Source organism: Cervus canadensis, chromosome 11 (assembly GCF_019320065.1).
Source record: "Cervus canadensis isolate Bull #8, Minnesota chromosome 11, ASM1932006v1, whole genome shotgun sequence".
NCBI lineage: Eukaryota > Metazoa > Chordata > Mammalia > Artiodactyla > Cervidae > Cervus > Cervus canadensis.
Window position 1 is genome coordinate 37,347,861 of NC_057396.1, and position 288,358 is coordinate 37,636,218.

A 288,358-nucleotide genomic window follows, 5' to 3' on the forward strand; every position below is an offset into this window, starting at 1 on the left:
CACCAGGGAAGTCTCCCACCACAGGTTTCTTCCCAAGAGATTCCTAAGCCCAGGACACCGTCAGATGAGCCCCAGGAGTCTTTCTCAGGGGGCTACAGAGTCAGCAGCATCTTTCGTGCTGGAGCCTTTGGGTGGAGTCAGGACGGCAGTCCTTAGGAAGCTGAGATGGGGAGACAGGGCCACCAGTCAACAGGCATGCCTCTCTCGTTGGAAAGCAGAGCCGTGCCTCTTACCTGAGGGAGGCAGGGCAGACAGGTCAGGGTTAGGGTTGGGGTCAGGCTTCTTTTTATGACAGCAACACCTCCCTCAGGGAAGAACGTCAGAGGTCAGCAGTCCAGCCTGGTATTTCACAGGAAAGGACATCAGGCCCTGCATTAGGGAGTGGCACATGCTGGCCTCAGGGCACACTGGAGGCTGAGTGACAGAGACGTAGCTGCTTGGGGGGAGCCCTGAAAGTTCCAGCAGCCTCTTTTTTTGTTTCTTTGTTTTCTTTCTAATTTTTTTTTTATTGAAGGACAATTGCTTTACAGAATTTTGTTGTTTTCTGTCAAACCTCAACATGAATCAGCCATAGGTATACATATGTCCCCTCTCTTTTGAACCTCCCTCCCATCCCCTCCCCACCCCACCCCTCTAGGTTGATACAAAGTCCCTGATTAAGTTTCCTGAGCCAGACAGGAAATTCCCTTGGCTATCTGTTTTACACATGGTAATGTACTTTTCCACGTTACTCTTTCCATACATCTCACCCTCTCCTTCCCCTTCCTCATGTCCATAAGTCTGTTCTCTTTGTCTGTTTCTCCACTGCTGCCCCGTAAATAAGTTCTTCAGTAAATCATTCTTCTAGATTCCATATATATGTGCTAGAAGACAATATTTATCTTTCTCTTTCTGACTCACTTCACTCTGTATAATAGGTTCTAGGTTCATCACCTCATCAGACCTGACTCAAATGCATTCCTTTTTACGGCTGAGTAATATTCCATTGTGCATATGTACCACAACTTCCTTATCCATTCATCTAGGTTGCTTCCACCTTCTACCTATAGTAAACAGTGCTTCTTGCAGCCTTTTTTTTTTTCTTTTTTTAAAATTTTTATTTATTTATTTAATTTTTTTTATTAGTTGGAGGCTACTTACTTCACAACATTTCAGTGGGTTTTGTCGTACATTGATATGAATCAGCCATAGAGTTACACGTATTCCCCATCCCGAACCCCCTCCCACCTCCCTCTCCACCCGATTCCTCTGGGTCTTCCCAGTGCACCAGGCCCGAGCACTTGTCTCATGCATCCCACCCGGGCTGGTGATCTGTTTCACCATAGATAATATACATGCTGTTCTTTCGAAACATCCCACCCTCACCTTCTCCCACAGAGTTCAAAAGTCTGTTCTGTACTTCTGTGTCTCTTTTTTCTGTTTTGCATATAGGGTTATCGTTACCATCTTTCTAAATTCCATATATATGTGTTAGTATGCTGTAATGTTCTTTATCTTTCTGGCTAACTTCACTCTGTATAATGAGCTCCAGTTCATTAGAATTGATTCAAATGAATTCTTTTTAACGGCTCTCACAGCCTTTTAATATTGGAGGGCAGAGAGAGTCATGCTGCAAGTGTGAAACACAGACAGAATTGTAGTGCAGAGAAAAAAAGGATATGAAATATATCATTACTGATTATTATTTTAATTACATGTTGACATCACAAGATACTGGATTAAATAAAATATATTATTAAAAAGTAATTTCATCTTTTTTTTCCCCTTCTTTTCATGTAGTTGCAAAAAAACTTTTTTAAATAAATAAGCAGTTGGCATCTGTGGCTCGTGTTAAATTTGTAACAGACAGCGCTGTAGCAGGCTGTGAGTTCTCACACTGCCTGTGCTGGGTTCATCCTGTCACCCTTAGGTCTAGTCCACAGAATGGACTGGGGAGAGACAGACAAGGGACAGGAATTTTCATGTGCCGAGCGCTGGGCTAAACTCTTAAATTTTGTTTATCTTCCCAGCAGGGAGAGAGGGGCAGAGCAAGAGGGCTCATTCAGGGTCCAGGGTTGGGGTTAGAATGAAGTCAAGATGATGGATACAGTCCTCTCTTCCTTGCATTAATCTTGAGTTTCTTTCTGGACTGGGGGTTGCCACCTCCTACTCCCTCTATGTGCTTCCTGGTGGACCATCTTCCCAACTTGGCCTCAGCCCTGTCAGCTGTCCCATAGCCTCTCAGGCTTTGCCCTTATCTTCCTGATCCAGACACTCTCCCACCAGCAACAGCGTACTTCTCCCCAGAAACTGCACATCTGCCCCATGACCTTCCCAGGCCTCAGCAGTGAGGCAGCTTCCAGAGAAGGGCTTCAGAGTCAGGCCCCTGGGCCTGATGCCTGAACGGGACCTGGGCTCGACCCAGGCTGTGGTCCCAGAAAGACCCTTCCCAGTAAATTTAAAATCCCCAGCTGCAGGGGTGCATTCCTCCAGGATCCAGGCTTTAGCAGCTGCCAGTCCTTGCTCCAGAAAATGACCACAGGAACCACAAGGTGGCGCTGTCCCCGCAAACTCCCCAGCAACCCCGTCACCTGCAACTAAAACACATTTCCAGCATTTGGAAAAAGTTTTCCCCTGGACCAGTTGTTGCATTTCTTTCTTGGCCTTTAGCTGCCAAAGGTTATTCAGACTCAGGAATGCTGCTATGGAAAATGGTCATCTCTGAGTGGAGTGCAGACCGCCGATCAATGCCAGTTCTCCTCTAAAAAGGAATTCAGTACCCAGAGGCCCGGCCGCACATCTAACGCAAGAGGCATGCACACATGCTGAGAAGCAGCACGTGGATCCACATGTGTGTGTAAAGGATGGCCAGAGCCGGAGGATATTCCTTACAGATTAGTAAGCGGTAGGATTTATTTTCCTTTTTGTGTTAGCTCCAGAATTTTTTTTATTAAAAAAAAGAACAGAAAACCTACATAAAAGCCAAATATGCAAAATGAGGGGGAAATTTTTTAAAATTATGTCTGCAGTTGTGGGGATAGATGAGTCTCTTCCCAGTGAGTGCTTTTTCTGGAGTCTTGTTTGAAACCTGTCCATCTAGTCCCACAGCCTTACTTCATAGATGAGGAAACTGAGACTCAGGAAGTAGAGATGACTTACGATCACGCAGCTGCTTCTAAAATTCATGTCCCAAAAGGCAGGTGTTTCCACTGAGAAATAAAAAGTTTCTCTTTTCTCTGACTTCTGCCCAGATTCTCTTCAAACTGTGATGATGGCTCAGGCAGTGCAGAATGAGTGTTAATGCATGACACGCCCATTCATCTCTGCTCGCTGCAAGCCCTTTCAGCATCCAGGGTTCAGCACGGCCCTCACACTATCGCTGGGAGCTGGGGAACATTAAGAGGATACCCCACAGATCTGGGAAACGACCAAGGCCCGGAAAGGCTACCTGGCTTGCCCTTAAGTACACAGTGAGTGTGTGTCAAATAAAAACACAAGTAAGAAACTAGCCCTCAGGACTCCTGCAACAAGCCTACAAAATAGTCTAGAGCTGAGTCTATTCCAGGCTTAGTGGGAAACACTTTTAAAAAATAATAAAGGGGAAAATGCTAAAAAAAAAAAAAAGGGTAGGTAGAGAGGCTGTTAGATATTGGTTCTCAACTGATGAAAATAAAAGGTGAAAACAAGTCTCTGTTTCTTAGACATAGGACCCTAACTTCACTTTTACATGTTCAGAGCCAGGCATCAAAACTGGTAAGTCTCTAACTAGTCACTGAATGAATAAATAAATGTGACATAGGCATATAAATAGATACACTTGGCTCCTGAGACAAGTAATTAAGATTCTGCAAATGTTAATATCATTTCCCAAATCCACACAGACAGAAATCCTGGGCAGATGTCTTGAGAGGAGGAAAGCTCACAGCACCCAAGGATTTGTGGTCTTTTTCTCCTGTCACTCTGAACAGTAACCCCCTGGGGAAAGGCAGGCTTCAAACAGTGCTCGGCTCCTGCGGCATTTCTATCGTCCAAATCATACATTCAGCTAATGTCTTCTACCCACCTGCTAAGGAGAACAGTGAATTCGTTCCCGAGGTGCATGAAAGTCAGGTAGCATACTGAATAGTCTAATATATCAGGACTCAGATTCAGAGTGAAAACATTTAAAGGAAGCTAGCTTTGTGATCTTGAACAAGCGCTGACTCATAGTATAGGTGGGAACAGGGGAAGCAATACTAGTAATTCAATCTAGTAACAATTTCCTAAACCCTAATCTGCCCAAGAACAAGTGCTCGGTAAGTAGAGACACAGGAATGAGGAAGGCAAATCACTGGAGCACTTCCTTCAGATAGATGGGATAAGACAAGCACGGAATAATCACTTGTGTCATGTTTACCCATGTGGTAACATGTATTAAGACTCTATTTCTTTTCATTGCCAAACAGCATTCCATTGTATGGATATAGTGGTCAAGAATCCACCTGCCAATGTAGGAGATATAGGGTTCAACCACTGGGTGGGGAAGATCCCCTGGAGGTGGACGTGGCAACCCACTCCAGTATTCTTGCCAGTAAAATCCAAAATCCCAATAGACAGAGGAGCCTGGCAGGCTACAGTCCATGGGGTTGAAAAGACTGAGCACATAAACCTATGGACACACTACACTTTGTTTCTCCATTCATCGGTTGATGCGCAAATGGGTTGTTTCTACATTTGTCCTGTTATGACTAATACTACCATGAACATTCATGTACAAGTTTTTGTGGGGACACATGTTTTCATTTCTCTTGGGTACATACATACCTAGGAGTGGAATTGCTGGATGATATGCTCACACTATGTTGAACCATTTGAGAAACTGGGACATTTTTCCAAAGTGCCTGCACCATGTTATAGATACTCCCACTAGCCGTGTGTGAGAGCTCCAATCTCTCCCCATCCTCTTCAACACTTGTTATTATCTGTCTTTTTGATCACAGCAGCCCTTTGGGGAGTGCTCTGGTCAGAGATTTTTCTCTCCTGCCTTCTGTGGAGCTGGACAAAGAGGAGGGATGGCGAGCCAGCAGGGGGAGAGGTAGCCCCGCAGAGGGCCTGGTCTGTGTCCATGGCGTCAGTGGTGGAGAGGGGCCCAGGGCTGCACTTCTTAGCTCGGCGTGGACCTGCCTCACCTCTGTATTGCAGGGGCCTGCTAACCCCAAGTGACAAGCACCTTCACCTCTGCCTGTAGCAGCCAGGGGGCAGGTGCCCAGGTAGGCAGCTGATAGAGGCAGCCAAAGAGACTGTGAAAGACCAGCTTCTGGGAGACTGGCACTCTCAGGCGGCTGCCAGAGTGGAATAGGTCTTACGTGTGTTGCGTGTCTGCTGTGTGCTGCACCTCCCATCACCGCATTTAATCCTCACAACAGGACAAGGGAAAGGAATTAAGAGCTCCATCCTGAGAAGTGGACATTCTGACTTCTTGCTCCAGGGACTCTCAGACTTCTTTTAAACTTTTTATTTTGTATTAGGGTATAGCCAGTTAACAATATTATAATAGTTTCAGGAGATCAGAGAAGAGACTCAGCCGTACATACACCTGTCTCTCCCTTACAAGCCTTCTTAGGCAATGTTTTCTAACTGCCTCCCCCCATAAAATTTTAGTACCACACACACACTATATATCTGTTTACATACTGTAAACTTCTGTGCTTTATATATACATAAGAATTTTTTCTCCCCCCAAGAACCAATTCTTGCCCCACAGAGATGACACTGCCCATGGGGAAGCCTTGCCCTCCTGCACAATGGACTGGATGATAAGCAGAGGCACCTGCCCCTAAGATGCTCGTGGTCCAGTGAGAATGATAACATTTCAAGTGTTAGTTACTCAATCATGTCTGACTCTTTGTGACCATATAGACTGTAGCCTCCAGGCTCCTCTGTTCATGGAATTCTCCAGGCAAGAATTCTGGAGTGGGAGGCCTCTCCCTTCTCTAGGGGATCTTCCCAACTCAGGGATTGAACCCAGGTCTCCTGCACTGCAGGCAGATTCTTTACCATCTGAGCCACCAGGAAAGTCCTCAAGGGACAGAAGCCAAGCATCGCGATAGGAATTTAAAATGGAATGGCTGTATGTATTTGAAGTAAGAGCCTGACAGACCAGTGGGCGAGGAGGAGCTATGTACCTGTTCTGCACCTGCTCTCTTGGGAGCCACCGAGTGGCCCAAGGCTGCCCTGAGTGCATCCTTCCTGACCCTCACCACTCCTCTCCTGAGCTTCTGGGTAAGCGCAACTTTCTTTCAGGTGACTCCTGGAAAACCGATTCAGCAGCCTGGGGGAAAGTCCAGGTGGCCGGGGAAGCATCTCACCCTGGGCGCCGGACTGCTGGGGGCAGGAGGCAGAGGATGGACCTGTGCTCAGAAGCTGCAGGCTGCACCTCGAGGGGGGCCCGGGCACCCTCCTTGGGCCTTAGGAGTATAGCCAGGTTGGGCCACAAAGAAGTTGACTTTAGAGCAATGCCAGCAGGCTTTCTTGATCCCTCCTTGAAGTAATTTTTTGTTCACCTGGCCGCGGCTGGCTTTTACTCCCATGTGTACTAGCGCTCACGACACCATCCGTGGCCACCTCGCCCAGCTCAGAGCGCATCACTGCAGGGTCCGATGCATGACCTTCCCTCCTTGTATGTAAAACTTCCTGGGCTCTTCCACCAGAGCACCTAGCAAAAGTGAGAAAGCATGCTTAGATTTGGGGAGCAGGATCTAAATAGTGTTTTTCTTGCTCTTTCTCTTTCTTCTGTAAGGATCTGCTTAACATCCTGTGGGAGAAATGTATTTGGTCTTTGCCTCCAGTTCCTGATGTACAGCTCCAAAAATCTCTCAGAATCTCTGGAGTGCTGAGAGTGTCTTTTGTATTCTCCTGAGATGACTGGAGGCTGGAGGAACCTAGATAGCTTCAGGACGACAGAGGTCACCAGAAAGACCAGCTTGAATAGAGGGTTGGAACTTTTGCCTCGACTTCCTGATCTTCGGGGAAGGGAGAAGTTCGGATTGAGTTAATCACCAGTGACCATTGATTCAATCAATCATGCCTCCAGCAAAACTCTTAAAGACAAAGTTCAGAGAGCTTCCATGTTGGTGCTGGGAGTATGGCATGCCTAAATGGCGCAAATCTGCTTCACACCCCTTCCTACATTCCTTGCCATATGCATCTCTCCCATTTGGCTGTTCCTGTGTTGTATCCTTTATAATAAACCAGTAATAGCCAGGAAAACTCTTTTCTGAGACCTGTGAGCATTTCTGGCAAATTATCAAATCTGAAGGAGGGAGCCATGGGAACCTCCAATTTACAGCTAGTCAGTCAGAAGTACAGGTGACAACTTGGGACTTGGGACTGGTATCAGATGTGGGGACAGTCTTGTGGGGCTGAACTTTTAACCTGAGAGTCTGCACTAACCTTGAAGCATCAGGACTGAACTGAACTTTAAGACACCCAGTTGGTTGTCTAAGGGTTGTGGAACTGGTGGTTGGTGTGGGAAAAGCCCACATAGTCAATATCAGAAGTGCTCTGAGTAGGAAACACTCCCACCATTCATTCAGCATTCACAGCATCCCGAGCACTGGGTCCTTTACTTGCACGATCTCATTAATGTACCTGACAACCCCCAGACAGTAGGTACAGTTATTGTGCCTCCAAAACAGAAGTGAAAACTGGGACTGAGAGTAACACAAAGTTATCAGTTGATGCCTGTTTGAGTTGAGATTTCAGACTTGGTCTGACTCTGAGGTCAGCACTGTGTTTAAAAGTAGTTTATTAATTCACTTTTCATTTTTTGCATGAGTAGTATATGGACAATTTGCAAATTGTACAGAAACCTTTCAGGTACAGAAAGGTTAATAGTGGATATTTCATGCTGATAGACAATATCATACACATACTATTTTGTACTTTCCTTTTTTGACCTAGCAGCTTATCTGGGGGATCATGCTAGTCTATACTTCCTTCCCCTTAATAATGGATTGAGGTGAAATTGCAGATGGTGACTGAAGCCGTGAAATTAAAAGATGTTTGCTCCTTGGAAGAAGAGTTATGACCAACCTAAACAGCGTATTAAAAGCAGAGACATTACTTTGCTAACAAAGATCCATCTAGTCAAAGCTATGGTTTTTCCAGTAGTCATATATAGATGTGAGAGTTGGACTATAAAGAAAGCTGAGTGCAGAAGAATTGATGCTTTTGAACTGTGGTGTTGGAGAAGACTCTTGAGAGTCCTTTGGACTGCAAGGAGGTCCAATCAGTCAATCCTAAAGATCAGTCCTGAATATTCATTGGAGGGACTGATGTTGAAGCTGAAACTCCAATACTTCGGCCACCTGCTGTGAAGAACCAACTCATTGGAAAAGACCCTGATGCTGGGAAAGATTGAAGGCAGGAGGAGAAGGAGACGACAGAGGATGAGATGGTTGGTTGGCATCACTGACTCAATGGACATGAGTTTGAGTAAACTCTGGGAGTTGGTGATGGACAGGGAGTCCTGGCGTGCTGCAGTCCATGGGGTCGCAAAGAGTCAGACACGACTGAGCGACTGAACTGAACTGAGGTGAAATTCACAAGATGTTAAGTCAACCACTTTATTTTATTTTAAACTGTCATTTTATTAAAATAACCCAGTCATACACTTTTAAAAATTTTACTTCATTTATTTTTGGTTGCCCTGGGTCTTCGTTTCTGTGTGAGGCTTTCCCCAGCTGCAGAGAGTGGAGGCCACTCTTGGTTGCGGTGCCCAGGCTTCTCACTGCGGTGGCTTCTCTGTGTGGAGCACAGGCTCTAGGCCCAAGGGCTTCAGTAGTGGCAGCACATGGGCTCAGTAGTTGCTGGGTTCTGGGGCACAGGCTCAATAGTTGTGGCCCACGGACTTAGCTGCTCCCCAGCATGTGGAATCTTCCTGAATCAGGGATGAAACCCACGTCCCCTGCGTTGTTAGGCAGATTCTTATCCACTGTACCACCAGGAAAAGTCCAAGTCAACCATTTTAAAGTGGACAATACTGTGGCATTTAGCACACTCAACGCTGTGCAACCACAGCTTCTATCTAGTTCTGAAGAATTCCCATCACTCCAGAGGTAAACTCCTTACCCATCAAGCGGTTTATGCCCATTCACCTCTTCTTCCAGCCCCTGGTAACCAGAGCCTGATTTCTGTCTGAAACAGATTTGTGGATGGATTTATCTATTCTGGATATTCATATAAATAAAATCATATAATATGCGACCTTTGGTGTTTAACTTCTTTCACTTAGCATGTTTTGAAGGTTCACCCATGTTGTAGCATGCATTAGTATTTCACCCCTTTTCCAGGCTGATACTATTCCATTGTGTAAATATACCACAATTTGTTTATCCGTTCATCCATCGATGACTTTGGGCTGCTTCTGCCTTTCTGTTATGAACATACACATGCTGAGGCCCTGCTTTCAATTATAAGATTAGAGTTGCTGGGTCATATGATAATTCTATATTTGACACTTTGAGAAGCCACCAAACTGTTTTTCACAGTGGCTAAGCCATTTTACAGACTTAACAGCAATTCTTGAGGGCTCCAACCTCTCTACCAAAACTTGTTATTTCTTATTCTTTTATTATAGCCATTCTGATGTGTATGAAGTCACTTCGATTTGCATTTCTCCAGGGACTAATGTAATGATTCTACGTGTAAGGTGTAAGCTGTTGAGTGTCTTTTCATATGCTTGTTAATTGTTTATCTTCTTTGGAGAAATGTCTATTCAAGTCCTTTGTCCATTAAGTGGGGTTGTCTTTTTGCTTTTGAGTTTTAAGTTCTTTACCTATTCCACATGCTAGACCTTTATCAGATACCATTCCTCACTTTCTTTGTGTCTGCTCAAATATTACCTTATCAGAGGTTTCTCCATAGCACATCTAAAATAGCAGCTCTCCTCATTCTTCTCAGTCCTTGGCTTTATTTTATCACCTCCTAAAATATAAAATATTCTGTGTGTGTGTGTGTGTGTGTGTGTGTGTGTGTGTAGGTTTGAAGGTCTCTCTCTGCCATCTGGGATGAAAACTCAACAAAGACAGATACTTTGCTGTGTTGTCCATCTCTATTCCCAGTTCCTTTTGTTGTTATTCAGTTGCTAAGTTATGTCCAACTCTTTGCGACCCCATGGACTGCAGGCTCCCCTGTCCTTCACTATCTCCTGGAATTTGCTCAAACTCATGTCCATTGAGTCAGTGATGCTATCTAACTATCTCATCCTCTGCCACTCCCTTCTCCTTTCGTCTTCAATTTTTCCCAACCTCAGGATCTTCTCCAGCTCCTAGAGCAGAGGTTAGCATGTGGAAGCACCCAAGAAATAAAATGGATGGATGGATGAATGAAGGAGAAAAGATAGAGCTACCTCATTCTTTTGATAGGTAAAAACAGTATCTCATTGTAGTTTTTACCAAATATGATTCTTAAAACATAATGTTTCTGGCCATCTAACAGTTAGGTTTTAAGAGAATTGTTCAGTCCTGTCTGGCCCCCTAAACAATTAGCTGTCTCCACCAGGATTTATATAGCCATCAGTTCACAAATGCAGACTCCTCACCAGCCCCGGCCTGCACTGCCTGCCGTAACCTGTGGCAAGTACTATGTCCTATTGTGTTTCTAATTTGCACACATTTTGTTGTCTACCTGTTTCTCACCTCACCTAACCTTGGCTGTGACACTCGACACTGTTCTTTTCAGCTTGGCTCTTCAATTATCAGTGTGTTCTATAAACATCATTCTTTGTCCCTCTGGGCTTCAATGGTCCATTTCCTTGAGCAAATCTTTCACCAATTTCTCCTCTCTTGGTTCTTAATTTGAACCCCATCAGGAATGTTTGCTGATAGCTGTTGGCAGAAAACAGAATGAAAAATTTGGAAAGCACTTCAGTTTCCCTCTTGACTTTATCTGCAGTTGTGCTCTCTCTTTTACCTGGGCTGGAGGGCTACCAGCAACACTGCCACCATCTTCTGCTCTCTGGTGAAGCTTAGTATCTCCTCCAACAATTAGGAATAGATTTTTTAAAGGTTTGGTCCCTGGACAGATAGTATTAAGATCACCTAGAAAATTGTTAGAGACGCAAAGCTCAGGGCCTCATCCAGGAATCTAAGACCCACTGCCACTGCCTCCAGGCAATTCTGATGCTTGCTGAGGTTTAAGGACACCAGCCAAAAAGATGATAGGTGCTGTCCAGCAGCAATGGTCAGCCTCAGGGCCAGCAGGGTGACTTTCTAAAATAGTCCAATCATAGTGGCATGGGGCTATTGCCTTGCAGAGACATTAAGCAAATAGACCCACTCCAAGTGTTTGCTTTAGATCAAGAAGGTGTGAGTGACCATAGTCAAGAGTGACCATGACAGGGGGATAAAAGTGAGAAGACAGTTTTGCTCCAATCATAGAAAGTCTTTCCCTTGTTAACAATGGGACTTTGGACTTTGACTCTTGCTCACATATCATCAGGGGACTGGGTGGAAAAATCATATTGCAGGAAGGAGTATGCAGACCATGAACAAAAAAAGAAAAAGAGTTTAAACTGTAGGCGCCTCAGCTGCAAGACCTAAGCATGGATGGGAGCGTGTTCTGAGTACAGAGCGTGTTTATTATGTGAACTTCCTCTGACCCAGCCGTGCTGGCGGCTCTGCGCACCGAGGCAGACAAAAGGTTTGCCTGCATAAACAGAGAAGAGCTGTCTGCACAAGACCCTCCACAACCCTTCACGGTCTGAGCAAAATTGCTGTGGACACTCCCCTCACTCAGGCTTCCCCGGAGCCCTGGCTGAGGGCACACAAAGGGAGCTCTGTTCCCAGCTCGCTTTGCAAGAGCTTTGTTGGCCGGACCTGGCAACGAAGTGGAAGTGATCATATCTTAATAGTTCATACTCACTGATGCCTGCTAAGTGCTAGGCGCCTTGCTGAGTGCCTTAAGGCGCTGTTTCTTGTAAGGTTCTCATCAGTCCCACGAGGTTGATGCAGTGCCTGGCCTTTTACAGATGCAAAAAGTGGGGCTCAGAGTCTTGGAGAGGCTTGTGCCAGTCACCTGGCTGGAAAGTAATGCAGAGTTGGGTTGCTCCTGGGCTTCTCCTCTTTTGCAATGACACAGCAGTGCCTCTAGCAAAGGAGAAAGTAGCTTAAAGATGAGAAAACTAGGGTTTAGAAAGAGAAATCAGCTTATCCAAGATTATAAATCTACAAGGGGACTTTGCTGGGGGTCAGTGGCTAAGAATCTGCCTGCCAATGCAGGAGACAAGGGTTTGATCCCTGGTCTGGGAAGATTCCACATGCCTCAGGGCAACTAAACCTACGCTTGACAACTACTGAAGCTTGCATGCCTAGAGCCAATGCTCCATGACAAGAGAAACCACTGCAACGAGAAGCCCTCACACCACAGCTACAGAGTAGCTCCCACTTGCCGCAACTAGAGAAAGCCTGCAAGCAGCAACAAAGACCCAGCAAAGCTTAAATAAATAATTATTTTAAAAAAGAATTCGTATTGAAAATAACAATAATAAATCTAGAAGGTAGCAAAACCATGACTGGAACAGTTCTTTTCCCCACACCACGGTGCCCCCACCTGGAACTTCTTTGTTTGACATTCCTGACCAGGGACAGAGTGTTTCCTGAGAGGTGTGCCTCCCCCTGGAGCTGCCCAAGGTTCCTGAGCACTCCGTCGAGCGGTTCAAAGTCTGGATCCAGGGGTTCCACACAGCTGTTTGAATCCCCGGCTCAGACCTTGGACAAGTTAATTGCATATTTTCCCCCCATTTTCTTTTAGCTTAGGTATAATTTGCATATATTAAATTCAGAGATTTTAGTGGACAATTCTACGAGTTTTGACAAAAGGATACTAACTTTGTGTGTCTGCTACCATCATCAGCAAAGTATAGAACCCCTGAAGGTCCCTGTGATCCTTTACAGTCAACACCCCCCTCCACCCCAGCCTTGTTTGTGGTCCCTGTAGTTTTGCTTTTTCTGGAACATCACATAAGTGGAATCAGTGTATATAGCCTTTTGAGTCTGGCTTCTTTCTCACTTAGCATAATGCATTCGAGATGAATTTGTGTTGTTGTTGTGTGTTAATAGTTCATTCCTTTTTACTGCTGACCAGCAAAGATCTAAATGTAGCAAAATCCAACAGCAGCCACCCAGTGGAACACCATGCTATGTTGTTGAGCTCTTCCCCTATTAAGTTTTGACTCATTATCTTCAAGGTGGCAAAACAATTTTGAAGATGGTGATAGTGGAGGTGACTGGAAACCAGAACTGAATCACAGACGCACAAACACATCTCTTGGGGACTTCCCAGATTATCTCAGTGACAGCAGGTGTGGGCTAAAAGCCCTGTGGTTTGGGCATAATGCGCCCATAAGCTAGAGAATCCTGGGATAGTCACATCACGGCAGTTAGGGTAAGAGCCCAAACCTAAATTCAGCACTATCCAGCTCCAAGTCCAGCCATCTTTCCAGCAGCTTCCAGTCACATCCAGGAGAAGCAAGTGCTGCTGGCTATTGCGCAGGTCAGGGGATAGGCTGAGGGCATGAGAGGAGAGATTTTTGGTGAGACTTAATGAAAAATGAATTCTCAGTGAGGACCATTCCAGAATGTACCATGAAGGACCCTCTCTCATAAGTACTGAGTCAGTATCTCCAAAGGACACTCAGGCATCTGTATTGTTTAGCAAACTTCCCAGGTAATTCTATTATGGAGCCAGCACTGAAAACTGCCCCAGGGGAGAAATAAGCACACCATTCTGACCCAAAGCAATGCAAAGAACTGGGTAGAAACACATCTATAGTCTTCCTCTACCGTTGTCTGATAACATCAATTCTTTGCTCTTTCTCTTTTGTCACTGGCTCCACCAAATTCTCTTGGTCCTTTGCCATCCTCCTCTTCAGATACACATGCAAGAATGTACAGAGCACATGAACCCACCTGCTAAATAGCAAAGCAAGACAACCAGGCTTGGGGCTCATCCTTGCAGTATCTCAGTCCGAGGGTGACAGCCAGGAATATGGCCCTCTGGGAGTCTTTTGTTCACCCACCCACGGAAACTTGGCACAGTAAATATATGTTTTGGATATTCAGTAGCAGTTACTCATGGAAACCTTGAATCCACATGAACACTCTTTCCAAAGCCAGGTGGAGTTTCCATTCAGAAAAATCTTGGCACCAATTTCTTCATAACAATCATAACTTACAGACAGGAACTGGGAAGCCTCGATAAAATTGGTGACTGGCACTCTGGGTCAGAGAGGCTAGCAAAGGGGAGGAGACCCCTGGCTGACCATTCCCTGTTCTGCTGAACCTGGTGGCCCTCTATTTCTTAGCCGTGGATCTCCTCTAATGCAAACTTCCTTGATGCAGATTGTCTTGTTATAATATAGGCAGCCCTGCCCTAGACATTTAAGGCAGCTTGGTAGCCAGTAAAAGAAAGTTATGAAACCTAGCTGAAACAAAAAGGGAAATATATGAGAATCCCCAAACATCTCAGAGTCTAAGGGCAGCTGGGTTTCAAACTCATGAAAAATTAGAACCAAGAACCAGAATGACATCATGGGGTGAGGTTGCCCCTCTCTCCCATCACTCCCTTTCTCACACTTATCAAATCTCATTTCTCTAAATGTGTCTCTCCTTCAATCTCTCTCTCTAATTTTCTACTGCGTTGGCTTTTATCCTCAAGCAGCTCAACAATGGTGTTTCCAGCCTTAAAATTCAGGTGGAAAACAGATGGGTTTTAGACAGGTGTCCATCCTGACCCAATCAAAGGGGTGAGAGAGGTGGGTCATCCATGCAGATACCACAGGATTGCCCACTTCCCTAGAGATAATCGGACCGCGGTGGACTCCTCTCACCTCCCATGGATGTTCTGAAAAGAATCAAGTTCTCTTGTCTTTTCCTCTGTCTTACTGCCCTGATATTATCTGCTTACTTCTCTGTTTCTTTGTATACTATAGACTCCTTGTGGGTGGGGATCCCAGTCCCTAACAGGCCCACATTCATTCAAGATTTCCTTATTGAGTGCAAACTCCCTACAAACTGCCTGCTGGACAGAACAGGGGGTGGTTGCAGAGGCCGGTATCCTGGACAATCTCACAGGGCCTGCATTTCAGCAAACAGCTACTAAATACTAAATAGTCATGCGGAGACCTGATCTCTGAGCCAACCCTTCACATTTGTTTCCAAATTATGCTCAGTGTAGTCTATCTATTAATAAGATGGAAGGGAAAGAAAAAGGGAAATGTGGAATAAATCCTTCCTTGGTCTAATTAATTATTCCAAATGGTTGAAGTTTTAAAAATCAGGGTACAATAGTCACCTATCCAGACTGTGTGCCTCTAAATTGTGAAAGTCTGAGGTTTCCTTGTTTGCAAACTCTACCCTATCTTGGTGGTGGCAGTGAGTTGGGGGAGGGTTTGACAGATAAGCCCCATCCAGTCCCCAGGGTCATTACTTGAGTCCAGCTCCCCTTACCCTTGCATCCACTCCAGGAGGAAAATTTCCAACCATTGGAACAGACAGAAGGGCCTTTTATGAAGAGAAAGGGCTCTTCTACTGGGCCTGGTGTGGACCCTCCCATCCTCCCCTCTCACCTCATAGCAGTAAGGGCCACTGCTGGGCCGTGAGGAAGGGAGCATTCCTGCCAGGAACAGATCTAAGAAGTCTGTTTGGCTCTAAGAGGTTGCATTGCTTTGTTTTGTTTTGGAGGGGTGCAGGATAGGGGTGGGGGGCTGGGGTAGGGTGTTTGCCTTTTAAGTTTTTGCTTATTTCAGTTTATTCACACACTAAGTCACTTCAGTTGTGTTCAACTCTTTATGACCCCCATGGACTGTAGCCAGCTAGTCTCCTTTGTCCACGGGATTCTCCAGGCAAGAAAACTGGAGTGGGCTGCCATGCCCTCCTCCAGGGGATCTTCTTGACTCAGGGATAGAACTCACATCTCTTATGTCTTCTGCATTGGCAGATAGGCTCTTTACCACTGAGTCACCAATTTATTCACAAACTATTTTAAATATAGTTTGTATATTAAATATCCTGTATATTTTAAATATACAGAGAATAGTACAACAGACACACCCATATACCCATATGTTGTTCATCAACTATAGTCATTTGTCTTTGGACACTTCTTCAGAACTCCGCGTTGCTACATTCTCTTTCTCAAAGAAAAAAAATGCTACAAATGTGACTGAAGATGTTCCCCACCTCTTCCCCTACCTTCCACCTCAGAGGTAGCCTGTCCATTTCTGTTCAGTTCAGTTCAGTTCAGTTGCTCAGTAGTGTCCGACTCTTTGCGACCCCATGAACCACAGCACGCCAGGCCTCCCTGTCCATCATCAACTCCTGGAGTCCACCCAAACCCATGTCCATTGAGTCGGTGATGCCATCCAACCATCTCATCCTCTGTCGTCCCCTTCTCCTCCTGCCCTCAATCTTTCCCAGCATCAGGGTCTTTTCAAATGAGTCAGCTCTTTGCATCAGGTGGCCAAAGTATTGGAATTTCAGCTTCAACATCAGTCCTTCCAATGAACACCCAGGACTGATCTCCTTTAGGATGGACTGGTTGAATCTCCTTGCAGTCCAAGGGACTCTCAAGAGTCTTCTCCAACACCACAGTTCAAAAGCATCAATTCTTCTGCACTCAGCTTTCTTTATAGTACAACTCTCACATCCATACATGACAACTGGAAAAACCACAGCCTTGCCCATTTCTATTATTTTTCCCTTATTTGTAGCCTTCATAAACAGTAGATAACTGCTTTGAGATTTTAAAATAAGCACAAAAAGCATTCTGGGCATTTCATTTTGAAAACTGCCACATTTGTCTTTCAAAATGTAACCATATTGTTGCCTAGAAATATTGGTCCATGCCTTTAACTGTTGTTGTTTAACAGCTAAGTCCTGCCTGACTCTTTCATGAATCCATGGACTGTAGCCTGCCAGGCTCCTCTGTCCATGGGATTCTCCAGGCAGGAATACTGCAGTGGGTTGCCATTTTCTTCTCTGTTGTTTGTAGAAACCTGTTCACCCATCCTTCTGCTAAAGACACTAAATATGGCCGTGAGCAGACTTCTGTGGGGCAGATAGCTACACTTGAAATTGTTGTGTGGGTGCTGACTATGTATGTAATTTCCAGCAGGTGACAACCTCTCTGCTTCTACTTCTTCAACCAGGAAATGAGACCCAAGGAGAGAAAATGTGAGGACTTAGAAACATTTTGAATGATAATTCTGAAGTGCTTCCAACATCTTAAAAGAAAGAAAACAATGTCTCTGATGGATATAGAGCTTAGACCAGGGATATAAGAGAATTTATGGTGTTTTAGCAAGTTCATTACCCTAAAGATGATCAGTTTGGACAGCTCTGCTTGCTCCCTGTGCCCCTGGGCCTGTCTGTTCACAATGAACATCTAGAGGTGACCCTTTCTCAAGTCAGACCCCAAACCCAGAGGGCTCCCCCACTCCTGTCCCTGAGCTTCTCGGAGCCCAGAATATGTGCAGGTCTGGTTGGGGCCCATCTCTGTGGCCACCTGCCTGCCCTGCCCCTCCACCCCCACCCCCCCCACCTTCCACTCCACACACAACCCCCCACCCCTCTCACCCCCACCCCCTGCACCCCACTAGTTTTCCTGCCTCAGGCTGGTGATAAGATCATATCACCAGGCTGGACCCGGGGAGCACTTACATCTGAGGACTGTAGATTTTCTTACCTTTCTTTTTTCCCTTTTATCTCTTTTTTGCTACTTTCACTTAATAATGGCCCTATTGATACATTCCTACATTTCAGGGTACAAAATTTAGACCTCATATGAGGGGATGCATTGTCCTTCACTTGTCACTTGGGGGCAGCTCAAATTTTTCTTTTTCTTTTTTGAAAAGTTGAGCCTAAAAGTCAAGAACTCTAGAATTCAGGGCAAAAGACATAAGGCAGAAGACAAGCCTTACCTGGAGAAAATTCTAGTTTCTTAAGTCAGCAATGTGGAGGAATGGTAGACCATGATTTGTGTCAAGGCAGTCTGAGCAAGGTTTGGAAAAGACTTTCCAAACACAAAGTATTGCAGAAAGGAGAGAGCTTATTAAGAATAAAGAGCAGAGATAATGTGGGCACCGGAAGCACAGCAGGCCAACACCTCTTGACGGGCCAGGGAGAGTCCACAGGGCACTGTTAGAATAGCAGGCTGGCTCAAGGGAGAGCCGACACTCTTCATGGGCAAGTAGCCAATCTTTATAGCCTCAAGACAAAGAAAATTCCTGCTGGAAGGTTGGCATTAGGTGATTGGATAGGGTGCTATAGGGTGGGTACTGGGGTGGGCATTTTTTGCCTAATGTGGGGCCAGGAAGCTTGTTGGTGATGATCAAGGAGGGCTTTTGGCAATGTTTACAAAGGGTCTCAGTCAGTTCTGGAGATGACCTTGGTTCTGGGCTCCACTGCAGTGGCCTCAGAATAGGACTCCACAGTTTGCTCTATAAATCTGCACCACAACAAGCCTTGTCTTGGCCCCAAAGTGTCTCCATTCTGCTTTAGGTTCTTCATAGTGTATGTGCCTGGAATGGCAAGGTGGGGGAGATTGCATTCCGGGCTCTTTGCACAGGATGAGCCACCCTGAGAAAGCTGACGAATCGCTGAGACAGGGCTTCAGGGCAGGGGATGCTGGGGGTGAATGGGCTTTCCCTGGATTTTTAGCAGGCTTGATCCAAAGGCCCAGAAATTGAAGAGAACATGGCTAGAAGCCACATCTTGGTGATATATAGTGATTTGAAGACGCGTGCAAAGACAATCATGAGAAGGAAAGTTTAGAGTGCCAACTTTACAGTCAGTCACACTCAGAGTCTAGTTCCAGACCAACCTCTCACTTGCTGACTGACTCTGGGCAGAGGGTCTGGCTTCTCTGAGTCCCATCCCTCACTACAGATTTGGGGTGTGCACCATGTCTGATGCCAAGAAGGCCCCCATATGCTTTCTTTCTGATTGATACTCTGCTGTGGACTCAGCTGGATGAGCATGCCAAAGAGGCCATGGTCCTTGTAGGGAGGGAAAAACTTCTCCCCTACCCTCTTAGAGTCCCCAGCTGGGCCTAAGAATTAAACAGACAAAACACAGAGTAACAGGAGAAAAACATCCACATTTTATTAAAATTTTACATGTAGGGATTTCCCTGGGGGTCCAGTAGTTAGGACTTGGTGTTTCCATCCCTGTCCAGTGAACTAAGACCCCACAGACTGCATGCTCCACTCCAAAAGTATTTTACATGTACCTGGGAGACTTCACAGGAAAATGAAGACCTGAGAAGGTACCTAGAGCAGAAAGCTTATATACCTTTTAGACAAAAAAATGATAGATTTGTGAAGAAGTGACAAGGCCAAGGGCATTGGGTTAGGGACAGTGAATTGTGGGGAAGTGACTGGGAGCGATACGGGGCAAATCTAAGATAAGGGTTATTTTAGTAAGTGTGTCTGTACAGATCCATTTTGGCATTGACTTCCTCTCTGGTGATAAGGATGTTCTCTCCCTGGTACATGGAGGGCATCTCTCTCTCCCGAGAAATTTTATGGCCTATTTTTAGGTAGAAAAGGGCAGGTGCATCTGCTGTTTCTCAAGCACCTTCCATTCAAAATAGTCAATGTGCCAAAGTGGCATATTTTGGGGTGGCATATCCTGAATTGTCTCCTCTAAATACATGTTTTCTAAGTGGTCACCTGCAGAAATTGCTTATCTCATGCTCCCAAGTCCTCTCATAGGTCCTGACCAAGTTTATAGGAGAGGAGTTTGGCAATGAAGGGTGAAGGCTCTGGAGCCAGATTCTTGTGTTCAAATCCCAGTTCAATCAATTACATATGAGCTACATGACCTTAGGAAAGTTTCCTTATTTGTGAGATGGAATAAAAGTAGTAGTACCAACCTCAGAGATTGTTTGAGAATTAAATGAGTTGATACTTATTGCTGGCACATAGCAAGTTCTCAGTAGTGTTATTGCTTATATTGATATATCAATAGTAGCTGATAAAATGACCAGTCCATCCATTTCTTGGTGACCAAATATGGAATATAACTGAAGCCCCAGTGACACAAAGGTGAGAAAATTGGTTCCTGCCTCCTAGCAGCTCCTGGGCCAGTGACCAGACCTATAGACCATGGCAAGTCAGGGCTTCATGGGGAAGGACATGGGTGGAGGGGAGGGGAGGGTCCTAGAGGAGAAATGAGATGGAGTCGGGCCAGGAAACAAGAGGCTCCGAGTCTTGAAATATGGGATGGAGTTAGTCTGGCTGAGGGGAGAAGGGAAGGCTGTCCAGACAGAAGGGGTAACAGGAAGAAACAGGCAGCAGTTTGGCAAATAAAATACAGGTATTTTCCAAAAATTATGTGAGTGCTCTCTGTTCTGGGCACTAAGGAGAATACTGTGAATAGACCAAGTTCTGTTCTCATTACAATAAACTGAGCTTTATACCCCACTTCCCTGTTTTATTCTTGTTACCGACAAGGTACCCTTACTACTTGTCAACTGAATTCAGAATAACAACAGGAGAGCTGTGAGTTTCCGTTTTCCTTGCGGACTTACTGAGGATGACAGCCCATGAGACAGCCATGAGCTCTCAGAAAGCTCTGTGGAACTGCTCCAAAGAGGTAAGGTGGAGGGGGGAAAAGTCAGCATCCATGATTCTGGCAAAGGGGATAAGTGCAACCAAGCCCACATCTCAATAAAACGTGGCTGCTAGTCATGAGGAACACATATGTTACTTAGTAGTTTTAGTGTTTTTCTAAGAATGGGATGATGCAAGAGTTCAGGTTCATAAATCTCCCTCCTGAAAATATCTTAACTATCTGAACGCCTGTTCTGCCATTTTCCCAGAGCACAGAATGCCTCAGCCGCCATCTCTGCCCTGGACTCCTTTCAGGGTATGCTGAAGGTCAGCAGCTTCAGGGGCTAGCGACTTCATTCTTATAGAACCAGATGGTAAGCAACATTTTTTTTTTTTAATTGTCATACTCCAACCTCCATTTTACATTTGGGCTAACTGGGGAGAGACAAGTCTGATATCTTGGTCAGATCCTTAAAGTTCCTAAGGAGCAGAGCTGGGGTTGACACCACGGAGCCTGACTGCAGAGTCTAGTCTTAAACCACTCTGCCTCCCTCAACGGCCTCAGCAGAGCCTGCTGACGTTCTCAGGACCTAGGACCTATTGCGGGAGCTACAGGTGGGTTTTCTTGGCTGGAGGAGGAGTCAGCCATGGCAGAGAGACTATGACCAGTAGTTTGTGATGGGCCTTGAGTGCCAGCCTTCCAGGTACAGACTAGCCTGGAAAAGGAAAGGTGGCGAGGGTTGGACACAGAAAGAACACCTCATGGAAAGTGTGGCAAGAATCTGGGCCAGAGATGACAATGCCGCCCTGGGAAGCCGCGCGGCAACGGGAAGCAGAGAAGGGGTCAGCTTCCCGCAGGGCCAGGGGCGGTGGCAGAGGAGGCCGGCCTGGGGTGGGAGGTCGCCGGCGCCCGGGCCGGCCAATGGCGGCGGGCTGGGCAGCAGCCCCTCCCTAGGGGCGGGGCGGGCGGGGCGAGCGCTGCGGGCTCGCCGGGGTACCAGCGCTGCCGCATCCCTGCCGATCTCCTAGCGCCGGCGGTCCGCCCACCAAGCAGCTCTCGCTCCGCAGCCTCCAGGCAGACCCCGGCGAGGCCTGGCAGGTCCAAACCGGAGCGCAGCTCGGTCCAGTTGGGGTGCGTGAAGGGCGGGGAAGGGGGTGGCTCAGCTCGGTCCCTCCGGGGTGGGTGGAGGAGGACGGGGGCGTCGGATTTGGTTCCAGCCCCGGGGGTGGGGGTGTTGACCAGTTCTCTGACCACTCAAGATGGGGGATCGAATAGGGGCGGGAGTAGGGTCGCGGCAGCAGGACGGCGCTCTGATCTGGTGGAGAACGGAACGGGGCTCAAACCCGGGACCCAGGAGGGGTCAGGGAGCGTGCAGGGCGGGGCAGGGCCCTGGGGGGAGATAGGTGTAAGCGTAGGGGCGCCTGGGTTCTGTTGCTCGCAGGAGGGAGCTATCCCGGGGGGCCGTAGCAGAGCGCGGCTTGTGCTCCACTATGGGGGGGGGGGTACGGAGAGGATCCAGGCGCGGGGCTGGGGTGGGGGTGGGGGAGGGCTTCCCGGTCTGGGGATGTTGCGTCCTCCGGAGACTCGGTTTCCTCCTTTCTGGGGGTGGGTGCGGGGAAGCGGGGCGCCGGGGGCGGGCCAGGCTGTGAGAGCCGGAGGCGGCGGGGCGGGGCAGGGCGGCGGCGCGGGCGAGCGGGTGGTCGGCGCGCCTCTGACCGCATTCTGGGACGCGCAGGCGGCGGCGGCGGAGATGCGGCGGCTCGGGGGCACCCTGCTCTGCCTGCTGCTGGCGGCGGCGGTCCCCACGGCCCCCGCGCCGGCTCCGACGGTGACCTCGGCCCCGATCGAGCCCGGCCCGGCTCTCAACTACCCGCAGGAGGAGGCCACTCTCAACGAGATGTTCCGCGAGGTTGAGGAGCTGATGGAGGACACGCAGTACAAACTGCGCAGCGCGGTGGAGGAGGTGGGTGCGCCCGAGGGGCCTGCGCTCCGGGAAGCGCGAGGCAGGTGATAGTGGGGGCTGGCGAAGCAGTGCCCCAACGTCTGGCCAGGGTCCTCGGGTCCGCTAAGGGGCTGGGCACAGCCGGCAGCAGATTTCGAGTTATCTGGAGGCAGTGCGGGAGTGATCCCAGATCCCACCTGGTTCCTGCCAAATGCTCTGGATCTGAGGCTGTCCACCCAGAGACACCGGCTGGATCCACCCATGGACAACTGGGGCCACCACCTGCCTGCAGGCTGCCGGCATCACCTGACAATTAATTTCAGGTGTGCAGTTGGCCTCATCCTCTTTTAAGCGGATGCTTGCAAGGCCCCTGATATTCCAGCACTGTGATTTTGCAGAGGAGGCTCCAGGTATCTCAAGTCCTAGCTTGTCTGTTGGGCTTTGAGCTTGTGCCATCTTCCCAAGAGACAATTAGGGTGCCATTCAGTTCAGTCGCTCAGTCATGTCCGACTCTTTGTGACCCCATAGACTGCAGCATGCCAGGCTCCCCTGCCTGTCACCAACTCCTGGAGCTTGCTCAAACTCATGTCCATCGAGTGGGTGATGCTACCCAACCATCTCATCCTCTGTCGTCCCCTTCTCCATATGGGGGCAGAAAGCCTTGAGCTGTGCTGGTAATCTGTCTGGGCTTCCCCAAATGCCATGTGGGGCAAAGAAGGAACCTGGGAGTCTCCCTCAGTGTCAATGAGTGGTGGGTGAGTGGAGCAGGGGCAAAGTGAAAGGCCACCCCCCACTGTGATTCCAAGGGTGCTTTGGAGTCAATCCTGGGCTCAGGGCCCTCCTCTGCCATTCACGTTAGGGTGGCATTGGCCAAATCCCTTAACATCCTTTACCTGAGTTTTCCACTAGAATTAAATCTGTGATATGTGTGGCACCTGGAGTGCAAAAGATGTGCATATATAGCAGCTGTTAGTTATCAGATACCAGACATCTTGGGAAAACTTTGCCTGTTTCTTGCTTCCATTGCCTCCCAGATCCAAACACTGTGGATGGCATCCGCTGTGGTCAGCACGCAAGCATTGCCAGGGTTGCCTGGAGAGAAGGTGCAAGTGGTCCAGCTCTCCCAGCCGGGTGGCCATGCTGCCTGGGGTGGGTGGGCGTGGCCCCTTTGGGCCTGACTCTGGCTGCAGCCTGCCTTTGGAGAGAAGCCAGCCATCCCAGGGAAGGAGTCAGTGAGAAATCAGATGTCTAGGCTGGTAGGTTAGGTGCCTCCATGTTCCTGCTTCTCCACACTGCATTTGGGCAAAGCCTCCAAAGCTGGCTCTGATCTACTAGGTGAGATGGCTTTCTCCTCCCACACCTGCTTAGTCTGGGGATCATTCCCCTTCCTTCCCACAACAGTCGACCTGTTGGACCCTGGACCCTGGTGAAGGAGATGCTGGGTTGGAAGGTGGTTGCTTGGGTAGCTGTACCTGAACATCCACTGGACAGGCCAGATTCCAAATGTGGACTTTGTTTCCTGTGAAAGCAAGAGAATCCTGACACGGAACAATGAAAGGGGCAGGGATGTCAGACAGGCCCCAGTGAATTTTAACTCTGCACCTTCACTGATTAAACTGAACACATCATCCTTGGTTCCAGAGCAGGTCATCCGCTTCCCTTCGCTGGGTTCTAGGACTTTCCCTCCTGCCCACGGCTTCCCATTGAGACTCATCAGGTCACCTCCCCATTTTTATTCAAGTGTGAACTTGACCACACAGCATGGTCCTCTGCTGGTAGCTCCTGGTGAGGGGGCCGAGGGAGCAGCAGGGCCCGTTCAGTCTCTTCATTGATCAGAGCAGTTCGGGGCCCAGCAGTCCAGGGTACTGGTGCTCACTCCATGGGAGTTGGCCACTTTGCCTTTGCTTGGGCCCCAGCCTTCCTGCTCCAGATGTGGCTCTGCCTGAGTTTTGCGGTCTGCTACCCAGGGAGACATTGGCTGCCACGCCCCCCCGACTCAGTGGGAGTCAACCTTTCTTATCTCATCCCAGCTCTGCCACGTACGAGTGATGGGATCCAGGCTCCAAAGTGGAGGAAGTGTCCACCTCTGGGGTAAAGGGGAAAGTTAAATGAAAGGATGTAAGTAAAGCATGCGATCTGGTTGTCAAAAATGGGGTTAAGTAGGGACTTCTCTGGTGGTCTAGTGGTTAGGACTCAGCACTTTCACTGCTGTGACCCTGGGTTCAATCCCTGATTGGGGAACTAAGATCCCACAAGGCACGCAGTGGCCAAAAAATAAAATGGGGTTAAGTAAAATTGGTGCAATATAAGTTGCCCCCTCTTGTCGCTGTTGTAAGGACTATGAGAAATTGTTGATTCTCAATAAATAATGGCTCTCACTGGCACTAATGGAAAAGAACTTGCTTGCCAGTGGAGGAGACATGAGACCCATGTTCGATCCCTAGGTCAGGAAGATCCTCTGGAGAAGGGTATGGCAACCCACTCTGGTATTCTTGCCTGGAGTATCCCATGGACAGAGGAGCCTGGTGTGGGCTATAGCACATAGGGTGGCAGAGTTGGACACGACTGAAGTGACTTAACACACAGACAAACATACTCATTATCATCTATTAATAGCACTAGTATGGATGATAACAAAGGAACCACCAGTGTCTGATATATAATAGAATCACAATGCATTATGGCTGTTAGTATTAATTTTTTAAAAGAGATTGCCAGAAAGCCCCTTAAATCTCATAAACACAAGATAATTGCTATTTACTTACTGTCCCAGTGAAGAACAGAAAAGGACCTGCGGCCAGATGCATTAATTGTTTACATAGTTGCATCATGAATCCGCTTTCAAGTAACTTCCTGACATTTAAAATATTCCAGCTGACTCAAGCTGCTGATTTCTCTTAAGGGAAAAAAGTTAACTCTGGTTATAGGGTCATTAATGAGAGGAAGCAAATCTTCAAATGGTTCAGTCTGGGCTGTTTGTTACTGATAAACATATTTTGAGGATAAAGCCACTCCCCACCCCTCCATTACCACATCTATAATTGGCATATTTTACAACAGAATGTTCTTATCAACTCATTATTCCTAGGAAGAATGCCAACTGAATTTCTCTCTCCGGTTTTTCTTACTCTGTTCCTTTAACAAACACAGAGTTAACAAATTGTGAGTGCCATGTTAAATAATATTCACATTCCTCCTCTATGAAACAAGTCCTGTTGCTTCAGGCTTAAGTTTCTCTTGCTAGCAGCCGTAATAGTTGTGGTTGAAATTTCCATTGTAAGCTGTACTTTTAGTTTGTGGTGCCATGAAAGAGCTTTAGCTCATTCTGTTGGAATAACCACTGGTTGAGGGGGAAATGGCTTTATATAAAGACTATCTGCTCAGCCCAGAGCAAATTCTAAATTTGGTACCTTGTCAATTATATGTAAGCCAGACTGAAGGAGTCTGATTCCTATAGGAATTGTAAAAGCACTAATGTTCTGTTCTCCTTCTGGATTTAGTCCCTCTAGCATCCCCAGACTCCTATTCTTTCCCAGCTGTTCCTTTTCTATCACTAAACAGCCCAGGATCTCTCCCTTAAAACAAATTTAAAAAGGCTTTTTCTTTGTCTTAAGTCTCCTCTCTTAACCTCATCCGTTTCTCCTCTATTTTATTAGCAAACCCTTCCAACATATGTTATCTACTTCTGCCTTTTCCACCCCTACCCAGACATCCCCTGGCAAACTAGCTTCTTCTAAAACTGCTTTATTATACCTTTGCACAATGGCAGATACTGGACCAAGTTCTCAGATTTCATGAGCTTTAATTCTTACATCTGTCCAATAAAGTAGAATCATCATCATTTTACAAACAGGAAGGCTGAGGTTTAGAGATACTGGGTTGACCAAAAAGATCATTTGGGTCTTTCTGTAAGGTGTTACATATTAGCCACCCCAGCATTTGTTATCTTGCCGAAGATCACGTGGCTGCTTTGTGGCTGAGCTGGGACTTAACCCCATGTTCCCTGACTCCAGAACCTGGGTACTTTCTAGTTTGCTGCCTTCGGATGCTGCTGGGGGCAACTTCTTGCCAAATCTAGTGGTGAGCTCTCAGAAAGGCTTCTGAGTTCTTCTAGATTTATTTGGAGGCCCCTCCAAATAGAAGGCCCCTCCACAGATATAACTTCTGACTCTCAGCCTGCTTCTAGCTAGTTCTCTGACTCCATTCTTTTCCTTCTCTCGATTCTGTATTATGTCCCAGTTAGTCTTCAGAGCTTGCTGCTGCTCCCCATTGCTTGGTGCAGAGGTTCTTACCTGGGGGTGAATACAGGGGAGGGAATATCTCAGAATCATCTGGAAAACTCATTGTTTTGTGGGGTGCCCACTCCAGAAATTTTAATTTGGCAGCTCTAGATATGTAGATATTTTTTAAAGCATTGAGCATGACTCTGAGGTACCCTTCTGGTTGAGAACTAGGCTAACATCATCTGCTTTAGAACTATACCCGGGATCCATCTGTCAATCTGTCCTACTTCGTCATCATTTTATCCATTTGGGGTCCAGCATGGATCCCTTGCCCTAGCCTATGACACTCCTTTCTCATCCAGGCTGCCACCATTTTGCCTCCTCCATGCTCTTCTCAATCCAGCTCATATCTGTCCTTTGAGACCAGCCTAATCATGGCTTCCCTCCCCCTAGAAGCCTTTTTCCTCTCTTCTTTGAACCTGACTGACTTCTAGAGACTTTCATAATCATCCTCAAACTAGCTTGTGTGAAGATGCCCTGTGTCCCCAGTAAAAGCACAAGCAGAATCTTATACTGGGAAAAACACATAATTTGGGGTCAGACCGACCTGAGTTCTAATCTAAGTTTTGCCACTTACTAAGAATGTGATGACCTTAGACATTCCTCCACTTTCGTCAACCTCATTTTCTTCATCTGCAAATGAGGCGAATAATACTTCCTCAAAGAGTTGCTGTGACTACACGAGGAGATATGGAAGGGACTGAGCAATGGCTCAGACATAGCTGTTGCCCAGGCATGGAGGCAGTGATCAGGTTTCAGACATGTCAGGAGTTGTCTCATGGTTGAACACAGTGCACAGTGGCTGCTGACCAAGTCCTTGTTTGGTTTTCTGGGCCTTTATGCTGACTAGATGTTCTTCACGCTTCTAGTTCTAGTGCAGTGTCTCTGTGTTCCACTGAGACATGGGAATTCTTCCCCCATGTATACCCAGCTCAGCAAACCTGGTTGGAAAAGATTGGAAAAGATGGACCTCTTATAGTATATAAGGGAATAGAGAACAGTGATTTCTTTTTTTTAAATAGTAAAATCCTTTTTGAGGATTAATTTAAAGGAATAAAAATAGCCGAGAGTCAAGGCTGCACTGTTGGAAAATTGCCAACCACCAGTTAGAGCTTCTCTTTGTGTCTCTCATTTTAAATTCCTCGAGAGAGTGTCTGGTTGGCTCAGCTAGTCCATGATGTGGCTTCTGTTTGAGTCCAATCAGCTGTGACTGGTCCAGTTGTCACCAGCCCACTCATCAAGTCTGGGTCTGGAAGTGGGTACAGATTCAATCTGGCTGACGTGTCTGGTAGAGATGCCATGGAGGCTCATGATTGGAGGACAGTGGCCTCAGAAACCTGACATTAGCAAAGAACACTTGTGTAAGAAGGGCCAGAAGAAGGGTGTACCATGGAATGGGTCATCTGAACCTCTACAGGGGTCTCTCTCATACTCAGAAGGTGGATGGGGAAGGACTCATAACTGTGACCCTACCAGTCATGGGGAAGGGGCTGTCCTAGGTTGGTCTCCACCCCCACTCAGTCCTGCAACAAGGATTTGGGAGCAAATAATTTATTTGCTGGGCTTCCCCAGTGGCTCAGTGGTAAAGAATCCACCTGCAGTACTGGAGCCACAGGAGACATGGGTTTGATCCCTGGGTCAGGAAGATCCTCTGAAGGCAGGCATGGCAACCCAATCCAGTATTCTTGCTTGGAGACTCCCCATGAACAGAAGAGCCTGACAGACTACAGTTTGTAGGGTTGCAAAGAGTCACACACAACTGAAGCGAATTAGTGTGCATGTAATTTATTTGTGATGTGATCCCAGAAACACTAGGAGGAAGTAGGGGAGTGAGATGGAAAAGGAAGAAGGCAGTAAAGGCTGTGCTGATGAGCAGGTGACTTCTAGGGACAACTAGGGTTCCATCTCTCTGAGGTTCTTGGAGAGAGAGAAACTGTCCCCCTGGGTGGAGAGGGCACTGGGGAACTCACCCTCACAGGCTGTTCTTCTCAAATTGAGAGTTGTCCCTGGGGTGTTCACTACCTAACACTTGGTGCCTGTGCCAGACGGAACACACTTCTGTAGTCAGAGAATGCTCTCAGAGAAAGAGTTGGTTGCTGGAATGTAAGGGAATTGCATGTGAGTGACCTCCTGATTAGGACATGGGGAGATGGGAGCGGCGCCAAGAGCATCTCTCAGGAGTCAAGATTGCTCAATGGGGGCATTCTCAAATCCCAATGCTGCCCTTCCCTGGGAATCTTGGGAAGTTACCTAGTCGTCCTGAGCCTCAGTTGCCCCACTTGTGAAATGGGGACATTAACACCCACCCCATAGGGAGACTGTGAGATGTAAGACGATAGTATATGAAAACATTTAGAACAATGTCTTGTTCTGCTCAGTTCTCAGTGGTACTTATCAGCAGCACCATTGTTATTGCAGAAGAGGAAAAGAGAAGTAGTTCTTTTTTCTAATGGACTCTGATATGTATCAGGAGAAAGCAATATTGCTCATTAAATTCATTGATTTAATTAGATGGAAGCCGAAGAGGCTGCTGCTAAAACATCATCGGAAGTGAACCTAGCACACTTACCTCCCAGCTACCACAACGAGACCAACACAGAAACCAAGGTGGGAAATAATACCATCCATGTCCACCGAGAAATTCACAAGGTAAGTTGTGGCCAGCACTTCCTCCTTTTTTCAGTGCCCAGTCCCATCAGCGGATTAAGCTGTGACCTGTGTCCTCTTTCAAAGAGTCTGGTGTGCAGATGTTTACATATCTGATACACAAGTCAAAAATACACAATAAAGATGGTAAAATACAGGTTAAAAGCCAGAGGGAGTGAGGGAGATTATTTAAAGGGGAAAGATATGTATCAAAAACATAAATTGCTTTTGCATTGGAGCAATAAATTTAACTCTAGTCTTCCTGCCAGTCCAATTGCAAAGGAATGTTCAGGGATTTTTATTACTTGAATAAAGGAAGCAAATAAGTGTTTAGAGAAAGACTCTCCCAGTATTGAATTTGAGGAATTTATCTCACAGGTTTTTATCTGTGATTCAGTAGGGAGTTGAAATAGAGTTCATGTTGCGCTGAATAGATCTTCACCATCTCCTTAGGAGCTCAGATATGATATACTCAAGTCTTCAGAATGGAAAACCTCTATTGCCACAAGATGAAACATTCATCTGTTTGCTGGCTATCCATTCAAAATTTTACAGTGGCCTGTTTTCCAACCTACCATACGTCTAAGTGTCTCTTGGTCCAAAATCTTGCATGAGGAGTGAGCAGGTTTGTTCTCAATCTGACCTGAGGAAGAAAACATTGCAAAGGAAGGTGGCCTTCGCTTGCCCCCAGCAAGAGATGTCTCCAGGGTGACTTTGGTAGGACTTTGAGATCAAATCATGTGGCCTGTTTCCTCTTAAAGAGAGTCTGGTGTGCAGATGTTGGGTCATTGTTAGAGGCCGTAAAGTTGACCTCTGATCTCATCTCAAGGCCTATGCACAAGGCCATGAAGATTCTCACAAAAGAGCCTTGCTTTTGTTCAAGTGTCCAGGTAATGACTGAGCTGACACAATAGCATTTCTGTGCCAGAGCGGATTAAAGGGTCAATTCTCATGGGCCATTGCCTTGACTATAAAGTAGCCTTTGTGTGGCTCTAGTCCCACTGCATATCACAGCCCCAGCTCCAGAGCACACCCCCCACAGAAATGAATGAGCCACCTGCCAAACAGAATCCTTTAGCATTGCTCATCTGAAGACTGGAGAATTCCAGTCTTTGTCTCCAAAAGTGATTATTTTATTCCTGTCAGAACCAATATTCAGTCATCCTTTCTGACAATAAGTAGCCAATAGGTTTGGCTGCTTCTTAAATTTGCTCCTTGTGAATGTCAGAATACCCAAGTATGTGTCCTGCCAGTAACAAGTATGATTTTCAACTTTGTGACCCTCACTAACCATGTTTAGGAAATAGGAAAATCAGCATCTGTAATACCTTATGGTGTCGTGGGGGCCAAAAGAGTTAAAGTGTGTGAGAGATGTTGTAAACTGTAAAGCATTATGCAGCAGCAAATTGTTCTTACTGTTAATATTGCCATTGTTCTTATGGTGAAGTTATGGCATCTGCATGGTATAGTAGTTCTTGAGTGGGTTCCATGGAGCTCCTGTCCTGCATGATGCTTTATAAAAGAAGAGCTCAGTGGTGAAACATGTTTGGAAAACATTGTACGTATTTCTCTTCCTAGGGATACAAAAATGCACCTTAGTGTAATCAAACCTCAGAGAAGTCCCTGGATCTTTACATACAGGACTGTATAATTTTAAAAATATATAGCATTGGTTAATCTTGTGAAAATCTGGTATAAAAGGAAGAAGACATCATTTCTTTGCTGGAGAGAGGAATTATTTACATAAAAAATTTTAAAGTATGTTGGTGAAGACATGATCCTTATGCCCCAGAACTGGAATTAGAACTGGAATTTGATCCACTGTTGCACACTAGGCTAAGAGTTTCCACTTTGTTTTGGCTACAGACGCCTGTGATATTAGAGCTGGCAGGAACTTTAAAGATGACCTAGAAATGAGAAAACTGTGAATCAGAGAACAGAAACGATTTGTTCCAGGTTACATACTAGACGGTTGTTGGTGTCTGAGCCAGGGATCAAAGAACACCGATCCCCTAGCTCCTGAGGTTCTCTCTGTCCTTTTATCACCAACATGAGGCTTAGACCTGGCCTTGGATGGGGCAAGTGGCCTGAGTTTCAATCAGGCTTCCAATCAGGCTTCTAAGGCTCAGCTTTGAGGTGCCCACTCCTGGTTACAGAAGCCAGGCAGACAATAGCGAAAGGAATAGGGGGCCAGGCCTCCTCTCAGCATACTTAAGCACTTCTTTTTTTTTTTTTTAAACTTTTTATTTGTCCTGGAGTATAGCCAGTTAACAATGTTGTGATAGATTCAGGTGGACAGCAGAGGGACTCAGCTACATGCACCTGTATCCATTCTCCCCCAACTTCCCCTCCCATCAAGGCTGCCACATAATTAAGCACTTTTCTTGAGGAAACAAAACAGTTCCCCAGAATCAGGAAGGGGCTGCTCTAGCTAAAACCTGCTTCCTTCACTACCCAGGCCTGTAGTTGTTGAAAAGAAAGTTGACTTGGAGCTTGAATAAGCCCCAAGAATGATAAAAATAGCTAGTGTTAAATGTTTGCGTGCTTTACACAGACTTCCTCAGTCCTCCCCTTGGCAGCCCCATGCTGTAGACTCTGCTCTGTCTCTTAATTACTGTTCTGATGCTGCTGGTGGAGTTCAGAGACATAGGGAGGAGCGGGCATTCTGTCTACTTTGACAGATGCTGCTGCTTCAGAAAATAGAAAGCAGCAAAAAACCAACAACTTGTGGGATTTGTCCAGAATCCCTTCTGTTTCACATTCACTGTCCCTGTTCTCCTGTAGATCACAAACAACCGGACTGGACAGATGGTCTTTTCAGAGACAGTCATTACGTCGATGGGAGATGAAGAAGGCAAAAGGAGCCACGTGAGTTGTCGTCTTCCTTGCACTCACATCCCGATGCACACATTCCCTTGCTAAACCTGCCAAAAGTGACCCAGACTTCAGACCGTGGGCAGAAAGGAGGGAGCTCCTGTGCGCCTCTCCTGCCTTGTATCTGCCTAGATTCCCCAATTCCTACATTTCTGGCCAGACAGATGCAGTCCAGTAACAGGCTCTGCTTCTATCACTTTGTCTCAGAAATGTCAGGACGTGGCAAATTCGGTTTTCATTTGCACGGCTGCTCTCGACCTTGAAAGGGGAACACTGAAGTGTCAGGTGTATTGGTTGGGGGTTTCTGGTAACAAGACCTGGTGCCTCTAACCTGAAAATCCCCCAAAGCCACTGGCCAGACCCACACCCTTTCTGATCCCAGACCTGGCTTGGCAGTTTGAGAGCAAGAAAACTTCCAGTGAAACCCAGTGGCCCAAGAGAAAGGCATCCTCTGCTCCAGGCTTCACACTTGGGCCCCTTATGCTTGCACTTGCTACTCAGTAGCCTGTTGCTTAGTCCGGAGGTGGGGTGCTTTTTTAGAGAATTATAGATTCTGAATGACGAGAGGGGCATCATTTCCCAGAAGGAAGGCCTGGCGCAGGTTGGAGGGTGACCCAGGATGTCACTGGTCTGCAGACTTCCAGACCAGAGGTGACTCCGCTGCACCTTATCTTCACAAAGAGGTGGCTGGTTTCAGATGCAGAGGCCTGGTGAGGAGCAGACGGAGTGGCTGCCGTGTGATTCAAGTCCATTGTATGAAGTGCCTCCTCTATGGCGCTGGAGGTGGCCAGCCTCTCTGTGCCCAGGAGCCTTATGCAAACTTCCCACCACACGTTTCTCCCTCTGCGGTGCCTAATGTATCCCCAGCCTTCTGAGGGGATCAGGGATATAACCTGACCCTTTGTGACCTTATCGTAAGAAGAGAAGCAGTGTACCCATAACCACTAGGGAAGTGGTGTTACTGTGGTTGGTAGTCAATGGGTTCTTTTTTTAAAAAAATTTTTATTTACTTATTTTTATTGAAGTATAGTTGATTTTCAATATTGTGTTCGTTTCTGGTATATAACTAAGTGATTCAGTTATATGCACATATATATGTATTCTTTTTCATATTATTTTCCATTAAGGTGTATTACAGGATATTGAATATAGTTCCTTGTATTATACAGTAGGACCTTGTTGTTTGTCTTTTTATATAATAGTTTGTATCTGCTGACCCCAGACTCCTAATTTATCCCTCCCCACACCCTTTCTCCTTTCTATGACTGTGAATCTGTTTCTGTTTTATAAATAAATTCATTTGTATCATATTTTAGATTCCACATATAAATGATATCATATGGTATTTGTCTTTCTCTTTCTAACTCCCCTTAGTATGATAATCTCTAGTTGCCTCCATGTTACTGCAAATGGCATTATTTTATTCTTTTTTTGGCTGAGGGTGGTATCTTGTAACTTTGATTTGCATTTCTCTAAGAATTAGTGATGTTGAACATGTGCCTCTTGGCCGTCTGTTTATCTTCTTTGGAGAAATGTCTAGTTAGGTTTTCTGCTGTTTTTTGATTGAGTTATTTTTTATTATTAAATTATGTGAACTTTTTGTAAATTTTAAAAAGTAAGCCTTTGTTGATCACATCGTTGGCAAATATTTTCTCCTAGTCCATAGGTTGTCTTTTCATTTTGTTTATGGTTTCCTTTGCTGTGCAAAAGCTTGCAAGTTTAAATCCCACTTATTTATTTTTGCTTTTATTTCTATTGCCCTGGGAGACTGAGCTAAGAAAACATTGGTACAGTTTATGTCAGAGAATGTTCTGCCTATATTCTCTTGTAGGAATTTTATGGTCGTGTCTTATGTCTAAGTCTTAAGCCATCTTGAGTTTATTTTTATGTATGGTGTGAGAGTGTGCTCTTACTTTACTGATTTACAGGCAGTTGTCCAGCTGCCCCAACACCACTTGCTGTCTTTCCCTCATTGTCCCCCATTGTATGTTCTTGTCTCCTTTGTTGAAGATTAATTTCAGTGGGTATGCTTTCATTATGTTGAGATATGTTCCTTCTATACCCACTTTGGTAAGAGTTTTTTATTATGAATGGATGTTGAATTTTATCAAATACTTTTTTGCATCTGTTGAGATGATCGTGAGGTTTTTGTCTTTTCTTTTGTTGATATGGTATATCACATAGATTGATTTGTGATGCTGAGCCATCCTTATGACTCTAAGATCAATCTGACTTGATCATGATGTAAGATCTTTTTATGTGTTTTTGGATTTGGTCTGGTAATGTTTTGTTGAGAAGTTTTGCGTCTATATTCATCAAAGATATCAGCCTGTAATTTTCTTTTTTGGTATTGTCTTTGTCCGATTTTGATATCAGGGTGTTGGTAGCTTCATAAAATGACTTTAGGGCTGTTCTCTTCAGTCTTTTGAAAGAGTTTGAGAAGGATCAGTGTAAGTTCTCTGTATGCTTGATAGAATTCCCCAGTGAAGCCATCTGGTCCTGCACTTTTGTTTGCAGGAAGGTGGTTTTTGTTTTTTTTTTTTTAAATACAGATTCTATTTCACTTCTAGTGCTCAGTCTGTTCAAATTATCTGTTTCTTTTCAATTCAGTTCTGGTGGCTATATGTTTCTCAGAACTTGTCTATTTCTTCTAAGTTGTCCAATTTGTTGGCATATAATTGTTCATAGTATTCTCTTTTTAATTTTAAATTTTTTTATTTTTCCATTTATTTTTATTAGTTGGAGGCTAACTACTTTGCAATATTGTAGTGGTTTTTGTCATACATTGACATGAATCAGCATGGATTTACATGTGTTCCCCATCCCAATCCCCCCTCCCACCTCCCTCTCCATCCCATCCTCTGGGTCTTCCCAGTGTACCAGCCCTGAGCACTTGTCTCATGCGTCCAGCCTGGGCTGGTGATTCTGTTTCACCCTTGACAGTATACTTGTTTCAATGCTGTTCTCTCTGAACATCCCACCCTCGCCTTCTCCCACAGAGTCTAATGTTCATAGTATTCTCTTATGGTCTTTGTATTTCTATAACATCAATTGTGATTTCACATCTTTCACTTCTTATTTTGTTTATTTGGGTTCTTTCTCTTTTCATCTTGGCAGGTCTGGCCAGAGTTTTGTTGATTTTGTTTACCCTTTCAAAGAACTAGCTCTTGGTTTTATTGATTTTTTTCTATTTTTAAAAAATTTCTCTTTTATTTCCTCTCTAGTCTTTATTATTTTCTTCCTTCTGCTGACTTGATGGGTTCTTTTTGCTTGTTTTTGACACAGTACTCAGACATTTACTGCAGGCAGGGGGAGTCCAGTCAGCTTTGTATGATAGTATTGACCCCCCATTCAAGGGACCTAGGAGCTGATGGGGGGCAAGCCATGTGGTGAAATGGAAAGAGACCCAGTGTCACAGGCTGGAAGCATGAGTTTGTCACTTACAAACTAGGTCACCTCATTTCCCCCCATCTTCTAATGAGGCAATGATTTTCACCATCTCTCCCAACTCTGAAAGTACAGAAGCCTGTGAAGCAAAGATAAGATTGACTAAGGTCAGGAGAGAGGAGAGGCCAGCGTTTGAAGGTGGGAGAAACGAGAGAAAGAAAGAGAATAGAAAAAAAAAAAAAAACAGACAAAGAGATGGTACCAAGAGGGAAAAGCTTTAGAGTATTCCAGATTTAAGTCTCTGTGAGAGAACAGGGGAAACAACTCTAGGGATGTGGATTACAAAAAAGCTTTTGTGTTCAAGAAAAAAAGGTGTGTGATTGTATGATTGCATAGTTTTATTCTGGGAAGCCTCCCAGAGCCCAGAGGGCAGCAGCACTGCTGTGAGCATCTTTGTAACTGCTGGAGGCCCTGATATACATCCCAAGCTCCCTGCTCTGCCCTCCAAGTAAGGCAGTTGTGTCAGGCTTGGAGCACTATGGCAGGGGGGACCAAGCTCTGAGAATGGCCGGTCGGTGAGAGACAAGATCTCAAAGATGCCAAGAGTGGACGTGGGTCAGGGAGCAGTGACTGCACTTGTGTGCTGCAGCCCCCAAGTTTGTGCCAGTTTTCCGGGGTCTGCACAGCCTATGTGTCCCTACTCTGGGCTCAGCTGGGGGGCCCAGAATTCCCAGGGCTGCTTTTGCAAGTTCACATGTTGATTGTGAGATGGAGGACCTGCAGGTACACCCCTGTGCGGTGCATAACCTGAACCCCTGTGTATGATGGTCCTGAGAATTCAGGAGGGTGACAGGAGGAGACACATCCAAGAAACCCAGAAGGTGGAGAATCACGGAGTTTTTCCAGATTCCTGCACAGGCCCTTGGGTTCTTAACTCAGCAAGTTTTTCTATGAGAATAAGCTCCAATTTGATTGACTAGGAGAGTGACCCAGGGCATCTGATGCTTGACTGGCCGGTGCCTGCTGAATTGCATGGGGTCTTGAGAGAACAGACTAGGGACTTTACAAGGCGCCTGTGAAAGGGAGGTCATGTGGCGAGAACAATGGTATGTTACTGCAGAGCCTCGCTTGTTGTCGAGTGTCTTGCCAAGAGTCAGAGAAACAAGGTCTGGTTTCAGATGCCCACAGAATTCTTGCATTTGAATTCTCTTTGTGTCTGAGTGGGAAGCCGTAAAGACTAGATTGCCTTCAGAGGCATAAGAATGGCTGAACATCGTCACCATTGTCCCATTCCATAGTCTGGCAATTTAATGGTTTTTACCGTTGGCTCTGGAAAATGCGTTATGTGCCAATGAAGCATTCCCTGGGATGGAAAAGGGAGGCTTGCCTCTCAAAAGGACAAAAAATCATAAGCTGTTCAAACCTTAAACTACTATAAATAGGGGCTGAATTCTCAGGATTTAAAACTCCCAGATGAATTCAATTAAACATAACCACCAAACACCCCATATTTTCCTTTCTTCAGATGCTGGGATGTGTATTCATACATATGGTAACCCGAGCAGGCCCATGGAAAGTCACAGACAGTAACACTATATGCCCGTCTAGAAAACCTAGCACAGTACGTGCAAGGCATTGGTCTGTTTTTGCTTTCACACCCGAAAGGGGAAAAGGACATGGCAGCTTGTTATTTCACCTGAGCGCACGGGCGACTGTGATGTGGTCTGACGTCTTTCTGTGAAGCTTTTGTGTGGAGCCTCCGCCTGTCTCCCTTGATGGGCCACTGGGTGGGCTGACCACGGCTGTGCTGCTTTCATGCAATGGGTTAGGAGGGAAGTGGCGTGTTGGAAGCCGGAGAGCAGATAAGCCATTATGCACACATACAAGGCTTTTGTTTATAACCGTGTCCCCAGATACGAAGCATCTGGCCCAATTACCCAAGGCACCGTTTTGAAGGGACATGTACTCATTAAAATATAGCTCAGAACTACAGAGCTCAGCACATTGTGCATCTGTTGTCTTTTCTGTTTTCACATTAGAGTATGATTTACAATATCATACATAATAAGGTATTTTCTCCAGCTGAACATACCTTATTTGAATCCACTGTTTCAATCACAGACAACCAGCTCCAAGATATTTCTTGAAACTTCTGAGAGCCTAGGTAGACAAATTTCACTACCAGATTTGTCCAGAGAGTAATGATTTGAATCATCCCATGATTTCCTTGTCCACAAGAACAATCAGGATAGACAGCAGATTGTGGAAAATGGCGATGGACTTCTCTACCAGTGTGAACTCAATGTCGTCTTCTCTGCTATGAAGATGCTTTGCTTGTTATTTGTCTTCAAGTCTGGGGGAAGACAGATGGTCAGTGTGGCTGGACTTCAAGATTTGTTTGTTTCCCATTGAACAGTAAACATCCTGTTACTTCAAAGCCCAGAGAGACTCAGCAGGAGTGTGGGCAGAGAAAGCGTGTTGAATGGCCCCTTTCCCCAGGAGACCTTGAGTTCTTCCTTGTCCCCAGCTTGTTCGTTTATCACAGAGTAACTGCAGGTGAGGTGTTGGCTTTGTCTGGTCCCTCTGCCATGATTTCTGAGGCTGAAGTTGCCTGTATAGATTTTATGGAATTACAGAGGGCACCATGCTGACCAGTCATTGCTGTTTATTTTAACAGAAATGCATTAGCAGAAGGCACAGGTTCCTTGCAGTAGTCCCCAAACTTTTTGGCACTAGGGACCTGTCTCATGGAAGACAATTTTTTCCATGGTCCAGGGTGGGGGAGATGGTTTTGGAATGATTAAATGCATTGCATTTATTGTGCACTTTATTTCTATTATTATGACATCAGTGTCACCTCAGATCTTCAGGCATTAAATCCCAGAGGTTAGGGATCCCTGCCTTGGAGAACTTTGGTCACTACCCAAAGGTTCAGCCTCCTGGAGAGTTCTTTTGGGTATATACTGGGGGGCTGAGTGCATTGCCAAGTCCCGGGAGATGTTGCCCTTCTCTGTCTGTCAGTCTGGGGGCAGAGTGAAGTCTGAACAAGGTGTAAGGCTCACCTATGTTCAAACCTATCCTCACCCTCATACGCTCTGTCCTCTGTGGGTCTGTTTCTTTCTTTATCCAATGAAGCTAACCATCCTCGGTTCACAACACTGGGTGAGTCTTTAAGGAGAGGTTTATAAAGCTCTTTGTGTGAGGCTCATTATTACCAAAAAGTAATTAACACTGGGTTCTAACTGGCTTCTCCCCTGGGTCCCAGGAACCTACTGCAAAAGTGGAATTCCCCTGGAAGCTGAGGATGTGTTTCAGGACTCCATGGCCTCTTCCCACTGATGTTTGTGGCCTGGGGCTAAGTTCTCTAGAGCCCTGCCTCACCCTCTGAGTCATGCATTTTGCTAGAAGCTTGTGCTCCCTGCTTTGAGCCTGACTCACCCTGCACTTCTTGTTCTCATGAGTCATAAGTGACTGGTTTGGGTATTGGAGTTACAAACAGAAGGAAAGATGGACCTAATGAATGAGAAGAAGCATAAGTGATGTTCAGGTGCTAACAAGTTCCCAGATTGGGCCAGGTTGGCAGGATGCATCTTGGTTTCTATAGAAACAACACGCTTGTGGTTCTAAGAGTGATCCATAGTCTCTAGTGAATGTGCAGTTCTGCAGTCCTGTAACCAGACACTTGGGTCCTTTTCTGTGTCTAGGTTTCTATTTTGCATTGACTTAGTAATTTCTGGCCAAGCATAAGGCCCTTATACCTTCATCCAGTAGGAAAGAATTATAGGGAAAATTGAAGAGCTCTGAATCATTCTGAAAAGTGGATAAGCAGTCCCCAAATAAATAAAGTTGATCTAAGAGAGCATTGTTTAAGGAGTAGGCATTTCTTTTTGAGCTATAACCTGGCAATATTAAATTGTACTCTCCTCAACCTAAATATCGGAGAAGGCAATGGCACCCCACTCCAGTACTCTTGCATGGAGAATCTCAGGGATGGGGGAGCCTGGTGGGCTGCAGTTCATGGGGTCGCACAGAGTCAGACATGACTGAAGCGACTTAGCAGCAACAGCAACCTAAATATCCTTCAAGAAGGAATTTGTGATTCCACATGCAAAATCAAAATACTGTGAAGTTGATGAACCAGTTTCACACAGGTTTCATATATGTTGGTATAAAAGGATGTCTTCAATGAAACATTAAGTGAAGAAAAAGCAATTGTAAAGCAATATGTTGCTTTACATATATGATGGTATATTTAAGATATACTTGATATATGTGCATGCACTCTCAGTGGCTAAGTCATGTCTGACTCTTTGCAACCCCCTGGACTGTAGCCTGCAGGCTCCTCTGTCCATGGAAATGATTTCCTAGGCAGGAATACTGGAGGGGGTTGCCATTTCCCTTCAGGGGATCTTCCTGTGCAGGGATTGAACCCACATCTCCTTCATTGGCAGTCGGGTTCTTTACCTCTGAGCCACCAGGGGAGCTCATACTTTATACATACAGTTTATCTCATTTTTTAGAAAAAAAAGTATACATTAAAACACTTGGCAAAATGTACACAAAATCATTACTAGTAGTTACCTCTGGGAGAAATTAACTTTGCAGAGATTTTGCCTCTATAGAATTCTATGTTTTGAATGTTTTAAAAAGAGTTTGTGAACTATTTACAATTTTGCCGTAGACATCTATCTATATTTTTGAACAATATTGCAAGTTTTTCTTTGTGTAAATCCTAGAAATTAAATTGCTGCATCAAAGTGTGTACGATGTAAGATTTTGAGAGACGTTACCAGATTTTCCTCCAGTTGGTTGTACTGTTTTTGCTGTCAGCAGCGATTTCTGAAATAACTTCACCAGTTCTCCCTCTCCTGCAACGGGTGTTATAGTGGGTGACCACTTGTGTCTTTGTTTCCATTTCTTTGATCATTAGTAAGGGCAAGGGGAATCGCTGTTTGAGAATTGTAAGTTGTAGGCAACATAGAGTTCTCTGAAGATTTATCTCATCCCTCCTCTTCCTCAGGAAGAAGGGTCAGTTTTGCATGCCAGTCTGTTCCCAAGACCAGATACCATCTGGCCCAGTGTGGGACAGATTAGGAAGGTGTGACATTCCAGCAGGGACTGTCTGTGTGTTCCGTGTCCCTGGCCATGGTTGCCGGGCTGTGAGTCACACAGGGAGTAGGTGGTGATGATGTGCAGCTTACTGCCGCCACCTCTGCAAACACAAAAAGATAGGCACTCCCTCCTTTCTTCCCTGGCCACTTCCACAAACACCCCAAACCAAAGCTTAGGTGCCCTCTGAGAGGAGGAACACTTCAGGGGGTTGGGTAAGGCTTGGGCCCAGGAAGAGCCAGCGTAGAGTACAGCTCCACTGCTGTTAGCTGTGTGACTGGTGAGACCCCTTAACTACTGCAGACCTTGGTTTCCCCATATGTAAAGCGAGTTCATCAAAGTACCTTGCGTATAGTGCTTCATGAGGATAAAACAAAACAATCCAGATAACAAAACCATACAGTGCCTAAAATGTGCAAATAAGCAGTCACTAAATGTCAGCTCTCTGTGTTTATCATTATTTGATTACCTCCAAACCGTGGCTGTCAGAATTTCGAGTATTAGTTATTCAACTCACCCATTTATTTGCACGTTCACTGAGCACTTCATGTGTGTCTGGCAAATAAATGTAAGAGATGGTCCCTGACAGCAGAGAGGACCCAGGATAGCAGTGAAACAAAAAAGTAAATGGGTCATTACAACATGGATTCATATGTATTTCCTGAGGCAGAGGTGGGAACGTTGTGTGTGTCAGATGAGGTAGATTTTGTTAGGAAACAATCCTTCCTGGTCTCTGGAGTTTCTGCAGGTTTTATGAGCAGACGTACTAGTTGCCTTTTGGTTTCAGACTATCTTTTCAAGGATATTTGTACAGCAAGTGGCTCTACTTCTCGGCAGAGGGCATATTTGCTTGCGGTCCATTACATAAGATTTGGTGCTCTAAGCTTGAGATTTCTCAACTGTGATGCATACCTACTACACACGCTACATCCACCTGGGCCCTTCCACATTGCCTCCTGGGATTGGAGGGCGAGGAGAACTGTCCCAGACATGAAGGTCATGCTGCTTCTGGGCTGTCAGCAATAAAGTCCTTTGTCTCTGATCCAGGAGTCTCTTGTCTCTGCCGGTAGCCATGAAACTGTGACCAGCTCACCTACCACCTTGTAAGTAAAGTCTCAGCCACTTTACACATCTTGGCAGGCTTCCTGAAAGAGGTGGCAGTTCAGCAGTATTTTGAACGGAGTCTAGGAGTTCTCAGTTGTGGGGAGGAAGGGCATTCCTTGCAGAAGCATTCTTTGTTCACGATCAGGGAGGCATGTGGAAATAGAACATGTGTCTGAGGCACACTGCATAGTTTAGAATGCCAGAACTGGAGGCGTACTTGCGGGAGCCACAGATGAGGCTGCGGGGAGGCAGGAATTAGATCTGAAAGGGCTTCGAGAGCCCAGCCAAGGAGTTGGAAATTCATGCTGTTAGGGACATACTGGGCGTCTGTATCGGGTATGGAGGTTCCACACAATCCCCAGACAAAAGAGCCAGGAAGCCGTGGTTTGGATGGCATAGGCGTTGGTGGGGACAGGATTTTGCTTAATCCGGCTGAAAGTCAAGGACCAGTCATCTGTGTCCTGCAAAAAGTCTGGCTTCAGGGCTTGGAATCTGGAAACTTTTACTTAGAAATAGAACACACTCCTTGTGCTTGGTGCCAATAGGCAGGCCAAATAAATGACAGTGATTGAACTTGAAATCTCATTAGGCTGACGGCTGCAGAACAAGATGATTTCTGGGGCTTCTGAGTAGCCTGAGCATGTCAGGGGCGGAGGAGGTCCCTGTGCAGGTAGCTGGCTGTCCCGGGCTATTAGGGCCTGGAGATCCTTCCAGACTAGCTTGGGGCCTTTTTAGTCTGACTATAAGATCTGTGGCTCTCCCCTTTCTTGATCTTTGGCATAGTTCTGAAAAACTCACAGAGCTCATGAGTCCATTTTGTTCTATTTTTAAAATAACATCAAAGACCACATTGCCTGATTTGATCAGTGTGACTCAGAAAGTGACCAGATTAACCATCCCTTCTCCAAAGCCACCTATCTCTCTTTTCCTGGGTAAATCCTGGTAAAAGTTCAGATCAACCAGTCAGTGCTATGATGTGATTGAGTGCTCAGTGACTCAATCAAAATGACAGTATTAGTAACAGATGATGATGAACATAAGACTTGCTGCTTATGGTGCTCTTGCTCAGGATCTCTTGCTTGATATCTGACCAGCTTCCCTTCACATAATCCTCATGACAGCCATGCAGGGCACATATCCTCTTGACCTCATTGTATAGATGAAGTAACTGAGGCTCAGCCAAGACAGACAGCAGAGCTAAGTAGAGAGCCAGTACTAAGAGAAAAAAACAAAACAAATTACTTAATTGCCAAACCTCTAAAACCCATGTTCTTAATAAAACATTTTTTAAATTGTGGTAAAATATATATAAGGGCTTCCCAGATGGTGCAGTGATTAAGAACCAACCTGCCACTGCAGGAGATGCAAGAGATGTGGGTTTGACCCCTGGGTCACAAAGATCCCTGGGAGTAGGAAATGGCAACCTACTCCAGTGTTCTTGCCTGAGAAACCCTATGGACAGAGGAGCCTGGCAGGCTACGATCTATGGGGTTGCAAAGAGTCAGATGTGGCTGAGCACACATGCACAAAAAATATATATAACATAAGATCTACCATCCCAACCATTTTTAAGCATATAGTTCAGTAATAAGAACATGTACATTGCCATGCAGTCTGTCTCCAGAACTCATTGCATCTTGCAGACCTAAAACACTGTGCAATAAACAGCAACTTGCGTTTCCTCCCTCCCCCTGGCAACTACTCTTCTATTTCTGTCCCTATGAATCTAACTATTCTAGATACTTCATATGAATGAAATCATACTCTTATTTGTCCTCTTGTGGTTGGCTTATTTCACTTAATATTATGTCCTCAAGGTTCATTCATATTGTAGCATGTGTCAGAATTTCCTTCCTTTTGAAGGCTGAACAGTATTTCACTGTGTGTATATTTTCATTTATCTGTTAGTGGACATTTGGGTTGCTTCTATTTCTTGGCTGTTGTGAATCATATGCGATGAGTGTGGGTGTACACATCTCTCTCTGAGTCCCTGACTTCAATTCTTTTGTGTGTCTACCCAGAGTGGAACTGCTGGATGACGTTATAATTCTATTTTTAATTTTTGGAGGCACTGTCATACTATTTTCCATAGCAGCTATGCCAGTGTACATCGCCACGAGTGGAGCCTGAGATAGGATGTTGTGTTACCTCTTGGTTTCCATGACTGTAGACTCGAGAGAAGTCATGGGCCCAGTGTAAGCTGAAGGGCTTACTAAAACTCCTGGGCTCTGTTGTCCTAGGTCAAGACAGTGCTTTCCCAACACTGGGCCCACTAGCAGCCTCTGCAGTATGGCCGCCATAGTCTCAGGGGTGTCTTTGAGGTGTAACTGATACCACTAAGCAGAGATATAACTAAGCGCTACCTCACAGCCCCAGCCTGTCGCCTACTTGCTGAAAACCATTTCCACCTCCACCCACCCACCAGCTAGGTGTAGGCAGGCTCAGGCTGCATCCTTGGAAATTCATCTCTAGGATCCAAAGATGCGGATTTCCTGATGGTTAGGAATCTACGCCCCGTCCACACCCTCCTTTGTGAGATCCCCCAGAATGTCTCCTACAAGAATCCCAGAGGCTTTGGGGAACTCCTGCTTTCCTGTCAGGGCACTGCAGACTCCTGGGAGCCCAGGTAGCGGCTCAGGCCTCCATGGAGAGGGTTTTGTGGTGGTGCAGTTTTTTAAAACTCCCACTGGTGGTCGAGAGGGCTTTCTGGGAGGAGGCCAGAGGACAGGGCATCTGGGATCAGAGGCAGAGCCCGTGGAAGGGAACTGACTTGGGATGCAGGTTTGGGATGCAGAGGTAGATATTTAATGCTCTCAGGGAATTCACAGTCATGCTCCAAACCTGATGAGTTGAGCTGGTCTCCCAAATCAGGCAGGAATATTTTCTTTTGGTCCCATCCCCAGAAGACTGTAGGAAAAATGATGGATAAGGATTGAGTCATCTAAATGTTTACCCAGATCTCATCTCTCTGTCTAGACCCACTGTCAGTTTCATTTTTCACCTCCACCTCCTGAAGAGAAGAGAAAGAATAAACAAGACATTTGGGTATGTTTTATGGGAGCATAGAGCAGTGGGATTTGGAGTCTGAAGTGTCATGGGTTAGAATCTCTGCTCCTTGGGTGATCTGCCCCACTGCTCTGAGCACTGGTTCCTGCTCTGTGAAAGGAGGAGTTAGTGACTTCCCCAAGGGTGTTTAGAAGGAAGAGGTAAGTCATGGAAAGAATCTGGCACTCAATGGAAGCCCAATAATGTGAAGTCAGGTGGGCCTTAGGAAGCATCACCATGAACAAAGCTAGTGGAGGTGATGGAATGACAGCTGAGCTATTTCAAATCCTGAAAGGTGATGCTGTGAAAGTGCTGCACTCAATATGCCAGCAAATTTGGAAAACTCAGCAGTGGCCACAGGCCTGGAAAAGATCAGTTTTCATTCCAATCCCAAAGAAAGGCAATGCCAAAGAATGTTCAAACTACTGCACAGTTCTACTCGTCTCACACGCTAGCAAAGTAATGCTCAAAATTCTCAAAGTCAGGCTTCAACAATATATGAACCATCTTCCAGATGTTCAAGCTGAATTTAGAAAAGGTAGAGGAGTCAGAGATCAAATTGCCAACATCTGTTGGATCATTGAAAAAGCAAGAGAGTTCCAGAAAAATATCTATTTCTGCTTTATTGTACGCCAAAGCCTTTGACTGTGTAGATCACAACAAACTGTGGAAAATTCTTCAAGAGATGGGAATACCAGACCTCCTGACCTGCCTCCTGAGAAATCTGTATGCAGGTCAAGAAGCAACAGTTAGAACTGGATAAGGAACAACAGACTGGTTCCAAATCGGGAAAGGAGTACCTCAAGGCTGTATATTGTCACCCTGCTTATTTAACTTATATGCAGAGTACATGATGCAAAATGCTGGGCTGGATGAAGCACAAGCTGGAATCAAGATTGCCGGGAGAAATGTCAATAACCTCAGATATGCAGATGACACCACCCTTATGGCAGAAAGTGAAGAACCAAAGAGCCTCTTGATGAAAGTGAAAGAGGAGAGTGAAAAAGTTGGCTTAAAACTCAACATTCAGAAAACTAAGATCATGGCATCTGGTCCCATCACTTCATGGCAAATATATGGGGAAACAGTGGAAACAGTGACAGACTTAATTTTTTTCGACTCCAAAATCACTGCAGATGGTGACTACAGCCATGAAATTAAAAGACACTTGCTCCTTGGAAGAAAACCTATGACCAACCTAGAGAGCATATTAGAAAGCAGAGACATAACTTTGCCAACAGAGGTTCATCTAGTCAAAGCTATGGTTTTTCCAGTAGTCATGTATGGATGTGAGAGTTGGACTGTAAAGAAAGTTGAATGTTGAAGAATTGATGCTTTTGAACTGTGGTGTTGGAGAAGACTCTTGAGAGTCCCTTGGACTGCAAGGAGATCCAGCCAGTCCATTCTAAAGGAGATCAGTCCTGGGTGTTCATTCAAAGGACTGATGTTGAAGTTGAAACTCCAATACTTTGGTCACCTGATGTGAAGAACTGACTTATTTGAAAAGACCCTGATGCTGGGAAAGATTGAAGGCAGGAAGGGAAAGGGATGACAGATGATGAGATAGTTGGATGGCATCACTAACTTGATGGACATGAGTTTGAGTAAGTTCCGGGAGTTGCTGATGGACAGGGAAGCCTGGTGTGCTGCAGTCCATGGGGTCACAAAGAGTCGGACACAACCGAGCGACTGAACTGAATAAATGTAGATTCTCCTTTCTGACCTAATTTCCTGGGCCTCTGTGGTCCAGAGGCAGTGATTTACCAAATATGGTGGTGATAAATTAGTACATGCGTTTATTTTGTTGCAAGATTTCTGTGCCTGGAAACCCAGTAACTGAGAAGCTTTCTCAGGTGCTAGACCAAACAGATGAAAAAGTTATTGTGCGTGAAGAAAGATCTTGTGTCAAAGATAAAGTGAAGCAAGATTTCACTGAGTTTCAGAAGTATAAAAGGCAGAATTTACAGGGCCCTTTGAGCTCCTATAGACCAGAATTGAAAACATGGGCACATACACTGCCATCTTTCCCACTGCCACACCCGTGGCAGACGTCACTAGTCAATTGTGGTTATTTCCGAATGAGCCCAGAGTTTCAGAACCTGAGATAGCACAGCACTTCAAGCAGCTATTAACCAAATGGAAAAGCACTCTTCTTGAAATCCATTTCCCTTTCCTGCTGTGGACCATATCTCTCATTGTACAGATGGGAAAACAGAGATGGCGTTGGAAGGGGGCACATAATTTTCTCTAAATCATGCAACTGATGGAGTTGGGACCTCATATCCAGTTGTCTGTGACAAACCTAGACAGCATATTAAAAAGCAGAGACATTACTTTTTCAACAAAGGTCCGTCTAGTCAAGGCTACAGTTTTTCCAGTAGTCATGTATGGATGTGAGAGTTGGACCATAAAGAAGGCTAAGCACCGAAGAATTGATGCTTTTGAACTGTGGTGTTGGGAGAAGACTCTTGAGAGTCCCTTGGACTGCAAGGAGATCAGACCAGTCAATCCTAAAGGAAATGAGTCCTGATATTCATTGGAAGGACTGATGTTGAAGCTGAAACTCCAATACTTTGCCCACCTGATGTGAAAAACTGACTCATTTGAAAAGACCCTGATGCTGGGAAAGATTGAAGGCAGGAGGAGAAGGGGACGACAGAGGATGAGATGGCAGGATGGCATCACCTACTCAATGGACATGAGTTTGAGCAAGTTCCAGGAGTTGGTGATGGACAGGGAAGCCTGGTGTGCTCTAGTCCATGGGGTCACAAACAGACACAGCTGAGTGACTGAACTGAACTGATCCAGTTTAGTTGGGTTTTTAATACACTGTGTGGACCTGGAGTTTCCTGTTCAGGAAGCAGGGCCTTTGTGTCATCGTTTCTGTGGCATCTGAGATTAGTAACCAGGGAGATGGTCTGCCTAATGCTGAGAAGTTGGTGATGACCAATGGGGAGGGGTCTTCTTAGGTTTAGGGAGCAACATTAGAAGTTGATGAAGTGGTAGCCAGGAGAAGCATCTAGAAGACAAACTTGAGAAGGCCTTGTCTGTCGTGTTTACCTCTGTGTCAATAGGGGGTCAGCGCTTAGTAGTTGAGTGAACACATTTAACAGATGAAAGTTATATGACCAAGGAGTAAGCTGGGGACTATGAACAGAAGTAGCCATCATTGAAGGTAAGATTCAGCAAAGAGCTACAAATATGTAGATGAGTTTTTATTTGCTTGAAAAAAAAATGGTCCTCTCTGTTTTTTCTTGCCTTCATGTGTTCATCTATATGATTGAGCACCTACTATTTTCTGGGCTGGATACCAGGTGTTTTTACATCATGTATTCTTTAATCTTTATAATACTGAGAGGTGGGTGTTATTTTACAGATGAGGACACTGGAGTTAAAGAAGCTAAATTCTCTAGATGGTGGATGGTTGAACAGTAGGATGGGTTCCTATTCCTCTGAAACTTTGGCCTTCTCAATAAAAAGATATATTTCTGATAGGGAAGGTCATGGAAGTTTGCAGCCATAATTTGGGTTGGCTTTGAAGAGGTTATCATGAACTTTCTGCATCTAGTTGCATTCCCGTCATTTATATCCAGAGTCATTGAACACCCCTCTTCTCCCAAAATGTTCAAAATGAAAAACCAAAATCATGAAAGGACTACTGCATGGCAGTAAACGCAGGGGGTCTTTCCCTTGGGGTCACCACGAGAGGCTATCAGGTTAGGGAACCGTGGAATCTCTCACCCACTTGCTTTAATTCTCGTCATCGGTCGACTGTGAGACTCATGCACTTGAAGGGAAACATTCTAAACCACCGAGGAGGAGCTTTTAAGTGGGTGGCGGGTGCCCGTATCTGAAGTCTGGCCACTGACACGTTTCAGTGATGTGATGTGGAAAATACAGCCACAGTCTGAATTTTCCATAGTCTCATTATTCATGGCCTCCCAGAAAAGGAAGCAGGTACAAAAGGCAGAGAGAGCCCACTGCCTGGTGATTAGTGGTCAGGATAGAAAAACATCTTGCCTCACAGACTGGGGAGGCCTGCTCCCCAGGCCAGTGGGGCCCCGGCGGCTCCAGGTGGGTGGGGTCCAGCAGACTCCATCCCTCTCAGGCCCTGCAAGCAGCAGGCCTTTGGGTCAGCTTCTCCAAGTCCAGTAGACGTTTGCTTCTCCCATTGTTCTGGGGTCCTGTTTCTTCCCCATCATGTCTGCTGGACCTCTTTCCCTGGAAAGAATCCATACCCCACAGCAGAAAGGTGGGATCAAAGGCCAGTAGTCATGGCTGGTGCCTGCCTGGGCAGAGCTGCTCCCCTCCCCCTGACAGTTCTGCTGGGATTCGGAGGGCAAGAGAAAGGAAGAGAACGAATATTCATTGAGCACCTACTATGTGCCAGGTACTGTGGACCATTTCCTAGAAGCTATTTTCCTTCACTCTTACCAAACCCACCTTAAACAGTGGGTAGCAGCCCCGCTTGAAAGATAAGGAAGCACAGAACAAATGCCAAGGTTGTGCAGCCAGTAAGTGGCAGAGTTAGGATCTGGAAATAGAGCTGTCTTATTCCAAAGCCTAGCCTTCTTCTAAGTATACTATTTTACAGAAGGGGAGGTCACTAATAGTAACTGAAGGTCTGGTCCAGGCCATGATATGTGGACATGCTTATCACTCAATCTTCATAGCAACATAATCGATTTGGTTTTGTCATCATTTTACAAATGAAGTAATTGTAGTTCAGTGACACTAAATGATTTACCCAGCAAGGAGAATTGAGAAGGAAGCTGTAGGACCCACCACTATAGGGGTATGCACGCATGCTTAGTTGCTCAGTCATGTCTGAGTCTTTTTGTGACCCCATGGACTGTAGCCCGCCAGTCCATGGAATACTCTGTCCAGAGAATTCCTCTGTCCATGGAATATTCCAGGCAAGAATACTGGAGTGGATAGCCGTTCCCTTCTGCAGGGGATCTTCCTGACCCAGGGATTGAACCCAGGTCTCCTGCATTGCAGGTGGATTCTTCACTGCCTGAACCACCAGGGAAGCCCACTGTAGTGGGTCATTTTTATAGCCTGTGGCTGGGTCTCAGCTTGGAGAGCTGGAGCAGGCCTGGTGATGGGGCTGGATGCCTCGGCATGGGTGTCCCGGCGGGCAGCCTGGGGCCATCGTGATGATGTCAGACGTCTAGGTGTGCCTTGACCACTCTCCCTAGACTGGCCCGCTGCCTCCCCCTTGGAGCCGTAGCTTTCTGTGCCCCCTGCCATTGCACGAAGATGAAGCAAAATAAGACATGGCCACTTGTGAGCAGAACCAGAGCATATATTTTTCCATGACTGAAACATATTAAAGCTTTTTCCAAGCTCGTTAGCACAAATGGTTCGACTTGGAAGGTTTAACAATTCCACAAGTCCCCTTTTAAGTCCTCACTGTGGTGAACTTTGTGGGGAGTGTTGGGGGGAGGAAGTGCATAATTGCTGATGGCAGGAAAGAGGCCAGGACCGAGGGGTTTGGAAACCCATTCGAGGCCTGGGGTGGATGCCAGTCTGCTTCCCCACCCAGCGGCCTGGCAGTTGGCTGGGAGAGTGACTTTTTCAGCACGGAATGGGGGAACCAACTTTGTCTTTGCTTCCTGTTGATTTACATTTTCTTAATCTTTCCCTTTTTATTTTCCCTAAAGAAAGTTGAAGGAATTCTTTGAGTTGTTTTTCTTTTTTTTTTTTGGCCATACCACATGGCATCTGACTCATTAGAAAAGACCCCAGTGCTGGGAAGGATTGAAGTCAGGAGAAGGAGATGACAGAGGACGAGATGATTGGATGGCATCTCCGACTCAATGGACATGAGTTTGCACAAACTCCAGGAGATGGTGAAGGACAGGGAAGCCTGGTGTGCTGCAGTCCATGGGATCACAAAGAATCAGACACAACTGAGCGATTGAACAACAGCAATGCCTGGCATGTAAAGTCTTAGTTCCTCAACCCAGGATCGAACCCATACTCCCTGCAGTGGAAGCCCGGAGTCTTAACCACTGGACCATCAGGGAAGTCCTGAGATGTTTTTTTTTTTTTTTTTTAAAGGGTGCTAGATGGGTGACTCTAAAGCAACAGTTCTTAACCTTGGATATGCATTAGAATCACCTTAATCTGGACAGAACTCATGGAAAAGAAATGCACTTTGATTTTCACCAGCTTTTATATTCAAGTGGCACTTCCTTCGGTCTTGAAAGTAGACAGCCAACCACACTATCATTAGTGGTACCCTTGTTCCCAGAAGCAGTCAGGTATATTTTTGTGCTCTCTTGCCTCTGTTGCAGATGACTTAAAACAGCATTTACACTCATTGCTGCTTAGAAATTAAGGTTATTGTCAGACTGGCTAGTAAATCTTACGGCTCACTGTGTTAGTAAAGAAGTCCATAAAACACTGTAACTCAAAATATTTTGATAATGGCATTTCAGTGCAATTCATTTTCCTTTGTCATCTTGTGTGTTTTCCTTTATTCACCTAGTGCATAACTCTGAGAATCTATAGACTTTGCTAAGCTGCCATAAGAGTCCATGGCATGAAAAATGTTAAGTTCCCTCCCTGTTTTTATAGTGGCCAGTGCCTGTACTGGGGCCTCTTAGTCGTTCAGATTTAGATGTGGCCTCCCCAGTGGAGGGGAGGTTACTGAAGGAGATCTGTCTGTTGCATTCCCTGGAGTGGGATTCACCCCCACTGTAGATGGGATTTGACCCCCACACCCCAGCAATGCCAGCCTCCATTCGGGTGATTTGAAGCCTAAAGACTCTATAGACCCATTCATTCACTGGACACTGAAGTTTGAAAAAATTTGGATCACCAGCTTTGCAAGTGCAGGGTTGAAAGTGCAGAGTTCAGGCCAAACTCAGGGTCGGAATGTGCAGTGGTCCCAGATCTGCCATTTGACACCAGGCAGCCCAGGGGGGAAGCCTGCAGACCCCCATGGTTTAGGACTCCTGGGAGGCAAGTCTTCCTCTGGGAAGGCCCTGGCTGGGGCTTGGGGGCCTGAGTCACCTCCTGATGTGTCTCCTGACCTCTGTCTCCCTCTGAGTCCTGTTTCACCAGCAACTCAGCTTGAGGACACAGGACGTGTCCCACTGGAGATTTTTAACATATTGAGACTCTGGCTCCCGGAGTCTGTTCCTCCTTGGAGAAGACTTGACCTGCTGCCCTGCAGACTCAGCCCCTAGCCGCTGAGATGAACAAAGAACAAAGAAGAGAAGGAAGATGGGCTAGTTTCTAGCACCCCACTTCTCTCCAGCACGTGTGCCTCAGGACTGAGCCTCAGCATGCTCTCCTCTGAGAAACTAGATCTTTTTTTTAATCATGTATGTTATTTTATTATGGAGTTGAGTGACTCAAAGTACTATCATATTCTTCACTAAAATATAATTTTCCAAAAACGATTATCCAAGCATCAAGTATTTGCTAATGGATATTAGTGTCCTCTTAAAATATATAGAAACTTCTTGAGTTTGGTTAGTAAGCCATAAAGTGTACATAAAGACTACAGTTCTATCAAGGTGAAGTCTTGAGAAACTAGATCTTACGTAGACACTCTCTCCAGGGCTAAGGGTGTGTCAGGACATGATACTTTTCACGACTTTCTTCCCGAGGCAAAGAAAAAACAATTTGAAGGGGCTGGGTTGGGCCGAGTCAGTTCATGGACTCATGTGAAGAGAGTAAAAAGAAACCAGTTGAGTAAATATGGAGAAACTCCATCTTTCCCTAGAGAGAGAGGGAGGATCTTAAGTAGAATCCAGTGTGGTGGTGGTGTTCAGTCACCTAGTCATGTCTGACTCCTAGTGACCCCATGGACTTCAGCATGCCGGGTCTCCTTGTCCCTCACCATCTTCTGGAGCTTGCTCAAACTTGTGTCCATTGCATCAGTGATGCCGTCCAGCCATCTCATCCCCTGATGCCCTCTTCTTCTGCCCTCAATCTTTCCCACCATCAGGGACTTTTCCAATGAGTCAGCTGTTCACATCAGGTGACCAAAATACTGGAGCTTCAGCTTTACCATCAGTCTTCCCAGTGAGTATTCAGGGTTGATTTCCTTTAAGATTCACTGGTTTAATCTTCTCACCAAAGAATTGATGTCTTTGAACTGTGGTGCTGGAGAAGACTCCTGAGAGTCCCTTGGACAGCAAGGAGAATCCAATGTAACTTAGCAGTAAAAACATTCTCAGAACCTACTTAGCTTAACTCTTGGAAAGCCTGAGCAGACACTGGTACACTGTCCCTGAAACCCACTCTACTGCTGGTTCACCTCCCACATTATTCTTTCCCCTGAATGAATGAAGAAGGAATCACACAGCCAGTTATGTGAGCTGTGCCAGGCTTAGCTGGGGGCAGGTGACTGTAGATTTCATTTAAGTTTCATCCTCAGAATTGCTTTGTTTGAAAGTGAGCTTCCCAGGTGGTGCTAGTGGTAAAAAAACAAACAAACAAAAAATCCCACCTCTCAGTGCCGGAGATGCAAGAGATGCAAGTTCAATCCCTGGGTCAGAAAGATTCCCTGGAGGAGGGAATGGCAACCCACTCTAATATTCTTGCCTGAAGAATCCCATGGACAGAGGAGCCTGGTGGGCTACAGTCCATGGGGTCGCGAAGAGTCCGACACGACTAAAGCGACTTAGCATGCCATGCATGCATGAGGTGATTTCCTTAGGGCCTGTATGAGGAATTGTGCCAGGTTGGGGACACAGATCTGTGGCCGCCACAGGCCCTGACTGGACACCCCACCTCCACTGCAGCCACATGGGAGCATCTGGGGAAAATGCCAACACAGAGGGGACCTCTGATTCTGGTTGCAAGTATCACAAAAAGTGGCTGAGGCTCAGCAGGACTGGAGAGAAGGAGATGCAGAATCTGCATGAAAATGTGAGCCACACCAGCTATTAGTATTTCAGCCCTGAACCAGGAGAGGAGGAAGAGGAAGGTGACAAGATTTTCCCGAGGTGGCTGAGAGGACTGCAGAGGCAGCTCTGTAGACCAGTGCTGAGAACCTTCTGGAGGGACTTCCCTGGTGGTCCAGTGGTTAAGAATCCACCTTCCAATGCAGGTTCCATCCCTAGGCAAGGAACTGAGATCCCACTTGTCTCATAGCGACTAAGCTCGAGTACCCCAACTACTGAGCCCTCACACCTCAACTTGAGAAGCCTGCATGCTGCAACGAAGAGTCCATGCAAAGACCCAGCACAGCAAAAAAAGATTATGGAAACAAGAATCAATTCATGCCTTTCCATAAACACTCTTGTCATGACTCCCTGCAGCCGGCTCCTGGGAGATCTCCCATGACACCCAGATCCCTCTGGCTAGGAGGGCCCATCCTCTCTCCCAAGAGGGTTGCTCAGGTGATCTGTTACCCCAGCCCCAGCAGTGTCAAACAACCATGCCTGTGGAATGCTTGTGGATTAGGGCCTAGGAATTTGGACAGGTAGAGTGAGATGGTTCATCTCTGTTCCATAGTCTGAGAGCTCTGACTTGAAGCCAGAGTGACTTAGTGGCTAAGGCTGGAATCTTCTAGAAACTCTTCACATGCATGCTTCTGGCTGTTGCCTGGGATATTCGTGGTGCTGCGGCTTCTCCACATATGTAGTCAGGGCTTTCCCCCAGCATAGAGCCTTGGTTCAGAGGGCAAGCATCTGAAGAGGGGACAAGTCAAGAAAAGGCTGCATTGCCTGTGACCTAACCCTGAAAGTCACAGCTTCACTGCACCCGCTTTGTTAGAAGTGAGCCTAGGTGCTCTTCGAGGGTGGACAGGACAGTTGAGGGAACTGCACTTTCTGTTGTTCCAAATACCTATTTCAAGAAACAGTCCAAAGATGCTGTAAGTGCTCTGGTGAGATGAGGCTGGTGACTCAAGTGAAAGATCTAAGAGAGCTTTGGAAATTGAGTCATGATGACCCACCTTGGGTTGCCTAGAGACACCAAAGACCAGCCAGCCATAGGTCACCTTGGCTGATGCTGGACAGGGTCATACCTCAGAGAGAAAAGCCAATTACAGACACTAGAACTAACCCCCCACCCCCAGCTTGAGTCTTGAATCTTCCACTGTCAGGATCAGCAAGTCTTAAAAATGCCTGCTGGTCTTTGGAACCTGAACGTCATCCTCTTTCCACCCAGCTTTCACTGGGGTGGATGCTGGGGGTGGGGGGCACCCAGGAGATGGGCCCTCACTACCCCCTGGGAAGGGTCAGGAGGGTCTCTGAGGAGGACACATTGTGCTGCTCCTTGAAGGTGAATTGGCAGAGTGGGGAGGGGAGGGCATTCTAGAAGCAGGGATCAAAGTTGGGCCTTGAGAGATAAGGAACCTGGACTGGAAAGCAGTTTGGGAACTGTGTGCCAACAGAGATTGGACTCAGGTCACGGTTGGCAGGGAAGGTAGAGAGACTGTGAGTTACAAAATAGAGTATAAGCAGGGAGATGTTCTCATGGGAACTCATAGCCTGGGTGAATAATCCAGAGTCCAGGACCCTTGAGCCCTGTAGATCCAAACACTGGACATCCTTGGCCCTCTTGCTAACTGAGCTAGGACCTCACTGATGTGTAGTTTTTAGTTTGCAGGGGTGAGGAGCATCTTTCCAGTGGAAGGAATGGTGAGGACCCATCTGGGTCCTCCCATCTGTTGTCAGGGTCTTAGGGAGCTGGGTGGGTTGTCCAAGCGTTGCTGGGTGAGTGGAAATTTCAGCCGAGGGGGCAATCCACCTTTCCAGGTCTGCCTAGGGCAGGCAGGGCAGAGACCTCCCCGTGACGGGACTCTGGGCCCCCCTGTCTCGGGGCACAGGGGGACACACCTGTTTTTTATCCACCTCTGCCCTTGTCACACTTGGTTATTATGTCACCATCACGGATGCAGTCTGGCTGCTCCCCGAGCCTGGAGGGCCGCCCGTCTCCTCCGATTTGACATTGATTGAATTAGTCCAACCTCAGCCTTCTCCAGGTCCGTCTGCTGGAGCAGTTTTCAGAACAATTCTGAGTAGGCTTCTGATGAGTTGGGCCGCAGGTTTCTTCTGCACTAACTGTATTCCATGTGCCTTGGGTGAAGGTCAGGCCTGATCCAGTCTGTTTTTTTTTTTTTTCCAGGCCATGCAGACTCAAAGCCTCAGAAATGTAGATAGGGAGAGGGTGAGGGGCTCACTCGACTGCTTCTAACCGTGGCGGGTGACAGCACTCCATTGGTTAAACACAACTCAGACAGGTGAATTAGAAGCTTTTTTGGAATTAGATGTGGTTGTAAGTTCTCCAGAGGAAACGTGGCTCAGGCTGAAAGAATGTGTTGGGTAGTTCCCGGAGTGTGAGCCTGGCCGACTCTGTGGCCTGTCCCGGCTGCAGTCTGGAACACCTGCTCTCCATCTCTGAAGACCTGTGGGTGTGAAGATCTCCCCTGAGAGCCCAGGGTGGGGGCGGTGGGGTGGGAGGAGCAGAGATCTCGGGGCCTAGGTCCCGAGTGATGCAGCCACTGAGGGCCTCAGCGTGCGGCTCTTGGCATCTGGCCTGCTCAGCCCAGCGGGGCTGCGTTTTCCTCTTTCACGGGCTGTGTGGTTGGGGAAGAGAGGTTGGCAGAGCAACCCCAGGAGCCCCAAGGCCTTTGCAGACACCGGGGCTTAGGATAATGACAGCTGGCATTGGCTCCTGGCTCTGGCCTGTGCTTTTCGGCAGGGCAGTCTCTGTGTTGTGGGCCAGGCCAGAGCCCTGGGTGAGGTCCGCGGCCCCTGCCTGCCCTGAGCTGGCTGAAAGTCTCCAAGGCAGCATCCAGGAGAGGCTGGGGGCCCTGCTGTGCTGGAGACAAATGGCACAGGAGTCTTACAGATTCCTGCAGTTGGCCCTGGTCACAGAAGGACGCGGGGGAATGGGGAGACGCTGTAGAATGAAGGAGAGACTGCTTGCTGCACGCTCTCAGCATCACTTCTCACGCTACAGGCGCCTGCACCAGGGGCCCAGACTTGGGGACCCTGCCTTCCCTTGGAGGTAGAGCTGGCGGCTCCCCGCCTCCCCCAGAGGCCTCGTGCCCTGCACGTCTCCCTCCTGCCTCTCTGCCTGGGCCCCTGGGGTCTGCTCTTATCTCCCTAGAGCACTGGGTTGGGGTCGGTGGAACTCCTGGGCTTGAGTGGCCCTCCCTACCACTTCTTACCCATGACCTCTGCAAGTGAGTTCACTGCCTTGGTTTCCTCGTCTGTAAAATTGAGCTTCTCTTGCTCACTTTGGAAGACAGTGCCTAGCACCCAGGGTGAAATTGAATCATGTATTTCCCAGCCCCTTGCATGCCCGCTTGTATTCCTGGTCCCCTTGTAGGTCTGTACACCTGTCCTCCTCGCCTGTATCTCCTCCATAGCCAAGGGCTCCAGGGTGAAGCAGAAGGTTGTCTCACGGTGATGGGTTGAGAGCCCTGGTTGCACCTGACATCCTGGATCTTTTCAGTAGGAAGGTATCACTGTAGAATGAGATCCCCTGGCCTGAACTTAAGCTTGAAGCTCGCGTAAACCTTCCCATGGTCACCTTTTGAGCTCCTGCAATGAGTTAAGCTGTGCCAACAGAGCTGAGCCCAGAGGATTGAGTCTTGAGGACCAGACGCCGTTCCAAGTGCGTGCCCATCTTATCTCTTTTCATCTGTCCAACAGCCTCTTGAGGTTCTCCATTTTCCAGATAAGGAAACCAAGGCTCAGTAATTTGCCCAGGATCACCCGGCTTGTAAGTGAACCTGTATTCAAATCCGGACTTGAGCCCCAAAGCCTGCATCTCCCCCATCATGCCGCCCGAGGTACACAGGTGCCACGTGGCCTTGAGGGGGTGGAGGACACGGAGCAACCAGCAGTGTGGTGAGTGCAGCGACAGGAGAGACAGGTCGGGGGTGTGCTCCCGGAGTGCCCAGGGCTTTCTCAATGTTGGCACTGCAGGGCCTACGTCCTGAGAAGCCCCCCATCCTGGACACAACAGGACAGTTTGTGCCCATGGTCTGCTTTTCTCTGTGGGCCTGTCTCTCTGCTCAGGAGGACTGGGGATCAGAGAACAGTCCTGCAGCTGGGAGGGACGTTCGTTTATCTCAGACTGTACTGTGTTCGCATCCCAGGAGCATTCAGGGCTTGGCATCAGCACCCCACACTCCGGGCCAGGATAAAAGCATTCATTCAAACCAGCCAGGACTTTCTGGCTGATGGGGGCTCAGCCAGAAGGCCTTTGTTCTGGTCACTGGGGTCAAAATCCTTCAGAACAGGCATCTGTTCTGACCCCATCCCCTCTGTCACCTCGCCCAGGGAAATTGGAAGCTCAGCAACAGAGGCTGGACGTATTTGGAAGGTCTGGAAGAGAGATTTGGCCACAGGCTTGTTGGGGCCATGGGTGTCAGATTCCTAGGGCTGCCAGAATAAAGGACCACAAGCTGGGTGACCAGGTGACTCAACAGAAGTGTGTGGTCTCCCAGCTCAGGAGGCTGGAGGCCTGAAGTCGAGGTGTTGGCCGAGGTGGGTCCTCTGAGGGCTTGGGAGGGAGCAGTTTGTCAATGGCCATCTTCTCTCCATTTTTCACAAGGTCTTCCTTCCTTCCAGTGTCTGTCTCTGTGCCTGAATTTCTCCCTTTCATTAAGACGCTGGGTATATCGGATGAGGCCCAGCCTCATCACCTTGTCTTAAATAATTATATCTGCACTGACCCTATTTCTAAATACGGTCACATTCTGAGACATGTCTGCTAAAAAAAAGCACAACCTGCAGGGTGAGAGTTTTGTGTTATTCCGTGAGCATTCAGAGGATGTCAAGCCTGAGAGATGGGACCCTGAGATGACTCTGAGGGACTGTTCTGAAGAGGCAAGGGTGGGGCAGGGGGAGCCAGGGTGCATAGGAGTTTTTGTAACAAAGACCAGGTAGTCAGAACATCAAAAGATGACTATTAATTAAAGAAAACCAGACATCTCACATTAAGGAATTTAGTGCTTTTCTGTGTATGAGAAGATGAAAGAGTCTGGGTTCACTGAAGTCACTCCTTTGATGGGCACCTCAGCTACCTGCAGCTAACGTCCTGCTTTTCTCCATCCTGAGTTCCCTCGGGGAGCACAGCTGGGGGTGAGGCTGAGGGCTTGGCCCTGGGCAGCCCCTTTGGTTTGTCTGCATCCTGAGTTCCCTCAGGGCTCACGGTTCGGGGCCGCCGTCATGTGATGGCTTGACGGCTGAAGCATCCTGTGTTTACTGACAGGACAGGCAGTATCCCAAGTCCAGATACTCGGGATCAGGACTTCAGCGTGTGAATTGAGGGGGGGAGCATAATTCAATCCATACCTGTGCCTTTAGAGGCAACAGGGTGTGATGGAAGGAGCGAGTCTCAGCTTGGGGGTCTGATGGACTTGAGTTTAAATCTTAGCATTGCCAGTTACATCGAAGACCCTGGGGTCTGAGCCTCAGTTTCCTTACCTGCAAAGTGGAGTCTGGTCTTCGGTTTACCTATGTATTTTCAACTGAAGGACAACTCCACTTCTCTAGGCACGTGGTGGGGGACATGAAGTGACCTCACGGGGCTGTGGGGACAGAGAGAGCCATGGAAGCCCCAGCAGGTGCTCTGTGAACATTCCCTGTTGCAATGGGAGATGCTCCGAGGGCCAGAGAGTTTCAGCTGGTGGAGGTCCCCCGGGCCCTCATTTCATGTGCCCTGGGCTTGTTCCTCTTAAGATGGGCTGCTTCTCAGAGCCCTGGACTTGAGAGGAGGCTGTGGACGGCCCCTGCAGGGCCCCCAGTGGCCTCCTCCTTCCGGCCTCATGATGCAGGAGAGTCTGGATTCCTGGGAACTGCAGGCAGCAGGCCCTGGCCAGCATGAGAAGCGAAGTGCGGCGGCAGGAGGGTCAGAGATGCTATGCCCCCTTCGTTTGCCCACACAGAAGCCAAGGAAAGCCTCGCAGGGTTCCTGTGCTATTTTCCTCCTTTGCCTCCCCTGGGTAAACTCCGAAATGGAAACTCAAAGATGTAGAATGGCTCCTCCGCCATTTTCCACTATTTCATGATAGTGTTGAAACCCCAGGGCCATTTCCCGGCCCAGCATCCTGCCAAATCTCCAGCACGTTCCCGGCCTCCCCGCCGGCATCTGAGCTGAGTGCTGTGTAGGCCGCTGGCCAGAGCCTTCTAAACACTCCGTCCTCAGAGCAACAAAGCCCCGATCCCCTGAGTGGCATCCGCCCTGACGGCAGGCCTCCGGGCTGTTGGTCAGTCTCCCCTACCAGGATGGGAGGGAGGAATGGGGACAGAGAGGGAGTGGCCAGGACAGAGGAGCCTCTGAAGAAGCTGGTTCTGTGACACGTGAGGCCCAGACACCTGTGGCCTTGGCCCTGAGCTCCTGCCTCCTGTCTCTGGTGATGTGTGGGGCCCAGGCCTTGTCCCAGGCAGGCTCTGCTAAGCCGGGACTGAGGGACAGGAGGCTGGTCGGTGCTGAAGGGAGGGAAGAAGGGTGATCCTCCCAGGAGGAGACGGTAAGATCCTGTCTTTAGGGTCAGACCCTCTGGTCTGGACTCACAACGCCACGTCTAGGCTGGGTGACCCTGGGCAGATTCTTCACCTTAAATCTCAGTTTCCACATCTGGGAAGCACGGATCCTAAGGCCCACGCTGGGGGGATTCAGCAGTGGTGCGGGATGGCTGCAGCAGTGGTCCCTTGGTGCCTGGGCCTGGTGCTTGGACGCTGTGGCCGGCTGGTGTGGGCTCAGCTTGTCCTCTTGTCCCAGCACCTCATTCCACCTGCTCTGTGGTACTTGGATGACCCTTCATTCGGCATCTTTAATTTCACCTTGTGGGTATAGCATGGAGCCTCTCTTGCAGACCCAGTGACCTGAGAGGTACCCTGAACCCAGAACATCCACCACCTGTTAGACAGGTCACAGCCGAGCCTCTCTCCCCACTCATGGGCCTCTGACTTCAGAACTTACCTCTTCAGCCACACTATGTCCAGCTGGGGACAGAGACTCCTTTAAAACCTCTGCTCAAATATGAACATATCCATTGAGCACTGGTGAAAGAAGCTAGAATTATTAAAAATAATAAAATCCTGGATTTCTCAACATCAGGCCTGGCTCTGGGAGCACCAACCCATGTCTTCCCCTCCCATCCACTGAATTCTGCTTAAGGCAGGGGGACCTGACCTGTTCCCAGGTCTCTAACACCAAGGAAGGTGGGACCCTGCCCCCTACCACTAAGGGGTCCTCAGGAGAGACCCCAACTTACAGCCTTACCATATGGACAGCCTGGTCTTCATACAAAAAGAGGCCACTCTGCCTGAGACGCTTCACTGCTACAAGTGGTCCAGGCAGCTGCCTAATCTTAGTGATACTCTGTGGATAGAGACTGGTCAGGATTAGATGTGAAATGCCCAAGTGCTGGCAGGGGTCAAGATAGGGACTTGTTGGTGGAGGCATCAGCCCCTGTTGTTTAGACCTGCCTTTCTGCTGACAGCAAGTCCCCTGGCAAGGGGGCTCCTTGGGGAAATCAGGCACTGAGGGGATTAGGATCCCCAGTCCTCTGTTGCTATGGCTACGATGCGGTTAGGATGCCCTGTCTTTTGTTGCTATGGCTACATTCACAGAGCATGAACTCAGCACCACAGCGCCGTGAGATAGGTCACAGCTATGAAGTGGTAAAACCAGAATTCTCTTTCTGCTATTGTGGCCTTTAGGGGTTCTTCACAGTTTGAAGTTCCAAGGTTTCCAGTATGATCACAATTCTCAAAGAGCATTTCTAGAGGCTGCTGGAAATACACACCCACAACAAGCAAGCTGGCAGACCGTTAACAGAGCATGGAGCTTTCTTGGGGGGCAGTCATGCTGATCTAACCTGCCAGAGCCCCTGGAGGTAGCAGAAACATGTCAGCAAAGGAAACCATCTCTTTAGTGTATTTGGATTTTTCAGAAGGGTTTGGCAAAGTTCCATGCTGAAAAATTTTCATACATAGAAAAAAAAATTAATTGCTTCACTGTGACTTTGCAGGGATTGCCTTGTTCTGCATAGGAGTCAGTTCAGGGACAGGAAGATATTCCTGAGGATGAACCTGTTCTTTTCTTGATGGAGAGCTGTGAACAGGAAAGTGTCTTAGCTCGTTTTTTGGGTTGGTTTTTTTTTTTTGGCCATGCTGCAAGGGATTGAAAGCACCAAGTCCTAACCACTCTACCACCAGGAAATTCCCAGCTCATTATCTCTTTAATTAAAGATCTGGAAGAGAAAGTATATAGTGAAAATTCCATATAGGATTCTTGGAGAATGAGAAGTCAAATTAATGGAATGTGCATATTTTCTTGCTTTGGTTCCCAAATCATTGCTAACAGTCAGCATTTTGTAGGCCACTTTGCTCCAGGAATGTACGAGTGTTTCCATCCACTCGACACACACCCATCGGGTGCCCCCACGTGCCAGGCGCTGTGCTGGGTCCAGACACGTGTCCTACGTATTGTTATTCTGCGTTACAGAAGTGGGATTGCATGCTTCTTCCACTTGCTTGTTTTGTTTACTGATGGATGGTAAACATCACAGTGCAAAGAACTACCTCACCCTTTTTAGTATCTGCCTGGTGCCATTTTCCCACAAAATGCTTGTACAGTAATTTAATCAGTCCCCTCTTATTGGGCATTTCCATTATTTCTGGATTGCACATATACCAATATAGCCTGAAACATCCCTGTACTCGGATATTGCACATGAGGAGTGTTTCTGAGGATGGCTACCCAAGTGGGCGTACTCAGTCAAAGGATCTATGTGCTTTCACATTTTTGATAGATGCTGATGAATTTGCCTGCAAAGCATATCTACTTCAATTTTAATAAGCCCCAAATTACCATCTGGCAATGCTCAGTTTCTCAAATCCCTACCCACATTGGATATTATATTAGTTTCCTATTGCTTCTATCACAACTTATTGTATATTTCTTGTTCAATCGTATTTGTTGTTGTTCAGTTGCTCAGTCATGTCTGACTCTTTTTGCAACCCTATGGACTACAGCATGCCAGGCTTGCCTGTCTGTCACCATCTCCTGGAGTTTGCTCAAACTCATGTCCATTAAGTCGGTGGTGCCATCCAACCGTCTTATCCACTGTCATCCCCTTCTCCTCCTGCCTTCAGTTTTTCCCAGCATCAGAGTCTTTTCCAATGAGTCGGCTCTCACATTAGGTGACCAAAGTATTGGAGCTTCAGCATCAGTCCTTCCAATGAATATTCATGATTTCCTTTAGGACTGACTGGTTTGAGCTCCTTGCTATCATAACCACTGTCATAAACTATCATATATGTAGTGGTTTAAAAACAGCAGGAATTTATTATCTTACAGTTCTGTAATTCAGAAGTCCAATGCTGGACTGAAATCAAAGTGTTGGCTGGGCTGTGGTCCTTCTGGAAGGTCTAGAGAGATACTGATCTGCAGTCCATGGTGCATCCATATTCAAAGCCACTGAGGTCTGGATGACTGGGTGGGTGGGGTCTTGGCACATGGCTTTGCTCTGACACTGACTCTGCTGCTCCTTGCCATGTAGTAAGCCCCTTACCATTACACTGGATGCCCTGGCATAACCTGGGCTTCTTTCCTTACGTCAGGTCAGCTGATTAGCACCCTTCCACCCATGACTTTATCCCCTTGCCATGTAACATGACATGCCCACAGCTCCCAGGGAGGAGGGTGTGGACATTGTGCAGGGTGAAGGGGGATCAGTATTCTGCCTTCTGCAAATAGGATCAGCCTTTTGTTTCTGTTCTAAGTGAAAACATGGTACCCTGCTCTTTTAAGTCATGTCTTTTTGGTTATTGGTGAGGTCAAATATCTTTTCTGTGTGAGGAAAACAAACTAGTTTCTCTGGCAGTAAGTTGTCGGTTCTTACCCTTCTTTCCTTTTCTGCTGGGTTGCCTTTTTAAAATTGAATGATAAATCTTTGAAGGCAAGGGCCTTCTCATATTCATGTTTGCATCTCAGTGCTTCAAAGTGTAGCCCGGTTCAGAGAACAGCCTTGGTGCCTGTGGGCACTCTGCTTTTCTCTCCCTCACTCCCACACCAAGCTCTTGCTATTCTGTTTTGGAAAATATGTCAGGAGGCCTCTGGTTGAACTGGCTGAGTTGAGTCTGTGTTCTGGAAGACACGGTGGCTGAGTGCTTTACTTATGGACTCTGGGGTCACACAGGCTGAGAGCCCTGTCCCCGGCACAGCCCCTGATTCAGGAGGCTCTCCCACCGTCTCTGAGACTCCGTTTTCTCAGCAGTGGTGGCATGCTGACCTTTTTGGGTTGCTGCTTTGGGAGCCAGGGACAAGAGCGGCTCCTTCTGAAAGGCAGCCCCTGCTTGCTGAGCTACGCTTACCATGGTGATGGAAGCCACGGGCGGCGCCGTGGGCAGGGGGTGGAGGGGTGGGCGGCTGGGCCAAGATGAGTGGGACTCTGGGGAGACCCAGAGAAGGGCAGTGTTAGGTCATTCTGCAGGGTGATGGGCCGTATGCTCTCCTGTTACTGAACCAAACTTGGGCCCGCTTGCCCACATGCAGTCAAGCCAATCTGCTGACACCAGGTCGTGGTGAAGGAAAGTGCAGCCTTTGTTGTAAGGGCAAGCAGGGAGTGCCAGTGGCTAGAACACAAAAGACCTGAAATCCCTGATGGATTTGAGAAGGGTTTTTGCTTTTAATTTTTATTGGAGTAAAGTTGATTTATGATGTTGTGTTAGTTTCAGGTGTAGAGCAAAGTGAATCTGTTATATTTACATTCAGCCACTTTTTTTTTTTTTTAATTATTTTCCCGCATAGGCCATTGCAGAGTATTGAGTGGAGTTGCCTGTGCTCTACATCAGGTTCTTATTAGTTTGGGGTTGATAAATACACATTACTGTATATAAAATGGATAACTAATAAGAATCTGCTGTAGGGCACAGGAGAGTGTTTTTCAAGACAGGGAGAGGGAGAGAGTTGCACCTGTGTGATCAGCTTGTGGACAGTCTTCTGATTGGTTGGTGGCGAGGTAATCAGGAGTCAATATCATCAACCTTCTGGTCCCAACTCTTCCGGGGGTCTGTGTGTTTGTGGTTGGCATACGGGTAACTCCTTCCACCTGGTGGGGGTTTTAGTGTCTGTCAAATAGCTGAAGGTTATGGCTCTGAATACTGTATGTAGTCCTGGAGGAGGCGCTAAAGGTCCTAAACTTTGTTTAATGGCTAAACTATTATTTTGTTTTGCTTGACTGTTTTCCTGTGGTTCTGCATTTTCTCACTTCTCTGATTAAATTTGTTCTTTGGAACTCAGGGAAAGCCTTAAAAGGCTAAAATTACTCTACCAACAAGAGGCAAACAGAGGACAGGGGATGGGGGTCTGTCCCAGGGAGGCCCCAGAGGGCCCTGCTCGGTTACACTTGGACAGTTTTTTTGAAAAGTGACAGAAGAGATTTGAATCACTTTCCACTTATTCAGAGGTGTCAGAGCCCTGGTCCCTGCTGGAGCCCCTGGTGAGCACAGAGCCTGGCACATGTGGGTGACTTTTACCGTGTCCCCATGCTGGCCTTCTCCTCGTCACCCCTCAGAGGGGCTGTGGGGAGATGCTGTCCACTGGGCCTGATGGTCCTCTTTGCTGGGCGAGCCTTGCTTGGTGAACAGAAGCATGACCTGTGCTCTGGGGTGTGCCAGGCTGGGGGTCAGTGCCAGGCCAGGGCTACAGCTGTCCAGTGCAGAGGCCAAGCCTACAAATGCCCTGGACTGAATGCCCATCTTCTCAGGCCTGCAGTGTTGACCAGGGGACACACCTATCACTCCTAGGAACAGAGCTTCATTCCCTTGGCTGCCTGGCCAGAGCTTCCCTGCTGATCCCTAGACTTATACTCACACTTTCGCCCTGGGTGTGTCCTTAGAAGACCCTGTTCACAGTCTCCTGTCCACACCCATTAGCCCTAGGTACTTCAGCTCAAGAGCACTCAGGCCAGGGCCTGCTCATCTGGGCCTCTCTGGGTCTGGCTCCACGCTTGCTTTCAGCATGGCACATGCCCAGGCAGAAGGAGAAGGCAGGTCCCTCCCTCCCCTCGACCCTTCCATAAGGCTTGCTGGGGCCCCAGGACACCTGCCTCAGGAGAGTTTCTCTCTGTGGGTTTCAGACAGCTGCATCTGGAGCCCTAAACCCCCTCACAGCCAAGGGCTGGTGGTGGAGGGGAGCCCCCCTATCCTGAATACTGTACTATCCTGGGGGGCCCCTTGGCCTCCGAGTCCCAGTTTCCAGCTTGGCAGCGTGGGACAAGTAACCCCTCCCTGCTCCCCGGTGGTGGAGTCACAAAGGGAGGTCAGGGACATGGAGCCCGCCGGGGCTGGCCCCATGAGGGGCTGTCAGTGGTTGATCTGATGCCCCTCACTTCCTCTGCCCTTCTTTCCCTCGGAAGCTGCCAATCCCCAGGCCTCAGCCTGACAGCAGGTCTGGAGCTAAAGTAGCAGTGACGGCTGACTGGCCGGGCCACAGCGGCCTCTCCCGTGGCCTCCTCCCTCTCCTGGGCCTCGGGGTGGAGAGATGCCTTCTCTGCCTTTCTTCACTCTCTCTCCTGCCGAGCAGAGCTGGCAGCCTTGAGAGGGCACCTGGGCTAGAGGGCGTGGTGCCAGCCACACCCTCCTCCTTCAACACTGGCAGCTCCTTGCCGGGCAGCCCTGGACCCCAGACCAGGCCCCCCAGGAGGGCCCCCTGCAGCCGCCCCACTGCACAGTCTCGGCAGCCCTTGCCCGCACCGTCAGCAGGGCCTGCTGGGCCTGGACCCCAGCCCTCCTGTACAGCACCTGAGCCTGGAGCTCATTAGCTCTCCTTATTAAATCCATCTGCTCTGCCTTGAAGAATGGCCCAGCGTCTCCGTGCTCCCGCCCCGGGTGTGTGAGGGGGAGGGCTGTACACAGACTCCGCCGTGTGTGCGGCTCCCTGCAGGGCAGCAGCCTGGCATGTGGGGCGGGTGAGGGCCCCGCCAGCCTGCAGGCCGTTCCCAGGCTCGGCCCTTCCAGGGCCGTGGGTCAGCTGGTCTGCGTGTCACTGACGAACCCGCTCCCTCCTCCCCCCACAGGAGTGCATCATTGACGAGGACTGCGGGCCCAGCAGGTACTGCCAGTTTTCCAGCTTCGAGTACTCCTGCCAGCCATGTCGGGACCAGCAGACCGTGAGTGTGCCCAGAGACCCCGGGGCAGCAGCACCTGAGCCGTGGGGGCCCAGGCGGGGGCACCTGGGGGAGGAGGCCAGCAGCCCGCGGTTCTCAGCGGGGTTTCCCGAAAGCCTCCTAAAGGGCCCCGCCATGGCCACACTTGAAAGAGCCAGTCCATGGTGCCCAGTGGGGCTGACTCCTGGGGTGATCAGGAAGCTGTCTGCAGACATGCTGCCACTCTGCCCGCCTAGTGATCTCTGGCCCCATCGCCTGCCTCATAGATACCAGAGATGGGGAGAGAGGGCTGAGGAGGAGGCCCCATGTTGTCTCTTCCCTGGGGAAGACCCATCCCAGTAGACACAGCCAGCAACAGCAGGGGGCCTTGGACAGGGAAGGGGCACCCCACCCCCCACATCTTCCTCCCAGTCTGTTCGGAGAGGGTAGAAGGGGGCCCAGGAAGAAGCCAGAGCATATTCCAGATGGAGCTTCCACCAGGAAACAGGAAGCTAGGGAAGAGAGACTTTCCTTCTGCCCAACAGATGCTTTGGTCCAGGCCATATATAGGCTTTCTTGTCCTTGCTGTTATTAAGGCAATCACACAGCCTGATAGGGCTTCCTAGGTGGTGCTAGTGGTAAAGAACCCACCTGCCAATGCAGGAGACACAGGAGAGTGGATTCAGTCAGGAAGATCCCCTCGAGGAGGGCATGGCAACCCACTCTAGTACTCTTGCCTGGAGAATCCCAATGATGCAGGAGCCTGGTGAGCTGCAGTCCATGGGGTCCCAAAGAGTCAGACATGACTGAGCAACTAACCCTCCCTCCCTCCGTCATAACAAGTTTAGGAAGTCGAGGGCTTCTTGCTGCCCTGCCCGGCCCTGCCTGTGCTTGGGCGGCTGCTGGGTGCCACACTCTCTGTGTGACTCCAGGGCCGAGGCACCCAGGGCCTGCCCATCCACGGGGCTGCCCAGGCTGGGGCCTTAATCAGGCAGTCAGATTCACTCTCTGCCTGTGTCTGTGGGCCGTAAGCCATCTTCCTACCTAACAAAAAGGAGGCGAGGTCCAAGTCTGTGGGGGAACCGAGACGATGCGACCATCCTTTGTACAGTCTCGAGCTGCATAGGCTTCCGGCAGATGCCATGTTTCCCTCTACCTGCCCAGCTCTCACCTCTGCCCCCCTTGGCATCCCTAAAAGGCCCCCAGACCTAGGTGTCCTCCTGTCTGTGATGGGAGGAGGATGTGGGTTAGCTGACCTGTGCTCTCTCCAGGATCGGGGTAGGAACGGGCTGGGCTCCCCATTCCTGCCGGATCGTTTATCTTCCCTCCTGCAGGTCTGCACCCGAGACAGCGAGTGCTGCGGAGACCAGCTGTGTGTGTGGGGTCGCTGCACCAAAGCTTCCACCGCAGGCGGTAACGGGACCATCTGTGACAACCAGAGGGACTGCCAGCCGGGGCTGTGCTGTGCCTTCCAGAGAGGTGCGCGGCTCCCCTCGGCGCTGGACCAGCCCTGTCCCGAGCGCCAACACACTGGGCCTCGGGGGCCCCGTCCATGCCACCACACCTTTTCAGGGACCCCCTCCTGCGCAGGGTCCCCGGTACTCACTGCTATGTGTCCCAGCCCCACGACCTCTGCCTGGGGCCGAAGGCCAGCTCTCTGTGTCCCTGTCTCATTTGGGGAGGGGGGCTGTGATGTCTAGAAACTACATTCTTTCAGGATGCATGAGCCTGGGGGAGGGACACCTCTAGATGTGTGGACGAGGGCACCCTACTCCTCTGATCCCCAGGCCCACCCACTTTCTTGCCAGTGGCCCCCTTTTCCACTGCCCCTCCCAGGTGAGGCTGGCTCAGTGCTCTCCCAGCCACGGGTATTTCTGAAGGCCTTCCCCAGCCCCTCCACCACCCCAGTCCACCGGTGCCGGCTGCCCCAGCAGTTTTCTTCAGGGACATGGCTCGCTGGTAGCATTCCTCTGGGAGCAGTGGCTGCTCCTGTCCTGTCACTTCAATCAGATCCTTCAGCTGGCCTTCCAAGGCCTTCGCTGAGTCCAGCTTACTTGTCCTCCTTTTCTCTCCACTCACTCCTCGGGTCTTTTGGGAATCTCATTGCCTCAACCTTTCTCACCAGCCCAGTCTCAGGCCTTTGTTGGTTGTGTACCCACCCCCCTTTTTTTCTATTTTTCTGTTTTCTTTTTATATTATATATACACATACACACACATACTTTTCATATTTTAATTATACAAATATATTTTCAGTGTAGGAAAACTAGAAGGTACAGATAAGTCTTATCTATATCCTTCCAGATTGTTTTTCTTTGAACACATGTATGTGTATTTTGTTGCAGTAATTCTTACCTGTTCAAAAATACTTCATTGCTCTTTTCCAGTCTTAATTTCTTCAGACCTCTGGCCTCAAAACCCAGCACAAGCCCATCTCTTCCAGGCAGTCCTAGTTGCTCAAGCCTTTTCAGCTTGTTCCCTCCTGAGCCCATGCTGCTATTCTTGTTTCCTATCATTCCATGTCTTCAACCCTAACCCCTACTTTGGGATTCACAGTGGAAGGTGGGGGGCTGCACCCCATTTCTCTGATCCTTCTCTTGGTGCCTGCCTGGTGCTGGGCATGCAGACGTGACTCTTGGCCGGTTCTAGGTCTGCTGTTTCCTGTGTGCACACCCCTGCCCGTGGAGGGTGAACTCTGCCACGACCCTGCCAGCCGGCTTCTGGACCTCATCACCTGGGAACTGGAGCCCGATGGAGCTTTGGACCGATGCCCATGTGCCAGTGGCCTCCTCTGCCAGCCCCATAGGTGAGGCTCCACCTGCCCTTCCTGTCGAGGGCCGAGAGCAGAGGAGGTGCCACCCAGTGGGGACCCAGGAGCAGAAGTTGGGGGGAGATGTGGATTTAAGACAGGTTTAGTTTGAGGTGTCCCTGGGTTTCCAGATGGAGGGCCCAGTAGTGATCTCTAGAATGAGGGCTCAGGAGGTATGGCCAGGGTACAGGTTTGGGCTCATCCAGGTGGGGAGTTGAAGCCTCCTGGGTAGATGCCCTTCAAAAAAGACTGGGTGGGGAGGGCTCCCAGGCCCATCATGACGACGACCAGAGAAGAAGAGGGCAGAGGAGACAGAAGGTGCAGCCAGAGAGGCGGAGGGGACCCGGGACAGCGGCCAGCAGAGTTGGAGGCCGCAGAGGGATGCGAGGCATCGGCCTGCTGGAGGCTGGTGTCTCAGTGTGCGTCTCACTCAGCGGCCACTGCTCTGCCAGAAGGATTCTCCCAGCAGAATCCAGGGTGGCTGGGCAGGCAGATAGGACTCTGGGCCCAGCCCACGAGGCCCAGGGCTCCCCATGGGCACAGCGGGTGAGCGCTCAGGGGCTGCTTCTGCCTGGGGGCCTGGGTGGGCAGGGGGCTGTAAGCGGTCAGACCTCGGAGTCCTTGGGTTGCCCCAGCAGGTCAGTCACAGGAGGACAGACCTGCGCTAGACACAGGAGAGCTGCCCTTTGAGGACACCTGTCACGGGTGACCCTCCATCAGCGTGTTTGAAGGCAAGGGTTAGGGGAGGTTGAGCTGGGGTCGCGCAGAGGGCGGGGCCTTAGTTTGAGGGCTCCCGATTTCTCCCTCCACAGCCACAGCCTGGTGTACGTGTGCAAGCCCACCTTCATCGGGGGCCGTGACGACGACGGGGAGAGCCTGGTGCCCAGAGAGGCCCCTGATGAGTATGAAGATGGCGGCTTCATGGAGGAGGTGCGCCGGGAGCTGGAGAACCTGGAGAGGAGCCTGTCAGTGGAGATGGCTCTCGGGGAGCCCGGGGCTGCCTCTGAGCAGCTGGAGGGAGAGGAGATTTAGACCCAGGCCTGTTGTGTGGGTAGACGTGCAATAGAAGTAGCTAATTTATTTCCCCAGCTGTGTCCCTAGGTGTGGGCTCACCAGGCTTTTTTCCGTGGCCTCTTCCCAGTCCATTTTCCTTCTGGCTTGAAACAACATGAGGGGCTGCACCCTTGTCCAGCACGCCCTGCCCCACTGTGCATCATCACAGCTCTGGTGCCTGGGGAATACTGGGGTGTGGGAGGCTGAAGCAGAACAGGGCTGCTAAACTGGTCCAAAGTATTGGCGGCTCCGCCTCTGCTGGTTGGCAGATGGCACGTTTTGTTTTATATGACATTGCCTTGAGCGTTGTTGGGGGCGGGAGGGGATGGAAGAGGATGCAGAATTTCCCCATGATGGGTTTTAGGGGAATGTGGACTCTCAGACACATGGAGAAGGATGCCCTGCTTTGCAAACGTAAACCTGTGAAAATGCAACCAGTGAATCTGTCATGTTGTTCCCGCCGTGGGCACAGGCACGTGCTGCCCCGAGCTGCCGCAGGTGAGATGTCTTCCGCGTTGCCTGCATTCGTTCTCTCAGCAGTGTTACTCAGCTCCTACCTCTGTGCCAGGGCAGCAGTCCACGTCCTCTCACCACAGCCTGCTGAAGGGGGATGTTGGTCTCCCCGTCGGTCAGGATCTCGGAGGCTCCGAGATGTCATCTTGCTTGCCCAAGTCACACAGCTCGTGAAGACCAGAGCAGATTGCCCAGGTGTGACTCCATGCCCCGTGCTCACCCTACTGCTCCCCATCAGCTTCCGTGTGCCAAAAGTCCCCCCTGTGAGGAGGATGAGATTTTTCTTCCCTTTTTTTTTTGAGGCACATCTGGAACTAAAGTCAGACTGGTTCACATATCCCTGTAAGGTTAAACTTCTACTGTTAGAAATACAACAGGCCCCGTGCTGTGGGGTGGCTAGCATTCTCGTGGAGACAGAAAATACTAACACGGCCCCCTGTGGCACTCAGTCACGTCAGTAGCTTTGAAGGTACACATGACTGGAGCATAATATATGTTAACTTGCCAGAAACAGCACTTAGGTAGTCGTCGGGCCAGGATTATAAATGAAATTTGTAAAATCACTTACCAACAACTGAAGACCATGATCAGCCACATGGAGAAAATCAAACCAAGGAAGGCTCTATGAAATATGGTTGTAATATCCAAGCTGAGAGCACTGAATTGTATGCGGTTCCATAAATGATATTTTCAGGTGTCATGGACTGTTTCCATAATGTATGCATCCAGAGTTATTAAATGTTAAAGTCACAATTGTATAAGCATGCTTTCTTTGAGTTTTAAATTATGTATAAACACATATGTTGCATTTAGAAACCAAGCATAAATCACTTAAACTACTCTTTTGTAACTCTTGGACTTCTTTTTTTTGGCTTTAAATAGAAAACCCTTTCAGCCAAAAAAAAAAAAAAATGAACTGCATTGTCCAAAAAGGAAAAAAAACCTCCTCCATAAGGCAAAATTTCCAGGCAATTGAAGCATCAAAATATTTTAGAAATGTTAACCATTTTTGGATGGGGATTAGTCCTCAAGAGTGTCAGTGCTTCGCTGTCTCTGGAAGAGTAAATGGAATTGTAAGCCCCTTCTGGGGCTTCCCTGGTAGCCCAGCTGGTAAAGAATCTGCCTGCAATGCAGGAGACCTCAGTTCAATTCCTGGGTCGGGAAGATCTCCTGGAGAAGGGATAGGCTACCCACTCCAGCATTCTTGGGCTTCCCTGGTGGCTCAGATGGTAAAGAATCCGCCTGCAATGCGGGAGACCTGGGTTCAATCTCTGGGTTGGGAAGATCCCCTGGAGGAGGACACAGCAACCACTCCAGTATTCTTGCCTGGAGAATCCCCATGGACTGTAGCCCACCAGGCTCCTCTCTCCATTGGGTCGCAAAGAGGCAGACAAGACTGAACGGCTAAGCACACAACACAGCACATGCCCCCTTTGAAGGGAGGCTGCTTTAATCAACTGTAGTTCTGGACCGAACACAGATCTTCAGGGACCATAATTCATAATAAAGCTACTATATATGAAGGTCAGGGTGACATATGGGTGATAGACACCAGATTAGATGGTATATTCGTATGTGTCTTCATTTACCCATGTTTAATCTTCATTAAACCCATGAGTATTTTCTTCATTTAGCAGATGAAATGGAGACTCAAAAGGCTGAAGAAACGTCAAACAAAAACAATTATCTAGTACAGTATGCCCAGGATATACTGATAATTTAAAGATGCGATATACAGCTGTTCTCCCTTTAGTGTCAACAATCACCAGGACCACTCTGCATCCTCATTACTTACCAGATGCTCAGGCCCAGGTGCTGTGATATGCCCCAGGGCTATCAAGTTGATCCAGACAGGGCCCCTTCCCTGAAGGTATCCCAGCCTAGTGAGGGAGATACACTGAATGCAGCACTGACAGAAAGCAAGCCATCAGCCCGTTATCTGCAGTGTTACAGGAGCCTGAAGGAGCACATGGCTTGGGAGAAGCAGGGTGCGAACTGGCTTTCGAAGGTGACAGTTGCTTAGGAGGGCAGAAGGAATAGGAAAGGGCATTTTGGGCCACAGGTAGAGGCAGGCAAAGAGGAGGGATGGTATAGAAGGGTAACTGCAAGTGATGCACAGTGGCTGGGAGGTGAGGTAAACTGAGCATTTGGAGAAGAGGCTGAAAACTACTTCATCCAAAAATTTATTGAGTGCCTACTAAATGTCAGGCCCTATGTAAGGTGTCAGGGAGACGGTACATGAGATAAAACCAGGCTCCTGTCTCCTGGGGCTTATATGCAGGTATATTATCTTCTTGTTTGTCATCATAGCCACAAAAATGTAACAACATGAGAGGCTTGACTCAAGCAGCTGGTATATCTTGACTCACGATTCTAAGTGGAATGTATAAAGAGTAGTGGAGTTTGGTACTGGCATCATCCTGCTTACCCTTCCCAGGAAGGGAAGCAGCATGGGAACTGGCTTTCAAAGATGACAATTTCTCAGGAGGGCAGAAGGAATAGGAAAGGTTAGGCAGGAAGATGTGAGTACCAAACTATCACGTAAGGTAAGTATTCACAGGGTCTGGGGTTTAGGATACAAATATCTTTTGGGGGCTGTTATTCTCCTTACCACAGAATGATAAATGTCTGGGTCCCCTTGAATTCGTTGAGAAGGAAAGCAGTCCTGCTGTCAGCTATTTCTGGATTCCTTCTAAAGTCAACCACGAACAAGACAGATAAAGTGCTGTTAGTCTATGTTGTTTGAAATAAACAACAAGCAAACAGCGAACGAAATACAGCTTTATGAATCCCAACCCACCTGCTTTCCAACCTGCAAGGGGAAAGCAAGTTTAGAAAATAAAGTGTTTGGGTGTTGGTACAAGCTCTGAGTCTGAGCCCCATTTTCTGCATAGGTGAGTGGCTGGCTTGTCCACCCACCCAGTCTTAGACTGAGGAGGAGTATAATAGAACAAAAATGATTGCTGCTGATTCTTCCCAGCTTCCTCTTCATATTGTCTTCCTGCTCCCTCTTTTTACTCCTCCAAGTCGTTTCCAGCCTCCCTACCCTTTCTTTGGGCTTTTGACACACTCAGGACAAAGGGGGTGTAAGGCAGAAGGATGAGAGCTGAAAAGAGAAACGTTGGTCTGCTGTGGTCAAAGAGTGGGACAAGGGGCAGGAAGTACTCCTGGGGTCTGTGCATCCCCACCAGAGTCAAGAAAGCCGACTAGATTAGAGATTGTGTTTTGATAGACCGGGTTTCTAAAGGCAGAGAGCCGAGAGACTGCTGAGAGGTGTCGCTGCTGCAGCAGCAGCTCAATCGCCCCGCATAAGATGACCAGAGAGCTGGTAAGAAATCCCCTTTTGGAAGACCACCGTGTTTGGAAAACAGGTTATTTCTCTATCTGACTTCCTATGAGGCAGAGGCAATAAAACTAACATGGATGCAACTATTAATAGTAGTAATAAGTCAGAAAGACAAATACCGTATCACTTAGATGTGGGATCTAAAATATGACATAAATGAACTTGTCTATGAAACAGAATCATGGACACAGAGAACAGACTGGTGATTGCCAAGGAGGGGAGTAGGGCAAGGATTGGGAGTTTAAGATTAGCAGATGCTAATTGGTATATATAGAATGGATAAACAACAAAGTCCTGCTGTATAGCACAACAAACTATTCAATATCCTGTGATAAACCATAAGGGGATGTACGTGTGTGTGAGACAGTAACCTCACCACCACCAATAGGAGGCTGCTCTTTGCCCTTTTCCTTACCTTTTCCACCATCCATAGAGCTAGTGCATTAAGAGCCAGTGGGGAGTGGGAGTGTTGACCACTGCCTCCTTCCCTTTCTAAGCAGAGAGTATCACATCCAGCACGCACTGTGCGTGTGTTGAGGGGTGGAGACCTTTGAATCACATGACTGAAAAATTTGATTGTTTGAATAATGCAAAGTGACTTAAAAGTTATAGAACTGCACTGAGAGTCCTCTTCCAGTGTGAAACTGTATTCAATAAAACACAGCAGGCAGTTACTGGAAAAACAGAACCACTCTACTATTCGTTATCTCAACAAGGTGATACTTCAGTTGGTTACTTCAGCATTATGAAAGGCTGAATGTGAAGCATGCCCTCTATACTGGTGGAAGGGATAGGTTGTGAACAAAGGAGCAGAGACAGAGCATGGGACTCACCTTTAAGGCAAGGTTCTGGGGTCCACTAATGATCCCCCGACGAGGTAAATTCTCAGGCCCTGACCCGTTAGACCAGTGAGGGAAGTAGGTGGTGGTACTATCATGGGGGACGGGCAGAACACCCCTCCCCAGCACTCTTTTGCCCTCCTAACTTTTCTAAATGGTTAAACCTGATTTAATGCACTCATGAATTTGACAAGTATTGTTTCTGAAAGGAAAGTTTCAAAAATTAACACTGTATCTAACCAAATGCTCACAGCGACCCCTTCCCCACAAAGGACACTGAAGGAGCATCTTCTGATGTCCTGTACACCAAGCATATGGGGCTGCAAACTTTATTTGGGTGGTAGACTCCTTTGGAAACCTGATTTTAAAAAAAGCATTTACTAGACCCCTAGAAAACTATACATGCACACAATTTTGCCTTGGATTTAAGGATTTTTGGCCCTACAAGGTTTTTGACTGCTAGTGACCAAAATATTGATTTGTTTTGCAAAAATTAGAATTGTTTAGATGGAATACTTTTATTTAGCAAAAAAAAAAAAAAAAACCAAACACCTTACTAATTCAGATTATCTTCTATTCCATGTTGTCTAGACTATAATTTGCAAGTCACAAGTGCAAGAGTTGGTTATTTTTGATGCTAAACAAAGGGACAAAATTCAGAAGAGCAGCAGCCAATTGAAAAGGAAAAACTAGCAAATGAACCAGAATAAAAGATTTTATTGTGTTCCATACATTCACAGGTCACTTCCAGATTTAGCAGTAACACTCCAGTGCTCTGATACTGTGCACTCTTCAGCTCGGACCATGCCGGAAAGCTGTAGCTGTCTCCTTTCAGTCTAGATACCATTCTTAGCAGTGCAGCCTGGCAACCAACAGCTAATTGTGGCAGAATTCACTCCCGTTTTCTCAGAAAGTTAAAGGATTGATACTTTCCATTCCATTCCAAGAGATGACCAAACACTGTACAGTACAGAGTTCCTTCCCTCACTCTTTTTTATCTTGTTATGGACTGCTATCCCTTACATTTAGTTTTGAGAAGTATACGTTTATCTAGCAAACCTCTGTACAGACCAGCTAAATAACTAAGGCAGAGTCGTGAAAACATAGCTCTTGTTTCTTTGGCCAGAATTCACCCCTGACCTTCAGCCCCTGCCACAGATATGCAAGTACTTGGTTCTCACTGAGTGTGCCTGGCTGACACAAACTCATGTGCCCCACAGTAAAACCTCTTCAAAACTTTGGCGTAAGCCATGGGGGGCAGGGTCACACTTTATTGCATGTGGCCTGCCACAGCCTCAGAAGATTCAGTAGATGAGTGATCACCAGGTTCCACTGTCCCTTGGCTTAGAGGTGCTCACTTGATTCTCTGAGGAGGCTGACACAAGAATCTCTTCACCACAAATGACTGCTTCCATTGCCACAAATCAGTTTGAAATCACCATCCCTTTCTACTGAGATTTTTAAAGTGCAACATAGTGTTTTCTATCAGGCACTGAAGAGCAAAAAGGTTTTTCTTTTCTATAATATACATTTTCTTTACTCTTGGTGTTTGTAATATGCCTGCAATTAGAAGCAGCAAACACGAACAAAACACGGGCAGAAGGCACAGGACGAGGAGCAGTATGCAAAGTTTACTCTTACAGGGACACCAAACCAAACCAGGCCCCAAGCCCATTCTGTTAACAGTCTCCTCTGTTCCAGTCAGTCCTTCAAAGCTGAAACCACATTTACTAACCCCTGTATCCCAGGTAAGCAGGCCTGTACCAGAACCAAGTAGCCATCATGTTACACCAGAAAATCTAAGTGATCTGAAAGACAACTCATTACAAATGCTTAATGTTTTCCTCTGAGAATACCATCAAGTCTACTAATGCAAACCCAGAATAGTACTGCCATTCAATTTAGCAGACTGCTACATAGTCTATATGGAATAAAAATTAACCACAAAAATACCTTAGAAAAGATTTTTTCTCCCCCTTGTGGACACTTTTAAGATATTATGGAATTCTCAATCATTATATTCAAACTGCAACCAACATTTGTTAATACTATTTTTTAATTCTTTCTTAAAAGGGAAAAAAGGGTAAATTTTTGATTTTGAAATATTGACAGGATCCTCCAAAGTTAAATATTAACATCTTTTCACCTCTCTTACGAGAACTTTACTGTAAACATACATTATCACAGAATGAACTATTCAATATGTTACAAAATGTTATCCTGAAAGAAAACAAATCTCTTCTGAACCCAGATTCTTCATCCACAAAAGTTTAATGACTAAAATAACACCACAGAATGAACAAATGTTTTATTGGCATGTTCATTGTTGTAAACAGCATCTGGCATGAAAAAGTTTTACCAAAACCTTTTTATTGATTTTTATAAATTAGATGGCATTTTCAAAATTGACGTAGAATTGTGTTCACTGAATAGCTGTATTTAGCAAACTTGCTGATTCTAACAGACTCTGCAATGAAATCATGGTGACCGTATTAGCCTGTGCCATGACCTGACTTCCTAGCAAGTTTTATTCAACACGATGTTAAGACGTTTCCCCAAAGTTAAGCTACATGTAACTACGTGTCAACTCCAAAAATTAAACTGGGACTTACAAGGTTTTAGAAGATTCAAACTTGAAGTTAAACTTCAAAAATAAATGTACAAAAGGAAAAAAATGAAGCCACTGAACAGAAAAACCTCATTAACAAGGGCAAACACAATCGCATGGGACCCAGTGCTGAGGAACCTCACCGAGGGTTACGTTTACATAGACTGCTATACCTCTCAATGTACACAAATGTACATCATGAATGATACGTAAAAGGAATAACCATGGGAAATAGCTGAACTGCAATTATGATAACTCAATAGGATCAATTTTATTTACATGCTGAATGAACGAGTGAAACAAATTCTCTACATCCATAACTTACGTACAATCAGTTATAATTACAACATTGCAGCAATCTGAGCTGCCACCTGCTGGGAGCGGTCTAGGGAAATGTTTTGATGTTCCAGAATAATGTTCTTAATACTTTGCCAAAAATGAAAAAAATAAAAACACAACTTCACGATTCTTTACTGGGTTATGGCTGGTTCTAAGATTTTCTTTCTTCAGCTCCTGTTTTTGCTGCTTTCCAAGAGTCAACACACGTTGCATTTACTTCTGAATTGTCAATGAGGTAATGTGTGTATCAGTGAAATAAACAGAAAATTCATTCATTCATGGCCTTTGCACAGCTTTTATTATTAAGCTATGAGCATCCTGTTTGAGGCTGGTTTTACTAGCGGCTATGTGCACATCTGTCCGCAAGAAAAGAAGTTTACTCATTCCCCTTCCCACTTTTCTAGTAGCAGGTTTCACTTTCTGGTTTTTTTGCACATCCCTTTTCACTTTACAGTACATTTGACTATAGTGCACAACATGATTCCAAGTCAAAACAGTGGCCCACTGGGCACTGAGCTTCTGATTGGTGAAGGGCCATCCAATCAGTGCTGGTGTCACTGGGTTACCCCCTAACCATGTCCGGCCATCATGGCACTACACAGTAGCAGTGAACCGTCTAATTAAAACCAAAATCCCCCAGGGAAAATGCTACACTAGCAGAGTCAGTCTTGAGTTAGATCTTTATTTGGTGCTCCATCCAGATAAATTTTTAGTGCTTTCTCTTTCCGAGGTGAGTATGTTACACGATGTCCTGTTTTCTGGAGTCGACTGCTTTCTTTTTTCATCAGTTCATTTCTTTGCTCATCTGTCAACTCCATTAATTCTTCTGTTCTATCCCTACATTTAAAATATTAATGACACATTAGACCAGTATAGCCATCTGCCTCTTTTAATTTATGTTTAAAAGCTATAATGCTCCTCAATGAGAAAATAAAATCTGACTGTCACCACTTAAGTTATAGAACTTAAACTAAGATGTCCTAGATTTCTAATGTGTTATGTTAACACAGCACTCACTTCTAAAAATGGCATAGAATAATTTCCATGTTACTATTAGTATAATAATGGCTATCATTTATTGAACATCTATTTATAACAGCCATTGGGCCAGTTTTTTAAAATGCAGTATTTCAAATTCTCATAAAATCCTACAAGGCTGACGTTACTGATGCCATTTTACAGATGAGGACCTAGGTAAATGAATAACAAAGCTGAATGTGAATACATATCTGTCGGGCTCCTATGACTACTCTTTCTCCTCTCTCTATATATAACTACAGATCCAGTAGCCACTACCCATGTGTGTCTACTGAAGTATGTATGATCCAAATTGAGATGGGTGGCAAGTGTTATAAACACATAATATTTCTAAGACTACAAGGAAAATAATGCAAAATATCTTAGAAATGATTTTTATGTTTTTACATGTCATAATGATATTTTGGATATAGTTTAGAAATACTTATTAAAATAATGTTACCTTTCTACATTTAAAAATGTGGCTAACTAGAAATTTTAAAATGCAATATATGGCTTGTATTGTATTTCTACTGGTCAGGGCTATTCTATATTGTAACAATCATAAAGCTGTTTATGAAAAATAAGATGTACAACAAAAATGTGGTATCATTAGAAACATTGGGAATGTTACCTATAAAATATGACTGCACCATCATCACAGATATAAAGAGGCCAGACATTCAGGGTAGAAACTTTGGGATTCCAGTCCAAATCCTGATGAATATCAAGGACAGAAATATCACAGGGAAAAGTTCCTCTACCCTAAGGAAAAAACAATGAATGAATGTCACTGTTGGCCATGTTTACTTAGCACTAGTACCCAGATTTAAACACTCTTAGGGTCTTACCTTGGCAAACTCAATATCTTCTAAAGGAATTCCACTGATTTCATAAAGCTGTTAAGAGGAAACATTTTACATGAGTTCACCTAAAAACTAAGTTTGCTGAAACAAGTAATTTTCCTTTCACCTTGTGAACACAGAAATAGTTTTGATTTTTTTTCCAAAGTAACTTAAGTTTGATATAAAATTTTTTGAAAGCAGGTAGTAGAACTGTCTCTCCCGTCCACCTGCAAGTACCATGTCTCAAAATATCAATTTAGTTGGCACTCACTTCGTAGGGTCTCTCTTATGCAACACAGAGAAAAATGTATGTTAGTTCATTTTGTTTTAAAACGAGTTTACCTTCTCTCGCAACTCATCAACACTACTGCTTTCCAACACAACCTCCTGGAAGGGATCCAACTTCATCTCTGAAGGCCTCCACCGTCTTGACAAAACTGCAAGTTGTGACATGGATTTCATCTTCTCCACCCCTAAGAATATTCAAGAATAGGCCATCATTCTATTTACCCCTAAAGATTCATAATATGCCTTTTCTTATATTGCCTCGAAAACTAAAAGATTTCCTTCAAGCATTATTCTTAAAAAGTAGGCATAAAAGAAACCAGTTATCCCAAGGAGTTTTTCAGAATAAAATACTCTCTCTCCCCTCCAGTCTCAGAAGAGAATTTGTAACCCCGCAAGCTCTCCTTCCACCAGGACTCCTAATTTCACTCTCTTGTGAGTCTTGTTGGACACTGCTCGCCCAACTACTCTCATCTTTGGACCTCTAATCTTTGCTCCTCTGTTGGCTCCTACCATCCCACAATCTGAAATCATAATCAAACAGCCTTCATTTTATCTTCTTTTTTCACTCAAGCTATTATTAATCTTTCTCTTTTACTCCCAAACTTGCTGATTCTTCAAAACCCAGCTCAACTGTCACCTTTCTCTTTGATGTACACAAGAGCCAACTGCACTGATGTGTTTCTTAGCACCTATGATTTTGGGAATTACAGGTTTGTAGTTCTGGTTCTCCCATACACTGTGCATCTCGAGGGCAACCACTGGTCTTTATTTACTGTTGCAGCACCATGGGTCAGAATGTCTGGCAAATTACAGGCCAATGTTTCTTAGATTTAATCATATGACTTAAATCTTACTCAAGCACTTTGATGCTAAAATATATACTGAAATGATACTGATGCAAGGATCCACCATCCAGTGACATATTCTGGCTAATTCATCTCCGCCAATATATATTCCTTCCTAACAAGGGTGACGTCTATGTCCTTCATCTCTTCTTGGCCTACCCAGACACAGATACTCAGAGAATGAATAACTGGTAACACACATTGCTTTTCTAGGTCACTGTTACATGGTTATATGGGTTGAACTGTGTCCCCCACCAAAACATGTTGAACTCCTGAACTTCAGTACCTCAGAGTGTGACCTTATTTGGAATTTACAACAGTAATCAAGCTAAATGAGGTCAATTGAGGTGTACTAATCCAATATGACTAGTGTCCTTATAATATGGGAAACCAGGACCCAGATAGGAACTCCTCCATGGAGCACGCAGTGTGAAGATGAAGGCAGAGATCAGAACATTGTCAAGGCATCTATCTACAAGCCAAGGAACATGAGACTGCTGACAAACCACCACGAGGAGAGAGGCATGGAGCAGACTCTCCCTCACAGCCAACAGGAGGAACTAACCCTGACAACATCTTGATCTCAGATGGCCAGCCTCCAAAACTGTGAGAAAATAAATTTCTGTTGTTTAAGCCACCTAGTCTGCGGTACTCTGTGATAGCCTAGAAAACTAGTATTGTTATTGTTCTCAAAATTTCTGAAAAATTAATAGCACATCCTCAAAGCAAATAAGCCAAAATGAAAAGATACTAAAAAATAAACATGGCTAAGAAACTTTTACTTTCAATAAAAAGTACTAAAAATGCAACTTTGAAACTGCAACTTCCCTGAAAAGAGACTGAAAAACAAACAAGGCTAAGAAATTTTTACTTTCAGTAAAAAGTACTAAAAATACAACTGTACAACTGCAACTTCCCTGAAAGGAGGAATTCATATTCTTAAAATTAGAGAAAAGAAGAAATATTTAAAAGGCAAATGGGGCCCGGAGAAAAGATACAAGCAGCTCATTATTTGAGAAAAGCTACAGGCTTCTATTATTTCTAGAGAACTTCTGATATTTCTCCACAAAAATAATGATAATACCATCAAGAACTTCAAGGAAAACCTCCCAGTTGCTGGAAATATTAATATCTTCTTCATAAATATGATAATCCAAAAAGACAGTGCCAGGATTCTTCCATGTTTTTTTCCTTAGACGAAACCTACAAGTGTGATAAGATATTTTAAACTATGATACTCTGAAATTCTTAACTTAAAAAAAGCAACATGAATCTGACATCAAGGAAAAATGAAATGTTCAAATACAAAAGTCAAATGGTTATTCATTAAAATTTTGGGAAAATACAATGAAATGATTTCAAGATATCAAATTGAGTGTCCTGCAGAGGAAGCTCAGACCAATTCCTAAACAATTTGGTGAGTTCTAACATATTAACCTACAGTACAAAATTCTGAATGGTACAGGAATTTAAAATTCTTCGTTTTAGAAAATCATACTAATCCATGTCAATTGACCACACTGTCTTTCTTCAAACTGCGATGACACTGTAATTTTACTTTACCTGTCAATACTGAGCTCTAAACCACACTGCTCCCTGAGTTGAGGAATTAACTCCTCTTTTGATTGCCGTACAGTCATTCCTTTAGCAAAAACAGCATCTAGCAGAAACTTGCATGGCTAGGAATGTAAAGATAAACAATTACACCCTGAATTACACATTAAAATGAGGATCAACAGAACATTTTATTTGTACTTTATAGTGTGACAATTACTGGGACTGGGTTTAGGAGTCTGTCTTCCTAGATTTAAATCTTGGCTCCATTACTTACTAACTCTGTTATCGTGAGCAAGTTTACTTAACATTTCTGTGCCTCAGTTGTCTCATCTGTAAACTGGGGACAGTATCTTCCTCAGAGTCATTGTGAAGATTAGATATGATAACACATTCATATTTCTCTTCTTATAGTACAATGATCATCACTTTTATAGAGTAAAATGAGGGAAATGAATACTAATTTTTCAAATACATCCATTAATTGTCTCAAAAGAGATACAGAATCCACAAACCCCAAACTCAAAGATAAGTCAAAATGAGTGTAATGAATCACACGTAAGGGATGTAACTGATGCCTAATAAAATATTTGTTGAACAAATGAAGGCATTTTATGAAAACATTACCCGCTTATTTGCTATTTTTCACATCTGTCTAGGTCTTCATTGAGATGTTATAAATGTCTTAAAAATAGCATCTTTGTCTTATTCTTCTGGGTATTTACCACCATTTTAAATATCACAGGAACTAAGATATTTTATTACTCCCCTAGAACATAGTCTGTTTAGATTCTTAATACACCATTTAAGAGCAATATGAACTTGGGCATGTTACTTAACTTCTCTGCGCCTCTGTTTCTTAACCTATATAGTGAGAATAATAGTACTTTTATAATAGAGTTAACTGATGAGGATTAAAGGAGTTAATATTTGTAAGCACTCAGAGAACAAAGAGGCACTAAACATAACGCTAGTTAAAAAATGACTCTCTGAACTAAAAAAAGTATACACTCCACAGGTCAGCTGCCATCTTTCTGTATCATTATACAATCATTCCCAGAAAATAAGCACAAACAAATCCACTTTTAAAAAGCAGAAAATGTATGCCGTTCCAGTATTTGTAGCAACACTTTAGATCAGGGGGATGACAAAAATGGTCTGAGGGCCACGATCTGGTGCCTGTTTTTCTGAGTGACATTTTACTGCAAGGAAGTCACTACTGTTGGCTTATGTATTGCCTATGTCTGTTTCTGTGCTATAATGGCAGCACAGAGTAGTTGCAACAGACATAGTATGGCCTGCACAACTGAAACATTCCCTAAAAAGAAATATTCCTCCTGTGTGTTGTGCTGTGCTTAGCTGATCAGTTGTGTCTGACTCTTTGCAACCCCTTAGACTGTAACCTGCCAGGCTCCTCTGTCCATGGGGATTCTCCAGGCAAAAACACTGGAGTGGGTTGCCATGCCCTCCTCCAGGGGATCTTCACAACCCAGGGATCAAACCCAGGTCTCCCACATTGCAGGTGGGTTCTTTACCGTTTGAGCCACAGGGAAAGCCCTTTCCTTCTTTAGAGAGACAAAAAGAAATGTCTAGTAATAATAAATCTGTACACTGCATGTTTTTAATAACTACCCAAAGTGACCTTACATTGCTTGTAAGGATGTTACTTACCTCTTGTTCATTGACTAGAAGCTGGTACACTTTAACTCTGTATTCTCCTTTTTTAAGTGCTCTTCCCAGTCTAATTGTAATCTATAAATTAAACACACTTTTTAAAAGATGTACTGTCTCAGTAGAATAAACTACCCTTTCTCACCCCAACTGTTTAGGATTCTCCCCCCAATTCTCTAGATTCTGGGCTGTTTGAGAACAGGTATATCTTTTACCTCTGATTCACCAATGCCTAGAATAGTAACTGACACACAGTTAACATTTAACAAATGTTTGTTAGATGAATGGAGAAAACAGTAACAAAAAAACCCAATAATCAGTAAATAATCCTTTTAGGGTATCTATTTCACCTTACTTGGAAGTAGTATAAGATGTTCCCAAATCTATCATTTAAAACAGACTCTAATTATTCAGAATTATTTTTTATCAACCTTATTGTCATCTGAAAACGATGAAAGTGTCTCATTCAGCCGGACGCTCTCAAACTCTTGATTGCTGGCGTACACGCGAAAGACCTTGAAGTGAGAGGACAAAACTCCAACAAAGGGCTCTAAGTGTTGTTTGAAAGTGGCCAGAGTAATTCTTTTGTCAACATGCACCATCAACCCTAAGCACACAGACACACACAAAAAAACAGAAACAAAAATGTAAAAGAAACCTCCTAAGAGTAGAAATAGAGCAGACTATAGATTGCCAACCACACTGTGAGCAGGAGAGAGCACCCCTTTTCAGTTATTTGACTTTCAGCTAACGTACTACATTCAATGGACATGGACACAGAGCATATGCTACGTATAATCCGACAGCTTTAAATATTCTGAGATGTTTGCTTACTCATTTTGGTCACTAATTTAAAAATCAAACTTTCAGGAACTTTTTTCAAATCCATACATTTCTAGGCCTACACAGCAGCAGGGCAGGCTCCGGCTGCGTTTCACCCCTGCCTCTTCTGCGTCCTTACTGGCTGTCAAGGCACAGAGCAAGTCACCAGCCTACGTACCTGCATTTTGTCATTTGAAAAATGGAGATAATAACAGTACTGATCTCATAGTATCTTACTGTCAATTCAGTGAGGTTAATAAGTTAAGCATGCTTTTAGAATAGTTTCATAATAGTAATAACCTCAAAATCTAATTTTTTAGATTTACTAATAAATTAGTAAATCTAGTTCTGGGATTTCTACTAAAAATGTCAAGACTAGCATACAAAGATGTCTGTCTTATCCTGTGGTTGGCTGGACTATAACAGAAACACCTACATGGATCAGAAACTCCCAACCTCCTCTAAGCTTCAATTTAAGCTCTCTTTGCATTATAATATGGACTTCCCTGGTGGCTCAGATGGTAAAGTGTCTGCCTACTACGCAGAAGACCCGGGTTCAATCCCTGGGTTGGGAAGATCTCCTGGAGAAGGAAATTGCAACCCACTCCAGTATTCTTGCCTGGAAAATTCCATGGACAGAGGAGCCTGGTAGGCTACAGTCCATGAGGTCACAAAGAGTCAGACGACTGAGCGACTTCGCTTTCACTTTCTTTTGCATTATAATAGGATTATCTTTGATGTGCTTTCATTTTTCTAATGCTTATTATTTTAATCTTTGTCCTTTATTTTATAAGCCACTCATGATGATACTTTTGGAATATACTCTTGACAATACTTCTGGAATATATTTCTTACGCTGATCTTCATATTCTATTAAAGAGTAAAAACATCACTAGTTATCTCTTTCTTTTATAAGACAGTGCCAAATGCAAAAGCTGCCATAGAGTCTCAGGCTCATGCAGCCCTAAGGCTCTCTGTAGGGCAGACCACACGTTTTCTGTGAAATTTACATGAAAGGTCAAGGATGAAACCTTTATATAGTCTCGGTTTCCATTTCCAAGTCATCCCAACTAGGACTGATGAATTTTTCTGAATGGATTTTTCAAATAATGTCTATTTACTACTTCCCCAGTTATAAAATACTGGTTCACTAGAGAAAATGTGATAAGTATGAATTAGCAGAAAACATACAGTGATGAACTTTATTTACTGTATATACCTTCTGAGGCAGTATATCTTTTACTTTGTTTAAAATGTCTATTTCTAAGCTTTAAGGAATGTCCCTACATATTAGCAATCTAGCTTTTGGCAAAGAAACCTCTATTTATTAACCAGAGAGGGGTTAAATTTCTTGAGAAGGGAGTAATGAAAAAACTTCTTGATTAGAAATGAGCAGCGTATGGCTGGATTTCAGTTTTGCCACATTGGTCTGATAAATGGCTATAGGTACTTATCCAATCTCTGAGCCTTAGTTTCCTCATGGGATTATTACCCAGTCTCATTGACTATTGTTCAACAAATGTAGTACATTCTAAGGCATTACTCAAACAAAAGCTATCACTGCCATTTTGGTTTCTCTCGTAACTCCTAGTAATGCTGTATCACAGAAAGACATGAATGTTCGTTGGTTATTGATATAGTCCAATATGGTGATTAGAACCAAGTGTTCTGGAGTTAGATGGCCTGGCTGGAATGAAGTTCTTGTTCCCCTTCACATATTAGATTTGTGACTTTGACTAATTTCTCTGAACTTCAGTGATCTCTATTATAAAAAAGATAACAATCTTTATATCTCATAATGTGTTTTTAGGTCAATACATGCAAAATGCTTAACACAGCACTGACAAAGTGTTAACTGATGAGCTATAATCATTTAGTGGTTTTACAGAACACCATCATATCAATTTTCCTATCTATGCCTTCATACAGAAGAGTTCAGTCTCTTCACAGCTGCAACGTTACAGTGCCCTCAAAAGCTTTCTTTTCTCATTCTTTTATGTATTTCTTGAAAGAGGCGGTAACCAAAATTGTACAAAGAAGTTTCAGTGCAAATACATGACCATTTTTATTTCTCTGGTCTTCCTATTTATACCCTACCGCCTGCAGATTACAACTAGGTCACACTGGGACAGTATTTTCAAAGAGGTCTATAAGTACTCCCTGAAATAATTCCTGGATTATAACTAACTGCTTCAGGACCATCATTTTAAGTGTTATTGGTTATTACCTAAATGAATTGCCTATACAGTGCAGGGCATACCACTCTTCAGGTATCAAATTCTCCATTTACCCATTCTACCTTGCCATTTCATCATTCTAAAGAATCTGTATTGTTACTTGTCATCCACATTTCCCAAGCACCTACTTTCAGATCCCTGTGTAACCTGACGAAGCAGTCGTAGTACCAACTCCTGAAACACCTGGCTGCTGGCTATCACCCCCATTCCCTGTCCCCTAAGCCAGTTTGTTAAACATGGAAAGACACTTTGCAGGGTTTTCACCTTTTCTTCTCAAACAACCTTCTGTATAGCTTCTGAACACTTAAGATGATTTCTCTTCATCACATGTTTTACTATATCCATGAATGCTAGTAAATTAGCCCACAATGTATTTCTAAAAAGGTTAAAATGGTCAGCAGGCTCCTTTGCAAAGATTCCATTAACCGTTTTAAGATGGAAATGAGACCCTTCAAACTATAATTCTAAATATCCCCACTGAATCCTTCCTACAGTTGAATGTAGTCAAATTTCCAGTACATCATTCAAAAACAAACTCCTTGAAAGAAATTTCTAACCTTTTCCCAAAGAGAAGCTATTTTTAATTTCTGCAGTGCTCTTGAAGGGTTGAGAATGATAAGAAAGCAGTGTAGGTACTAGCTATCTTTACTGTGATGTGAGAAAAGAAACAGTGGTTAGCAGTGAGAAGGCGGAGAAATGAGTACCAGGCTTGCAACTGGGATACTTGAATCTGATCCCAGCAGTGTGACCTACTAACTGTGTGACCTCAGGCAAATTATTTAACCTGTATGAGCCAGTTTCTTCATCTGTGAGTTATGTTTAACAATATCAATTTCACACAGCTGCTGAGAACTAAATAAAATAACATGTTAATGAGAGCTGTAAGAAAAGAAAAAAAAAAAACCCATGAAAATTTAAATAAAGTATTACTATAATAGAGTTTCTCTGTCTCCATTTTAATCTACCAATCCACATTTTCCCACTTGAGTTTCTGTAAGACATAGGTATGGATGTCAAATAATTATGCTGTTTTTGAACCTACTTAAAAACAAAAACTTATGTATTTTTACTACTGATTTCATAATTTCTATCACTTCCTTTTAAAAGATCCAATTTTGAGACTATAAGCATCATAGCATTTAACTAATATAGTGGTTTTTCTGTGCACCTTCTCCCCATGAGATGAAGCATAATGCTGCACTTTAATCATCCCTACTTCTAACAAATACATAGGGCCTAGTTACAGCTTATATTCAGGAAATAATAGTTGTGAAGGTATACAAATGGAGAGATGAAGAGTGGGACTCTCTTACAAAGTAATAGGAGCAAGTGCATTCATACCAGAGCTTTAACCTTTAGTAATGGTCCCACTAGTTACTAGCCACATATGTATTTTTGGGAAAGTCATTCACCCTCTATGAGTTTCAGCTTTCTCATCAGAGGATATCAATGTCTATTTTATTAATCTCAGAGAAGCTTCAAATGAGAACAAAGAAGTGTCTTGAAAACTAAAATATAAAAATATAAGGGGTAATATTAATATTTGCCTTTCAGACTAATGCAAAGTATTTAGGTTTTCAGATATTTCCCTTTTATACTTGAAGAAATATTTTGTATCTTGCACCTGTTTGTCCTGCTAATTCTCTGGCTGGTTTTAGTTTGATATTTTATGAATTCTTTTATTGAGTCTCATACAATGTTATGTTTTTGTTGTTGTTTGTCCAAGTGCCCAAATCACTTCCATTCTGAGATTATACAATTCAGCACTTCTAGTTTATATGCCTGAGGCTTCCTTCAAAGAAATGTGGGGGAAAAGGTCCTTTTCTTTCTCTGACTTTCCCAGTTAGTTATGTACTTTTTAGGGCGTGTAGGAATGGTGTACCTTGGAGTAGGTGATGGAGGAAAGGGAAGGAATGCACAAATTAAAAATTTTTCTAGGCACCGAATAAAAAATTTTCTAAAGTACCTGGCCTTTTTTTGTATATTATTTGCTATTTAAACTATTTCTTTTCCTTTTTAAAATTTTGTACTGTTATTATACTTCTTTCCTTTAAAAATATTCTTAATTTCTTTCTTTTTAAAAATCATCTCACCAGAGTCTGGACATCATTCCAGCACAGGTCTAAGAACACTGCTCACTACAACTGCATCAAAAATGAAAGCAAAGAAGATAGTGGATAATCTTATAATCCAGGACGCTACAGATAATCTTAGGACAAAGCATCTCTCTTAGCTGATTCTTCTCAACTAAAAATTTAAATGAACTGATAAAAAAGAATTGAGGCTGTTTCAAGAAGCAGCCTTTTTCTTTAAAGTACATACATTTATGTCCTTCCCCAGAACCTTCATCTGCAGCATAGGGCTCTGCTTTGAAATACATGTACTGTATTTCTCCCCTACTCTTGCCACTCTCATCATATTCACTGTCCGTTCCAGAGTCTTCTTCTGCTGTATCCCATGTCTCCTTTTTCCCTTCGTTTGCTTTAGTTCTTCTACTACTCGTGATGCTGTGAGAGTCAAGTCCATTAGCCAAAGGGATCTGAGCATTATCTGCATTGCACAAAGTATCACTGCTATGACTAGAGCTAAGAATATCACTGTCCACTGAACTTGTACTCCTGTCATTATTCACATCTGAATCTGATCGCTCTTCAGATTGAAAATGTTCAGGATCAGAAGTCTGCATATGCTGTTCAAGTTCTCTATTATCCACTGAGGCTGAGGAGTCCCTCTCATTGAGAGGTGATTCAATGTTTTCGAAGTCACTTGTCTCAGTACTCTTGCTGCTGTCCCCATTATCTCCCTCCTGCTGCTGCTGCAGTGACAAGCTTTTGAGTTTTTCAGTGCTTTCTTCTAGAATAGCTTCCACAGACTTTAGGCTCCCTGCAGGTCCTTTGACTCTTTCACAGTCATCATCCACGTTCCCAGAGTCACCCCCAGCTTTCTGGTATGCTGTCCTTTTGGAGTAAGATCCTGGAGACTGTTCAGGTAGCAAAACAAATAATCTGATTGTATTTGCATGCCGATCCAGGAGTTTCCATAAATGAGAGTCTGTAAAGGCCATCTGGTAATCCAAAGTCTCAGAACTTTCAACAAACACCTAAACAGTAAGTTAAAGAGTTACATTACACCATTAATTTTGGGGACAATCTCATTCACTGTAAGAATAGTATCACATCAATATAAGACAGTGCACAATAGATTATAAAATTTGAGATGATAATGTTTCTAAAGGGCATATATATATATATCATTTTTGGAGACTAATAAACTTTATGTTCATATCTCCTTGTAACTGGCCATAAACTGTGCTAAGATAGATGGGGCACACACATGTGTGTGTGCCTGCCAAATCTCTTGCTTACTGGAACATTCATAAAAACATCTTGGTAACGCAACACCAAAATCCAAGTTCTATAAAAAATTTTATGGACAAACGACTTGATTCTATAGCAAATAAACTGCAAGGAAACAAACATAAAGGGAAAGCTTTAGACTAAAATAAACTTAAGAGATATTAAGGACTTTATTCAGATTCTGATTTGAGCAAATTTCACTGAAAAAAATTTTTTAAGATAATCAGGGAAATCTGAACACTGACTAGATACTGGTTAATACTAAGGCATTTCTGTTAATTTTTTAGGTATAACAATGTAATTGTGGTTATGTTTTTAAAAGAGTTCTCATCTTATAGATATATATACTCATTGCTTATAGATGAAATGATATGATGCTGGGGATGTTTCTGAAATAATCTAGGGGAAGTAGTTAGTTAAATATAGATGAATCAAGACTTAATAATTATAGAAGCTGGGTGATAAGTACATAAGGGTTCATTATACTATTTTCTGCACTTCTGCGTATGTTTGAAATTTTCTATAATAAAATTTTAAAAAGTGAAATGCATATATATATATATATCTGGCAATTATGAATAGCATTTTGAATTTTGTATAAATGTTATTCAATAAATGTTATAAATGAGGGCTATAAGCTAACCATTTAAGGAAAAAAATTAAGTTAGATCCTTCCCACTCCTTGCCCTAAAACAGTATTAGGGTAGATTAGAGATTTTAATGTTATATACAAATACCACACAGAAGTACTGGAAGAAACTACAGGTGAATAAAAATTACACGTCAAAATTGATAAAACAACATATAAAAAAAGAGCTAGATGTTACAAAAGATCAATCTTTCCTAAGATCAGAGAGACTGGAAATGGTGAGAAATAGAAGATGGTAATTAAGGAAACTTTGCTACAGTTTATCCAGAGTAAACCAATAGCATTAAGAATAAAAACACATGAAAAATGATATGATGGAAACATAATGATACCAAGAGATGCCACAAAAAGACCAACATGAACTTTCTCTTTCCTTCTAGAGATAGGGAATAACAAAGGGAATAACAAATAGCAAAGGGAATAACATGGAGTGAACCCACGGTAAGAATTGTCTGTACTCTAGGCATGCTTCAGACTCACCATGAAGTACCGCTTTATGCGAGAAGCTCAAGAATGAACAAAATTCAGAGGACATAATCATTGTGACCAGAACTAGTCAGCAAGGTTCCACCAGAGAGGCAGGACTAATCGGGGGCTTGAAAAATAAATGTAGGGAGATGGGGGAAAACACTACATATTGGGGCGGCACATGAACAAGGCAAAGAGGAGAACCAGCAAGATTCACTTAGATAAGACAAAGAAGCATGACCTGACTTGACTATAAAGATAGGTAATTACTGGAAGAATGTGAGAATTTAAAAGGTAAAATTTCAGACAAATGGTGAAGACCAGTATAGAAAACAGTAATGGAAAAATAAAAGACATACCTTGTTACTTCTAAAAAACCCTTCAAGTTTCAGGGTTTTACTGGGCACAGTGAGAAGGCGCAAATCATTGTAGCAGCGTTCCAGCACTATTCTCATTGTTTCAGCAGGTAAATGGATGGCCTAAAATGAAAGTGATTTAATTAAAAAGTACTTTTTAAAAATAATTATGCTTGACTTGGAAATATGGGAAAATAAGACAATGCCGAGTTCTTCTTAGAAACATCAGAAAGAAAATTAAGAGAAAAATAATCTTACTAGAGATTTACAAATTTAAAAAAACATCATTAGTCCTATCCACTAATTAGGCTGTAAAGAACAGAAAATCACTTATAAATGTATGCTCTGAAACTATTTTAAAAGTAACAATTACTCACTACAAGTTCTATTTCTCCCAAACTCATGAAGTAAATGAGGTGATGATTCCACAGAAACTGAGTAACTGACTGTGAGAACTGATGTCAAACCACTTAACTTCTTGACTTTTGATCAGATCTTCTGTATTGTGTTAATACTTCTACTAAATCAATTTTTTTTCTGTGTAAAATGAGATTAAATTAGTAGGTAAATTTTAAAATTCTTCTAAAATTCCATGTCCTTAATTTTTGGTGTCACTTAAGAAATTTCTCATGAAATGAGCAAATAAAAATAATTTACATTTTACAAAACTTCACTTGTATAGTTAATGATGACTAATTCTGAGGCATCCTAGTTATAAACACTAAATTTCTTGGCATCCGTTTTCTGACTGTCTTTATACTTTATAGACGTATTTTTCCCCAACAAAATTATAAGCTTCTTCAGGGAAGAAAATGCATGTGTTTCTTTTGTATTCTACCTCAGTGCTCGTATTCTAGATTAAACTATAAAACAGAGCAGTTAATCATAAACTATGACTTCAAAGTATGATTTGTTTCCTCTGATTATTACTGTGGCAAAAGTGTTGGAAGTATTTTAACATAGTAATAATCCATAACTAACTTCTATATAATACTTCACTTTTTCACAAAAAGAGCATTTATTTATTTTACTCATGTTCACAACAACTCTGTTAAAATAGACATTAAAAAATTCCAGATGAGATAAAAGACAACACTACCATAAAATGACTAACTAGAAATGACTGGCTGAAAGTTTTTTGACTTGTGATTTCTGAACAATTTCCACCACACCAAAGGACCCTAAGTTGGGTTAATTTTGCCTATATTTGTGTGCTCAATGTTCTACAGAGTACGACACCCCTGAAAGGATTATAATCTTTTCTCTGGAGTGAAACAGTTTTTCTATTCAAGGAAATCTGAATGTTTCATCATCATGTTTTTCCAGTTCAAAAATTCTGAATGAGCCTATGCTCTTTACTATTAGCTCACATAATGTGACTGATAGCAGCTTACTCTTCTACTACTTATTCATTTATCACTATCTTTCTGGTTACCCCAATGTGAAACTCCTCAGGTCTTCTGTGCTCCTGCCTTGCCCTAATATTTAGCAATTCCAAGTGCTGCCAATTTTATTTATAGATTCACTCTTACAATCTCCACTCTTTTCATTTCTGGTCTTGTGTCTTCACCTAAATTACTTCAACAACCTCATCTATTAATAATGTTCCTGACTCCTCCCTCAGTCCATTGGGAACACGAGTCTGGAATTGCCCGAACTGCCACACTACAGCATAGCTCTCATATCATAACACTGCTGTACTTAGAAAAACAACCAACCAACCAACCTACTTCCTACTGCTTACACTAAACAGAGTCCAAACTTTTCTGTTTACATTTAAAAACCTGCCATGAGATAAAGTGAACTTATGTTTCCAGGCATGTACTTTACAATGATCCAGCCAAACACACATGTCATTGCTATGTGCACTTGCTTCACACTTCTTATCTTCACATTTAGGTCAGTCTGTTTCTTCCATATGAAGTATCCTTTTCTCCCAATTACAGTTGTCTCCAAGCTATAAATACATTGGCTTCTTGAGGTAAATATCAGTTCCTACATCTTATAACTATCACATAGTGCTTTGTACATAGCAGGCATTTAAAAATATTCATTGACCAATTTTAAAACTTACCTTTGAAATAAGCTGTTTGAAGTCTGTAACTGTTTGATTTAAGTAAGCTCGGACAGTGATGGGAGCAGCTATAGATTCTGTCTTTAGATCAACAACATGAACTTTCACCATTACTTCTGTCACATTTGAAAAACACAGAAACACAAATGGAGGTTCTTTTTTAAAAAGGCATTTCACATTAGTAATGCATTCTAAATGTGTTTCTAACAGATAGCAAAGATAATGTTTTTCTAATTGTCAAAATGGTAGATGTATATGTTAACATGCATAATACAATTAACACTTCTTTCACAATTTATCACATTACAAATATATATAAAGAACTAAAAAATAAATCTAATAAAAAGGTTCTTACAGATCTCTTTAAAAAAGGCAAAAGTCAAAATGTGATTTTTAAAAATACATGCTTTGTTTCCTTATAAAATATTAATACCACCCCTGTCAAATTTTTCAAGCATAGTAAAAATATATATCCAAAGTTCTAAAATACAGAGCAAAACCACAACACTAACAGAAAATAACTAGAGAAAACAAATACTAAAGGGGACATAGAAGCCCTACTTGCTTTTTACAACCTTCACTAAGCAATTCAAGACCTTGTTCATAATCAAAGACTTCTTCTCAAAATAATATTCTCTATATCCTATAGAAAATTCAACAGAAAAGCTTTTGGTTTACATGTTTTGTTTTCTGATTTAAAAGTTTTCATGTTACAACTTAATGCCATCTTCTCCTCTCCTGTTTTCAGGATATCACATATAACTTAACTTTCAGTCACCAGAAAAATAAATGATCTTCAATCACTAGATTTAGTAGATATTCTCCAGCTTTAACTGTTTTAATCTCTTGTACATAGTACATGTCAATCTTCCATTTCCCCCAATGTAGCTAATCTAAATTTGAATATTATTCTAAAGTATTGACTATTAAACAATAAAGGAGATTATAAGTGTCATAATACACAACAACGTTTCGAGTTCTCTTTTTAAAAAGTGAGTTATTTTGCTGACCAATGTTATACTTTTATCATAATCTCTACAGTCTAGTTCAAAAATAATCTGAAAGAAAATGCTCCAAAGGGACTCTTTATGGATAGAGCGGAGTATGACTGAAGAAGCTCTTGAAAGAATACCATACTTAATCTACTTTGGAAAGAAGAGGCTTCAAAAAAAGGAGGTGTGGAAGATCCACAGAAGAACAGAATTTGAAAGAGTTATGGAACCATGTCTTCAAGGAGACCCTGGAAGACTCTACTTCTGAGACTTTATGAGAATATACTTTTTTGGGCCGTGGTCTTCTCTATAAAAAGAGAGAGGCAGAGGCAGAGGCAGATGTAGGAAGGGAGGATGATTTAGTACTGGAGAAGAAAAATCCTACTGAAGACTTTTGTTTTTTGCTTTGTTATTTGTTTTTTAAATTTTGTGTATAGTTTTTTGAAAGTAGTCTAGAATTTAATTCCAGGTTTGTTGCTTACTACTTCAAAACCTATCAAAATTATTATACATTCTGAGAACATGTAAAAAATTTAAAAATAATTTCTATAAACAGAAAACTTTATGAAAATATAAGTCCTTTACAATTCAAGATACCATAAAAATGCTCACCTCCAGGTTTATAAGACTGGAAAACTTGATCAGGTCTTCTTGTTTCCAACAGCAGATCAAACATGTATGTTGACTTGACTCCACCTAGTAAAAGACCCATTGGAGTATCTTCTTCTCCTTCATATGATCGTTCAAGATAATCATGAAACTCATCATATTTAACAAGACGACAGCAATCCATGGGTACTACCTCTTCTAAATCCATCATCTAAAAGAATACAACACCCAAGGAAAAAGAAAAAAATATATATATTTTAATCTGATGTGTAACTGTACTAACAAGAGGTCCTAACAAACAATGAAGTTCATATATATTTATGATTTGCACCAAAGCTCAAAGGCATGACCTAAATGGTATTTTAAAATAACCGTATTTTATTATCCCTCAAATTATACAACCTATATACCAACATATTTTAAAGACTTTTAAAAAGTTAACATTCTAAACTTTAGATGCACTCAAAATTAACGCACTGTAAAGCTATTGCTTTATAACAATTAACCTGGAAACATAAGAGGAAAATAACCAACTAGAACATGCATCTTTTGTTATCTTAACCCAATCTGGAGAAAAACTGGTAATTCATGTATCTGGTAGTGCTCTTCTTAAGCACAGGAGGACAGCATGCCTTACTGAGCTACCACAAAGGCCTTCCTGTTTCACAAGTGCTACCCCACTCTTCTCTGAACCATCCCCAGCAATCTAAGCCAACAGAACACCAACAAATCAGAGATAGGAATTTCTATCAAAAATTTCCCCTCTATTCCATGTCACTTGTAGATGGCATACACTCCATGCAACAATCACTTAAGTGGGAACTGAATCTCTCAGAGAAATAAGAGTACGACTGCTTAGAAGTATTTAATACTCATTCAAGGTTTGTGCTTACTGGTGGCTCAGATGGTAAAGAATCTGCCTGCAATGTGGGAGACCTGGATTCAACTCCTGGGTTGGGAAGATGCCCTGGAGGAGGGCATGGCAACCCACTCCAGTATTCTTGCCTGGAGACTCCCCATGGACAGAGGAGCCTGACGCGCTACAGTCCTTGGGGTCACAAAGAGTCAGACAGGACTGAGCAACCAAGCACAGCACAGCATGAACCTCCCAGCGACACAGGGCAGGACTGCTTAGGAGCATTTCATACTCATCTACGGCGTGTGATTATGACTTTACACAAAGTGCGTAAACCTTGGTTTGTCCCCATTTGTCCTCTACTCTACTCACTCACACCCCACAAATGGAATTTTACCTTTCTTATGTAAGATTAATTTCTCTCTTCTATTTAACTCTTTACCTTTATGAGCTTTTACTTTCTATTTTTAAGACAAGATTTTTTTTCCCCTACATTAAAAACTGATGGAATATGAGAACCTACTGTATAGCAAACGGAACTGTATTCAATGCTCTGTGGTTACTTAAATGGGAAGGAAATCTAAAAAAGAGGGGCTATACATAATACATATAACTGATTCACTTTACTGTACAAGGGAAACTAACACAATATTATAAAGCAACTATACTTCAATAAAAATTAAAAGCAAACAAACACACACACACCTGATGGACTGTAAACTACCCTTACCACTATCATTGATTGACCTTACTGTATAAACCTGTTAAGACATTTTCTCCATTTTAGTCTAATTTGGTTTCACTATTATTTAGCTTGCAGTCCACCATTACGTTTAAAGGATTTTTACTTTAATCAGGTGAACCCAGAGACATTTATCCATTTATTATTTGTTCATGCCTATACCCATCCAATTTTGACTAGGTAAAAGTAGTAGAAATGCAACTGTGAGCAAAATCAGGGCACTCTTCACCCTTGTAAGTGCTTAAAATTTAGTGAGGGACAGTAACATTAATTAAAACAGTGACAATTAAGTATAAATTTTCAATACTGATGAAATGCTATGAAAGACCAGGTATGTAACAGAAGTTCTCAAATTTTGTGTGTCCAAAAATTCCACTTGAGGTACTCATTTAAAATGTTTGAATCCCAGGAGCCAAAACGTAAGTTCACATTTATTTGTAAGAATTAGTTTTTTCATAGGAATGTGATTCTGGTGCAGGCTGTGCTGGGTTATACACAGCACTCTGAGGATAAATGCCAGTGATCTTATGAATTATTTTTATTTTTTTCATTGGTTCTATTCATAAATATAAATGAAATGATGCAGCATGCATATTTTTTCTCTAGGTCTGAACTATATATCCTTAGAATAAAATAAAATTTCTATCCTGAGAAAATTGTTTAATTTCGTTTTATGCCACTCTATTATCATTCAAGACGATCTAAAAGCAATGCCTCCTTTTTCAGCTTCTTTATCATGCACTTCTTCACCTTAGTTTTTACACATGCTCTTTCTCCAGTTTCTTGCACAGCTGCCTCCTTCTCATGGTTTAAGTCTCAGATTAAATAACCTTAATATACTTCTGAATTACTTCATAGCATCTAAACAATAAGATATTTGCAAATTATCTTTAAATATTTAAATATTGTGGTGTTTAAATATTTTGTCCATTTTTCCCCCAGTGGGATTATAAACTCCATGAAGGCAGTGAGCCTATCTTGCTTACTTTGGTACCTCTAACACCTCATGTTATCTTGTTCATTCTAGTTCTCTTATACCTCATATGGTCGTCATTCAATAAGTACCTGCTACAGTGGTGCTACTGGTAAAGAACTTGCAGGCCAATGCAGGAGACATAAGAGACACAGATTCGATCCCTGCATTGGGAAGATCCCCTGGAGGAGGGCATGGCAACTCACTCCAGTGTTCTTTCCTGGAGAATCCCATGGACAGAGGAGCCTGGCGGGCTATAGTCCATAGGGTCACAAAGAGTAGGCCATGACTTAGCAATAAAAAACAAAAACAATTTGAATATAAAGAATAAATAAATATCTTTGTTTCTAATTTTATTTCTGAGTTCTAGAAAGCTTAACTGGCTTTCAGAGTGAGAAAGTTCTCAAAAGCAATGAATCACATTTCAAAGAAGAGGTATAAACTATGCTCCTTAAGAGATTAGGATTTAATGGGCTATTGAAAGTGAAAAAAAAAAAGCTACTGCAAGTGCTTATACTACTACTGACTATAACAAAAACTTGGGAAAATGTTAGTACCATTATGTAAGATATCAATAATTAACTGCCAACAGTACGATTAAACATACCTTATAAGCCATTTCTACTGCTTCCTTTAGTGTCTTATCCTTATGAACCTCCAATTTATTTTCCATCATCACTTGTTTCACAGGATGCAAACAGAATAATTTTATCTAAAAAATGTAAATGTAAAATATCATCATTAACTCAATAAGTCATAAATCAAACTACTTTTGTAGACAGTATTTAAATCAAATTATTAAAATTCTTAATATTAAAATATATTCAATATATATTAAAATATAACTGAGATCACTCTCCCTCAGGTCTATTTATCTCACTTAATAACTGATACTGTCAAAAAAAAAAACAAAAAACTGATACTGTGTCACTACCAAAAATTCAAAATCATTCATTTTAACAACTATATGTTTCTTTATAAGCATGTATCACAATTTATGAAATCACTCTCCTACTGATAAACATTCAAGTTGTTTCCAATTTTTCCCTAATTTGGAAAATACTGTGGAGAATGCTGTGGTAGTCGAAATTTTTACTGCACTGTAATTATTTCATTATATAATATTTTTTAAGAGAATCATATGAAAGAATATAAATACGCTTTAAGGCTCTTGATAAATCTAATGCAAATGCTAGACAGAAAGGTTTATAAATTTATTCTTGTAGGCGAATGTTACAAAGTTCATCTCATTGTAACCTTACCAGCACTATTATCACATTACTGGTTTTTTATGCATAAAATAAAATCACTTTACCTCAGTAATATAGCTGGTTACACTGCTTAATGATTACACAACTCAATGAGTAAGTTATGAGAAATGCAGTTAAGCAAAACAGTTAAGCAAAGTTTAACAGCACTTTTTAATTAAAAGTAAATTAGGAAATCTAACCTTGCATGTATTGCGTTCAATTTCTCGTTGCCTCTTTTCTTGTTCTTCCAATTCTCTCTCTCTCTGCACCAAGTTTTTAATATGTTCTGGATACTCATCTGCTTCTAGAAATTCTATTAATGGTAAAAACAGGGTGAAACAGTGCCACTGAGACTGAGCTTCCTTTATACAATTTTGTTCTACTATATTTCCAGAGAATATACTTCTACTACAGCTGTTATTAAAATTTACTTCAATTACATCAATCTTTCAACATGGAACACAAACTTCTTTCAGACAAGGGTGAAGAGGTAGGTAATAATGACACATGGATAGGTCTCAAAAAAGCCGAATCTTTACCTATATACCTCTTGGCTCCTGACAACTCTAGCATGTAAATTAAGATTTTTAGAGTGAAAAAGCCTCCCTTAAACTTGAAAATAAAAGCATTTCTGATTTAAAATAGTGCTATCACAAAACTGTGCAACCTTGGGCAGGTTTACTTCTCCAAACCTTGGCTTTTTTCAGTTAATTAATAGCACCTACTACAAAGAGTTATTACCTGGGATATAATGAAATGCAAAAAATACTGTTGCTACTCTACTACTACAAATGGTATTTATTTTATTATTATTCACTGATATGATCATCTTTTCTTTGTTCTCAAAGTAGTCTTTTAGCTGCCTTTTTTAATAAGGGAGGCACAATTCTTTTTTTTTTTAATTTACTTATTTATTTTTGGCTGCACTGGGTCTTCGTTATTTTGTGTGGGCTTTCTCTAGTTGCGGCGAACAGGGGCTACTCTTTCTTGTTGTGCGTGGGCTTCTCATTGTAGTGGCTTCTCCTGTCACAAAACACAGGCTCTAGGTGCACGGGCTTCAATAGTGGCAGCACGTGCGCAGGCTGAGCAGTTGCAATATGTGAGTGTAGGCTCAACAGCTGTGGCACACAAGCTTAGTCACTCCATGACATGTGGAATCTTCCCAGACCAGGGATCGAACCCATGTCCCCTGCCGTGGCAGGCGGATTCCTATCCACTGTGTCATCAGGGAAGTTCCCAGCTGCCTTCTAATCAAAGAACTTCAAATGTAACTCAAAGTGTTAGAAGTGACAGTATGAGATTATGACACTATTTAATAAAGCCAATGATTGTTGGGCATTAACAAGAGAGAACAATTTATATTAAAAAAAAAACCACTCCTCTTTGGAAGGCAAAAATCCAATGTTTTTAGAAATGAGCTCTAATTTAAAAAATATTCCACATTATACATACAGTGCCCCCTGGTGCTTTATCACAAAACTAGAGTTGGGAGGAGCAGCTAAAAGAAAGTTGAATTATTGCACTACTGAAAGCATATGGGATATCAAGTGCCACAGAAGATACGTGAACTATAATCCTGGTCCTATCTCCAGACAGTTATGACCTTGGACAAGTCACTCTTTGGGTATAGTTTCTTTATGTATAAAGTGAGAATGGACACTTCTACTCTGAAATCTCTATTCTGAAATGAGTTCTCATTGTAATTTCTTTTTTCTCTTTCCTATAATTACATTATAAATTATTGAAGAACCCTTATACAGCAGTCCCTGAATCATACCATTGGTGAAAAGACAAATAAGTCCTAGGCCCTGCAACAACTGAATTCACAATCTCATGAGGGTTTATGAAAATGTAAACAAACATTAACTAGACTGCTTAAAAGACTTACTTATAGTATGGCAATTTCTAAACAAAGGAAATATGTTGAAATCAAAGACAATGATTATATTAATTGTGAAAATATGAGCAGACATATCACCTGTCTATATATCTCTGTGTACACACACACACACACACACACACACACACACACATCATACACCTATCTGCAAATACTGTTTCTGTCAAGATCAGAGTTAGCAAGAAAATGTAGGAACTGTAATTTTTTAAAGTAGCAATTACAAAAGGAAAAAAGAAAGGCAAATCCACATGCTTTGTATACAGAATTATTTTTAGGATTCTTAGTAAAATTAAAATATAATAAAGGATGCATACTCGACTCTTAAAATTTTACCTGCTTTTTAAGCAAATAAGCAAAGATATTTAACTCTAGTATGAAACGAAATGCTTAAAATTGTACCTCAATTTTCTATAACAAGACTATAAAATACTTAAAAAAAAACCTATAACATCCCCATTTTACATTTGTGGAAAGTAAACTTAGAAAAGTTAAATAAATAATTTCCTCTGGGACATGCAAGTTGTGAGTTATGACGGCTACACAGATCAGGGACTGTCATCACTGCACCAAACTACACAGAATACAATCTTATTGGAAATAAATATCCAATGTACATAATGCAGAGGAAGTTAAGTTTTGTCTCTTAGTGTGTTACAAAGAAAAGTTCCACTTTTTCCCAAATGCTTTTACCAATTAGTATTACCTCAAAACTATCTTTATAATTAAATCTTCTACACATAAAAAAATTTAATAGTCCTATCATTTAAAAGTAGTTATCTGGGTTTATAAAGCTTGCAAAAAAAAATTTTTTTTTAAAAACACAAACAAAAATCAAGTAACTATATGTCAACATACTTGCATTTCTTGCTGGGTCCTTCAGTCTGTATATCAGCATATACGCATTTGTGGAGCTAGTAGAAACATAAAAATGATTAATGGGGACAAAAAGTCGACTGTAAAGATTCCATTTGCTAGCATCAAATTTTTACTTTAAATAGAAATTTTTTGTTTCAAAAAATTAAAAATAATGTGTTCTTGAACAGGTTCAGATTTAAATATTCTAGGCAAAAAGACTACTTTGACACATTTAGGAGAAAATCCTGTCTTCTCTTGGTAACATAGTAAAATCTTCAGAAAACCTTTGTCCTTGAATGACAGTCAAGGAATGACAGTTCTTGAATGACAGTAGTCAGCAAATTTTTTACGGAAAAGGGCCAGATGGTAAAAGTCATAGGCTTTGCGGGCAACTCTGCTGTTGTGGTGGGAAAAGATGAACATACAGTATTTAAAGCAATGAGCATGGTGGTGTTTTAATAAAACTTTATTTTCAAAAACTGCAGGCAGGCTGAATCTGGCCCATAGGTTACAGTTTGTCGACCCCTGGGTTAAATCTTTTTAATGCATAAAATGTTGAAAAGCTTGTAATTCTAATTTATGAACAGTAAAACTAGGAAGTTATTTACCTTGCAAAAGCACTGGAGTAATATCCTCTGCTTCCTGAAGATCCACCATGTGTTTTCTTAATGTCCTCTTGTGTTATCTAAAAGTTGTTACAGTACTTACTTTTTTTGGTACGATCTAACACCTTTATGTCAATATGAACTCAAGTTTTAACCTCAGAGTTAAACAGACCACACAGATAACCATTTCTCAAAATGTAATCATAATCAGTGGCTACTAATGGTCAGTCATTTCTAGTCCTCTTAAATAGGCAGCCCACATGAAGGCTCAAGCCAAGAAGAAAACTGGGAATCTATCTCTACAACACTCAACAAGCTCAAAATAAAACAAAATAAGAAGATAACAACAATAAACAAAGGAAATTTACCGAAAACAAAAGACTGATTAGGTATGTGTCTTAAAATGCTTCACTGGGCAGACTGTCTCCCATTTTTAATAAACACTTCTACTGATGAGAAACATCCTTACTCCTGTCTTTCAGAATAATAATCTTAAAAAATTCCTCCTTACCCTGCTGACATGTTGATCATTGAAGCTGTACCATTGGTCATCACTGAAAGACTTTATGCAAGCATAATAATGGCCACCAGCAGCACTCCCTGAATGAACCATAACGGAGAAGAGCTCATAGATCAAGGAATTCTAAGGGAAAAAAAAAGTAACTCAGAGCAGAGGAAAAACACAAAACCATAATTTGTATATTTCTTAATCTCTACTAAAACACAGTGAGGTAATATGTTAGTTGTCCTATGTATTTATGGCAAATCAACTTTTCTCCAAGATCATTAAAATGGTAATTCACCACATAATTTTATATACCACAAGTTTCATTCAACATATTCCTTCACATTTTAATTATGCTGTCACCTTTAGAACAATGCATAACTGAGATATAAATTTATATATTTATGTAAAAAGAAGAAAATAGTCTGAAATTTTAGAAGCAGATGCTTAACACGAGACTATTCTGATATGCACATCAAAATCAATACATCTCAACTAACATTTTTAAAAATTCAAGTAAGATGATTTTGAACATCTTCTAATATATTTATGTAGTATCTGTGATACAATAATCTATTGATTTGATGTCTCTCAGGTAGGCAAAGCTGGTTCAACATTAGAAAATCAACCAATGTAAACCATGCTAAAGAAGACAAATTATATGATCATAATCAATTGAATCCAGAACAGCATTTGGCAAAACCCAAACCCATCCATGATAAAGACTCTCAACAAACTAGGAAGAGAGGAACATCCTCAAACAGATAAAGAACATCTACAAAAAAACCCATAAAATCTATGAAAGAGCCAATATCATACTTAATGATGAGAGACTGAATATTTTCCTCCTCAGACTGGGAATAATAAGGCAAGAGTGTCTTCTCTCACCATTCCTATTCAACACGGTATGGGAAATCCTATCCAGTGGAACAAGACAAAGGGGAAAAAAAAAAAGATAAGACATAATTGTCTATGTAGAAAAACCAGGCAAGGGATGGATTTAGCTCTTGAGTAATAGTCTTCCAACTCTTGCTTGAAAGCAATGATCTTTACACTAAGTTATGATGTATCTGCTACATTATTCATCACATTAATTCACACTCATCTATCTGCCCTGAAAGAAACAGATAATTTTAAAAGGTAAAGAGTAGTGGTAATGGTGATGAGAATAACAGTCTTGGTCGAAAAACAGATTTATGCAAGTGAAACTCCATTCTTAAATACTGTCTTAAAAAGCCTGTATTTAATATGACTGTGTAAGACTTGAATTCATGATCAGTCTTCACACTGGTGATTCATTTATTCACACCATGCTGAAGACATTTGATCTGTAATTCTACCCTCAGAAAAGTATATGACACAAATGTGAAATAGTTTGAAAAATCTTAAAAATCACTGACCTAGTAACAAAAAAATTCTATCCTAGATATTACTCAGTCTTGTAGTTTTTAAATTATAATCCATGGAATTATACCATTTTTTGAAGTCCCTTAAGGGCTGTCATAGGGCAGGGGAGGGAAACTGAGGGGTTCCCTATCTAAAAAAGATTAATTCTCTTATTGTTTCAGAAAGGATTCTACAGCCAGAATTTTTTAAATGAACATATCTAGCCTAATGCTTTCAATTTGCTATATGAGAAAACTCTGATATAAGATTTAGAGCCTTGCTATTACTTCAAGGGCCAGTTACAGTTCAGTGTCTCAGAAGTCAACGCTCCCACATGTAAGTAGTTTTTCCTAAAGTTAATTTTGATCACATATATGCCTAAAAACAGTAGCAATTAAATTTCTTTAAGAGAATTATAATAGCAGCTCAGCGATTACTTCATTCTGTCTTTCAACTAAAAACCACAAATTATAAAAAACCTTCTCAAGTCCAGGTTTTGGAATCTTTTCAGCTCCGCTGTTGTTTTCAAGGCAGATCCCTTCATCAACACCGTCATCATTGGAGAAATCGTTGCTCATCTGATCACTGTGACAACTGCCTTCATTTTCCGCTCCACTGTCTGTGCAGCTTTCAGTCTGCGGAGACTTCTTAATAAAACACAATTGTCTTACAATTATAAGGCAAATAAAGGGAAAATGTAAACCTTTTAATTTATATGCTGTCAACTTCTTTGCAAAATTTAAGACACTACTGCTAATAAAAATACTTATTCTACTTTAAGCAAATTTATTTTCTCTTAAAAAAGTGAGACCTTAAACAAAAAAGTATATTTTAAAACCATTTCTGTTAACATCCTTATTAACATACTCTATTAACAAATTATTGATTCAGAATTCTACTAAACCTCATTTATGCTTACAGTTGCAAAGTAACAGTATAAAACTATCATTTCTTTCATTAAAAACCATAAAAGCAGAGAACCTAAGCTCCAAAGTGAGCTTCTGTTGTTCTCAAATCCCGAAAGAATACCATCTCCTTTCTTGAACAAATTTTCAATTCAGTTTATCACTATGCTAGGTATTACAGACAATTAGAAAGAAAAACAAGATACTGTCTCTCTCAAGAATTTTATACTCCAGTTATAGGAGGCAGAAATGCAACAACAGTAAACAATACTTTTCCATACTTTTATGATTTTTAAATCTCTTTCAGACAAATTTAACTTAAAGAATTCTTCCTAGAAATCCTCAAACAACTCCTTCCTCCCTTCTCCTTAAATATTTTAAATACAGAGTTTAAAAACTCTCCTCTAAAATGTAGGCCCTTGATAAGTTTAAGGCACTGCATAGTTCTTGAATTAACCAAGCAATACGTAGTAAGTACCAACTTTTTGCCAAGAATTTTGTTGTAAGGATTACATCTAACATATAGTCTTCATTCTTCAACAAAGTCTGGTTCAAGGAAAAATGGAAATGAAAACCAACTTTAGAATTCTACACGAAGTTCAAAGAGATCATTCCCCAAACCTCTTTTAACTAAGCCAGAACACCTACTCTTCTCCCAAGAAATGAACCTGTAACTTCCTCAAAGTTCCTGTCAAACTTTCTGTCTCAGTTTTTTTCCCTTGGAAAAGACTTCCTTTTACAAGAACTACATTAGGAATATAAGAAGACCAATCTAATACTTATCTTTGAGTAGGAAATCTCCTTTCAAAGTCTGGTATACTATGGATAGATTTCCTAGCTTAAGCACAAGTGTTTGAGATACTGTTTTAAATTAAACCTTTCAAAATTATTACCTGGACACAGGTACCATTCAATGAACATTTACTCTATCTAAGGCACTCTTAGAAAAGCTATAAAAATCAATTATCATCCTTACTTTACTACAGACAGGGAAAGTGAAGCTCAGAAAATAATTTGACTCTTAATACTTAAGAGCATAAATAAAACTTGAGAATGTTTGAAATTATTTTTGAGCCTCTGGGAAAAGGCATTTTTTAACTACTGTGATGAATTCCAATCAGAAAAAAATGCTTTATGGCAGTTTTGAGAATAAGAAAGATTCATCACTCTGTAACAACTATGTTAAGTGACTGTACATATTCCTAATAACTAAATTAGAAGAGTTTCCAAATGAATAGAGTGGGACATTATGAATCCTTTACTGGATAAGGACAGAGGAACCAGAGAATTTGGGGAGATCAATGAGTAGAAGAAATTAATTAGCATTATCTGTGCCCTCAAAGTCTCATTCTCAAATTATATTTAATTTTAAATTTTTTATCTTAAAAGCTTTAATTAAAAAACTAATTAAAAATATCTTTATTATCTAGCTTTACAACCTAGCCAATTTATGATCTGGTAAACCTTAAGTGGCTTCCCTGGTGGCTCAGCGGTAAAGAATCTGCCTGCCAATGCAGGAGACATGGGTTCAATTCCTGGGTCGGGAAGATCCCCAGGAGAAGAAATGGCAACCCACTCCAGTATTCTTGCCAGGAAAATCCTATGGACAGAGCGGCCTGGTAGGCTGCAGTTCATGGGGTCACAAAGAGTTGGACATGACTTACTCACTAAACAACAACAAAACTTTAAATGAGAACAACCCAGAAAACTTAATGCTTGAAAAAGTCACTAAGACAAAACAAGAAATTTAAGGCCACATTACCCATTTTGCTTGTTCATTCAAAACACTGTATTTGTTCTCTGTTTATCATGTACCAGAACACAAATGCAGCCCATCTCTAGACTGCTATGTTTCAATAACTAAGCAAGTTATGAAATATAAGGGACTGGTCGTTCAGTGGCTAAGATTTCAAGCTCCTCCTGCAGGGGGCCTGGGTTCGATCCCTGGTCATGGAATCCCTCACGCTGTAACTAAGATCAAAGATCCCACATGTTGCAACCAAGATCTAGCACAGTCAAATAAATAAACATGCTTTTTTAAAAAAGAGAAAGCTATGAAACATAAGATTATCACTCAAATTAAATAAATAATTCTAGAGTTTATATCCTTGTCTTTTCAAATATCACGTTACTCTGATCAAAACTGAAGTATAATTTTTAAGTATTTACCTCATCCTCAACATCAATAAATGTACTCATATCTAGTTCCTCAGGAAATGTCATCCGATCATTCAGTTTAATCCTGTGCATGGTTGTATAATCAAAATCAAACCTTTTCAATTGTAAGGTCAGAAGATAAGGGAAATGCAAAAACCGAAGACCCTAAAAAAAAAGAAGTGGGGAGAATCTACTGAATACTGAATATTATCTCAGATAATTAAGTATTAATTTCTACATGGCATCTACCTTTCGTGCATCACACTTCTTCTTACAACGTTCACAAAAATATTGATTTGGGCCATCCAGGATCTCTGGCTGAATAAATGCATGCAATGCTTCTTCCTAGTTAGAAAATAAATTGTTGTATAATTATTGTGAAATATTATAATGTTAATGATAAAGTCCTGAAAATAAGAAAATTGTAATTATCAAAATACTCATAAATAGAATGGCTAGGAAATTAAGAATTCAAATACAAAAAAGGGAAAAAAGTATCAGCAACAAAATGATTTTATCATTATAAAACAGCAAAAAATTACTTTGTTTCATTCTGTATGAGTGCTATGTTTCCTGGTCTTGCACATCAGTCATCTCTGCTTAATTTTCTTAGATTTTACATTGTGGTTTTTGGCTAACTAATCTAATAGATCCTCAGTCTTTAGATTAAAAAGTAATTCCCCACTTAAAAAAGCAGTTGCATACGTCACTGCATTCTTCTTATAAAAGGAGACTATTTTAAACTGCACAGTTAAAAACAGTGCTCTGAAGTGTACACTATCTGTACATCTGAAGTGTACACTATCTGTACACTTTCTAATAATTTTCCTTCATCACTATATTTAGGGTCAGTTAGTAATTCACCACTGTACTAATTAGAAAGATTGAAAACCATTGTGCAGCCATCTCACTGCTTGTCAGATACTGCTCCACTTGAAAATATATGAGAGCTCCTGGATTGTTCACCTAGTGGAACCACGTGGTTCTCTTTTTCTCCATACAGCTTTAAGACAGAAGCAAGAAACTTGTATGAATATTGTTTAAGAATCAGTAGGTATAAAGTTTTCAACTTTTCATCATTGACTTTTTGCAATTAAAAGTTTCAGTTAGTACAACATATATGATTGGCGATTCCCTGGTAGCTCGGCTGGCAAAGAATCTGCCTGCAATGCAGAAGATCCCAGTTTGATTCCTGGGTCGGGAAGATCCTCTGGAGAAGGGATAAGTTAGATAACCACTGAAGGATTCTTGGGCTTCCCTGGTGGTTCAGCTGGTAAAGAATCTGCCTGCAGTGTGGGAGATGTGGGTTCAATCCCTGAGTTGGGAAGATCCCCTGGAGAAGGAAACAGGTACCCACTCCAGTATTCTGGCGAGGAGAATTCCATGGACTGTACAGCATATAAAGGGGGACTGCACAATTTCATTTGGTATTACCTTTATTCCTCACACATGGTCTAAGGACATGGTCTGACAATAGTTATTACATATAAAGAAAAAGAAGTGCAATCACTAAGACAAAATATCTTCAAAATTTTTTTTGCTATAGAACAAGTTGTTCCTCTAAAGATAAAGTAAGCTTGATCAGGCAAAATGGAGTTAGTTGTAAAAACAGCTACCAAGTGTATAAAATTCGCACAATGCTTGGTATAGCTCATTCTGGAGTAAGATAAAAAATTATGAAAAAATACACAAAATGCTTCTAACTTCACACATCTCCTATTTTGTCCTCAGAACACAAAGAAGCATTAATAGGGTGGGTGAAGGGGACGAAATAGCTGGCTTTTCTCCATATATTCAAGCATTTTACAGGTCATAAAAAGAACACATTTAGAAAATGATTTTTTTCCCTTCTAGAGCATATTTTAAGTATGAAAAAGGCAAATTCTTCAAAAACATAAGAGCAAAAGAAGATTTAAGAGCAATCACATCTATAGCTTAACACAGACAGATAAAAAATCAGTTGAGCTTTCCAAATGGAAACTGAATTGGTACAACACTTGATATATTTTTAAAAAAGGGGGAGAGTGAGAAAATTATGTAACTCAAATTCTACTTTATGAAACTATATGTATGTACTGATTTCTGGCTTATAGTTCACAGCCAGAGCTCTAATTTTTAGAATTTAAAATCCAGAGAAAAGTTTGAACAACAGAAAATTCCCTTAAACATTTTACCCAGACTCACCAACTTTTCACCTTTTGCTACCTTTCCTTTATCATTCTCCCACCTACATTCACATCATGTGTTTTTTCAAACCACTTGAGAGCAGGTTCATACACGTTTTTCCCATTAATCTTCAACGTGACTTTTTAAGAAAAAGGATATTCTCATAAAAACAAAGGAGTTAATCAAATTCAGGAAAATTTAATATTGGTAATTTGTCAGTCCATATTCCAATTCTGTCAATTACTCTAATAACGTCCTTTACAGTATTTCTCCCCATCCAGCACAGAATCAAATCCAGGAACAAAATCTGCATTTGGATGACTTCAGATTCATTTTATAAGAACAGTTTCAAAGACTTTCTTTCATGACATTAACAATTTTTGAAGAGGCCAGGTTATTTTATAAAATGTTCCAAAATTTGAGTTTGTTTGATGTTCCTCATGGTTAGATTCAGTTTACGCCTTCCTTACTAAACTACTACCTAAGTAATGAGGTATTCTTCAAAGGGTATCACAGTCAAAGTGCATGATGTCCTTAACATCCCTACCGGTGATACTAACTTCAATCACCTGGTCAAGGTGTTGCCCAGTTTCTTCACTATATGGTTATTACTTTTTCCTCTTTCCAACTAATAAGCAATTTGTAAGAAGACACTTGAGAGACCATACAAAAATACTGAGCCTTAACAAGTTTTCCACCTTCGTTTAGCATCCATTATTGGATTCTTGCTTAACCCATATTTTAATGTTTGTTTTACAAGTCAATTTGAAGATCTTTTACTGTTAATAGGGAATTTAAGCCCATCCATATCTAATAGGACCAATGTTTTGCTCCATCTCAGTCACTATTGTGTATTTTAATTATTCTATTTAATATTTACTGTTTTTTTCTACATGGTGCTTTTCTTTGCTATTTTTCTACATTTTCTTTTGGTATTTAGGAAGGTTAGCAATTTTGTTCTAGTGTATTTATACACACTTTTGCTAGTATTCTTAACCCTTCCTCCTCCTTAAGTTTTTAGTGTCTAGATTGCCTATTTTAAATGGTATCCTGATCTCCCCCCATTTAACCGTCTATGACCTCATTCTACAACCCCTTTTCTTCTTTTCTTCCTTTTTTAAGAGAAGCATTCTTTGTACATTAAGATACAGTATCTCATACTTTCTTCTATCATGTCCTCCCCCTTGTTTTATTTAGTCCTTAATTCTACAATATATTAAATGCTCACGGTCCTTTTGCTGAAGCTTCCCCAGTGGCCTCTTGGGTGGGTGGAGCTCACCCTCTAATAAACTCAAGGTTTACAGATAAAATAATCAGAGTCCCCCAATATTTAAAGTTTGATTTTCTATTGCCATAATAATTGAAGAAAAACTTGGCTAGATAGCAAATTCTTGGCTTACAATTTTTACTTTCTTAAAATTGCTATTCTGTTGCTATGACTTGCATGTTGCTCTTCAAAAATATGCCAGTCAGTCCAACTTATCCTTCAAGTTTAAAAGTCTGTTAAAATATGTCTGAGTTGATCATTCCAGATCTGTTTTTCCAGGCATGGTGGGGGGGGGGGGGAATCTTTCAAAAAGTTGATTAAACTTCTCCAATTCCTACAGAGTTTTCCTGGATTACAGTTTATAAGTTTTACTCTACCGTGTTTTTATTCTTCACACAGTCCAATTATGTTGGATTTCCTTTGCCAGTCTTCCTTTACAATCATTTGCTTTGAGATCCTAATTTTCACTTTATCTCATTTTCTATATTCTTCCTTTGCTTTCATTCCATCCTATTTTCTCTTTAGTATTTTATAACTAGTTCTTCATTTCTAATGTAGTTTCATCTTTTCTTCAATTTCCTTCCTGAGTTTGATCAGCTCACACTGCATTTCTTGTTTTGTTTTTCTAATCCATTTCTCTCCTTAAATTTTTGGATACCAAGTTCTATTCTGCTTGCTTGAGAATACTTAGTCCAGAGTACTGTGTTACAGTATCCTATTTTGTGGTTATTTTTTTGAGGGTTACTTTTTCAGGGCTGTGTGTGTATGTCTACTTATTCATCAACTGAAATGCTTTAATACATATATTCTGTTTTCTTTCAACAGCTGTGCTGTGTAAGTTTGCTTTTTTCCCATAGTCATTTTGTGGGTGGCATTCTTTAGTTTGTGAGTACGTTATGTCAACTTAGTGAAGTGCAATTCTGTGAATGGGTAATGGTGAAGAAGAGGCTGGTGTCCCCTTTTCATTTTGCAGAGTTGTTCTCTTCTTGTCTTCTCACTGCTATGACTCAGAGGCACCATCCCTTTTCGGTTTATCTCCTTCTCTAGAAGCAAAATTCCTCCAAAGCTGTCACTTCCTAACCCTTCTCACTCTAAAATTCCTTCTCTATAGCTGGTGCTATAAACTACCAAGTCCCAGTCTGAGTTCACTATTTTGGCACATACTGCTGTACTTTCTCATTTAACGGTATTCCATCTTCATTCAAGTCTTCCAACCCCCACTCCTCTGTTTCATGGAGTCTCTAAAGCATCCCATCCCATACTCTCCACACACACACACTTGCAACAATACTGGAAGGTCTCCTGGAACTTGATAATTTTGCTATTTTCTGGTAATTTAAAGTTCGTATTTATTCTGTCTCCTAGTAATCCAAAAGGTACGGGTCAGTTGGGTTTTGTTAGTGTTCCTTTTTGCCTATGGTTTGGGGAAGACATATGGGATTACGTAGATTCAGACAGCTGAAATTATCCTTTAGATTCACAAACCAGTTAAAGCTACACTAATAATTTTCTTTAGTTTCCTATCCACTTTTTAAAAAGTTGCCGATAGAATAACTATAAATAAAGATTAGCCAGCCATAAATATTAGTTTCAGTTCATCTGTTCATTCAACAAATAAAGTATGTATGGGCTAATGTAGTTATATACATTTATCTTCACTTAATGTGATGAACTCCAGTACTTTGGCCACCTCATGCGAAGAGCTGACTCACTGGAAAAGATCCTGATGCTGGGAGGGATTGAGGGCAGGAGGAGAAGGGGATGACAGAGGATGAGATGGCTGGATGGCATCACTGACTCGATGGACATGGGTTTGAGTAAACTCCGGGAGTTGGTGATGGACAGGGAGGCCTGGCGTGCTGTGGTTCATGGGGTCGCAAAGAGTCGGACACGACTGAGCGACTGAACTGAACTGAACTGAATGTGATGAGGCAACAAAATCATGCCGAACTATATTTTAGATACTAAAAAACAAGTCATGGATCATAAAAATGCAACACAATACAAACACTGTGCCATTACTAATACACACTCACACACAAGGTAAGCTCATGCTTACCATGAGCTGTCCTCTTGAGTATGTTAAACTATTCTTTTTTTTTTTCCCATTTATTTTTATTAGTTGGAGGTTAATTACTTTACAATATTGTAGTGGCTTTTGCCATACATTGACATGAATCAGCCATGGATTTACATGTTAAACTATTCTTGAGTCATGTTTCCAAACTAGCTTTGGGTTGACTGTAACTGTTTTTTATCATTCCAGAGTGAAGATAATAGCTTTATTTCCTAGCACTATACCTCCTTATATATTATACAAACTGTAACTGTACAGCTTTTTAGACCCTAATCTTCAGCATTCAGAATAGAATATAGAGAATTCTTATATCCTTAGTTCTTTGATTAAGAAATATAGAAAATCTAGGTATAGTGCAATCAAAAGATAGAACCAAGAAACAGTATTGCCTATAAATCCTCATTTACTCTTAACTTACATATAAAATTGTTTCTCCATCATTCACTGTCTACTTCATATTTTATTTTTCAAACTGAACCACAGAAGATAAATTAGAACTACCACTGATAACTACTTTCTAACTGACTTTAATATACTTAGCAATTCTGTGCTACTGATATGCAGTTATGTGTTCCTTAGAGTCAACTATCTTTTCCAGAATATATACTTTGTATTTCTCTTTAAAGTAGGAAAAAGATTCTATTTTTACTTAAGCTATCTACTTTTAATTGCAATTTTTGAGATTACTGAAGATTCATATACAATTATAAAAATACAGAGCCCCCTGTACATGGAGCCATTCCTCCAAATGGTAGGTAACTAGTTTGCAAAACTATAGTATAATATCAGAGTCAGGATACTGATGATATAACCCACCAATATTATTCCAGTCTTCTCAGTTTCAGTATACTCATTTGTCTGTGCATCTGTGTACAGTAAATTCTATATAATGTTATTACCTGTATAGGCTCATGTATCTACCACCACAGGCAAAAGACTGAACAGTTCCCACACCACAAGGATCACTCACGTTGTCCTGTTATAGTTACCACCTACCCATCCTTTCCCTGGGTTCAGCTACTCTATAAGCTCTGGCATTGATTAATTTCTCAATTCTAAAACTGTGTTGTATCAAAAATGTTATGTAAATGGAATCATATGTAATCTTTGGAGATTTGCTTTTGTCACGCAGCATAATTCTCTGGAGATTCATTCAAGTTTCTATGTGTATTGCAGTTTATTCCTTTTTATTAATAAGTAGTATTCTATGGTTTGTATGCACCCCAGTTAATCCATTTACTTGCTGAAGGACATTTGGGCTGATTCCAGTTTTGGAATATTAAAAATAAAGACATTATGAACATGTAATTAGCTTTCATTTCTTTCGGATAAATAATCAAGAGTGTAACTACTGGAGGTGATGGTCATTTCATGTTTAGCTTCATAAGAAACTGCCTATAATACTTCACATTCCCACCAAATACATGAGTGATCCTGTTTCTCCACACTGTTGCCAGTTTTTTGTGCTTCCATTATTTTTTATTTTAGCCATTCTGTTGGTAGTGTGTTACCTCCGTAAGGTTTGAATTTGCATTTCCGTTTTGCTGCTGTTCAGTTGTTATGTTATGTCTGGCTCTTTGCATTTCCCTAGAGATGTTGAATATCTTTTCCTGTATTTATTTGCTATCTGTATATGCTCTTAGATGGAATGCTTTTGTCTTTTGCCTGCTGTCTAAATGGACTGTTTGGGTTTTCTATTACTGTGCTTCGAGATGTCTTTATGTATTCTAAATACTAGTCCTGTCAGATATGTGCTTTCCAAATAATTTCTCCCAGTCTGTAGCTTCTCTTTTTATCTTCCTCACTTTGGCTTTCAAAGGGCAAATGTTTTAAAAATTATGTTGAGATACAACTTGTCAATTTTTCCCTTTGTGGACTGTACTTTTTGGTATCAAATCTAAGAATTAATTGCCTAACCCTGTATCTACAAAATTTTTGCCTACATTTTTTTCTAAAAGTTTATAACTTTACATTTTATGTTTAAGTCTATGATCCACTTTCAGCTAATTTTGTACAAGCTGTGAGGTTTAAGTAGAGGTTCATTTTTGTAAATATGAATACCCAACTGTTTAACATCATTTGTTGAAAAGACCATCCTTCTTGTATTGAACTGCACTGTGCAATTCTAAAAAATCAGCTGGGCTATCTGTGTGGATTTATTTCTGGGTTTTCTATTATGTTCCACTGATCTATTGCTTATTCTTCCAGTATCAGAAAGCCTTGATTATTGTTAAGTATATAATAAGTCTTGAAATCAACTAGACAGATTTCTCCTACTTTATTCTTTTTCCAAAATTCTTTTAGCTCTTCTAGCTTTTTTATGTTATTTAGAATGAGGTTGAAAAAGTTTGTCAGATTCTGAAAGGAATTCATTAAAATTACACAATTTGGGAGAGAACTCACATCTTCAACATGTGAATCTTTCAATCAATGAACAGAGTGTCTCTTCATTTAAATATTATTTTCAGAATTTATAGTTTCCAACACATAGGTCCAGACCATATTTTATTAGATTTACACCTAAGGGTTTTTTCCCCCCCACAACTGTAAATAGTATTGTATTTTTAATTTCACTTTCCACATGTTCTTTGCTAATATTTTGAAACACAACTGATTTGTGTTCGCTTATCTTATATCCGGCTACCTTCTAAAATCACTTTTTAGTTTTCCAGGGTTTTGCTTTGTTTTGGCAAATACCTTGGGGTTTTCTAACTAAAAAAAAAAAAAAAAGTAATTTAAAAAGGGGGAACAACTTTATTTCTTCCTTTAATTGGTATACCTTTTATTTGTTCTTCTTGCCTTATTGTATTGGCTGTGACTTCCAGTACTGAAATGAATTAAGAGCAGACATACTTGCCGAGATAACCTTGATGTTTTAGGCAGAAAACATTCAGTCTTTCACCACGAAGTATGATGTTAGCTGAAGATTTTTGAATATGTTCTTTATAAGTTTAAGAAAAATTATCCTCTATTACCAGTTTTTAGGGTTTCTATCATAAGTGGATTATTGAACTCTGTCAAGAGCTTTTTCTAAGTCAATTAATGTGATCATGCCAATTTTCCTGTCTCTGTTAATATGGTAGATTACAGTCAATGATTTTTAAAATACTGACCATCCTTGAATTCCTGGAATGAACTCTACTTCGTCATGGTATATAATTCTCCTTATATATTGCTTAGCTCTATTTAATAATATTCTGACAAGGATTTTTCCATCCATATGCATTAAGGAAACTGGCTTGGTCATAATTTGAGGGTTTTTTTGTTTGTTTAACTGCCTTTATCTGGTTTGGTATGAGGATAAGAGGAGCTTCATAAAACACATTGGGGAAGGTTCCTTCCTATTTTTTGAAAGGGGTTGTGAAGAACTGGTGCTCACTGTGCTAAAATATGTGGTACAAGTCGCCAGTGAAAACTTTACAACTTAACAGATTTTCTTAAGAGATTCTAAATTATGAATTTAATATCTTAACAGTTATGGGGCTACTAAAATTATCTAAGTCATATGAGTACTTTGTGGTTTTCAAGGCACTAGTTCAACTAAGTCATCAAATTATATGTGCAGAATTGTCCCTTACTATCCTTTTGATATCTACAAGGTTTGTAATAGTAGTAGTTTCAGTCTTAACACTGGAAATTTTTATCTTATCTTTTTCCCCTCTGTCAGTCCTGCTACAGGTTTATCAGTTGGATTGATCTTTTCAAATAACTGCTTTTATTAATTTTCTGTTTTCAATTTCACTGATTTCTGCTCTTTTATTATGTCCTTCCTTCTGCTGGCTTTGGGTTTCTTTTGCTCTTTTCCCAGGTTAGGTGGAAGCTTACATTATTAATTCATAACATTTTCTCTTTTTTCTTATGGAAGAATTTATACTAAAGGCCAGCATTTAAAGCTATAAATTTTCCTCTCCGTGGTGGCTCAAACGGTAAGAAATCTGCCTGCAATGTGGGAGACCGGGGTTCTGTCCCTGGGTTGGAAAGATTCTCTGGAGTAGGCAATGGCTACCCACTCCCGTATTCTTGCCTGGAGAATGCTATGGACAGAGGAACCATGGGATTGAGCGACTAACACTTTCCTCTCTGTAGTATTGCTTCAGCTGTGTCTCAAAATTCCTGATATGTTACACATCTGCATATCCATTAAAAATATATATATATATTTAATTTGCCTTGAGATTTCCTCTTTGACTCATGGATTATTTAGAAGTGCACTGTTTATTTTTCCAACATTTTGTGTTTTTCCAGTTAACTGTTACTGATTTCCAATTTGATTCCAGTGTGACAGAAAAACACTCTCTCTCTGATTTTAACTCTTTTAAACTGAAGTCTGTGTTACGGCCCAGGATATGGTCTATCCTCACACGCAGTCCACAGGCACTTGGGAAGAACGTGTACTCTGCTGTTGTCAAGTGCACGGTTTTATATCTATTAGAGCTTGTTGGCTGATGATATTGTTAGGTTCCATATCTTTGTTAATTTTTTGTCTAGAGAGTCTACCTATCAATTATTGATAAGGGCACTGAAGTCTCCAACTATAACTGTAGATTTGTCAATTTCTCCTTTCATTTTGGACAGCTTTTGCTTCACATATTTTGCAGCTCTGTAACTTAGTCTGTACACATTTAAGATTGCTGTCTTCTTGATGGACTGACCTTTTTTATCATTAGACAACACCCTTGTCTCTAGTAATTCTGCTTTGAAATCTGCTTTATCTCCTTTTAATATAGCCATGCCTCATTTCTCTTGATTAATGTTTACATGATATATAATTTTCAACCCTTTTATTATCAACCTGCCTATTTCAATATACTAAAAGCTGTTTTTTGTACCTAGCATATTGTTGGGTCACATTTTTTTAATCTAATATGCTGATCTCTTCCTTTTACTTGGTATGTGTGTTAGTCGCTCAGTCGTGTCCAACTCTTTGCAACCCCATGGACTGTAGCTTGCCAGGCTCCTCTGCCCATGGAATTCTCCAGGCAAGAATACTGGAGTGGGTTGCCATTCCCTTTTCCAGAGGATCTTCCTGACACAGGGATCGAGTCCAGGTCTCCTGCATTGCGGGTGATTCTTTACTGTCTGAGCCACCGGGGATGCCCTTTACTTGGTACAGTCAGACTATTTACACGCAACTAAGTCTGCTATTTTAATGTTTGGGTTTGCTTTCTTTTCTGTGCTTTCCTATCGATAACTTGAAAAAAAATTTTGAATTAAATTTTACTTCGATTTATTGATAGTGCTTCTGAGTGTACCAACTCTGGTAGTTGGTGATGGACAGGGAGGCCTGGCGTGCTGCGGTTCATGGGGTTGCAAACAGTAGGACATGACTGAGTGCTGAACTGAACTGAGTGTATCTCTTTTTCAATGGTTGCTCTACATGTTACATTATATACACAAAACTTTTAGTCCATTGGTCCCATCTTTTAACTGTTCAAGTGAAGTACAGAAACCTTAACTCTGTCTTTTCACCTCTTTCAATTTTGTAATATAATTGTCTTACATAGTTCCTTTACATATATTTAGAATCCCACCAGACACTGTTATAAATTTGGTTCAAGTATCAAAGATAATTTAGAAAACTCAAGAGGAGAAGGAAAGCCTACTGTATTACCCTAAGTTTTGCCTACCATGTTCTTTCTTCATTCCTAATGTTCCAATATGCCTTCCTTTTATCATTTCCTGTTTAGAGAATTTTCTTTAGCCATTTTTTTAAGGTAGGTCTACTAGTAACAAATTTTCTCAGGATTCCCTCATCCAAGAAGGTCTTGATTTCCCCTTCATTCCTGAATAATATTTCCACTGTGTATAAAACTCTAGTTGACAGCTCTTTTCTTTCAACACTTGAAAAATGTGCTACTTCCTTCTGACTTCCATAGTTTTTGATGACAGATCTGCTTATGAGAAACCAGATTGTTTTTCCCCCATAAAAAAGGTACCTTTTCTCACTCACTGCTTCCAAGATATTTTGTCTTTCCTTTTCAAAAGTCTAACTATAATTGAACTTGATGTAAAGTTCTTTTGGCTTATCTTGTTTGTGATTTGCTCAGCTTCTTGGATCTGCAGCTTTATGCCTTTTGCCAAATTTGGGAAGTCTTTAGTGTCATTATTTCTTCAAGTGTTTTTTTCAGCCCTGTCTTCTTTTTCCTCTCCTTCCAGGACTCCAATGTTAGGCCTTTTGTTATAGTCCCATGGGTCCCTAAGGATTTTCACCTCCCATTGTACTTCTTCTGTTATTTAAACTGGGCAATTTGTATTGTTCTGTTGTCAGGTTCATTATACGCTGTCTCTTCCATTCTGGTGTTGAGCCTATCCATTAACTTTTTAATTTTGGTTACTGCATTTCTCAGTTCTAAATTTCCATTTCATTTTTCTTTGTATCTGCTATTTCTTCCTCAGGACTTTCTACTTTTTCATTTGTTTCAAGTGGGCTTACGAACTTGCACTGATGTGTTGATATTTCTATGATGGTTGCTTTAAAATATTTGTCAGATAATTCTAACATCTGTCCCTGCTCCCTCTGTGGCCTCCACTGACACCACAGGTGGGAGGGGGCTGCCTCCGTGTCTCGGAGGTGGGAGATGGTGAAAGTCCTGACTCTCATCTAGGACTCCTCTAACATCACTCCAGTGGGAAGGGAAAGGAACACCTTTTTACTATTAGGTGGGAGTGTAAGGCCAGGCTCCCCACATGGTCTCTAACAACAATTAACCACAGTAAAGGCAGTGGGGAGGCTCAGTACTGCCCAGGAGGGAAGAAACTTCTGGCTCCTAGTCAGTCTTCTCTGAAATCACCCCAGCAGGGGGCTGGAGCGCCTTGTTCCAACTTCGAGACTCCCTACTCAGCCTTGGCTGACACTGGTTAGGGTCAGGGCCACAGTCTTTCTGGCGGTGTCTGGCTGCAGTACAGCAGCTAGTGGCTAAGTTTTCTGCCTTGCCAGGCTGTCCTTTCCCCAGTCTTTGGGCTAGAGACAGCAGACTTATTAGTCTGTGCTATTTGCCATTTCCAGCCTGCCAGCATTTCAGCTCCAACTTTGGGATACATTAGGCAAAAAGAAAACCCAGGGAACTCACCCCATGTCATTCCTTGAGTCCTGAGGTCCCTAGTCTTTATGCCTTTTCTCCACCTTTCAGAGTCTTCTTATGCTTATTTTATATATAATGTTCAAGGTTTTCAGTTGTTTAAGCGGGAGGAATAGGGCAATGTACATCTACTCCATCATCCTGAAAGCAAAAGTCCCCACTTTTTAAACTGGTTCTCACTATGTTCAACCACACAAATTCCTGGAAAAATGAGGGTAAAGTCCATGGAAGAGAGTTTTCTTTATGTGATGCTTACACATTTGGACAAATCTGGACTACTCTACCAACCAAATGAGTTATGTGACCAACCCAGCCATATAAGAATGTCCAAATTACCTGGTAAACCAGGGTAGCACTTATGATATAAACGTGTATAAACTAAATATCTGGAACAGTTATGATTTCACAAATGCTTATGAATTTAACAATTTTCTATTCAAAACTTTAAGATGATCATTAAATTGTGTTTACTTAGGGAACAAAGGTCTTTCTCCTAATCTGATCTTTCCCAAGACACTACAAGGAACCATATAGCCAAATCCAGTTTTAGACTTTTGAACACATTTTGACATAATAAATGGATATTTAAATGTACTTACCCCAAAAGAGAATAAAACTATACTAATAAAAATGGCCTAGAATAGTACCTACCACTGAATAAGCAACTCAATATAACTACCTATAAGAAGACAGTGTTTAAAATTTACTATTACGTATAACACTCTCCTCTAGTTAATGTCAAACATATGAGGTTATACCATTTAGATCTTCTTAAAATAATACACTCTCAAATATGCTTGGCAATAAGCAGATTCAAGGTTTCTTTGATTATAAAGTTTGGAGAGACTGATTTTATGTAGACAGTTCTAATTACCTAATAAATCAGTGAGAATCAAGTTTTTTAAAGTATTAATATAAGTAATCTTTTGGCTGATATTATTTTTTCAGGATTAATAACAAGACATGTAAAATAACAGGAAATGAGAAACATTATTTTAGCATTGTCACTCCCTTCAACGTTAAAAGGACATAAACGTTAATGTAACAAAGTAGAGATTTCCTTAAATCAGCTTAATCTAATGCAGAGCTTCACAAAATATCCTAGAATATTTTGTGAATATGTTCCTCAGAATCCTAGTATCCTTTGAAATACTAACAGATGTCCCACAGAGAAAAGGTTGGTTAATTTCTCTATTACAGGAACACTGAGGGCATTTAAAATTAAATGTGCATTGTAAACTTCCCAAAGAGAATTACAGTTACACAGTTTCCCAATTTTATTTAATCAGGAGCCTTCTTCCAAACATCTATTAAACCTATTGGACACTAGTGCTGAACAAAACTCAATTTGAGAGACAGAATAGCAGCAGAATCGTTTACACTACTTGGACAGATAAAGTGGAGACTAGAAACGTAATAAATATTACAGTTATAACAACTAAGAAATAATTCAATAAAGAAAACATTAGGATGAAAAGCTGTTTTAAAAAACTATTAGGCAATTTTTAGCACTTATTTAAAAATTAGTCTGCTATCAATCATGCTGAAAAATAACCAAAGTTATATATAGATGTTATAATGATAAATTAACTAAGTGGCAACTCCATTCTTATTTAATTTTAAATATTACTCTCAAGTTAATTTATTTAAACATGGAGATAAAACAATTCAGAAACTGGGTGTTGCAGATGAAGTTAAGAAGAAACAAACAAAAAACCTCTTATTTTTAACAGAATTTCATACTTACTGATCTGAAGTTAAATACCAAGTGTTAACCACAGTGAATACACTTAACTATAGTATTGTGGCTCAGTAAACAGAATATGTAATAAGCAAAACACATGGCCATCAATGCTGTGTATGAAGGTAAGTATATGTGCGTATATATGTGTGCATGTAGTCAAGTATGTTTGTATATGTATGTATAAATAGCCAACAAGGCAAATATACCAAGACCATTAGTAAGAGTAAGAAAATAAATTTTAAAAGAGTTCAACTTAAATTAAGGCCAAATATTATAATAGTCTGAACAAGATTTTATAATGCTTCTTTTAACTATTTATAATCCACATTTATACCAAATTCTTTTTAAAACACATAACACTAACAAAATACACAATGGCAAGCAGTGATATAACACTAAATTTAGATGTTATACGGTGATTTCTGCAGTTTAAGAAGTGTAGGTTTTAAGTTTGAATTCAGAAAATAAAGGAAAATCACTTACCTCTAACTAAAGTTCTCTGAAGGTAGTATCCTCCTTAGAACCCCTATCTTGGGTAGTCTCACCTGCTGTAATTTCCCTCAAGAGACTCCAGCAAAATCTAGGAAGTTTTAGGTTCCCTTCTGCAAGCCCTATTAGCGCATGTGTGTATAAACCTGCTTACATCCTGCTTCATAGCTGTAATTATCAATTCCCACTGAATAATCACCACCACCATCATCCATATATCAAGTAAGATAGAATTGGAGAATTCCATTCAGAAATGTGACTTTTTTCACTTCTCCAAAAATATCCTCCAATTCACTTCACTGCTCTGCCTGTAACGTACTGAGGAGAGTGGTAACAATTAGCAGGCAAATAATGAAAAAGATTTAGCTATTTTTTTATAGCTGAATACTCAAGCATTATATTTGCTGAATACTCAAATATTAGATTCCAACATAACACAAATAAAACTAACTTCCTCAAAATTCAATAAATATGTAAGAAAAAAACGAAACATATACCTGAAAAATCTTACATAAAAAATATTTTCATAAATAAAGTAGAAAAAACAGTGTACATCACTTGGGACTACTGAACACTTTCCTAGTACATTTCCTTAAAGAAATGCCAAAGTTTTAAAATGAGTTAGGAGATAAATCACTGAAAGATAAACCTTAACAATTTTTCAGTATGTCTCTTCTACCTTAAACTGACAAAATAAAGTAAAAACAAAACAAAAATGAAAAATAAAACTAGCCACTCAAGCCAAGGCCAATCTCATATACCTAGAATGGCAGTTTACAAGGGTATTATTAAGTACTTAACAGAATTTTTCAAATCTGTTCAGGAAGCTGACTGAATCACTATATCGTACACCTATAACTTACATAATATTGTGCAGTAACTATGCTTCAATAAAAAGAAAAACATGCACTTAAAAAAAATAATGGAGCAAAGGAGGCCAAATCTTCCCCTATCTCGGAACGGCCTTTTACTTGGATTCCCACTGACTGATCCCATAACTTCTTGCTGTTATTGCCTGACAGTGATATAAAAATAGGAGAAAAAAGCAAAGGGTATCAATTGTCCTAGAGACTACTAAATCACAGTTGAAATGCTATTTTAGAGGCTAAAGTATGAACTAGTTTTAAGAGCATTGATTTTACCTACAAGCCACCACCAGCCTGACTGCAGCATAAGTAAGATCATGATGAAATTTGACTTTTTCAGATAACTTAGCTGTGAAAGTTTCCCCTGACTCATAATAGATTTGAATAAATGTTTCTAAATTCTAATTTTAAATGTCAATTTAACTCCTTCCATGACTCTCCTTTTGTATAAGCAATTAAATACATAAATGTAAGGCTAAAATACAATAATAAAATTACAAAAAAGCAGTTAAAACCGAGAACAAAAGGAGAGATGAGAAAATCTTATTCACCCAATTTGATGATATATAAATAAGCTAATTATATATAATTCTGATTCTTCAAATTATCTGTGTTTATAAAATGCCTGGGTCATTTTAAAATTAAGTTTTAGAATAGGAATGCTTTTTCAAAAAATACAGTCTGTGTTTGTCTTAGTAACTAGAGGTTATTCTTCTCACAAAAGTATATGGAACAAAACAGTGCTCTCAAAACAAAAAAGTACTTTCCAAAAAAAAAGTAACAAGAGCAGTATTTATAGGAGATTCCCTGGCAGTCCAGCAGTTAGGACTCTGCATTCTCACTGCCAAGGGCCCAGGCTCAATCCCTGATTGGTAGAACTAAGATCACACAAGCCACCTGGCAAGGCCCCCAAAAAATAAATGTTAAAAAGTAGAATTTATAAAACAGACTGTTTATAGAGGTTTAAAAAAAGACAAGTGAAATAATCTAGTCACTTCTACAAAAGAGTAAAAGATTGAGCCATGAGGCAGTACATTTGCATATACTTCTTCTCTTAAACATGCACTATTAGGACTCACTGAAGGGTCAAAAATCTTCTAGATCTTGCTAGTTTAAATGCAGGAATGACTAACAACCCAAGAAGGTGTATCTAGGATGATACTTACCTTAGGATATATTATATCACTGTGCTATTATGTATTCTGTGTATGGATACACAAGCAGTCAGCTGAAAGGTACACACCACACTAGCAAACGCTTGGCTGGACCCGTAAGGCCGGATGACCAATGGAATATCAAGGTACGTGTCGATTCTCCAGCCCTCATAGCCACATTCCAGACATCTCACGTAGTCCTTCAGCTTGCCTTGGTACAGTTCATTTATAAGATCAGCCTAAAAATAAGAACATTCAAATTTTTAAAGGGTTCCTTCAAAAGTAGTTAATACTTTATGCCTTTCAGAATGAGTTTCAAAAGGATACTGATTCTTACTGTTGAAGTTTTAGAAAGCTTTAAGATTTATCTAATCTAAAATTCTATAGGAAAAAAAAAATCAAATCTTAACAAAGACAAAATAAGAATCTACAAAAATGAACTATTTCAATTCTCATATCACTAAAAATCCCACTATTAAAATGTTTTGTTGAAATCAGTTATCAACTAACTTTACTACTACTAAGCCCCATAATTATATTTAATTAGGATGGGAATACATCACAATCCATCATTTCAGCCATATTGATAATCACACAGCTAAATAACTGGCTCTATAGTTTTACATATACATATCACTATTTTCACAATAATATACTCTGATTTCTGAAATCATATCCTCTATCTCAAGATACAAATAAAACTTTTTTCAGTAATACACATAAAATAATTTGAAGGAAAAATATACTGTACTTTAAACGAATAGAAATTAAAAAAGAAACCTTAAACTCCATCTCCCTCAAGATATCCTCACCTAAATAGAATGAATCTCTTACCTACTCCCCAAACTTAAGTCAACTGGGGGCTACTCTGACCCAAAGGAGACAGGTAACTCCTAAGTAAGGACCCTTCATGTGAATGTCTTGCCTCAAGATTCCTGTACCAAAACCTGGGAACTCAGAAGGAATGCCCCAGCCGGTCTTAAAATTGTTGACCCACAAAGGGATGTTAATGAGGATAAAGGGTACCTTCAGACCTACGAGAAAGAAACATCCCCTAATACCATCTGCATAAGGTTACAAAAATACAACCCTATAGATTATGTAGAGAATTTAGATCACTAAATAAATGTAAATTTTTTTTCAATATTTCTTAAGTAAGAATAGGTTAAGAGAGAAATCATAGTTTGCCTCTTTAATAAATTTATACCTCTTCAAGTATTGAGGATTTATAAGCTTTCAAACTAGGATCCACCATAATTATCTACATTAATACTATTTGTTTAATGAAGCCTTCTTCATTAACCTGCTCCAGCTATATCTGATTGTCTTCTCTGAGAGGATATTTCTAAGTGTTTCAATCCAGCATTTTTCAGAGTTTTGCTAGCAACCCACAGTAAGAAAATAATTTACACTGCAACCTAGTACATATAACTGTAACAAAAGTGGCATAAAACAATACTTACCCTTACTATATGATGCTTCTATTTTTCTATTTTATTCCTTTTTGAAAAAAAAAAAGTGCTGTGTACATTCACTAAATTAATTTCATAAATGAATGGATTGCAATCTAGTTTGAAAAACTCTAGTCCAAGCCATCAGAATAGTTCCGATCAGATAGTACATCCTCCTGGCTATCTTCCAGATTCTTCCTTTTTATGTCTAATGATCTTTTATCACTACACTTAGCATAAACCCTCCTCTGTAATGAGTCCTGATCCTCACCCAGTTCAGCCTTAGGCCTCATTCCAGTGATACATCTAAAGTTCTCCCACTTTTAATCTGTTCCTCCTTCCACTGGATAAGAATAGGGTCAGATTAACAAGGATCCTAAGTGTGAAAGGGCTTCCCTGGTGGCTCAACTGGTCGAGAATCCGCCTGCAATGCAGGAAACCTGGATTTGATCCCTGGGTTGAAAAGATCCCCTGGAGAAGGGAATGGGTACCTACTCCAGTATTCTGGCCTGCAGAATTCCATGGACTGTACGTAGTCCTTGGGGTTGCAAAGAATCAGACATGACCAAGCAGCTCTCACTTTCACTGCGTGTGAAAAGCATAACTACAGCTCACTGGTCAAAACGAACAATGCGTGCCTTATGTGTTACAGAGAAGACACCCAGTTTACTTAGCATCTATCTGAAAATGCTGTTCAAAAATCACCACCCCCCCACACGAATTACAGTTTTCAGCTAAAAAGAGACCATCTAAATCACAGGGCCCAACTTCCTTAAAGATGAGGAAAACTGTCAGTACTTTAACAATGGACTAATGCCCAAGTTTTAAAACATTCCAATAAAATAAAAGTCACTTTAAGGAATTAATATTTTATTAGAAAACACTCCCCTCAACTTGAGAGATAAATTACCTGTTCTGTTTGTTTCCATTTCTGTTCCAAAGCATCAAACATGACTCTGCACAGTTCTTGCACATCATGCTGCTGCCAGGCTGTTTTAAGATAAAATTTAATTAAAAAGAGCTATTAACTTAGTGTAATGAAATATTAGTTTGTTGTTTAAAAGCAAACTGTCAGAAATACAGGAGTCTACACAAAATAATGCTAGATTTAAAAAGAACACAAAATACACATTAGGGTCATAAAAAGGCAATCATATGAAAAAGAACCAAGAGAGCTCAGCATTTTATAAGTAGCATATGCTTCATGGTGCCACAGTATTTGCCATTTTTATTATTTTTCACTGCAGAGTCAAGAAATACGTTAATAAAAATCTAAGCTAACACATTTAAAAAAATTTAGTTTAAGTACATAAAAATAGAGTATAACCGAACTTATTTTACAAGATAGCTTTAATGGATCAAAAACTTATGCCTCGGAGCTTAAATTTTAAAAATAAGCTATTTTAAACACCAACCAAAAAAGCAATGAAAAGGTTTAAAGTAAAGATGTTAATGTGTTATTTATAATACAATCTCTCAGAATTCCTTTGACTACTGCAAATACTTATCATTATAAGAGAATTAGTACCCTCACTACTATCCCATCCAAAGCTCCTTGTAACATCTGTGGTTTCAATTGCTCTCTTTTTGCTGGTTTGTAACAAAACAAAAAGCCTCTGAAGTTGGTATGGGATACTTGTCACTGGATCTTCTTCAGATTCTTCAAACTCCCACCTATTGGAATGAAATGTTTGAAAATTATTCATAACATGTTTTTATTCTTTAGAGCATAATTAACATTAAGACCATAACAAGTGTTAATTTTTAACTCTGGGGATTTTACAGAGCTTGGGTATTAACTGAAGCAATTAATATCTAATGAAGTATTCTAATTCATAAATTTAGAAAGCAATTTAGGTAACATGAATAAAAGGCAAAGGTTATTTAAGAGTAGTCGCTGAACCCGAACCTGGTTAAGATTCTTGTCCCAATTATTAACTCACAGAAAATAGAGGTAACAAAATATTAAATGACACTGGCATTTGACCATCAAAATCCAAATTGTGGAAAACTACAGGACAAATGCCATCAGTTTCTGATACACATATATATTTCCAAGGAATAAATTGCAACGTGGAAAAAGATCAAAGGGGATCAAAAATAGATTAAGTAGGTTAAAAGTTTTGTCAATTTCAATGCACAGATCTTATTTGGATCTTGATTTGAACTGTTTAAAAAAGAAATTATGAAGCAATCAGGGAAATTTTAGCAGTGACCTAAGATATAATTTACAGATGATATGATTAGGTATGTGCTTCCAAATAATCAGAATGGGGGAATTATAGACAAAAAAGACTGATCATGAGTTGATAATATCCAAAGTTGGGTGATGGGTACAGAGGAATTCATTATACCATTTCACTATTTTTATTTTAGTATGTTGGAAATTTTCCCTAATTCATGCCTACATATGTAAAGTGGTAGGTTCTTTCTGGCTGCTATATAACATGTGAAGAGAATAAACAAACGGAACCCTATCTTTCATGCTAGTGCTATGCTGTCTGTAAGTCCAGCAAAGTCCAGCCTTTTAATGGAGCCATCCCTTCTTTAGTTTTACATGATGAACTTACTCATTTTGCTCTTGAAAGTCCTCCTGTCTATAACATCCTCTTAATCTTCTCTACCTGGCCAAACCAAACCTATCTTCACGACTACCTCAAGTTCTACTTGCTCTGCTAAAGAAGCCACTTCTCCAAGTTTCGTTAATCTCTCTTCTCTCTAAACTCTCATGGCATTAAGCCATCCTTAAATGTTATTTCAACTACTTTAAAAAATATACATATTGCTACTGTGAAGAGATCTGTGAATTACTTAAGAACAAAGACCTTATTTCTAACTTTTTCTATCAAATACCCACATATAAACACTGGGTAACAAATACTTGCTGAATGAAAAACATGTCAACTTTTTCAAGTAAATTCAGATGGTGAGCTTACCTATGAATTTAATGGTAATATAATGTTGTTTGTAATATCAAAAGTTCCAAAAGTACTTTAGATAGTGTATTTATTTAGTACTTTATGACTATAAATATTTACAGTAATTACTGTGTTTCTCAAAAGTAACACAAAAAGGAGGAAAAAAATCAGTTTATCTGTACTTTAAAATGTCAAAAAATAAAAGTTATGGATACTGTAAAGAAATATACAAGAGTGTATTAAATGTATTATAATAGGATACTCATAAAAACAAATGTCTGACTTTAGGGTTTATTTAAATATGGATATATACAAACATATATACAGTCTTATATACACACACACATAAAACACAGAACAGTTGCATTTTATTTTAATTAAAAACAAAATGTGCAAGTTTAAAAAGGCAACTTTGTTTCTTAAATTGAGATGTGGAGGAAAAAAAGAATATAGGTTACAAATTCAGATTATCTCCAAAAGTAGATAACATACTTCCTCATAAAGGCATGAAAGCTAAAAGCAAGGGAAGCTTAAATATAATAATTTATCTTAAACATAAATCTTATCAATTTTATCCTGTTGCTGTCTATACATTTCTGATTCTCTCTCCCCCAAAATTTTTCATATGCCTGCCTCTCATAAAATCATTTTCTTTTTTTCCCGTTTATTTTTATTAGTTGGAGGCTAATTACTTTACAATATTGTAGTGGTTTTTGCCATACATTGACATGAATCAGCCATGGATTTACATGTATTCCCCATCCCGATCCCCCCTCCCACCTCCCTCTCCACCCGATCCCTCTAGGTCTTCCCAGTGCACCAGCCCTGAGCACTTGTCTCATGCATCCAACCTGGGCTGGTGATCTGTTTCACCCTAGATAATATAAAAATCATTTTCTTATTTACTATTCAAGGTATGTTTTAAGAAGTGAGAAATGCCCCAAACTTAACAAATAAGTGCAAGAAGGTAAATAGATTTAATTAAAAGTTGTATTTCATTCTTAAATCAATTTTATTGATAGAATTTTTTTGAATACTCACTTATATAATGCATTCCTAAATTCAGGAGTCATAAAAAGTGTTTGCAAAAGGCTATTCAAATAGCAAGTCATTGCTTGGTTTACTAATCCGACATATCCTTAAAAAAAGAAATATACAAACATAAATCAGCATTTATGTAAAAAAATTAACAAAAAGAAAACTTAACAAGAATTTAATACACAGTAAAAAATTAAGAGGTTAAGGTTATAATTGGAAATTATTTCAATTTTTTTCAATAATACCTAAGAAAGACATCTTTGGTCAATATATGCACTATGTAAACTTGATCTCTCAGAAAAAGTCAGAATCTCTGGACATGCTGTTATATGTCTAGAGATACACATAGATATTACATAGCATTTAATAAAATTTTAAGAGTTACATTTAATATAGTATTTTGTGACAAAAATAATCTTTGTTCCCCAAATCTAAAAGCTATGCATTAAAATGGAAAAAGTATATACATATTCACTTTAAACATCATATACACCCAAAATATGAAGACAGTACTGAACCAGTTCACAGGCCCAATAAACCAATTTCTACCAATAATCAATAACATAAGATAAATTCACTGTAAACAAACTCAGAGGACTTCCACTGTTGTACACACCTATGAAGTATGAAACCCTATAGATCAGCACGCCATGCAGACAGTGATGATTAAAGTAAGAAGAGAACTCAGAGATGGAAGAAGGGATTTGAGAGAAAGGGAAAAGGAAAGGAGTAACTTAGATGCATTCAAAATTCAAATGAACTATTTAAGTACTTAACTTTATATACCTAATTAGAAATGGTTACCACTGTTGAGAATATTTTTGGAACTTCTCCTTTGAAGTCGGCTTCAGGCCCAGTTTATGAGGTATGCATACACACACGCAAACTTATCAGCCTCATCATTTTATTATACCTCATTATGTGAGTAAAATATGGTAAACACATTGCTTAATAATTAATTTACTCCCACTTTATACTGAAAAACTTAGTTATCTCAAAAAAACTTAAATCTTTTCTCAATACATGCCAAAGGCATTCACTGAAGCTCTCTGAAATACATTTTTCAATTCTCCAAGAATTAACAAAAATATCTTTTGTTAGTAAGATAGTGGCAAACTTTGTAGACAAACGATATTGCTAACTAAGGTGATGAAAAAGATCAACAAATGCAGAATGAACTTTGGTTCAGTTGTGGAAAAGAGGAACAGATTCCACACTATCTGCACTTGTACAATTCTAAGAAGGGACCAAGTAGTCGCCTATCTTTTACTCTGGACTAAGGTTCAAGCTTTGATTTCTAATGCCTTCATCTTTAAGAATACTGTGAACACATGTCTATATATTTACTCTACATTGTTATATCATTATAAACTGCTTCAATTCCTAATCAACACGTACCACCTGAGTTGTTCTTACAGCATACTGTCCTTAATCCTTTTTAGAGCTTTTAATTGACTGTTCTATAATTGTTTATTTATTTGTATATGTTCCCCAACAGTGAGGGGAGGGGTCAAATCTAATTTATCTCTCTATCCTACTCCTTAGCACAGCAGCAGGTACCCATGAGGGAGAAGTGAATATGACTTACAAGCAACATAAATCTATAAGCTACTTGAACTGATAATGGATTCTTTCCCACAAACAACGGCACCTTGAGCAAGGAGACACAGTTGTTCTGCACCTGATCAGCTGCCTGGGATTTCTTCTTTTCCACCTCCTTCCCCAGTTCCTCAATAGTCAGGGACAACCATTCTACCGGTAGCCTTAAAAGGCAAGGTATTATCAAGGTACTACTGTCTTTTGTGTACCCTAAGATCAATCATACACCATTTATTTGTGAACTTGTTTCCCTTCCCTGGGCTTAAAAAAGAGTGGCAGGGGGAGGGGTTTAAGGGAAGGAGGGAGTAATAACAATTTTTCCACTGCTTTTTATTTTACCACTAGCAATAACAATCAAATAGAAATATACAGTCTTTTGTGCTTCATTTAGCACCATATTTAACAGAACGACCAGTGTGTCAAATAAAAGTACTATTATTTTCCAAAAGTATGAAGGTTTTAGTGAGATTAAAAAGATACAATGCTATAGAACTAATAGGAATCTTCTGTCATTATAAATTGTCTAAATCAAAAAATTTCAAATGGGAACTATTATCAAGTGGGCCCTCTATCTGAAATAGTCATGAGTCAATATCATAAGTCAATAAGGGAAGAAAACATAAGAACATATGCCATTCTGTATAGAAAAATAACAGAAAGCAAACACAGAAAGAAATCCTGAAGAGAACCAGTAAGAAACGAAGGAGACCTCTACGAGGCTGAATGAAGCAGAATGAAACTGGCCAACTCAAAGCAGATATAAAGAAAAGAACTGTTAAAGAAACTGGCCAAGGAAAGACAGCTCAGATTTAAATGATAGAACACTTCAGTCATGTGGCTTTTAATCACCTGCGAGTCCAATCCACCTTCAATCCACTCCTTAATTTTTTAAGTGCCCCCCACTTCCAACCATCTCCCATTAACAGTAATTGGCCACCAGAAGGAATTAGCAGGCAAGGAGACAGAAAAGAATAAGTCCCCAACCTCACTGAATATGGAGAGAAGTGTTCCTGCAGTTTTGAGTGGAAATCATGAAAGCATTTTTCAATGAAAATATTTTGTGCATTTCAATAAATTCTTAAGCAAAATGCCAATTCAATAGTCGCTAACAAACAGTTTTTGAACACCAATTCGTTTGGATGTATATAGACTGTTTTAATTCAGAAAGGTAGTACTCCAGAACACTGAAGGACAATGTACAAGCAGGGAAAAGAATGGAGTAGAACTGTGTGAGGCACAATAGTTGGAAATGAAGACTATGATTACATGGCAATGTATATCAAAGTCCTATAAAAATATTTTTAGTAAATTTCAACTTAGTAACTCAATTTCTAGAAACTTACCCTAAGGAAATAATCACAGATGAAAATAAAAACTTACAATAATGTTTATTATAACATCAGGAATAATTATAGTTTAAATATCCAAATCATATAATGAAACACTACTTTTTAACCATTCAAAATCCATACTAAAATACTACTTAATAATACTGAAAAATGCTCCTCATACATTACATGAAAAATATAGATTAAAACTCTTCTCATAACAATTTCCTCATTTTCTTGAAAGCATTCAGATGAAAGAAAAAGACAAAAATATGCAAAATCATTAAAGTAGTTTCTGTTAATTGTACTGTCAGAAATTTCCACTTTCATTTACAATATGACAATGAACATTTATTATATTCATACAATCAGAGAACAATTTTTTTTAAGTATACTTTAGTCTCTAGGAATTTACAGGCATCAGAGAGCTATACATTATTCAGTACAAAGTAGGAGTTCTGTAAATACTTCTTGCATAAGGACTGAGTTGGTTGTCAGAATACATAGCAAAAATTTCAAGAATCCTGACTTGTTAAATCTGGAACTTTCTCAAAGTATTTCAACTATCTTATAAAAATCTAAGGGTATTTATTTAAAACAAAATGCAATTTATCCAGTCTACTCAAGAGTAACTAAATCAGTATTTTGGGAGTAATGCCTCAGAACCTACATTTTTAACAAGTATCCCAAAATGATTTTTAAAGAAATAAAATTTGAGAATCACTACTCTTGACAGTGTAATGAGAAGCAGCTTTCTTATTTGCTATTATCTGAAACAAAAGATAATTTTGCATTCTCTTTTATTCTTGGTAGTTTGCTGCAAAAAGTTCTATTTATATAAATTGATCATAAATACCAAACCCAACCAGTTTTTACTATTTCCAAAACAAATATGCCATTAAGCCTGTACAAATGCTTAGCTGTGAGGAAATTATTCTATATTTCAATTACAAAATATAGTAAGTGGAAGACTACAGTACACATTAAAACAAAACCTACAATGTAATTATATAGTTCTCTTTTTATACTAGATGAAAGTGAAAGTGAAAGTCACTCAGTCGTGTCGGACTCTTTGTGACCCCATGGACTATACAGTCCTTGGAATCCTTCAGGCCAGAATACTGGAGTGGGTAGTCATTCCCTTCCCAACTCAGGGATCGAACCTAGGTCTTCCACATTGCAGGCGGATTCTTTACCAGCTGAGCCACCAGGGAAGCCCTTATACTAGATATTTGTGTTATATTTACAATCATCTCTGTTTTGAAGTTCTAAGAGTAAACACTCTGAAGCCATACCTAGCATGAAATAACATTTACTAGCTGTACAATCAAAAGCAAAATGATATGTAAAATGATTCAGATTACATTTTCAGGTAATTAACCAGTCATATATAAATAAAAAACTGCATAAATAAAGCAACTCTACTAGCTCAAAAAATTGAAAAAAATTAAAAAATTTGTTAGTTTTAAACATAACATATTCAGAGACAAGCTAGCAGGAATTTTTAAATTACATGATTAATGTCAAACATATGATTAGATTAAAGCAGAACATAACACAGTAGTTCTAATAAAATAAGCCTGACCCATTTGTTTCCACATGAAAGTTATCTCCGTAAATCTACTGTAATCCACACAGATGGATGTTATACATTCCTTTCCAGAGGAAGTAAACTTCAAAAACTTAAGATTAAATTCAAGATAAAAAATTATCAAAAAGAAATGACTTCTTTCAAAATCCATTTTTTTTTACTAAACAGTAGCAGTAACAAGAAAGGTAACAATGAGATGAGGGAAAGGAAACCCATTCTTGTTCTAACTTTGCTTCTGCTCACTAGTGATCTTGTTTTGGGTCTGAGTTTTCTAATCCATAAAATGAGAAGATTAGGTTTAGATTGCTAAGATTATTCTAGGTTTAATGCCCTATGATTTTAGGAAAATACAACAATCATAAATCTTACCAGTTTCTGATTTATTCAAAATAGATGAATAGGAGTAGCTTTGGCTGACATAATCACTGGTAGAGCCCACAGAACCTTCTCTTGGAAGTGGACCAATAAATTTGTCATGAACACTGTCATCCCCAGCACTGGAATCCTCCTAAAATACAGCATAACCAATATTTACTGAGTGTAAATACTGCTGAAACAATGAAAAAGGCATGCTAATTCCTGAGGCAATGAACAAAAGACAAGGCATCACCAGCACCATCAAGATATTCCCTGACTATTTCCGACAGGCAGGTCTGAAACGTGCCAAATATAAAACACTTTAGAGAAATGCTTATGTCCCCTTCCAAAGTTTTTACTTTCTCAAATTTCTTTAATTCTTTTTCAATTTTGCTTAAATTAGAGAGATTTCTTACTAGTCAATCAAAAGTACAGTTATGAACTCCTTGATGACAGTGTTTATCATTTATTTTTCTATTATCCTTGCTAAGTAGGCCTGGAAGGTAGGGAATACTCAATAAGTATTGAATGAAATGGAAAGGTTCCTGTTATCTCCAATAACAAACTTCCTATCAATGAGGAAAATGTGCAAAGGGAATAAAGGATATAAAATCAGCACAAGCAACTAAGACAGAGTTGAAGAGTAATTACTAAGAATTTTAAAACAAGAACCCCCAAATTAATAGCTAGTTTAGTTTCAACATTACTCAGACTAATCTAAATCTTCTCATGATGTCATAAAGATCAACAGTGAGATTAAGGTAGGTCAGAACATTTTCTGGTATTGCTTTGAAATGGATGCCCTATGTTTAATTACTGTCTACTATCCAGAAAGGCACTCTAACTCACAACTGACTCCTACATGAAAAGCATCAAACAGAAGAACTTTTCCTGAGGAAAGTTTCATTAAAGAGAAGGGTTCTAAAAGAGTTCATAAACTGTGAGCCTTAGTTTACTCAGTCTGTAAAGCAGCAAGTTAAATCAGAGCAGGTTTTTTCAGTGAATGCCTCTCAAATTAGGAGTTACTAGGTTCAATGATCACTAAAGCCACTGAACTAGACAAGAAATCCTATTGAAATATGAATTGCAGCAGACACTAAGAGAACAGAAATAAATCATATAACTTTACAAACTAGCCATTCTAAAAAGGAGGGGAGGGGCAGGAGTGGGGTCACAAATAACAGAGTAGCTAATTCTGGGGGTCTGTTTCTCTACCAAAATACCAGAAAACCTGGCAAAATTGCCAAAGATTTACAGCAGACAAGCAAATGCTTAACCAAAGAAAAGGCCAGCGAAATGCAGTAAGAGATCCTAGACCCATCCCCATCCTTGTAGTGGTGATTCTCAGTGTGGCAAGAGACTGTACACAAACAAAGGTGCTATGGATACCCAGTGCAACCATGTTAACATACATATTTACAGCAAACCAATAGAAAACAGAAAAATTATTTATTATACATAAGTTATGTAAAACACATCTCTCCTCTCTCCTTTGGAAAACTGCTTCACAAATAGTAGGTGACAGTGCACAAAAATTACGAATACAGGGCTTTCTAAGTAGTTTACCAGCAGTATCTGAGGCTGTTCACCATCTTTATCTGTCAAATGCAGAAAGTTCTTCTTTCCTGGCTCAAAATTAGCATCAAGAAGAGACTTATCACTGGTATGATCCAGTGGAGCCTACAAGTATTAAAAAAAAAAAAAAAAAACAACTCAGACAATGAGAAACATTAATGATAATAAAATAAATAATATGTAAATAGACACGTATCTACAATTATTGGGCTTAAGCAGTATTTTTTAAAAATGAAGATTCTGATAAATTCTGTCAATCTAGGTTTGAATTAACTCATCTATTCATGAACTGGGATGGCTAAGCCCAGTGACAGGGTATATACTAACTGGTATCCCACCTGTTCACATTTCCCAACATCTAAAAAGACTGAAGTACTACACACAAAAAAGAATTATAAGCATTTGTGTTTTGATGTTCTCTAAAATGTATGCAATATAGTAGTCAATGGCTTTTCATGAAAACTAAAGAATATTTTATATAACTAAAACATGTTTTGATATAAGAATATAATAAGAATTCCCATATAAGGAACCACTATGCACAAGCAACCCACCTTATATAATCACGTAATATTAAAAAAAGGCACTTTTAGAAATGAAGGAAAAGCCTGTCCTAATAAATGATACCTACTTCAAGTCTACTGCCAGGATTCAGAGGATCCCAGGGAGATAGAAGTGATCAGTCTTTGAAAAATAAATATCTAACATGTTTATTCTTTACATCTTTTATCTGGTAGGGCAATTTAAATGCTAGCTGTCATTCTGATACACTCTAGTTAGTAGATTAGAATTAGAACTCGGTATGCCCCAAGCCCTACTAATCCAACACTCCAGTCTACCACTGAGAAAAATGAAGGATAGTATGAACGCCCTACTCTTGTTTTAAAACTATTTTGTGAACCTGGTAGGGAACGGACTTGTGGACACAATGGGGGAAGGTGAGGGTGGGACAAATTGAGAAAGTAGCATTGATATGCATACCTATCATGTGTTAAATATTAATAGATAGATAGTGGGGAGTTGCTAAATAACACAAGGAGCCCAGCCTGTTACTCTGTGATGACCTAGAGGGGTGGGGTGGGGGAGAAGAGGGCAACTCAGGAGGGAAAGGATATATATATTAATATAATTATGACTGGCTCACATTGTTGCATGGCAGAATACAACACACAATTGTAAAGCAATTATCCACCAATTTTTAAAAACCATTTTGTTCATTAAGAGATGTTTTTAATGTTTCAAAGACATGAGGATTATCTCTTTAGAAGGCCTTATTTCATGGAGATGCCTTTATTTCTTAGAAAATTAACATTATATAAAAGTACAGGTATTGAGGACAAAAAAATTAATTCTAAGAGATTCTGCCACTTTGCTATGTGACTTGGTACAAGTTACTTCACTTCCCCATGACTCAGTTTCCTCACCCTTCATACAAAGCTGTGATAGCACTTACCTCATAGGGTGGTTAAAATAATTAAATAAGGTTATATTTGTATAAAGTCTAGTTTCAGAACAAAACTAGGCACACAGTAAGCACAAAGTAAGTGTTAAGTAATAAAATAAATTTATCAAAACTCACTTGACTGGCTCACATGTAGAAATTCATGAGAAAAATAGGATACAGAGAACCAGAAGCTAAGAGAAGTCACAAGCAAGAAAGAAAAGAAAAGAAAAGGAAAAGAAAAAGAAAAGAAAGAAAGAAAGATATCTTTGGTTCCCTTAATTCTGACAGGAACCAGAACGCTCAGCATCTCTCAGGCATAAAAGATGAGATGATATAGCTAGAACACATGGGGAGAGAGGGTTTTCCTTAATAAGTAAGTGTCTGTGTGTACAAAAGGGTGAGTAGATAAATGAATTAGGTTTGTAGAGAAGCATACATGTGGCATTGTACAGTAAGGTAAGAGTTTACTTGTAGAAATGCCCGGTAGGCAAATTAAAACACAAAAATTAAGTACTTACAAACAGTCACAGTTGAAGAAAGAAAAATAGTTAATCCTGGCACAGTGATATTTGAAACTACTGCAAATGTTAATTTAACAAACACTTTTTGAGTGTCTAGGGATAGTATCTTTGGAGTATACAAACTAATACTAAGGTCCCAGCCATCAAAATACATTCTATCAAGTGGAGAGACATAAATGAATAACAATTATAATAAAAAGACTATATGAGTGGCATAGTAGAAGAAAAAGCACAATAAGAGGACAAAGACAGATTATTTTTAAAGTGGCAGGAGGAAACATCAAGTTTCTTAAAAGTAAAAGATAAACTAGACTTAGGCAAACATATATGGTAATATAAGACTCCTTTAAGTTGAAAAAGAGGCAACACTAGAAGTTACATAGTAATGTAAAACAGAGTATTCAAAGTTTCAGATTAAATATCATTTCTCATCGTTTAACCTGTTGGGGACTACCAATTTTACTGACCAGTTTCAAAGGGGAAAAGTTGGCTAATTTAAAACACTAGGGTTTTTTTGTAAGTACACATTGAAAAACAATTTTATTTTACATTGGAGTATAACTGATTTTAAATGTGTTAGTTTCAGGCATACAGCAAAGTGATTCAGTTATACATATATGGCTATTATTTTTTCAGATTCTTTTCCCATTTAAAAACACCAGTTCTATATTTAAAAAAAAACAAATACATTATGAAATAGAAGGCAAAATATCAGCAATTTTAAAGGCAAATCCAGCAATATCCAACACCTCTTATTCTTCTATAGAGCCAATTAAGACCATACCCTCCAAATATGATGAAGATACATATTCAACTTCATTTGCTATTAAAGCTATTTTCCTGGGAAACTGAAGAGCAACAATGGTATAGGACAGGAAGAGATTAACATAAGCAAAAACATGGAGATGGAGAAGTATAAAATTCTATGTTAAGAAAATAAATTAGTCCTATCTGCGAGTTACGATTAGACTTAAAGGACCAATTGTCTTGAATGCTAACCTAGGGAATATGATTTTTAATCTGTGGGCAGTGAGCAGTCATTAAAGATTTCTAAACTGGAAGATGACAGGAGTACTATGATTTAAGATTACTGAAGATAATTCTAACAATCATACACAGGGTGAATTTGGACTGAGAGTCAGGGGACAAAAAAAAAGACTATAAGGAATACTATCCTAAAATACAGATGAGATCCAACTCAACAGTCTTCTTGCTACTGTCCCATGCAAAACTGATCAGTGCCGCCTCTTGCACTTAGAACAAACTCATAAATAACACTTAATAATACTTAAAACACGTTAACGCAACTGTTTTTTATGTACTTGTCTCTACAACTTTACTGTGAGATCTCTGAAGCAGAAGTCATGGTGCCACCAACTTTCCTGACCAGCTGTTTCATCACTCTATGTGGTACCTAATCTCTGTTAATATTGCAGATCCAAGTCCTTCTAGTCCTTATTCTTTCCATATATTACCTTTTTTTCTCCTTTTCAAAAAGTTAGATTATAAAATACATATGATTTTATATCCTGCTTTTCTCACTTAAATATTTAAAATGAGGAATATCCCATTCAGTAAATGTTGGAAATTTTTCCATAGATGACACAAGCTTGTGATAATCAACTTACATAAATAAAAAAACTATTGAAATAACATTGTGCAGACTTTAAGATAATCAAATGCTGAATTCCAAATGAAGGTAAAGGGATGAGTTGCACATACACTCTAGAGTTTTGCTTATGATATCAAGAAGGGTTCCAGGATTTAATATACTCTTTAATAATAACAGCAACTATAATATTATTAGCAGCTTAAGAAAAGATGCTTTCAGTTTAGAGTTTTACCATATCAGCAGTATTGATTCCATTTCCCCACACCAAATCAAAGGTTCCATTTATGTAGCCTACTTTGTTGGCCACATCTTCAAAGAGCTTTCTGAGTGGAGTAGAAGCCGGTAAATTTAAAGTGATCCGTTCATTCACCGTCTTTGAATTAGTAGTATCTTGTATTATACATAAGACTCTTGGTTCTTCAGCAGCATTTTCTATCTGAAATTTTAAAAAATACATTATTTCTCTTTAAAGAAAAAATATAATTATTGTTTTCTACTATTAAATGCAAAACAACACAAAATACTCTTTTCTTTGTGTGAATATTACTGTTTTATGTCTGAAACACACATGTTTGGATATGTCAAACATATAAAGCACCATGTATGTTTGTTTTGGGAAAACTGGGGCATACATAAGAATCAGCCATTGTTCTTATGGATATTTGGTTTCATCTTTTAAGGCTGCAAATCAATGACCAACAAGCCCATGAAGACAGTTTACTTGAGCAATTTTCAGTTGAAAACAACAAAATCTGATCCTTAAAAATGTGTCACTACTATGCTAGCACAGTTATATCTAGCATTTCTGGGTTTCCTGATGAAACAGAAAGGGAACTATATAGAAATGCAATGAGGATTATCTCAGACCGCAAAATCCATAACTAAAGGAAATAAGCAATCAAGCATACTGATCTTTATGTTGTCCTTGTCATACCTGAAGACCGAATGTCCAAAAACCCCATTTATCAGTGTGTTAGGAGCTAACAAGCTTACCCAAACAGACTAGCCAGAAGAGGGGTAAAGGTAAGCCAGGAAAAAAATACTTTTCTATTACCAATGTACAAGGAGTTAGGATCACAAATTTTTTTCATTCTTTTTCATCTAGCCCGCAAATCTGAGCAGAAAAATTTTGAAAAAGATTTTCTCAAGGAAGCTATGCATTCCCTCAAGCTGTTAAAGGACACTTTTTTCCTATCTTCCACAGGGATAGCTGGCTACATCAGACACTGCAGTGAAATAAGTTCTTTTCCTTCTCCTGTAATGCCCAACTCAATGAATGGTACCATCATCTACAGACTGCTGAAACCAGACAGGTAAGCATATTCTTCATTTCTTCCCTCTTCTTCACCTCGCATGATTACCAAATTCTATCATTTCTACCATCTGAATATCTCTTGAACTATTCCTTTCCCCTTTATTCCTGCCTGCAGTAATCAGAATCTTACATTAAGATAGTTTCAATAGTTACAATTAGTGGCAAGTTTCTCTCACTCTTATCTTCCTTCAATCCAGAACAACATTTTAATATGCAAATCTGATTATGTAAATTTCTTCCTTTCCCTCAAAATCTAGTAAGGCAGTCATTTCCTCTCACCATCCCCACAAAAGGCTTTTGCACAAATATGAACTGTAGGAACTGGTACTGTATACAATGTATTTCTTTCCTTCTAAAAAAAAAAAAAACAAAACCAACCACAATAATATCAACCTCCGTCTTCTGCTGCTTCTATATTATCCATTTTAAAATAAGAATACTTATTATCACTGATGAGTACTGTAGACAGAACAGCCACAGTTTTTGTTTGGTGAGGTAATATAATGGTAATTAGTTTCTGCCATATATCAATACAATTTGGGATTTGTAAAAGATTACTTAAACTAAGGTTAATCCGGATAGTTTAGAACAGAAATAAGTTGCCATAAAATAAGTATATTGTTTAAGATTGGCTAGAATTATATTCACACAAATCAAGATATTTAACTACCAATAATACCCATTTAAAAACAAAGAAAAATACATTTTTAATTAAATAAACAGGATAATAAAAAAGTCTTCAGTTGAAAACTTACGATGTTATATTAACACTTGCAAAAGATGGTTTTACACATTTTAATGTCAAACTGAGAAATATAAAATGGGCCCTTTTTAAACTCTGGTTTACAATAAAGGAAGGAGAAACTCAAAATAAATTTCAACTACAAAAGATCTGCTTTTACAGTTTCAGAGGTAGACTCAAGTATTCCAGGTGAAAAGCACTATCGTGGCCAGATTTTAAAGTTTCAGATAAGTCTGAGTTGAGGGTTCAAGGAAGAGAACCCTACCTAAGAATTTAGGAATCAGAAGGAAGCACTGGCATAGCAGTATACCTAAGAATGGTGATATGACATCATCATGTGGCCATCAGCAATTCCCGATTCTTTCCCTAAATACGTGAGTACAAGGTACAGGCACTCCAGCCTCCTCTCCCACATCCAGATGTTGGTAAAATTAGCCCCAATGGAATCTCATCTGAAGGCTAAACGTACTGTAGTAAACACAAAAGCTAATTTTATGTATGCCTTTTATTCTTTTTAATAACAACTTTTTTTCCTGTGTACTGCATGTTAAGAATTTTTGTTCCTTTAAAAAAAAAATAGGAAGAGTACAAAGGAAAAAGTGGAAATTAACTATAATTCATAACACAGGTAACTGTGAACATTTTGGTCTATATTCTTCCAAATATTTTTCCTACACATACACAAACAGATATATACATGCATGCTTTTAAAACACAAATGTTCAGATGGAATATATATACTGTTTCAAAAGGTTTTTCTTTACTCATATACATATAAAGTAATCTTTTCCTTGTCAAGTTTTTTCTAACTCATCGTTTTAATAATTGAATAGTATTTTATTACATGGATTAATAATAATTTGTTCCATCAATTTTATTTTACTGACTCTTAAGCTAGACTTTTTTTACACTCTAGAAATAATTTTGTGATGAATACCTATATAAAATTTTGTACATTTTTCTGTTTCCTTAAACTTCCTATAAGAATTTCTGGGTCAATCACATATTGCTCTTAAATTTAATTCTATGATAATTTAAACAAGCTTTGGTTTTCTTTAAAGTTCTAAGACAGCCACAAGTAAATTCTATTACTTTATACTCAACCTCCTGGCCCATTTTTCAGTCTGAACTTAATCTACTATATGGCTATCATCCACAGATTACATGTGAATTTTTGTTACCACGAATGCCAATACTAATTACACTGAAGCAAAATCTCTTTCCTCCTCTTTCCTCCCAATTTAGGAACTAATAAGAAAAAAAAATCTTTTTCCCAATTTTAAGGTTTCATCAATAAGGTGTGTACCAATCTTAGCTTTCCAAGAGGGATTAAAAAAAAAACTCTACAATATTCTACTAAACATACAAATTTCCAAAATACTTAAAATGTAAAAAAGTATTTCTTAGAATTAGGCAAATAGGGGTGTCCTCTTTTTTTCTTAATTTCTTTGGAGCTCTACCCCTGATTGATCCTACTTATGCCCAAAGCAAAAAACACCACCATCTTGAGGTGAATTAAAGATGGCTACAAATTCTTTGCTATTCTTTTTCTTTTTCCTCTTCCAATGCATCTGGGCTGGCCTTGTGACCAAGTAGGACCAACAGAATGTGACAGAAGTGATTCTGTGTGATTTACAGCAGGAAACGTCTGCTTTTGGATCTCTTGGAATGATCCTCTTATAAGTCAGCCAAACAAAAAAAATTCATTTACCCTGGGACCACCACACAGAAAATGGCCACTTAGTGGAGCACTGGGGTGCCTGATAAGTGAGAAAAGCCTTCTTGGACATTCCATCCAAAGCTAGTCACCAGCCAAATGCAGCCAAGTAATGATCCCAGATAATGCTATGTAGAGCGGAAAACTGACTGGTTAAGCCTTTGCCCAAATCCCATCCCAAAGAATTGTGAACAAATAAACTAGCTGTTTTAAGCCATAAAGTTCTGGGGTAGACTGTTCCATAGTAATAGATAACAGAAATACATTCAAGCACATGCAAACGCTGGTTGGGAAAAATATGTGATAGCATTAGTGACAGTGGCTGGTAGTGGGAGGGTGTCCGCTTAAATACTACACCCAACATTAAGGCAAAGCATCTGAACACACGTCTTAATTTAGGGAAAGGAGCACAATTTTCAAGTTAGTGAAAGTTCTATAATGAATAAGAGACAATAGTTAAGAAAAAAAAAATGCAAAATTTTAGAAAAGCCTAAAGTATGTCCCGCTTGAGAAAATATTTCATCTATATTTGGTGAGAGGCATAAAATTCTCTATAAAGAAAATCTAGTCAATTACAAAAAAAAGGTACAAAGTATAAAATTAAGACTACTTACTTTGTGGGCAACTCACAGTAATACATTTGGGAGAAAAAGGGGACAGTCAACAGTAGTTAATATTAACACTGTAAGCTAAGAGAGTGATCTGTCTTTATGCTCTCTGTAGAAACAGATTTCCTAGCAAAGTCTGAAAACAAGAATCCTTGAAAAAAAACAAACAAAAACGATAAGTCTTATTTACAAAATGTAAAATATACTGGGATAAAAACACTGCAAATATATGGTCCGTCCAAAGATAAGCTCACTGTCAGAACATCTGAAAGCGGCTGACACAGACGGTCCTTCTGCCTGAGAAGTCTCTGAGTCTGCTAAAGGGATGCGTGCCTCTCAAGTCATCTTATCTCCTATTCTTGGCATTCTGAACAGTTCCAAGTTCAAATCTGGGTTCTCTGAAGTTAATATCTCAAAAGTTAATATAACTTGTTTCATAAAAAAAAAAATTCCTAGGTATTTCTTACTAAAAAACACAAAACAAGGTGCATAATTAATGCATATATTTAGAACGGTGTTCACACGCAGAAAAGTTAATATCAAACAAAATTCAAAGTTATCAAGCTTAAGATTTTTCTAAGAAAAAAACTAATTTATGAAGAATTTTAAAATCTTAAGAAAGGACCTCTTCACCTCTAAATCTGTCAACCCATTTTCTCTCAAGACTTTCTTCTTTCCAATGTTATTATAAATGATAATATTATGGTTATAAACTTAAAAATACATACACACACACACACACACACACAGAGGCCATTTTATCTACTTCTTGATAAAGAAACTGCTATGAACTAAGATATGAGGCCTTAGAAAATTACCCTTCTAGGTATCCACAGTTCATGGTTAATACACTGCCACAAACTGGAAAAAACAACTGACGGTATAAATATTTTTGCTGACTGAAACTTATTAAATTTATCAGCTGCATTCAGATTGTCCATTTCTAACAAGTAACAATTCCTGGGGTAGTGCTGGGAGTCTTAACTTACACGAGAAAAAGATTATTTTTAATATCCTCCCTCCATTTTATTCCAAATCCCCACCAAACTCTAATGTATTTTCTAAGTGGTCTCTTGCCACAGATCACCTGGAGAGAACAGAATTAAATAAAGAACCTTGAGCCTAGAGATAAAGGGGTCTGAGTGAAATGATGTATTAAGTAAAGGTTAGAATGGGATGCTACATCAGAGAAATGTTTAAGTTTCTAGTGTACACAGGTTGTTTTTAATTTCTATTTAATTTTTCAAGTTAAGATTTCTGGGTCTTGACTCTGTAAATTATTAAATGACTTAATCTCAGTGTTATTAATATTTCAGAAAATATATATCTGACATATATATATAGACATATATATATATAGAAAATATATATATATAGACAACTACTATACCCAAAAGTCAAAACAAAGGGTTCTATAGTTTTTACATCATTTTCCCACCTCATTCATTTGTTAAAGACAAGGTGCTATAAGACACATATTCATTTGAGGTGACTTATTATTGAAATCAGGGAGAAATAAAATAGGCAAACAACCATAAAACTTAAGACATGCCTTGTTATTAAACAAAAATACTAACATGCTGTTACTTGCTCTGCTGATTATCACACTAAAGCAATTACATCAGCAGTCTACCTGTAAAAATTTCTTCTTCATTTCATCAAAGATATTTTGTCTGCATCTCCAAAACACATCCTATGGTATATAAGAACAAAATAAATTACAAATCATTTCTTTCAAATAAAGAGATAAGACAGTGAAATGAGAACAATTAACCTAAAGGCATTTTTGCAACAAAATATGTGTGAATTAAAGTATTATTACACCATCTAAGATTTTATGCATAAATTATATTTGTAATTTTAATCTTAAGCCTCAATTACTCTTGAAAGTTACTGAAAGCCTATGTTATGGTGATAAATATAATATTAACATGGAAAACAACCACATTTTAACAAAGAGTGGTAGCTTCAGAACTATATATAAATCAAATGTTCTAAGTCACACATTTTTCTAGTTTTATTGAGATATAATTAACATATAACTGTAATAGTTTTAAGGTGTATGACATAATGATTTAATAAAAGTATATATTCCAAAATGATTAATTACTACAATAAGTTTAGTTAACACCTATCATCTCAAAATAGTTACAATTTTTTTGTCCATGTGATGAGAACTTTTAAGTCCTATTATCTTAACAATTTTCCACTATACAATACAGTATTGTTAGCTACAATCATCACACTGTACATTACATTCAGAACTTATAAGTGGAAGGAAGTCTATACCAGTTATCTATAGGATAACCTATAATCAAAACATAATCTCTTGAAAAATCTTGGTTTAACATTCCACACTTTTTCTGTATAAATTTTTTCTCCACCATCTTTAATTAATAAAAGGAAACCAACATATTATTTTAAAAGGTGCTTTTTATCATTCATGGGCTTCCCTGGTAGCTCAGTTGGTAAAGAGTCTGCCTGCAGTGCAGGAGACCCGGGTTCAGTCCCTGGGTTGGGAAGATCCCCCTGGAGAAAGAAATGGCAAACCACTCCAGTATCCTTGCCTGGAAAATCCCATGGACAGAGGAGCCTGGTAGGATGCAGTCCATGGGATCGCAAAGAGTCGGGCATTCACAGTAGCTTAGATACTATTCTACATCAACTAAAAAATTTTACATCACTTTCTTTTACAATAGAAATATGTTTCTACTATAATAGTAGTACATATTTTTTGACAACCAAGTCTAAAATAACTCCTATAGCACTTATTAACAATATGATATACATCCTATTAGATCCTCTCCATTCTGTGCATATTAAAAATTATTAATCAAAAGAATCATTCTGAACACCATCATTTAAATTCTGCTCCTTTCCCCTCAACACTCACTCATCTTTCCGGGCCAAAACACTGAGTTTGAAAATTGCAGTGTTCCATTATACAGTCCAATCAAAATTTATTTAACTATTCTGTTAATGGACATTTAGACACTTTCAAATTTCCACTACAGCTCTGCTTATTTGTACAGTTTTCCCTGAAGATTATTTCCTAAAGAAAAAATTAGTATATCAAAGATTACATATTCATTTTTATGATTTTTTGATACCTGACACCAATAGGCTGAGTATTTCTTTCACAAATAAGAATTAAACTACAACTATCTGTCAAACACTGTTCTAGGTGCTGAGGAAATAGCAGTGAATACAAGCCCATGCCTTCAAGGAGCTGACACTGCACATGGGAACTCAGCAGTAAACAAACCTAAGGCATCAAGCAGCCACTAGCCGCAGAATCTTTGCATTTCTGTACACTGTACATGTGATGCTCTTCCTTTAGATATCCTTACCTTCTTTTCACAAGTTGTTATTGTGGTGGCTTTACACTTGATCTTAGCCAAAAGGCCAAGAAGTGATGTGTGGTGGTTTAAACAGGTGTCCACAAATTCTTTGACATGCCTCCCAGCAAGATTAGGAGTCTAATTCCAGTTCCTTTTAATATGGGCTAGCCTGTGTGACTTTCTATGATATATAACATTACTTTCAAGATTGGGTTAGAAAAGGCAATAAAGCTTCTTCCTGGCTTTCCCTCAGATGCTCATCCTTGGAATTTGGCCACTATACTGTGTAGAAGCCAAGCAGCCATATGAGAAGGTCATGTGTAGATGTTCTAACCACACCCAACTGAGATGCCATCTGGCAACCAGCATCAAGCACCATACATGTGAGGAAGCATTCAGATGATTCCAGCCCCCAGACTTTCAGATGTCCCAACTGATGCCAAGCAGAGGAGAACAAGCTGTCCCTGTCCAGGTTTGCCCAAATTGCACATCCATGAGCAAAAGTCATTAAGTGTGTGGGTACACAAAAGATAATCAAAAGAGCCAATTTCTCAAACTCTCTTCTCACCATTCAATTTAAAATTGCAATCCTCTTCACCTCCCTTTCTCACTTCAGGTTTCTCCACAGCACTTTAGCCACCTGATATATTTGTTTATGTTATTACTTATTGTTAACACCAAAAAACTTCTACTATGAGCCAAAATGAAATAGCAGATTGGATTTACCTTCTCCACCTTAAACAACTAAAAAGAAGAGATGAAATATATGAAACAATAGTTTAAAAATATTAAGTAACAGATAACACAGGACAGTGATCCCTGTGGAACTAGAAACAAACAATGTAAGCTACCTTCCAGGCTACAATGTAAGCAGAAGAACCCCGCTAGAGTTCAGCAATCTCCCCGAGCTGAAAAGAAGAGGTTAAAAATTCAAGTGGGTCAATTCAGCTAGAATTTACAGAGCAGAATACTGAAGAGAAGATGTGCAAATATCACACTCCAGAGATATGTAATGGTCCTCCCTGTGTATTCAGTTGAGTACTCATCAGCATATACATGTGAAGAAACTACTTGGGCAAGGGAAAGAACCAAGGAAAGAATCCCTGAGCTCACTTCAGTTCCCACCAGCCAGAGTGAAAAGAAAATCATAATACATAGGCATCAGTTAAGAGCAGACAGAAGAGTATTGTCTCAGTAGTGGAACCAAATTATGCCTAATCTAAAGGTTATTCTGGGGGGCTTCCTTGGTGGCTCAGTGGTAAAGAATCCACCTGCCAATGCAGGAGACACAGGTTCAATCCCTAGTCCAGGAAGATCCCACATGCTGCAGAGCAACTAAGGCTGTGTGCCACAACTACTGAGCTTGTGTTCTAGAGCCTGGGAACCACAACTATTGAGCCCACGTGTCCCAGAGTCCGTGCTCCGCAACAAGAATGAGAAGCCCACAAACTGCAATGAAGAGTAGCCCCTGCTTGCCACAACTAGAGAAAAGCCGGAGCAGCAACAAAGTACCAGCATAGCCAAGAGTAAATAAAAAAATAAAAATAAAACAAAGGTTATTCTGGGTCAATCTTAAAATACTAAAAAGCAAGCCTCAAAAGGCTCAAAATGTTTACAAGTAAATTCTCACTGTCAGAGAACAAAGCTCAAGAATATCTACGGAAATAATATACCCAGCACTCATCAACGTAAAAACCACAGTGTCTCGCATCCAATTTAAAATTAGCAGGCATGCATCAAAGTAGGAAATGATGACCCATCCCTAATGAGGAGAAAAATCAATAAAAATCAACCCAGATATAATACAGATGATATAATTAGTAGACAAGAATATAAAAAGTTTTAAACTATATTCTGTATTTTAAGAAGGCAGAGGGAAGTATATAAAAGGAAACAAATTAAAGATTAAAGATTCAACGCAGGAGGAGACAAGATGGCAGAGTAGAAGGAACTGCACTCACGTCCTCTCATACAAACACCAAAATCACAACCAACTGCTGAATGACCATCGACAAAAAAGACTGGAACCTACAAAAAAAAAAGATATTCTACATTCAAAGACAAACAAGAAGCCACAGTGAGATGGTAAAAGGGGTGCTTTCACAATATAACAAATCCCATACTGACATGCGATGCCCCACAAACTGAAGGATCATTCATTATACTTCAGAGGTTCTCCTACAGGAGTGAGTTCTGAGCCTCCCATCAAGCTCCTCAGCCTGGGGGTCTGGCACTGGGAGCATTCCCCAGGGGATGTGGCTTTGGAGGCCAGCAGGGCCTGAGTGCAGGAGCTGCCCAGGCCTGGGGGAAACAGACTCCACTCGTGGACGGGGCGCACAGGAGTTCATGTGCACTACAACAGGGCAAAGCAGGGATTCCCTGGGAGCCTGCGCCAGACATGCCTGCAGATATTAAAGGGTCTTTCGGGGAGGTGCGGGTTGACTGTGGTTCACTGTGGGAGCAAAGACACTGGTGGCAGAGGCCCCAGGGATCATACATCAGTGTGAACTCTCGTGTAGGTCACCATTTTGGCACCCAGACCTGACCCCATCCAACAGCCTGCAGTCTATGGTGCTGAGACCCCTCAAGCCAAACAACCAACAGGGTGGGACCATGGCACCACTCATCAGCAGGCAGGCTACCTAAAGTCTGTCCTGAATGCACAGCCAACTCTAAACACACCCCCTAACAAAGCCATACCCAACAGAGGGACAAGAACAAGTTCCAGGAAGCTGGAGTCGCAAGACTCATATCAGACAAAACAGACTTTAAAATAAAGACTATTGTGAGAGGAAAAGGACACTACATAATGATCAAGGGATCAATCTAAGAAGATAAAACAATCATAAATATCTATGCAACTAGCATAGGAGCACCTCAATATATAAGGCAAGCCATAAACGGAGAAATTGACAGGAACACGATAATAGTGGGGGGCTTTTTACATCAGTGGACAGATCATACAAATAGAAAATCATTATGGAAAAACAGGCTTTAAATGATGAATTAGATCGGATGGACTAATGGATAATTATAGAACATTCCATACAAAAGCAGCAGGATACACATTATTCTTAAGTGCACAGGGAACATTGTCCAGGATAGATCATATGCTGGGCCACAAAGCAAATCTTGGTAAATTTAAGAAAACTGACATCATATGAAGCATCTTCTCAGACCACAACACTAATGATTAGAAATCAACTAAAAGAAAAAAAGAAAAAAGCACAAAAAACAGACACCTGGAGGCTAAACAACATGTTACTAAACAACTAACGGGCCACTGAAGAAATCAGAGGAAATAAAAAAACACCTAGAGACAAATGAAAATGAAAACACAATGATCCAAAAACTCTGGAACACAGCAAATTAAGTTTTAAGAGCGAAATTCATAGCAATACAATCCTATATCAGGAAACAAGAAAAATCTCAAATCAACAACCTAACCTTATCCAAAGCAACTAGAGAAAGAACAAACAAAATCAAAAGTTAGTGGAAGGAAAGAAATCATAAAGACGAGAGTAGAAGTAAAAGAATTAGAGACAAAGAAAACAATAGGAAAGAGTAATGAAACTACAACTTGGTTCTCTGAAAAGACAAATGAAACTGATAAACCTTTAGCCAGACTCATTAAGAAGAAAAACAGAGAGGGTTCGAATCAATAAAGTTAGAAATGAAAAAGGAGAAGTTACAACTGACACCATAGAAATACAAAGGACAAGAAACTGTAAGCCTATACAACATTTTTGAAATGATCAAATATAGAAATGGAAAACAAATCAGTGATTGCCAGGAATTAAAGAGGGGCTGGGAGTGGGAGAGAAGTGAGTGTAGTTATAAAAGGGCATCATGAGAGGTCCTCGTGGAGATGAAAATGTGCTGTATCTTGACTGCATCAATGCAAATATCTTGACTGTTATATTGTACTATAGTTTACTTGATATTACCATTAGAGGGAACTGGGTAAAGAGTACACAATGTCTCCTTTTTATTTCTCAGAACTACAGGTGAATCTACAATTAACTCTAAATTGAAAGCTTAATTTAAAAATAATACACCTGCCTCTTCTACTACTCCTCTACCGCTCTTTTCCTAGATGCTAAAAGAGGATGGCCTGTTTTAAACCTTGGAGTGGAACAGGGGTGTCACTCCTGAGTACGTGTAGCCACAGACTGGCCCTCAGGCTGGTTACAATCCCAATTCACACTATCTGGGTGGTTTAAAAAAAAAAAAAGAATTACTTTGAAAATGGTTCTAGAATAGTAGTACTCCGAGATAAGTGGCACAATCACAATTTTCTTCTGGAAGAAGCTATCTGTATTCCAGAGCTCAAATAATTTCCATAAAATTATTCTTGGGACTTCCCTATCAACCCAGTGGCTAAAACTCTGTGCTCACAATGCAGGGGAACTAGGTTCCATCCGTGATCAGAGAACTAGATCCCACGTGCCACAACCAAAGACCCCACTTGATGCAACAAAGACCAAAGACCCTGCATGCCACACTTAACACCCAGCACAGCCAAATAAATTAAAGAAAGAAATTTTTTAAAGTATTCTCATAATCACAAGACAAATGAACAGCTCCAAAAAAATTTTAAACCACTAAATATATAATGAAAAAGGAATCATGAGTGTCAGCAAAGAATAAAACATAGCAATGACATATGAAAAAATTTTCAATATTGAAACTATCAGCAACAGGGGTTCCCTGGTGGCTCAGTGGTAAAGAATCCACCTGCCAATGCAGGAGACAGGGGTTCTATCCCTGGTCTGGGAGGATTGCACATGCCACAGAGCAACTAAGTCTGAGTGCTGCAACTACCGAGCCTGTGCTCTGGGGTTCAGGAGCCACAACTACCGAGCCTGTGCTCTGGGGTCCAGGAGCCACAACTGCCGAGCCTGTGCTCTGGGGTCCAGGAGTCACAACTGCTGAGCCCACGGGACACGACCACTGAAGCCCGTGCGGCCCAGAGCCCGAGAGAGACTACTGCAACGAGAAGCCCGCACACCACACCACAAGTGGAGAAACCCTTGCTCACCGCAACTAGAGGAAAGCCTGTGTGGCAGTGAAGACCCAGCACAGCCAAAAAACAAATAAATAAAAAAGAAAGTTTGAAACTATCAGCAACATTATAAAAAGAAACATGTATAACATGTTTCAAGAAATAACAAAGATCTTTGAATTCATGAGCAGAGGTTAGCAATGAGCAGACTTTTCTTAAAATTTATTTTTTACTGGAGGATAATTGCTTTACAAGGTTGTGTTCATTTCTGCCACACAATAAAGTCAACCAGTCATAAGTAACACATGTCCCCTCCCTCTGGGCCCTCCCTCCCTTGCCCCACCCCATCCTACCCTTCCAGCACGTCACAGAGTACTGGGTTGAGCTCCCTATGTTACACAGCTCAACTCCCATCAGCTCCCTACTTTACATATGGTGAAGTGTATTTTTCAATGCTACTCTCTCAATTTGTCCCACCCTCTCCTTTCCCTGCTGTGTCCCCAAGTCTGTTCTCTATGTCTGCATCTCTATTGCTGACCTGCAAACAGGTTCATCATTTTTCTAGACTCCATAGATAAGTGTTAATGTATGATATTTGCTTTTCTCTTTCTGACTTACTTCACTCTGTATAACAGGCTCCAGATTTATCCACCTCATGAGAACTGACTCAAATTTGTTCCTCTTTACAGCTCTTTATAAATGGAGTAATACTCCATTTTTATACATATACCACAACTTCTTTATTCCACTACTGGACATATACCCAGAGAAAACCATAATTGAAAGACACATGTACCCCAAGGTTCATTGCAGCACTATTTACAATAGCCAGGACACGGAAGCAATGTAGATCTCTATCAACAGACAAATGGATAATTAGCAGACTTATAAAAGCACCAAACAGAACTTCTAGAAAAAAGATCTGTTTCTGCAGGACTGCAAACAAAAGATCTAATATTTGTATAACCTAAGTCCTGTAAGCAAAGAAGAAAGAGGGTGAGCCTAAAAAAGCATTCAAAGAAGTAATGGCTGAAATCATCCCAAATTGGCAAAAGACAGGGAGTTCCCTGTGGTCCAATGGTTAGGATTCTGGCTCTTTCATTGCCTGGGCCTGGATTCAGTCCCTGGTTGGGGGAACTAAGATCCCATGAATTGCACAGTATGGCCAAAAAGAAAAAAATGCAAAATGCAAAAGACATAAAACTACATAATCAAGAAGCTGAGTGAATCCCAAAGAGGATAAACCCAAAGAAAATTACAGAAAGACACATCTTAATCAAGTTCCTTGCAAATTAAAGACAAAGAGGAAGATTTTGAAAGTAGAAAGAAACACCATCTATGAGGGCAAAACAATCTAATGTAGCATGTTTCTCATCAGAAATTACAGAGACACAATATTTTCTAAGGGCTGAAAGAAAAGGACTGCCAGTTCAGAATTCTGCTTCCAGCAAAACCATCCTTCAGGAATGACAGGGAAACCACGGCACTTTCAGATGAAGGAAAACTAAGGGATGTGCTGTTGAGAGACCTATCCTAGAAGAACTGCTAAAGAAGTTCTCGAAACAGAAATGATTAAAATATTAAGAAGTCATTTTGTATTTAAAATAAAATATGAATATCATATTCTATGATAACATATGTGCTATTTACCTTCATTACATGCTTGCATGCTCAGTCACTTCAGTCACGTCTGACTCTGTGCAACCCTATGGAACCTGTCAGGCTCCTCTGTTCATGGGATTCTCTAGGCAAGATACTGGAGTAGCTTGCCATGCCCTCCTCCAGAGAATCTTCCTGACCCAGGGATCAAACCTGAGTCTCTTAGGTCTCCTGCATTGGCAGGTGGTTTCTTTTCCACTAGTGCCGCCAACACACATGCAAAACTAAGCTACGTTAATAGTTTAGAACTGACTCAATGTGATGGTTGGCTTGTTTCCATAAAAAGCTAGACATCATGGATGTCAAGTCTCCTGTCATTCCACTATCTATGCTGCAAAATCAAATTTAACTTACATCATTTTGGCTCACAAAAAGTTTTTCAAAAAGTGACCTTCTATGAGTGCTAAAACTGCCTGATCTGGTAATTTCACTTCTGCATACATAACCAAAAGAACTGAAAGCAAGGACTCAGATATTTGCACACCCATGTTCATAGCAGCATTATTTACTATGGCCAAAAGGTAGAGGCAATCCAAGAGTCCCATGGTTGGATGAGTGGAAACAAATGCAATACATACAAACAGAGGAATAATATTAAGCTTTAAAAAACGTATGACATAAGCTACAAAATGGACAAACCATGAGAAAATTATGCTAAGATAAGTAACTGTCATAAAAGGACAAATACAGTATGTTTCCACTTACATGAAGTACCTAGAATGGTCAAATTCATTGAGAGAAAAAACAGAATGGTGGTGGCAGAGACTGAGAAGGGGAAGTGAGTAGGGGAATAGAAATTATTGTTAAATGAGCCCAGTTTTGCAAAATGAAAAGATTTCTGTGGATGGATGATGGTAAGTAGCACAATGACATTAACGTACTTAATATCCCTGAATTGTACACTTAAAAATGTTTGATGGGAAATTTTGTTATGTGTATTTTACAATTTTTTAAAATATAAAAATTAAAAGAATTTATGACTAAAATTTGTGGAAGCAGCAAAAACTGTCTGCAAATTGGGTTTCCAATGGTTCTGTATTACAGACACATAATATGCATGAAATATATTATGGATATATGTAAATATATATATGAACATGAAATTAATCCCTATTTTTTTCTTTTAAACAAAAAAATTATTTTTGCATATTGATTAAGGATTTTCAAATAATTTGAGTGTAGATATACATACATGTAGGGCTTCCCTGGTGGCTCAGTGGTAAATCCTCCTGCAATGCAGGAGACGTGGGTTTGATCCCTTGATGGGAGATCTTCTAGAGAAGGAAATAACAACCAATTCCAGTACTCTTGCTTGGGAAATCCCATGATCAGAGGAGCCTGGCAGGCTATACTCCACAGGATCACAAAAGAGGTGGACATGACTTGGTGACTAACAATGATATTTAGGTTGGTGAAAAAGTAACTGTGGTTTTGGACCGTGAATTTTAAATCATTACAACTAGGTTCAAACACATCTTTACTAGTCAAAATAGGAACCATTACAATCAACAAATTTTGCTATCAAGAAATAAGTTTGTTTATTCCTGTAGCATTAAAAACCTGTGCTTTGGGATTTGACGAACTCTTGGAAAGCATTTTCTGCCTCTTGCTGGTTGTGGAAGCATTTTCCCTGCAAAAAGTTGTTGAGATACTTGAAAAAATGGTAGGTGGTTGGTGAGAGGTCAGGTGAATATGGCAGATGAGGCAAAACTTTGCAGCCCAATTCGTTCAACTTTTGAAGCATCGGTTGTGTGACATGCAGTCAGGTATTGGGCCCATTCTGTTGACCAACGCCAGCTGCAGGCGTTGGCAGTTCTCAGTGCATCTCAGAGATCTACTGAGCATACCTCTCAGAGGTAATGGTTTCACCAGGATTCAGAAAACTGTCGTAGATCAGATGGGCAGCAGACCACCAAACAGTGACCATGACCCTTTTTTGGTGCAAGTTTGGCTTTGGGAAGTGCTCTGGAGCTTCTCAGTCCAACCACTGAGCCGGTCACCACTGGCTGTCGTATAAAATCCACTTTTTGTTGCACTTTACAATCCAATCAAGAAATTGTTCATTGCTGTTGCACAGAATAAGGTGACAACTCAAACAGTGATTTGTTTTTAAATTTTCCATCAGCTCATGAGGTCAGCTCACTTATCAAGTTTTTTCACCTTTCCAATTTGCTTCAAATGCCTAACGACCGTGCTGAGTTCTTCAGCAACTTCTAATGTATATATAGCTATTCTGAAATTTTTAATAGCTATCATTTAAATATACCACATTTCCTATTCTAAGTCCTTTAGGGAATTCTCTAAACAAAATATACTCATTCAGGAAAATAACTTCATAATAGCTGATGCTTCTGGAAGCACAGTGTGCTCTTAAAACTTCCAAGTAAATTTTTAAAAGTTGAATTGATTTTGTAAACTCTGAAAAGTTTCCAAACTGATTAAAAATATTTCTCTACTGCAAGCGCTTTTAAATATTTAAAAGGAAGTTTGATAACATATTTAATCTGACAGTTAAGCAATCAATCAGATGATTCATCACACACGACATGGAACTATAATACATATTTAAAGAGGGATGGACCTTTGGACATCAGATCAAGCTCTTTACTTTATAGATGTACAAGAAATTCAGAAACCTTAAGTGACATGCCTAAGGTCCCATACAAACACAGATCTCTTAAGAAATACAAATTTTCTGATGACTTCATGATGTTGAAATATTTGTGTCATTAAAATTATAATAATAGTATTTTTCCTCTCACTTTTATCCTAAACTATTCCCACTTTTGCCATACTCACTTAATTGTTGTTATACTACTGTTAACTGGTAACTCGCTAAAGTTTAGGCATCTAAACTTAGAAACTAAACAAACTACTCTCTGGAGGATGTACAGTATGTCCTTTACTATTCCTGTTATCTTTATTTTTGATTACAGCTAAGTTTTCTTCTGTGAGTAGGCTGTTTTGATAAGCAGTGACTCAGCTTGTGATACAACTGACTTGTTTACAAGTCTTGAAATGTTCCACTGCATTATTACTAATTCAAAATAGCTTGTTTATATTATCTGTAATCATGCTTTTTATTTAGAAGCATGGAAAATAAATTTTATAATACTCTGAACATGAAATTGTCAACTAAAAAAAAAAGTTAAGGTTATTTAATACTATTTAAAGACTTTATTTCCTATTGGACAAGTCTACAGAGCAGAGTAATGTGGTGCAGATGCAAAAACGCTAGTCTAGAACCCTTAAGTCAAGGTGGCTACTTTCCTTTTAGCTGTGTAATCCAATGCAAGTCACTTATTTCTGACTCGCAGGGTCCACAAAGAGTTTTACCAAAAATCAAAAGACAGAATATGTTGAAAATGCTCTATAAATTATAATAATAAAATATATCATAAAATCATACAAAATATATTATACTAGAACTATCAGTTACCATCCTTATAACAGACTTTCTATATAATTCTCAACAACAAAAATACTTATGATTTATATTATTTACAATTTCAGAAGATCTTTTTTGAGTAATAGAAATTTCATCAGACAGGGAAAATCTCCAGAGATCTTTTGTTTTCTGATTGCACAGACTTCTTAGAAAGTTTAAAAACCTACTACTGAAAAAGCAGCAAAAAAACCCTACTACCGAAAAGTTTACGTTTGATTTACAATTTAGAGACAAATCCCTCATTCCCTTCTCCAGTGGATCTTCCCAATGCAGGGAATGAACCTGGGTCTCCTGCACTGCAAGTAGATTCTCTGTTTGTGCCAGCAGGAAAGTCCATAATTTAGAGACAAATCCCTCATTTCAGAGATGAAGAAAAAAGAAGAAAAAAAGAAAGGCCCAGAAAGGATAAGCAATTAATAAGGCAAAGTCAAACCAATGAATTTTCTGATTCCCAAACTGTTATCCTCTCCACCAATCAGCTAATATATGATACTCTTTAATGAGTCTATCAAAATTAGTCATATTTTTAATACAACGACTAGTTTTCTCTATGTAAATTACCAACTCTCTTAAAAATAGGTACTCTTTTTACTCCTCTCTCCTAGCAGTACTAGCAAAACTTTAAATATGTAATACTCAATTAAAATATGATTTAAAAAAAATCAGAATTGGGAAAAAACCTCAAGCACAAGAAAAGATACTCTACATCATTAGTCATTATAGAAATGCAAATTCAAACCACAGAGATATCACTACACAGTAACTAGAATGATTAAAAAATTAAACTGAAAAATACTGACATTGCCAAGTACCAACCTGGAGGCAGAGCAATTAGAACGTGCATACATTGCTGAATGGAATGCAAAATGGCACAGCCATTTCAGAAAAGAATTTGGGAGTTTCTTATGAAGTTAAACATGCACTTACCATACGAAGACATTTGTCTACCAAAAGAAAAAGCTGTACACAAATATTTGTAGCAGCTTATTCAGAATCACCCCAAACTGGAAATAACCCAAATGTTCATCAGTTAATAAATAAACAACTGTGGCACTGGACAATAAAAAGGAAGCCCGCTGACACACGTGATTAACACAGATAAACCTCACAGTTTTATGCTGGGAAGAAGTCAGGCCCAAAACGCTCCATACTACTTGAATTCCAGTTATATAAGGAAAGGTAAAACATGAGGGCAGGAAACACATCAGCGGTTGCAAGGTCTGGAGGTGGCAGATGGGGTTGATTACAACAGGAATGGGAAAACTTTTTTTAAGGTGATGGAGATGTTTTATATATTGATTGTGATGCTGATTACACAACAGTGTAAGCTTGCCAAAATTCATAAAACTGTACATCCTTTTAAAGGAGCAAATTTTACTGTATATAAATTATACATAAATAAACCTGACTTTTTTTTTTTTTTTTTAAAGCCTCATTCTAGCTCTCCACTACCTAAGACATTAAGTTATGGAGCTTTTATAGCCTTCATGCTTCCTTCCCTAAAAATGAAGGATCTGTAATACCTAACTACTACCTCCCTTCCCGTGTTAAATCCTATTCTGAGTTGTAGAAGAATTTTCTGCATCAATGTCTATTTTTGTTAGAATTCTTTAAATTACATTTGGGTTATATTAATGGTAAATAATGTAATAGTAAACAAATATTTCAAGATGTGAATTTAGAATGTCAAAATCAAAGCAAAGGTATTTCTTAGATGTCTTTTAATAAGAGATTTCATTGTTATGTATCTAATTTTTCACCTATTTCCTTTCATTATCACAAAGTGCTATTAACAAAGTAATAAATTACACAACTTCGTGTAAACTTAAAGGCAACAAAATAAAAATACCTAAACACCTAAAAGGGCAGACATTTTTAGCTATAAAATGGAAGAAATGTACATGAATTCATAGAAAGTTTTTGTATATTTACAAAAGCCATATGTATCTTTTACCAGATAAGTCATATAAAAATTCTACTTTCTAATGCAACCTGGAACTGGGGTTGTAATCAAGAGCTCCTTCTGGTAAAATTTTATTTGGAGCATTGGGGAAACCCTTGGGAAGATTTAATTAACTCCCTAATTAAAAACATTCCTTGTTAGTGTTCTTAGCTGCTGCTGTGGCGGCTGCTACCAGTCCACAGTCTAGTATCAGTACCACTTCCAGCCTGCTAAAGCTGCTGAAAAAAGGCTAGGTAAACAGGGAGTTCTCTATACTGTCTCCTAGAGCTCCCCTGGTGGCTCAGACAGTAAAGAGTGTGCCTGCAATGCAGGAGACCCAGGTTTGATCCCTGGACAGGGAAGATCCCCTGGAGAAGGAAATGGCAACCCACTCCAGTATTCTTGCCTGGAAAATCCCATGGATGGAGGTGCCTGGCGGGCTACAGTCCTTGGGGTCGCAAGGAGCTGGACACGACTTTCAATACCAAGACAAATGCCTGTAAAGCACTCAAGAAAGCAACCGCCACAAACGTAGCTCACAAGAACATGCCTTATACTGAAAAGGTGAAGAAACCACATTTTCATAAGCATCATACAGTGGCTGTCGCTGAAAATCGGAAGCACGTGTAACTTCTCATTTGCAAACTTCCCTTCCACCATTGAGTGTGAGAAAATGTTCAGGACTTCAAACCAGATCTACACTACCAAAGTGCAGATACCTTCACATTTCTGGAGGCAAATGAGACCTATCTAGTTAGCCTATTTGAAAATGCCTACCTGTGTGTTATCAGTATCAAATATGTAACTACTATGCCAAAGGATATGCTGCCAGCATGACTCATATGTGTAGAACGCACTTAAGAAGCATTACAAAGGCAAACATTTTATTCTTAAAAAACAAACAACCAAAAAAAAGTACCTACTTATATGACTGCAAATGAGGGGGAAAAAAAACCACCAGGTGAGAGAATAGGTATTATAGCAAATTCCACTTTGCCCCATTTTCATTTGTGTGTAAATGTTTAATATTAATGCAGGGACACAAAACATTCAGGCAAGTAAACAATGTTTCAACGAACCAGTTTCAATGAATTTGCTTATAACAATTATAAACAAATCTGTTAACTTTTTCTGCCCTCCCCCCAAAAAATTCCTGCCCACTCATGTCTACACAATAAAAACCTAAATTCCTTTATGCATACAGAGCCTTTAGAATTTTAAGACACAATCTGCCAGAACTATCTTCTCTCATTCACCCCAGGCATGCCATGCATTTACCCCAAACTTTGTCACTTTTAAAGTGCATTACAGACTTTAGTGTTTGAAATGTTATTTTTCCTAACTAAAAGCTCTTATCTTCTCTTTACTTGGCAGTCATCTTTTGCAACCCAATTTAAGTGTTCTCACAGAACCCCCTAAATAAAGCTGTTGGCTCCTCCCTTAGGGTCCCACTTTATTTCCACATTATGCATTTGTCTCTTCACAAATTTTTGTTTCCCAAACTAGACTAAACTAGACTAGCATCTAGAACTAGGTCAGATTTCTTATTCATCTTTGATTCTCTGATCCATGGCAGCTACTAACTCAGTGCTTAACTGAATGAATTCGACAGTACTAGGAGCTACAGAAATCTACATTAAGAAAAATTAAAGTATATTTATGATGAAATAAAAATAGGTAATATCACTTGATACAAGAAAGATATTTATAGTCAAACTACAATGCTTTGGTTACTCTAGAAGATTTCACTTAGGTAACAAATGAAGGGCATGGCTTTCCCAAAGTTAGGCCAAAGGTGCTAGACTCACTGTGTACCAGTGGTCCCCAACCTTCCAGGCACCAGGATCGGCCTCACGGTAGACAATTCCTCCACAGACGGAGGGAGGGGTGCATGGGGGGGACTTTGTGTTTCACCTGGCCCTCCCTGCCTGCCATGTGGCCCAGTTCCTAACAGGCCACAGACTGGTACCTGTCCCTGGCCTGGGGTTTGTAGGGACCCCTGCTGTACAGAAAGATTTAAGTCCAGGTCTTTTGCCTTAACTATGTCACTTAGCCATTAATTTTTCTCTACTGGAAAGCCACTGTACTTCTGCTAATACGTGAACAACTCTGCAAGTCACAGCAATTACACAGCATCAAATCTAAAGCACAGTCATGTTGTTGTGTAGCCAACAAAGGCCCGTCTAGTCAAAGCTATGGTTTTTCCAGTGGTCATGTATGGACATGAGAGTTGGACTATAAAGAAAGCTGAGCACCAAAGACCTGATGCTTTTGAACTGTGGTGTTGGAGAAGACCCTTGAGAGTCCCTTGGACTGCAAGGAGATCCAACCAGTCCATCCTAAAGGAGACCAGTCCTGGGTGTTCATTGGAAGGACTGATGCTGAAGCTGAAACTCCAATACTTTGGCCACCTGATGTGAAGAACTGACTCATCTGAAAACACTCTGATGCTGGGAAAGATCGAAGGCAGGAAGAGGAGGGGATGACAGAGGATGAGATGGTTGGATGGCATCACCGACTCAATGGACAGGAGTTTGAGTAAACTCCGGGAGTTGGTGATGGACAGCAAGGCCTGGCGTGCTGCAGTCCATGGGGTCTCAAAGAGTCGGACACAACTGAGCGACTGAACTGAACTAAGTCACTAAGTTATGTCTCATTCTTCTGCGACCTCATAAACTGTAGCCCCGCCAGGCTCCTCTGGCTACGGGATTTCTCAGGCAAGAATACTGGAATGGTAGCCATTTCCTTCTCCAGGAGATCTTTCCGACCCAGGGATCCAAGCTATCTCCTGCTTGGCAGGCAGAATCTTTACCACTGAGCCACCTGGGAAGCCCACAATCAGTAATACAACTGACAAAAAAAGACAAGTTAATTGGCTCTTCTATTCATGTCAACTGGTTATACTTTAGAGTTTTTGAAAGTCAGAATTATCAAACACATTAAGTTCTCCCAGAAACAAACATTCTTAACATGGATCCTGCTTTAAAATAACATTTCACACTGAATCTTATGAACAAATAACTTGTTAATCTAGTAAGTTATTTCAACAAATATCTATATATTATAAATCAATTTTTCTTAGGATCTTATTAGATTAAAAAGTTTCATTTAAAAGCTGTACTTTGTTACATGTTTCAATTATTAAAAAGCAGTAAGAACAGGTCTTACTTGATAATATAAAAAACCTATCAAATCTAACAATCATTTAGGATTTATGCTGACAGGTCATATCAGATCCATGACTTCAAACAACTAAGCATATTCAATAACTAAGACATGACTTCATTTTTATTTAATCAATACATATTCATGTACAGCATATTATGTGGCCCCTATACCAATATATGATGAAGATAATAACAATAATGAAGGTAGTAACATTTATTGTAACAGATAACACTTATAAGAGTGTTTATTAGGTAAAGACACTCTATATGTATTAACTCATTCAATTTTCCCAAAAGCCCAAGGAGGTAGTTACTAGCATCTGCATTTAACTTAGGTACTGGGAAGTTAAATAACTTGCCCAAGGTCACAAAACTGGTACTTGAACCCAGGCTCTCTGACTGTTGTGTCTTGACTTTTAATTAACTTTAATAAAGAGGTGTAATTTTTCAAATGTCAAAAGTTACAGCATTATGGCATTTCAGGGTTAGAAAAATGGTATTAGATTGGAAGAAGAAAATCAGCAAAGGTTTCTTATACTAGTAAGAAGGGCTAGATTTTGCTGTTTAGGTAGCATTTTAACAGCTTGCTTTTAAAAAGCATAAAAAATTCAAGACAGTTCCATGCATGGCCAAAAAACTTTTTTTTTAAATTTTAAAAATAAAATTTAAATGTATTGGGAATTACCTGGCAGTCCAATGGTTAGGACTCAGCATTTTCACTGACAGGGCCCAGTTTTGATCCCTGGTAGGGGAACTAAGATTCTGCAAGCAGCATGGCATAGCCAAAACAACAACAACAAACAAACAAGAAACACAACAAATTCAAGACACAGATCTCAGGAAGTTTCATACAAAGAGTAATCTCTCAACATTCTCAAGAGTAGGTTTCAGTGACAGTCTCATATCAATGAAAATGTTCATATCCATGGCTACTTTATTTTTTTTAAAGTCTTCATTGAATGTGTTACTATACTGCTTCTGTTTTACGTTTTTATTTGGCCATGAGGCATCTGGGATCTCACCTCCCCAACTGGGGATCGAACCAGCATTCCCTACATTAACGGGAAGGCAAAGTATTTACCAGTGGGCCACCAAGGAATTCCCTCTATGTCTACTTTACGTATGCTTGGTTCAGTTTAGTTTCATTAAACAAAAGAATAGGGCAATTACTATTGTTCCCAAACCTGAGACAAAGTAAACAGAAGTATGCAGTAGAGAGGAGACATCTGTTTACTTACACTACAACTATATCCATCCCTTCTTCCATTACACTAACAGAAAACCAGGCTCAGGAAAAATACACATTAAGAATTCTTGATCTAAAAGGTCACATCACTTTTGCCAATCATCCGCCATCACTGCTAGTCACAATCATTTTGCCAAAGACTTAAAAAAATTTTTTTTCAATGTTGATTTTTATTTATTTGGCTGTGCCTGGTGCCAGGTCTTAGTTGCCGCATGTAGAGATCTAGCTCCCTGACCAGGGATTGAACCTGGGTCTCCTATATTGGGAACTTGGAGTCTTAGCCACTGGACCACCAAGAGAAGTCCTGCTAAGACTTTTGTTTGTTTGTTTTAAACAACAGAGAAGAAGGTTCGTAGAAAATTAGATTGTAAGCAGCAATACTTGAATAGAACACTTTAAAATCTGTGCAACAAGCCTCATAAAAGAACATGCCTCTGCTTATCATGACACCTATCATGCTGTCTTAACTAAGTAAGGTCCTCAAAGCCAATGAATTGGTTTTTAAAGTAGACGTCTTCTGGAACCTTAATTTACAATAGGTAGCTGAAAATAAATTTAATGCTATGTTTTTCACAAGTCCCTATTTTCAACCCAATCTTTTCTTTCCATTTGGGCTAGAGTGGTGATGGTACACAAGTACTCTGGAAATGCATTGTGCTTCTCCCCTTTGTTTTGGCAAAAATTACAATATCTGGCACTAAGAAACAAAACATTTATATGACTAATTCAGAGAACGGAAAATTAAAGAGAGGCAACAATCCTAACAATGTACTTAAGAAAGTACTTAAAGAGTAGTTTTCATGTAAAACTCAAAGTTCATCCATTTAAGACTCCCTAAAAACCAGATGTTAAAAAAACACTTGGTATTATTCACTCAGGGCAAGTGACACATGCCAGCATGCAGCACATCAGAGAAGAGCCACTAACGTAGCTGAATGTGGCTCAAACAAAACTGGCTTGGGGCAGGAGACAACAAAACATTACGAATTTCTAGTTAAAGAGGACAGATTGAATGCAAGCATTGAGCGAAGCGTCCCAAAATATCTCTGAAACAAGAACAGAGAAAATTTTTAAAGAGCATAAATCCATAGGAAACCAAAAATATGATTTTAGAAGCTGGAAAGCAGAACAGGTGGTAATGACTCTTACACCAGAGAAGGTTGAAACCTCTATTAGCCTCAACGAAAAACAAAGACACCTGGTTTATAGCACATGTCACATTTACATTCACAGCAAAAGACCTCTAAACTCTTTGGAGAAGTGGTTGATCGTAGTGTTGAGGCAGCGCAAACAGAAGATGGGCTGAAGCATTATGTGGTGCCACAAAGCAAAGACATGCTCAAAAAGCAAGGATGAGCACAGATGCCAATCAGAAAGAGCTTCCTCGGCCAAGACTGCAACAGCTTGAGCAACAAAATTATTAACAATAATTTGGGGTTATAATACAAAGAATAAAATAAAATCTGTAAGTCTATACTGATATAAATAAATAAGTAAATAAATGGGGGAGAAGGGACAGCTTCTGCTCACAAAAGAATTCCAATTAATAAACATAGAAATGAGTGAAAGAGAAAATCGTAACAGTAGCAAGATCTATACATGGATGCTATAACCAGAGGGCAGAAGTTTAAGCACAAACAGGATATCTGCATGGTCTCAAAGTAGTCAGTAATTATTAAAGAGGAAAATAGTAACTTCACAGTGGAGAAACCTAGCAGAATCACCTGAACTTAGTGATCAAAGGTTAATATGACCAGTAGGACACGTCACCATCATGCCATCTCCACCCCCCTCCAAATGATGCACTGAAAAGGACATATCACTTCTGTGATATCCTTCTCTTTAACAACCTCTGTTAATCTTGAGAAGACATCAGGCAAACCCAAATTGAGAGCCATTTTGCAAAAATGACTAGTACTGTTTAAAATGTCAAAATCATGAAAAAGAAGAAAAGTCTGAGAAAGTGTCACAAATAAAGGAAACTAAGGAGACATGACAACAAAATTTAATGAGGTATTCTGAATTTGGACCTTGGAATAAAAAGAAATATTAGTGGAAAACTAGTTAAATCTAAGCAAATTCTATAGTATAGTTAGTAGTATTGTACTAAGGTTAGTTTCTTACTTTTAATAAGTGTTCTATGATTTATATAAAGAGATTACCATAAGGAAAAGCTTGGTGATGGGTGTACGGGAACTCCGTGTATTCTTTTCAAGACTTCTATTAAAAAAAAAAAAAATTAAACAGAAAAACCTAAAAGGCTAGCTGTTTCAGGTACTCTGGAAGCAAGAGTGAAGTCCAAGCTAGAACAGGAGATCAAAGTCTGCTTAAGAAACAGTCAAAACTTCCATATCCTCTCTCTTCTACTCTTTGACCCCTTCTTGGCAAGAGACTAAACAATCTCAGGAGAGTATAAAACAAGGTATCTCTGGACAAGAGGATGCCAGGTGCAACTGAATTTGAAGCCTGCCATACTGGAAAGTGGCTTTCCAGGTGGTGCTAGTGGTGTAAAACCTGCCTGCCAATGCAGAAGCCGTAAGAGACCTGGGTTCGATCCCTGAGTCAGGAGATCCCCTGGAAGAGGGCATGGCAATCCATTCCAGTAATTTTGCTTGGAGAATTCCATGGACAGGAAGATCCTGGCAGGCTACAGTCCAGGGTCACAGAGTCAGACTCAACTCAGCAGGCATGCATACTGAAAACTGCAGAATTAAATGAAAGTGTACTTGTGCACTTCATGATAAAATCCACATTCCCTTTTCCTACTCAACTCCAAAGTCTGTTCTCTTCAAGGAACAGACCAGAAATCTTTTCTGGGAAATCAATTCAGCACAAGAGAAAAACCTGTCACTGGGAGTCCGCAAGGAAATTATCCAGACATATCCAATGAACAGGGAAAACCATAATCACACACTGGCAGAGCTTCCATTCAGCTTTTTAAGGGCCCTCTTCTAAGTAAGCACTAACTTCCAAGGAATACCAGACATCTAAAAAAACATCTAATATAAAAGACAAAGCCCAAAGCCAACAAACAGAAAAAGGAAATTTGGAGAAAAGAGAGAATATTCATAGAAGAAATGTATCAATAATTCCCTAAGAGAGAAAAGATATTGTATCCGTGAAACAAAAGAATATTATCATTTAAACTTTTTTAGGAAAAAAAAGTACTTGGAAATTATAAACATAATGGCAGAAATAAAACCTTAGTAGAAGAATTAGAAGATAAAGTTGAGAAAAATCTCCCAGAAAGCAGAGGAAAAAGAAAGAAATGGAAAATAGATGTAAAAACAGAAGAAAATGAGAGAAGCCAGTCAGTAGGCCTAACACCTAAACAACAGGAATTCAAGAGAAACAGAGAAAACAAAGGGGAAGAAACCAAACAAATTACTTAAGGAAATTTCCTAGAACTGATAAGATAAATTTCAGATTGAATAAGACTACCCTGAATCCAGCAGAAATGGAGAAAAACAGACCTTTACACATAATCCAGAAATTTCAGAACTCTAAGGGAAAAGATTCTCCAAGCTTCCAGAGGAAAAATAAGATTCAAAATCTTCTAGGCATCTGATGTCTCAACAGCAACACTGAAAAAAAGACAGCAATGGAGCAATGTTTTCAAAATTGAGAAAAAATATTTCTGACCGAGAATTCCCTGCCCACCAAGCTATCTACAGAGAGAATAGAAACAACATTTTAAGGTATGTGAAGTTTCAAAAAAATTACAGCCCATCCTGAAAGCTATTGAAAGTAGTCCTCCAAAATGAGAACACAAAGAAAGATGAAGGCATCAGATACAGAACCAGGAACTCCTAGAGAGACCTGAAGGAAACTAAGATGATTATAAATATAAATAAGACAACAGGTGCAATTCAAGAAAATTCATCCAAAGAAACTGGTAGGTCTGGACATAATAATGAGAAGATTTATACACTTCAGAGTGTGGACTAACTCAGGGTTTCTCAACAGTAGCACTATTGACATTTTGGGCCACATAATTCTTTGCTGTAGGAGGCTGTCTAGTGCAGTTAGGACGATGCTTGGCAGCATAGCTTGCTTCTGCTCACTAGACATCAGAAGCACACTCCTGCCCTTGCTCACCTACCCAACATCGCCAATATCCTTAGCTGAGAAGCACCTGGTGAAATTAGTAACAAGTACAAAGAAAACTAAGCAAAAACAAATTTTTAGAAAATATTAACTCATGGAAAACACAAAATGCTACACAGGAAGGGAAAATAATCACTATAAACCACAAAGCTGAACTATGTATTATAGCCACATTGACATAAACTTTGGAATTTTATGTATCCGAACAACTTGCAATCTGACAATACTAGGATGACTGGGCAGAAATGAGAAGTGTGTCTCTGTGTTTGGGGACAGTAGTAAGCCCAAACTTCCATCGTGGGAAGTCAGTAGACAATTTCTTCAACTGAAAAATCACGAAGGACAATGACAGGAACACTACTTTGAAATATGGAGATAAATGTCTGAAGAATGAGTGGAAAGTGGCTGCCTCTGGAGAGCCTGAAATGAAGGGGCAGGGAATCTGTACAGCAGAGCTATTCCACTCTTTTAGATATGTGCATGTATAACGTTGATAAAAATTAACTGTAAAAAACAAATCAATTGAAACTATATTATGAAGGACTTTCCTACTGCCTAAGGCCACAGTGACTCAGAAACAAACAGCTATACAACTTTGAGGAAGTTACTTACTCTTTACACATACTTTCTATCTATCTACAAAATACACAGTGAAAGAGCTGCCTTAAAGAGCTTTATATGTATTAAATGAGAAAAGAGTGTAAAATGTTTAGCACTGTCTGGCACAAAGTGTTTATAAATTGTATCTAGTATTTGATTTGCAATCAGAGGGTAATAATTATAAATTTTAAAACAGGTAAGTCATAATCTCATGTGTTTTAGAAAGTAATGGCTATTGTGGGGAAGACAGTTACTAAAGAAAAGAGCCTAGAAGCACAGAGACCATTTAAAAGGCCGGTACTGGAATGAGACAATAGATAGAGGCAGAGCCATGAAGAAAAAGGTAAGGATACAAGAGACATTTTGCAAGTGATGGTCTAACTACAGATGCAAAAAAGAGGAGTTAAAAAAATGTTCTAACTTAAGCAAACAGAAGATGATGACAGTAACTCAACAAGAGAGCACAAAGAATTATGCTGGGAGGAGGACATAAGAAGAGAGGAAAGAGAAATGAGGTTGATACTACACATATTTAATCTATAGGTGCTAGAGTACAACCAACTACAGATATCCACTATGCAGGTGGAAATCTGAAACTGGAAGAGAGGTCAGGGCTTGAGAAATTAAAAACATGTAAATTACAATCAAAGGTTGGAGCCATACAAATTAAAAGAATATTCATTTGACATGCTCCGTAATAGATACTGATGGAACTGATTTTAAAAAAAGAAAAAAAAAAAAAAGACAATAGAGATGAAAAACAAGCTGTTTTAATGTTTTGGGGATCTCAATATCAATGGCCCTGATACAGTTATGAGGTCATTGTGAAGTTCAAATGAGTTAATACACAAAAAGCACATACAACAGTATGTGACATTTAATAAATGCTCAATAAATTTTGGGTTATTAGTATCATCATTAATTCCAGATAGAAGTAGTGTTTATTGACTTCCCTAGTTAAGAACCCACTGGCCAATGCAGAAGACAAGGGTTAATCCCTGGTCTGGGAAGATTTCACATGCTGTGGGGCAATTAAGCCCATGCTCCACAATAAGAGAAGTAGTGATTATTACATGGAAAAGAGAGGCAGAAAAAAATCCACTGAGATATGGAACCACATATTCTTTTCTTTTACTTTTCCATCCTTTCTACATTTATATTCTCCTTGGACACCACTTTAAGTATTGCAGTGAAAGTATTATTTTAAAACCACTAGGTACATTGTAATACCCTTAATTATACCATAAGACACTTGAGGAAAAAATAATTTTTTTCTACTTTTTCTAAATATTCCCTCTATGGCAGCATACAGCAATGTACAGTGAGTACTCAACAAATACTAATGTCACAAATTCCTTATAAGGAAACAGAATAAAAGCAACAAAGCAGTAAATAAAAATTGGAATGATATTAAAAACAAAAGATCTCAAAGTCAACATCAATATACAACAATTCAAAGACATACAGTAGAGTGAAAAGATAAGGGAAAAAGCTTTATTGTTAACCACACAGAACAGACCACACTCTCTTTGCTCTCCTCTGGGTACAACAATTAGGAGAAATACAAAAAACACTGGATTATGTCTAAAACAGAGCAAGCTGAGAACACTTAGAGAACTGAGGATGCTCAGACTTTATTTATTTTTTTCAATTTTAAAGTTTGTCTTTTTTTTTTTTTCCATTTATTTTTATTAGTTGGAGGCTAATTACTTTACAATATTGTAGTGGTTTTTGCCATACATTGACATGAATCAGCCATGGATTTACCTGTATTCCCCATCCCGATCCCCCCTCCCTCCTCCCTCCCCATCCCATCCCTCTGGGTCTTCCCAGTGCACCAGCCCCGAGCACTTGTCTCATGCATCCCACCTGGGCTGGTGATCTGTTTCACCCTAGATAATATACATGTTTCGATGCTGTTCCCTCAAAACATCCCACCCTCGCCTTCTCCCACAGAGTCCAAAAGTCTGTTCTGTACATCTGTGTCTCTTTTTCTGTTTTGCATATAGGGTTATCATTACCATCTTTCTAAATTTCATATATATGTATTAGTATACTGTATTGGTCTTTATCTTTCTGGCTTACTTCACTCTGTATAATGGGCTCCCGTTTCATCCATATCATTAGAACTGATTTAAATGAATTCTTTTTAATGGCTGAGTAATATTCCATGGTGTATATGTACCACAGCTTCCTTATCCATTCGTCTGTTGATGGGCATCTAGGTTGCTTCCATGTCCTGGCTATTATAAACAGTGCTGCGGTGAACATTGGGGTGCACGTGTCTCTTTCAGATCTGGTTTCCTCGGTGTGTATGCCCAGAAGTGGGATTGCTGAGTCATATGGCAGTTCTATTTCCAGTTTTTTAAGAAATCTCCACACTGTTCTCCATAGCGCTGCGTACCTATGGACACCTTATCTTCAACAAAGGAGGCAAGGATATACAATGGAAAAAAGATAACCTCTTTAACAAGTGGTGCTGGGAAAACTGGTCAACCACTTGTGAAAGAATGAAACTAGAACACTTTCTAACACCATACACAAAAATAAACTCAAAATGGATTAAAGATCTAAATGTAAGACCAGAAACTATAAAACTCCTAGAGGAGAACATAGGCAAAACACTCTCCGACATAAATCACAGAGGGATCCTCTATGATCCACCTCCCAGAATATTGGAAATAAAAGCAAAACTAAACAAATGGGACCTAATGAAACTTAAAAGCTTTTGCACAACAAAGGAAACTATAAGCAAGGTGAAAAGACAGCCCTCAGAATGGGAGAAAATAATAGCAAACGAAGCAACAAAGGATTAATCTCAAAAATATGCAAGCAACTCCTGCAGCTCAATTCCAGAAAAATAAATGACCCAATCAAAAAATGGGCCAAAGAACTAAAGAGACATTTTTCCAAAGAAGACATACAGATGGCTAACAAACACATGAAAAGATGCTCAACATCACTCATTATCAGAGAAATGCAAATCAAAACTACAAAGAGGTACCATAACACGCCAGTCAGGATGGCTGCTATCCAAAAGTCTACAAGCAATAAATGCTGGAGAGGGTGTGGAGAAAAGGGAACCCTCTTACACTGTTGGTGGGGATGCTCAGACTTTAGAACAGAGCTTTGTCCTCCTACTCCCTTCCCCTATGTTCAATAATGAAAAAAAACCTATCCTTTGGAAAATGATTTAAAATTTCTCTGCTATCCAGAGCCAACAATCAAAAGATGGCAGTTATAGAGATCTAGACTTCTCTCAGCTCAAAAACTTAAAACAGATCTCTTAAAAGATGAAGATGTTACCTGAGAGGTCATGAAGGTATTCAAGCTGAGGTTGGAAAAGAGCTTGCCAAGGATGTTATGGAAAACATCCAAGCAGGGGAAATTGGTTAGAAACTGGTTTCCTTGCAACCCTATAACCAGATCAATGAATATTACTGAAGATCTGCTTCAGAAAGGACACTATCCTAGACCTATAGTTGTTGTTGTTGTTCAGTCATTCAGTTGTGTCCAACACTTTGGGACCCCATGGACTGCAGCACACTAGGCTTCCCTGTCCTTCACAATCTTCTGGAGTTTGCACAAACTCATGTTCACTGAATCAGTAATGCCATCCAACCATCTCATCCTCAGTCATCCCTTTCTCCTCCTGCCCTTGACCTTTCCCAGCATCAGGGTCTCTTCCAATGAGCTGGGTCTTCTCATCAGGTGGCCAAAGTATTGGAGCTTCAGCATCAGTCCTTCCAATGAATATTCAGGACTGACTTCCTTTAGGATTGACTGGTTTGGTCTCCCTGCTACACAAGGGACTCTCAAGAGTCTTCTCCAGCACCACAATTCAAAAGCATTAATTCTTCAGTGCTCAGCCTTCTTTATGGTCCAACTCTCACATCCATACATGACTACTGGAAAAACCATTGCTTTGACTATATGGACCTTTGTCAGCAAACTGATGTCTCTGCTTTTTAATACACTGTCTAGGTCTGTCAAACCTAGACAAACCAGACCTACACAAACCTAGACAAACCTAAACCTATAGTACAAAAAAAAAAAAGCATGGGTGAGAGAGACACATAAAGATCTCTGCTGGCAAGACATCCATAATGAATACTAATAAAATACAGCTGAGACTATAATAGATGACCAGTGAACCAGTGAAGTTGCTCAGCCGTGTCTGATTCTTTGCGATCCCATGGACTGTAGCCTATCAGGCTCCTCCATCCATGGAATTTTCCAGGCAAGAGTACTGGAGTGGGTTGCCATTTCCTTCTCCAGGGGATCTTCCCAACCCAGGGATCAAACCCAGGTCTCCTGCACTGTAGGCAGACGCTTTACCGTCTGAGCCACCAGGGAAGCCCATAATAGACGACACAAAGCACTATTTACTAATTGGCAAATGAATTCTGTTCATATATAAGTCTTCTAAGAAGGAGAAATCTTTAAGGTTAAATGGTCAGAAAAGTTTTTTAAGAATAAATGAGATATGAGATACTTAAGGAAAGATGTGTATGAATGTTCTGAATTGGTGGGCAGAAGTAGGAAAGAGGCGGCAGCACAAATAGAAGTGAAAAGCAAGTTAAAGAAAAACCTGTTTGGCTACATTAAAAACTTGCTTTGAAGGAGAAGAGATAAGCTTTCTGAAAGGGAAGACTGTGGCCAGAATCAAACTGTATCAATACTAGGTCTTGAACACCAAGCTAAGTAGCTTCAAATGTATCTTGTATACAGCATCTGTATCAGCTACTTAACTCTACTATAGCCATCAGTCAATAGTAAAAAATGGGCATGGCTGTGTTCCAATAAAACTTTATTTATGAATACTGAAATCTGAATTTCATATACTTCCATGTATCACAGATTATTATTATTTTGATATTTTTCAACAATTTGACAATGTAAAAATCATTCTTAACTCATGGGCCAAACAAAACAGGCTACAGGCTGAATTTGGCCCAGGGACTGTAGTTTGCCAAGCCCTGCATGACGCTTAGCTGCCTTCTTCAGCAATCTAAGGTACAGTTTTGTCCTTGAGCTTCTGGGACCAGAATAATATATATTCATTCAACAACTGCACACACATGAGTGCATATATTTTATCAATATATCTAAATCTAGTAAGGGTCAGAGGTTCCCTTTTTTATTTTTTCAGAGGTTCCCTTCTAAAAAAAAAAAAGATAAAGTTTTCCATATAGTTGGTAATAAGCCATTAGAACAGAACCAAGACATTTTAAAATTCTGTAATTTACTTTCACAAAATAAATACAGTTAGAGAGTTACAAACCATTCTTACAGAGCCCCTAGGTTACATGGAGGGATGTGTAAAATAAGAGGATAATCAAGGGGATGTTGAGTTCTAGTCCTAGCTCTGTCATTTATTTACTCATTATATGACCCTGAACAAGTCCTTTCCAAACCTCTGGCCCTAATTTCCTAATCCGTAAAAGTGAAGGGCATAAGTTATAATACCAGATGATCACATCACTATGTGCTCTCTCAGCTTTAACACTATATAATTCTACTTCTACCAGACAGAGGATGACAAAGATCAGACAAAAGTGATAATTAAAGACACAGAAAAAGAGAAAGACATTGACCAAATGAGTGACCAGATAGGACAAACAGGTATGGAAAAAACGCCCCAAAATACAGCATTACTAAAATCAAGGATTTTTTTTTTTTTTCAGTATCAAATGCAAAAGAAAACTCAAGGAAGAGAAGCAGGCAAGAAGAGGAGTACAGCCATCAAAAAAGAATGAACCACTTAACTAGTGAAAAAAATGACAGACCTGAGATTTGAGAGTACTGTGCATGCTTCCAGGAATCATGAAAGGAGTGAGGGAAAAAGAAAAGATTGAAGATGAGTCTGGGGAATAGAAAATAAAGGCACGTGATCCAGAAGGAGTAAGAAACAAAAACGTCAGAACTTAGGGTGAGTTTGAAGCCTCAGGTAAAGGAATTAGTCTTAAAGGAGAGGCATTTAATCTTTAAAAAGAAAAAAAATTTATTAGGGTATAGTTGCTTTACAATGTTGTGTTAATTTCTGCTGTACAAGGAAGTAAATCAGCTGCATGTATACATATATCCCTCCCCTCTTGGATCTCCCTCCTGCCCCCCAATTCTCTTCCTACCCATCAGTGAGGCATTTAACCTCTAAAATCCAAAAGGTAAAAGCAGCACTGCAGGTATGTTCCTGTGGAAGTGTATATCTATATCATGTTGTCTATAAACCAAATTATTAGGGAAATAAACCTAATATTGAGCTTTCATAAAGCAAAGTTCCACCAATATTTTCTAATGGTCAAAAAATTAAGAAAGGACTAATTTTGCTTTTCACGGAAATGAAAACCAGCACTGCGTAGCTCTAAAAGAAAATTCATTTTTATCTCTATCTCATAGTATCTATCACTTTCATCCTTGCTTAAGAGTTACTTATGTAGAAAATTGCTTAGCCCCTACTTGGAGCTCCATGAATACTAGTGTTACCTTAGTAGCCTTATAAGTACCCAAGGCAAGAATTCTGATTAATTCATGTTTATTATTTTCTGTGCAGGTGGTTCTTGATGAATAAATACTGACACATAAGAACTGAGTTTTAAAAAACTGTTCTTGCAAAACAATCATCTGATAAAGTTGAGAAAATATTCCTATCACTTATACACAACTCCAATAATACTTTTGCAGTGTCAGGGCTTGCTCAAGTAGCAACAAACAGCTACAAAGCAACCAAAAAAGGCAAAAAAAGAAAAAAAAAGAAGGATTAAAAAATTTTAAGAACATCACCCAAAACTATCAAGATCGATATAGCTAATTTCAACCGACACTTGCATCCATTTGAGGTATATGAGAAATAAAAATCCAAAGTATTCGCCTGATGATCAGCCAGTTAAAAATACACATTTGGACACCCTGAAGATATTTATACAGCCAACAGAGATACTATTAATATATTGAAATTCACTGGCCAGTGCTGGATTCTATCATTAATCTTCTCCTGCTATTCAAGAGAAGCCAAGAAGTCAAGCCTTCTCATATCACTTGCTTTTAAGAATATAAGTCACCCAAACTGGCATACACAACCCAACTACAAAAAGTAGTTCAACTCTCCATATGGTAATGCCTCGCTGCCTCTTACCTTTACTTGAAAGTCACATTTACTACTTTTCAACGATCTTCGGTAGGCCCCATTTAGGCAGGCCCATAGTACCACCAAGTAAGAAACAGGAGTTCAAAAAAGTCCTAACAGTTAACTGCCCTCGCACAAAGCTCAAGTTGGGCGTAGATTTCACAAGCCCTGAGAGCTATGCCACTGTCAAAACCATAAGCAGCACCGTCACCCTGTCGTGCACATCGGCCACTGTTGCAGCATTTTTTCTTTGAAATTACCTCTCCACCTTGGCTCAATATGTTAACTACTTAAGCTACCTTCTCCCCCCAGAGCAGGACCAGATTCCTTCCAGTCCGCTCCGTTTTTGTCCAGCACCACAAATCCAAGGGGAGAGGTCTCCGCTCCCCCGACCCCCGAGGTCCAGCCCGGTTTCCCAACTGCTCGCCGCACCCACCGTGCACCACCCTCCCCCCCACCCCGCCCCGCAACCCCGCACCACACACCTCCTCCTTCCCCCACGGCCGGGCCAGCCCACGAACTGGGCCCGCAGCCCGCCCCTCGCCCCGGCCTGCGCTGCTTGCAGCGGCCGCAGGCCTCGGGCCTAGCCTCCTCCGCCGGCCCCTCACCTCCTTCGGGACCAGTTGGTTCTCCTCGCCGGGCACCATCGCTCAGACTCCGGCCGCTCCTCTCCGCCCTGCCGGAGGAGGGGGAGGGTGGCGGCGCCGCTCTAGCTCAGGAGAAAAACGGCAGCGGAAGTCATCCTCTCCACCGCCGGCGCTCGGGCTATCGCGGAGGCCTCAACCTGGGCCTCAGACACCAACGCGCAGACACCGACCCAAGGCTCCGCCGCCGCCGCCGCCGTCGCCTTCGTCGTCGGCCCCTCCCCCCGCCCGCTGCAATCAATGGAAAAATGGCGGCGGCCGCTCTCGCGAGAATTCGGGCCGTCGGGCTCCGAGCCCGGCGCCTGGCGCCCAAGGTGCCCAGACAGCTGTCGCTCGCAACTAATTACCTCGGCTGTCACTCGGCTTCGAGATGTATAAAAGTGGTAGAGCGGTCAAGGAAACGCTTTTCGGAGAGGGGTTCCAGACTGTCCATCTCGGGACTCCCCCTGCCGGCAGGGAAAGGACCAGGCCTCAGGTCCTCCATGCCTTTCAGGGCTCTTCGGACTCTCCGCCCACCGGGGAGAGACTCGACCCTAAAGCCTCACCTCTGGCCCTACTACTAACACCTCTCGCCCTCCCTGTTAGAAGAGCTCCTGAACTCTTTCCCTCTTTACAGACTTCCGGCCTCTGCCTGGAAGAGAAAGCATCACGGACTGTCTCCCGGCCTCCGCCCTCAGACACGGTCCCAGCCAGAAAGGATTGCGTTTTCTTTCCCCCTCTCCCCACCCTCCCGAGGGCTCGGCTCGAGGGACCTCAAGTCTAGTCTCCTGCTTGGGGAGGGGACAAGTCCATAGCTCGCGAAAGAGGTATCACTTTCCTCCAGCCTCCCTCCATCAGAGCTGCACTCTGCTGGGCCATTTCGGGGAACTTCCTTCTCGGACAGGTTCAAGTCTGGGGCTGAGATAGCTTCAGAGAGTAGGGCTTCAGTTTGGACCTAGGATCCTCTTTTAAAAATGTTTTTAAAGTATGTTAATCTCCTGTGGCAGTAAGCATTGTACTGTTTTATAGACAGCAAATTTTGCGATGGTTATTTTTCCAAATCCTGCTCATTCCTCAAACCTCCCCTTATGAAAACATGGTGGGATGTCCTTCTTGAAGACTTCTGTGGTACAGCGATGTTTTCGCACTCGGAGATAATATAATTCTGATACGTTCCTAACACCCACAGTATCAACTACCTGTCTAAACTGTGTGTGCTCTCCAAACGTTTTTTTTTTATTGCGCTTCCATATTACAGAAAAAGTCTCTATACTTATGTAAGTTTAGACACGTCCTGTTGTGTATGATGTAAAGCCTTTTTAAAGTGTAAAAAGGAGATGAAATAAACATTTAAAGTAGCTATATTAATTATATTTTAAAAATCCGTGTTATTTTCACTAAAAATATTTAGTGAAAGCAATATGATTGACTAGGTTTCAGTGATTTTAAAAATCTGTAACACTTTATGAAACAGTTATTAAAATATGTGATTCAACGTTCAGGTTATTTCTGTACTTCGTTTTAACTGCTGTCATAAGCTGAAAAAGATAACTCACAAAGATACGTAGATCCTAATGGAAGAAACACATCTTTGGCTGCTCTTACTAATGCAAGTATCCATTTTTGTCACTTCCATCCACCAACCATGAAAAGTTTTTGTTTGAAATTCAACTAGTAACTTTCTATCTTCCCTAATGTCAGTTAGAAGATGTTGCATTTTTATATATTTTCAAAACTCTTTGGAATGCATTGCTTGGAAGATTTCTTCTAACAGGTTGGAAAATTCTGCCTTCAAGTTTTAGTATACATGTATAAGCTGTTTGTTTGTTTTTTGAATACTGATCTTGTGAGTATTTAAATTTTTGATATTTTGTGTATCATAGATTTTTGCGTTAATTTTCACTTTTTAAAATACTGCATGTAGATGTTCATCTTGATTGCTGAGTTTGGGGCATCCTCTTAAATTTTGGGCCCGAAGTGCATGCCTCACTTGCCTCACTATAGCCCCAGCCTTGGATAGCACACAATATGTCATCTTACATCAAAAAATCACGTAATGGAAATATTCTCAAATCTCTGATTTCAAAATGTCATGCCCACTACTTAATAAGATGGCTTCTGTAGAGCTCATGCTAGAAGCAGATATGTCATCTCTATCATCTTCCCCTTTACGCCTGCTTTATTATCTCCAACCCATGTTTTCTTTCCAGAGATCTTTTTTAGCTATTTTCATTTTTGTGGGGGTTAATTTAATGAAATAACAATATAATTGGTAAATCTACTTAACCCAGCACACCTAAACTGGAGGAAATCACAATATATTAAGACAAAAGAAAATGAAGAAATCTCCAAATTATTCTCCTTGTTGTCTCATACTTTTCACTCAGTAGTGAGATGCCAGTGTCAATCTATGTATTAAATATTTGAAAGACTTGACTTTTGTTTTTAGATAAAAAATAACTATTTTTCAAAGTTTTAATGTTTTCTTTCCACCATCTACCATCTCTGATTGTACACTCTTCTCTTTAAATGCCATTGGCATGAATGTACTAGAGTCTGATATCCTGGTATGTATACAATAAATATTTGTGGATAAGTATATGAATGCAGAATTGATTAATAAATGAACAAATAGTTATGGCTACCTTCCTAGTAAATAAAATTATTGCCATTACATGTATATGTGTTTGTTTATTTTACATATAGATTTTATGTCTCCAGCCTTGACTTCTCCCAGGGGCTCCAAATGCATGCATCCACCTACCTTTTTGATTACTCAAAATGCCTCACATTTAGCTTGACTAAAGTAAAACATTTGATTTCCAAGTCTCCCACCTACCTCCTGCAATATTTACTCTCTCAATTCTCCCCATCTCAATAGCCTACACCATTCTCAGTTCAGTCTATCAAACCAAAATCTTGAGGATCTTCATCTTATATTCAATTAATTACTAAGGGCTGTTGCTTCCCACTCTGAAATAAAATATATCCCAATCCAACCTTTTTTTAAAAAAATTGACTGTGTGTGTCTTCATTGCAGCATGTAAGGTCTAGTTCCCCAAATAGGGATTGAATCCAGGCCTCCTACTTTGGGAACATGGAGTCTCAGCCACTGGAACACCAGGGAAGTCTCTGACCACTCCTCTTTATATCCAGTGCTGTCCATCTCACTCCAATCACCATCATTTCTTGCCTGAATGAATGCATTTGTCTCCTAGCTCCTGGTTTCTACTCTGCCCCCACTTCTTCAAGAGTTTATACTCCACGCAGCACTCCACAGTGGTGATCTTTTAAAAATTTGTTAGATGATATCTTTCTCTTCCCATCTCTCTCAACAAGCATATTCCATGCTATGGTCATTGGTAAAACCCAAAGTTATCTAGCCCTGTCTGCCTTGTTCATCTCATCTACCACTCTTTCTCTTTCACCAATGACCCAGCCACTCTGCCTTTATTGAAGCTTTTAAAATACATTGCTTACCTCTGCTATAAATCCTTTGCCTTGTTATTTCCTTTCTCTAAGATGTTCTTCCCCCAATCTTTGCTCTTATCTAGTTCTACTTTGTTATTTGGGGTGCTCTCAGTTTCTCAAAGAGGCCTTTAATGACCACTCTTCTTCAGTGCCTGGCACATAATAGGTGCTTCATAAATTTTTGTTGAATTAATAACATTTTTTACACGAGATTCATGTTTTTAAAAACGTACTAAGACTGTTTTCTTGATAACATTTTTTGGATTATTTTTCTTTTTCCATTCACTTGAAAATGTTCATAATATAACCCCAGTCAAAACATGACAAAAACATCAGAAAAATCCAGATAGGAGGACACTACAGGATATCTGGCTAGCATTCTTCAAGACAGTTAAGCTCTAGAAAAACAATTAAAGACAGAAACTGTCATAGACCAGAGGAGACTGGGGAGACATCACAACTAAATGCAATGTGGTACCCTGAATAGGTTTCTGGAACCGAAGGTACATTGATGGAAAACCTGATGAAGTCCAAATAAAATCTGTAGTTTGGTTATTAATATTTTAATATCAGTTTCTTAGCTTTGACAAATATACAATGGTAACATAAGATGTTAACCATGGGAGAATCTGGAAGAGGTATATGTGTACTTTCTGTCCTGTCCAAGCAACTTTTTGGCAATTCTAAAATTATTCCAAGATAAAAAGTGTATTTAAAACTGTTCATGGTAATACTTAAGGTGTTTCTGTCCTCTTTCATATTTCAAGACCATTTGTGAGCATTTCTATGTTTTAAATGACTTTTAAGAAGCCCTAAGGTCAAAATCATATGATACAATTTAAGAGCTAGTCATAATGGTCCCTATAACTAGAACTATTAGTAATACTGTTAAATGTATTTTGTAAATGTGAATGGAGGCTTTCGCCTTGATTCCGTTTTAATGGGGTAAAAAGATCTTTAGTCAGTGTGATGTGACTTTGGAGCCACACTGATCTGTTTTGAGATTCAAGCTCTGTCACTTTCTCCATATAAGACCTCCCTGAACCTCTCTGTTCTCAATTAGAAAATGAGAGAATAAAGAAGACTCTTGGCATTTACTATTTTAACATTTGCAATTTTCACCAGAAAAGTTCATGACATGTGGCGCTCTATAATTGAGCCAAAGAGGAAATTTAGATTTTATACATTAGCCAAGGAGAGGAGACAGTATAGCTGTATGATTGAAAGAATGAAGTTGAGAATTGTTTACCTAAATTTGAATCCTACTTCTGTTAATATTAACTGATGCCCTTCCTTGGTGAAATCTCTTAAATTCATAAGCATCAGCTTTCTTATCTGTAAAATAAAGATGATAATAGCTCCACTTTGGGAATTCCCCGGCACTCCAGTCATTAGGACGTGACCCTTTTCCTGCCATGGTCCAGGTTCAATCCCTGGTAGGGAAACTAAGATCCTGCAAGCTACATGGTGTAGGGAGTAAAAAAAAAAAAAAAAAAAGACTCTGAAAAGAAATTCAACATTTAGTAATGAAATTGAAGAAACTAATAAAGTGATGGATCTTAGCCATGAACTAGGTTCTCTGGCTAAGTTAGAGAGTGAAACGTAAAACTAGGCAGTTCAGTTCAGTTCAGTTCAGTTGCTCAGTCGTGTCCAACTCTTTGTAACCCCATGGACTGCAGCATGCCAGGCCTCCCTGTTCATCACCAACTCCTGGAGATTGCTCAAACTCATGTCCATTGAGTCGGTGATGCCATCCAACCATCTCATCCTCTGTCATCCCCTTCTCCTCCTGCCTTCAATCTTTCCCAGCATCAGGGTCTTTTCAAATGAGTCAGTTCTTCACATCAGGTTTCAGCATCAGCATCAGTCCTTCCAATGAATATTCAGGACTGACTTCCTTTAGGATGGACTGGTCAGGTCTCCTTGCGGTCCAAGGGACTCCCAAGAGTCTTCTCCAACACCACAGTTCAAAAGCATCAGTTCTTCAGCACTCAGCTTTCTTTATAGTCCAACTTTCACATCCATACATGACTACTGGAAAAATCATAACTTTGACTAGATGAACCTTTGTTGGCAAAGTAACGCCTCTGCTTTTTAAGATGCTGTCTAGGTTGTTCATAACTTTTCTTCCAAGGAGCAAGCATCTTTTAATTTCATGGCTGCAGTCACCATCTGCAGTGATTTTGGAGTCCAAAAAAATAAAGTCTGTCACTGTTTCCACTGTTTCCCCATCTATTTGCCATGAAGTAATGGGACCAGATTCCATGATCTTAGTTTTCTGAATGTTGAGTTTTAAGCCAACTTTTTGACTCTCCTCTTTCACTTTCATCAAGAGGCTCTTTAGTTCTTCTTCACTTTCTGCCATAAGGGTGGTGTCATCTGCTTATCTGAGATTATTGATATTTCTCCCGGCAATCTTGTTTCCAGCTTGTGCTTCCTCCAGCCCAGCATTTCTCATGATGTACTCTGCATAGAAGTTAAATAAGCAGGGTGACAATACATAGCCTTCACGTACTCCTTTTCCAATTTGAAACCAGTCTGTTTTCCCATGTCCAGGGCTTACATTTGTAATGGAAATGACAACATCATTAAAGAAACATGAAAAAGCAATTTGGAACTTATTTCAGTGACTGTTTTCACCACTATGGGGTGGTGAAACTGAGTAAGAAATGTACTGAAAAGATAACTAACTTTCAGTGTAAGGATGAGAGCAGGTGGGCTTCCCCGGTGGCTCAGAGAAGTGGTGAGGAATCTGCCTGCCAGGGTGGGGGATGTAGGTTTGATCCCTGATCCAAGAGGATCCCACATGCCACAGAGCGGCCAGGCCTGTGTGCCACAATTACTGAGCCTGTGAATTTGTGCTCTAAAGCCCTGGAGTCACAACTACTGGAGCCCGTGCACACTGGAGCCTGTGCTTTGCAACAGAAGAAGCCACCACAATGAGAAGCCTGTGAACCACAACTAGAGAGTAGCCCCTGCTCTCCACAACTAGAGAAAACCTGTGCAGCAACAGAGACCCAGCACAAGCCATAAATAAATACATAAAATAAACTTATTATTAAAAAAGAGCAGGAAACATGATGCTCTAGAAAATGTAACCCAGAAAAAAACCTAGGAAGGTGTACAAATATTTCTGTTAAGCAATAGTGTAAAGATGTTAGTGGAGCTCTCAACCTACCATGACCTCAAAGAAAGATTTGTTCAAGGACTTGAAGTAGCATTTTCCATTGACACAAACTAAAAAAGAATTACTGCCACAGAAGTGCTTGCTTCTTTCTAAGCTGAAGAAGTTCATAAAAGAAAAGGTTTATAGATCAATGTGTTCAACAGCATAAAAGGAGACTCACATCAACAGGAAACACCCTGACAAACATGTCCAAGGTGGAGACACGAATATCAGAGCTTATAACAACCGAAAACAAATTGCCCATGATACATCCAAGCTTTCTCTGCTGCTGCTGCTAAGTCACTTCAGTCGTGTCTGACTCTGTGTGATCCCACAGACGGCAGCCCACCAGGCTCCCCCGTCCCTGGGATTCTCCAGGCAAGAACACTGGAGTGGGTTGCCATTTCCTTCTCCAGTGCATGAAAGTGAAAAGTGAAAATGAAGTCGCTCAGTCGTGTCCACTCTTAGCGACCCCATGGACTGCAGCCTACCAGGCTCCTCCATCCATGCAATTTTCCAGGCAAGAGTACTGGAGTGGGGTGCCATTGCCTTCTCCGAAGCTTTCTCTAGAGCTCGGCAAATGCTCAGATTTCAACGTCGAAGAAAAAGGAGGACTCGAATGAAGCTGAAGCCATGGCATTAATCTTTTGAAGTGATTCTGGAGGTGTGCAGGGCCCTATGGGGCTCCCTGGGCACATGGCCTTTGTGTCCCCTGTTTCTTTGATTAAAGGAAACGGCCTTCACTCAAGGACTCCGTGACCTTCCCTGAGTTCCAATGGGCAGATTCAAACAGTTGTTAATTAGAGAAGGAAGGGATTGGGAGACCAAGGAGAAAAAGCCTTGGGGCAGGGTCCTGTTTCCCCATCAAAGGATTCACACAAAGATTTCTTTGATCCATTTAGCAGATACAGAAACCCCCTGCAGGTGGGAGATGTTAGCAGTTAATAATGGTATGCTGCCCACAAACATGTAGACCCCATATCAGTTGGACCTGAAGGTTGATGATGCTGGTTCCTATTTACCGCACCACCAACCCATCTGAAGAATGTCCATGAACTGCTCATGCCCTCTTTGGACAATTAATATAAAACTTCTCACCATCTTCTCCAAGTTGGGACACATGGTCTTGAGAGCATGAGCCCACAGTGTCCCACTTTGCCTGACAAAGGAATAAAGCTATCCTTTTCCACTTCACTGAGATTTGACTTGGCGCCAATGAACACAGAAGCTGAACTTAGGCATCAATTTCATAAGATCTTTGCAACAGAGTAGTATTTATAAATTTGATGTTTGAATAGATCTCAATATTCCTTGAGAATCTCAGGGGCTCAGAATTGTGAGGATTAAGAATTATGGATACAAAGGTGAATATTTTATAATATTGTCACGAAACAAAAACTCAGAGGTACAAAGATGGTCATTAAACATTTAAACCTGTAAATAACAAAATACTAACATAAAGACAAAAGACAAAATATAATCTGGAAGATTTGCAACAAATATGACAAATGGCTAATTTCTCTAACATAAAAGAGTTCTTATAAATCAATAAGGAAAAGGTGAACAATCCAACTGAAGAATGCATAAAGAAGATAAATTGGTAATAAAAATTGAAATACAAATTGCCAATAAACGTCCATAAAGATATTCTACTTTACTCATCATTAAAGAACAGCAAATGTAACAAACTGCCATCTTTACTTTCAGATTAGCAAGACTTATAGGGAAATAAGAATTCTCTTAAATTTGTATAATATGAATTAATGTAAACTTCTTTGAAGGAAATATGGCTATATAAATACATATATTTTATACACAAAATGTATACATCTTTTGACTCAGCAAATCTATTTGTAAGATTTTCTTACAGCACAAATTATTAAAGCTATACACATAGTAATGTTCATTATGGTATTGTTTGTAATAACTCAAAATGAGAAGCAATATGAAAATCTGCCTGTAGGATATGTAAATTATGGTACACCCATACTGTAAATTACTATGTAGTTATTAAAATAGAGTAGGGTGGAAAATGTAAACTGATATGGAAAAATGCAGCATGGTGTACTGGTCTAGATCCTAAACAGAAAAAGGACATTAGCAAAAATTTAGTGAAATCTGACTGAAGTCTAGTGTTTAGTTAATATTAATGTACCAATGTTAATTTCTTATTTTTGACAAATGTACCTGGGTTATATAATATTCTCACACTTCATGTTTAATGCCACATGCTTCATGTAAGCTCATAGTATAACTTTATACAAATCCAAAATGAAAGAAGTTCATGTTTTTAAAAAAGTGGTATAGAATGAAAATCAAGATAAAATAAATGAAAAAAACCAAGTTGCAGATAATACATATAGCATCTGTTTACTAAAAGATGGGGGCTATGTATGTATATACTATTTAGACGTCGAAATCTCTAGTAGCATATGATCCTACCCCGCCAAAAAGAAAGTTTATACTAGTTATCTCTGAGTGCCTAGAGTAAAGGCTGTCAATGGCAATGTCAGGTTTAGCTGAGATCTTTTTTTTTTTCACTTTCACATTAAATCACATTGTGTTCTTTTAATTCTTTTACCAGGGTGGGGCAAGTTTGCCTTATATAATTTTAAAACAACTAAATTAAAAATAAGGTATGGAATTGATTAACTTTGTGGCTAAAACACTGCTAGATGCTCAATGCTTAAAAACTTTTATGATCTTTTATTGTTTACTTTAGTTCATGAATCCTTTATTATATCTCTATAACAATCACAAATTGTTATTGGCTATTTATCATGGTCCAGGCTTTGTGTTAAATACTTTACACATAGTATTAATATCCCATTACTCCCTACAAGAACATTCTGAGTTGGGTCCAACTGCCATCCCCACTTTAAAAACAATTAAAAAAAGAACCAGGAAGTTAAGTAACTTGCCAAGGTCACTAATTTAATAAATGGTGGAGCCAAGATTCCAACCCAAGAAGTCTGACTCTAAAGTCTTTCATTACAGGTAAAGCTTGCTTCTATAGATACTATAGAGTATATTTTAACACACAGAAATATTGTGATAGAATATATTTTAACTTTGTTCATGGTTAAGTAATAAGTATAATTTACCTTCAGTGGAACAAAGCAAGGAATCACCACCTTTCTGTTTTTTTGTTTTGGCTGCTCTGGGTCTTCGTTGCGGCACACAGGCAGATTTCTTTAGTTGTGTCGATTGGGGGCTCGTTGATAGCTGCTTCTCATTGTGGTGGAGTCTCTTGTCGTGGAGCATGGTTTCTAGGAGTGTGGGCTTCAGTGGTTGCGGCCCGTGGACTCAGAAGTTCTGGCTCCCGGGCTCTAGAGCATGGGCTCAATAGTTGTGAAGCACAGGCCCAGTTGCTCCGTGGCTTGTGGGAGCTTACTGGCTAGGGATCAAACCTGTGTCTCCTGCACTGGCAGGTGGGTGATTACCCCTGAGCCGCCAGGGAATCTCAATCTACTTTTAATTTTTAACTAAGTTAGTAATTCAAAGTCTCTGGGCCTTTTAAAAAATCTATCAGCAAATAATTTTTGCTGTTTGATCTTTCACATTTTAGATTTTTAAACTGGTCTTTCAATTATTTAATGATTTTCCACTAGATTGCTTCCACTTTCTAATCTTTTTTTTTTTTTTAATTTAGCTATTTAATCCTTATAGTTGTTCTTTCCTTAAAGATTATCAATCTCTTTCTACAAATACTAAAAGTGAACCTTTTCTTTAGAAAGATAAGTAGAATTCCCTGGTGGATCCAGTGGTTAGGATTCATTGCTTTCACCCCCATCCCTCTCCCCTGCCCCCCAAATAAAGATATAAAGCAGTTATTCTTTTCCTACTTCTCCTCTTCTTTTCTCTTTTTATAGAGCAGGTAGTTTTTCATCACGATTTGTCTATCAAGACCTTTCAAAGACCAGTACAAGTGAGCAAAGGAATATTGCTTTACATGAGTCCCTTGGTAGGAAAAATTAAAATTGATACATGGATGTTAGTTGTTCATAGAATTTTCTACATGCATGGATTAGGTCACTTTGTTTTTTTTAACTTAAAAACAATTTAGAAACTTCAACTATTACCTCATTTACTTAACTGCAGACAGAGTGTAAATTTTTAACCTCAATAATCATCAGACTTTTTGTCAATACTCAACATTTAATGGCTTCCTGCAATGTACATGGCACTGCTTTACACAAAGCAGCTTATGAGGAATGCAAAATTCTTACCCAGACTCCACATCTCATTTGATTTAACCACAAAAGCTTAAAAATTTATGATGTGTTTGAGCACTACAATCATACAAGTCTCTTTGGGAGATAAAATATAATAAATAAAACTTAGAAAGTAGATCATAAAATAGATTTTTAAAATGTAATGAACAGAACATAAAATGAGCAAGGGTCATTTATCATAATAAATTAACCCCCACTAAATATCCCTAAGGTGCTTGACGTTATGACAGATGTTTAGAAGAGCATACAGTCAGTGTGATGACTGACTTCCTGCATAATTGAGTAATGAAGATTAAAAATGATGGGGCATGTAAGAGTTTTATGTCTGAAAATGTACTCTGAAATTCAATTCAACAGATATTTATTGAGGGTCTTCCGACGAGGCGTGTTGCCAGGAGTTGTGCCAGAGAGATGAACAAGAATGTTCTCTACTCCTGGGGAGTTTTCCTGGGCCTCAGAGCTTGGTGAGCAGTGCATGGGCAGACTTCAGCCTCCATTCACCCTTAGCTGGACATCTGTGTGAATTGCATAACTTGCACAATTGTATGTGGCAGCCCTGTTCATAATGAAAACAAATGTTAAAAAGATATAATAGATTATGCATGAAGTTCTGAGTGATTAGGGAAGTAGATTCCCCCAGATCATGGCATTTGAGCTCAGATGATTGATAGGATGAGAAAAAAAGTGAGGAAAAAAAAAAGCCCCTTTGTCTACTATTGGCCCAGACTGGGTCACATGCCTAATACAATGACCAAAGAGGAAGCTGAGTGCGGAGAGCCCAGTAGAGACCTCAGGGAGAAGAGATTCCTGGAAAGCAAAACCAAGAGGCGGTATTTCTAGCTGGAGAAGTGGGGCTCAAACGTCATGGAAGTTCAAGCCCCATGCTAAGAAGTTAGGCACTTTGGAGTTGTTGGTAAACACATAAATTTTGTTCTTTATCTTTTCCTTATACAATATTAGATGATAGTTTGGGGAAATTCCAATAATATTTAAGTCTAGAGGTAATATATAGAAATTTTATCTTATGACTGGTTTATGTATACAATCTTGTTTCCTAGAAATCAACCATAATGAACAATTTGGACTGTAAGCTTCTGGGTCCTCAGAACAAGTAGTTATTTACTAGTCTATAAGGCTGCTGCTGCTGCTGCTAAGTCGCTTCAGTCGTGTCCGACTCTGTGCGACCCCATAGACGGCAGCCCACCAGGCCCACTCTGTCCCTGGGATTCTCCAGGCAAGAACACTGGAGTGGGTTGCCATTTCCTTCTCCAATGCATGAAAGTGAAAAGTGAAAGTGAAGTTACTCATTCGTGTCTGACTCTTCGTGACCCCATGGACCGCACCCTACTAGGCTCCTCTGTCCATGGGATTTTCCAGGCAAGAGTACTGGAGTGGGGTGCCATTGCTTTCTCTGAGTCTATAAGGCAGTGATCTCCAAATTCCTTTTGACTTTAGTGCTTATTTAATAAAGCACTAATACATGTTGATATTTATTTATTTATATATTTCAGTTCAGTTCAGTCACTCATTTGTGTCTGACTTTTTGTAACCCTGTGGATTGCAGCCTGCCAGGCCTCCCTGTCCATCACCAACTCCCGGAGCTTGCTCAAACTCATGTCCACTGAGTCGGTGATGTCATCCACCATCTCATCCTCTGTCATCTCCTTCTTCTCCTGCCTTCAATCTTTCCCAGCATCAGGGTCTTTTCCAATGAGTCAGTTCTTTGCACCAGTTGGCCAAAGTATTGTAGCTTCAGCTTCAGCATCAGTCATTCGAATGAATATTCAGGACTGATTTCCTTAGAATGGACTGGTTTGATCTCCTTACTGTCCAAGGGACTCTCAAGAGTCTTCTCCAACACCACAGTTCAAAAGCATCAGTTCTTTGACACTCAGCTTTCTTTATACTCCAACTCTCACATCCATACATGACTACTGGAAAAACCATGAAGTGAAGTGAAAGTCGCTCAGTTATGTCCGACTCTTTGCGACCCCGTGGATAGTCCATGGTATTCTCCAGGCCAGAATACTGGAGTGGGTTGCCGTTTCCTTCTCTAACTGGAAAACCAAAGCCTTGATTAGATGGACTTTTGTTGGCAAAGCAATGTCTCTGATTTTTAATTTGCTGTCTAGGTTTGTCATAACTTTTCTTCCAAGGAGCAAGCGTCTTCTAACTTCATGGCTGTAGTCACCATCTGCAGTGATTTTGGAGCCCAAGAAAATAGAGTTTCTTACTATTTTCATTGTTTCCCCAACTATTTGCCATGAAGTGATGGGACAAGATGCCATGATCTTTGTTTTTTGAATGTTGAGTTTTAAGCTAACTTTTGACTCTCCTCTTTCACTTTCATCAAGAGGCTCTTTAGTTCCTTCTCACTTTCTGCCATAAAGGGTGGTGTCATCTGCACATCTGAGGTTATTGACATTTCTCCCAGCAATCTTGATTACAGTTTGTGCTCCATCCAGCCTGGCATTTCTCATGATGTACTCTGCATATAAGTTAAATAAGCAGGGTGACAATACACAGCCTTGACATACTACTTTCCCAGTTTGGAACCAGTCCATTGTTCCATGTCCAGTTCTAACCGTTGCTCCTTGACATCCTAGCATTATTGGCTGATATCCTAAGACATAATAAACAACTTAAGGCAAAGTTGATCACTAAGGATAGTTAATGGAAATCTGTATTTCAAATACCTTTGATGATTACACTGGTCAGTCTTCTAGCTTCCTAAGATGTTTTGAAGTGTTGTACCAGGAAGAGGAAAAGTGTTTGATCTGCCATCCTCTTGTGTGGTCATGTTCTTAAGGACCATCACATTAAAACAGGTACTAGAGATAGATTGCCTGGGGTGACTTGAGGCTCTGCTATTGACTAGCAACTTACTTAAACTCTCTGTAACCTTGTATTTTTTTTTTTTTTAATTTAAAATGGGAATAAAGTCATCCCTTCCTCCCAGGGTTTTTGTGAGGGTTAAATGCATTAATAAAGCACTTAGATGTGTAGTAAATGCCATGTAAGTACTTGATATCATTGGCATTATATTCCCACTGTTGTTTTTTGTAGGAAGCCTCTGAAGCCACTTTTCTATTTTGTGAGGGCAGATTAATTAAAAACCAATGACATAATCTACAAACCTACCTTATTGAACCCTCAGTGACCCTCTCTCCTGTGGAAGCTCCCCTTATCAACACCTCCAAGTGACCCAGGTACAGTAGGTGCAGAGAGGCCATCAGAGGTGCTAGTCAAGAGCACGTTTGGATGTCACCCACACATAGCACGCTAGTAAATCTTAATTTTTCTTATTTTTTGGATAAAAAGTAAATATGTAGGTGTGTGTGTGTGTTCTATTTTTTTCTCACACCTCAGGGCGTTTTCTAGGGTATTCTCTGGAATGTATGCTCTCACCTTGGGGCCAGCTGTGCTGAGCGCTGCGTCTCCAGGAATAGAAGCACCAACCCGCTTGATATAGCTAACAGTGGTGCAAGCAAAATCCTAGCAATGCTGAACCCTGGGATGGTGGAAAGAGTCAGGAAGAGCAAGAAAACCTAGCAAAAGACTAGAAGTCAGGTTTGAACTGAGGGCATAATCCTGCTCTAAGGACTCTCTCTGAGCAAGTCAGTGAAGCCTCAGCGTTTCAGCCCGTCTCTATTTCCGCAGCTCAGGGACGATCAGCCAGTGTGCACCGAGCACCTTCAGGGGCCCAGCACTGTGCTGCAGGTCCGAAGGTAAGTGGTCACTTACGCAAGTGGTTTATGGTCTGATCGAGATGACTAACACCAATGTAGAATTTCAATAGGTATGACGTCTATTAATATATGAATACGAGTACAAGTTATGTATAAATCCCACAGCACAAAATGCTCTGACTTACAGAAGAAGCAGCTACTCAGCCCCATTTGAGTCTTCAGAGAAAAGGCTTCCTGGAGTAAGGAGGTGAAGTCTGAGATAAGTATTGAAAGAACAAACCTTCCTCCATTAATGTTAAAAAACAAAACAAACAAGAAAGTTCTCTGAACTGTTTATTAAAGATGCTATTGCTAATGACCTAGGATTTGTATAAAGCCACTACAGACACTAGAATCTAAATCTCATGAGCAGGTTTCCCTGAAGATATTGTATTGCTTGTGATAATACCACAAGTCTTTGTGGTTCTCATTTGTCAAATGAATTAATGAATGATTAGAGAAACTGTCTGTGAAATATTAGGTAGGATGCTTCATGTTCTTTCCTCAAATCATAAAATGAGTGCTATGGGACCCAAGACATCAGTTCAGTTCAGTTCAGCCGCTTAGTTGTGTATAACTCTTTATGACCCCATGAACCACAGCACGCCAGGCCTCCCTGTCCATCACCAACTCCCGGAGCTTGCTCAAACTCATGTCCATTGAGTTGGTGATGCCATCCAACCATCTCATCCTCTGTTGCCCCCTTCTCCTCCTGCCTTCAATCTTTCCCAGCATCAGGGTCTTTTCCAATGAGTCAGCTCTTTGCATCAGGTGGCCAAAGTATTGGAGTTTCAGCTTCAACATCAGTCTTTCCAATGAACACCCAGGACTTATCTCCTTTAGGATGAACTGGTTGGATCTCCTTGCAGTCCAAGGGACTCTCAAGAGTCTTCTCCAACACCATAGTTCAAAAGTATCAATTCCTCTGTGCTCAGCTTTCTTTATAGTCCAACTCTCACATCCATACATGACTACTGGAAAAACCATAGCCTTGACTAGATGGACCTTTGTTGGCAAAGTAATGTCTCTGCTTTTTAATATGCTGTCTAGGTTGGTCATAACTTTCCTTCCAAGGAGTAAGCGTCTTTTAATTTCATGGCTGCAGTCACCATCTGCAGTGATTTTGGAGCCCCCAAAAATAAAGTCAGCCACTGTTTCCACTGTTTCCCCATCTATTTGCCATGAGGTGATGGGACCAGATGCCATGATCTTAGTTTTCTGAATGTTGAGCTTTAAGCCAGCTTTTCATTCTCCTCTTTCACTTTCATCAAGAGGCTCTTTAGTTCTTCACTTTCTGTCATAAGGGTGGTGTCATCTGCATATCTGAGGTTATTGATATTTCTCCCGGCAATCTTGATTCCAGCTTGTGCTTCATCCAGCCCAGCGTTTCTCATGATGTACTCTGCATATAAGTTAAATAAGCAGAGTGACAATATATAGCCGTGATGTACTCCTTTTCCTATTTGGAACCAGTCTGTTGTTCTATGTCCAGTTATAACTATTGCTTCCTGACCTGCATACAGGTTTCTCAAGAGGCAGGTCAGGTGGTCTGGTATTCCCATCTGTTTCAGAATTTTCCACAGTTTATTGTGATCAACACAGTCAAAGGCTTTGGCATAGTCAATAAAGCAGAAATAGATGTTTTTCTGGAACTCTCTTGCTTTTTCGATGATCCAACGGATGTTGGCAATTTGATCTCTGGTTCCTCCACCTTTTCTGAAACCAGCTAAAACATCTGGAATTTCACAGTTCATGTATTGCTGAAGCCTGGCTTGGAGAATGGGACCCCAGACATAAACTAGTCCAAATTCCATAGCTGGAAAACCAAGGGCCAGATAGTGCCCAAGGCACTCCAGGACCAGGTCTAGAATTGGAATGCGAACTCTAATTTCCTAACTCTTAGCTCAATGCTTTCTTCACAATCTGATGGCACTTTCCCAGAATTAGCAGATGGTCACAATCATCTTTCACTGTTTGTACCTTCTCAAGAGCCAGGAAAGATTCTGATTCCAAAAGGCTAAAGGAAATGAAGACAGCTAGAGGTTTTTCTCTCCAGCTGCTGTGTCTGTGCCTGGCTTCCCCAAAACCAGTGGTTTCAATGGCTATAAGTCCTTCTTTCAGGAGTGAAGAAGAGGGAGAGTAGCATTAAGTCTGTAGGCACAATTTAAATTATGTAATATAAATGCATACTCTAACTTCATTCATTATTTTTCAAGCAAACCAGCTGGGCTGAGTGATCCATTCTGTGTAACCCAGTGTTCTATAGGAGTATGACCTGAACATCTCAGAGTTCCTTATTTGTTTTTAAGGGCATATTTGAATATACATATTCTCAATATAATATGAATAGATTTTCATATATATATATATGAAGGTATATGATATGAATGTGTAATCTATGATTATGATTAGTATACATGTATATATAATTTGACCTTGCCATTGTACCCTTTAGCTTCTGCATAAATGTTACCCTCTTGAAGTAATTCAGCCACCCTTTCTAAATAAGGACATCCTGAAACTTGTTTCTCCACCTCCTTTTAAACTTTGCATTTAAATTTCAACTTAAATATGTACTACTTTTAGTTTTCAATCCTTAATTGTTGTCTAATATATCTCAAAACAGCTCAGTTTTCTTCATCTCCATTGCCACAGGCTATCATCTCTGTGAGAATTTGTGAAATAGCTTTTTAATTCTACTCCCTTCCTACAATACCTTTCCCACCCAATTGTTAGAATAATCTTTTATAAAACAAATCATGCTACTTTTTTTTTTTTTTTGCTTATAATCTTTTCATACTTCCCACAGCCCATAACGTAAAGACCAGAGTCCTTAGTGTGACTAATAGGCTCCTTATGATCTGGCCCCTGCTTACCAGTTTCCTCTTGGGCACTCTGCTCCTAGATCTTTGCATTTCAGCCACATTCTTTCAATTTCTGAGAGGATTCAGCTTTTCCCTTCCCCCAGGGTCTTTGCACATGCTGTTTCAACTTCCTTAAATGCTTTCTGCTACTGCACTTTTCCTCACCCCACACACTTTCTTTGCCCAGTTAGTTTCTGCTTGTCCTTCAGTGTCCAGCTCCCTTAGGAAAGTACACCCTTAGGAAAGACGTTCTCCCCCTTTGGATGAGAGAAAGACTTTCCTTCCTCTTAGGTGCTGTGTCATATTCTCTCTTAGCAATTCATTTTCATTTTTGATATTTACCATAACTATAATTAAATAATTATGTTTAGTCATTTAATGTTTATTAACCCCAATAAAATATAAGTTCTATAAGAGCTGTTTTACCCATCACCGTCACAGTATTGGCAGGAATAAATATCTGTTGAATGGATAAATAAGAATAATTTTAAAAATCAAAGGTGTGTGTTACAAAAGGGAAAATTTAATCATGAGTTCACATTTTAAGTGAACATAATATAAATACTGAGAAACAGAACTAGACATTGCCCTAAATTAAAACACATGCACATAGAACCTCACGCTCACACACATATTCTGTATCTCTCACACACACGCGCACACACAAGATGAAAAGAGATTTGCAGGCCCAATGAGTGAGATTTTTTAGGAAGGAAGCAGAAAATATCTTAGATCAGGTGGCTGAGTCGTTGAAGACCTGGTCACCAGCCAACTGAAGGAGACACAGCCTCGTCCTAGCCAAGTACACTGGGGCTCCTCTCTCCTGGAGGGGGCTCCTCTTTCCTGGAGGGTCCTCCACACTGCCTCTCACAGACAAGAAGAGAGCGACTGAGTTTGGCTGACACTGAAAAGGCAGAGAGACAGGTAAACCTTCCTGGGACACACCAGGTTTCCTCTCCAGATTAAGCACGGTGCAGCCCCAGAGCAGCGCTGAGCTGTGGAGGGGGTGCCCAAGGACATCAGGCAGAAGCAACATGTGGGGTCTTTTGTTGTGTATCAATCAATGCCCAGCGTTAGAGCTAGGGGCGATTATAAACTTCCTTCCCTCAGCCACCACTATATATAAGCTGTCACTAGGTATTTATTGATCATCTGTAGGATATTAGAGTTAGAACAGTAGAAAAGTATATAGATAATTATTAGGAATTCACACTTAAGGAAAATACCAACTGTCTATCTTTTTGTGGTACTTGAAGTTGTTTTTCTGAACCTGTGGTAGAAGTCAGGTCAGCTGGTTGGGCAGATTTGTAGCTTCACTTTTAGTTAACAGTGAATGCTCATCCTGATTGTGCTAAGATCTGTACTACTATGTAAAAGAAAAGATTGATTATAGTGAATATTCTTGACCAGAGACAGGTAGTCATAGGAATACGGTGTATGGCTTGAAAATTTATTGTTTGCAAGTTAAAAATTAGTTAAAGGAGGTGCTCAACAGCTGATTTACAACAGAACATCCCCTCTGTGCACCATCTTACTCGCTTCTGCCAGTGTGCAATGAAACTGGTGAGAACTGGGGAGCCCTCTCTAGTAGTTCAATGCAGGAAGATGAAAAGAGATGAAGGAAAGAGGACTAGTTATTGGGAAAACCACAAGATGCCCTTTGGGGGTCTTGAAAAATGATTGGGAAGAATCTGAGTGGTGCTGGATTTTGGAGGGAATAAGGGCAAGAAAAGAAGGGGGAGGGTTGGATCAAGAAATGTATTGCTCTGGATAATGTAAGGTTTTGTTTGTTTCATTTCTCATTTTTTCTTTAAATTGATGTAATCTGAAAAAGACAAGCTAGCTAAGTTAATTTTCCCCAGTGAGTATAGATCAGCACATAGGTACCCTGTGCATGTTTATTGATGAAATGAATAGAACAGTAGAAACAGATTCTGTCTAGGATGTTGAAGAATATGTTCTAGATAATAATTCCTATTAATTGAACTATGTATTACCCATTATGCTACCTGCTTCATATTTAATCCTCATGACTACCTGCAGGTGTATGTTTTTGAGTTCACGGTTTTATAGGAAGGATGCTGAGGCTTAGAAAGGTCAAGCCACTTGTCTAAGTCACATCCAGTAGGTGGCCAAGCCAAGAGTCACACCAAGAAAAGCCTGATTCCACAGCCTATGTTCCACTCTATTTCTTAGCACAATGATTGGTACTTAATAATAGTATTCATGGAATATTAGGTATTAAATGTGCTTTTTGTGTATTACCTGAATCCTTACAATGTTATAAGCAAGATTCTATCATTATCTTCGTTCTATAGATGAAGAAACAGAGCCACAAAGAGATGAAGTAGTTTACCCAAGATGTCACAGAGGCTTTGAGTGGCTGCTTTTCTTGTCTCTTGCCTTTCTAAGCTTGGGGGAGAATCATTTTCCTATCCTCTTGCAGTTAGATAGCTTTGTGACTAGAAGGGGTCAATATGCTAAGAATAGAATTGATGTGTGTCACTTTTCTGCTGAAGCATTTAACTGCTGGCATGAGACTCATCCCAGGTGGTATGGGCATCCCAAATGGCTCAGTGGTAAAGAATCTACCTGTCAATGCTGGAAAGGTGCATTTGATCCCTGGGTCAGGAAGATCCCCTGCAGAGGGAAATGACAACCCACTCTAGTATTCTTGCTTGGAAAATTCCACGTACCTTGGAGCCTTGTCAGCTACAGTTCATGGGGTCGTAGAAGAATCGGACATGACTTAGTGACTAAACAACAACATGAGACTCTTCAGTGATCAAAAGGCTGAAGTGCATACACAGCTACAATACACTAGAATCCCCATCATTCTGGATCTCTGAGTGATTATGTGAGTATAGCTCTCTCTACCTCACAATGGAAATGTAGTATGAATGAAAAATAAATCCTCATGATTTACACCACTGAGACTTTGGTTTTGATCTCTTACAATTGCTACAGACTGAGACTGTAGCGTACCTGCCTCCCTAACTTGTATATTGAAACTTAATCCCCCGTGTGATGTTATACGAAGGTAGGGTCCTTACGAATTGATGAGGTCATGAGGGCAAAGCCCTTATGAGTAGGATTATTGCCCTTACAGAGGAGGGCTCTGTACCCCAATGAGCTCTCTTGTCCCTCTCGCCCTGTGAGGACTCAGCAAGAAGACAGCTGTTTGTAAACTAGGAAGCAGTCTCCCATCTGACGCTGAATCTGCCAGTGTCTTGAGTTTAGACTTCCCAGCCTCCAGAACTGAGACACAGTTTTTGTTTATAAGCCCCCCAGTCTATGGTATTTTTGTTATAACAGCCCAAAGAGGCTCAAACATGGTAACAAACCTAACTTAACCTGACTAATACACAGGATCAGAATTCTAGCAGGTAGTGGAGTGGAGCTTAATACCAGACAGTCTGTTTTAACACCTTTGCCTTAAATCACTACCCTATAAGTGATCAGTAAATGTTAATTGACTAAATGAATGAATAAATCATAAGAGGCCTTTGTTATTCACTCATGCTTAGTGAACAGGATCCAGCTTTGGTGGTAGTTGAATGCTTTCAATATTTCTAAGAATACCATCTCATTTTCATCTTGAAACATTGGCCAGTCTTGATATTTATAGTGAGACGAATATATCTAATTGCCACAACATTCATCTTGACTTTGTCTTTTGAAAGCTTTTAGCTAAATTAGAGCTCTCAGGGATCATTAAAATCAAAATATTTGGTTGTTTCAATTTAGTAATTTTTGACTATGTATTTAAAATAATAGTACTCCTATCAACCAAATGAAACTTTTCACAATTGGAATCTTCAATAATTAACAAAAGGCACAATCAGTTTGGAAATAAAATACAGTTCCCCACAGAAAATACCCATAGGAGCTTTCAAGTTATTTTTGAAACAGTAAATAATAAAAAAGAATAAATTTAGCAACATTTCAGAAAGTAAAATGTAGGGCAAAAGTGATTCATGTTTCAATCACCTGTTACTATTCTATTACTGTTCTCATTTTTACATTATCCTTATAGTTTTTAATGTCATTATAATATAGTTCTTTTTTATTTTAATTTTTTACTTAATATTACATCACAAATATTTTTCAAAGTTTCCTAAAACAAGAGTTCATAGTTATGTAGTCAAAGCACCATAATTTAATTTACCAGTCTCCTGTTTTTGAACATCTATTTAGATTCCCTGCTCTTTTATTAACTTGTTAAAAACAGACAGATGCAAATAGACTTACCATGTAGTTTATTAAAGAAAACTCATGACTTTACTACGTGACATTGAGGAAGAGTCAAATTTAATTTATTTATCAATTATTATTATTTTGCAGTTTACTGGACAAGTGAAAATGCCTGATTTGATCTAACTGTCTTCAACATTGACAAGTCTTGGAAGGAGATACAGAGCCAGGATCAGATCCAGTTTTCCTGACACTTGATTGCATACTGTGTTCTCATGTCTTCAGGGTGATAGCGCGGGTTAGGGCCAAAGTGTATATTAGTCAGTTTGGGTTGCCGTAACAAAAATACGATAGACTGGGTGGCTTCAACAACAGAAATGTATTTTTTCATAGTTCTAGAGGCTGAGAGCATGGTCAGATGCTGGTGAGAACTCTCTTCCTGGCATGCAGACAGCTGCCTTCTTGCTGTGTCCTACGTGGTGAAGAGAGAGAAGGGTGGGGGAAATCTCTCTCTTTTCTTATAAGGCCATAGTCCTTTGGAATTCGACCCCAGTCTTAGTACATCATTTAACCTTAACTACCTTTTCAAGGGGCTCCCCAAGTGGTGCCAGTGGTAAAGAACCCGCCTGCCAATGCAGGAGATGCTGGAGACAAGGATTTGATCCCTCGGTTGGGAAGATCCCATAGAGGAGGGCATGGCAGCCCACTCCAGTATTCTGGCCCGGAAAATCCCATGGATGGAGAAGACTGGCAGGCTATGGTCCATAAGGTGGCAGAGTTAGGCACAACTGAAGTGACTTCACATGCATACACCTTTTTAAGACTCTACCCAGGTATAGTCACATTGGGGGTAAGGGCTTCAGAATATTAATTTGGGTAAAGAGAAAGTGAAAGTGTTAGTTGCTCATTTGTGTCCGACTCTTTGTGACCCCGCGGACTTTGCCTACCATGCTCCTCTCTATCCATGGAATTCTCCAGGCAAGAATACTGGAGTGGGTAGCCATTCCCTTCTCCAGGGGATCTTCCTGATCCAGGGATGGAACCCGGGTCTCCTGCATTGTAGGTGAATTCTTCACTGTCTGAGCCACCAGGAAGCCCATTGATTTGGTGAGGGGGAGGGGATTACCCAATTCAGTTCATAGTAGAGTGTCATTAAGGAGACATAGAGAAAGAGAATAGCCAAAGAGAATGAGACTCGATTCGCGTTTCACAGGTTTCTAACCTTTAATCGCTTGTTTTTCCGGAGGACTCCACTCACATTTTCTTCTTTCTGGTGACAGTTGCTAAGCTATCTAGTTTCCCTCTGGGCCTTAGTACAGGGAGTACAGATCCCTGGGCCCATCTCAATAACTGGAGTGAGCCCTCTAATTGGAATAATTTTTAAAAATTTATTTATTTTAATTGGAGGCTAATTACTTTACAATATTGTGGTGGTGGTTTTTGCCTTCTTCCCCTTTTTTCCTTGATCTTTTCCCCATTACTCTTTGTGCTTTTATGTTAGCCCATTTATATTTCTTTTTCAAGAAGATATAAAGCAGAAATTAAGGAACTAGACCATGATTCCCTTCACTAGCTTCTTTTTTATACTATCATTTTATAGAGGTACTATTTATATTTTTTTCACTGGAACATAGTGTACTTAGTAACATGGAAACAGGGACTAAATAATATTTCCTTCCTACAGGGATTTAATATTTTTCCCATATAATATTTATTACTCTGCATCTGAGGTTTTTATCTTTTTTATCATTTAAATAATCTTAAAGACTGATTATTTTTATCAAAGTTAAGACATCTTCGAGTGAGAAACCAACATGCATGTAATCAATTTGCTGAAAAAGAGTGTTGAACTAGGTTAAGTTGTAAGGTCCTGAGAATACCAGATTATAATGACAGTACCTTCTTAACCATGACCATAATGGTTAAAATTTAATGCAACATTAATGGTGAAGTATGGCTCTTCTAATGGTCCCTGCTCCTGCTCTGTGAAAGTTAAGGTTGGATTTATGCTATCAACAGGAATCTGTATGCATGGAATTATGCAGCTTAGCTTTTAAATATCCCCAGCATATAAAAAGGCCATTTGCTCTGCTTTATGTTTTCATGTATTTATTAGTTTGTAATAATAACCATGACCTCCAGAGGCTGAACATTTTCTGGAGCTAATGATCTGTCAAGGTTAGAGGCCCATAGCTTCATGCTGAGGCCATTAATCAGCCTACCAGCCCTTAACTTTCAGGCAACACCCTCTTTCCATCAGTCACTGTGATTCAAGTCCTGCAAGCCAGAGCATGGGGTTTGGAAAGCCAACACTGGGGGCTGGCTTTGCTGAATACCACAAGACACAGTTCTTCTACCCATGCAAACTGGGGTCAGGAACGTCATACCACAGAGGCCATGGACTCTATGATTGCTACTCTTCAAAGGCCTTGAGCCTGTCTCACAAAAGGTCAGAATATGGAACTGATCATTGTTAACTCCCTTTTCAAGCCACTGGTCAAGCAGTATTAAAAATACTTCAAACTGTTTTCTTATAATTGAACTGGGCACAGGTTTGCACAGGTTTGATCCCGGGTTGAGGAACTATGATCCTGCATGCCATACAACATGGCCTAAAAAAAAAAAAATTAAGATAAAATAAATAGATAAAAACTATGATGTATTGTGTAAACAGAAAAACCACAAATGAGCCAAATATTCCATTTTTAAAAATATTAAGAATTTTTATTTATTTATTTTTGACTGTGCTGGATCTTCGTTGCTGCATGGGCTTTTCTTTAGTTGTGGTGTGCAGGCTTGTCAGTGCAGTGGCATCTCTTGTTATGGAGTACAGGCTTTAGGGCACGTGGGCTTCAGTAGTTGAGGCTCCTGGGCTCAATAGTTGTGGCCCATGTGCTTAGCGTGACTGAACAACAACAGGCTTAGTTGCTCTGCACCATGTGGGATCTTCCTGGATTAGGGATTGGACCTGTGTCTGCTGCATCCGCAGGAGGATTCTTTACCACTGACCCACCAGGGAAGACCTCCATTGTTTTTCTTACAACACTGTTATGATGAACTGAACTCTAGGGTGGGTTATCTGTTGGTAGAACAAGCTTCTACATCTCTCTTTCTGGAAAGGCTCAGAACACTGAAGCTCAGAAAACCAGAGGACATTTCCTCTTGAGGCTGCTCCCCCTAATTCCAGCTCAACCCTCACTGCATCTTTAGAGAGTCCATCCTTCATGACCTCTCTGTAGCTTGTTGATCTCTTCTTCCTTCTGGACACTGCTGTTCTTTCATTCAACAAGAATTCACTGGGCACCTACAAGACACCAAGCACTAGTCCTTCCATTTGGCTTCTGGGCCATCTTTCTTTCTTAGTTCTCATACTTCTCTCTACCTTCCCTGTTTCCTCTCTCTTCATCCTTGGTGTTGTCCAGGGTTCTTGTTTGTCCTTCTTCCTTCTTGATTTTTTGTGGCAGTGTTTTGAGATACATTTATATCATAAAAATCACCCATTTTAAGTGTACAGTTTGATGAGCTTGGATAAATGCACACAGTTGTACAACCACTATCACAATAAAGTTTAGGAACAGTTTCATCATTCCCCCAAGTTCTTTCCTGCTCCATCTCTAGCTCTAAAGTCACCGATGTGCTTCTTGTTGCTATTATTTTGTATTTTCTAGAATTCCATATAAATGGAATTATTGAAAATGTTCTCTTTTGGGTCTGATTTCTTTCACTTAGCATGATGTTTTTGAGATTTATCCATGTTAATGAGTGTATCAGTAGTTTGTTCCTTTTTATTGCTCAGTAGTATCCCATTGTATGGACTTACAACTTTCTGTTTTATCCATAGGTCTTAAACTTTTAACCCATGCTGTTCTTCAGTCTCCCAGTTTGTAAAGTGGGCACAATACTGGCAATTTATTTAGAACAGAGTCTGGTACCTATTAAGCTCTGTTAGCTCATATTATTATATTTATCTACTCACCAGTGGTACAAATGTTTTATCATAAGGGGCTCACACCAAAAACTTTCAGAGCAGAGTTTGACTGCCTGTTTGTCAGTATAGTACCGATGGTGGGGCTCTCGAACCCTTTCTGCTGGGCCTGGAGGCAGAAGGGGAGGCCAGGGAGTATCTGGGGAGTGGGGGTAACACTGGAGAGGGGAGTACTGCAGGTTGGGGGGGGATAGGGCAGGGATGAGTGCAAGAGCAGGACAGCAGGGTGAGTAGGGGAAGGGGAGTCAGGTTGCTCGGACTTGGGGACAGAGTTTGGGATGGGCATGGCAGGAGACCTCTGGTCCTGGGTCCTTTGGCTCAGCCTCTTCCCCTTACCCAGTGTGTGTCCCCTGGGTGAAGTCAGAACTCCAAGGTGCTTCCTGAACTAGTGTGTTCCTTTATCCCTAGAAAGCCTGGTTCGGGTAAGCGAGAAGGGCATGGCCACAGGCTGTCAGACCCAACTTTGCCCCTCTAACCCTTCCCCTTGGTTTTAGGGCTAGTGAGCCCAGGCCATTGGCTGGCCCCGATGAGCAGAAAATCTAAGACAACCAAATACTGTGCTGCGATTCCCTGCTCTCTGGCCAAGGAAGAGGTGGTAGACCAGCACTCTGTCACAGCTTGTTGATACACAGCAAAGAAGGGAAGTATCTCTTAACTGTGGTGGGTGTTCAGTTTTTAAAAAACGTCTTTATTAAAATATCAAGAGGAAAAGATAGGGTTGTATCCACTCCTAGGCCACTTTAAATACACAGAAAGTATTTAGATTTCAAAACCATCCTCCAGTGGAAAGAGCACTGAGTCAGGAGTCAAGGCAGTCCACACTCTCAGAAGTAGGGTCCCTTTGTTACCTCAAACACGTCAGGTAACTTTCTGGGCTTCCCCCATTGTGTCAGCTGTAGAATGGATCATCTCCAAGACTTTTCAGTTCTGTGATTTTACAAAAGGCAGTCTAGTAGTGCTGGACAGCTTCAGTTTGTGTACCCTTAATCACATGTGATGGCTGCAAACCTCCCACTCCTTTGGCAGCAGTTACTGTGGCAAAGAGATTTCGAGGTGTTCGGGCCAGTGTGGTGGCAAGACTTGCTCTCTGTTCAGGAGTTCTCGTTGGCGGGGACTGGAGAAGCCCATTCCTGACCTCAGAGTCAGGGAGAATGGATCCTAGAATGTAGTATCCCAGGATCTAAGCAGAGGAAAAAGGAGGAGGCTGTGTTTTGAGAAGCAGGGAGGGCTCTCAGACTGGGAAGAAAGGACAGAGTGTGTAAAAGAGCCAGGCTGGTGTGGTGAGGGTGTCACTGGGCCTAGTGATGCAAGTATGTGATGTACTTCCGTGGTTCCAGGGAACAGACAAGTATTCTGACAATGATCAACAACTATTCTGAGGCCAGGTCAAATACGTCTTTGTGAGGGTCCCCTACTCCCAACCAGGGTTCTAGCATGGATGACTAATACAAGCCCACCTCATCAGAAAGCCCTGTGTACCTGCGATTTGCCTGAAAGATAGATGACAAGGGTCAGGCAATAATGTGTGGACTCTTTCAGGGCTGGACCTTATTCATTTGTTTCTCCGAAAGTCCCTAGCAGAGAGCCACACACATAGCAAAGTCTCATCTGTATTTTTAAATTGAGTTCTAGAGTCATCGAATAAAAAGCATGGTGAACTCTCCCCCACCTGCCTCACAATGACCCCTCTCCAAAACAAACAAACAAAAAAACCCCCAAATAAACAAAACCCAAAATGAAAAACCAAACCAAACTTTGGTAGTTACAAAAGAAGCCCTATTCCTGTTCAGATGACACTTGCTGTCTTTAGATTTAACATAGACAAAGATTCTCATTCCATATTTAGGCCATTCCTGCAATACCGAGTTCCATTCTGGGCAACACTTTTGAAGAGGGACTTTATTGAGAGCTGCGGCATGTCCAAGAGATGATGAGCAAGATGATTAGCTGCTTATATATCATGTCCTAGGAGGAGCACTTGGGCATATGCAAACTGCAGGGGCATTGCACTCAGTGGGGAAGTGACAGCTGCCTTCAAACGAAGTGAAAGGCTGCCCGGAGGAGAAGGACTTCTTTCATATTTCTCAAGTGGGGAAAGCTGTAGGGGGCTAATTTGGGCTAGCATGACTGAAAACCTTTAATGATTCGAGCAGTCCAGAAATGGAAGGAGCTGCTCCAGGAGGTCTTGATTTACAACCAGGGGAGATGTTTACTTAGAGACTGGAGTCCGTGTGTGGGGGTTATTATAGGAGAATGGAGGCAGAGGCTGGAAAATTAGGAGAAAAAGACTTTTAAGGTGACTTTCGGACACTTGATTCTATGTGTTAAGTTCTGGTTAAGAATATCTAATTTCAATTGATTGACTAAAGATCTTTTCATGTTTCCAAGGCATGGAAGCTGGGGACTGGCAAGTATGAACAATTGGAGTACAGGTGGGGAGACTAAAGAACCATGAATGGGAGGATGATTGGGTGAAAAAGAACCCAAGAAAGAGATTGCCTTAACTCTCTTCACAGGGTTTTGTTTATTTTCTTCTGGAATTAATTCTGTTTATGGAGCAGTGCCATGTGACTTAGTGAGTATGTCAATTCTTAGCCTGTTCTCTCTCCTCTTCCTACCAGGCCCTTTCTGTAAACCACACTCTATTTACATGTTGCCAACCCCATGACAGGCAGGCCTGGTGTGCTAGAGTGAATGGGGTCGCAGAGTCGGACATGACTGGGAGACCCAACAACAGCAACCTCATGAGTTGGAGGGGAAGATTTAAAGATGAGATGATGAGCAGTTTAAACTGACCAGGGGAATCTAGACCTGTGTTCTATATTTATTACTTCTCTGTTATTGTGTTGGTCAAGGGGTAGAGGTTAGATTCGCATACCCACTGTGCTTCTCTTGACTTGTCTTTTAGGTGGATTTGTCAGCCTTATTTGATTGGAGCCCAACTTCATAGCCTGGGATTTATCTTCACATAATACAGTGTGCTAAAGACAAGGTTTTTCTGCATGCAACCACTGCCTAATGGGCCAGACATTTCTCCCACTTGATTTACAGTGGAGCTGCATCTGGTTAGCATCCTTTCTCATTTACTGCTCTAGGATGTGAAATATTTTGAAAGCAGAAACACACTATAGCAGTGTAAATTGCTATAATGGATAATATGCAGTTCTTTGGGGGAAGTTTATGTAGATACTTTCAATACCTTAGCAGCAGAACATGGCTTTTTTGGTTTTATGATACAGTGTTAGATGGATAGAGCTTGTTACTATGTATTGGCACTGTTAAGTTTTGGTGACTTGAAATGTCTATAGTTTTAAAATGATTTTTCTCCTAGATGTAGATGAAGTTTCATCGTTGATCCTTTGCTTTTGTTTTTTCACTGAAATTAAAAAATATATTTTTATATTGGATTATAGCTGATTAACAATGTTGTGATAGTTTCAGGTGGACAGCAAAGGGACTCAGCAGTACTTCTACAGGTAGCCATTCTCCCACAAAGTCCCCTCCCATCCAGGCTGCCATATAACTCTGAGCAGAGTTCCCTGTGCTATACAATAAGATGGTTATCCATTTTAAATATAGCAATGTGTGGATATCGATTTCAAACTCCCTAACTGTCCCTTCTCCCCATCATTCCCCTCTGGCAACCGTTAAGTTCATTCTTTAAGTCTGTGCATCTTGTTTCTGTTTTGTAAATAAGTTTTATCCTTAAAAAAAAAATCAAAACATCACATACTACGTTGATAAACCTTATCAAAACAGAAACAAACATTCCCTTCTTTAAACTTCACTAGGTTGTCAAGTTGACAACAGAAACTTTCTTTTCCCTTCTTTTCTCAGCACTTTGGAGAGCACATGCTTAGGAAATTAACCATTTCTACCTAACGTACATCAATGCACTGCCCCTTATAGCTTTATCACCTTACTGTGTTGCTAGATGTACCCAATATGACTAAGGTGTGTACTCAGTTGCTCAGTTGTGTCTGACACTTTGCGAGCGCATGGACTGTAGCCTGTCAGGCTTCTCTGTCCTTGTAATTTTCCAAGCAAGAAAATTGGAGTGGATTGCCATTTCCTTTCCCAAAGGATCTTCCCGATCCAAGGATCAAACCCGCATTTCTTATACCTCCTGCCTTGGCAGGTGGATTATTTTACCACTGTGCCACCTAATACTGGGCTTTCCCAGGTGGCTCAGCAGTAAAGAATCCACCTGCCAATGTGTGAGACATGGTTTCAATGCCTGGGTCTAGGATATCCCCTGGAGAAGGAAATGGCAACCCACTCCAGTATTCTTGTCTGGAAAATCCCATGAATAGAGGAGCCTGGTGGGCTACAGTTCATGGGGTCGCAAAAGTCGGACACAACTGAGCATGCAAGCATGCACCTAATACTACATATATTGCAATCAAATTACTGTAATGCATATTATATATAATATCACTAAGAGAATACTAATGACTTACTTTTAGATATAATTATATTTAGCCCTGAAGCAGGAAGGAAGAAGGCAAGGTACAACCTTTAAAAGAATGACATAGCCTAAGGACAGGACATAAATTGATTAGAACCAACTAGGTTCTAAGATGATGGATGGAACCAACTAGGTTCCAAGATGATGGATGAGTTGACTTCAATTAGACCTTGATCCTCAATTTATGCTCTCTGTAACACATCAGCAAGTTAAATCACACACCCAGGTGTGCCATGACAGTTCCAAGGCCGATCACGAAAGACCAAAAATGGGCTGTGGCCCAATTCCTGGAAATCTCCATCCCTCCCCCCAAAGAGTTGGAATAATCCTCCCACTCATTAGCTTGTGAAATTACCCAGCCCATAAACATTAACAACACTACATTTTGAGGCCCCACTCACCCTCTGAGATGGCCCACATTCTCTCTGTGGAGTGTGTTTCTCTTCAAATAAATCCTCTTCTTATCTATCACTTTGTCTCCCACTGAATTCTTTCTGTTATGAGCCATCAATAACCTGAGCTTCATTAGGTCCTGAAAACAGGTGTGTGATCTCAGTTGGAGATCTCATGGGTCTTGGCCATGTTTGACACTCAGCCACTTGGGTTCAAGTCCCAATCTGAGATGAACAGATTCAGTCTTACCACCTATTATGTATTTGCTCATTTAGTGCTGATTTTTTTCTTTTCAAGGACCTTTATCTCCCCTTCCCTAACAAACCTCATTGAGGTATGACCATAGATAATACCTAGCTTAGGTCTGTGTACATACAGTGATCACTTAAATTGTTTATTACATGAATGAATGGAGTTACTGTTGTCTGTCTTATTTTAAGTATCATCAGTTGTAACCAGATGAGAACCAGTGTGAAAACTGGTGACTATAAAGGAAAATTCAGAACAAGTTATCATTGCAGAAAAGATACAGCTAGAAAATAAAATAAGACATGGAAGATGCCCATGAATCATCAAAATATGTTTCAGCTGTGTAAGGAAAAATGAATATACGATGCTACATTCAGGAAATCTGAAGGTTTTGAAAAACGTCTCTAGCATTTCCTATGCCTTGTCTTGTAAAAAGAGTAAAACTCCTAGAAATAAACATTTTAAATATGCCAAAAAGGATCTAGGCAACATCAAACTAACAAAAGATTGTATTTTATCAGGATCCAACCTTTTTTCTCATCTTTATCCTTGTCTCTTGTTGACAAGAAAACAAAGAAGAGGAAAACACATTCTGAAAGTCTTAGCCAAGACTCATTGTTACGCATAACTTGTAAAAGCTTTCATAGAAATCTCATCTCTCCGCCCAAAAGTGAAATCAAGACAAAGCCAAAAGACCTGGGCAAATGTTTATCTGTTTGTCTTTCCAGAAGAACATAGTCACCACCAGGTAGCCAGTACTTCTAGAGATAATTGCGATGAAGATCTTAAAACTGCCTCATACTGTTTTGATAACGGGATCCTCAGTTCAGTTCAGTTCAGTCATTCAGTCGTGTCTGACTCTTTGCGACCCCATGAATCGCAGCATGCCAGGCCTCCCTGTCCATCACCAACTCCTGGAGTTTACTCAAACTCATGTCCATCGAGTTGGTGATGCCATCTAGCCATCTCATCCTCTGTCCTAGCAGATTCCAAAAAGCAGAAAAGGCACACAAGGAAATCATTGTTGGATTTGTATTAGGAGTTGCCATCTCTGAAATAAACAGCTGTCCTCATAGCATAGAGCTTCCTTTGTCATCCAATCCATTTGTGCTGGAATTGAAAACATGTAACTCAAAAGATGAATTTTGGGTGGAGAGCCTGAAAGAAAAGAGGGCTTCTCAAGTTCTAAAAAAACAGGCAGCAGTTTTGATCACAGTCAAAAGATTTTTCTAACTCAAAAGACTTAAACGTTTCTTTTTGGACTTGGTCCCAGCAGTCACTGGAGTTACTTGTCTTTAACAACTCCTCAGCATATCAGAGACAGCAATAGAAAAGGGAATCAGCATTTTGTATAGAAATTGGGCAGAGATCTTCACAAGGAAAAACAGTTCAAATTAGAGCCATCTCACCCAGAGGAACTTAAAATCCTCCAAGAGAATCAGAAGTCTTGTAGGCATCCAACATCCAAGAGAAGGCCAGTCAAAACAAATATTTTCTTTTTTAAAAATTAATTAACTAATTTTAATTAGAGGCTAATTACTTTACTGTATTGTGGTGGTTTTTGCCATACATCGACATGAATCAGCCACGGGTGTACATGTGTCCCCATCCTGAATCTCCTTCCCATTTCCCTCCCTGCCCCATCCCTCTGGGTTGTCCCAGAGCACCAGCTTTGAGTGCCCTGCTTCATGCATTGAACTTGCACTGGTCATCTATTTTACATATGGTAATACACATGTTTCAGTGCTATTCTCTCAAATCATCTCACCCTCGCCTTCTCCCACATAGTCCAAAAGTATTCTTTACATCTGTATGTCTTTTGCTGTCTTGCATATAGGGTTGTCATTACTGTCTTTCTAAATTCTATATATATATGCATTAATATACTGTATTGGTGTTTCTTTTTCCAATTTACTTCTCTCTGTATAATAGATTTCAGTTTCATCACTTCATTAGAACTGACTCAAATGCAGAACAAAGATTTTCTTTAGTTCCTGAGCCATAGTTATCTCCTTGCTCTTCAGAAAGAAAGTAGGTTTAGATGGACAGACACTGGATTTGTTTGACTAGAAGAAGCAAATCTTGGCTAAAAGGATCTGGGAGTGTATTTTGTAACATGCTAGATGCTAGTGATGGAGTTCATATGACTCTTAAAAAACATTTAGGAGACTCTGAGCCTTAAAGAAGTCAGTAATGAGGACTCAGGTATAGTGACTGAAGTTCTCAGTGATTATAGCCAGTTGGGAAAAAATGTTTGCAACAAGTTACAAGAAACAGATGAGATAAAAATGCATTCAGACAAAATCGAATTCATTCTTTTTTCTTGAAAAGTGAGCAGTTTTATTCCTGATGATCCTTTAGTGAGAATAGAAATTGAGATAAAGAGAAATGTTTAAACCCAGAAATTATCTAGGAACCTGAGCTAATCCTGGTGGGCTTCCCTGAGGGCTCAGATGGTAAAGAATCTGCCTGCAATGCGGGAGACCTGGGTCAGGAAGATCTGCTGGAGAAGGAAATGGCTACCCACTCCAGTATTCTTGCCTGGAGAATCCCATGGATAGAGGAGCCTGACAGGCTACAATCTATGGGGTTGCAGAGTCGGGCATGACTGAGTGACTAACACTTTCATGAACTAATCCAAAATGCAAAGCAGTTTTTCAGTTTTTATGCTTATGGTATTTTTGTACTGTGAAAATAAAAAATTTTTATGATATACACACATGCATGTACCTATATATGTAATTTTGAATTTTAACATTTTTTGTTGTTGTTGTTCTAAGCTGAAGAAAATCGGTTCTAGAAACAGGGAAACAGCAATTTCTTAGGATATTAGCTCTGACTTATCAGCAAATTTAGATAAGGCAATGTCAACTGAACTCCATTTTGAATAAGATTAGAAAATAGTAATGTTACTTGCCTGCTTTCCCAGGAAAAAAGTTTGCTTTTTTTAAAATGTAATAATCCCCAGTGTGACTGTTTATTTCTAGGAGACAATTAAATGAATAGTAAAAAGTTATTCATTGATGGCTTACAAAGAGAGATTTTGGCAAATGTAAAAATGACCATATTTTATTTTTTCCAAAAGTTTCGGTATCTTGTAGACACCCTGGGTTTAGGTTTCCTTACCATGTGAGAAATAGATATTTAATCAAAATCTAGAGTTTGACCCTTAGCTATTGAATTAAATACTATGTTTATTTGAAAGCATTATGCAGTTTAGAAATATGAGCACTTTCAGACAAATAGATGGTTGCATAGATTGATGATTACATTGCCTAGGCTTTTTTTTTTTGCTATTGTTTAAGAAGTAAAATTTATGTTACTCCAAATAGTTCTTTAAAGATTTAAAACTCACTGTTTGGGAAAGTGGTATCTTAAATATTATGTGTACATTATTCATGTGTTATAATAAACAATATTTTTACAGCTACCTTTGACAACTGTGAGAGTAGATATATCATTGTACATAGTCTTAACTGTTATGGGGAAGTTATTATTTTTTTAAATGTTGTTTTTATTTTTTCCATAATATATAATACTTTTCTGTTTACATTCATAAACACTAAGACAGTTTAGAGGGGTGCACAAATGTTCTTTTTGTGAGCTCACTGGAAAACTGACTAAAGCACTTTCCGTTTATAGAATGTATTACTTGTCAGATGTTTTTGGCTCTTAATACAGTTTAGAAGCGACTCTGATTACGCTAAACACTCATTTCTAAAAATTTGATAATGACTCTAGTTGTCACACCTCCTTTGAAGTGAAGCTTCTGAAAGAGATACAGTTATGAGTCTTTCCTTTTCTTTTCTTCTACAGTCATTTCAAGGTAGCACTTACTATGCCTGGATTTCCACTTGTTCACGTGGGCTTTGAGTCCTTTGGCCTATACGAAAAATGAAAAGCTGCAAGAACACTTTTGGTGGGAGTGCTTGGCTATGTGTGCAAGTGCTATGAACACCAGGCAGTGGCATCCACAGGCTCTTCCTATGCGGTATGGATGACTGGCCAGCGTGTCAGCCAGAAGCAAGAGTGAGGCTGCACCCTGAGAGGCCCCTCTTGGACGTGTCGGGTAGGTCTTATCCCTCCTGTTTATTTTGCTGGCAGAAGCTTGCTAAATAGCATTTGAGGAGGAGGTGATCTTTTCCTTCTGAGAAACTGTATCATCCCCTACAAATTGTCCCCTGGATTGGCATAGCCATAGACCCAAACTAGAAAATAAAAGAGAAGGATGGGGCAAAAAAGGTATGAAGCTAATAGGCGTAAGAATGTACCATGTGTCTGAATAAAAGTAAGGTCTCCTGGGGATTGCTTTTTTTCTTTTCTTTTGAGAAGAAAAGTTGAGTCTTAGCCTTTCAGAAAAGAAGATGGGGTGTGAGATAATGGTCACATCCCAGGTCTCAGGTGAGTCTCTGGGACGGCAGCCAAGTGTGGGTTCTCGGCTTCTTGCAGGACAGAATTCAAGAGTGAGCATAGCAAAGAGAAAGAAGGTTTATTCAGGGAGATACACACTCCATAGACAGAGTGCAGGCCATCTTGGAAGTCGAGAGAGGCACCAGGGTATGGGGTTGTCAGTTTTTATAGGGGCAGGTAATTTCATAGGCTAATGAGTGAGAGGAGTATTCCAGCTATTTTGGGGAAAGGGTGGGGATTTCCAGGGATTGCGCCACTGCCGACTTTTTGACCATTTATAGTCGGCCTTGGACTGTCATGGCACCTCTGGGTATGTCGTTTAGCTTGCTCATGTGAGAGTATACTTAGGTTCAAGGTTTAGTGGAAGCTAAATGATCCACTAGCTTGAGCCCAGTTGGTTCTAATCAATTTATATCCTGTCCTTGGGCTATGTTATTCTTTTAAAGGTTGTCTGCCCCCTTCCTGTCTCACTGGAAAGTGGTCTTACTTTTATTTAGTTTGGACAAAGCAAAGTTTCAGTGCAGAATGGCCTGCAGGTCCTGAGTGTCATCAATTAGTTTAGGAAGGTCATAGCTGCAGCCCTTGATGATCTAGGACTATTTGGGGGAGAAGCAGAGTTGGGGGAGATGCGGAGAGAGGGTGTGGATGTCACAAGAATCACCCCTTGCTCAATTCTGTGTCTACCCAGAGGACCCCTTCTGTGTGAGATGGCCCTTCTCCTTGCTGGCAGTGCCACAGGAAACTCCACTTACATGGCCTTTTATCGGAGTATTTCTTTCAGTTCAGTTCAGTCGCTCAGTCATGGGTGACTCTTTGCGACCCCATGGACTGGAGCACGCCAGGCCTCCCTGTCCATCACCATCTCCCAGAGCTTGCTCAAACTCATATCCATCGAGTCGGTGATGCCATTCAACCATCTCATCCTCTGTCATCCCCTTCTCCTCCTGCCTTCAATCTTTCCCAGCATCAGGGTCTTTTCCAATGAGTCAGTTCGTTTCATCAGGTGGCCAAAGTATTGGAGTTTCAGCTTCAGCATTAGTCCTTCCAATGAATATTCAGGACTGGTTTCCTTTATGATTGACTGGTTTGATCTCCTTGCAGTCCAAGGGACTCTCAAGAGTCTTCTCCAACACCGCAGTTCAAAAGCATCAATTCTTCAGCACTCAGCTTTCTTTATAGTCCAACTCTTACATCCATACATGACTACAGGAAAACCATAGCTTTGACTAGATGGACTTTTGTCTGCAAAATAATGTCTCTCCTTTTTAATATACTGTCTAGGCTGGTCATAGCTTTTCTTCCAAGGAGCAAGCGGCTTTTAATTTCATGGCTGCAGTCACCATCTGCAGTGATTTTGGAGCCCAAGAAAATAAAGTCTGTCACTGTTTCCATTGATTCACCATCTTTGCCATGAAGTGATGGGACCACGTGCCATGATCTTCATTTTTTGAATGTTGAGTTTTAAGCCAGCCTTTTCACTCTCCTCTTTCACTTTCATCAAGAGGCTCTTTAATTCCTCTTCGCTTTCTGCCATAAGGGTGGTGTCATCTGCATATCTGAGGTTATTGATATTTCTCCCAGCAATCTTGATTCCAGCTGGTGCTTCATCCAGCCCGGCATTTCTCATGATGTACTCTGCATGTAAGTTAAATAAGCAGGGTGACAATATACAGCCTTGATGTACTCCTTTCCCAATTTGGAAACAGTCCGTTGTTCCATGTCCAGTTTTAACTGTTTCTTAAACTGCATACAGATTTCTCTGGATCTCTATTTCATTGGATCTCACTTTATGAAAGTCATGTATGCATATAATAAAAAGTCAAATGATATAAAAATATATGCAGGGAAAGTAATTCTTCCTATCACTTTTTTTGGCTGCACCACACAGCATGTGGAATCTTCGTTCCCTGACCAGGGATCAAACCTGTGCCTCTTGCATTGGAAGCTCAGAGTCTTAACTATTGGACCACCGGGGAAATCTCTCTCTCTTTTTCCTTTTTTTGGCAGAGAAAAGTATATCGCAGGGCCAAGCAAGGAGAACGAGTGACTAGTGCTCAAAAACCTGACTCCCCAGTGGTTTTATTTTATAGGCAAAATTTGAGGTGAGGGCTGCAGAATGTGTGATTTTCTTCTGATTGGTTGGTGGTGAGATAACAAGGTAGTACTCCAGAAATCCTCTGCTCAGCCTGAAGTCATCTCCACCTGGGGGCCTTAGTTCTGCAGAAGAAGTCAAAGGTATTGTTATATATATGTTCCTTGAAGAGGAGCCAGGATTCTGCTCTGAGACTACATTCTAGTTTCTTGACTGTTCCCGCCCTGTTTCTGTATCTCCTCCCTTCCCTTATTAGCAACTCTTTGAATCTGCCCTCTGATACTCAGGGAAGGTCAAGGAGGCCTAATGAAACCTATTTCCTGCAAGCAAGAAATGGGGGACACTTGTACCCAGGAGGGCCCCATGGGGGTGCTGCTTGGTTTTAGTATCACACTGTTTTGGTTTTTCACCACTTATTGCCGCCTCCATTTCAATCTGCCTCTCCTCTTTTTTTTCTGACTTCTAAATGTTTGAATGTCTCCAAGCTCAGTCTTGACCTCTCCTCTGCTCTTATTCACTAAGACGTCTCATTCAGTCCCGTGGCTTTAAATACCATCTGTAGGCTGATCATTCTGAAATGTACATTTCTATCTTCAGATTCTCTCCTGAATTCCAGACTTGTATTTCCAGCTGCCTACATAGCATTTTTCCTTTGGGTCTCTAAAAGAAATCTCAAACTCAACATGTTGAAAACCCAGCTCTTGATTTCTTCTTGTCAAACTGCTCTGTCACAGTCTTCTGTATTCTTGCCCAAGCAAAAAATATAGTCATTTTTGATTCTTACTTTCTTGCCTTCCACATTTAATCTATCAGAACAAATCTTTAATTCATTCTCTTTTCTCCAAGCCACCATCATTTCTCAATGAAAAACTACAAAATTTCCTTACTTTCATATTTGTCCTGCCTATATTTTCGATATAGAAGCCAGAGTGATTACTTAGCAACTTAAATTAGGTAAGAATACTCTCTTGATTGGCTCCAGTGGTAAAGAACCCACCTGCCAATGCAGGAGAATTAAGAGGGTTCAATCCCTGGGTCGGGAAGATCCCCGGAGGAGGGCATGGCAATCCTCTTCAGTATTCTTGCGTGGAGAATCCCATGGACAAAGGAGCCTGGAGGGTTCATAGAGTCGCAAAGACTCGAACACGACTGAAGTGACTTGGCATGCATTCATGCTGCACTTCCTTGATTAAAATCATCTACCTATCATGAGAAGTGTCAGCTTCCCTTGATATTTCATTACCTAAATTTCTTAACCTTACTTTTAAAGTCCTATGTTGTCTACTTCTCCGATACCTTTTTATTTCCGTTTCTCCTTTGCCCATTCTGTTCCAGCTGCACTAGCTTGCTTTGGATTCTTCCAACTCAGTAAGCGAATTCTTTCCCTTGACTTTTCATGTGGTCTTAGAAAGTCTAAATGGCCTCTCTTCACAGAGGTTTCCCTGATCACTCATTCTAAAGGTGCCTATCATATCACCTTATTTTAATTGTCTGTATAACATTTTTATCTACCAGATAATTTTATGTTGATTGGCATTATCTGTCCCAACTAGAAAGTGATCGGAAACCTTGTTTTGTTCATTCTTGTGTCTCCTGCATAATTTGGCGTAATACTCATGAGTCATCCACAAGACCCTAGATATGTAAGTGGGAGGTACACTAGAAGAGGTTAGTGATGTCATCAGCTGAAACTTTATGTAACACTTCCCTAATGCTACTGATTTATCTTGCAAGTATTTCTCTGTTCCAGTGTTTTCCCTCCATCATCAAAAAGATGGCAAAGGCAAAAAGGTGTCATCGTCTCTTTCCAGGATTAGTTGTACAGTTTCTCAGCACATCCCCCTGTGTTCCATCTGTCCCCTCCAATCCATTCTTCACCTCAATTTCCAAGACCTAAGTCTGATCTGTTACTCTTCTGTTTGAAACTCTTCTGAGGCTCCCAATTATCTGCAAGATAGTAATTTGCCTAACGCAGAATATGAAGGCAACTCCTCTCTCCTGGCACCACGTTTTATGCCCCAGGAACACCCAGGTGCTTGTCAGTCAGTCAGTTCAGTCACTCAGTCGTGTCCAACTCTTTGCAACCCTGTGAATCGCAGCACACCAGGCCTCCCTGTCCATCACCAACTCCAGGAGTTTACTCAAACTTATGCCCATCGAGTCAGTGATGCCATCCAGCCATCTCATCCTCTGTCGTCCCCTTCTCCTCCTGCCCTCAATCCCTCCCAGCATCAGGGTCTTTTCCAGTGAGTCAGGTCTTCACATCAGGTGGCCAAAGTACTGGAGTTTCAGCTTCAGCATCAGTCCTTCCAGTGAACACCCAGAACTGATCTCCTTTAGGATGGACTGGTTGGATCTCCTTGCAGTCCAAGGGACTCTCAAGAGTCTTCTCCAAGCTTGTAGGTCCCTGTAAATACCTTGCTTTTCTTCACCTCTCTGGCTTTGCTGTTGCTTTCCACTCCACCTTGGAATGTCTGACACTTAGAAGCTGTGTGACCTTGGGACATTACTTATCATTCTGAACCTTAGTTTCCTAATAATCATAATCTTTGACCAGGACAGCATGAGGATCAGTTGGTGTAAAATATAGACAATAAAGTACACGTCTGGTGTATAGTGTACGCTCAAGAGAAAAAAAAAAAGGCTAAGATCATGCATCTAGTCCCATCACTTCATGGCAAATAGAAGGGGAAAAAGTGGAAACAGTGACAGATTTTAATTTCTTGGGCTCCAAAATCACTGCAGATGTTGACTGCAGCCATGAAACTAAAAGACGCTCCTTGGAAGAAAAGCTATGACAAACCTAGACAGCATATTAAAAAGCAGAGACACTTTGCCAAAAAGTTCCGTGTAGTCAAAACTATGGTTTTTCTAGTAATCATGCATGGATGTGAGAGTTGGACCATAAAGAAAGCTGAGCGCTGAGAATTTGAAGAATGCTTTCAAATTGTGGTGCTGGAAAAGAGTCTTGAGAGTCCCTTGGATTGCGAGGAGATCAAACCAGTTAATCCTAAAGGAAACCAACCCTGATTATTCATTGGAAGGGCTGTTGCTGAAGCTGAAGCTCCAATACTTTGGCTACCTGATGGGACGAAACCGACTCATTGGAAAAGACCCTGATGCTGGAAAAGATTGAAGGCAGGAGGAGATGGGTGGGTGGGGGGCCGAGGAACAGAGAATGAGATGGTTAGATAGCATCACTGAATCAGTGGACATGAATCTGAGCAAACTCTGGGAGATAGAGTACTGAGGTGCCTGTTGTGCTTCAGTCCATGGGGCCGCAGAGTGGGACACAATATAGTGACTGAGCAACAACAACAACAAACTGTACTTAATTTTATTAGCCCAGTTAATGTTAACAAATTACACAATAATATTGTAAAGCTGGTATAGGATTTCTGATAGCTTCTTGACTGCTTGCCTCAGAAAGTAACCAGATCTGGTTAAAAAGTCAAACTACCAGCTGATTCTCTGAGCCTCTGATTTAGCCCTTTTCCTGCCTGGAAATATTGCCACTCATATGACTTTAACTCCAGCGATCCTCAGATCTGCAGGCACAAGATAAGCACTCACTTCTTATTGGGCCCTGGGAGTCTCTGCCTGTCTGTACACCCAGGTGAATGGTCAGTTGAGATGGCCCAGGTTTCCCATGTCTTGGAATTGGAAATCAAGACTTTGAAGTTTTTCTCTAATCTTTTCCGCGGACTTGCTAAACAACCAAGCTTCAGGGACTTGTAGAAGCCTCCCAGAGTTGGCCTCTTGGCGAGGGAACGCTCATAACCCTGTTAGGTAAAGGATGCTGCAGAGTTCAAAGCACTTTGGCACCAGTTATCTTGTTATCACTGCAAAGGGGTTTAGGCATCCACCTAGCATCTTGTAGACTTTGAGAAATGAAGGATAATGACATGTTGTGAATTTCCAGGGTGTGGTGGGAATGGTGAGGTGGTTTAGCCTGGAGTGTTCCACAGGAACATAAAGTAGGATGGCCGTGCCTAATAACAACCTTTGACAGGATCGGAATGTGACACAGGTCAGCCAGGCCTCCTGGTGATTTTTATCTACTTTCAAGGTTTACCTGCTCTAAGTTTTGTGAAGTTTAGTTGTCTTTTAGGCGAATACATTAATTCACTTAGAGACTTTAAAAATTAAGCCAATTTGCTAAATACTGTGTTATGTGCTATGGGAAATTCTAAGATGAATCACATCCCTGCCCTTTAAGAACTCATAGTCTATGGGATATATGAGACCTATAGATCAGTAACTGAAATAGACGGTGGAAAATGATAATGATTCAAGATAAATATAAATAAACTGTAAATTCAGAGGAGAGAGAGTTATTCATTAATCAGTGAACCATCTGGAGTAAATGTTTAGAGCAAGAATTATTTGCACTCAACTTAAAGGATTAGAGATGCAGAGGGCATGCCAGGTGGCAGAAAAGCCTGGGTGTGTATAGGACTACCACAAGTTTTGTCCAGTGCCCAAAAGAGATCGGATAGATAGAAGCTAGATCGTAGATGGTCTGTGTAGGAAGTTTGGATCTTGTTCTTTAGGTGGTGAGCACCACAGCAGTGGGTTCAATCCCCGGATCAGGAAGATCCCCTGGAGGAGGAAATGGCAACTCACTCCAGTTTTCTCGCCTGGAAAACCCCAAGGACAGAGCAGCCTGGGGGCCCACTTCACGGGATCACAAACATGACGGAAGTGACTGAGCACTCACGCATGCATCCTGCATTGCAGGTGAATTCGTTACCGCTGAGCCACCTGGGAAACCTGTGGTCAACTTAGGTAGGTGTTTTAAGTGAAATTAGCACAACGTTGCAGATAATTATTAAAAAAAAGAGGGACAAAGATGAATAAAAAATATCATGAGAAACAAACCCATTAAATTTGGAAGGAGAATGTATGGTTTGCTAAGGCTTCTAGATTTACCCACATGGCACTAGTGGTAAAGAACCCTCCTGCCATTGCAGGAGACGTAAGAAACTCAGGTTTGATCCCTAGGTTGGGAAGATTCCCTGAAAGAGGACATAGCAACCCACTCCCATTCTTGTCTGGAGAATCCCATGGACAGACGAACCTGGGGGCCTACAGTCCATAGGGTCGCACAGAGTTGGACACAACGAAGTGACTTAGCACGCATGTGTTCAAGGTTTCTTTAACAGTACCACAAACTAGGTGGCTTAAACAACAGAAATGTATTGAATAATAATTCTAGAGGCTGGAAGTCCAAGATCAAGGTGTTGGCACTGTTGGTTCCTTCCGAGTGGGTGAGAAAGAATCTGGTACATGCCTCTTCTTTAGCTTTTGGTGATTTGCTGGCAGTCTTACCATTCCTTGGGTTGTAGATACAATCAGACGGTGTGTCCCCTGTGTGGGTGCTGTGTTCAAATTCTCCCTTTTTATCAGGATATTGGTCATATTAGATTATGGGCCCATTTTGTTCCAGTATGCCTTCATCTTAACTAATTTTATCTTCAACAACCCTATTTCCAAATAAGGTCACATATCGTTCCTATAACTTCACATATGACTTCATCTTAACTAATTATATCTGCAACAACTCTATTTCCAAATAATGTCACCCCAGTTCTACTGGGGGTTAGTACTAGAAAATACGAATTTTGTGGGGACATAATTCCACATGCAACAGGGAAGCTGACCTTTGGGAAACCATTTCAGCAGAGACCAGATTATACATAAGACAGGAGAATCAGAAAGTGGAAGTCTGAGGTGGAAGGGAAACAGAAGAGCATGGGACAAATTGAAATAGATGGACCACAAGGGCAGAGGAAATGTTTGCATTGAGGACAAAGCAAAAGGGATGTCTGAGCAGTAGCAAGTGTCCATGCCCAAGTTCAGAGGGTGGACTTTTCTGTACCCTCCTGCCTGGCCCCACACTCTTTTTTATTTTTGCCTGAACTGTATGGCGAGTTGGTTTATTTCTCCAGTTTGCTCATGAAAAGAATTGTCACAGAGAGAAACAAAGCAAGCAGATCAAGCAGCCCTGATTTGTGTTATACTATAGAAATATAATGAGGAAAAGAGGAAGGAAGTCCTTCTTTGGATGTAACCAGAGCATATGCACTCAGAGAATTTCAGGATTTCTTTTAAAACTCCTTCCCACCCCCCCCCCCCAAAGAAGATATGTAGCTTAGAATGAAGAACATTTCCTTTGAGAGAAAGCTTTAAAGATAGTAATAATCTTAATTAAATAGTCTCTCATATTCAGAAGGGAACAAAATTATAAATGTACATGCAGTTTTCTCAACTGTATGTTCTTTTTAGTGATGTTAATATTTCCCTAGAGATAACAGTAAAATTTCTTCCTAATTAGGTAGTATTTTATTAAAGTGAATGGAATTTCATGCTAGTTTGAACACCATTTTCAAGAATTAAATAGTAATCGTAGTCTCAGATAAAAGGGGGTTTTGCTTTCTTCTATGGAAATTATTTGTGCTGGTCAAAAGCTAGTTTTAGGGGCCTCCCTGGAAGCTCAGTGGTAAAGAATCCACCTGCCAATCCAAGAGACACAGGTTCAATTCCTGGTCCAGGAAGATTCCACATGCCCCGAGCAACTAAGCCCATCCTGGTGGCTCACTAAGCCTATGAGCCACAACTAATGAGCCCGTGCCCTAGAGCCCGGGAACTGCCATTGCTGAGCACACGTGCCGCAATTACAGAAGCCTGTGCGTCCTAGAGCCTGTGATCCCCCAGAGAAGCCACCACAATGAGAAGCCTCCTCGCTGCAACTAGAGAGGAGGCCCTCGTTCTCAAAATCAGAGAAAAGCCCGCTTAGCAACGAAGACCCAGCACAGCCAAAAATAAATAAATGAATAAATACAATTATTAAAAAAACAAAAACTAGTTTTAGCATGAAGGAAATAATGAGTTTACTTGTCAAATGAAGGTGATTCAAATCCTCCAAGATTTTGCCAAGCATGATTATATTATTGATGATTCTACTTATGCCAAGATAGCTATTTTAAGTAAAAATTAGAATAATTTAAACTTTGCAGGAATATAACTTTTGCAATTGACTGATTGTTTTTATCAAATAAGTTAAAATCATTTACAGATTCAGCCTTAATTAACCTCTAAGGGTGTAGTATGGAGCTGAGGCATGAGGACTCAGACTGGAAGCAGAAAGACGAGTTCAAACCTGATTCTGTGATTAAAGAAAAAAGAGCCCAAAAAGTATGTAAAATTGGAAATGATGGAGATTAAAGTAACTGTGCATATAAACCCCCAAAAGTAATGAACGGAAGTGAAAAATATGAATGTACCAACTACCAAACAAGATGCTGAAAAGTAGTTAAAAAGCTATGATGGAAGAAGACAACAGGACCAGACAGATTTACAACCAAGTTTTTCTTTTTTCTTCATTTTTAAAGGATATATAGTGCAAATGTTTTATAAACTAGTTTAGGTCATAGACAATGATCACATATGCATGCAAATGCAAAATTTCTAAAATATTAACAAATAGAATTTATTAATGTATCTAAGTGTAGTAAAACCAGTATAGTTTATTCCAAGAATGCAAATATCATTCAGTACCAGAAATCTATCAGCATAGTCCATAATCAACAAATTAAAGAAAAAAATTAACCTATCAATTGAGAAGACATTTGAAAATTTAGCAACTATTCCTAAAACAACAAAACAAAACAAAAAACTCTCAATAAAATAAAGATCATTTACCAGAAATGAACACTAAATATTATCCTAAATGGTAAAACAGCAAAATTATTTCAGTTCAAACCAAAAACTAGACAGAAAATGCCTACTCTCACCATTACTATTTAACATGACTTGGAAGTTCTTGCAAATATAGTAAATAAATAAAATGGTAAAAACAGTGGGAAAGCGGAGAAGAATAATCTCTTTTTCTGAATGTATAACTATATACATGAAAAATCCAGGAAGCTGTAATAAAAAACTGTTTAGAATTAATAAGATAATTTGGCTAGGCTTCTAGCTGCAAGATAAATATATAAAAATCAGCAATTTTAATCAATTATGAAAATAAACAGCTACAAATGGGATTGTAAAAAAGTAATTAGTAACAACAAAATTATAAAATAAAAAGAAATTTAATAAGAAAGGTATAGGACTTATATGAAGCAAATAATTCATTAGAAGTTGTGTGTCTTATGTAGCCAAGACATGGAAGGAACTTAAGTGTCCGTTGACAGAGGAATGGATAAAGAAGATAAGGTACACATACACAACAGACTCTTACTCAGCCATTAAAAAGAAAGAAATAAGGCCATTTGCAACAACATGTGTGGACCTAGAGACTGTCATACTGAGTGAAGTCAGCCTGACTGGGGAGGAGAAATACTGTATGACCTCCCTTATGTGTGGAATCTAAAAAGAAATGATAGAAATGAACTTACTTACAAAACAGAAAGAGACTCACAGACAGAGAATGAAGTCTCTTATGGTTGTCTGGAGGGTAGGGAAAGAATGGAGGAAACAGATAGGGAGTTTGGATGGACATGTACACACTGCTATATTTAAAATGGATAACCAACAAGGACTTTCTGTATAGCATGTGGACTCTGTTCAATGTTATGTGGCAGCCTGGATGAGAGGGGGAGTTTCAGGGAGAATGGATACATGTAAATGTATGGCTGAATCCCTTTGCTCTTCACCTGAAACTATCACAACATGGTTTGTTAACAGGCTATACGCCAATACAAAATAAAAAGTTAAAAAGAAAGTTGCATGTCTTATAGAGGGACATAAAATAAGATATAAACAAATAGAAATACCATGTTTTTGAAAGGGAAGACAATTAAAAGGCTAATTTCTTCCAAAATTAATATATGAATTTAATGCATTTTTAAAAATGTAATTAGGATTTCAGTGACTTTGGAGTGAGGAGGATTCAATAAAATGATATTAAAGTTTATATAGAAAAATAAATGCCCAAAGATGACCCAGAAAAATATTATAAAAGGACTACTGAGAAAGGATTTACAAGATGATAGAACATACTATAAATTAAATTCTTTATTGGCATAGAAATAGATACCTAGATCAGTAAAATAGAATAAATACCCTAGAAATAGAACCTGGAATGTATAAGCAGCTTCTGTATTAGAAAGTTGACAGTTTAGTTCCCTGGGAAAAGGCTTTATTCTATAATGAATTATTTTGGCAAAGCTGGCTATCTATTTGGAAGAAAAATTTGGACCCCTATCTTATGTATATTTTCAAATAATGATAGATGTAAAAACTAAATATAAAAAAATTAAACTATAATATCTTGCAAGGTACTTTGGGAGGTTATATTCTTAGATTTTCTGAGAGTTGGATGAAGAAAGATCTTTTAAACCAGAAGATTAACCGTATTTGACTATATAAAAATTCACACTCTTATATGGCAAAGAAATCATGGGTAAAGTAAATAGATGACAAATTTGGAAAGAATAATTATAATGCAAGTGATAGGTAGAAAATTTGTAATGAAAATACACCAAGAACTCTTTAACAATGGCAGGGCGAAGATGAACTATCCAATAAAAAATGACCTAGTCATATAAATAGGCATTTTTGTGGAAGAACAAATTCAGTTGCCAGTAAACATATGAAAAGTCACTCAAATTCATTAGAAGTTAGAGAAATGCAAATTAAAGTAACAATGAGGTTATTCATTACCTTTACCTGATTGTTAGAAACAGTAGTGCCAGCTGCTGGTAGTGAGATACAGAGAAAAAGGTACTTGCACACTTTGCCAAGGGATATATGAATTATATCAGTCGGTTTGTAAAGAGATCTTCTAAAAACAAACAAACAAAAAAAGGTATCTTGTCTTCAATCTAGCAATCCCTCTTAAAGACTTTCTCTAATACAAATGAACTCATTCTGATTTGGAAGGGTTTCTGTAAGACACTGTGCTTTTTTGTTCTCTCTGTCTTTTTTGGAGGGGTTGGCTGCAAAATCTTTATTGTTCTCCTTTGGTCCAAGGCTTGGGAGAGGGCTCCAGGGTGGTTGAAAAGCTGCCGAGTGGCACAAAGAAGAGCTTCAAGTGGAAGCCCTGACGCCAGAAGGGTTCCTCAAAGGCTGCTGGGCTTTGGAGGCTCCTGGTCACACTTGAGGTGAGCCTCTCAAAAACATACTCACCAGCCCAGCCTGGGTTGGTCAGATGGTTGCCCATCTTCTTGATGAGTTTCACCTGCTCATCTAGAAAGTGGCTCTCCAGGAAGTCACAGAGGTGGAATCTGCCCGGGCAGAACCCAGGGCATGCAGATTCAAAAGGGCCTGGTAAGGTTAAGGTTCATCTCCCTGAGAAGGCGGCTTCCATAGCATCCTGGATTTTTCTGCTCACGTTGCCGATGGCTTCTGCGTGTCCTAGAAAATGACATGGCAGCCATGCTGGTTTTGCATTTCCAAGAGAGGCTCGGCATCCTTGAGCTTCTCCTCCACCAATTCATGGAAGAAGTGACACATGCTGTCCTGAGCCACATTGTCATCATGGAAATAGAAGCCCAGAGAGAGGTAGGTGTAGAAGGTCGGCAGGTGCATATTGACCCAGGCGGTTGATGGCAGCCTTCATTTTGGTGGAATAATTCTGAGGAATCTGGGAGCTCATGGTTGACTGGTAATGAGTTAAACTCAAAAAATGGTGTTGGCTGGTCCTGGAGGCCAAGGAGAGCTGAGTGGTTGGTTCCCAAGTTTGTGACTGGAAGAAAGTTTGGAGGGGGGCTGGAGGCTGGAGGCTGCGGCATTGCTGGGTCTGTTCTAGTCAAACACTGTTGAGGCAAGAGACAGAGCCAGGGACCACCCAGCACACTGTAGACTGTAGGATAACATAAAGTGAGAAAAACAAGATCCCAGAATCAGTCAGTTCAGTCACTCATTTGTGTCTGACTCTTTGTAACCCCATGTACTGCAGCACGCCAGGCTTCTCTGTCCATCAACAACTCCCCAAGCTTGCTCAAACTCATGTCCATTGAGTTGGTGATGCCATCCAACCATCTCATCCTCTGTCATCTCCTTCTCCTCCTGCCTTCAATCTTACCCAGCATCAGGGTCTTTTCCAATGAGTCAGTTCTTCGCATCAGGTGGCCAAACTGTTGGAGTTTCAGCTTCAGCATCAGTCCTTCCAATGAACACCCAGGACTGATCTCCTTTAGGATGGACTGGTTGGATCTCCTTACAGTCCAAGGGACTCTCAAGAGTTTCCTCCAACACCACAGTTCAAAAGTGTCAATTATTTGGTACTCAGCTTTCTTTACGGTCCAGCTCTCATATCTATACATGACTATTGGAAAAATCATAGCTTTGACTAGTCAGACCTTTGTTGGCAAAATAATGTCTCTGCTTTTTAGTATGCTGTCTAGGTTGGTCATAGCTTTTCTTTTAAGGAGCAAGCATCTTTTAATTTCATGGCTGTAGCCACCATCTACAGTGATTTTCAAGCTCAAGAAAATAAATTCTGTCATTATTTCCCCAACAAAGGAAACTCAAACTCATATCCATCAAGTTGGTGATGCCATTCAACCATCTCATCCTCTGTCATCCCCTTCTCCTCCTGCCTTCAATCTTTCCCAGCATCAGGGTCTTTTCCAATGAGTCAGTTCTTCACATCAGGTGGTTCTTCACATCAGTCAGTTCTTTGCATCATTGTTTCCCTGTCAAAGTCTTCCATTGATTCCACATCTATTTGCCAAGAAGTGATGGGACCAGAAGCCATAATCTTAGCTTTTTGAATGTTGAGTTTTAAGCCAGCTTTTTCACTCTCCTTTTTCACTTTCATCAAGAGGCTTTTTAGTTCTTCTTCACTTTCTTCCATTAGGGTGGTGTCATCTGTGTATCTGAGGTTACTGATGTTTCTCACAGCAATCTTGATTCCAGCTTGTGCTTCATCCAGCCTGGCATTTCACATGGTATACTCTGCATATAAGTTAAATAAACAGGGTGACAATATACAGCCTTGATGTACTCCTTTCCCAATTTGGAAACAGTCCGTTGTTCCATGTCCAGTTCTAACTGTTGCTTCTTGACCTGCATACAGATTTCTCAGGAGTCAGGTAAGGTGGTCTGATATTCCCATCTCTTCAAGAATTTTCCACAGTGTGTTGTAATCCACACAGTCAAAGGTTTTGGCATAGTCAATAAAGCAGAAGTAGATGTTTTTCTGGAACTCTCTTGCTTTTTCAATGATCCAGCGGATGTTGGCAATTTGATCTCTGGTTCCTCTGCCTTTTCTAAATCCAGCTTAAACATCTGGAAGTTCATGGTTTATGTATTGTTGAAGCCTGGCTTGGAGAATTTTGAGCATTACGTTGCTAGTGTGTGAGACGAATGCAATTGTGTGTTAGTTTGAGCATTCTTTGGCATTGCCTTTCTTAGGGATTGGAATGAAAACTAACCTTTCCCAGTCCTGTGGCCACTGCTGAGTTTTCCAAATTTGCTGGCATATTGAGGGCAGCACTTTCACAGCATCATCTTTTAGGATTTGAAATAGCTCAACTGGAACTGTATCACCTCTACTAGCTTTGTTTGTAGTGATGCTTCCTAAGGCCCACTTGACTTCACACTCCAGGATGTCTGGCTCTAGGTGAGTGTCACACCATCACAGTTGTCTGGGTCATGAAGATCTTTTTTGTATAGTTCTTCTGTGTTTTCTTGCCACCTCTTCTTAATATCTTCTGCTCCTTTTAGGTCCATACCGTTTCTGTCCTTTATTGGGCCCATCTTTGCATGAAATATTCCTTGCTATCTCTAGCCAGAAATGTAGATAATAGAAATCCAATTTCTATAAGAGAAACAATGAAAAGCTTCCCCCAATGTGAATATGAATATGTGACATTATATAAATATGGAGAAATATATGGACAGATTCATGCTGGGTTATTGACATGAATTCTCTGTGACTTTGGGTAGAGGGGACAGTTAGTAAGCCAAATATTGCATCAAGAATTTTCTATGGAATTATATTTACTGTTTTTCCAGTTAAATTTTTATTTTTCTGAAATTATTTGTATGAAGGTCAATTTTTTTCCATCTAGATTTTTTGACAAAAACTCAACTGATTACCTTTTTTCTCCCTACTGAGTTTAACTGGTTATAACTTGTTACTGTGACTTTTCTTTTTGATCATTGCTTTTTGGTTGGTTGGTTGGTCTGGGGTGTGTTTTTTTGGGGGGTGTGGCCACATAGCATGTCTTGTGGGATTAGTTCCCCAACCAGGGTTGGAAACTGGTTCCTGAGTCCTAACCACTAGACTACCAGGGAATTTCCAAGGCCATTACTTTTCACAAGTACAATCCCCATGGGTCAAATGATCAGATTAAAATTTTTTGAAGAAGATTCTACTTTTTCACATAAAATTTTGAGTTCATATTTTATTGTTTTCAATAATATCTAGAAGAAGTGATTCTTTTTTCGTGGTTAGGGGGCGTTATGGCACTCAGCATGTGGGATCTTCCCTGACCAGGGACTGAACCTTTGCCCCCTGTGTTGTGAACACAGAATCTTTTTTTTTGTGTGTGGTCTGAGATTTTATTTTATTTTATTTTTTTTAAATTTATTTATTTTTTCAGTGGGTTTTGTCATACATTGACATGAATCAGCAATAGATTTACACGTATTCCCCATCCCGATCCCCCCTCCCACCTCCCTCTCCACCCGATTCCTCTGGGTCTTCCCAGTGCACCAGGCCCGAGCACTTGTCTCATGCATCCCACCTGGGCTGGTGATCTGTTTCACCATAGATAATATACATGCTGTTCTTTCGAAACATCCCACCCTCACCTTCTCCCACAGAGTTCAAAAGTCTGTTCTGTATTTCTGTGTCTCTTTTTCTGTTTTGCATATAGGGTTGTCGTTACCATCTTTCTAAATTCCATATATATGTGTTAGTATGCTGTAATGTTCTTTATCTTTCTGGCTTACTTCACTCTGTATAATGGGCTCCAGTTTCATCCATCTCATTAGGACTGATTCAAATGAATTCTTTTTAACGGCTGAGTAATATTCCATGGTGTATATGTACCACAGCTTCCTTATCCATTCATCTGCTGATGGGCATCTAGGTTGCTTCCATGTCCTGGCTATTATAAACAGTGCTGCGATGAACACTGGGGCGCACGTGTCTCTTTCAGATCTGGTTTCCTCGGTGTGTATGCCCAGGAGTGGGATTGCTGGGTCATATGGCAGTTCTATTTCCAGTTTTTTAAGAAATCTCCACACTGTTCTCCATAGCGGCTGTGCTAGTTTGCATTCCCACCAACAGTGTAAGAGGGTGAACACAGAATCTTAATCACCAGACCACCAGGATGTGATTCTTTTAATCATTTAAAAATCAATAATATATTTTCTTGTTTGAAGTTTTTGCCATTGCAGTGTTTGTTTTGGATAGATAATTTATGCAAGTAATATTTATTATGAATTGGATGTTAGTGATTTTATATTACGTCAGTTATCTAAATACACAATGGGATGAAAATATTTTTGAGGTCAAAAGTTAGGGTCAAAATGCTCTTCTCTGTGCCTGATGTAAACTAAAAACTTGGTAATTACTAATCATTACGATTACTTGAAAGTGTAAATCAGTCCTACTCTATTTAGCCACTCTATTCTCCACAAGACTTTGTGGTAGAAGTAAGGGAGACAACAGTTTGTGTAGAGCTGGGACCAGGGGTCAACAAGGTAATCTTACCAAGTGGGATGGGTCAAGCCTAAGATCCAGCGGGGATGGATAGTGCCAAGCTGGTCAAGGCCTGCTCAAGTTAAAGGGGCATTTGCTACTCCACTCTAGCTAACTGTGGGTCATGTTGGCCATAACCTTAGATTTTTAACAATTTGAAAGTCCACATTTTCAGGTGAAATGTGATATTTAAGCATTGGTAGATAATCTAAATTTTATAGAACCCAGTGTGGGTCACATTGTGCAGTTTCAGCAGAACATGCATGTTGTGTACCACTTAAAAAAATAATTATGTATTTATTAGGCTGCAGTGGGTCTTAGTTGTATCATGGGGAATCTTTTGTTGCTGTGCACTGGCTCCCTAGTTGGGGGCCTGTGGGCTCGATAGTTGCACTGCAGCATGTGGGATCTTAGTTCTCCCAAGCAGGATTTGAACCTGTGTCCCCTGCATTGCAAGGTGGCTTCTTAACAACTGGATCACCAGGGGAGTCCCTGAATACAACTTTTTGACTTCAGTGTGGCTCAGCCCAGGCCTGTCCTCGTGTTCCCAGTGTTGGAAAATGAGACCTATTGGCCAATGTCAGAAAAGTCCCTCCTGCCAAGGAAATTCATCTGTAACCTCAGGATCAGATAAGGCAAGTGTGTCTTTGGTCCAGGTCTGAAGGATGGAGATGAAGTGAAGTGTGCTGGCGAGGAATTTGTCTAGTTGCATCCCATTATTTCAGGGCAACCCTTGAAATAATAGCATGGGATGTTGGCTGTTTGTCAGCAGGTGGCAGCATTAGAACAGAGATTGGCCATGTTAGAACCCATGATAGTCTCAAGTCCTTCCTATTTGTATATGAAGAAAGGAAGAAATAGATTACCCCAGATCAGTTTTAGAGGAAACAAAGTTATTTGCCATGTTTTTGATTAAAAAAAAAAAATTTAAGCCCTTACTAAGCGCCAGTCCCTGTGCTGTGCATTTTCTCAACAGTCATCTTGTTTAAACCTCACAAGCTCTCCTGCAGGCAACTATTAATATTTCTTGCATCTTAAAGATGGGGAAATTGAGTTTTAGAAAGCTAAAAGATCTGCCCAAAGTTATACTGTTTCTAAGAGGCAAAGTTGGGTCTGGAGCTACTAGAACTTTGACTCTTTTCATGGAAACACACCTGTCCCTACCAGCCTACAGTCATGTTGCTGTCTCAAGTCTGTTGATATTTTGCCTGATTGACATTCTCAAGAAACTCAGGCTGTATTCTGGGACAGAGAAAGCCAGCATGGCAGAGGACATTTACCACAGAAGCCGGCCAGGTGGTTGTGCCCCAGAGCTGTTGATTGAGAGAAGATGGAAGCTATTATGGAAAAACAGCAGATTTACAGTCTGGAGGATGGATATAGAAATTTGATGTGTTTCTTCATTTTTTGTGTAACAATTCCTGTGACAAGAACAGATTACCTTTTCCCTTTGTTATTATCTAAAGCATTGACTTAGAAAATAAACTATCTAAGAAACTGAATATTTCTTGTAACAAATACGAGGGGCTGGCTATCATTCCAGTTATTTGGTAATTAATGCTGGAGGATGTCTGCAGTACAGACCTCCCCCTGGCTATTTCGTATAGTATCAGATTGTTTGATTAAAACTGATTCATCTCCTGATTCTGTATCAATGGCTTAAATCTGTTAACAATTTGCTAAATAATTTAGATCAGCTAACAAAGTTCAGAATTTTTTATGGCTAAGGCAGTGTTGGGTAGAGAACAGATTCTACGCTGCTCCTTTCTTCCTGTATGACCTTGTGCAAGTAACTCATTCTTCACTGATAAAGCAGGGGATGGATTGAATGACATCACAGGCTTCTTCCTGCTCTGCTAGTCTATGACTTTCTGAAGTCCTCATGGATTTGTGTGGGAACAGAACCAAGTCCACTTTCTTGCAAAGGAGCTCCAGAGGTGGGAACAGGATTAGATAAGCCCTTCCACCTTCAGAGGAATGATCCCAAGTCACTGGCTAGTTAGGAACCAATGAAAAGGAATAGTATTATATGGTATTTAAAGAGCATGAGCTTGAAATCAGACAGTCCTGATCCAAATCCTGATCCACTTGTGACTAGCTGGATGTTTAATCCTGGATAAAATCTGAATCTTGATTTTCTTAGCAGACAGCTGAAGATTTCCTATGAATTTTTAAAAATAATTTTTATTGGAGTATAGTTGATTTACAATGTGTTACTTTCTGCTGTACGGCAAAGTAAATTGGTCATACATATACATATATCCACTCTTTTTTAGATTCTTTACCCATGCAGGTTGTTACAGAATGTTGAGTAAAGTGCCCTGTGCTATACAGTAGGTCCTTATTAGTTATCTGTTTTATATATGTTAGTGTGTATATATCAATCCCAGTCTCCCAATTTATCCCTCCCCCCTTTCCTTCCTTGTAGCTTTAAGTTTGGGGGCTTCCCAGGTGGCATTAGTGGTAAAGAACCCACCTGCCAATGCAGGAGGTGTAAAAGACATGGGTTCGATCCCTGGGTTGGGAAGATTCCCTGGAGGAGGGCATGGCAACCTACTCCAGGATTCTTTCTTTCTTTTTTTTTTTAATATTGTAGTGGTTTTTGTCATACATTGACATGAATCAGCCATGGATTTACATGTATTCCCCATCCCGATCCCCCCTCCCACCTCCCTCTCTACCCAATCCCTCTGGGTCTTCCCAGTGCACCAGGCCCGAGCACTTGTCTCATGCATCCAACCTACTCCAGGATTCTTGACTGGAAAATCCCATGGACAGAGAAGCCTGGTGGGGTATAGTCCATAGGGTCTCAAAGAGTCAGACACAACTAGAGCAACTTAGCACACACACAGCTTTAAGTTTGTTTCCTCTATTTGTGACTCTATTTCTGTTTCGTAAAAAAAGTTCGTTTGTACCATTATTTTTAGATTCCACATTTAAGTGATGGTTGTCTTTGTCTGACTTACTTCACTCAATATGACAATCTCTAAGTCCAACCTGTTGCTGAAAATGACATTATTTTGCTCTCTTTTATGACTAATATTCCGTTGTATATATGTACCATATCTTCTTTATCCATTCCTCTGTCAATGGACATTTAGGTTTTTTCCATATCTTAGTAGTTATAAGTAGTGCTGCAGTGAACGCTGGGGTGTATGTATCTTTTTGGATTAAGGTCTTCTCTGAGTATATGCCCTTGAGTGGGATTGCTGAGTCGTATGGTAGTTGAAGTTTTCCAAAGGACCTTCCATACTGTTCTCCATAGTGGATGTACCAACTTACATTCCCACCTAGAGTATAGGAGAGTTCCCTTTTCTCCACATTTCCAGCATTTGTTGTTTGTAGACTTTTTGATGATGCTCATTCTGGTCAGTGTGAGGTGATACCTCAATGTAGTTTTAGTTTGCATTTCTCTAATAATTAGTGAGGTTGAGCATCTTTTCATGTGCATTTTGGCCACCTGAATGTCTTCTTTGGAGAAATGTCTATTTAGATCTTCCACCTATTTTTTGTTTGGGTTGTCCACTTTTTTTTTTTTTTAAATTTTGAGCTGCATTAGCTGTTTGTATTGCTATTGGTTTTAAATAAGTCAGAATGTATAATGTGACACGGCAGTCATTCAATAAATGGTAACATTTTTCATTAGCAGTTGTTTTTGGTTAAATTATTTCACCTGAATATTCATATGTTGAAATGCTAGCTCTCAGGACTTCAGAATGTGACCTTACTTGGAGATATAGTCTTTTCAGAAGTAATCAAGTTAAAATTGAGGTCAGTAAGATGGACCCTAATCTACTAGGATTGATATCCTTATAAAAAGGGAGAATTTAGTTACAGAGACATACATTGAGGAAGGGTGATATAAATAGACACATCTATGCCTAGGAGAGAGTTGTGGAACTGGTCCTTCCCTCACAGACCTCAGAAGAAACTACCCTGCTGACACCTTGATCTTGGACTTCCAGCCTCTAGAAATAAGAGCCAATAAATTACTGCTGTTTAAGCCTTTCAATCTGTGGTGTTTGTTAAGCAGCCCTAGGACACTAATATAGTTATTTTCACTCAAATTGCCATTCCACTGCCATCTTCCTTCATTCTGAATGCACCTATACATCACCTATACAAGAACAAATATTTTTGTTGTGGCTTTATGTTCATGGCCTCAGTTGTTCCAAAGTGGTCAGCCAGTCTTCGGGATGATATTGAAATAGTTCACATTTATTGGTACTTTTTAAGTACTTTATATGCATTCCATCATCACATAAACCTTCACAACTCTCTGAGAAATATATTATTTCCACCATTTTGCACACTGGAAGTGTAGTCATAGATACGTTAAGTAAATTATCCCAAGGTCATACATCTATAGAGTCATAGAGCCAGGCAGGGTTTGGATAGACCAGGACACTCTGAATCCAGAGTCATTGCCCTTAAAACTTAAGTGCTTGTTAACCGCCATGCAGTGAAGCCTGGAGATGATAAGGCTTAAAATAAGTCTGAATGGCCACCTTTCATCAGCAGGACCCCTGGAAGCAGAACAGAATAGAGAGCTCTGTGTCCTCAGCATCAGCCTCTGAGGATCTCACTCATCATATCATTGTACCATGCTAGATACAGTGGTGCCATTGCCAAGATATCATCAAATCTGTTTAGGGACTCTGTTGACCAGAGCCCATGGCTGTAGCTTTCATTTTAGGCCCAGACCCCTCATCTTTCAGGCCTCCCAAAGCTGCCATTGATGAATTTTTTGGACTTTTGCCCAAGGATCTTTTGTAGAAAACCACTATGGAGAGGCAGAATGCCATAGTGGTTAAGAGTGCAGGTTTTGGTATCAAATGCCTGGGTTTGGACCCTGGCTCTCTTAATTATAGCCTGGGTAAGCTTAGGTGATTCATTCAGCCTTAAATCTTCGCCTATAAAATGGGGATGACAATAGTGCTTATCTCACAGGGTTGTTGTTGTCGGGGGGATTACTGATCGTAAGCACATCTTAGACCAACACATACTGACCAACACACTTAACACATCTTGGCTATTATTACACAGTTTCAATGGAATGGGATGGAGGACTATAATGGTAACTGCCTCAGAGTGCATCTATTTCAGAAGAAGGATTGGTTATACCCAGTCTATCATAATACATTTATAAAATTTCAATATCTTGCCATCCATATTGCAATAAAAATACAAAGCTTCCTGTGTATATAAGTTCTTTTAGGAATTTTGCAATGTGGTAGAAAATGTCCATGACACATAATAAATATTTGTTTGATGAATGAATGCCACATGAGGCCCTGGAATTGCAGGAGGGAGGGGAACACAGAGAGATGCCTGGGTAGCTATGATATGAGTTAGAGTCAGATGTCCAAATCCTCCGTTCTGGAGGATGAGGTGAATTCTTATCCACCCAAGACAGCAGGTAGAGAAGTGGACTTCTCAAGAATCTCAGTGACTGTTGGTGGTGAAGATGCTGGGGCTAAGGCTGGGCTGAGCTGGAGGAAGCAGGACCGGGAGGAGCAGTGAAAAGAGGGAGGAGCTGTGGCCATTGAGTTCCTTCCAAGTGGGAACTGAAGAGAAATCCACAGACCGGGACATAAGACGGACAGAAAGACTGTTCTGTGGGAATTGGGGATGGCTCTGGCTCTGTGCTCACTTAGGGAGGCCCTGTCACTCTCAGGGTCTCTGGAGACAGCCCCGGGGGAAACAGGAGCACTTCAGACCCTGCTGGCCATGTGAGTCAAGCCTGCCTCCTGTGTGCTGAGGGCAGGTCTTAATTGCTGGCAACTAGGAGGGGTCGGACACCCATGCTGAGAGAAAGTGCCAAAAACTGGCCTCCAGCTTACATGCTGTAAGACATGGAAACTATAGCTGATCCTAGTGAGAACGCGCCCTCCCACTCAGCCTGAAACTTGAATTGTGAACCTTTTGCCTCCTAGGACTTGTAAAGTGAAGTTGATTGATGGCTTTCTAGAAGGAATGGAAAGATTCGCATTGTGTTTGTCAGTTGTGTCAAGTGTAAGTTTTTATCATCTTTTTTGGAGAGTAATGTTGCGATATTGTCAAAATTTAAAGGATGTTCATTTCAGTGTTGTTTGTAGCAGTGAAAAAGGGAAAAGGTGTAAGTGCCATTAACAGAGGACTGGTTAAATAAATAATCATATCTCTGTACTATGGAATAATATGCATTAATCAAAAATGATGATGTAAACACTTATACAAGATGTGGAAAGATGATCACATTATATTAAATAAAAAAATGTTTCAGAAGAGTGAATCAGTGTTATCTAGTATGTATAAAAAAAGAGAGAATTACATGCATAAAATATATATGTTGAGCAATACATGGAACACATTTGAAAGGACACAAGCCAAATGAACAGTGGCTAATTCTAGAAAGAGGGCTTTATGGGAGATGGGAGGGAGAGGAAAAGAACAGAGAATTTCACTTTATCCTTGATTTCTGTACTCTGTGCTTGTATTGTTTTATTTTACAATGAGTATTTATTGCATGCTATTTTTAAAACAATGTAAAAAGGAATCTCAAAATAAAACCAAAGTCTGTTATATTAGTATCTGGGGTTTTACATATTCTTGGCTGTCTTCAGGTTTGGAACAAGTTGCTTGTTTTGATTAAATGATATTATGTGGCTTTTTGATGACTCCAGGATCCTATGGAGAGGCTGCCGTGGGGTTGGAATCATCCTAGGGGACTGCCTGGGGTATTGTGGGCAGGAGAAAGGCTTCCTCTAGGGTTTGACATCCATTGGGCACCATGCAGGCCATGAAATGGGCATTTGTTGGGCTGTAGGCATTATGCTTAGCACCATGTTGGATGTCTCACTGGGTGCTGCTCAGAGCATTTCAGGGGGAGTTTGGCAGAGCATGGCATAGAACCCTTGAACAGTTATTCCATTGGGATGGCTGGGGTCCTCTCAAATGTTGCTCAGGCTGCAGCACATTATACCTCTTTTTATTGTTTATTCACTAAGTCCTCTTTGACTCTTCTGTGACCCTATGGACTGTAGCCCACCAGGCTCTTCTGTCCATGGGATTTCCCAGGCAAGCATACTGGAGTTCGTTGCCATTTCCTTCTCTAGGGGATCTTCTTGACCCAGGGATAGAACCTGCATCACTTGCATTGCAGGCAAATTCTCTACCACTGAGCCACAGGACAATTACTACAAGGAGCACTTGACTAGGTTACATGAAGGTTTAGATGGAATCCTTTTATTTATTTTTCGCTGTGCTGGTCTTCATTGCTGCACGTAAGCTTGCTCTAGTTGGGGCTACTCTTTATTGCAGTGCATGGGCTTCTCATTGTGGTGGCTTCTCTTGTTGCAGAGCATGGGCTCTAAGGCGTGCAACCTCAGTAGTTGTGGTGCAGGGGCACTGTTGTTCTGCCACACGTAGGATCTTCCTAGACCAGGGATCAAACCTGTGTCCCCTGCATTGGCAGGTGGATTCTTACCCACTAGACCACCAGGGAAGTCCCTAGATGGAATCGTTTGTGTGCCCCCGTGTTGGACACTCTATAGCACTCTTATTGGAATGTGACTTTCAGTGTTACAATTGGCACCATGCAGAACTCTGAACTGATCCTTAGGAAGAGCACTTTCATGACCCCGATCGTGGATAGAACTGGGTAGTTGCAGAGTTTGGTTCTTGCATCTGGCACCTCTCAATAGTCCTTTGAGAAACAGAGCCCATGCCGTGGAGGAATCTTAGCTACAAGTCCACCAGGGAAGCATGTGTTTTCCACCAGGGCTCCCTGAGCTGACCATAGCAGTGAGGAAGGCAGGCCAGAGACTGGGGAAGGGCAGGGAACCATCACACTCCCCACCTTCTCTGGCTCTTGGAAAGGTTGCAAGGGTTTGAAAGGGTCAGTTTGCCATGTGAAACTCCAGATCAACAGAAGCCACTGTCAATAGTACAAAGACTTCTGAGGCTAACGTGAAGTGAAGGCAAACATTCCCAAAGTGCCTGAAAGGGCAGTGAAGCTCTGAGAGCAGCCCTGTGTGAAATTCACATAACTAACAATGAATGAATCTCCATTTTAAAGGCAAATTCAGTGGCCCTTAGTAACTCATTAGTTGTACCACTAGACTCACCACTAGTAATTCACTCTGCTGCTTAGTAGTGACCACTGCCTGGGGGTGTGTCTGAAGCCTCCACTTTCATGGGTGGCCTTAGTGCCCATCACTTCCTACATAAAAGACAGTAAAGCCAAATCAAGTATCTCAAGTAATCCACCCCCGACCAGGCTATTTATGAGAGTTTCTGTACCCTCAATGCCAAGAATAAGGCCAATTGAGTTGGGAGGTTAGGTGACTGGCTGGGTCATCAGCTAAGAGATCATTCCATGGATTTCAGATTCACAGAGACTCAGTTTTTCCTAAGCAACCTAGAAATAACCATATTTCACGGACCTGTAGGGTCACTTGAGAATGATCCAACAGAATATTGTGTCTTTTGAATTCAGGGCACCCAATTCAGGGTTGGACTTTACCCCTTGCAACACCAAAATGCTTTGGGGTCATTTTGGATCATCTTGGGTACCTTCGTCTACCATGATTGAGAAACACAGATGTCTGTGCTTGGGAACTCTTAACTAAGGAGAGACTCAAACCTTTTTCCAGATCTTTTCATTTGAATTGAGAAGAAAATGTTGGTCCATCATGGAATGTTGGCCCATATTCTACTTGACTCAGGTATCTGACTGTGCCCCAGATATGCTGAGTGGGTTTTCATTTCCTTAGTCTTGTCTCCTTGAATTTTCTTTCCCAGTAGCTTTTTAAAATGGAGGTAAAATTCACATAACATACAATGAATGCGTCTCCATTTTAAAGTGTAAATTCAGTGGCACGTAGTCATTCACTAGTTGTACCACCATCATCTCCATCTAGTTCTAAGACATTTTCATCAACCCCAAGGAAACCCTGTATTCATTAAGCAATTACCCACCATTCCCTTCTCCCCCAGCACCTGGCAGCCACTGGGTTTCTCTGTCAATAGATTTACTTGTTCTGGATGTTTATATAAAAGGAGTCGTACAATATGTGACTTTTTGTGCCTGGCTTCTTTTACTTAGTGCAATAATTGTGGTTCATCTACATTGTCCAAATAACTTTGTTAGGGACAATGTGGGGTATGAAAAGAATTTAGCATTAAGGTTCAGACAGACCTGGTCTTCAGTTTTGGCTCAGTTGTTTCATAACTGTGTGTCCTGGGAAAGCTATTTACTCTTTCTGAGCTTCTGTCCTCCTCACTCATGAAATCAGAATAATAATCCCTACCTGAATTACAGTTATGAGGATTGAGAGAAAATACGTATGAAATGACCTGGTCTTGTACCTGGAACACTCCCTAATTATTAGAAGGAAAGAAATTACCTTACATGTGAGTGTGTGTGGTGCCTGACATGCTAATTCTTTCCATTGCCCCCTTGTTCATGCTCCCCCTTACATGGCAGCAGCTCTTTTCTCAGATTGCTTACAACCTCCCTTCCTTTTATCTAAATAATTTACTTTGATTTGAGCATTCACTTCCTTGTTCCTTTGTCAAGTAGGTTCTTTTTTTTTTTTTTCCTATGACACAGACTGCATGTTGTCTTGAGGTCAGAAGCAGTTTTCCTCTTCTAGCAAACACATGGTCTAGATTTTCCAGACCAAGCCCATCTTTAAATATTCTGTAATGTAGACCCCATAAACACTGGAATATCATGGAAAATCCAGTTTGGCATCCAAGCCATGTGTCCCAGATTGCTCTGGTATGTAGAATTGGCACAATCTTCTTCAGCCTCTGCTTGTACAATACAATCTCTTTTTTAAAAAACTGAGATATAATTGATATATAACATTATAGTTGTTTCAGGTGGTGATCCCTCTCAATGTTTGGTGAAAGTGTCATTTGCTCAGAAATACCACATCAGTCCCCCATTGCCCACATAGAAATGGAATGGGTGGCAGGTGAGCCTCCATCCTAATTATCTGGTTGTAATTGAAAGGTGCAAGCTGGCATTCTCTGGAAGGAGTGTCTTCAAAGGCACTTGCTGCAGAAGCTAAAGTCCAAATTAAAATTGATTCACATCCTCATAGAAGCATCAGCTATTAGAGAGTAGGTTCTGAAATGGCATGCATTACCAGAGAATGAGGTCAGGGGTGGGCAGGAAAAATGTTTTTCAGAGTTTCAGCGTAAGTTAGACCCAGAGCTGAATTTATATATTGGGTCTTTATTATGTATAAAATGTAAAACATCCACAGTGTCCAAATGTTGTTGAATACTTTTTTTTTTTAAAAATAGGAAGTTAGTACTGAGAGAAAGAATCACAACAGAAACCAAGAATAAGAAGCATTTATGAAGGTGACAAATTTCTGGAGCAGCTTTTTAAAATCTTTTTTTTTTTTTTTTGGTCACAGAACCCTTTGAGGATGTGATATAGGAGAGGTGGTACAGCAGGTCCTGTAACTGGCTAGGGCAGGTATCACTGTCTGAATATATGATTGATCCCTCTCACTGGAGTGCATCTGCCCTTGAGGGCAGGAACAATGTCTTTTTCATCTTTGTGGCCTTACTGTTGAGCACAGATGGCTCCCATTTTAGTAGAAGTCTTCACTTGGTGACCTTCGTTGGGTTTCAGGGGAGCCTGTAAATTTGCCCAACATGATATGCAGAACTTTGCGTGTCTGCTCTCATCCTCCTTTTGTCTGTCATTTCAGAGTCAGTAGCAGTAGCTACCAAGCTGGTGACCTGTTGTTAGTTTCTCCATCCTTCCCATGCATGAACTTTGATCTTCATAAAGCTTCTTCATCCTGGGAAGGATCAGATCATGCCTATCTTGAGAAACCTGCCATAGGGTTTTTCCAACTCCTCCAGAATGAAAACCCAACTTCTTCCCACAACACTAACGGCTTTGTGGGTCATTATATAGTTCAGCTTCATGTTCTGTTCCACCTGCTATGAACTCTGTTCTTTATTAACACTGAACCCTTTATTGTTCCCTAAGTAAAGCTTGCACTTTCAAGTTTCCCTGCCTGGCTCATTCTGCAACCCCCTCCTGGAATGCTACTTCCCTTATTATCTATTAAATCCTTCTTATCCTGAAAGAACGAGGTCAAATACCTCCTCTGTGAAACTCTCCCCAATTCAATAAGTCAGAATTAATGAGTACTTCTTTTTTTTCCCCTGACTATGCCACTTGGCTTGTGGGATCTCAGTTCCCTAACCGGGCATTGAACCCAGGGCCATGACAGTGAAGTGTCAAATCCTAACCATGAGACCACCAGAGAACCCCCTGTGAGCACTTTTTGAACCTATATTTAACACTTAGTCTATCCTACCTTATAAATGTGTTATTTCCCATGTTATATTCCTCAAAAGACCCTGATTTTTTGAGGCAGAGGTACATCAAATTTATCTCTGGAGTCCCTGCTGGGGAAATGGCTCACTAGAGATTCAGTCTGTGCATTTTTTTCCTCTTCTTCAGTGGGAGGGTTGCAGAAAGCCACCTGTGACTCTCTGAGCTGCCATTCCTTAGCAGGGTGGCAGTGGAATCCTTTGGAGGGTCTCCCGGAGAAAGGCAAAGCCTCCTGAAATCATTCAAGGTAGATTTTGTTAGAGGAGTACGTGTACCATGATTGAGGGAAAACGTCTTAACACAGCCCTGTGTATGAGGATTTGAAATAATACCTGCTGAGCTCTGGAAGACGGGTCCCAGGAAGGAAGAGAGTTGGACCTCTTGAGTCCAAGAGGTGGGAAACCCCAGAACCCGTCCCAGAGCAGCTCATTCCTAATCAGGGCAGCAAACAGAAAGACACGCTATGTGAGGATGGTGTCTACACTGAGTTGAAGCAGGAGCAGAAGGCCCACCTCCACCTCTGAGTTCCAGCCAGGTTTCAGGAGGGTGCCCTGTGTCTGGAGGCACAGCACGTTGCCCTACTGGAGGGCCTCCTCTGCCCAGAAGCTAGAGCATTCCTTCATTATGGCTTCCACATCCATGCAGAACTGGGAAATGGGAAAAGGTTTGCCTGAGGGTCTAGAGGGTTCAGCTGGGCCCTTTAGGTTAGCTTCCAGTGGAGAGGACACACCCTAAAACACATGGCTGCTATTGGAGCTGGGGACTTGCAGCCACCTCTGTGGGTGGAAGAGAACTCCTCAACAGGAACTTCTGCTCAGCCACTAGTGCCCCTCCCTAAAGTTGGAACAGTGAGGTCAGCCTGGGTGGTCTGCACTTCTCCTAAACTCTAAAGACTGCTAGGAATATTACAGGAAAATATGGTCTTGGAATTTATGCTGTCATTGTCAGAGCATTCTGGGGCATTCTAGTTGGACCCCAAACAGGATGAAAGAATCTCCTGCTACATCGGTATCTCTAGCATTTGGGGCTTTGTCCACAGTGAAGCTCACAGAATTAAATAGAATCCAAATGCTTCTTAGCTGGCTGTGAATATTGATTCTGTTATGCAAACGTTTCATCCTCTTCTCCACAATACTAAATGCCACTGTTTTGGTCCCTCTCCAAGGTCTCTGTCTCTAAGCTCTTAATTAAAAAAAAAGAAGGAGTAATTATTAAAGTTATTAAAATATGGAATATTGCAAAGGAGCAGATTAGAAGTCTTCATGCTAATCCAAACAAATCATGCTAATGTTACTTTGATTCTAGCAAACCCAAACCCACAGAGGAAGATAAAAGCTAAGGCTTGTTTTTTAAGTGGAGGTTTTAGCCTGCTTGCTAAGCCAGGATTCATCACACATTCACTGGGAGCTGCAAAGGAGAAATGGGAGGAGATGAAATGAAGAAAGATGTGAACACGATAGAAAAGATGACATGGGTATGGAGGAGAGCTGTGCCAAGATAGTCAACCAAGCCAAGACAGTAGCTGTGATTCGTCAAGCTCTTCCCTTGGCTGGGAGCTATGGGTACAAGGAGTGCCCCACCCCCTGCTTCCCAAATGCAGACTTCAGTGACTGCATTTTGAAGATGATAGCTCAAACCCTTGGTCCATCCTAGACATGTCTGCAGATTTATTAGCTACTGGACATGGTCAATTATCATAAAGAAGGATGCACACTTCAGCCAACATACGAGACATATCATTGTCTGGGAACCTACCTTGGCTTGGAAGGTCCCCACATGCCTCTCAGATTCAACATATGCCAGAATAGCTGAAAATTTAAATGCCCCCATGCCTCATGCTATTTCTACTAAGACTCGATCTCAGTCGATAGAGCCACCACTCACTCGGTCCTCCAGGTTGATCATAGAGAGCCCTCTTTGGTGCTCCACCTCGTCCCTCTTTTGGTTGCTAACCAGTGCCTTTTGGTTACTAAGAACTGATGATGCAACCTCAGAAATATCCCCTACCTTCTTTTTTGAATTTTAATTTTAATTTGTTTGGCTGTGTCATTTCTTAGCTGTGGCATGAGGGCTTAGTTGCTCCACAGCATATGGGATCTTAGTTTCCCAATCGTAGGTTGAACCCCTGTCCCCTGCATTGGAAAGCAGATTCTTTCCCCCCTCCCCATTTATTTTTATTAGTTGGAGGCTAATTACTTTACAATATTGTAGTGGTTTTTGCCATACATTGACATGAATCAGCCATGGATTTACATGTGTTCCCCATCCTGAAACCCCTCCCACCTCCCTCCCCATCCCACCACTTTGTGTTTTAAGAGAACCTTTCAATTCAATTAAGTTCAGCTGCTCAGTCGTGTCTGACTCTTTGAGACCCCATGGACTGCAGCACGCCAGGCTTCCCTGTCCATCACCAACTCCTGGAGCTTGCTCATACTCATGTCCATCAAGTCGGTGATGCCATCCAACCATCTCATTCTCTATCATCCCCTTCTCTTTTTGCCTTCAATCTTTCCCAGCATCAGGGTCTTTTCTAATGAGTCAGTTCTTTGCATCAGGTGGCCAAAATATCAGAGTTTCAGTTTCAGCATCAGTGCTTCCAATGAATATTCAGGACGGATTTCCTTTAGGATTGACTTGTTGGATCTCCTTGCAGTCCAAGAGACTCTCAAGATTCTTCTCTAATACCACAGTTCAGAACCATCAATTCTTTAGCACACAGCTTGGAAAGCAGATTCTTAACCACTGGACCACCAGGAAAGTCCCCTCTCCTACCCTTCTTTCTTCCTCCTTACTTTCAGCACTACTGCTCTAGTTTGAATCTCTATGATCTTTTCCTGTCCTGCTTCTCCAGTCTCTTCTTCTCCCACTTTCCCACCCTACCATGTTTCAGTCAACCCCAACTTTTTACCATTCCTCTATCCGTGCCTTTACACGCACGTATCATTCCTTTCCCTCCCTTGACCACCTGCAAACTCTCCCCTTTCAAGACCAAGCCTAGAGGTCACCTTCTCTGACTGTCCAGCGCTGGTTCTCACAGAGCTTTGGGCACTGTGCCTTCAGATTCCTGGCCCATGGCACTGCCACAGTGGATGGTCTGTCTCCCTTGGGGGCCAGGAACTCTGCATTCCATGATGACTGATCCCAGGAGCCTTGCAGAGTGCTTGCTTGTACACTCAACTTGCCTTTATTATTTTTATTTATTTGGCTGTGCCAGATTTTAGTGGTGGCATGTGAGGTCTTTTAGTTGCAGCATTCAAACTCTTAGTTTTAGCATGTGGGATCTAGTTCCCTGACCAGGGATTGAACCTGGTCCCCCTGCATTGGGAGCTCAAAGTCTTAGCCACTGGACCACCAGGGAAGCCCCAGCATACCTTTATTGACAGAACATTGATCCTGGAGAGTGATGTCTGAGGAGGCAAGAGTCACAGGTCTGAAGGGAAAGAGAGGATAAAGAAGTTGCATTTGAGGATGTTAGCTTGTTAGAACTTGACTGTATTTCATAAAAAGATCTCAGTGGTGTTAAAAATCATTACCATAGTTAGAACTTGAAAGACTTGACATAAACATTTCAGTTTAGAAGAACTACCACTTATTGAACAGTGTCCAGACAATGTATCCTACCTATTTTATATTTAAACCTAACGACTCTACATGGTAGGTATATCTACCCCTATTTTATAGATGAAGGAATTGAGTCTCAGAGAGGTGAAGTGTTTCATCCATGGTCACACAAATATACAGGGAGTGGAATAAGAATTTTCTAAGATCTGAAACACAGATATGATTCTAAAACCTGGTCTCTTTGTACAAACCTTTACTTACAGTGGGAATATACTACCTCTTCAAGATCTGTGTATGAATCCATCACATCTCCAGCTTCCTCTCATCAGAAATATTATAGGATGAACAATACCTGATAAAATAGACTGAGGTTTGTGTCAATCTGCCCCCTTTCCTTTCCTTCTCTTCTGGTTGGTACCAAGATAGGAAAAAAAAAAAAAAAAAGACCCAAAAGGAGTGGGCCAAATACAGTCAGAAAGAGAAGCAAAATGCCCAAGTAATCCACAGATGACTAACAGTGTCTCCTTTTGTACCTTCAATGTGCTTTCCAAAGACATTTTTCTATTTATTTCTGGTAACAGTGCTGGGGATATATACTGTGGCTCTCATTTTCTAGGTGAAAAATGGAGGCTTGGGAAAATTAAGGGGTTACACTAAGTTGGAACAACTGCTAAAAGGCAGAGCTAGAATTGAAACTCGGTGTTCGTTTTCCAAAACCCACTTTTGTTCCCTTGCGCCAGGTGTGCCCATACCCCAGCTCACAGCTCAGCACGTAGGAGCCAATTATATTTGAATACATGAACGATAACAAGAATAATCCATTTTTTATTGAGCTTACAATGTGATAGACAGTCTACAAAGTGCTTTGCATAAATTACCTTTTTTAAAAAAATTGAAGTACAATTGACTTACAATATTATATTAGTTTCAGGTGTAAAGCATAGTGATTCAATATTTTATACATTACAAAATGATCACAAGTCTAGTTACCATCTCACCACACAAAGTTATTACAATACTACTGACTAGATTCCCTATGCTGAGTATTATATTCCCATGACTTATTTATTTTGTAATTGGAAGTTTGTGTCTCTCAGCCTCCCTCTCCTATTTCACTCATGCATCCTTCTTCCTCTCCTCTGGCAACTACCAGTTTGTTCTCTGTGAGCCTGTGTCTATTTTGTTATGTTTATTTGTTAGCTTTGTTTTTTAGATTCCACATGTAAGTGAAATCATATGGTATTTATCTTTCTCTGATTGAGCTCACTGAAGTTTGAATGCATTCTAACAATCTTGCATTTTTACTCCCTTCCCTCAAGTTTAATATTTTTGACATATTTTACACCTTTTTGTTCTGTGTATCGCTTAACTACTTATTGTAGGTATAGATGACTTTACTACTTTTGTCTTTTAACCTTTGTATTAGTTTCACAAGTGGTTGATTTACTATCTTTACTATACGTTTGCCTTTACTAAGGGGATTTTTCTTTTTGTAATTTTTATATTTCTAGTTGTGGTCTTTTTCTGCTTAATGAAGTCTCTTTAACATTTTTTGTAAAGTTCATTTTGGGGTGCTGAATTCTTAGTTTTAGCTTATCTGTAAAATTCTTTATCTTTAGCCTTTTCAGGTAGAGTATTCTTGGTGGTAGGGTTTCTCCTTCAATCTCTTTAAATACAATGTCACTCCCTCTGACCTGCAGAGCTTCCACTGGAAAGTCAGTTGATAGCCTTGTGATAGTTCTTTTTATGTAACTAGTTGGTTTTCACTTGTTTTTTTTTTTTAAGATTCTCTCATATCTTTAATTTTTGCCATTTTAATTATAATACATCTTGCTGTTAACCTCTTTGGGTTCATCTTGTTTGGGATTTTGTGTTCGTCATGGACCTGGATGTGTAATTTCATTTCTCATGTTAGAGAAGTTTTCAGCTATTATTTTTTCAAACAAGTTCTCTACCCCTTAGTCTCTTTTCCTTTAGGTATACCTGTAATAAGAATGTTAGTACACTTGATGTTTTCCTAGAGGTTATCTTAAACGATCCTCAATTAAAAATTTCCTTTTTTCTGTTCACTTTGGGTGATTTCTACTACTCTCTCTTTCAGTTTGCTGATCCATTCCTCTCAATCTTCTAATCTATGGTTGATTTCTGCTAGTGTATTTTTTTTTTCAGTTATTGTATTCTTCAGCTCTGTTGGTTCTTCTTTATATTTTCTAAGTCTTTGTTAATCTTCTTACTGCATTCATCCATTCTTCTCCTGAGTTTGCTGAGCATCTTTAGATCATTACTTTGAACTCTTTATTGGGTTTCTTGCTTATCTCCACTTTGGTTAGTTCTTCTGGGGTTTTGTCTTGTTCCTTCATTTGGAACAAGTTTTGCCTAATTCCTCTGTGCATATTTCTATGAATTAGGTAAGTTTGTTACATTTCCTGATCTTATAAAAGTGGCCTTATGTAGGAGATGTCCTGTGGGGACAGCAGCATGCTCACCTCTGGTTGCCAGAGCTGTATGCTGTAGGAGTGAGTTCCCCCTTGATGGGCTGAGTGGGCCTTTTGGTGTGGTATGTATGGCCTGTGGCTGCACTAGTAGGTGGGGCTGGTTTTCAGGCCCATTGGCTTCCAGGGCCCACCTCTCCCAGTGGCTGTCAACCTGCTGATGGGGGTGAGGGTTGGTCCCATCATGGCTGGCTGAATGGCCTGTGGGGTCCCGGGCTGGTGCCAGCCCACCAGTAATGAGACTTGGTTCCAGGGAAGCTTCTATGGGGCCCAGGTGAGGGGCCCAAGACTGTTACCAATTGCTAGTAACAATTGCTAATGGATGACTAAGTGCTAATAGTCCAGGGAGAGGACTCCAAAATGGTGCTTGCCAGCATCAGTGTCCTCGTGGTAGAATGAACTGCCATAATTGGCTACTGCTTGTGTCTGTGTCCCTAGGGGGAGTCCCTGCCTCTCTGGGAGGTTCTTCAACATGAGCAAGTGGGCCTGACTCAGGCTCCTGTCAAATTATTGCCTCTGCACTGGGACTCAGAGCATGTAAGATTTTGTGTATGCAGTTAAGAGCAAAGTTCCTGTTTCCTACGGTTCTCTGTCTTTCCCAAATGCAAACCCCACTTGCTTTCAAAGCCAGCCATTCTGAGGGCTCATCTTCCCAGTATAGGACTCCTGATTTGGGGAGCCTGATGTAGGGCCTGTGCCCCTTGATTCTTGGAAGGGACCCTGAAACTGTGATTATCTTCCTGTTCGCGGGTCACCTTCCCAGGGATGTGAGTCTTGACTATACTACATCTCCGTCCCCCTACATGTCTTGCTGTGGTTCCTTCTTTATATCTTTAGCTGTGGAAAATCTCTCCTGCTATTCTTCAGGTCATTCTCATCGATAGTTGCCCTGTAAATAGTTGTGATTTTGGTGTACCCATGAGAGGAGGTAAGCTCAGGGCCTTCCTACTCTGCCATCTTAGCCACACCTCTCCACAAATTATCTCTTTTAATTCTCATTACAACCCTGTAATATAGGAACTCTTATTTGTCCCAGTTTACAGAGAAGGAAACTGAGGCACAGAGAAATCAAATCACTTGATTAAGTGACAGAACCAGGAGTTAAACCTGGTTCTGATGACTTTGGAGGCTTCGTTTTTGAAAAGGGATAACACGCTCTTCTGTGCCTGCTAATCATGGATCATCTTCCAGTTAATTCCCCTCTCAGAGGAGGCCAGGCAAGGCTGTCTTCCTTTAGGGCTAGACTTAGTTGGGCACAATCTTACATGGCAGGCCTTCAGACTTGGAAAAGAAATGAAAACAACCCCCTTGGAAGATGGAGGAGAAAGATAGTTGGTGGCTAGTTTTTCTTTGTCAGTACTAATTAATATCACCTTTGGAAAGCCTTAGGGTGAAGTGATGGCTATTTCTTTGTATTTATTTCATTTGAATTGTTTGCTGAGCAGAATGCTGAGGTAAGACTATGCGAGCAATGACCTACTGCAAAAACTGTCAGTACTATTTTCATCCTGTTACTGGGTTCTACTAGCTGAGGACAATCCTTTCAAGGTTTTTATCTCTGTTTTCTGGAAGAGAATTTGGGGAAACGGTGATGAATGTGATGATGAATATGCCCTGGACTCTCCAGGTCATGGGACTTCTTGGTTTTTGCTCCCCCTACCTCATTTCTTAGCGTTTCATAGCCTGAAACTTCCTGAACTTAAAAAAAAATATATTTACTTATTTATTTGGCTGTGTTGGGTCTTATTTGCAGTATGAGGGACATTCCTTACATCACGCAAGATCTTTCAGTGTGACAAATGGGCTCAGTAGTTGTGGCATGTGGACTTGGTTGCCCCGTGGCATGGGGGAACTTCATTCTCCAACCAGGGATCAAACCCTGTTCCCTGCATTGTAAGGTGAATTCTCAACCAATGAACCACCAGGGAAGTCCTCCTGAAACTTCCTGCACTTTCAATCTCCTTGTCTGCCTAGCTCTTATTGGTTAGTTTTCCCATCTGCCAAACTGGGATGGGGTAGGGGGATGATAATAACAAGTAATAATAATATTAATAGTAGTAGTAGAAGAAGAAGGAGAAGTAATAATAATAACTGCTTTAACCTTGATATCTGTTGGGTGTCTTATCCGTAAGATAGGATTGACTCTATCCTCATTTCATCTCAGTTGGTATCCAGTAGACTCCCCCAAGATTCTAGTGCACTTCCCGGGTGGGCTGAGGTGCTCACTCTTGTGATCATGTTGTGTTCTAAGTGCCTATGTTTGCAGAATTGTGTTCAGTCTCACCTGTCTGTGGCTACTTCTGAGGGGTGAATCATTGCCTTAGTTCTGCCTGGTGGCAGCACTCGTACCTGTCTTTTTATGTAAATGTGATGGCTAGAGTGCTTAAATCAAAATTGATCTACCAAGTAGTGTATAACCTCACATCACCTTTTGCCTACCTGGATCTTGAGCCTGCTGCCCCTCCTTTCAGAATAACAAATTACATCATTAATTAAGGACTTATGATGTGTTACGACAGTCTGGTGGCTCAGTCGGTAAAGAGGCTGCTTGCAGTGTGGGAGAGCCAGGTTCAATCCCTGGGTAGGGAAGATCCCCTAGAGAAAGAAATGGCAACCCCACTCCAGTATTCTTGCTTGGAGAATTCCATAGACGGAGGAGCCTGGTGGGCTACAGTCCATGGGGTCACTAAGAGTTGGACACGACTGAGTGAATAACACTTTCACTATGATGTGTTAGACATTGGGCTGGTTGCTTATCTATATTATCACATTTAATACCCCCAAAGGTCCAACAAGACTAGTTTTTATTCCCATATTGTGGCCAAGGAGAAAAACAACTCATATCACATTGCAAGGAAATGTAGGAACTGAGGTTAAGAAACCTTTGGTTCCAAAATCTTAACCCCTGCCACTCCAAGGGCTGAAAGTTATCTGTACTTGGCTTAGTTCCTGAGGCAGGGGAGGAGTTGAGGCAGATGCTCTTGTTTGGTTCCATCTTTTTCTCTGTCTGAACATTCTAGTAGGTGCCGGGCCCATTTGTTAATGAAATCTGAGTACCATGTCATTTATAGAGAAAACAGAGCACTCTCTTCCCTTTCTTCTGAGTTGCCCAACCTCTTCCTGTATTCTCTCTACCAGTATGTGCCCTCAACACCCTCCTCGGGCATGAGTTTTGCTATGTAATACTTACATCATGTCTGAGCCATGATTTTAGTGTATTGGTGTGTTTTAATATATTTAGAATATTTTATAGCAGTTAACATAGTCTCTACTTTATGTTTTTGATGGTATATGCCTAGTTTATCTGAAAAGGTATATCTCAACTCAGTCTCAACTCTTGTCAGTCTTTCAAAGGAGGCCTTCTCTCACCATCGAAAATGACGATGCCCCTCTCTACTGCCCAGCTACTCTATCACATCTCTCTGGTTTACTTAAATCACATATTTATTTCAAATTAAAATGATTGATATAATTCCATTTATATGAAATGTTCAGGAAAGGCAAATTTATATAGACAGAAAATAGATTCTTTGTGGCCCAGGGCTGGAGGTAGGAATGGGCGTGAGTGATCTTATTATGGGAATGAAAATGTTCTAAAAGTGATTTATGGTGATTGTTGTACCACTCAGTAAATCTACTAAAAGTCATTGGATTATGCACTGAAAATGGGTGAATCTTATGATATGTAACATACCTCAATAGAGCTGTGAGAAGAAAGAAATGACCTTGATCAGTGTATTTTAGTAAAGTTCAATGTTCTTTATTATGATCATGTAATCTTTAATTAGAGTGTAAGCCTCCAAGGGCAGGGTTCTTGCCTATCTTTTTCACCAGTTCGTCTAGACCAGCACCTAGCCCAGAGTGAAAATCCAGCAAATAGTCAGGGAACGAGTAGATAAACAAGCTAACTATCACTAACACTTTTCAAGCACTCCATACAGAAGGAGATAGAGTCAAAATGGAATCAATAATAAATTTCAAATCTATAAGCTACACATCAAGGATATAGAAACTGGCAAAACCCCCATCCTCAGTGGGTGTGCCAGTATTGTTTGCTGTTAACCCTGCATCTTCTCTGGTTCTACATTATCTTCATTATTACATTATAATTACAGAGAAGTCTGCAAGTACATTTCCCAGAATTCCTTTCTGGAATGGTTCTGGGTTAGATTCTATAAATTCATGTGGCAGTTGAAGGGTGGCAAGGCAGGAGAAGCCATTATCGTCTGGCACAGTCATGGCAGATGGGAGGAGGGCAAAGATGGGGTGTATAGAAGCTTCCAAATGAGTTCTTGTGACCCACCTGTTGCAGGTAGCTAAGACTGAGGCTTCTCTACAACTCCTGAGGTTAGCAGCACCCCCGGGGCAATCTCTATGTCATTTGTTTTGAGTTGTGGACAGCAGAAATTGTCTGAAGTTACTTCCCTGCTGTGATCACTTCTTGATTTCACGAACTCTGACAGCTGCTACCTTGATCTTTGCTCTTGTTTATGTGTGTGTTTATTTCCTTTTCGGGGCTTCCCAGCCAGCTCATGTAGGAGGCATAAGACATGTGGGTTTGATCCCTGGGTTGGGAAGTTCCCCTGAAGGAGAGCATGGCAACCCACTCCAGTATTCTTGCCTGGGGAATCCCATGGACAGAGGAGCCTGACAGGCTACAGTCCATGGGGTCACAAAGAGTTGGAAATGACTGAAGCAACTTTGCATGCATGCACACTATTTCCTTATGTTAAAAGCTTCCCTATTTGGAAAACTGGGAGAACTCTCTTCTTCTGATTGAACCCTAACTGATACAGAGGGTGTAGAATATCATCGTTAAAAACTCAGAGTTGGTTGATGGTGGGAGGAGAGAAGGGTAAAGATTCTGTGTCCTTTTTTAGACTTCAGTTGGCTGCTGGACACATATACATCATTAATCTCTGGACATTTGGGGTCTTGAATGAGAAAGTCTCCTTTCCTCTTTCCATCAGGACCTCTGTCCTCTCTCTTACTCTCTGTGCCATGGATATTGTGAGTGATTTCTTTCCCCCTTCCTGTCCTCACCTACTCCCAGAAGCCACCAACATACCTTTTCCTGAGCACTGGTATGTGGAACTTGACCAGCTGCCCTGCCTTTGCCATCTTGAAAAAATCATCTGGTTGCCTGGTTACACTGAGGGAGCATAGCTGACACTGGGCGAGATTCCCCAAAGCAAGACACATCCAGCCTACTCAACAACCCAAGTCAGACACTTGAGGAGTCAGATCTTAGATCTGCTGCCTGGAAGAAGATACTGTACAACCTGCTCTTCTCCTTCAAATAACAAAGAAAAGAAATCAGGCCAAGACCATCTTGTAATATCATTCTGCCAGAATGTACTGTTTTGGTCAATTTGAGCCTAAACCGCCATGTTTCTTAACCCTTGGTAGAAACTGGTTGTTCACCGCTTCTGTCTTGGCCTCATTCAGCTCCTCTTACCTGCAGGTCCAGGGCCTCATAAATCCCTAGCCATTCCTGACCAGGACACGTTCTGCATTAGCAACCTGACATCCATTCCTTGGGGTCCTGGAGTTGTCATACTCCCAGACTTGATGTTTGAGGACCAAGGGTGAGCTCTGATTGTTTGAGGGGCCACCAGTCCTGACACTTCCTGATTCAGTACTGGATGTAGTCGCCTGGCTGTTATGCCCTTTGTTATAATCTCTCTCCATGATGGGTGCATGACTTAAACTCCCCTGTGGTGGGGACTTACCCTTAGTTCATCTCCCCCGCTCTCAGCCAGGGATGGTGGTGGAGAGATGCTGAAATCGCCTTCCTCCCAAGTTACTGGCTGAATCCTGCTGGGAACGGAAGGATCACTAGAATTGCCATAACCTGTCTGTATGCATCTCCCTCAATATCAAGCTGTTCCATTTCTGTACTCATCATGCCCTGTCCTCTTTCCCATACATCATACCCTATCACGGCCTGGCCTTGCCTCAGTCAGTACAGAGCAAACTATACCTGTCAGACCCTGAGTCTAGGAACATCTAATTGTTGTTGCCACAACCAGGCTCTAACTGAGCTCACTGAGATTTAACAAACATTCAAGGATCCTCCACTAGGTGATGGAGGCTGGAGAATCAGTGAGTCTGGGTTCCTGCCTCCAGGACCTCATAGTATTGCTCACAACAGGACTTGTGCCTCTGCTGGCGGGTCCACATTGAATAGGGCCCACTGTACATCATGTCTAGGTCCCCATTACAGGATGTTAGAATTTCTCATAGCTGGGGGAAGACTGAAGGCAATGCAGAAAGAAATCTTATTAGTTCAGGTAAAACCAAATCTGGGATCTGAATTCTCCGGGTAATGCTATTATCATTTGTCTGGGGGAGATCTATGGAGACTTGGGATGCTTTTCTGCTCACAGAGGTGGAGATAGTTTTTCAGGTCTCTGGAGAGTCCCAGTCTGATAGAAGTAAAAATGCAACAATGGTAATACGAGATCCATTGTACGTATACTGATGACTTAGAGAGAGCTTTGAGTGCTGTGTGCTTTTGAGGATTTGTTGCTTTGGGCAAAACTATTGCCTAATCTAGCAGTGATGGCAATAATAATGATAATGCTGGAAAGAAATGTAGAAGAAAAGCAATCACGTTGCTTCTGAAACTTGCCAGTCAGTATGGAGATGGAATTGTCAGTAGGAAGATTTCCTGCTATAGACCTCAAAGACCCTGGGCATGGATAAGATAGTTCATTTCTTGTAAGGAATATAGGAGACAAGTTTTTAAACCAACTCCTGGCTTCAGTGTTTCTTTTCTTTCTGAAAAGCTGTGAGCTTTTTATGCTCTAAGTCACTGTTCTTTATAGAACTATGAAAATCTTCAGATACAGTCAAATTTTATTGCCAAGAAACAGAGGATAAATTGGGGGTAAACCCACAGTGGTATTCATTAAACCTGCACCCCATAAAGTGGATTCCTTTCTTCATAAATATTTATTCCATCAGCACTGGAAATGGGAGAAAGAGTGGAAGGTGTGTATCCGGAGACACTGTCACCTGGAAACAAGACAAGGAGGTGACAAGTGCAGTCCTCGCTCTTTGGTCTTTGCTCCTTCATGGTACCCATGGGAACAGATCAGCTTAATGATGGGTTGGAGCACCACTGATTGGATACCTCTGAGGGAAGGTGTGCTCATTTGGAGGATCCTCTCACCATTAAGCTTAAAAAATGGCAAAGAACACTGGGCTCAGTGGACTAACAGTTATTTTAAATCAACAGTGTGCTATCAACATATCTTGCAAACAGTAACTTTCAGTCCCACAGGTCCCCACAGGCATTGCTCATGTGTTTTATTGGTATAAATCCTCTGATTTTTATCTTCACTCTGATATCGGTTTTATACTTAAAGTCTGTAAGCAGCAGGGAGGGTCTGCCTCCATGGAGGACCTTCTGTACATCCGATAATCCAAGACTGTCTCTAAACGAACAAGATAGTGTTCAGACCAGAGAGGTGATGGTCTAGAATCTGCTCAGATAGGATTTTCAGGACCTGGATAATGGGAATTCATTCATTTATTTTAATAAAATCTGTCACTTTGGGAAAAAAATGACTGATATTTTCCTAGTCACATATCCTCAATGCCAAGAAACTCAGAGAAATGCTCGGATACAAAGTAGTCGTGTTCTTCAGAGAAAAGAAATTGCTGTTTGGAATTCTATTGTCATCCTGTCCAAACTCTCCTCATTTGTTGGTGAATGCTTTTGACTTCAAGAACAGTCTTTATAATGTAAGAATTTTGGTTCCAATAAAAAAAAAAAACAAACCACATAGCTGTCTGGAAAACAACGTGGGGGTCTTCCTCCTTGGAAAAATTTATATACAGCTGAACCTCCCAGAAAGTCTAGTTTGGTCTTGAGAAGGTCTAAAGTCAGGAAACTCACAGTGAAGCAGAATGGTGACTCTGCTAACTGACCAAATGTCCTTTGCACAGGAATCTTTTCTCACTGCAGACCAGCTGGTAGCTCTTTAGGAATTGAAACGCTCAAAGCTCATCCTAGCACTGCTTCTTCACTTGATATCCTTGGGGTCTAGTCCACCCAGAGGGGGAACCCAGGATGCTCCTGAGCCTGTGTGTGCCCCTGACCACCAGCTCGCGCACTGGGCTGGCACTCTTGCACTGGCTTCGCTTAGTAGCAACACTGATAACAGTAATAGTTGCTGCACATTTATGAAGCATCTATTATGTGCCAGGTGTTGGGGAAGGTGCTTTTCATATTTCATCCCACTTAATCTTCATGATGACGAGATGAGGCAGGCATTTTTTTTTTATCCAAGCTGTACAAAAGAGAAAACGGAGGCACAGAGGGATAAACAACGAACAATTAACCCAGGGAGTCAGACAAGTCTATCTGAGCCCAGGTCTTAATCACTATATTCTATTTTCTCTAAAATTTTGGCACCATTTGAATAGACAGTTTTTAAAAATAAAGTTTACTCTTTTCTGTTATAAAATTCACATTCATTATAAAAAGTTGAAAACTAGAGAAACAAAAAGTAGAGAAAAACAAGACTGGGCTGCTATAACAGAAATAGTACAAACTGAGTGGCTCAAATGACATTTATTTCTCACAGTTCTGGAGTCAGAAAAGTCTGAGATCAGGGCATCCACTGATTTGGTGGATGAGCCTGGAAAGAGCCTGCTTTCTGGTTCATCTTCTTGCTGTGTCCTAGCATAAAGGAAGGGATGAGAAAACTCTCTGGAGACTGTTTTATTAGGGCCCTAATCCCATTCCTGAAGGCTCCACTCTCATGAGCCAATCACCTCCCAAAGGCTCCACCTCCTACTAGATCACAAGAGGATCTCAACACATAAATTTGAAGGAGGCAGGGCAAGGGGTGATATAAACATTCAGTCAGGACATAAGTCACAACAATGTCTTACAGTCTTCTTACTCAGACAATCCATGGTTAATATTTAGTTACACCTCTCTTTTAAAAATAATTTTATTTATTCATTTCTGGCTGTGCTGGGTCTTCGTTGCTTCATGGGCTTTTCTCTGGTGGCAAGTGGGGGATACTCCCTAGTTGTGTGCGGGCTTCCCATTGCAATGAGAAGCTTCTCATGGCTTTTCTTGCAAAACGCAGGCTCTCGGGCTCACAGGCTCAGCAGTTGTGGCTCATGGGCTCTAAAGCACAGGCTCAGCAGTTGTGGCACACGGGCTTACTTACCCCGTGGCATGTGGGATCTTCTGGATGAGGGATCCCACCTATATCTCCTGCACTGGCAGGCAGATTCTTTACCACTGAGCCACTAGTGAAGCCCCCTCGTTACACTTCTAATCAAGGCTTTTCCCTACTCAAAGTTCTCAGCTTCTAGTTCTCATGTGGTTGCTACATTCTCTACTGAAGACACTGCAGACTGTATTTTCCCATGTATGGACTTTATAAATGTGACAAATGCCACTTATAATAGCTATATGTTATCCTACCTAATAATACAACATGATTTTCTTGACTCTTGGTCATTTAGAATCCTTTCTTTTATTTTGCTTTTTTCACTATTACAGATTATTTCCTTACGGAAAGATTGTCCTAGGTGTCTAGGGTCAAATAGGGACACCCAGGGAGAGAACAAGGAGACGAAAAGGAGCTGCCTCACTGTGCTGCTTGGCTCCCACAGGAAGCGGGGGAAGGGCTAGGTAACTGAAATGCATGGAAGGTCACTCGCTCACCTTGACCTCTGCTCTCTGCCACCACCTGTTTCCTCTCACCCCCCCACAGAGGCTATGCACATGAAGATTAGAGAGACATTTTCTAGAGTTTTGACAGTGATTTCAAGGGGTATTGTGACACTGACAACATCCTCAACAAGTAAAGTTCAATGAACTAAAAAAGCATCATCCCTTATAACATGTAACTTAGGCAAGCAGGAAGGCCGTGGGGGTAGTTTAGGGGGAGGATCGATGGGGTGGAGGAACCCTGGAGTGGGAATCTGAAGCCCAGCGTTAGTAAGGAGTCTTCCTGTTTCCACCTGTGCCGTTTTCAGCAAGCTGGCCTCTCAATCTCAGTTTCGTCATCTGAACATGGTAGGGCAGGAGATAATATCCAAACATCTGCTTCTGCAGGAGACTGCCCCTGCCGGGGTCACATGCAGCTTACAGGAAACCTTGAGATTGCCCTGTTCCTCTGTGTGAGATGGGCAATCTCCCAGAGTGTCCTGAGATGGAAATCACCCACTTGAGCTTACTTAACACCTGCTTCAGTGGTACTTCTGTTGACTTGTCTTATGACGGAGAACAAATTGTTGGTGTGAGGTAGAGATTCTATAGGGACACGAAACCCATTCAGTGGAAGTGAGGGATGCTCTGCGTGTCCACTGTGTGGATTCAGTGCTGGAAGTTCCCAGTGCTTCCTGTCCATCTCCCTACTTGTCACTGATCCTACATGTGTCTGCTTTGTCCTCCTCCAGGAATCTGGCTACATTGATCCTATCCTGCCCCCTCCAACTGGCTCCTGATTTTTCCTTTTTTTAGAAAAATTAATTTAACTGATTTATTTGGCTGTGTCAGGGCCTAGCTGCAGCACACAGGGTTTTCCTTGTGGCTCGCAGACTCCCTTCTTGCGGTTGTGGTGTGCGTGTGCAGCCGTTGTGGTGCGCGGGCTCCAGAGTGCGGGCTCAGGAGTTGCAGTGCATGGGCTTTGTTGCCCTGGGGCAAGTGGGATCTTAGTTCCCCAGCCAGGGGTCAAACCTGTGTCTCCTGCATGGGAAGGCAGGCTCTTAACCACTGCACCACCAGGGAAGTTCCTGATTTCCTACCCTTTACAGCACAGGATCATCCAGAATTTTGAGTATTCCAAGTCCCTTCTTTTAAGTCAGATTCATAGACTCACAGTGGGTTAGGAAGAGGACCGAGCTGGGAGTCAGAAGATCTGTGTTCTGGTCTTGGCTCTGCTGCTTGTTGGCCAGTTTCTTAATCTCCCTGGGCCTTGGCCTCCCAACATGAGACTTTAAAGCAGTAAGGTAATTGAGTGGATACACTTTTCCCAGAATTCTGGTATTTGGTGAGCAGAGGTGAATTCTGAGCTTACTAGAGAAGGAGAATCTTATAAGAAATCAAAATGCATGCAGAGTTGAGTGAGGGCCAGGGTGGGATTGGAACTTTACCACACTATAATCCTGAATGAGTTTGTAGCAAGATGGGAGACTGGACAGTCTTAATCTCAGTTCTTCTAATTGAACAGTCTCCTTCCTGACATTCCTCCTAGGGCTGTAACTCACTCAAAATTGTATTGAGGCTATAAACTGCAAGGAGCTCTTCTTGAAGAATTTATGAGGGGCCTGAAAGCTGTATATTTGCTTTAGAGACATCTATTGTTTGTTTATAATGTGTGCATGTTTAATTTGCAATAAAACTGGGAGACACTACTGTACAAACAGGCAGCTCATCCACTCTCAAGTGCTGCCTTGGAAGAAGGAGGATGAGAGAGAGGGAATTCAGGGAAAACTGATCATTTTGGCCTGGCATTGGAAGGCTTTTGAGCTGTGGCTTCATTGCTAAAGAGTTGTCCTGTTGTGCTTATGGGGTGGGCGTCTCCCTTCCTGAAAGATTCTGAAGGTCTCTTTAGCCCCAATATTCTTTTATCAGAGTTCTACACTACTTGCATCCTCCTCTGGGAGATTCCTCTTTATGTGTGGGGTCTACTGGTAAGTAATGGGGACTCATAGATCTGTGGCCCCAAGGATACCCTGGATCCTGATGGTTATCTGTGGACAGAAACTGGGGAAATTTTAGTTCAGGTGAAGCAACTACTATCCTGGTAGGGGAAGGAAGCCCATGTAGGGTGCTCTCAAGGACCATACGGGGTACAACACAGGGGGTGAGAGGAGGGAGAGTCGGCCCTGAGGAGGAGGGGAACCTGGAATTTGCTGAGAGTCTTGTATGGTGGGCTTGATGCAAGGGCTTTAGATACAAGCCCTCTTTCAATGTACTTAGAAATTCTGGGAAGTTACTATTATTGTCTTCATTTTACATATGGGAAAACTGAGTCACAGGGTGGGTGGATCAAGTTCATAGAGCCAGTAAGTGGGGGAATCAAGCTGTCTGACTCTAAAAATCATTGCTTTGAGTTAATGTGACATTAACATTGCTTTGAGTTATTGTGATCATTCTTCTAAGAAGACCAGCTTCTTTGTGGACAAGGATGGGAGACTCAACCTTTCTCCCTAGGGCAGGCTCCTAGGATGCTATATTGAGAAGACAGGCCCTTGGGAAGGGATGTGGAGTCTTCGTTACTAGGAACCCTCAATGTGTGGAACATGATCCTTGTATAACCCTCTTAATAATAGGGTACCAAGCTCAGGTTCAGTTTTATTAATCAGAAAACTGAAGGGGACTGTGAACACACCATGTAATGATTTTGGGCATCTCTGTCCCCCATTCAATTACCTTTCTCTGGGGAAATATGCCCCACCTAGCAGTATAAGCTCCATGACATAAGGATCTTCTCTCCTTTTCACCCTTGGTTTCTTAGCATCAAGCACAGTATCTGCCACATACTCACTCAGTTTATATTGTGGAGAGTATTACAGAATGGGGGCAGAAAGGCTGGGGACATAGTTCTTTTGGAAGCTGGGATCTTCCTGTGCCACGCTTGGCTCAATGGTTGGTTTCCTTAGCTTCCATGCTGGGGTGAAGATGCTACATTGTATAGATCACTTCACCTGTGTGTGCTCAGTCCTGTCCAACTCTGTGACCCCATGGACTGTAGCCCACCAGGCCCCCGTCCACAGGATTTTTCTGGGCAAGAATACCAGAGTGGGCTGCTATTTCCTACTCCAGGGGATCTTCCCAAGCCAGGGACCGAACCCGCAACCAACTCTTGCAATAAGTCTCCTGCATTAGCAGGCAGATTCTTTACCACTGCATCACTTGCCACACTAGAGATGCTTATTTCAAAATTGCATTGTGGGCCCTCAGGCTTTCACTGTGGTCAGCTGGAGTAATTCCCTTTGTGGGAGCTGAGGCTCCCACACCCTCAACATGTATCCCTCACTGTGAGGACCTGTGTTCCTACTGTTTCATTTCTGCAGCAAACATGTGTAGAACTTGTGTCTGCATGTGGGAGGCCCTCCTGGGGAACAAGCCAGATGCTATTGAATTTGGAAGTGCTGGGGTCCCCGGGAAGCAGTGACTCACTCTTATGGGGATGTTCCAGGAAGACTGAGCAGAGGAGGAACTCCTGGAGGAATCCTCCTGCCCAAGATGCAGTGGGGCTGTGGGTGATTTTGTATTCCACTGGCTTCCAGCCATCATTGGTTCTGGGTGGCAGTCCCTATTAAGGAGGTGTTTTCTTCTTTGCTCTCCACTTTCCTATGGGCTACTCTTTTAAGCCACCAAAGGTTGCTTTCATGACCAAAATTTATCTCCTCAATGTACAGAAATGGTAGCATCTCCCTCGATATTCTGGGATCTCAGTGGTGTCCACACTTTTATTGTCAAAGTTCGCTTCTAGGTCTGTCTCCATGACCCCCAACTCCTAGGATTCTCTGTTGATAGAGATAGCCTATGCCTCATAACAAGACTAACAGAGGATTACATACCCTCTGTGGTTGCCTTTGAGTCATGGCTTCCCGAGATAGCCTCAGATGGTACAATAGATCAGCAAGCATGGACTCAGAAACATGCCGCACAAATGCCTTGGAGGTTTTAAGGGAAAACATTGTCCAAGAGAAACTACCCAGTCAGAGAAGTCCCTCTCCTGGAACTCTGAACTGGCGGTTGTTTACCATATGCTATGAGCCTTTCACAAAGAGCTATCTGTTCAGCCAGCAGATGTCAGTTCTCTACTTTCTCCAGCATTGGCATGTTGGTGACACCCTTGGCCACTGTGATTGTTTTCTGGAAATTGTGATAAAATAACATAAAATTTACCACTTAACCATTTTAGGTGTACAGTTTGGTGGTATTAAGTATATTCCCATTGTTGCAACCAATCTCCAGAACTCTTTTCATCTTGCAAAACAGAAACTATATCCTTTATAAACAGCTCTCCCCCTCATCCCACCCCTCTAGATTGTTACCAAGCCCCAGTTTGAGTTCCCTGAGTCAAATTCCCATTGGCTGTCTATTTCACATATGGTAATGTATGTTTCCATGTCACTCTCTCCATACATCTCACCCTCTCCTTCTCCCCCAACCCTCACCAGCTGTGTCCTTAAGGCTGTTTTCAATGTCTGTCTCATTGCTGCTCTGTCATATTTGTTTATTAATTCAACTGCCCATAGGCACTTTAGGTTGTTTCCACCTTTTGGACATTGTGAATAATGCTTCTATGAATATGGGTATACAAATATCTTTTTGAGACTCTGCTTTCAGTTCTTTTGCATATATACCATGTAGTGAAATTGCTGGATCATACTGAATTCTATTTTTAACTTTTGAGGAGCTGCCATGCTGTTTTCCATAGTGACTGAACCATTTTACATTCCCACCAGCAAAGAACAAGAATTTCAATTTCCCCACATCATCAACACTTGTTATTTTTTCTTTTTCTTTTTTTTTTTGATAGTAGTTATCCCAATGGATATGAAGTGGGATCTCTCTGTGGTTTTGAATTATATTTCCCTAATGAATAGTGATGTTGAGCACATTTTTCTGTTAGCCATCGTGGTTTTGACTTCACTTATTTGATGCCACAGTCAGTAGCTCCTGTTACTTATTAATGTGGAGCCTTGCTGGGTACAGCTGGAATCAGTCACACCACTCAGATTTATCTGCTGATCTTTCAGCAGGACAGGGATCGTCTGTGTCTCTCCTGCCTGACTTCATGCAGGGGTGTGTTTGCTTGCCTGCAGTGTCACATAGGACTTCAGTTTTGTCCCCTCCTGAGTGCCCTTAGCCTTTTAGAGCTGCAAGCTATCCTGGTGTGCCCGCGAGAGAACTTTCCTCGATCCCTGTCTGCAGCAGACCCACATCCAGAAGAAATCTCAGCTCATCCTAGGAGACTCTCAGGGATCTGGTAACAAAATTGCATTGTGCTGTGGATGACTGAAAAAATGGGAGTTCCCTTGGAATGCTTCAGGAGCAGCAGCTTGGCTGAGTGAATGCTTAGATTCTTTGTAGGCCAGTTCTTTGTTACCCCAGGTGGGCCCAGCTTGGAAAGACTCAAAGATGGTTCAAATTAGAATCCCAGAGGACTGAGTTCTTGTCAATGCCCTATCAAGTTTTATCGCACATCTCGCTCTACCATGGAAATCCTTCTCTCCCAGTTTCTACATCTGCCTCTGCTTCCAGGCAGGGCCAGGCACCATCTAGGGAGATAAGCCATTTTTCTGTCCCAGTGGACTCAGTAACCAGTGGTGCTGTTGCTACTGAGAAAGCCTTTGCTGTTCTTACTACTTCTTATTTTTGGCTGCTGACGCATTAATTAATTCATCAATTAATTAAAGTTTGTGACTACCTACTTAGTACCAGATCCCATGTATTAGTAAGATTTCTTTGATTGCAATTTTCAAAATCCAAGTCAAGTTTTTTGACTTTGACTGCAATGGTGCAGAAGTATTTTACTTACAAAAAAGCAGTTTGTCATAAAGATGGAGGGATGTTTCCTAGAACCCAAGGACAGGAAGGCAGCCAGGCTTTGGGAAGGGACTGTAAAAACCTTCAGGCAGTGTTGGCAAAACCATCATGGACCCAGAAATGCTTCATCTATTCCCTAGTCTCTGCTTGAATGTGTTTAATTCTTATTTCTGGTAGGATTGTCTTTCTCTGTGACTTGGTTCACGTGATAAGGCAAGAGGTTGCTCCCAGCTCCCAATTCATCTGTGTAAAAAATGAGTCCTGATGCTGACATAGAGTCCATCAGTCTCAGTTCCAACAAGAGGGAGAATCTGATTGGCTGAGGTTGAATTAGGAGTCATCTTTTCTCTAATGAACTACCGCCAAGGGACCAGGACTGTGAAGTACAAACCTTGGGAACAATAGTTCAATTTAAGTGGCTGCCATGAATTGAAAGGTCTCTACTGTGTGCTGCCAGGTTGGGGGATTGGAGAGGTGAGTACAGACAACACAGCCCCTGCCTTCAAGTAGCCCACAGTTAAAGGGAGACAGATATGTGTACATTTAACATGATGAAATAAGGCAGTAGTTGTCAACAGGGAAGGATGATTTTTTTTCCCTTGGAGACATTCAGGAATATCTGGAGACATTTTTGGCTGTCACAACTGGGGAAGTGGGGGATGCTTCTGGCATTAATGGGCTGAAGCTAGGGATGACACCCAACTTCCTAAAACACACACGACAGCAGGCACAGTAAAGACTTGCCATCGCTGTTTGGTTGCTGAGTCATCTTTGACTCCTTTGCGACCCCATGGACTGTAGCCTGCCAAGCTCCTCTGTCCATGGGATTTCCCAGGCAAGAATACTAGAGTGGGTTGCCATTTCCTTCTCCAGGGGATCTTCCTGACCCAGGGATCGAACCCACATCTCCTGCATCTCTGGCAGTTTCTTTACCACTGAGTCACCTGGGAAGCCACAATAGACTTACCTGGCCTCAAATGCCAATGGTGCAGAGGTTGAGAAGCTCTGAGATAAGATCAATGTACAAAATGCAAAGACAGTCTTAAATTTGTGGCTATAGTCTGACCACCTTTCTCCAAACCCCTTCAGTGTTTCTCTTGGTAAGGATAAGATACTTAAGGAAGAGGGACCCCATTATCTCTGACTTCTCAGAGTTCCTATGGTAAGTGTGCAGATTAGACCCCCTCCTCCTATCTCTTTCCCTCAACACAGCCTCCCACTCACACACACAAAGCACTAGCCTCTTCCTATGTCAAAAGTCATTACTTCCTGAGCTCAGGGCCAAGTATGGAGAAGGGATGGATGGGAGAACACAGCTGGCCTCAGCCCTGTCTGCATGTTAGAATCCCCCAGGAAACTGTGGGCATGCCCAACACACACCTGGGTCCAGGCCCCACTCCCATAACTTTTGTCTAATTAGTAATGGTTTTACTTTGGCAGTGGAAGAAGTCCAGGCTATTGACTCAGGAGAGCTGGGTTAGTCCATCTGTAGTGTTGTTGATTTTGGCAAGACCCCTATCTTCCCCAAGCCTTCATTTTCTGATCTGGAAAGTGGGAAAACATCACTGAGATCGTTAAAATGTTCAAAAGAGGTAGTGGATGTGAAAGCAGTCTGGAAATGGAAAACTCTAGGTAGGTATTACCACTAACATTTGAGCTGGCTCTTGACAACACACTTTAAAGGTTTTCATGAAGCGCGAGAGATGATAGCCTGGAAACTGGATGACTCACCCAAAGGAAGATGCACTGGTAATTCTGAGCACATATCAGAAATAGGAGAGCACCCACGTCCCAGGATCTTAATTAGGTAGAAACTCAGCCATCACAGAGCTACCCCGCTTCCCCCCTTTAAATGCCAAACACTTATTTCTGGAAAAACTCAGGAGAACATTCGGGAAAGGAATCTCTTAAATAGTGTGTGAATGAGGGCAGCAGTGGGGACCTTGGAAATGAAGGAAACCCACAGGGTTCTATTTTTAAAGCACGTGGGCCCAGGACTGAATTTCATCAGCAAATGGTGCTGCTCTGAGGCCAGGACCCGCATCAGCAGGGTTAAGGCTCATGCTTCTCCTCGGGAAATGTCTGTTAGAATCCTTCGTTTTATTTCACAGATGCGTTCTCGGAAGTAAAAGAGGATTTCACACAAGATGAAAACAAAGTGTATTTCTGACAGACAGGTAAATGCCCCTTTGTGAAGGCAGTAATAACACATTTGTCAGGGAGGCGAAGAATCTCAAACTTATTTTTGATACAGATTCAATTGCTCCTTTAATTCCAAATAACCACTCCATAACCGTACAAAATAGAGCAGCCTAAGAATAATTGACGAAATGGGGAAGAGGCAAACCCACAGCTTTCTGTCTTGAAAGGATTTAGCCTGTCTTTCAGAAGCGGTGGATGTAAGAGCAGCTCACAGCGAGCATAATGCCCCCTCGGAGTCTCCCTGCTGCGGGGGAACATGCTTGGAAGCCAGCCATCTATCACTCGCCCAAGAGAGTGAAAGTACTCTTTTGTAATCACCGTCATTCTCTCCAAAGTACACAGATTGAAACATCAAAAATTCATAGAATAATATACGTCAAAGATGGAAAAATGCATCGGGGTCATGGATCCTGTCTCCAGTGATCCAGACAGCAGAAATAATGATTATCCTTGAACCGGACAGCACCTTGCACTTACCTCACAGCTGAGGCAGCACAGAGCGCTTGCACATCATTTTTTAGATGGAGGATGTTTACTCTTCCACAGTTTGTCTCTGACCGGTATTCAGGCTGTTCTTACACAAATACTTCCCTTTTCCTCTTCTCCAGATATTTCTTCTCAGGTTTTGAGACTAACGACTGAGTCGAGCTTTGCTTTTGCTGTTCATTCACTCAGTCATGTCCGACTCTTTGCCACCCCATGGATTGCAACATGCCAGCCGTCCCTGTCCTTCACTATTTCCTGGAGTTTGCTCAAACTCATGTCCATTGAATTGATAATGCCATCCAACTACATCATCCTCTGTTGCCCTCTTCTCCTCCTGCGCTCAGTCTTTCCCAGTATCAGGGTCTTTTCCAATGAGTCGGCTCTTCACATCAGGTGGCCATAGTACTGGAGTTTCAGCTTCAGCATCAGTCCTTCCAGTGACTATTCAGGGTTTATTTCCTTTAGGATGGACTGGTTTGATCTCCTTGCTGTCCAAGAGACTCTCAAGAGTCTTCTCCAACATCACAGTTCAAAAGCATCAATCCTTTGATGCTCAGCTTTGTTTATGGTCCAACTCTCACATCTATACATGACTATTGGAAAAACCATAGCTTTGACTAGATGGACCTTTGTCAGAAAAGTGATGCCTCTGCTTTTTAATATGCTATCTAGGCTTGTCATAGCTTTTCTTCCAAGGAGCAAGTGTTTTTTAATTTCATGGCTGTAGTCACCATCTGCAGCGATTTTGGTAGTCTATCACTATTTCCATCTATTTGCCATGAAGTGATGAGACTGGATACCATGATCTTAGTTTTTGAAAAAGCTTTAAGCCAGCTTTTTCACTCTCCTCTTTCACTTTCATCAAGAGGCTCTTTAGTTCCTCTTTGCTTTTTGCCATAAGGGTGGTGTCTTCTGCATATCTGAGGTTACTGGTATTTCTCCTGGCAGTAGAGCTAGTCCAAGTCAATACTAGAGCCATGTGAGTACATAGGAGGTTTAGTTCATGGTCAGGATAACGGGGAAAGGCCACAGCAGGAAATCACTGGGAGATTCTTACAGTTGTCCCAAGGACACTCCCAACAAAAGTCATGGTCCAGATTTTTGGACAATGATCAGAGACACTGCAGTTACTTCTGACCCATCGCTTTGACCATCACTGTATGTTCCTAAAATCTAATTTATGCCAGGCCCTGTGCTAGGCTGGTCCTGGAGTTATAGAGATAAATGAATAGAGAAGGAGTGTGAACTCCCTTCTTGTAGGAGTTCACACTCCAGTGAGGCTTATAAACAGGGAGTTTAAAAATAATTGGAAGTGGTGTGACGGAAAGATGCATGATGCATCATGGAGTGCAGTTAAGGAAGGGTTATTGGACCAGCTTGGGAGTAGTCACGAGATCCAAGTTAGGAAAAGTGGGCAAGGATTTAAGGACTAATCTGGGGAGAGATGAAATAGAAGGAAGAACCTCAACTACTTTTAAAAGGCTGGCTTGGAAGGGCAAAGGGATCATATTTTATCCTTTTATGTGTTGGACCTTGTGAGTTTGGATGTGGCTTGGCTTCCATCTTTTATTATATTGAGGTAGAACTGATAATATATTAATATCAGAAATGTTCAGTTCTAATCATTGAAGCTCTCAAAATGTCAGGGTGGTTCTGTTAAAGGAAGAGGATTCATAACAGCTGAGAATGATGGTGTAGCAATATTTGTACCTATAATCATATAACCAAAGCATCCCTAAGACACATGAATGTGGCAAACCTCAAAAAAGTCATGAGAGCTGATTCACATTCAGTTGAGAGAACAAAAGCAGATCCTTCCCAGACTCCTCAAGGTTGTTAGGCAGTGGTTTATGAACATGGCTGCATTAGGAGGGAGAGAATATGATAGCACAGTTGAGGCATGAGTGGGTTTAAACAGCAAGCTATGGCCATGATGGTATCTCTCTGGCCTGGCCTGAGATACATAGTGAATCTCAGTCTCAATTTGCCTCCCCCTGAATCCTACACCCCTGCCACAGCATGAACCTTTCCATTTTATCTTTTCTTACTTTTTAAAAACATTTAAAAAATTTATTTTTATTTATTTTATGTGGGTGTGCCAGATCTTAGCTGTGGCATGTGAGGTCTTTGATCTGCATTGCAGCATGTAGTATCTTTAGTTGTGGCATGCAGACTCTTTTGCAAACTCTTAGTTGAAGCATGTGGGATCTTTTTGTTGCAGCATGTAGGATCTAGTTCCCTGATCAGGGATTAAACCCAGACCCCTTGCATTGGGAGCGTGGAGTCAGCCCCTGGACCTCCAAGGAACTCCCCTATCTTCTCTTACTTGGCTGTTTCTTTTGACCTTTTGACATCTATATGGGTATCAGGCAGAGAGGACTGTAGGCAACCCTACTGAGTTTCTGCTGCCCCAAGTGGGATGAGCACTTGAATTTTTTTTATACTCTTGAGTTGGAGGTGGGAGTCAGATGAGGGCACATCAGAGATTCAGAAGATCCAGAAGGTGCCCCTTAGCCAGGAGCAGAAAAAGCACTTTTCAAGCATTTGTTCCATTCAGGCCCACTCACATCCATTTTGACAAAGCAAGTCACATGACAGAACCCAAGTTGAGGGCAGAGTGGGGGTGCCGGCAAAAATACCATTTGCCTTTAGTAGGAGAGATTGAAACATCACAAAAGGAACAGATTCAGGGAGGATGAAAAATTGGAGATATCAGTACAATCTACCACAGCAGGTAAGTGAGAACAGGGTCAGGATTAAGCACTGGGTGAACCATTTAAAAGTGATTTCTGTATCAAGCTTATGCTGGACCACTTCAAAGCCAGACTTAGAGCTCAGTATGGGGCAGAAATGTTTCAGGTAAAGGATGGAGTAGAATGTAAAGGTGATGATGGTGGTAAACATGGTCAAACATCTGGTTTTCTCTTGGATTGGGATAACTGCAGGCATGATGCCCTCAATTTAAAGTGTTATATAAAGTTGCTTTAAAAGTGGATTCATGTAGGTAATTTAAAAGGTGCTAGCTAGAAATAACTTTCCCAAATCTGCCCTTGCTAGAGAGAAGACACTAGTAGAAGGATGGTCAAGCTGAGACCGTAAAGGATAACATTGTTCTTTTCCAGATTTGTACTCGTTATTCTATCAATGTCACCAGTACAAAGCCTATGCAGATCCCTCAGGAAGAGAATCAGAGCTGCAGGTGTAGAGGAAATCTGAAAATAAAAGACTGCAAATATTTTCTTAAAAACCCCCAATCTACAGAGATGATCACTCTGTAACATTTACTGAAATGTCAGTGTTCTCTAAAGCTCTCAAATACCCATCCTGGTGATTAAGAAATCAATAATTAACATGCAAATCTGAAAGCTCTAGGCAAATTGAATATTAATTACTGACTTCATAAGTGGAGGCTGCTCAGCAGTATGAAAATAGTTCAGGATAATTAGGATTTAACAACCTTCAGACATAAAGAAAATAAATACAGGGTTCTTGATGAATGACTTTATTTTTATTTCATTATTGTATTATAAACATTCTTAGTTTTTCAAAGACGAAGGAGAGATGGAGAAGGGTGGTTTTGAATATTTAGTATATAACACAGTGAGGACTCCCTTCCCCCTCCTCCACTGAAATCCTTTTAAAATTGTCAAATAGAAGTTAAGTTCTATAATCTAAGATTGCAAGGTGACCTGTGTCACTTGAGAACCAAGACTGTAAGACTAAAAAATGATTGGGATAAAAAGTTAAACAAGTCACTGTTTCAGATCTCATTTTTCAGTAACACTTATCTTGAATGCTCATCTGGGCACCACTTCCTCCATCTTTAAATACATTTCAGCTTCTGATCTCATATTTCAGCCACTGTAATTCAGGGGTCTTCTATTTTCACCTTTTCCAGGTCTGGTACCTTGGCTTTCTTTCCTGGCTTCACCTGCTCTTGGTTCCCAGCCCTCATTTCTGGTAAGTTCCTTATTTCCAGGCATTTGGTGCCCTGCATAGTTTGTATTTTCTGCTATCTTTCCTGGGGCAATCTATATCTGAAAGTTTCTGCCCCTTTTTATGTTAGTATTTGTTGATCATCACCATCTTAAATTTTAGTAATATTTTTGTTGAGAGGTAACATTTAAAAAGAAAAGTACAAAAATTTTAAGTGAGTTCTGTGAGTTTTCATACCGGCAACACACTCATGTAGCCATTAATCAGATCAAGCAATAGAGCATTAGCAATACCTCTGATGACACCAAATGCCACCTTCTAGTAATTATTTCCAGTCTCCTTAAAAATAAATACAACTTTGAATTTAACATCATAGATTTTAAACTTATTTTGAACTCCATTACTGTATAAGTAGTATCACCCAATATTCTTTATGCCTTGCTTCTTTCATTCAATTTTCTGTTGTGAGATTCAACAGTGATGCAGCATATAGCAAGAGTTCACTCATTTTCACTGCTATGTTCTATTGTATGAAAGACTGCAGCTTATCTATCCATTCTATTACCATTATTATTAATATTATTATTGGCATTTAAATTGTTTCTTTTTCTTTTTTTAAATCTTGTTTCTATCTTTTGATGAAGTTGTTAAATCATGGATTATAAATACAGTTAACTTTTGTATATACTGCCAAACAATTTTCCATAGTGGTTGTACTAATTTGCACTTCCTACTGTAGGATCTGAAAGTTCAAGTTGCTCCATTTCCTTGACAACATTTGATCTTGCTTTCTTTATAATTTTTTTTTTTCTTTATAATTTTAACCATTCTGTTGGGTGGAACTTGATTCTTAACTGTGGCTTTAATTGGCATTGCTTTTAAGAACTTTTTTTCATGTGTTTATGGGTGATTTGGAAATCCTCTTTTTCTATTTGACTATCTGCCTTCTTTTCAGTTTTTTAGACATCCTTTATGTATTATTGATAAAGTTCTTTGTAGGTTATATATACATATTGCAAATATATTTCGCTAGCCTGAAGCTTGCTTTCATACTCTTAAATCTCCCAGTTTCATACTCTTAAATCTCTTGTCTTTCCACAAGTATAATTTCCAAATTTTAATATAATTAAATTGTCAATCATTTTCCTTCAGATTAGTAGTTTTTGTGCCCTGTTTAAGAAATATTTGGCAAACTCAAGGTCATGAAGATATTTATTTATGTTTTCTTCTAAAAGATTTATTGCTTTGCCCTCTATAGATATGCAATGCATTCAGAATTGATTTTTGCGGTATTGTGTGTGATATGGTAAGATATTGTATGGTGTCACCATAAGTTTTTCCATATATATATGCAATCTGTGGTGGTTTTTGATGTTTTAATTTGGCTAGCCTGGAATATAATTTCCCAGAATTCCTCTTCTGTTATGTTTCCAGTTAGAGTGGACTACAAAGGACTTTGTCTCACAAAAATTGGAGCACAGATGAGAAGCAAAGTCCATTTTGTAGTATTCTTCCAGTTATATTCTTGCAGTTATTCAATAAAACATATAAATAATAAACCTTTAGGAAAGCATAGGTCCTGAGGATTTTTTCCTGTGTTTTATTCTAAAAGTTTTATGGTTTTACCCTTTTTACTTTTAACTTTGTGATCCATTTTGAATTATTTTCTGTAAAAGGTATAAGGTCTAGGTGGGGATTCTTCTTCTTTTTTTTTTTTTTCCTTTGTATATCTAGTTGCTCCATCATGATTTGACAAAAAGACAAATCCTTCACTGAATTGCTTTTTACCTTTGTTGAAAATCAATTGGGTATATTTCTTTAGGTTATATCTGGATTCCTTATTCTGTTCCATTGATTTTTATGTCTTTTTCTCTGCCAATACCACATAGTCTTGATTACTGTTGCTACCTAGCAGGTGTTAAAATTAGGTAGAGTGATTCCTTCCTCTTTATTCATCTTTCCCAAAATCTTTTTAGTCATTTTAGTTCCTTTTCCCTTCCATATCAGTTTTAGAATAAGCTTGTCTATGTTCTCAAAAACCTTGCTGGGGTTTTGACAAGAACTGCATAAACCTATGTACATTATTTTGTGAAGAGTTAATGTCTTTTGTTGAGTTTTTAAATCTGTGAGCACAATATATCTCTATATTTATTTATGTCTCCTTTTTGTAGTCTTTAGCATATAAGTCCTAACATATTTTATAGTGAAGTATTTGATTTTACTTTTTAATCATTGCAAACGGTACTTTATTTAAAAATTTTTGTTCAGTATTTTCATTTCTAACATATAGAAACAGGATTGATTTTTGTATGTTCACCTGGTATCTTGTGACCTTGCTGAGCTCACTTATTAAAGGATTTTCTTTGTAGATTCTTTGAGATTTTCTATACAAGCAGTCATTACATCTGAGAATAGGGACACTTATTTCGTCCTTTCCATTCTGTATACTTTTATTTACTTTTCCTTTTTATCTACTTTTCTTACCTTTTGTGCTGGGTAAGACTTAGTAGTGTGTTAAGGAAGGGGAGTGACTTCAGCAAGATGGTGTAACAGAAGATCTTAGCCCTTGTCTGCCCACAGAAATGCAAAGCGAACAACCATCCACAGTCACAAATACCTTCACAAGAACTTCAGAACCCAGTGAGAGGTTACAGCACTCTAATGGAGCACAGGAATGAGAAAAAAAATATGGTGAAAAGGGTAAGAAGAGCAGTTTTACTTTGCCTATGTTGCTCTCCTCCAAGCTAGTGCAGTGTAGCATTAAGAGAAATCCCTTCAGCCCATAAGTTATCCCAACAAGAAAAGAGAAAGCAAAGTGAATGTACAACTTTTTCAGGTTTTTAGGGGTACTACTCAAGAGGCCCACCTCTATTATGCCTCATTCAGAACATTGAAGGAGTCAGAACAAAGAAAAAAGATGGGGATTTTCAGCAACTGGTAGGCATGGGTCTCAATAGTCAGCCTGTAGCCCCTGGTCGTGGACCTCCCTGAGGTAATCACTGGTAGGCTGAATAGTGGAGGGTGTTCACTGCCAAAGGCAATCTGAAAAGACTGGAGAATGTGATTGCTTCTTCAAATGTGTAGACACCAGTGCAAGGCTACAAATATCATGAAGAATCAGGAAAACATGATACCATAAACTAGAACTAAAAGAAAAAAAAAGTGAGACAAAGTAAAACAAAAAACTCCAAAAAGAAACAAAACTACCACAAAGAAATGGAGGTCTATGAACCGCATGACAAAGAGTTCAAAATAATCACCTTAAAGGAACTTACTCAGCGAGCACACAGATAGAAAAATAAATGAAATGTGGAAAATGCATGAATATAGAGGAAATAAAATGAATGTGAATTCATGAATAAGATGAAAATTTAGCAAAGAACTAGAAACCACAGAAAGGAACCAAACAGAAATCCTGGAACTGAAAAAGACAATGACTAAACTCAAAAATTCACTAGAAAATGTCAATAACAAACTCAATCAATGAAAAAGGAATAATTGAACTAGAAGACACAATTATTCAGTCAAAAGAACAAAAAAATAGAGGAATGAAAAAGAGTGAAGAATGCCTGCAGGACTTATGGGATGCCAGCAACTAAAGAGATACATGCACTGTAGGGGTCCCAGGAGAAAAAGAGAAAGAAGAAGACAACTTATTTAAAGAAATATGGCTGGAAAAGTCCCAGACATGGACATTTAGATTCATGAAGCCCAAAGAACCTCAAATAGATTCATCTGGTTCCAAATAGGAAAAGGAGTACGTCAAGGCTGTATATTGTCACCCTGCTTATTTAACTTACATGCAGAGTACATCATGAGAAACCCTGGGCTGCAAGAAGCACAAGCTGGAATCAAGATTGCCGGGAGAAATATCAATAACCTCAGATATGCAGATGACACCACCCTTAAGGCAGAAAGTGAAGAAGAACTAAAGAGCCTCTTGATGAAAGTGAAAGAGGAGAGTGAAAAAGTTGGCTTAAAGCTTAACATTCAGAAAACTAAGATCATGGCATCCGGCCCCATCACTTTATGGCAAATAGATGGGGAAACAGTGGAAACAGTGGCTGACTTTATTTTGGGGGGCTCCAAAATCACTGCAGATGGTGATTGCAGCCATGAAATTAAAAGATGCTTACTCCTTGGAAGGAAAGTTATGACCAACCTAGATAGCGTATTAAAAAGCAGAGACATTACTTTGTCAACAAAGGTCCGTCTAGTCAAGGCTATGGTTTTTCCAGTGGTCATGTATGGATGTGAGAGTTGGACTCTAAAGAAAGCTGAGCACTGAAGACTTGATGCTTTTGAACTATGGTGTTGGAGAAGACTCTTGAGAGTCCCTTGGACTGCAAGGAGATCCAACCAGTCCATCCTAAAGGAGCTCAGTCCTGGGTGTTCATTGGAAGGACTGATGTTGAAGCTGAAACTCCAATACTTTGGCCACCTGATGCAAAGAGCTGACTCGTTTGAAAAGACCCTGATGCTGGGAAAGATTGAGGGCAGGAGGAGAAGGGGACGACAGAGGATGAGATGGTTGGATGGCATCACCAACTCAAATGGACATGGGTTTGGGTGGACTCCAGGAGTTGTTAATGGACAGGAAGGCCTGGCATGCTGTGGTTCATGGGGTCGCAAAGAGTTGGACACGACTGAGCGACTGAACTGAACTGAAAGAGTCCTACATCAAGACAGTTTATAAGGAAATTGTCAAAAATAAAGACAAAGAAAGAATTGCAAGGGAAAAGTGACCCATCACATACAAAGGAATCCATATAAGGCTACCGATGGATTTCTCAGCAGAAATCTTGTAGACCAGGGGAAGAGTTGAAAGATATATTCAAAGTGTTGAGAGATTAAAAAAACAAAACAAACAAACAAAAAAACTCTACCAACTACACGTACACCCATTGAACTTTTCTGTAAAAATGAAGAAGAAATAAACTTTTTTTTCCAGAGAAACAGAAAACTGAGAGAATTTATACCATCAGACCTGCATTCCAAGAAGTGCTTAACAAAATTCTTCAAGCTGAAATGAAACTATGATAAACAGCAATAGGAGTACAGATGAAAGTATAAATCTCAGTGATAAAGGTAAATGTATAGATAAATACAGAATAATGTAATACTGTAATGGTGGTGCATAAATCACTTGAACCTCAGGATAAAAATTTAAAAGCAAAAGTATTAAAAATAACTGTAACTGGACGTCCCTGGTGGCACAGTGGATAAGAATCCACCTGCCAATGCAGGGGCACAGGTTCAATCCCTGGTCTGGGAAGATTCTACATGCTGCGGAGCAACTAAGCCTGTGTGCTGCAACTACTAAGCCCATGTGCCTAGAGCCTGTGCTTTGCAATAAGAGAAGCTGCCACAATGAGAAACCTGAGTACCACAATGAAGAGTAGCCCCCACTCACTGCAACTAAAGTCCATGCAAAACAACAAAGACCCAGTGCAGCAAAAATAAATTAAATACATAAGTAAAATTTAAAAATAACTATAACCATAACATTTGTTAATGGAAACATAATATAAAAGAAGTAAATTATGAGATTAATAACATAAAGTGTGTCTGTGTGGGAAATAAAAAGCGTAGAGCTTTTATATATGATTGGAATTAGTTGTGATCATTTAAAAATAGATGGTTATAACTCTAGGAGGTTTTATGCAAACCTCATGGTAACTACTGGGGCTTCCCAGGTGGTGCTAGTGGTAGAGAATCCACCTGCCAATGCAGGAGACTTAAGAGACACCGGTTTGATCCCTGGGCTGGGAAGATCCCCTGGAAGAGGGCATGGCAACCCACTCCAGTATTCCTGCCTGGAGAATCCCATGGACAGGCGAGCCTGGTGGGCTTCAGTTCATAGGGTCGCACAGAGGCAGACAAAACTGAAGCGACTTAGCACGCATACATGGTAACCACAAAGGAAAAAACCTACGGTAGATACAAAAACAGAGAGAAAAGAATCAAACTCTATTACTATATATACACCAAACATCAGATAACATCAAATATATGTAATATATTTAATATATATTTGTCTATATCTATATAATCACAGAAGACGATAGAAAGAGAGGAAAAAAGAACTACAAACACCAAACTTCCAGAAAAAAGAAATTAGATTTGTGGTTACCAGAGGCAGGGGAAAGGGGAACTGGAGTAAAGTGATCAAAAGGTACAAACTTCCATTTATAAGATAAATAAATATTAGGAATGTAATATACAATATAGTGACTATAGTAAACATTGCTATATAATATATAGGAAAGTTAAGAGAGTAGATCCTAAGAATTCTCATCACAAAGAGAAACTTTCTTCGTTTCTTTTCATTGTATCTGTAGAAGATGATGGCTGTTAACTAAACCTATTATGGTAATCATGTCATACTATACATATAAATCACACTCTATACCTTAAACTTACACAGTGATATATGTTAATTATTTCCCAATAAAACTGAAAAAAAGGAACTGCAAAACATAAAATAATAAAGTGACAATAGTAAGTCTTTACCTAAGAAAAATTACTTTAAATATAAACAGATTAAACCCACCAATCCAAAGATATAGAGTAGCTGAATGGATAAAGGACTAATATACTACTATATGCTGGGTATGTGAGATTTGCTTTAGATTTAGGGATACACAGAGGCTGAATGTTGAGGAATGGAAAAAGGTGTTCTATGCACATAGTAACCAGAGAGAGTGGGGATGGCTATACGGTTGACCCTTGAACAATGTAGTGGTTAGGGGTGACCCCTCCATGCTGCATATAACTTTACAGTCAGTACTCAGTAACCATGTCACATCTCTGGGGCATCAGGAGGGCTGTGGGAGGAGGCACCCGAGAGATGCCAAGTGAACAGTGGGAGCTGATTCCTGTGGTCAGGACAAAGCCTTGCAGCTGGGATCTCAGTTTCTGCTGAGTAGGGGCACATTTCTGTTGATGTCCCTGTTCAAGTTGATCCCAGCTGATAACGGAGTGGCTCTTCACCAGCCCTTACGATTCTGACATGGGAGAATTCTATAAGGTGAAACTAACTCCATGTCTTCTTTCATGGTATGTAAAATACCTCCATCCTGTGAGATTTTGTACTTCTAAGTGACCCTTAACATACATCCTCTGGGACCTTCCTGTGCCCATCATCTTTGCCCTCTTTTTTACCTTAGCTGCTCCCTCTCTTTAGGCACTTTCTTGTCAACTTAAAAACTCCCTTTTCCTTAAGTTTACTTAATTTCTTTAAGCCTCAGTTTGCTCAAGTATCAAAATGGAATTCGTGCCATCTACCTGGCTGGCCTTGGTGAGACAGAATAGGTAGAATTGGAGAGTATGATTTCAATTAGTGCATGTGTCTTTCTTCTCTCTCCCTCTTTTTTTTTTTTTTGCTCTTCAGTCTTCTTTCTAAAGTGGTGCTGTCCAATACCATAGCCATTGGCCACAGGTGGCTATCGACACAAAATGCGGCCAGTTCAATTTGAGATGGGCTGCTCATGTGAGAAGCATTAGAGTTGTGTATTAACACCTAGGAGTCCTATTTATTGTTCTTGAAACTTTTGCTATGGGCTCATGTTCAAATCCACTGTTAGTTTTTTCCGTCTACATCTTCTTCATCCATATTGCATGTATCTCCTCCTGAGATATCTCCAAAGTGAATTTTATATATGCTACATGGTGTGTGCACACACCTATACACTCACATATTTTTTTAAATAATAGCTTTTTTGAGCTATAACTCACATACCATAAACTTCACCTCTATAAAGTAGGTATACAATTCTAATAACCTATACGTGAAAAGAATCTGAAAAAGAATAGATATATGTATAACTGAATCACTTTGCTATACACCTGAAACTGGCACAACATTGTAAATCAACTGTACTCCAGTATAAAATAAAAATTCCCACATGGTGCTAGCGGTAAAGAATCTACCAGCCAATGCAGGAGACGCAAGCAATGTGTATTTGATCTCTGGGTTGGAGAGATCCCCTGGAATAGGAAATGGCAACCCACTCCAGTGTTCTTGCCTGGAAAATCCCATGGGCAGAGGAGTCTGGTGGGCTAGCTGGGGCTGCAAAGAGTTGGACATGACAGCACAAAAAATAAAGTAAGTATAGGATTCTGTGATTTTTAGTATATTCAGGGAGTGGTAGAGCCATCACTATGATCTAACTCCAAAACATTTTTATCAACCCCAAGGAAGCCCTGTATCCATTCCAGTTACTTCCCATTCACCCTTCCTGCCAGCCCCTGGCAACCACTAATATGCTTTTTGTCTCTATGGATTTGCCTAGTCTGGGTATTTCACATAAATGGAATCATATAATATGTGGCCTTCTCACATGGCTTATATTTAATGTAAGAACATCCCAATTAAAATCTCCGCATCTGGTGACAATCCATGCTGCCTATTTTATGTAATGCAGTGACAAGCAAGTGCATGGAAACAATTCTATTTATACACATGTAACCTTGTGACCACTCAGGAAATAGACATTGTCTTTGCTTCACAGGTGAGGAACCTAAAGCAGAGAGGTTATATAGCTGGCCTAAGGTCTATCAAATGGAAGAGCTGGGACTTACACTCAGGTTGCTTTTGGTTTTTTCCTTTTAATCTCTAGTGTTAAGATCCATAGGGATCTTTCTCATCTTTCTCCTCTGAACCAAGCAGAGTATCTGACCCTCCTGTCTTTGTTTAAGAAATGGATGAGTGATCCAGGCAGTTAATCAGCTGAGATATCGAGTGGTGGGTAGAGGGGAGTGGCTGCTAAGCTCCAGGTATCAGCCTGCCAGACCTCAGGCTGGTGGATGCCGCTGCCGACACAGTAGCACAGGCCTAGCAGGCCTTGTCACCGAGCTGTCTGCCCGCCCCGGGAACGCCCTGCTCTCAGTCTTGGCATTCCTCCTCACTGGGCCATTAGTGTCCCACTGGGTGCAGCAGAAAGCCTCCCAGAGCACTCCTGGGGGCTGCATGCTCCAGGAAGTCAACTTTCTACAAATCAGAATAGATGAAAATAGCAACCTAGGGGTGAGTCGAATCACCCAGAGTAATTTAAAGTATGAATTGATTTCTCAGCTGGAGAGGATATCCATGTCCTGCTTCTCGTTGGTACTTCATTGTGCATCTTACCTCATGTGGAAAATTAACAGGCAAATTAACCCCTCTGCACAGCCCAGGCTGGAGGAACAGACATGCCTCCTGATCAGAATACTAAATGTTGGTGTAAGAAGGAGGCTGTCTGCAGGGCCAGGGCACCGGGGAGATCCCATCTTAGGTATTAAGAGTATCTCTAGCCTGCCCTTGGGCTACATCAGCTCGAAGGGCACTGGAAAGGGAACACCATGTCATTTCACTGAGATTGTGGCTTCCTAGTGACTGTGGTGTGACAGCTGCATAGGAAAGTGAATTAGACCCAAACAGATTAATCAGAGCTCATCCACTGGCCAGAGAGCCCCTGTTCTCCCAGAATTCTGGAAAAGCTTATTTATCCTCTGTTTCTGAGAGTCTTTTTCTTGCTTGCTTGTTGTGTTACCTTCTGGCTTTTGATCCTCTCATTCACTTAAACCGCTAGTTCAAAAGATCCTTCTGGTCTACCACCACTTACACCCTCCTCCACCCTTGCCTCCCCCAAGTTCAGCTTGTACCGCTCTTCTCTTTAATCTCTGTATTTTGGGCACACTGACTTTTTGTCCTTCTCTATCTCATTCTGCCCCAGGGGCTTTGTACACCCAGTTTCCTCTGCCTTGAGCACACATCCCTTACCTTTTCCCTGGGCTAAATTCTTCTCAGTTTAAATGTCACTTCCTTGGGAAGCACATTTTCTGATTTTATGCCTCCTGCCTCAAGCCATTATATGATATCAGTCTCCTATATTTCTCTATTAATATCAATTTGCCAAAACTGCAATTAAATAATTAGTCTGTAATTAGTTGTTTAGTGATTTCCTTTCCTGCTCTACTGTTTGGCTCAAGAGAGCAGAGTGTGTCTGTCTAATTCACCTTTGTGTCTCCAGTGTTGAGTACTATGCCTCGAGTAGAATAAATCCTCAAAAAATATATTGGATTAATGAATATCATTCTTGGCTTTTTTTTTTTTAAATTCTCATTATTTTGCCTTAGCAGGTGGTTCTTTCTGAACTTAAACTTGACATTTCTAGGAGAAACTTGTACTGAGTACATTCAGTCCTGAGACTCATATTATAACCCATATATAAGCCAAGGTATTAACACAGTCTCTTCTCAATGCAATTTCACATGCAGAGAAGCAGGACTCAACACCAAAATAAAGTTTTCTTTCATTGCTAGCTCATTTTCTATCTCTACCCTGATCCTTCACTTCCTGTGTTTTATTAGGCAGATTTATTGAGCTGGGTGTACAGTGACAGTTCCTACCTGTGAGGATGGGTTGATTATTTAGGAGGCTCTTGATATAGTCCAGATAAGAGATGATGGTAACTTGGGAACCCTTGGGCCTGACACATTTAAGATATTTTTAGCAGGTAAATTGCTAAGGGGTGTCAAGGACATTGGGGTTGACATCCCACATCAGCCCCAATCTGGATGATTAGTGTCAGTTGTTCATGGTAATTTCATCATCATGTTTTTTGGGGATTCATTTTTTAATTAATTAGTTAACATTTATTTTTGGCTGTGCTGGGTCTTCATTGCTGCCTGAGCTTTTCTTTGGTTGAGGCAAGTGGGGCTACTCTTCATTGTGGTTTGTGGGCTTCTCATTGCAGTGGCTTCTGTTGCAGAGCGCGGGCTCTAGAGCACGTGGCCTTCAGTAGTTGTGGCTCCCGGGATCTAGAGCACAGGCTCCGTAGTTGTGGCACACAGGCTTAGTTGTTTCATGGTATGTGGGATCGTCCCAGATCAGGGATTGAACCCACATCTCCTGCATTGGCAGGCAGATTCTTTACCACTGAACCACGAGGGAAGACCTGGGAATTAGTTTTTAAATGGTCATGTGACTCAACCCTGTTTGATTCTGAGACATGAAAAGAAGTCCAATGGGGGGTTAAGGGAAAAAATAAATTCCCTCTTAAATAGAGAACTACAGAGGGAAACACCACTCCTTTGCAGGATGTGAACAAAGAACTTGTCCTTGAACTTCTGTCTTTTGCGCTACTTGTATCTATGACTATTACAGCTAAGAGTTTGGAGGGGATAGCCAAGAAAAGGCAGAGATATGGAAAGAACTTGAGAGCTTGCTGACATCATTAAGTTACTGGTTGTGGTTCTCAGGGTTGCATCCTACCTGGAGTTCTGAGTACATGAAATAATGAACTTTTCCCAATATTTAGACCATTTGGTTACATTTTGTATTACTTACAGCAGAAATCATCATTAATGATATGGGGGTACAGTGGATCCTCAATGGGCACAGAGGTGCCTCTGGCTTGCTGGAGGCTTTCCAGCAAAAGGGGCTGTGGGCAGGTAGTACCATGCCTCTTAGTTACCTTGAAGAGCTGGGGCTCCCATTTTTCCTTCTGACCTGTTCAGTGATGGAGCTGAGGCGGTAGGTGGGGGTCTTAATACATCTAATTGGGAAGGGATGAAAAACAATCCATGTCAAACAGTAAACGGTGAATTTCTCTTTTGGGTTTTCAATTTACATTGAAATGGGAGGGTTCACTTACTGATTATTTTTAATCAGCTTATGTTCTACACTTACTCTTCTTAGGTAATATATTTTGAGGAAGATATAGTGTATCACAGTAAGAGAGACAGAAATAACAGGTAGGAAAGAGCTAAAAGAGTCTTGCATTATCCCACAATCAATACAATCAAATTGTTTTGTTTCCCCATGCTTCCTTGAAATTCCTGTTCATATTCATGCAAAAATGTACAGAATGGTAATCATAGCCCAGGCATCATTAATTTCTTTTATTGAGGTATGACATTCATGCTGTGAAGTGCCCATAACTATAGCTTAATGATTTTTCACATGTGTTCACTTTTGTAACCACCCACTAGTTCGAGATATAAAACACTTGACTGGGTATCATTTTGTAGTTTGCTTTTTAAATTTAATGTTATATCAGAATCATGCTACCCTGCTGTTTATCCTAAGAATATTTTTAATATGCTATATGGTCTTCATACTGCTGACTATTAAGGGCTTTAAAAATTCAGTCAGAGACTGTATCACAGATATCTGAGGCAACTCACATTATTGGACATTAAGATTGCTTAAAATTCTTCCAGATCATATATAATGCTTCAACAATCTGTATGGTAGAGGTCAGAAATTGGCAGCCTGTAGATTGGATTCTGCCCGTATACCCATTTTATAGACTTATTTGGTGTTGGCATACACAGTATTTTCAAGAATATTTGAGTTGTGTCACAAACTTTTACAACTTGAGAGAGCCCACATGGAAATCTGGATTTCTTGCTTCCTTGATAAAGCAGAAGATCTGGCTGCATGGGCCACATCCCCAGAAGAGAGAGTCATATGGGGATGGGAAGGAGCTGCCTTCCTTGGAAGGGGTATATGCTCCTCAGTTGGCCACAGTCCTTGTGACTCCCAGTGTTTCCTTCTGTCGGGCCTGTTCACTAATTAACAGCATCCGCCTAGGTCCAGTAGGCACTTGAGTTTGCTACGCCTGGCATATGGCTTTCTTTTTCGTGATGCTTATAAAGGTGTCATTTATGCATGAAGCTGCTGATAAACCCCAAGGAAATCATCAATAGAAGCACATTCAGAAGAACGTAGTGAAAAAAGAGCATGGCTGTTATGTCTAAGGTATCCCAGAGCAATCACCACTCATGACTTTGGCCCAGTCATGTCCTCTGTGGCCCTCAGTTTTCTCAAGCTTCAAGTGAGAACAATGATGCTCACTTCAGGGAGCAATTGTAAAGGTTTAATAGTTCTTGGAACACAGTAGGCAATCAATAAATTGTGGATAAGTAAAAAAAAAACTATTGAAAATTATTCTGTATTGTTAATTTATCCAATTCTAGTTCTTAAATAGAAAAATTTATTTTCATAAAATAAAATTTAATTTCCTTTGAGTTTGATGCTCATTCAAAAGGACTCCAGAGACATCTATAAAGTTTTAATAGCAGCAACAATAATAATGATAAGTGGATAGGATTTAATAATGTTGTGCCTGAGTGTCTAAAGTGTGACCTTAATATTATGATTTAATTGAGATGGTAAATTAAAAATGTTCTGCATTTCTCCATCATACTAAGGAGGTTAAAATGGTAGTGAATTTGTTCTTAACAGTGTTGTTTGAACTGATGTTTCTTCAGGAAGATCATGATTGCTGGCTACTAGCTATAGGCTCTTTCAGTTTAATTTTAACAGATTCAGAGATTCCCAGATGGCGCTAGTGTTAAAGATCCCGCCTGCCAGTGCAGGAGACATAAGAGATGTGGGTTCGATCCCTGGGTGGGAAAGATACCCTGGAGGAGGAAATGGCAAACGGCTCCAGTATTCTTGCCTGGAGAACCTCCACAGACAGAGGAGCCTGGTGGGCAAAGACGTCAGTCAGACACAACTGAAGCAACTTTGCACGCACGCAGAAATTCTTTGGGGGAGAATCTCTAGTAATAGACAAAGGCTTGCCTCTAGAATTTTGAGAGCATAAAATATTGACCATAGTAGAAGGAACATTTCCTAGAAAATAATTTGTCTTTCTCTTAGGTCCCACCAATACAACACAACACAACCTACCAGAAAGCTAAGAGTCATTTTTATCTGTTTTTCCTCCTCTACATCCAATCCGTCAGTAAGTCTGTCAATTCTCCTTCCCAAATGTCTCTCAATTCAATTTACTTCCCTCCATCTAGACTGACACCACCCTCATCTAAGGAAAAATGCATTCTCCACGAAGCAGCCAGGGTGACCTTTTAAATACTCAACTCATGTCACATCATCCTATTTCTTAAAATTTTTCCATGACTCCCATTTCACTTCAGATAAAATCCAGACTCCTTATCAGGGCACACAAGCCTCTGAATGATCCATCCCAAACATTCTCTCCAACTTCACCTCATGCAACTCACGATATCGTTCAGTGCAGTTCAGTCACTCAGCTGTGTCCGACTGTTTGCAACCCCATGGACTACAGCACGCCAGGCTTCCCTGTCCATCACCAACTCCCGGAGCTTGCTCAAACTCATGTCCAACGAATTGGTGATGCCATCCAACCATCTCATCCTCTGTCATTTCCTTATCCTCCTGCCCTCAATATTTTCCCAGCATCAGGGTCTTTTCCATTGAGTCAGTTCTTTGTATCAGGTGGCCAAAGTATTGGAGTTTCAGCATTAGTATCGGAGCTTCAGCATCAGTCCTTCCAATGAATATGACATTGTGGACAACGTTATGTCAACATAGTTGGCAGCCCCCACTGGTGAAATGTGATATTACAACCTAGTTGTATTAGGTGTTATACATGTCCAGGTGAAAAAACAGCAAAATTCCGGGAGCTTTGAAGTGGAACTGGACGACTGCTCAGATGTAGAAGAATACTGAATTCTCCAGGAGGGAAACAAGATAGAGTTAATAAGATGAGAAGAGCTACAAAAGAAACGTGGGGAGTATCCCTCTTAGGATCAGGGTCAAGTAGTTTCTTTCCTTATTCTGGTGAATATGGAGGAAATTACTCTTCCTCACCTCCATTTTCAGCTCCCTGGCCTGGGTTGATAATTCTTGTTAATGATTCATTTTATTATTTCAGGACCACAGGGATCTTCTACTGTTGAATTTTGCTGTGCTTTGCTGGCTTGTAGCTCATGAGGATGAACATGCTCAGGATCCCAGACCATACCAGCCTGTCTGGTTCTGATTGTGTCAGGATATTTCCTGATCCAGGTCTGCACCAAAGTGTATCTAGGGAAAGTTGTGAAGTTGAACTTGTTTGTAAGTCACCTTGTCTGCATACCTCTCAGAGTCTCCACCACTTCCTCTTCCCTGAGGCCCCTTACTCTCAAATTTGTAAAAGGAAAGCATGTTAGTCACTCAGTCATGTCCAACTTTTTGTGACTCCATGGACTGTAGCCTGCCAGGCTCCTCTTTCCTTGGGATTTTGCAGGCAAGAATACTGGAGTGGGTTGCCATGCCCTCCTCCAGGGGATCCTCCCAACCCAGGGATCACACCTACATCTCTTATGTCTCCTGCATTGGCAGGTGGGTTCTTTACCACTAGTCCCACCTGGGAAGCACAAATTGGAAATAGTGGTAGTAATAACAATGATGGTATTGGTTAGGATTCAGCTAAGAAAAGAAGCTACAAAGACCTAGGTTCACATCCCAGCTCCATCAGATACCTGTGTGTCTTTCTGAGCTTCAGTCTCCCTTTAACAATATTAAAATCACAAGATCCTTGCAAAGATTCACTAAAACTATGCAGAGTGCCTTACAAATTATTGGCACCCAATAAGCTTTCCTTTCCCCCTTTCTCAAGTATATTAACATGTGTTAAAGTCATCTGGAGAGGCAAGGATTAAAACCAAGGAATGCTACTTTAATGGTGTAATTTCAGGCAGTGATTGTGGACTGTGGTCCTCCATGTGCTCCTGACATTGCAATATGGAGGTGCTCTGCCTACATATAATGGCAAATGGGCTTTGTCATTATGATTTCAATATGATGGGTATTACTATTACTGGTCTCTGTCTCTAGACTACATAACTGATCCTGTTCAAAGACACAATGGGAAGGATATTCTTTGATTAAGTCTGATTCAGTTCTGTTAAATTTATCTTGAATCCATTCCTTCATCTCTAGCCCCATTACCACTGTCATGGTTCAGAAATTCATCATTTTCTATAAGCATCACAGTATCACTCTCCTGACGGGTCTTCCTGCTGCTGGGCTCTCCCTCTCCATCCTTTACACAGCAGGCAGAGTGATCTTTCAAAGTGTGCATATGATCCTGTCATCCCTTTACCTGAACGCTTTCAGTGGCTGTATACTTTCCGACCACAGTGGTTCTCATCCTCTGGTTTATAATACACTGGTGTGTCGCATCAGCTGTAAGGCAGACACATCCATCCATTTACCCAACAAATATTTATTGAGCATCTACTATGTGTCAGTTACTGTTGTAGGTGTTTGGGAAGTACATCAGTAAACAACGATCTCTGCATGCTGTCAGAAACTTGTTAGCAATAAGAGTTAAAGTCCTGAAGATTGTGAATGATTTGTTTGTTTGAATATTATAGTGGATACATGTTTATTTCTACAATAACATTACCCTAAATCACTTGTGCAGTGAAGTGCTCCTTGATGGGGAGTGGAAGGGGGAATTTATAGCTAGTAGTTGGGGAATTGAGTATAAATCTGGGGTTGCCTTTGGCATTGTATATCTGAACAATGTCATCATTTGTTTCCAGAAAACAAGTTAAGCATTCTACTACTTGTCTACAAGATAGGGTACATATTATTTAGCTTTTTTGGCCTCCACTTATCCTATCAACCTCATTCTCTGCCATTCTTTGCCTTTCACAATACATAATCTGGTCATTATCCTTTAAAACTGATTTACCTTTCCACCATTAGGATGGTTTGAGTCATAGATAAGTAAAGTATATGAATAATTTTCTTATAACATCAGAGATAATATCCTGGTGGGAGAAGGAACTAAGTCAATATCATACACTGAAAATGAGGAACCAAAGGGAATTTGGTGGGACCATCAAATTCCTGCTAATAGAAAACATTTATAGTATTTTAGAAAAGTATATATTTTGCATTTGATGAAAATAAATAGTTATGATAGTAAATCTGAAAACATTTACTAATACATTAGTAGTCAACAAAAAGTATAGCGAACACATAGGAAAATGGGACAGTTTCAGAGGCTAAGAAAGTTGTGTAGGGATTAGTCTCATGTTGTCCATCTATGAGGGGTAATGGATAAAAGTGAACTGGAAAAGATTTTTGCTATCACATGAAAACTCTTAGAGATGCAAATAGGTCTGATAGATCCTGTAGCTAGCAGATTTGCTCCCCGTTACAAAGTGGATTCCCAGTGGATTCACACTGTTTATGGTCTTAACTCTGAGCCACATGCCCAATTCATCTCATGTTCAGAATAAATATTTTAATTCTTTCTTTCTTTTTCTTTCTTTTTTAATTAATTTATTTTTCATCTGCATTGTGCAGCTTGGGGGATCTTAGCTCCCTGACCAGGGATTGAACCTGAGGCTTGGCAGTGGAAGCTTGGAATTTTAACCACTGGACCATCAGGGAATTCCCCTAATTCTTTCAACTTCTGATATTGGGCTGTATCTTTCATGTTTGATGTCAAAAGTGATGCTTGTCACAACCTGTGGCAACTTGAAGAGAGAAAAAGAATCAAAGAAGCTGCTCTTTCTAGGTTTTTGTGGAAAGGTTTGAAAGGGAAAACTTTCAGGTAGCACAGACATGACTGGTTGGAAAAGATATGACTAGTATGACTGGTTAGCAATTCATTAGGTCAGGTCCACTAAGGGGTATGGGAGAATCCAACAACAACAAAGACCCCCCTAGGACGTATTTCAGTGTCTTGAAGCAGGAAACAAAAGTGGGGACTCAAAACCGTGAGTCATTCAGGGAAACATAAGGAGGAAGACTATAGCAAGCAGGCCAAGGGGTCCAAAGTCTGTGATTCTCTTGCCGTTGGGGTAACCTTGAGGGATTAGGCCACAAGGTTCTCAGGGACAGGGCATGTTAGAGAGCTGTGGCCCTCCTCACCCCTTTCTGCCCCCCAAACAGGGCTGGGCAAGTCTCTCCTCAAAAGGGCCACTCTTATTTTGTGCCCAAGGCTTTGGTGTCTGGCTCTCTCCAACAGCGGGTGAAGTGCAGTGTGTGGCCCTTCTGGAGTGACCCACACGTTGTAATTGACCCTCCTCATTAGCAGGTGACTTGCCTCTAATGGTGCAGGGCCCACATGTTTGTGGTTATGTAACTGCCAACCAGGGCTGGGCCTGGCATCCTAATTGTCTCCAATCACAGGGAAATGAATTGCAGTGAGAAAAGTAATGAGCAGTGGAGCACCCTGGCTGCCAGCCAAGGCTCCAAACTGTCAGCTGCAAAGCCCGGGGATCTGCCATCAAAGCAGGACACTGGAGGTCGGGCTGGGGCCAGGGGAGCCAGAGCCAGGTGTCAACTTGCTGAAGGAGGGCTGGCAGGGGGCGGCGAGTGTGGGGTTGGGGTAGGGATTGGGACCTGGGGAAAGACGACACTTGAGTGCAGGGGAGAGGAGGAGAGACCCGAGCACTTTCTCTTGTGATCTCTCCTTCCTCTCTTCTGATCCCCAGCAGCCTCCAGTGCTACCTGAGAACACTCACTTGGTGATCACTTGGTGATCCTGAGAACACTGGGAGTGAAGAGAGGGCAGGTCAGGGAACAAAGTGGAGGAGGGTAAATAAAAGAGGTCTGCATGGATTTAAAAGATGAAGAAGACAAAAAGATCTCAACAGACTGTTATTTTCCACCACCCCCCTTTTAAAAATTATTTATGTATTTGTCTGCCCCGAGTCTTAGTTGTAGCACTCAGGATTTTTAGTTGCAACATGAAAACTCTTAGTTGCGGCATGTGGGATCTAGTTTCCTGATCTGGGATTGAACCCAGGCTCCATGCACTGGCAACATGGAGTCTTAGCCACTGGACCAGGGAAGTCCCTTCCATCCTCTCTTGAGTTTGCTGTTGCTGAGGATGCTACTGTGATAGGGCTATTGATGGTCCTGGCCTCATCACTGTGGCTGCTGCTGCTGTTGGTATAGTTATTTCAGTGATGGGGATTCCAATGATGAATGACAACAGGCATGGAAAACTTAAAGCTCTAAGTCAAGATTACCTTCTATGAGTGAAATTAAGAAGAATGAAAATATCATGGAATGAGAGCTGTGCTCTCTAGAAATGTCTCGAGAGTTCATAAAATGGGCAGTTAGTAAAAGGCAGGCAGTAAAAAGGAGTTTCAGAGTACCAAGTCTATCAGGCCTCAGCCAGGCTGGAGGATCTCATATCTTTATGTGCCTTACCTTGGCAGCTGGAATCTAATGGCAACTCGATGCTTGAAGGAGCCTTGCTAATAGAGAAAGATGCCATGAACTTGCAGGGGGAGCCCCTTATGTCTAAGTTTGTTACTCAGTGCCCACCATCATCCAGGGAAGAGGGCCTGAAAATCAGGCAGACAGAGCATTCTTGATTCTTGGCCTTCCTGTTGTAGGCCAGCATGTTTCATAGGTGCTCATAATGGTTGGGTGGAAAGTTCTTTGAAACTGTTCTGCTTCCATTGATGTGTTGACTCATGAATTCATTCCATAAATATATATTGGGCACCAACTGTATAGCAGACACTTTGCTAGTCCCTGGGAATAAAGATGCGAAAAAGCAGATACAGCATCTGTCATCATTGAACTTTCAGTTGAGCAAAAAATCAGAGAGTTGTGCAGGAATGTCATGAGGAACTATATTGCAGGGGGAACTCTACTCAATACTCTGTAATGGCCTATATGGGAAAAGAATCTC

The 288,358-nt window shown here is 40.9% G+C and overlaps 2 protein-coding genes and 1 non-coding gene across 6 annotated transcripts; 2 read left to right on the forward strand and 1 right to left on the reverse strand.

The window, feature by feature from the left end:
- The first annotated feature begins 21,547 nt into the window (after positions 1-21,547).
- Positions 21,548-72,264, forward strand: DKK3 (dickkopf WNT signaling pathway inhibitor 3). The gene is made up of 8 exons (XM_043481522.1): positions 21,548-21,704; positions 22,309-22,536; positions 29,310-29,447; positions 32,229-32,312; positions 66,982-67,074; positions 68,385-68,529; positions 69,699-69,855; positions 70,671-72,264. Exons 2-8 carry the CDS (start codon positions 22,324-22,326, stop codon positions 70,888-70,890), a joined length of 1,050 nt encoding a protein of 349 aa, XP_043337457.1. The 5' UTR covers positions 21,548-21,704; positions 22,309-22,323; the 3' UTR covers positions 70,891-72,264.
- A 6,567-nt stretch (positions 72,265-78,831) lies between these two features.
- On the reverse strand, positions 78,832-178,882 carry USP47 (ubiquitin specific peptidase 47). 4 transcript variants are annotated; one of them, XM_043483017.1, is made up of 29 exons: positions 177,381-178,882; positions 146,765-146,824; positions 140,982-141,185; positions 137,164-137,277; positions 135,610-135,748; positions 130,726-130,822; positions 128,295-128,440; positions 127,677-127,756; positions 125,405-125,554; positions 108,723-108,818; positions 108,486-108,638; positions 105,891-106,055; positions 104,032-104,163; positions 103,524-103,600; positions 102,916-102,971; positions 100,361-100,473; positions 99,518-99,622; positions 96,343-96,550; positions 94,739-94,854; positions 92,668-92,787; positions 90,158-90,935; positions 85,208-85,383; positions 84,777-84,857; positions 83,115-83,230; positions 82,636-82,754; positions 80,761-80,891; positions 80,425-80,472; positions 80,208-80,338; positions 78,832-79,393 (listed from the first exon to the last, which is right to left on the reverse strand). In XM_043483017.1, exons 1-29 carry the CDS (start codon positions 177,417-177,419, stop codon positions 79,219-79,221), a joined length of 4,125 nt encoding a protein of 1,374 aa, XP_043338952.1. In that variant the 5' UTR covers positions 177,420-178,882; the 3' UTR covers positions 78,832-79,218. The 4 variants fall into 4 exon arrangements, with proteins under 4 accessions (XP_043338952.1, XP_043338951.1, XP_043338953.1 ...); XM_043483016.1 differs by having other exon boundaries at positions 105,891-106,058; XM_043483018.1 differs by lacking the exon at positions 146,765-146,824 and having other exon boundaries at positions 105,891-106,058.
- On the forward strand, positions 86,102-86,173 carry TRNAS-ACU. The gene has a single exon. It is a non-coding gene; the product is annotated as a tRNA-Ser (tRNA).
- Positions 178,883-288,358: the final 109,476 nt, after the last annotated feature.

What these genes read in the sequence shown, in the direction of transcription:
- USP47 (XM_043483016.1), bottom strand. Translation starts at nt 177,419, where the DNA reads ATGGTGCCCGGCGAGGAGAACCAACTGGTCCCGAAGGAG. An exon ending in TTATTGATGTTGAGGATGAG is followed by an intron (nt 106,059 to 108,485) that starts GTAAATACTTAA and finishes TGTTTTATTAAG; the next exon opens with AAGTCTCCGCAGACTGAAAG. An exon ending in GGACCCAGCAAGAAATGCAA is followed by an intron (nt 100,474 to 102,915) that starts GTATGTTGACAT and finishes TACCATTAATAG; the next exon opens with AATTTCTAGAAGCAGATGAG.
- DKK3 (XM_043481522.1), top strand. Translation starts at nt 22,324, where the DNA reads ATGCGGCGGCTCGGGGGCACCCTGCTCTGCCTGCTGCTGGCGGCGGCG. An exon ending in CATGTCGGGACCAGCAGACC is followed by an intron (nt 67,075 to 68,384) that starts GTGAGTGTGCCC and finishes TCCCTCCTGCAG; the next exon opens with GTCTGCACCCGAGACAGCGA. An exon ending in CTCCTCTGCCAGCCCCATAG is followed by an intron (nt 69,856 to 70,670) that starts GTGAGGCTCCAC and finishes CTCCCTCCACAG; the next exon opens with CCACAGCCTGGTGTACGTGT.